Source organism: Chelonia mydas, chromosome 25 (assembly GCF_015237465.2).
Source record: "Chelonia mydas isolate rCheMyd1 chromosome 25, rCheMyd1.pri.v2, whole genome shotgun sequence".
NCBI lineage: Eukaryota > Metazoa > Chordata > Testudines > Cheloniidae > Chelonia > Chelonia mydas.
Genome location: NC_057858.1, coordinates 5,734,584 through 6,021,024, shown reverse-complemented (window position 1 = coordinate 6,021,024; position 286,441 = coordinate 5,734,584). Strand labels below are relative to the sequence as shown.

Sequence of the window (286,441 nt, the reverse complement as noted above, 5' to 3'; positions counted from 1 at the left end):
GGCAGGGGTATAAATGCCCAGGATGTGAAGCGTTGTCCTCCAGTGTTTAAGGGAGTGGAAAGACTCATCCTTCTTCTCGTGGAATAGGTTACTAGTATCGAAGGTCAGATCTTGGATGGTACTCTGAACCTCTCTCGGGAAACCTGGAGATTGTAACCACAAGTCTCTCTTCATGACTGTGGCCGTGGCCATCCCCCTAGATGCAGTATCTGTTGCGTCCACCGCAGCTTGGAGGGAAGGTCTGGCCACCAATATGCCCTCATCCGCTGAGGCCTGGAAGCAGGCCCTGTCCTCCTCAGGAAGCTTGTCCTTAAATTCCAAAAACATATTATAATTAGTAACATCGTATTTGGCCAAGAGGGCCTGATCATTTGAGATCCTGAACTGGAGGGAGGTGGAAGAGACCTTTCTGCCCGTAGGGTCAGGTTGCTGGGGTCCCTTATCAGAGGGCATAGCCTTTGGGTGCTGTTGCTTGAACCACTCTGTAGCTGCCCACACCACCAAAGAGTTAGGTGGTGGGTGAGAGAACAAAAACTCTCCCTCCTGGGGCAGAACAAAGTAGCGCTTCTCGGTCCTCTTAGGGGTGAGAGCACAAGAAACAGGAAGGTGCCAAACCATCTTTGCCAGGTCTGTGATGGCCTCATTGTTGGGGACGGGCCACTTGATGGGGACCAGAAGGCTGCAGAATGTCTAGGAAGTTGGGCCGAGACCCCTGGACTTCCTCAAGCTGAATCTGCAGCACTGAGGCCACCCTGCGCATGAGCTCTTGGTATTGTTTGAAGTCGTCTGGCGGAAACGAGGAAGACGGAGTAACCACCTCATCCAGTGAGGACAATGAGATTGCTCCCAGAATGAGCAGAACCGGCTCACCTTCCTCTTCTGAATATTCCAACAGGGCTGGTTGTGGGGGTCCATGTGATGGCAAATAGAGACACCTGGGATTGGTGCTGGAGTCCTACTAGGGCTCCCATGATCCCCAGTGTTGCTGGCAGAGGAACCCTATGGCATAGGGTACCACCTGTCTCTTGGACAACTGTACCCGGTTGGAGGCCAAAACCCTGATCCTCTGAGGCGCCTGTCTCGTGCCACCTCTGCCCGATACTGCAGAGATGCCTCAGGGGCCTCAGACTCATCCAAAGAGAAAGCCGATCTCTTATGTCCAGCGGAACTGGTGGCACTGATGGTTGTGGCTCAAGACCGGAAGGTGGGATGGGAGAATGAATCTGCATCATCGGGGAAGCCTCTTCCTCTGATGTATCAGCATCCCAGAGTAGAGACAGCCTCAGTAGGAGGCGTTAATGCGGATAGGAGAGAGCAAAGCTGTCCTCTGGGGAGACGTAGGTCTCTGATCGCCCTGGGGCATGAGGGGAGTCCACCGGCAGAGCTGTCGGAACTGGAGATTCCCTGGGCACTGTGGAAGTCAGCTCTCCCGGTGCAGCTACTGGTACCGCATCATCTCGAGAGCTGGATGGGAGCACCAGGATGAGGTCAAGGTGGGAGTGTTTGATGACTGTCAATGAGGTGACGGCTTCTCCTCTGTCCCCTCTTTGCCACTGGCGTGTTCTGCTGAGTCATTAAGTTTGTATGTCACAAACGTGGCTGTGTCAAGACAATGCAGTGTAACATGATGGCACCCTTCTGAAACCTAGTCAGATTGCATCAGAATATAATCACGTCACAACACAACGTTGTGACCCAGTGACGTGTCACGGGTCCCATGGCCAGTTAGCATCCTGCAAGGCAGGCTCCCAAGACATGGGATCAATCTGTCCCTGTCAGGAGGGTCCCAGAAATACTGGAAAGGAAGCAGCCCTGAGACAAATGGCCTCTTCGAAAATGATTAGCCTGATCCCTGCAGCTCAGATCTTGATTCTTCCAGAGCTGAACTTCTGCAAAGCTGGAGGGGTTCTGGGTCACATCTGGGCTCATCTCTAACTGCCACTGAAAATGCTTTGCTGCAGGTACCCCACAAAGAGCCCATGAAGATGTGGGGTGCTGCTGCAATGGGCCCATCAGTACAGCGTCCGAGTGCCTCAACACAAAGCCGATCAAAATCACATAGTCTACGTATAGATCTGGATCAGAGAGTGAACTGTGGCACTCAGGTCAACAAAGTTCTACTAGGAACTAGCTCAAGACCACTACTTCCCCTTCCACATAAGAGGAAGTGAGCAGGCCTCAGATGGGACTGGCCCGCAAAAGCGAATTGCAAACCGGCTGTGAAATCAGCATGACTTACTTCCTTTTTGAATGGGCCTTTAATTCCTGTGTGGAGCTTCCATTGCCTACTCAAAGCAACAAGATCGCTCAGCAAAGCCATGCTGATGAGCAGCAACGCTCTGAATAACCCACTGATCTCCACCAGAGGAGGGGCTCAAGAGTCTTCCCAGGGGCGTAGTATTTAAAAAAAATGACCAAAAAATCAGACAATTAGAAAATGCAATTTTCCAGCTGGTGCATTTAAAGATCTTATCTCCCACTGGGAGGAAAAACCAATTTCCTTAGAAATTAAGAAGCCTTCACAGTTAGCTAGAAGAGTTTGCTGCTTCAGTTCCTGGAATCCGAGGCCTGTAGAGCTTAGAGAAGTAGTAAAGGATTGTGTGGAGCTTTTCACCTCTAGGTTATTGCTCTGAGTCCAGGGGTGAAAGTAACTTAAAGGACTTACCAGTACTCCGGAGTCCTGAGCAGGGGGGCATGGCCTTGACCAGAAGAGGCAGGGCCTTTAAATACCCAGCCCCTTTAAATCAAGATTTAAAGGCCCCAGGGCTCCGGCTGTGGCTGGGAGCCCCTGGGCCTTTAAATCACCCCCGGAGCTACCAGCTGCAGAGGCAGATGGGAGCCCCGGGGCTCAGGGGCAATTTAAAGGACCCCGGGCTCCAGCCACCGCTACCACAGCAGAGCTCCGGGCCCTTTAAATCAGAGCCGGAGCCCTGCCGCCGCTATCCCAGGGGCTCCAGCAGTGGGGCTCGGGCTGTGCTTTAAAGGACCCGGGGCTCCGGCCACTGCAGGAAGCCCGGGGCCCTTTAAAGCGCCAGCCTGGGGAAGCCGGTCCGGTCCGGCAGGGCATACCAGCTTACTTTCATCTCTGTCTGAGTCCAACCCAGGACAGCAGTGACCAGAAGCTGTGACAGACTCATGTCAGTTTGGTGGCCCATGTGAAAGAGTTGACAGCTTTCAGTCCAGTTCTTAGTGGTAAGCTGATTGTATTTCAAAACCCGCTATCACCAGCGCAGGCCGTCTCTGGGGATCGTCCCCTGTGAACCATTCAGCAGCCTGATTCTCCTGGGCTGGGATATGGGCAACACCCATCAACTTCATGAGGGCTTTGTCTCGGATTTTATCTTAGTTCAAACTTCCTGAACTTCAGTTAAGGGCAGAGAAAGCCCCTAGCCTACACCTGAGTCATCCAAGGAGTCCTACAAACCAGGGGAAATACACTTTGATAGCCGTGGTATTTCTCAGGTAAAAACAGGCAGCAAAATCCCTCAGGCCTTCTTCATGTAAACTCCCAGGGGAATTCCTCCCTGGCTCAGGGACAGAGGGAGGTAACATGTGATTCCCTCTCCAGTGCTCTTGAGATCCAGCCCAGCTCCCAACATAAGGATGTCCTGGCCACTCCCCACTCCCCATTTGTCCCCGCCCACCCCAGGACACCCCCTGAACAGGGACCTCCACTGAGGCACTGAGGGCGGTGGCTTGACAGGTCCCTGGGCATTCATGTGACCGCTTTGTGGTGCAGAGGGGTTATAGGGGTCAATCAAGCCAATTTTTCCCCCTGGCCAGGGTACCTTTAACGGTCTTTAGTATTTCAAAGGACCTTCTTCAATGTTGCTTCCCATTGTGCAGCCAGTTCTAAAGGAGGATGCATACAAAACCACAGTTACATCAGATAAAGCAAACTAACACCAAAACCCAACCCTGACATGGGTGGGGCATAAACAAACCACTAGCTGACTTCCCCTCTGACTAGGTTCTTCCATAACTCTCCTCTTGGGTTGAAACACCTTCCTCTGTAACATCTGCTCCTGGCCACTGGACTATGAGGAGCCAGGGGAGGCGAGGCAAGGGTCTGACCCGGGATGGCCATCCCTTTGTTCCAGTTCAGGAGCACAGGGTCAGAATTGTTTCCCTTTCTCCCCAGTGCTTTTTCCTACTGAGGTAGGAATCCCTTGAGATTAGGGTGCTGGTGTCCTGTTTTAGGCCTTTTTTCTTAACAGAGGCCAGGATGGATGCTCAGCGCACACTCCTTGCTCACCTTGCTGAGGAGAAGCAATGGTGAGGTGATTTGGGGCCTCTGCAGTGAAACTGGGATGGGTTTGAAGGGTCAGGGACCGAGGTGAGCAACTCCCAATGTTCCATCAGCCACCCACCGCTGCCCAAGCAAAGGGCCGCCTGGTGTACTTTGTGCGAACATCAACAGCCGCGGCTTCGCTTTTGGGTCTTAAGCTGCGGGGATGGTCATCAAAGGGGTTGTCGAAAGCTAGAATGAAGAAAGGGGAAATGATCCATTAAAGGAGAACTACGCAGATAATAACCCACATCACAGACAACCCCAGTGACCAGCTGCCTGGAACGAGAGCTGGGCATGAAACGGTTTTCCCGCCCTGTGGAAATTATCGAGATTTCAAACATTTTCCCGTTCTGCACCAGAATGAAACTGAGACGGGTCAAAGTTTTGGTGTTGGTTTTCTTTTGGCGGAGCTGGGGAGACTTTGGCTTTTAAAACACTTTGAATAATGTCAGTACAGAAAGACAGTAAAAACAAAAAGATAAATTACACATTCAAAAACAGTTGCCCATCCCACACAGTACAGAAGCGCATTTCCCAGAGCCCACTGCTGAATAAATTGATATAAAAATACAATATCTAAACTCCAAATGAAGGCGTAAAACCACTAAATAGCTAAAAAGCCACTAAATATCTAAAAAATAGAAGACCACCAGCAACCCCAGTATCAAATCATTTACTTCGTCTACTTTTGAAAATGGCCTTCTTTGCTTGACCCAAAATAAAATTTTCAGGGCATATCCCAGATCTACTTGTGAGCCTATCCTTAACAGTAAAAATAAACACAGTAGGAGAAAAAATGAAGGGACAATAACTGAAAAATACCCTGAAGTAAAGCAAAGAATGGCTGCAACCTGGAACAAGGAGGAAACATATGAAAAACAGTCTCCTCCGTGTCACAAAAAGGACATGATATGGAGATCTGCAGAGTCAAATGATGCATAAGCACATTTGTGGCAGTAGCCCCGTGAAGAATTCCCCGTTGGAGATCACCTGCCCTCTTTGCAATTGGAGACTCGTATGCAGTTTGCCTAGCTGGATGGTTGGAGTTCACCACGGAAGCTGTCTTCTCCATGTCATATCAGGATGATCAATAAGCGTTTGAAAAGGACAGATCTTCACCGCAAGCACCTACAATGACTTATGCCCGAAGCTATTAAAAGTAAATTGAGAAGACGCATTGAAGGCAAGCAAGCTGCAGGCTTGTCACCATCACAATCCACAGCAGGAGCAACAGGCTGGAAAATAGAAACCTGAGTATAATCAAGAAGGGCTCATTCAAGGAGGCACCCGGCCAGACAGGCAATACTGCCCCTAGGAAGAGTTGATTCCACCTCTGATAAAAACCGAGAAACCCAGTGAACAGAATGAAAATCCAGCTTGGCAGCCAAGAGATCCACTGAGACCCACGTAAAACTACTAACACCAAGTGAATGAACCGGTTTTGTGGCACCTGCTGCAATAAAAGGCGAGACAAGACTCCTAGAAACAAGATTAGGAATTCTTACGGCAGGGTTATAAACAAGGGGTTCAGCAAGCAGCCCTGGGAACTCCAGCCGCCGATCCTGCAGCCTCCACTTTAAAAATCTCCAAGCATTAAAAAGACTTTAATAAAAACCTGGTAACACCTCAGTACCCCCAGTGTCCAACAAAAAAAGTTCCCCGTCAAAATCCAAACCCCCTACCCACCGAAGAAAAGCAAAGGCCAGTTGCTTTCAAGGAACAGGCTCTTCCCCAAACAACAGCTGCTGCAGAGACTAAAACCAAAAACTACCAACTCTCCTCAAAAGACAAATGAGACCTCGACCCCCTTCCACAACGGACAGATACAAAACACTCTGCTTCAGTCAGTGATGGATGTCTCAGAAAAAGTCCAAAAGAACCTTCTGAACTTTTTCTAAATAGAGCAGAGGGGGATCCAGAACAAAATTCAATAATAATGGGGGATTTCAACTCTCCCTATATTGACTGGGTACATGTCACCTCAGGGTGGGATGCAGAGATAAAATTTCTTGACACTTTAAATGACTGCTTCTTGGAGCAGCTAATCCTGGAACCCACAAGAGGAGAGGCAATTCTTGATTTAGTCCTAAGTGGAGCACAGGATCTGGTCCAAGAGGTGAATATAGCTGGACCACTTGGTAATAGTGACCATAATATAATTAAAGTTAACATCCCTGTGGCGGGGAAAACACCACAGCAGCCCAACACTGTAGCATTTAATTTCAGAAAGGGGAACTACACAAAAATGAGGAAGTCAGTTAAACAAAAATTAAAATGTACAGTGCCAAAAGTGAAATCCCTGCAAGCTGCATGGAAACTTTTTAAAGAAACCGTAATAGAGGCTCAACTTAAATGTATCCCCCAAATTAAAAAACAGAGAACCAAAGAAGTGCCACCGTGGCTAAACAACAAAGTAAAAGAAGCAGTGAGTGACAAAAAGGCACCCTTTAAAAAGCAGAAGTTAAATCCTAGTGAGGAAAATAGAAAGGAGCATAAACTCTGGCAAATGAAGTTTAAAAATATAATGAGGAAGGCCAAAAAAGAATTTGAAGAACGGCTAGCCAAAGACTCAAAAAGTAATAACAAAAAAAAGTTAAGTACATCAGAAGCAGGAAGCCTGCTAAACAACCAGTGGGGCCACTGGACAATCGAGATGCTAAAGGAGCATTCAAGGCAGACAAGGCCATTGCAGAGAAGCTAACTGAATTCTTTGCATCAGTCTTCATAGCTGCGAATGTGAGGGAGATTCCCAAACCTGAGCCATTCTTTTTAGGTGACAAATCTGAGGAACTGTTCCAGATGGAGGCATCATTAGAGGAGGTTTTGGAACAAATTGATAAACTAAACAGTAATAAGTCATCAGGCATGGGCGGCGGGTATCGAAGGCAGGGGAAGGCTGAGCCTCCCCAAACATCCTTGCGTGGCCCCGCCTATGCTCCGCCCGCAGGCCCCTTCCTGCTTCCCAGCGCTGTGCTGTGGGAGGCTCTTCCCCAGGGGCCGGGGCCCCAGGCTGGGCCTAATGGGGGCTGGCCTGTGCTCCGGGGCTGGGAGGGGTGCGCCGCCCACCCACTTGGCCGCGCTAGCACCTGCTGCCCAGGTCACCAGGACCAGGTGGGATTCACCCAAGAGTTTTGAAGGAACTCAAATGTGAAATTGCAGAACTGCTAACTGTGGTAGGTAACCTATCATTTAAATCAGCTTCTGTACCGGATGACTGGAGGACAGCTAATGTGACGCCAATTTTTAAAAAAGGCTCCGGAGGTGATCCCGGCAATTATAGGCCGGTAAGCCTGACTTCAGTACCGGGCAAACTGGTTGAAACTATAGTAAAGAATAGAATTATCAGACACATAGATGAACATGATTTGTTGGGGAAGAGTCAACATGTTTTTTGTAAAGGGAAATCATGCCTCACCAATCTACTAGAATTCTTTGAGGGGGTCAACAAGCATGTGGACAAGGGGGACCCAGTGGATATAGTGTACTTAGATTTTCAAAAAGTGTTTGACAAGGTCCCTCACGAAAGGCTCTTAAGCAAAGTAAGCTGTCATGGGATAAGAGGGAAGGTCCTCTCATGGATCAATAACTGGTTAAAAGATAGGAAACAAAGGGTAGGAATAAATGGTCAGTTTTCAGAGTGAAGAGAGGTAAATAGTGGTATGCCCCAGGGGTCTGTATGGGGACCAGTCCTATTCAACGTATTCATAAATTATCTGAAAAAAGGGGCAAACACTTAGGTGGCAAAATTTGCAGATGATACAAAATTACTCAAGGTAGTTAAATCCAAAGCAGACTGCGAAGAGTTACAAAGGGATCTCACAAAACTGGGTGACTGGGCAACAAAATGGCAAATGAAATTCAGTGTTGATAAATGCAAAGTAATGCACATTGGAAAACATAATCCCAACTATACTTATAAAACGATGGGGTCTAAATTAGCTGTTACCACTCGAAAAAGAGATCTTGGAGTCTGTGGATAGTTCTCTGAAAACATCCACTCAGTGTGCAGCGACAGGCAACAAAACTCACAGAATGCTGGGAATCATTAAGAAAGGGATAGATAAGAAGACAGAAAATATCATATTGCCTGTATATAAATCCATGGTACACCCACATCTTGAATACTGCGTGCAGATGTGGTCACCCCGTCCTAAAAAAGATGTATTTGAATTGAAAAAGGTTCAGAAAATGGCAACAAAAATGATTAGGGGTATGGAACAGCTTCCATATGAGGAGAGATTAATAAGACTAGGACTTTTCAGCTTGGAAAAGAGACGACTAAGGGGGGATATGATAGAGGTCTACAAAATCATGACAGGTCTGGAGAAAGTAAATAAGGCAGTGTTATTTATTCCTTCTCATAACACAATTACCAGTGGTCACCAAATGAAATTAATAGGCAGCAGGTTTAAACAAATAACAGGAAGTATTTCTTCACACAACGCACAGTCAACCTGTGGAACTCCTTGCCAGAGGATGTTGTGAAGGCCAAGACTACAACAGAGTTCAAAAAAGAACTAGATGAGTTCATGGAGGATGGGTCCATCAATGGCTATTAGCCAGGATGGGCAGGGATGGTGTCCCTAGTCTCTGTTTGCCAGAAGCTGGGAATGGGCGACAGGGGATGGATCACTTGATGATTCCCTGTTCTGTTCATTCCCTCTGAATCACCTGGCACCGGCCACTGTCAGACAACAGGATACTAGGCTACTTGGACCTTTGGTCTGACCCAGTACGGCCGTTCTTATGTTCTATGCCACAACATAGAGACAATTAAATAACACCAACCCTCAGAAGGAGAGTCAAGGCTAACACCACTGCTCATCCAGAAACCTATCAATAGCATCCGGGATGTATCCCAATTCAGGGAGTCCAGGACCCAAAGACTCTGTGAGTTTGTTCTCCCCCACACTCTCAGACTCAGCATCACTACCAACCTGGAGGGGGGACTCTCAGAGAGACCAGAGGAAGGGGGCTGCTGGGACTGAATGGTCAAAACTACTACCTGAGAACACCCCCCCACCTCCAACCAAAGACCCACCCTCAGCAGTAAACTAGCCCACTTCGCAGCATCCTCAGAAACCTGGGGGCCCCTCTGTCTTCAATGGCCATTTTTCACTTTATGGCTTTCCCCACACACCAGAATTTTTCACCCAGGCCAAGGATTCCACCGCAACAGGCTCAACCTCCATGTCGCAGTCAGGCTCCTGCCGAGAGGCCACTGAATCAGGAGCCACAGAACCAGGAGTGCCATATCCCCCAGCTCACAAAGGAGGCACTAACCCCCCCCCCCCGTCCCCATTTCAACACCCTCAGGGACATCTGCAGCCCATGGAAGCAGGATGGGCGAGATCCCTCACATCACCTCTCTGTCCTTGCCTCTGCCGACGTAGGATTGTTCCCAACAGTGCATTCGCGAAGGCTTTGCCCAGTCTAGTTTTAAACCCTGGGGCTCCCACCACTTCCCTTGGGAGACTGTTTCATGGCCCCATAGAGTTCACCGATAGGTGAGAATATCTTCCGATATTCCACCCAAATTCAGTGCCTGCCTATCAGCCCAGTGCCGCTGTCCTGGAGCCCCCGAGGAAATTCCTCCCCCTCCTTGGAGGGGGGACGGATAGCTCAGTGGTTTGAGCATCGGCCTGCTAAACCCAGGGTTGTGAGTTCAATCCTTGAGGAGGCCATTTAGGGATTGGGGCAAAAATTGGGGATTGGTCCTGCTTTGAGCAGGGGGTTGGACTAGATGATCAGGTCCCTTCCAATCCTGATATTCTGTGATTCTTGGCATTTACACCTGTCACGTCCTTGCACCCAGACCCCACAGCACCACACCCCTCTGCAGGTAAGGGAGACATATTTAGCTCTGTTATGCTTTCCTCCTGTGGCCACATCCGGGTCCACACCTCTCACCAGGTGCAGCAAGGCCCAGCCCAGGAAGCGGGGAGGGGTGGGAAACTGTGCCTGCCAGATTCTGGGCTACTCTGACACCCCAGACTGCCAGAGCACGGATCTCTCCGGCCAGCAGCACGCTCCCCCTCCCACCCAGCCCCACCTCAGCCTGCCTCTCTATCTAGGGCTACAGCCCATAGGCAGTGAGTTTTATTTTTCCCCGGGGGTGCTCCACCCCTGCTCCACCCTAAGGCCCCAACCCCACTCCGCCTCCTCCCCTGAGGCCACACCCTCACTCTGCCTCCTCCTGCCCCCACTCCACCCTTCTCCCAAGGACTCTTCCTGCCCTGCTCCAACTCTTCCCCCGAGGCCTGCACCCACCCGCCTCTCGCTGCTCTCCACCCTCCCCCAAGAGCCTCCCCCAGCCACCAAACAGCTGATCGGACCTGCCACCAAACTGTGGCTGGTTTCCGTGCGTGCTTGAGCCCCAGAGCACGCCCAGCGTCAGCGTCTGTGCTGCATACCCCAGGCCTATTCCGTCTCTATATTAGGAGAAATTTCCCCAAGGCCACTCTGCCTCCTCTGTCCTTAGTGCTCGTTGTTGTTCTCTCTTGACCTCCGTTTCCACATTCATTCTTCTGGATGTCAATGCGTGGCCGCACCTGGAGGAGAAGAGAGAGACAGATGCACTCGCAGATACACAGAGTCTGCATCTCTTCTCGCCTCCACCGGGGTAAAGCGGGAGTAAATCCACTGAAGTCGATGGACAGCCCTTCAGCAACCAGCTTTGGAACAGTGCGTTCTGTCCAAGGCCTCTTACCACCAGAAAGATATTGACAAATTGGAGGCAGTTCAGAGATGCGCAATAACACTGGCCCGGGGCTGGAGGCATTGATTCATGAAGAAAGATTAAGAGCTAAATACGTCTTGGTTGGCTTAGCGATGACTGCCAGGGGCACATGACAATAGCCTACAAGGGTAGAGATATCAAGGCAGGAGAGGAATTGTTCAGTGTGGTGTATGGGGGGGATAGCCGGGGTGAAGGGAGGAAACTACATAAGGGAAAATTTAAGCTGACGCTAGAAAAACCCCTTCCCAAGCCTGTCGGGTTCGGAGCAAGGAAGCGGCCAAGCAATGAGCAAGGAAAGATGCTGCAGTTTCCAAGTTACACATCAGGCCTGATTCCAAGCTGCTTTCAGACCAATTGCTGACACAGCCCTGGGAGGGCGACGGGGGTGCTGAAGGGTGGATGAGACACGTTTCAGAACTTCCAGCTGCAAGCATTCAGGAATCACAAGCCAGGCCTTACAAATCAGGAGCATGGCTTAAAAATCACCAGGTTTTGTTGTTGATTTTTTAATAAAAAGGACAAGAGTTGGGCTCTCTCCGTTTGCCTGCTGGGTTTTAACCATTAGGGTCACGCTCAGGTCATGTTTTCAATCTGTCCTCTGCAATCCTGAGGACTAGAAACGTATTTTTAAAACTAAAGCGGAGATTCTCCTGTATTACATGATCCAGGAGTTGGGGCTTTAAGAAAACCACCAAGTATCGTGAGACTGGCGCTAAAAACAGCAGAGTTGGCAACACTCAGCTTTGCCCACTGTTCCAACTGCAGCATTGCCAACTCTAGCAAATTTATCACAAGTTACGTGATTTTGCGGAGCTGTAGACCTGGCCTTGTAAAGGCAGAGCTGGGAAACCCCATCCACAGGAGGCTGGGGATTCCCTCTGGGGTACCCCACACACTGAGAAAAAGCTATCCCTGGGGTCAGGAGAGCAGGGACAGGAGCGCAGGCCCCAAAAACGTCAGGGGTCAGTAACTGACTTTGGGGGGAAAAGGCTCCCTAGGAATTGACTTTTGGGGGGAAAGTGAAGTTTTGTGCAGTTCCATGTGTGACAAGTTTTAATGTCCTTCCTGTGATGTGTCCATCCCCCGCCCTCCCCCCAAGCAATGGCAGGGAACCATATAGGGGAGACTAGTGACTTTTTCACACTGGCAAGAAATGTCACACACGTGGAGCTATGGGACAGCTATGGGAACAGGTGGCTCCCAAAGCTTGGGAAGGTCTATGTTTTTATATACTGCCTTTGTTTGCATCAATTTTCTGCCTTCACTAGAGTTTGCAGCTCCTCCCAATCTGCATAGATACATCACTGATGTGCTACTAATGTCCCACCTAAATTTGTAAGTCTCTAAGGTGCCACAAGTCCTCCTTTTCTTTCTGCGAATACAGACTAACACGGCTGCTCCTCTGAAACCCACCTTCCTAAATCACTAATGAAGGTGCTAAATAAAATGACTCCTAGCACTAATTCCTGCAGTACCCCCACAAGATGCCTCCCACAGTCCAGTATGCTGCCTTTGAGCATTCCCTTTCTATTAGTCTTTCTACCAATTTCCAGGCTACATGACAATACACAGACATATCCAAGCCCATTTGCGTTAACTGAAGAGTAAGATTTTATGACACTGAATCACATGCTTTACTAAAATCCAAATATAAAACATCCATTCTGTTACCTCACCCACTAGTTTTTTCTATGGAAAAAAACCCACCAAAGCAATCAGGTTTGTCTCGCAATCAGGTTTATTTGGCCCCAATACCAAGCTGCATTCAAACTCAACTCATTACAGATTTTGAGGCTGGGGGCAAGGTGGCTGTATGCCACTTTCATGGCTTCCTGAGTGGTTCCAAGCAAAAACTAGAGCCATTATGGTAACTAGGTCTCAGCCAGACACAGTGGAGCCCTGAACACACCTCACCTGGGGCCAAGAGGGGTGCAGGGTGTTGCTCTCCGCTTTACATGACCCAGGGATTTTGCCTACACAAACTGGATTGGCTGGATTTCTGGCTGCTTTGCACTGCTTGAGTGGATCCGTGAATCAGGCGCTGTGTTTTGAAACAGGGTCTTAATGACTAGATTCAAATTAGCCAGCATCATTGTTTCATCAAGAGGAACTGAAGTGAAATGTGGTTCTCTGTGGCAGCCTCTGGCTAGTCCAGGTCCACACACCCAGCCCTCTTAAAACACCTCTGAGATATGATGGTTATATTCCTCTCACTCGCACGCTGGTTTTCTCGTCTTGGGTATAATGTAAAAACCCCACACGTAGCTAAGTTCCCGATGTTCTAGCTGCACACCAAGAGGAGGACACGGTTTGGAGGAGGAGAAAGGAAAACAAAAAGAAATGACTGTGGACAGTTTTGTTTTTACAATGAAATTATGAAGCCACATTCCAAAGCAAATGAACGGCATCTAAGTGTAAAGTGAGCAAGACACGATTCTCCGTTCCAGCAGACGCACAGGGCTGCAGGAAGGGAGTCAGGGATGGACATGATGCTGCTGAAATAATAGTTCTTATTATAATACTCAGCATTTCCCGTGGCAGAATTCTGCAGGAAAGGTGTAACGTACATCCGGAGTATTGTCAGCAACTAGTGTCTCCCGGGCCTATAATAGGTCTGGGAATCTAGATCTCTGGCTTCTATACCTCATCTCTTGGGCAAGTCCCTCTCCTTCTTTACATCTGAGTTTTCCTACCTATGTCACAGGGATAGACCACCGGACCAGGGGGATGAGGTGGATGAGGCTTTCTTCCGGCAACTCACGGAAGCTACTAGATCGCATGCCCTGATTCTCATGGGTGACTTTAATTTTCCTGATATCTGCTGGGAGAGCAATACAGCGGTGCATAGACAATCCAGGAAGTTTTTGGAAAGCGTAGGGGACAATTTCCTGGTGCAAGTGCTAGGGGAGCCAACTAGGGGGGGCGCTTTTCTTGACCTGCTGCTCACAAACCGGGTAGAATTAGTGGGGGAAGCAAAAGTGGATGGGAATCTGGGAGGCAGTGACCATGAGTTGGTTGAGTTCAGGATCCTGACGCAGGGAAGAAAGGTAAGCAGCAGGATACGGACCCTGGACTTCAGGAAAGCAGACTTTGACTCCCTCAGGGAACAGATGGCCAGGATCCCCTGGGGGACTAACATGAAGGGGAAGGGAGTCCAGGAGAGCTGGCTGTATTTCAAGGAATCCCTGTTGAGGTTACAGGGACAAACCATCCCGATGAGTCGAAAGAATAGTAAATATGGCAGGCGACCAGCTTGGCTTAATGGTGAAATCCTAGCGGATCTTAAACATAAAAAAGAAGCTTACAAGGAGTGGAAGGTTGGACATATGACCAGGGAAGAGTATAAAAATATTGCTCGGGCATGTAGGAAAGATATCAGGAGGGCCAAATCGCACCTGGAGCTGCAGCTAGCAAGAGATGTCAAGAGTAACAAGAAGGGTTTCTTCAGGTATGTTGGCAACAAGAAGAAAGCCAAGGAAAGTGTGGGCCCCTTACTGAATGAGGGAGGCAACCTAGTGACAGAGGATGTGGAAAAAGCTAATGTACTCAATGCTTTTTTTGCCTCTGTTTTCACTAACAAGGTCAGCTCCCAGACTGCTGCGCTGGGCATCACAAAATGGGGAAGAGATGGCCAGCCCTCTGTAGAGATAGAGGTGGTTAGGGACTATTTAGAAAAGCTGGACGTGCACAAGTCCATGGGGCCGGACGAATTGCATCCGCGAGTGCTGAAGGAATTGGCGGCTGTGATTGCAGAGCCCTTGGCCATTATCTTTGAAAACTCGTGGCGAACGGGGGAAGTCCCGGATGACTGGAAAAAGGCTAATGTAGTGCCCATCTTTAAAAAAGGGAAGAAGGAGGATCCTGGGAACTACAGGCCAGTCAGCCTCACCTCAGTCCCTGGAAAAATCATGGAGCAGGTCCTCAAAGAATCAATCCTGAAGCACTTAGAGGAGAGGAAAGTGATCAGGAACAGTCAGCATGGATTCACCAAGGGAAGGTCATGCCTGACTAATCTAATCGCCTTTTATGATGAGATTACTGGTTCTGTGGATGAAGGGAAAGCAGTGGATGTATTGTTTCTTGACTTTAGCAAAGCTTTTGACACGGTCTCCCACAGCATTCTTGTCAGCAAGTTAAGGAAGTATGGGCTGGATGAATGCACTATAAGGTGGGTAGAAAGCTGGCTAGATTGTCGGGCTCAACGGGTAGTGATCAATGGCTCCATGTCTAGTTGGCAGCCGGTGTCAAGTGGAGTGCCCCAGGGGTCGGTCCTGGGGCCGGTTTTGTTCAATATCTTCATAAATGATCTGGAGGATGGTGTGGATTGCACTCTCAGCAAATTTGCGGATGATACTAAACTGGGAGGAGTGGTAGATACGCTGGAGGGGAGGGATAGGATACAGAAGGACCTAGACAAATTGGAGGATTGGGCCAAAAGAAATCTGATGAGGTTCAATAAGGATAAGTGCAGGGTCCTGCACTTAGGACGGAAGAACCCAATGCACCGCTACAGACTAGGGACCGAATGGCTAGGCAGCAGTTCTGCGGAAAAGGACCTAGGGGTGACAGTGGACGAGAAGCTGGATATGAGTCAGCAGTGTGCCCTTGTTGCCAAGAAGGCCAATGGCATTTTGGGATGTATAAGTAGGGGCATAGCGAGCAGATCGAGGGACGTGATCGTTCCCCTCTATTCGACACTGGTGAGGCCTCATCTGGAGTACTGTGTCCAGTTTTGGGCCCCACACTACAAGAAGGATGTGGATAAATTGGAAAGAGTCCAGCGAAGGGCAACAAAAATGATTAGGGGTCTAGAGCACATGACTTATGAGGAGAGGCTGAGGGAGCTGGGATTGTTTAGTCTGCAGAAGAGAAGAATGAGGGGGGATTTGATAGCTGCTTTCAACTACCTGAAAGGGGGTTCCAAAGAGGATGGCTCTAGACTGTTCTCAATGGTAGCAGATGACAGAACGAGGAGTAATGGTCTCAAGTTGCAATGGGGGAGGTTTAGATTGGATATTAGGAAAAACTTTTTCACTAAGAGGGTGGTGAAACACTGGAATGCGTTACCTAGGGAGGTGGTAGAATCTCCTTCCTTACAGGTTTTTAAGGTCAGGCTTGACAAAGCCCTGGCTGGGATGATTTAACTGGGACTTGGTCCTGCTTTGAGCAGGGGGTTGGACTAGATGACCTTCTGGGGTCCCTTCCAACCCTGATATTCTATGATTCTATGATTCTATGATTCTATGATAACGAGGTCAGTCCTCTGCGGCTTTGAGCTCTACAGAACAAAAGCGCGAAGTATTATAAGCTGTATTTGTGGCCATCAAAGGAGGACACTGTAATAGAGAGCTTTATATTTTCAAGGTGATCTCCCAAGGTGGCACATTTAAAACTAGCCAGCACCAAAAACTAAAACATGTACAATATGAAGATAAGGAACAATCCTGCATAGGTTGAGGGAAAATTGACTGCATTATTATTATTATTCATTAATTTGTATTACCACAGCACCTAGAAGCCTCATTGTCACAGTCCGTTGTGCTAACTTCTGTTCAAACGCAGAACACAAAGACAGTCCTTTACCCTAAAGGCCTTATAGTCCAACTATAAGCTAGTAAATCATCCCCCCAATAAATCTGTGTTTTACAAATGTTAACTAACTAATCAATCCAAAATTGTTTCCCTAAAAAAGAAGGATTGTGAATGGAGAAGGGTTTAGGGACTGAAGAGCAGTTCTCTGCCTTTCTGTGCTTGCACAGCAGCTGGGTACTTTTGAGAGGATCTCTTACATCTCCTTGGAAGTTCTAGCTTGCAGCAGTGACAATGAAGGTTGACAGAGGGACAATCCAGGGAGCTGCCTCCAGCAAGGTAAACCTCCCAAAAGATCTCAGCCGGGGCAGGAGGAGAGAAAAGGGGGATGTCTTCAGCCTGTCGTCCAAGGCACCAAGAGCTGGCTTGACATATGAAAAGCATATGGCTCAGCTCTGTTTTCTCTACAAGAGACCAAGCCCACCCAAGATCAGAACCTTCAGCCCCTATCATTCCTGAAGGATGGGAGGCAAAAGAGACTAGCTGAGGGGAGTGCAATACAGAAATCTCTCTGTGTGATTGATCTCACCCAGGGCAAGGGGGAGACACTGATTGAGAGCAGGTGTCAGGCATCCAACACAAAAGGAAGAGATGGAGAGGCTTCCAAACAGGAGTCGTGGGTGTATGGGGAAATGTAACCATCTGGACTAGTTGGGATTGCACTGTATGCGTATAGCCTGCGGACTGCTGGGTGTAAAACTGCCTAGACAGGGACGTATTAACATGAGAAACGGGTGAAATTTACTGGAAATACCTGACATGTCCAAGACACCTGTTGGCACAGGAGATTTAAAAAAAAAAAAAAAAACAGGAAAACCTGATTCTTCAGGGAACAAACAAAAGACTCTGTCAGGGCTGGAGATCACTACAAACCTCAGCTCCACCATGCTGCTAGGTCTGGTCAAAGTCAAAACAGGCCGGAATGTGTCATGACAGCGGTCATGCCCTGAGAAAGCCTGTCAACTACCTAAGTGTTGAAATAGACTATCATTAATTTAAGTTGTTTCAGGATCTACTGACCAATTCTGCTAGGCTATTTCCATGGCAAATCTATTTCCTTACCGGAATTAACATAAGTGGAAAGGGTACATGTGTAAAGAGATGTATCAGGCGATGAGTTTGGCAATGCCTGTGTTAAACCTATGAGCATCCTCAATGTACAGAATAGGGCTAGTTGGAAGTTTTTCATTGAAACGGTTTTTCTATGGACAGTAAAGCTGGTTCCATTCCACAGGAAATTTGCTGATCTTGGGGGGGAAAACATTCCAAATTGGACTTTATCATTTCAGTTCAGTTCATTTTGACTATTATAGTAAAATATGAACTATAATATTCTATACACAATATTAAATATATACAAATATGAAAACATAAAAGTCGCAATTAAATTAATTAAAATGTTTAGGACTTTTTTCCCCTAGCCCTTGCAGTGCTGGGGAAAAGCTTGGAAATTTGACACAACCCCACCACCTCATGCCAGAAAGGCACAAATAAACAGAATTCCAATTGTATTGTATTTTTTATCTCATGAGTTTAAGCCAAAGTCATGATCGTTGGGGCCTGACTCATGAATTTTGGCGCCCTTGGGGTGGTCAGTACTGCAGCCCCTCCCTAGCAACCTGATCCAAAGCCCAAAGAAGTCAGTGGAAAAGGCCAAAACATGCCTGACCTTCCAGAATATTCTGCAACCCCCCCCTGCTCCGCCCCATGCTGTTTCCTGTGATATTCCTGATTAATTGCCACACTTCCAGAACCTTCTCCATCCTTCCACTCCCACGCTGCTGTGATATCCCTGGATCATGGCCCATCTTCCCCTTCCTCACTAACAGCCCTGCCCTTCCAGAATCTTCTCCCCGCTCCTCGCAGGTCATAGAATCATAGAATATCAGGGTTGGAAGGGACCTCACGAGGTCATCTAGTCCAACCCCCTCCTCAAAGCAGGACCAATCCCCAACTAAATCATCCCAGCCAGGGTTTGTCAAGCCTGACCTTAAAAACCTCAAAGGAAGGAGATTCCGCCACCTCCCTAGGTAACCCATTCCAGTGCTTCACCACCCTCCTAATGAAAAAGTTTTTCCTAATATCAAACCTAAATCTCCCCCACTGCAACTTGAGACCATTGCTCCTCGTTCTGTCATCTGCTACCACTGAGAACAGCCGAGCTCCATCCTCTTTGGAACCCCCTTTCAAGTAGTTGAAAGCAGCTATCAAATCCCCCCTCATTCTTCTCTTCTGCAGACTAAATAATCCCAGTTCCCTCAGCCTCTCCTCATAAGTCATGTGTTCCAGTCCCCTAATCATTTTTGTTGCCCTCAGCTGGACACTTTCCAATTTTTCCACATCCTTCCTGTAGTGTGGGGCCCAAAACTGGACACAGTACTCCCGAGGAGGCCTCACCAATGTTGAATAGAGGGAAATGATCACATCCCTCAATCTGCTGGCAATGCCCCTACTTATACAGCCCAAAATGCCGTTAGCCTTCTTGGCAACAAGGGCACACTGTTGACTCATATCCAGCTTCTTGTCCATTGTAACCCCTAGGTCCTTTTCTGCAGAACTGCTGCCTAGCCATTTGGTCCCTAGTCTGTAGCGGTGCATGGGATTCTTCCGTCCTAAGTGCAGGACTTTGCACTTGTCCTTGTTGAACCTCATCAGATTTCTTTTGGCCCAATCCTCTAATTTGTCTAGGTCCCTCTATATCCTATCCCTCCCCTCCAGCATATCTAACACTCCTCCCAGTTTAGTGTCATCTGCAAACTTGCTGAGGGTGCAGTCCATGCCATCCTCTAGATCATTAATGAAGATCTTGAACAAAACCGGCCCCAGGACCGACCCTTGGGGCACTCCGCTTGATACCGGCTGCCAACTAGACATGGAGCCATTGATCGCTACCCATTGAGCCCGATGATCTAGCCAGCTTTCTATCCACGTTACAGTCCATTCATCCAGCCCGTACTTCTTTAACTTGCTGGTAACTGTGGGAAACCGTATCAAAAGCTTTGCTAAAATCAAGGAATAACATGTCCACTGCTTTCCCCTCATCCACAGAGCCAGTTATCTCGTCATAGAAGGCAATTAGATTAGTCAGGCATGACTTGCCCTTGCTGAATCCATGCTGACTGTTCCTGATCACTTTCCTCTCCTCTAAATGCTTCAGAATTGATTCCTTGAGGACCTGCTCCATGATTTTTCCAGGGACTAAGGTAAGGCTGACTGACCTGTAGTTCCCTGGATCCTCTTTCTTCCTTTTTTTAAAAATGGGCACTACATTAACCTTTTTCCAGTCATCTGGGACCTCCCTGGATCGCCATGAGTTTTCAAAGATAATGGCCAATGGCTCTGCAATCACATCCGCCAGCTCTTTTAGCACTCTCGGATGCAACGCATCCAGCCCCATGGACTTGTGCTTGTCCAGCTTTTCTAAATAGTCCTGAACCACTTCTTTCTCCACAGAGGGCTGGTCACCTCCTCCCCATACTGTGCTGCCCAGTGCAGTAGTCTGGGAGCTGACCTTGTTCGTGAAGACAGAGGCAAAAACAGCACTGAGTACATTAGCTTTTTCCACATCCTCTGTCACTAGGTTGCCTCCCTCGTTCAGTAAGGGGCCCACACTTTCCTTGACTTTCTTCTTGTTGCTAACATGCCTGAAGAAACCCTTCTTGTTACTCTTAACATCTCTTGCCTTAGCTGCAACTCCAGGTGTGCTTTGGCCTTCCTGATTTCACTCCTGCATGCCCGAGCAATATCTTTATACTCCTCCCTGGTCCTCTGTCCAATCTTCCACTTCTTGTAAGCTTCTTTTTTGTGTTTAAGATCAGCAAGGATTTCACTGTGAAGCCAAGCTGGTCGCCTGCCATATTTACTATTCTTTCTGCAAGGTCACTGACACATTGCTGACTAAGCGCCAGTCTGTCCTCCCCTCACTAACTTCCCATCCCCGCCAGGCTCCCTGTGATCTGTCTTGTTCAACTGCCCCACCCTTCTGGAACCTTCTCTCTCTCCTTTTTGCCCCCTCCCCCCCAGACCCCAATGGGTGGGTCTACTCCGCAGCAGGGATCCTGCCTTCCAACCCGGGTAGACAGACCCACGCTAGCTCGGCTCCAGCTAGCACGCTGAAAAGAGCCGTGTGGACATTGCGGCATGAGTACAAGCCCACCTGACCCCCGGGGGTCCACGCTCGGGTGGCTCCTGAGCCACAACGTCCACACTGCTATTTTTAGCACGTTAGCTCGACCAGAGCTAGCACGGGTCCGTCCACCCAGACCCCGCCCACCCATCCCCTGTGATATCGCTGACTTACTGCCAGTCTGTAACTGACCCACAGCCACACGCTTCCAGCATCTCCTTTCCCGCCTGCCGTGGATTGGGCTGCCTGCCACACCCCATCTCCTGGGCCCCCCACCTGAAACTACTTCTAAAACAGACTCTTGCTGGCTTTAACCTCCCAGTCCTCCCTGCTCTTTCCAAGCCCCATTCAGGAAGCTGTCTCTCCCCGGAAATGTCTGTTGGTGCCTTAATCAGTTAAAAACCCATCCGTCCCTCTCTGACGTCTTGCCTCCCCAAGAGGTTCATTGTAGGACTCTGCCTATAACAGAGGCAGGAAATAGGGATTGTCCGGGCCAGAACAAATACAGGCCCAAGGTCTGGACACCCACCAGAGAATGAATGTTTGCTGTCACCGTCAGCTGATCTTGGTGGATCACTGACAAAGTTATTGTGTCTCAGACATTTCCAGACATAGAAACCTTTTGCATTCAACATAAAATATGTGCTTAAGCAGGTGCTTTTTCTTCTGTTGTGAATCAAATTGGGTGCCGGGTGGCTCTTGCCTGGCTAACAGGAATAGTGTGGGTACATATTAAGCCTGTGCATTTCATTTGCAGGCAAGGCGGGGGAAATCAAGGCAGCGTTGGTGGAACAAACTCCCACAGGAGCGAAGTACCATCATCAGCTTCACCAAATGCCCATGAGGGGGGAGCCCTTCCAGCAAATGTCACTGAGCCAAGAAGTCCTGAGCCAAGGGTCTTATTTCCCAGTGAAACCAGCATAACCAATCCCAGGGGGGAGGATTTGTGACATAAAACTGAAAAATCTGAGGTACAAATGTGACATGTCCCCCTTAGATGAGACACACACCCCACACACATGGAAGGGCTAGGCCAGTCCATTTGCCTGCGTTGGGACCCATTTTACTGTGTTGACTGACTCATTGGTTTGGGGGAGGGGGAGAACAAGGAGCCATGGCTAGCACTAAAATCAGATTATTTAATCAAATTCCCTTATATTCTGTTGCTCAACAAGCCACAAGATCCCCCAAAACAAGGGGCTATCCTGGGATCACTGAAGTCAATGGGAGTTTTGCCATTGATGCCAACAGGGGGAGATTTGACCCGGAGAATCAAATCAAACCTAGCTTTACTGCTGGACAATACACACGCACTTCAGCTGACCTTAAGCCTTTTGGCTTCTTCGCTCTGTCATTCTCTCTGCCACATCACACACACTCACAGTATCTACATTAAGTGTGTACATATAATTCATTTAATCTGATCTTCCTCCATTTGGCATCTTTTCTCGGTTTGTCCCTGCAGCTAAACAATCCCCTGTGAAAAATCATTCCTCAAGATGTAAATACAAAAGAAGCAATTACTCCACTTCTGAGGCTGTCATTCTTTTCAGCACTGAAAAAACCAGGGAAATGTCTCTCACACATAACTTAGGCTTGAATAGAGACTGGGAGTGGTTGAGTCATTATACTAAGTAAAACTATTTCCCCTTGTTTATTCCCGCCTTCCCTCCCCCACCCCCCCACTGTTCCTCAGACGTTCTTGTTAACTCCTGGAAATGCGCTGGAAATGGCCCACCTTGATTATCACTTCAAAAGGTTTTCTCTCCCCCCACCCCACTCTCCTGCTGGTAATAGCTCATCTTAAGTGATCACTCTCCTTACAATGTGTATTTTTTCATGGTCTGTGTGTATATAAATCTCCTCACTGTATTTTCCCCTTTATGCATCCGATGAAGTGAGCTGTAGCTCACGAAAGCTTATGCTCAAATAAATTGGTTAGTCTCTAAGGTGCCACAAGTCCTCCTGTTCTTTTTGGTCGCCTCACACTCACTCAGTGGCATTTCCCCGTCTGGCTGTTAGGTGATAACTTTAGGACATCTCATCTGATCAATTCAGAAATAGCAGGGAATGTTCTAGCCATCAATAGCCAGCAGCACCGTACTGATTTGGGGGGAAAATCAAAAACCAAAAGGGGTGGAAATGGGGAACGCATGAAGTCCCTGCCAGCTCTCTAGCATGGCCACAACTTCGTGCACCTCTGCAGTTGTCTACAGCTCAAAGAACTAGTTGATGGCATCCATTAATGCTTTCCAGCATAACAGTACTCCATCTTATCTCTGGTCATCCTCCCCATAGCATTCAATGTGTTGATTTATCTCCCAGACAGAAAGAAGAATAATGGGGGGGGAGAGGAAGACGAGTGTGCACACAAACCCTGGCTTGTGGGGGGGAGAATGGGGGACAGACAGAGTCCCTAGCATGGATAAGAAGGGGGGAAAGATAATAATGGCATGGGAGAGGGGAAGTGGGGGACCCTAAAATGTATGAAAGTAATGGGGGGGCAGTGCATGCAGAATCTCTGGTGTTGGGGGAGAGATTGGGGAACCCTAGTATGGGAAGGAGAAGGAAATGGGGGGAAGGTGGGAATGGAAACACACACAAAGCCCCTACCATGGGGGGCACACAGAACCCTGGGTGGGGAGAGATTGGGGAAACCTGATGTGGGGGATAGAGTCCCTGGCAGGATTGGGGGGAAGTGGGGGCATGGATGAATTAGAAGTGGCGAGTACACAGAGTCACTGGCATGGGGGAGAAGAATGGGGGAGCCTGGTATGGGAGGTGAGAAATGGGGGGCACCCAGAACCCCTAGCAAGGGGAAGATTGGGGGGTTGCAGGGAGTCCCTACAATAGAGGGGGATGGGAGGGTGGAGATGGAGTGATGCCAGGAGCCCCTGATGTGTGCAATGAGCTTGATCTACACAAATGTCTGAGGCCTGGTCTACACGTAAAACTTCAGGGGGGTGAGAACGCCTCACCCCGGGAGGTCTAGATATGCCAACCTAAGCCCTGGTGTGGACACTGCTAGGTCGACGAAAGAATCCGCACCTTTGAGCGACACATTTAAACCGACCGAACCCCCAGTGTGGACAGCGCTAGGTCGACAGGAGAATTCTCCCCAGCTACTGCCTCTTGGGGAGTTAGATTACCTAGGCTGATGGGAAAGCCCCTCCAATCAGCATAGGTCGTGCCTTCATTGAAGCGTTAGAGCAGCACGGCTGCAGCATTTTAAGTGTAGACAAGCCCCTAGTGTAGACCCAAAGTATGTGCCCACTAGTTCAAGGTGATAGTGTCCCTTTGAGTTCTTGAATTTGGCAGCTGAATTGTTCTAGCACATTTAATTTCCTGTGACAAGAGTGTTATCATGGAGTTGACATTTGGGGATTTAACTCTGCAAAGTGATTTAACACTTGTCCAATTTGCAAACTAATTTAGCTTTTACCTGACGTGCTAGCGTACACCAGATTAATTTTCAGATAACGCTCGGGTTGGTATAGACATGAAGCAGCCAGCACTGTCAAATGTTTGCTATTTATTTATTTGCCATCGTCTTTTGAAAATCTTGAACCTAACAAGCATGCAAGATACAATTTTACCGCAAACATGGAACATTCCTATTAACAAATGAGTCTAGTGTGAGATCTACTGATGAGAAGTGCTAATGTAGGAGCTAGGTAATATTAACCTCACCCCCCCTAGTTCAGGGAGCAAGTGGTTTCCAAGATGACCGTGGACTACAAAATGGAACCGAAGCTGTTACTTTTATGATCTTCCTCGGCATTCCAAGGGATGAATGGACATTGCTATGGAAATTAACTCTCATTGCTGCTTTTTATTACAGTGCCTACTCTGTGATATATATGTCCCAGAGTAGGCAGAGGAACTGGATCCTCCCTGGTGAGCTGCCCAGTGCGGTGGCATCTGCCAAAGATAATAGTAGCCGTTGGACAGGCCCCGAGCGTTCTGCTTTCTCACAACCTTTCCCCAGGAGCATGGAAATCAAAATGTGAATCAAAGCAAGATGCCAGTACAATGGAATTTCAATACTGCCCAGGCTTTTGTACATATGTTTCTTGTCACTGTTGCAGCTGTCTTGTTTTTTAAATCAAAGAGACAGATCCTAAACTGGTGTCATTAAAGGAACAGTGACAACTGATACCAGCTGAGAACCTGTTTACTTTGTAAACAAATTGTATTTTCTTTAACTTTGAGACAAACACAATTTCAGCCCTCCATAAACTCCTTCACTTTCACAAAATTCAACCTTCATAAGAAGCAGCGATATATAACCCCACCCCCTGAAAAAGACCTGAATTTTCTTACAGTTAAGCATGTGCTGAAGTGGTTTGCTGAATCAGAGTCTCTGTTATCAGCTCAGACACAGAAATTGAAATGGACAGTGGTTCAGAATTTAGGTCCTGAATTTAGATTTTGTTAAGGGGAAAAGTTTTACAAAAACTCATAAGAATAGAATGTTTTCTTGAATTCTTCACATTTTATAACTTTAATTTAAGCAGTTCCCTGCAGTGCCAAAAACCCAAAGGCGACAGTACTGGCCTAGTGTAGGAAAGCCAAATAAACTGAAACTGATCAGGTTTCAGAGTAGCAGCCCTGTTAGTCTGTATTCGCAAAAAGAAAAGGAGGACTTGTGGGACCTTAGAGACTCACAAATTTATTTGAGCATAAGCTTTCGTGAGCTACAGCTCACTTCATCGGATGCATTTAAGCTTATGCTCAGATAAATTTGTGAGTCTCTAAGGTGCCACAAGTCCTCCTTTTCTTTTTGTGAAACGGATCAGTTTCTCTTTCTGTTTCCAATCCATCTACTTCTGTTGCGAAGTGTAAACAGGAAAATAGAACATCTGAGAAAAGTGAATTCGAATTTTGATTAAATTATTTTAATAATCTAAAAGGACATTGTTGTTTAAATGTTGGTTTTGGAATCTTGGCAGTAGTTCTTATTATAATAAAATAAATAATATTTGCAGTTAATATCTCTACAAAAGTCAACCCCCTCTTGCCCCTGTTGTTCTCTGAGGTCCTTTCAAATTTGGGTACCTTACAGTACTGCATTCACTTCACTCACTAATTTTGTAATTTTTTTTTATTGGACTCCCATTTACCTTGAAGTTAACATTATTCATTAAAGAGAAATCTGATGCCTCTGATAGATTCAGTCTTATTTAAGACTAACTTGTTGTATAGCCATTAACATAAAAGACTTATTAGGAAGAAGGAAATTTATCGACCATGTAGTTGAACACCATCAATAAAACCGGGATACTGCTAAATCTTCTACACCACCCATTTAGATTCTGTTTCTTTATGACATGATAGCCCCAGATAATGTTCCCAGAGAGAAATATAAATCCAAGTTTCACTACTCTGCACTGATTAGTTATAATACCTTAGTCAAATAAACAGAGTCAAACTACAGCTGTGGGTACGCTGCAGGGGAAGAATGCTTCAAAAAGCAAAACCAAGAAACAGCATTTAAATCAGCCTGCAAAGCAGATCTGTAAGTGACTATTCTCTTAGCCGCACATCCAGCTCCCATGAAAGACAAGGGAAACAGTCCCACTGACATCATTGGGAGCAGAATCATGTCCTTGGGTAGGACCATGGAGCCTAACCAGCCAGGAGACCTGAAAATGCCTCTACTGGATTTGGGCCTGTCTGGTCTGAAAGAGCCCAGCACTCCTGTCCTGAGGCTCGTTGCGCCTCCCTGGCTGCATGGCGACCTGCGTGCGAGTCACTGCATGGGTGCAGCTTTGCTTTTGAAACATTACGCCGGGCTCAGGTTCACCAAGCAGGGGGCAGAAGCAGAAACCAGCAGCGGACAAACCGCTGGGTTCATGCACAAGTCCTGTCTGAAAAGCTCATGACTTGTTCTGGTGAATTTATTGCTGACGAAAGAGCCCTGGAGACAGGAGTCCTCCATTTACCCCCAGCACAGGGACAGAATCAACAACATTAGTGCAAGCGTCACTCCCCTGCTCAGATGCTTCGTCCTTGCCCTGGATGGACCACTGAGAGAGAGAGAGGGAGTCCCGTGCCCATGGCCCAGTCAGTCATTGGCGAGTTGAGCAGATGGGCAACAAGGGAACCCCTGGTGCTTTCCTGATGTTGGAACTGATAGTTGGAGGCCCTGGTCGAGGCTCCATGCTTAGGGGTGAGTTGAGTTTTACACTTGTACGTACATGTTTCCTGTCACTGTTTTGCCATCAAAAGGGCAGATTCTCAACTGGTATAATTCTTGGAGCTGTTATGTATGAAGAATACAGCGTATCCTCTCCCACGTTACACCGCTTACTCTCTGAATGCAGAGTGAATGAGAAATGGGACCGAGTTTACCAGCGTATGGCATATCAGCCCTACCATATGGGCTGGACGCTACGCTAATGGGCACTTTACAAAACAAAGATCGAAACAGTGGTGGGATTTAGAGAATGTACGCGCGGCAAGTACTGCGAGAAAGGCAAGCTTTTCTCCTAGCTAATGTTTGGCTTCCTCCTCAGAACTGGTTTCAGAGTAGCAGTCGTGTTAGTCTGTATTCACAAAAAGAAAAGGAGGACTTATGCACCTTAGAGACTAACCAATTTATTTGAGCATAAGCTTTCATGAGCTACACGCATCCGATGAAGTGAGCTGTAGCTCACGAAAGCTTATGCTCAAATAAATTGGTTAGTCTCTAAGGTGCCACAAGTACTCCTTTTCTTTCTCCTCAGAACTGGAAACTAATTGAACCTGAAATGAATTCCCCAAACATCTGGAGAGCGACCCCATTTCTGGGTAGGTTCCTATTCGAGGTTGGATATAGAGTGCAATCCTGGGGCACGTGGCCCAGCGCTCACAGACAGCCTGCTCTCTTCTGGAGCAGGGGTCCAACCCTCCTTTGAGGTGCTGAGCACACTCAACTCTCCACTTCTGCTGCAGGGGTATTAACCCTTGGAGTCCTGGCCCACATCATGTGACTTGGGACAGGAGATACATGGCCTCGTACGGCGACTCCTCCGTACCCTTGTTACAGGTGGGGCCGGGGAATCCAAATGTTTTGGAACGAAGGCTGTGAGCAGCCTTCGTTTGAACACTGAGTTACAGTCTGGGGGGAAAGTTCAGCTACTTGGGGTAAAAGATCAGGCCAACCGAATCTGCCTGTCCCTAAAACCTATGAGTATTTAGGGCCCCCGGGCGCCTCCTCGGGCTGTTTAATGCAGGTACGTTCCCGTTAACCAGGAAATCATCTTGTTGGTACCTTTGGGGCAGGGAACTACAGAGGTTCTCTGGGAAGCTCTGAGCAGCACAGGGACATCTTACAGTGTGACAGATTATTCTACAGCTCGCCCCCTAACACTGTTGCCAACTTACAGATCAGCCACAGCCTAGCGAGTGCTGTTCCCCTCGTTGTTGACATGGAGTGATTCATTTGGCGCACCCCGTTCCACCCATCTTGGAAATCCGGCCACACCCTGTGCACGCAATGATCGAGAATCATAACTGGGGACGGTAATTAGTTATCTGAGTTAGTCTTCCCTACGCGAGCAAGGAGAGACGATGATGCTCGGGTGGCTGCTGCGTGGGTTACAGGGCCGTTAGTGGTGCATATCGCTGTCAATCATCAACAGTCCGTGCAAGAGCAGTGCGAGGACAGATCAACGTCCCGTGCAAAAAGGACAGGCCAAATCCTCCTCACTGTAATGCCACTGACTTCCCTGGAGGCCCTAACGCGAGGGATGTGTTTGGCCCAGCAGCCCGTGTCTCTGTGCCATTCCGCTCTCCCTTGCCCTACGTCAGCCTTGCCGGGGGAGCGGCAGGCGCAGAGCTGGGCAGCGCCGGTGTGCAGCAACATTCACAGACTTGCCAAAGTGGATGAGACCACCGGCCCATCTCGACTGTGTCCTGCCGTGGCCAGCGTGAGATGGTTCCCACTGCGAGACGGCTCCTCTGTCACAGTTCAGGGCAACGGCACCTGCATTTCCCACTTGTGGGCCAGCAAAGGGAAAAAACTAGGGGTTCTCAGCACCCACCAATCAGCTGTTCGGTGGGCCCCACTGACCCCCACCCATCAGCTATCTGGGAGGCCCCACCGATCAGCTGTTCGGCAGCGGGCGGGAGGTGCTGGGGGAAGGAGGCGGAGCAGGTGCAGGAAGAGGCGGAGCGAAAGCTAGGTGCGCTCAGGGAAGGGGACGGAGTGGGGGTTGGAAGAGGTGGGGTGGGACCTGGGGGAAGGGGCGGAGTGGGGACAGAGTGGAAGCCTCGGGGCAGAGCAGGGGTGGAGCACCCCCCTTGACAGAGGACAGTCGGCACCTATGCCTTAGCCTATTGTTTAAGAGAGTCCTTTGAAGTTTATAACACTTGCCAAGGTTTACATTAGTCATGCTGTCTAGACAATAACACACAAACATCTGCATTGTTCATACCACTGAGAGATTTAAACTTAATTCAGTAAGGTTTATCCAGGACACTGTAGGAAGTTGTCTTTAGGAAGAAGGTGAATAATAGGGGAATGAGAAAAGGGTACAAAATAGTGAGCAATACCGAGAAAGAAGATCTATTTAATCTCCCAAAAACCAAGAAAAAGGGACATTCAATGAGGAAATTGAATTAAAACTCATGAAAGGAAAAACATTTTTAAACAAAGCCAAATTAGCCTGTGGAACTGATTGCCACAAGGTATCACTGAGGCCGAGAATTTAGCAGGATCCAAAAAAAGAATTAGACTTGTGTTACAGAAAATGAAGACATCTAGTTCCACTGATAGCAGTTTGGAGGGAATATAAATGCTCATGCTTCAGGGCAGAAAGCCACCTCTAACTGTGGGGACTAGGAATAAGCTTCTTCTATGGGCCAGTTTTTCCATTACCATCCCACCTTTATAATTTCTTACACCTTCCTCTGAAGCACCTGGTATGGATCACTGTTGGAAACAGGCTAGCGGGCTAGATGGACCCTGGTTTGATCTAGTGTAGCAAGGCCCGTGTTCCCACCATAGACGTTACAGGTGAAGAGAGCTAATAGACCACCCAGTCCTTGTCCCTGGGAGCAATGCAGGATTGTTCCCTTGGGTGCATTTTCTAGTGCTGACCTCTACAACTGATCCACGTCTGCACTGGAGCACAAGATCTTTATTTTCAGTTGCTATTCCTGTGCCTACAATTATCCAGCCCCTTATTAAATCCAGGTGCAGCATTTGACTCACTGACCACAACTCCCTGTTGTGTGAAGAGGTAGCTAACATGTTAAAACACAATTTGTCTCGGGAGGAATTTTTAGTCAGATGTTTCTGTTGACAGCTATTTAACTCTAATAGCTGGGAACACTTGTGAGAAAGGATATCTTTGTTAAAGACTCAACACCTCCCCAGAATGCCAGTTTAGCTTCCAGTCCAGATCTCTAGTCCTCCACGGAGATCTTGTCATGCAGTGCTCTACTCACAGCTGGAGCGCCTCCTTCTGGTCGCAGCTGGGATTAGCTCTGCTCGGCTGCCGCCCCTTCCTGCAGTTGCACTCCATCACTCTCTCGGGACTCAACTGCTCCCGCTTCATGGCTTGGCCCTCTGGCCAGGTCGCTGTGGTTTTCCCCTTCAGGGGAAGTCGCAGGTATCCAAGTCTTTCTGGACGCCCTGGACTGTCCCAGGCAGTCTTCTCTTTCACTTCCTGCTTAATGGTTTCATGTCCCAGTGGCTAGTAGGGGATCACAGGTGCCCTTTACACTGCTTTCCAGCCCAGGAACTCTACAACTAACAGTCAAGGTCTGCACAGTTGTATCTGGCCTACTTCCTACCTTGCCTTCTCATGCTGACAGCAACTGCTGTCTCTCTCTGCAGCCCCCTTCTTCTCTCAGCTACTGGGCTTTATACAGACCCCTCCTGTCCCTGTCCAGCTGCACTTCCTCTTTAATTAGCCCTCCTTACACCCTGGCTCCTCCTCCAGGTACAGCCTCGGGGGTTAATTGACTCACCTAGCTACCTTTACCCCTTCAGGCCTTGTGCGGGGTGGACACCCCATCACGGATCTCCATCAAACACAGGGAAGACAAAACTCGATATTCCTAACATAAGAAAAAAAACATGCAGAATTTTTTAAAATAACGTATTAAAAACCATTAAGTCTTCCCCTGCAGTGCTGGGAACCGCTACTGTGAGAGAATCAGAAACAGAAACTAACCAGCTGGCTTCCACTGTCCACAGCGAGTGAAAGCCAAGCAATAAACAAACTGCCCTCCTCTACAGTGGCTTTGTAACACTGTCCGTTTATAACAGCGTACGGTGTCGCAGGGAACACAGATAAGGAAGGAAATGTAAACCAGTGGGGACAGATTTGTTCCTGGTGTAATTCCGTCACCCTCACAGCGACACCAAGGTTGAGTTTAACCCACGGCTTAGTTTAGCCCCGCAAGAGGTTTTGAAAGTTAGTTTGAAAGAACATCCTCCTGGAAGCGCTGTGGTGACAGGAAGTGCTGTGAAAGCCCATTCCCCACTGCCGCCCCAGCCACCAGGGCCACCTCTCCCTGCACCGAGGGCTCTGCCGTAGCTGCAAAACCCTCCCGATGTCTGATAGCCCCACGGCCCCTCTCCTGCTCCCCCAGCAAACGAGTCACAAGCCCGTGGCTGGCCCAGGAAGAGAAAGTGATGGGAATCAGAGCGCTGGCCGACGAGATGATGCACTCCGCACGAGGATGGTTTTGGAAAGGAAGGACATGCCGGAGTCTGAGCCAGTAACACCCCCGCCTCTCCCAGGGAAAACACAAAGGTAACAGACTTTCCTACTGTACTAATGCTTCTGAGGCCCAGGTCCCAAAGTTAATTTGTAGATTTTCAAGGCCAGAGGGGACCGTTATGATAATCTAGTCTGATCTCCCGCATAGCAACACCCTGGGAATTTCCCCTGGTCACTACATTCGAGCCCAATAACTTCACGAATCAATAACAGCAGAGAAGCAGAAGGAAGGGAGAAGAAAGGTATTTGCAGTGAGATCACAAAGAATTAGAGATGGAAAAGACCAGAGAGGGGTGTGCACCAGAACCTCAGACTCAAATATCCCTAAACTTTGGGGTTGTCAAATTCCAGCTCCCACCCTTTATCCAAATGTTAGGACTAGCACCTCTCTCTGTAAAAGACCAAATCTGAACCCCACATCTGGGCACCGGTGAACTCCAAATCTGTTCCACGGGCTAACTGATCTCACTGTCAAGACAATGGGAAGCTGAGGCACAAAGAGGTTAAGTGACTTACTGAGGATCACAAAGCAAGTCAGTGGCGGAGGCAGGCATAGACCCCAGGAGACAACTCGCCTCCTTTTGCACAAGTGCACTTACAGAAGTTTTGGGTTGCAATTAGCTATGATTTGTGTGATGGGGCTGAACTGAATCCCTGAATCTAGGTGCTGTCTAACTCAGGCTTGCTGAGTTCAGCAGGGAAGTTTTGTGATGTGGTCACACATCCACTGGGGGGGCAACCCCCCAAACTCACATCACAGAGCTCTTGGAGCAGCTACCTTTGGACACTGCCAACTCAGCCTGGATTGAAATCGGCAAGCTAGAGGCTCATGACTAAGCCCTGAATCCCTGGTCTACCGTCCAGTTTGAACAGTGGGGGTGGGGGGGAGTTTCTAAGAGCCTTTGAGATCGTCCTTCCCAGCTTTGCCAGCCCTGCCCACTGTTGCACAGGACACGAGGGACCTAAGGATCCGTTAGGAGACTGAAAAATCACTGCCACGTTCTTTTGATTCCAGGGACACGAGTTTGATCCTAGAATGAACTTGGTTAATGGGAGCTCCTTATCAGCTCACAGGGTGGTGGCAACCCCCATAAACTAGGAGCAGGTTGCTGTCTCCAGCAGCATCCTCCTCAGGCAAGCTCTGAGGCCTGCCTGGTTCTGCAAAGCCCCCCCTAGGAATCTGCAGGGCTAATATTTCCCAGAAAGCACCCTCCCCTCCTGTCCCAGGCCCTGAGCCTCCTGCTCAGCACCCTCTGGAGGTTAAACACCTGCGATGAAATGGAGGTAGGGTGACCAGATGCCCCGATTTTATAGGGACAGTCCTGATTTGTGGGTCTTTTTCTTATATAGGCTTCTATTACCTCCCACCCCCTGTCCCGATTTTTCACATTTGCTGTCTGGTCACCCTAAATGGAGGTGAAGGGCTAAGCTGCTGAGGGCCATGCACAGCTAAAACAGGAGAGAAATGTTTGCAGAGGAAATCTGGTAGCACGCAGGGACAGGGCACGGATGAGGTGCGTGTGCACAGGCCTGTCGTATACACACAGGTGCACAGAGCTATCCATGAATGTTTGCAAATCCAGGAGTGCTGCCGTACTGTATATGGCCCTCAGACACTAGCCTGCCCTCATGCAGGCAGGCACACGGACCAACAGGAGCCTGCCCAGATAATGCTCTACACCGGGGGGGGTCTCCCTTTCTGAGCCCCCTCCCCCCCGCAGCATGCTACAAAAACTCCCCGGCCCACCTGTGCCACAAGAACTGGTTTCTGCACGTAACGGCCAGAGCCAGCGTGAAGGGGTGGCAAGCAGGGCAATTGCCGGGGGCCCCACGGCACAGGGGGCCCTGTAAAGCGAAGTTGCTCAGGCTTCTGCTTCAGCCCCGGGTGGCAGGGCTCAGGGCCCCGGGGTTCAGCGGCAGGGCTTAGGCTTTCTGCGCTGGGCCTCAGCGAATCTACCACTCGTCCCGCTCGGCGGACCCCCTGAATCCTGCTCGCGGACCCCTGGTTGAGAACCCCTGCTCTGCCCCATTCTACTAACCTTCAGCAATTCTCCCAAGCACCCCCCGGAGGTAGGGCAGGTATCCACCCCACCATTTCACAGATTGGGGGCGTGGGGTCACGGCGGGGAAGAAGAGAAGGGGAGAGATTTGTCCAAGATCATGCTTCAAGTTAATGGCTCCCCGTCCCACACTCTCCCCTTTAGACAAACTGCCCCAAAGTGTGCATCCACCACGACCCCTGCCCCTTTCCCCACACGGAGCATTTTCAGAAAGAGGTCTGGGTAATGTGCAGGGAGCCTCAGCCCCATGGGGAGCCAGTGGCTGCTAAAAGCGCCATTGCCCTCTGTGGTTTAACAGCCCTGACCGCATTTCCCCTGCTCTAGGAAAGCATCTCGCTTCAATTCCTCTCTCAAAACTTCCCCCTGTGGGAGCTGTTTACACAAAACGCTCAGACAGTGCAGGGTCAGCAGCAATTACCTGACGGAAAGTCAATTACGGAGCCCGTCAGGGACCAGCTTGGAGGTGGCCTGGTGAGCCCTGAGTCAAACAGAGACTCATTTAAAAGGCTCTTCCGTCATCAGGTGCTTCAGAAAAACCTGATCCCTGGTGGAATTCCCTGGGCTCCCCTGGGGGGGTGGATCTGGCCCAGCACGTAGAGAAATGTTTGCAGGGTTTAGGGTTTGTTTAAAAACAAACAAAACCCAACCAACTGCTGGTTTCCTTGATAAGGCCCCAATTATAAACACAGCCACAGCAGGGTGGGGCTAGGAACTGAAACCGCCAGAGACTCTGGCTCTGATCCAGGGAAGGGATCTGGCCCCTTGTATGTTGCTCACTTTAGCAACCTCCTGAAGAGCCTGGACTCTCTCAGCCCAGATCGCTCCTTCCTCTTCTTCGCCCCACTCCTCCCCAGGCTGCAGAGGGCCCCCTCCTCTCGCACTCTGATTTTCTATAGCCGGGTTCCCCTCCAAACCTGGGTATTTTGTTGGGACATTGAGAGCCCTCTAGATCTCTCTGGTCCCCAGGATCCAGGTGTGAATAAGGGTGTGACACACACAGGAAGGCTGATGAGGGCCTGCCCCCAGTCACATGTTGTTTCAGGGCTCCAACCTGACCTTGGTCCCCCCTCCCTATGGCAGGAGTCCGACTCACACACTGACTCCAGGTGCTGCTGTAACGGTGTGGACGTGACTGGGTCTTCCCATGTGTCCACCTTCAGTACGCTCCCAGCCTGCGACACCCACATAGGGTCCCTCCATGGGACGGGGCGGAGGGGAAAACAAGGTCACCCATCCAGGGTCTGCTAATGGCCTGGATTCAACCCCGGATACGCACACAATTATCCCCTGCACAGTGGGGAGAGAGGGGAACAGAACCGTGGATCAGGACGCACGAGTGCAGCGCCCTATGGAGGGAGTACGAGCGAGACAGCAAAGAGCTGCGTGGGAGAACGTCCCGCCCCAGCCCCAGCCTTTAAGCAGAGTTGTTGAAGCCATGGTGGTCCCAGGATGTTAGCGAGAAAGACAGGTGGGGCAATATCTGTTATTAGACCAACTTCCGTTACTCCAGCACGGCAGCTTGTCTCTTTCACAGGCACAGGTTGGTCCTGGGTGAGGTGCGGTGGCCCGCGATGTGCAGGAGGTCAGAGAAGAGATGATCCTGATGGTCCCTTACTGACCTTAAGGTCTCCTGAGTCAGAGAGATTCCCTCTCCCGCCTTGGCATTGGGGCAATGCTGCCATCTACTGCAGAGAAGCAGCACAGACAGTGGGCAAAGCTAGCAAACTTCCCAGGTCCCTTTGCAAATTGGAGGCCTCCAAGCATCCCCGCATCTCCTTTTCCTTTATTTCTCTTTCGCTGGCAGAGAATGGAGGAAACTTTGCTGGGAGTTTGGCCTAACCTCCCTCTTCCCTCCCTACAGGGGGATCATCCCAGCCGGAAGAACGAGCAGCTCCAGCTCTCAGCTCAACTGTCCTGGCTCTGCTGAGCCACCCTCGGCAATGCAGAGTGCGGGGGCTGGCAGCCCTGCCCAGCACGGCGCCCAGGGAAATCTCATTTACAGCAACGTGGGTGAGTGGCCTTCAGCAGAGCTCAGAGGGAGCTGGGCCACCGACTCGCTGACGCAAAGCTGGGTGCAGCTAGCAGCTGTTGGCCAGTTTTTGCAAAGAGCTTGGCCCAGTGGGTGAACGTGGGGTGCTGTGTGTAATGGACACCCTCTTGGCCGACACGGTGGGGATTGAACCGGGGACCTCGCGAGAGAAATGCATGCATTGCCATAGCCTGAGCCGAAGCTGTTTAGTTAGGGCCTGTCAGCGACTCGTGTCCCCTGTGGGTGAGGCACAGAGGGCTCATAACACACACTGAGCACTGGATTACACCGAGCACTTGACAATCTGGGGAAAAGCTCAGGGTGGGGCTGGTGGTTGCGCAGGGGGAGTTAGGCCTTGTGTACCCAGAGAGGTGCAGAGGGGTGAACAATAACTGCTCGCCCAGGGTCAGTGGGACAACAATGGGGGCAAGTTAACCCCCAGATTTGTACAACCAAAACCCACTGGACACAGGCTCAGTCGGCTGGATGTCAACATGGACACAACATGCTGGCCCTAACTGTGAGCGGTCCTGCAAGCTGAGTGTTGCCTCCCAATCCCCCTCCCTGGAAATGCCCCGCGCCAGCTCCACAGCTCCTCCATCCCCCATCTGAACCCTGGCCCTCCCCTCCCCTCCCATGGCTTGTAGGCTAGAGGGCAGCAGTGAGCGTGGAGGACGGATCTGAAGGTGGTGGAGATGAGACGGGCAGTTGCTCTGGAGGGTGCATTGCAGGCGGAAGGGGCAGTGTGGAAGAAGGTGCAGAGATGCGTCCAGGTGAAGGACTAGTGGGGTTGGGGGATAGTGGGTGACTAGGCCAGGGATGTAGACAGGAGCTGCCCAGTGTAGGTCCTTGCAGACTCACTGAGCACCTGGGAAGCATCTTGAGGCTGGAGGTGGTGGCTGCGTAAGCGTGTAATTGTTATTCCCTTGCAGGAGAAATGCGAGCACACTTGGTGCCAGCCAAGACATGCCGAGGGGAGTCACCTGAAAAGCTCCCCTCTGAGGCCAGCAGTGATCCTCTCCCTCCACCCCTGCCAAAAAAGCAGCTCAGCAGAACCAGATCCTTGCCCGAGATGCAGACTCATCACTACTACCCGTGCAAGAGTGCCCCCTTCCCCATGCCGCATTATGTCCACAACACCCTGTATGAGGTCTCCACACACAGCAAGGGAGGCAGCCGCAGCTACTCTGAGTCAACGGAAGGAGCTCTCTGTGGCCCTAAAAGATACTTGTCTAAGTCCCAAAGCCTGGGTGCATATGAGCCCTGGGACGCCCTGTGTGAAGCTCACCCTGTCCCTGTCCCAAGGCACATCACCACAGAAGAACTGACGTTCACTACTCCCGATGGGGAGCTCGTCTACTTTTTCGAGGACCTGGAGAGCACAACCAACGTCTATGAGAAGGTGATGGGGTGCCACCTGGTGTCTTTGATCCATCTCACGGCAAGGGCACAGAAGATCCTGGGCGGAAAGGAGGAGGAGCAGCAGCTGATGAGAGCAGAGCTTGCACTAAAGAAGAAGTGGGCAGATTTCACGCTCTTAGACAAGCAGCCATGTTGTGAAACAGGAGACGCCTGGTATTACCGTGTTTCCTGTTCCTCTGAGCAAGCCCAGCAAATATTCGCAGCCAAGGTAACCATAAACATTAGAGATGGGGAAAGATCTGAGTCAGGGCAGCCTGCCTGTAGCCCTGATCCGTGCGGCTCACCACCACCCCAAAGTCTGAGAATCTCAACAAAAAACAGATTTCTGGTCCCAAGGAGCCCATCCTTTGCTGCTCCTTACTAGTGAGGTGTGGGGATTAGGCAGTAGGTCTACTGGGTTAGACATAGGCCTAGGTATCAGGAAAGTTGGGTTCTGGTGCACTGGGTGACCTTGGGCAAATCCCTGCCTCTCTGGGCCTCAGTTTCCCCCTCTCTAAAATGGAGGTGACGATTCTGACCCCACCCTAGTGCAAGTGCTTTGCGATCCGTGGGGAAAGGGTGATTGTTTGATTTTATGGTGCAAATCCGCTATTAGTGACTTCATCAGCCTTGCCATGGCAGTCCGCTGTGACGGGGCCCGGCAGCGGTTTGTCACTGGCGGGGGGAGGTGTGGCAGCAGGAGCCGATGAACCACGCTCCACTTTTCCTGCAGCCGCCCCTAGTACGGAAGAACAACAGATTAGCTGGAGCAATCGGAAGCTCGTGTTGTATCAGCAAGACCCAGTGAGATGCTCCCCGGAGCTTTCGGGGAGGCATCAGTGGTTCTTTACACAGTTCTCAAAAGGATCCTAAAAACCATGGACGCTTTTCCCTCATAATGAGTGGACGGATGGTCCTGATTTTCAATGTTGGAACATGAAGGAGTCCGTACTGCTGGGCAAAGGTGCCCCGGGAAGGCCTCTACCCCCAGAATAGGTCCAGCCCAGGCAGCAGGGCTAGCTTCTTCCACCATCCCCAGTGGCAGTTTTACCTGAGTAAGGAGTGCAGGGTGAGTTTCGGTTACAACTGACCTGGGCTGGAGTTGAACTAGAGATGAAAGGGTGCAGAGCCAAATCCCCAAGCTCCTCAGGCATACACGGCGGACTTTCTTTGTCCACTGTTGTCTGTGTTGTGTTATCCAGCCCATTGTTCTTGGCTCCCAAGGGGCATCAGAGGGTGTTAGAGTGAAGAGTAGAGGGGTTTGGCTTGTCGGTTCCTCCCAGCAAAGGCAGGCTGATCCAGCTCGGGCGGGGAGGGGGAAATCCCATAGCACTTACAGCCATCCTGGGGGACAGTGGTGTCTTTCACCACTACAGCCCCATGTCAGCCTGAGTGAGCATCACCCAGGATAACGGGGGGTTCCAGGCAAAGCAGAGACTGGCACCAAGGTGACTAGATTTGGGGCTCAGTGCGGGGGCTCTGGGGTTAGCCGAGAGGAGCTGCAACTCAGAACTCAGCAGATGATGGGCCAGTTTTCAGGGTGTAGAGCCCCAATTCTGGGCACTGAGCACTTGAAAACCTGGCCAGACAGGCTGCAGTGATACAAGCCAGCAGCAGGAGCTGGAAGGCAGCCTGGACCAATGGTAGTCAGGGTGTGCTTACACCGCAATTGGGAGGCATGACTGCAGCACGGTTAGACGTACCCCAGTTAGCTCTAGCCTAGCCACGGTGACATGGGTTGTGGCCCAGGTTAGCCCCCAGTACATGCCCAGGGTCCTAGGTGGCATCCTCCTTGGGCAGCTACCCTGCTAACGTTAGCAAGCTAGCACAATCCGACTAGCTTGGGTACGTCCACACACACTGCCGTCACACCTCCTGCCTGCAGGCTGACGGGAGAAAACGGGGTCGCAGCCTGGTCTAACAGTACGAGGGAGCAGCGTAGAGTAAGACCGAGTGCAGCCTCCATCACCCACTGAACACCCCAGGGCTGGGAATATCAGCCCATGGTTTGCTACCCAGCGTTAACGGCCAAGCCAAGTCGCAGGTTCTCAGCAGCCCAGTGGAAACAACCAGGAAGGTTTCACAAGCATCCATCACGCTCCCCAAGGCTGGGATCAGGGCAGTGGGGCAGGTGGGAGCTCCTGCAGTGTGATTTCACCCTGCTGCGTCTCATGCACCCTGCCAGCTACCATCTGACTTAGCTGCCTCAAGCCAAGTTCATCCCTGGAGGAACAACACTGGCTTCCACCAGGGAAAGATCAGACCCCGGGAATCTGTGGCACCTGTTGAGGCCACAAGTTTATAGCCCTGAAATGAAGTGAACTCGGTTCACGTGCCCTCCCTGCCCCGCCCCCCCAATACTTCTTCCTCTTCTCCATTAAGCGCAGAGAAGGAACAGGGAAGGGCTAGATGGGATTTCGCTGCGGGAACAGGCACCGGAAATACCAGATCGGAATCAACAGACTGACAGGCTCAGCAGCTGCCATCACACCCCCATGCTCCGCTGGAGTTGTTAACAGAGCCAGAGGCTGGACTGGGGACCTCCAACCTTTGCCTGACCACGAGCTGCGCTGGCAACTTTGCCAGGGGCTTGGAGCCAACAGAGCAGGTCACAGTGGGCAATATTAGCCTTCCCATAAGGCAAGTTTCTTCCAAACCCAATATTATTAGAGATGAGGGTGGTAGCTGGCCATGTGCTGCATCTTATCATCATCATCTCATCATCATCATCCCTTTGGAGGCCCCCTGGTGCTAGGCCTGTACACACTCAGTGAGAGAGATTCCTTGCCCCAAAGAGCTTGAGCACCAGGACCTAAAGGTATTTAGGCAGCCGAGGCCCCTGGATTTCGCTGAATTCTGCAGTGGACCGGGAATCGCACAGCAATGTTGATTGATTACAACACTGCATTGGCTGATGTGACCTTGCAACGTTTCTAGCCTGCGCTGGTTGATTTTGTTCTCTGATGTGTGCACACAATTCGTCCACTAAAACCCATGATCTGATTGGAGTCATTCCATTCACCCGCCCTCGCCCCATCTATTTGCTTCTCTCCCTGTGACTACTTGTCCATTTAGTCTGTAAGGCCCAGATCTCATAGACTTTAAGATCAGCAGGGACCATCGTAGTCATCTAGTCTGACCTCTTACACACTGCAGGCCACACTTAGCTGGAGGTTATGGGTCTGTTTCAGGAGTGGGTGAGTTGCTGAAGTCCTCAAATCATGGTTTAAAGACTCCAAGTCACAGAGGATTCACCATTCACTCGTTTAAACCTGCAAGTGGCCTGTGCTCCATGCTGCAGAGGAAGGCGAAACTCCACCAGGTATTTGGGCACCCGACTGCCATTGAAATCAGAGAATAAAAAAGCCCAAAGCAATCAGTACAAGCTAAAAATGTTCCAGGGTCACATCAATTAACACTGCTGTGCAATTCCTAATCCCCTGCCAAATTCAGCAACACCGGTGGGAGTTAGGTGCCTAAATACCATTGAGGATCTGGGCCTTGCAGACTAAGTGGGCAAGTAGGAATAGGGAGAAGTAGCAACTAGAAGGGGCTGAGGGAGGGTGGATGGAGTGACTCTAAGGGGATGTCTACGCTGCAGTGAAACACCTGGGGCTGGCTTGGGTGAGCTGACTCAGGCTCATAAGGCTCAGGCTGCAGGACTGTGAGATTGCTGCACAGATGTTTGGGCTCAGGCTAGAACCCCAGCTCTGGGACCGCATGAGAGGGGAGGGTCCCAGAGCCAGGACTCCAGCCCAAACATCTACACTGGATTTTTACAGCCCCGTGAGCCAGAGTCAGCTGACCCAGGCCAGCCACGCTCCTGCCATGGGTCTTATATTCCAGTGTAGACGTACCCTCAGATCACAGTTTAGTAGACTCCCCGTGTGCATTTTTTGTTTGTTAGTAATGGATAAGCAGATCAGGAGCAGTCACCTCAGCTTGCCCCTGCCTAACCATTATTAGCTGGCTATGCTCTAAAGGTACCCCTGTGGAAGGGAGCCTTGAGCAGGGATTTGAAGAATAGGTTAGTGGCTGCAAATGCCTTTGAATCACCACTGGACTAGAGGGTAACATCTTTACGGTTGATTAAGGCCCCTGTAATGGTGTGGGAAGGGGCACCCCCTTGCGTCAGGGTGTAACATTGCCTTTAACCTTGGCTCCAGCACCTCCTGCCGGCTGGCTCACTGGGTCTTCCATGGCTTGGCCCTCCACCAAGTCAGATACACGTTTAAACCCTTCCAGGGGATCCAGAAGTTCCAACTAAAAGTTCACAAAATGTCCCCATACAAAGGAACCTTCAGTTCCCCTTCTCAGGCTATTCCTTGGCCCTTCCTTTGGACCAAGGCTTCAGCCCCACCTTGGGCTCAATATTCCTTACGCTGGGCTTGCATGCCCCCTTCCTCAGGGGCTGGTAGAGGAACCCAGGCTTCCCCCACTCTACTGTGGATTCCCCACCTGGGAACCTGCCTGTATTAAGCAGCTGGGTGTGCTTCTTCAGACATGCTGCTGTTTCCTTGGGACACTTCCTTCCTCCCAAGCACTTCTCCACAGCTGGTGCTTAACACAGCCTCCCTTTAGAGTTCCCAGACCTCTAGCTTCTCCCTTCTGGACTGAACTAATAACTCTTCCTGTCCTTTCAGGCTCTGCCTTTCCTGTCCCTACCTCAGGCCCTTCCCCAGAGGAGCCAAACCTGCTCCTGCAGAGCTCCTTCTCTGTTGTTCCTTGTCTTAGGAGGCTTTCCCTCACTGCCTTCCCTCCTCAAGGACTCTGGCAGCTTCCCCTAGGGATCTTCCCTGCTCCTTGTAGGCTCTAGGTCAGGACTTCCGCTACAGGAGCCTATAGCTGCTACTCTCTGTGGGTCCACCCGCCTGCTTAAGTCCTATCTCAAGGGCCCCAGCCGCAGGAGCCTGAGCTACTTATTCCCTGTGTTTCTCTCTGCAGAGGAGTCTGGCCTTCCTCAGAGAGTGGCAACACTCCTTCCTCCTCTCAACGGAGCTCCTTGAAAGGCCCAAGTGCCAAAGGGACCTTAGCTAGCTCCACCCCTCTGGCCAGAAGTCAAATTAGTTAATCACCCTCCAGCTGCAGAGCATGACTCTAATTGTTTTTTTTCCATTTCTAGCTGGAGACAGGAGTCCCCCCAGCATAGTCCCCCTGTGTTATTTAGCATGTCAGACCTAATTTGTGCCCCAAGGTGTCTCCAATGTGTGTAGCAGATCTGCCCCAAATTCTGCAGCAAACTGGGAATCACACAACTGTGTAAAGTGACTGCAACAGTCACTTGGCTGATGTGACCCTGGAAATGTTCTAGCCTGCACTGATTGATTGTGTTCTCTTTATCACATCCAGCTGACTGTGTGTTGCTGGTTCTTGCCCTAACAGGTCCATAAATCCTATCCCTGCAGTCTCTCGGTACAGATGTCTGTAGAAGCTCATTTCAACATTCAGCAAGTGTTTAGCTACTTCCTTGATTCCCTCCCTGAGGACCTCATGCCTGTGGAAAGGCCTCAGAAGCTAGATCAGTTCTGTCCTGGAGAACGTGAGGAAGCTGTTTCCACCAGTGCATCCCCTCCTCTTACCCAGGTGGCCATCTCTCCTGAGGTTCCTTATCAAACCCTGGCTGATTTTGTGAAGGGATCACGAGATCTCCACAGCTCCTGGCCCGGGCACTATGAACGCCTGGCTTGCCTCCTCATGCTGCAGTTGTGTACAGGGCTAGAGCATCTCAAGCAGCAGAAGGTTGCTCACTACAACATTCACATGGAGAACCTGCTCTTGGTGCAGTGTCCATCTCCTCACCAGGGCCAGCAGGACAAAGATCCATCTGCAGAGCTGTCGCTTCCAAGGTTGGTCATCAGCAGCTTCTCTAAAGCTACAGGACAGAAGACATCTACTTCTGAGGCCCAAGATCCAGACCGAGTCAGCATGGCCCCCAAATGGCTCTCTGTGGCTCACTTCCAAAATGCAGAGGGGTTCCAGGTAGGCATATTGGTCTATGAGATCTTGCATCAGCCCAGCCCCTTGGAGAAGCCCTCAGGACTCAGGAGCGGTGACCTCCCTGCTATCCCAGCCCTGTCCATCTATTCGGGGGGGCTCCAGAACCTGGCCACCCTGCTTCTTCACCCAGATCCCCACAGGAGTGTGTCCATCGAACAGGCAAAGAACATGCTGCAGGTCTTGCTGTGGGGACCACGCCAGGAGCTCTTCGCCAGGAATCAAATCTCTCCGGTCTTGCTCCGGAACTGGGTGGCCATTAAAAGGGTGCTGTTGCTGCTGAAGTTTGCAGAGAAGGCGTCTGCGGCAGAGGTGGCCATACGGCTGGAAGAGTGGCTGTGCTGTTTGTACTTCACAGAGACCCCCGAGCACACGCTCCTCCACACCCTCAGCATTCTGCTTGCTTTAGAAAGCCCGGGGGCACGTTAGACTTAACAGCTTATGCATCAGTTATGAAATACCTAGATTCTCTGGGCCCTAAGATTCATCTCAGCTCTTCATTCTTCAGAAGAAGACACCTGAGTTTTATGCAGCTAACTGGGGCGGGGCGGGGGAAGAGTAGACTTTTAAGACTTGGGTCCTGTTTACTCTAAAGTTTGTGGCACTTTGACTAAGAATAGGGCCAGAGAGGCCAGGTACAGCTGGACTGCCGCAGGTGGAGTTCTGGGGTGGAATGTACCTCCCTGCTCCCTGACACACAGAGGGACTGGGCAGCTTGCTCAGCATCTTGCATCCATTAGGGACCCAGTCCTACTCCCGTTGACTCACACAGCCAACTCCTAAATATCTGCCATGGGATATTTCTCATGTGTGTCTCCAGGGTAAACCTCATGCTGTTTACTACTCATATCCCTGCCCTTTCCAGGTCCCCTTTGTGCAATCTCTCCATCCTCTTCCCTTCAGGTTCACGCCGTCTTCCTGTTCCTGGGAACTTCATAAACATACTGTTTACACCTCTAACCCGCCCCTCCAACTCTTTAGTGATTGTTCAAAATAAGATGGAGCCAAACTCCCTAGTAGACAAATCCCCACAACTGTGCGCTCTGCAGTGTATTCTACCCTTGGTTTAGGCTCCTTCTGCCAGTTTTCAGTCCATGATGCAATGTTTTGTACCAAATTCCCTGGAGTTTTTCTGGGAAGATTTTCTTCCTGAGGGCCAAATGTTCCAATACGTACTCACCAGGTCATCTGAGTAAGGGTTACAGGAGTTGACCTTTAGACACAAAATCTTCCTGGAAGCATCCTCCTCCCCACCCCATATCCGCATCCACTAATTCTGTCATTTTGTTTAAAAAATAGACTCCAGTTTGTCTTAAAGGTACGTTATTAAGGAGAAATATGATACATCTGATAGACTTACTCTTATTAAAAATGGATTGTTGCATAATCATTACCATGGAGGATGTATTTCAAAGGGAGAAATTTACCAACCCTGTAGCAGAAACCTTCAATAAAAACAGGATCCTGCTTAATCTTAAATGCTGTCCATTTAAATTCTTACTTTTTATGGCATTAGCACTCCGCATGACATGTCCAGGGAGAAACATAAAGCCAAGCTTCACTGCTCTGTGCGTAGGTCTAATAGCATAGATAGTATGATGAACAGTTTGGATCTGTTTGTGGCTACTCCATGTGGGTGCACTGGTGGAGAAGGACTTCAGAAAACCAACCAACCAACCCAGAGCTCACCATCAGAATCAGCCTGCAAAGTATATCTGTGGGTGATTATGAAGGCCAGTGAAGCTGGCCAACCAGCAGCAACTACATGTGAATTGTAAATCCCTACTTTGGGTGTGAGGTCTGTCTTTGGACTCGCTAGGCCTCCTTGTCTGCCTGGCAGTCTGCATGCTATCCTCTGTGTTGTTGTTTTGAATGTACCTAAGCCGAAGCGAAAGCCAGCAGTGTACAAACCCCTGCGTTCATGCACGAGTCCTGCCTGAAAATCTCATTATTTGCTCTGTGCTGGGCTGACAGCCCTTAAGACAGGGGTCCTCTGTTTATTCCCACCATTGGGACAGCATGGGCAACAGCACTGCGACCCTATGAGCTACAACTCATGGAGTTTCCCTTCCCTGCGTAGCGGAGAATAGGACTCCTCTCATCCTCAAACTACGGATTATCTGGTGAACATAAGGCCATTTCAGAGACTAAGATGAGAGCACCATATTCATTTCACTTGTAGACAGCACTGGACTTAGAAGTATACACACATACCCCATCTCCTCCGAGGGGACCAAGCACCTTCAGCTCCCATGAAAGTCAAGGAAGTGTGGATGCTCAGCACCTCTCAGGATCAGGTTTCTAGTACCCAGCAATGTGTGTGTAGGGTAAAGCATTACACATGATCTCACTTTATTAATAAAGTGTGTTCATTCCTCTTTGTGGCCATCACCCAGCGGTGACAACACCAACAGACACAGAATCATAGAAATGGAGGGCTGGAAGGGATTTCAAGAGGTCATCTAGTCCAGCCCTCTGCACTGAGGCAGAACCAAGTAAACCTAGACTGTCCTTGACAGGTGTTTGTCCAACCCCTTCTTAAAAACCTCCAGTGACAGGAATTCCCCAAACTCCCTTTGAAACCTATTCCAGAGCTTAACTATCCTGAAGGTTATAAAGTCTTTCCTAATATCTAACCTAAATCTCCCTTGCTGCAAATTAAGCCTATCCGTTCTTTTCCTATCTTCAATGGACATGAAGAACAATTGATCGTGGTCTTCTTTATAACAGTTCTTAACATATCTGAAGAGTGATCAGGTCCCCCCAATCTTTTCTCAAGATTAAATCATGATTGGATATAGCAAATTTTTGCTTCAATGAAGTATACAAATATTGTCAACACTGTAGTCAATGGAAGCTACAGATGTTAAGCACCTTTGATAATTATGCCAATCTTATTAGCTTTCTAACTGTGGATTTAGGAACCTAACTTTAGGCCTGGCTGTGCAACACTGATCAGGTTTACAGCAGAGTAGAAGCTTAATTTGTTTCTGACCCCTCAAAATCATTGTCAGATAGATAGACTTCTGAGAGGTAGGTCATCAAGAAAGAATGGGTTTGTGGGCGGACCGCACCCTTCCAACACAGGCTTCGCCTGGGCAATGCTTTCTTTTACACAAGATGCTTACTTCCGAAGTGTCTGCTTGCTAACACAGTGAGCCAAAGAACGTTTGGCTTATGCTGAGCCATGTCAGTTACACACATACATGCCTATCTGGATAGATTATAACGTCTGGGAATTTTCATAGAAAGGACTGTCATGTGGTTAAAGCACAGCCCTAGGAGTTAGGATATCTAGGGGTCTATACTCAGCTCTGCCACTGATTTTCTGGGTGACCTTGTTAGCCTTTTCTCAAAGATCTCCTGCAATACTTCGTCTGGGTGCGAGATGGCAGTACAACGCCTAGCACGAGCAGCAGCAAAACAAAGAAACAAAATTATCGGTTATGCTTGCTCCAGTCTAAACATGCTCCTGTTCATTTACCACAGGCCTAAGTGGGCTCTCAGTTACACTGACACAAATCCAGAAGAACTGCAGCAGTGTGAATGCAATTACTTTGGGTTCACATCAGTGACCCACATTATTTTAATCTATTTATTCGTTCGTACACTGTCCCAATCACTGGAGTACCTGAGTGCCTCACAGTCTGTAATGTGTTTATCCTCTCAACACACCTGTGACGTAGGTCAGGATTGTCCCCATTTTAAAGATGGAGAACAAAGCACAGAGAAATTTAGCAATTTGCTCAAGGTCGTACAGAATGTCTGCAGAGGAACAAGGACATGAAGCCTTGTCACCCAGATTCTGTGCTTGTGCCCTAACCATGGGAACGTCTTTTATTCTCTTTTAAAATTATGATCCTTTGACTTTTATCCTGCGATGCTATCACCTTAAAAATGACACTTCTGTCTGCAATTTGTCTGAGACACAAGGTAGGGGAGGTAATATCTTTTATTGGACCGACTTCGAGCTTGGAAGCTTCTCTCTTTCACCAACAGAAGTTGGTCCAATAAAAGATATTCCCTCCCCGACCTTGTCTCTCTCTCATCCTGCAACCAACACAGCTACAGCACTGCAATTTGTATGTAATATTGCTACAAATGACAGTCGATGCCCATCACTGAAAGTTACACTCCAGTCACTCGCAAGGTTACGCACAGTCAATCTAATGCCTTTATGCATTTGAGAGCACTTCCCCGTTACAGTCCGTCGGACATCTTGTTGTTTATGTGGGTCTTTCACACAGCAAGAGAGGAGAGATTAACATTTTTAAAAGTAGGCAAATGTGACTGCAAAATGACAAAACCTTGGCAAAGGACATAGGCAGCAGTATTATTATAATTGATCATTTGGAGCATGGAAGCACCCAGGAGCCCCAGTCATGGACTAAAATTCCATTGTGCAAGGCGCTGTACAACATAGAACGGTCCCTACTCCAAAGAGCTCTCAATTTTTAATTCCTTTTGTCACTAGACTAAGTCAATTTCAGTGTAATGGCATCCCCTTTAAAGCCCTCAATGTTACTGCTGACTGGAATCTGTACCATTCCTGGCTGACTCCCCGTACATTACTGCAACAGAAAACAGTTAAACCTTAAGCAGTTAGTTAATGGTTTATTCCAAGCTTAATGCTTCCTTTAAATAAATTCAATTTTAAGCGATTATTTTAACTGTATTATGCAATACGGCAGCATTGTTTAGCAGCTTAAAGCTAAGCTTGGAATCCAGCCAGGGAGGAGTCGTATAAATTGAGTTCTATACAGCATGTGTCCTTAAAAGCCAAGCTCCTAAGTGGATGTTAAAAGTCACTGTCGATGCTAAAAGTATATGCTATAATGAATGATTGACAAAAGGCAGTTCAGGTGCTCTTATTTACCCTAGCTTGCAATACAAGGACAAAGATCTAACTGGGATCACTCAAAACTGATGAAAGGAAATGCTTTTCCACACAGCACAGTCCGTCTGTGGAACTCTTCCCCCCAAGCTCTCAACGAGGCCAAGAGCTGAGCAGGATTAAACAAACACATTATAGAAGAGACCATCCACGTTACAAGAGCAAATATTAAAGACTGTTGAGTTTCGGAAGAAATATAAACCTCAAAGTTCAGGGCATAAGCTGACCTTTAACTACATGAATCCAGAGGAAAGTGCCACTGCAGGGCCTCTCCCTCCAAAGCAGCTGATGCTGACCACTGCAAAAGAGACAATACTGAACCAGATGGGCCACCACTCTGATACGGTCCGTTGATTTTCTGAGCTTCTAACAAGCTTCTGGTGAAATTAACAAAATCCAATTAAATGCATCTCTAGAAACTGGATTCGCTTTGAGTTTGTTTGTTTTTGTTTTAAATAACCATTTTCCTGAGTTGGGGTTTTTTTTTTCTCTTCCACCTCTTGGTGTAGGCATCCCAACAGCCAGCAGGGGGGGCATATGTTGGCTCACTAGCAGGCATTGCTTGCTACGTGCAGGCACCGAGTCCCTTTCCGTGTACATAGGTCACCACCAACCTTGTCTCAGATGGGCCATAAGCCCTGTGTGTCCTCTGCTGATACCATCCATCACCCAACCGCTTCACGGGGGCCAGCCTTCCCGACAACACTCATCCTGGTGCACCTCACACTGTCTCCACACTATTTTCCTCCTGAATTTCCTCTCGGTTGCTAACCACTTGTGGAATCAATGATGGGGGTATTAACATAACTGAGATTTCTAGGCAGCTGCCAACATTTAAGCCAGTGCCTACATTTGCCCAGACCAGGGTTAAGTGACAGGATAGTAAAGTCACCTGGACTCCACTAGCGCTCCCACCCTCACTAGCATGAGTAGTACTGGTGAGAAATTTTAGGGAAGGCTATCTTCATGCCATCTGGACCAGGGAGAGCACCTGGCAGGGATTCACTTATCCCTGCTGTCTTCCCCCTTCCTCTGTGCAGAGAATTCAGTGGCTGGGTACCTACTTATTTGTCAGCTCAGCAGAGAAGAGTCTGTCAAACCCTAATGACAAGCTCTCAGCCCCAAGGAGGGAAATGCAGTGACAAAATAAACAGCATGTCTCAGCTGCAGGTGACATGGGGTTTCTGCTCCCTTTGAGACATGCCTCTGCTCTTTCTAGTGCTTCCCAGCTATAAATAGGGCAAAACAAGACCGCCCCTCCAGGCCCCAGCTCACCTACACGTCTAGACTGGTTTATTGACCTTTGTTACTCAAGCTGACTTCACTGGCGTCTACAAGGGCTGCAGTGAGCAGAAGGCCCAGTGTCCAAATATAGTCTTTGGAAAGCGCTAGCTTCCGTAAACTAGAACCATTTAATGATTTCGTTAGCAATAAATGACCCAGTATGCAAAACCAAACACTCCTACCAGGAAACTTAAGTCTCAAGGGATTCTATGACCTCATCCAATGCTCCAGCTGTCACCAAAGAGGCAGTACCCATGTAGAGGAAGGAGATATGGAACACCTCCAGTCATTGCAACCAGAGATTGTTTAAGATGTATTAGAAAATGGATATGCTTGAAGGGCACAGAGGAATTCCCTTTATATTAAATATACTGCCTAGTAAATCATCACTCATCATTTAAGGCATCGGTGGAGAATCATTGATTCACTGCGTATGTACTAGTCAAAGTGTGGATGACGCTCCCAGCAAATGGTGAATAACCTACCACCCATTATGAATGCTCTTATCTCAGACCAGCCATTAAATCACCTAATGCTGCCTGAAAGTTTACTGGGATGTGTTCAGCATCTATGCCTCATCCCCATTTTAGTGTGCCAGGGAATCAGGTTTTGGGTATGGACTACATAATAGCAGGAGAGGGTTTATCACCGGCAATCTGCTACCAGCAGGAGGTCAAACAGTAGGACTCCAAGGATTTAATCCTGGACATGGAGGTTAAAGTAAACGCTGGCAGATGATGATCATGTGACACCATATAAACATCCAGATTTTACGTTACAGATCAAAAAGAGGTGGAATTGTGGTCTGTATTCAAAGTATCCAACTCAATTTTTACTGAAACTAAACAAACCCAAAAAGGCTACAAGGTAAAGCAAGTAGCCAAGTCAGAGACCTATTTCTACACCTAGACTGTTTACTGACAGAGTCCTGAGGTTTCCATGTCCATCTTCCTTTCACACCAAGGCAATATCTTTTTATGCATCCTGTAAAACCACTACAGAACAGGGACTGTGGCTTTGTAAACGTTCAGGCTCCAGAAGCAGTTCTAAGACTCTTCTTCCTTACGAGCCACTGATCACCCATGAAATATTAACAGGTCTAGCTGAACACATCATCAGTGCTGAAAAAAGCTGGCTCAGATCAATGTAAAATTGTGTACCACTGAAATGTGAGTGCAAGGTACACTTGACATAAGTGATTAATACAGGGGTGGCCAACCTGAGCCTGAGAAGGAGCCAGAATTTACCAATGTGCATTACCAAAGAGCCACCGTAACACATCAGCAGCCCCTCATCAGTTTCCCCCTTTGCCACCTGCACCTCCTGCCCACCAGCAGCCCCGATCAGCACCTCCCAATCAGCTGTTTCATGGCATGCAGGAAGCTGGGGGCAGGGGGAGGAGCGAGGAAGCAGGCTAGGCTCAGGGAGGGGTGGAATGGGGGCAGGGCCTGTGGCAGAGCCAGGGGTTGAGCAGTGAGCACCGCCTGGCACATTGGAAAGTTGGCGCCTGTAGCTCCAGCCCCAGAGTCGGTGCCTAGACAAGGAGCCCCAGGTTGGCCACACCTGGATTAATACATCCAGACAGGTCACATTACAAAGTCAGCAAGGAGGGTGGACTAAAGTTAGTCTCGCAGCCCTTACCTACCATTTTGATTCAAAAGCCTGGGATACACCTTCCCAGCCAGAGGGAAGCCTTAAACATCTTAAACCAGCAATAAAAAGTAAAATATAAATTTTTATTTAGAATTAAAGCAAATACTTCGGTATCACAAACACAATATTAAACTTCAAGAAATATACTGCTAATTTGGAGTGAGCATTTATTTGCACAATCACAACATGCGCACAAATTCAGAAAAGATGAAGTTTGAAATTTTCAACATCCCACCACCAAAGCAGTTGGTCACAATATTTTGTACAAAGAACAAACAATTATATGTACTGTATAATAGATGTTGACAAAATTTCTACAGTTTCATCTTTATAGACAACAAGAAAGCTCTAAGAGGCAAACATTGCAATCTATTCTTCTTCTGAAGTCTCTCTCTCAAACGTATAGGCCATGAAGCAAGCATCTGGTCTCTTGGGGACAAGGGGATGCCCTGGTCTCACAATCTCAAAGCCCAAAAAGCTGAAAGTACGGAGCAATGCAGCTGCAAAAAGGAGAAAGAATACAAGTTTAATCTGATATTCGGGTCACTAGACAATCCCTACTGGCCAACAGAGCAGTAAGGAGACATCTGAAGAGACCAATTTCTACAGATATATTGCAGTTACATTTATATGAAGCTACCTTTCTATGTTAGTGAAGTCACATGGTGAAAGCAATTTAACAGGCTTCAATTTACACCCACCTCTGTCATCTCTGTTCTTGTGGAAGCAAATGAAGACGTGATCAACTTGAAGCTGTTCTTCAGCAAACTCAAGAAGAACTGCAAAACTAAAGTGGAATATCAGTGAGACGGACAATTCCTCCCAGCAACGTTGTGGAGGCAAATTTTCAAGCAAGTGAACTCACAGGCACATCTGCACCTGCAAATGTGTGCGCCTGAATCAGGCAGCAGTGTAAGTACCCAGATTCACAGTGACAGCTAACAAAAGCTGTGCCTCAGCCCTCTTCAGATTTACCCTTGAAGTCACAGTCCAATTAGACTTCCAGCATTACGCTCCGAATTAGCATATAACACTTACAGTGATAGGTGCCACTGCACTTTAAGGCCCACATACCAACAGAAGTTAGTTAAGGGTTGAGGAATAAAAGTGGAATATCTGGAGTTCCTTTACTTGTAAGAGCACAAATCAGCCCTGTAATCTTTTACTATTAATAAGTTAACTTTCCTCCTTAAATGACAATCTTAAGTCAGACTAAACCTTTCCACAGCTAAAAAAGGCAAGTATGTTTATGCTGCTTTAGAGCTAGCTTCCATCTCTGAAGACTCAGGATCACAGTGTGAATGAAAAGTGAGATTTAGATTATATTCTCACTAACATTTAGGGATCTGGGGCAAAAATTGGGGATTGGTCCTGCTTTGAGCAGGGGGTTGGACTAGATGACCTCCTGAGGTCCCTTCCAACCCTGATATTCTATGATTCTAACACATGCCCAAAATAGGAACAATATTTAGCACTGTTATAGCACTTTACAAATAATCAGACGTGTGTCATGATTGGAACAGAAGAAATTCTATAGCCAAGGAAGCCTGCATGATAAACCCATCATCAGCTGTAAGTGGATGTAGCCAATACAGAACTATCACTCTTCGGGAGTACTGAAGGTAATTCCTATTTAGAAAAGAGAAGCTGAAGAGCAGATTACACTCTACCCTGCATACCTGTCTTTGCTCCCTTCAGGCAGAGCACCGCTGGGAATTTCAATATACAGGTTGTTGTTGTTCAGCACTGCCCTCCAGTTAACATGTTTGGCATCTGTAAGCCTTGACTGGACATTGAGAATTCTTGTCCTGTTATTAGATGTTAGTTCCTCTGTTACATTCAGCCGATTATCCTGTTACAGTAAGATGGGAAGTTACTTCTAATTCATCACAAATTTGAAATTAAACTCATGGAAGTGCACAAAGTTCTTGAACGCTGCCGTCAGGATTTGTATTATAGCCTTCACCATATGAAAAGCCATTAATACACTAAGAAAATGAAGCAAAGACTGCATGGTATTAGATTGCATATACTTACAGAATAAAATAAATTAGCTGAAAGATTGTGATCCCTCTGACTATTCCCTCGCCCACCTGGGATCTTCAGGGGTGGGTGAGGGACATCAGGAGCACCACCGAGGCCCCGGACCCAGGTTACTACAGCAATTGAAAGAAACCCTGGAACTAAAGAAAATCATGATTTCAGTTAAACTACATAAAGCCTAGATAAAGACAAGAAGCAGCATTCACGTTTTATATCACATTTTAAACAGGAAACACATTGAAAACATGCTATTAGCCTGAGCTTATGAAAGCAAAATTAAGTCTTAACTTGCATTTATACAGCAAAGGGAAAGGAGTGCCAGTCTCCTTGACATAGAACAAAAACATGTAGGTCGCAAGGGGCCTCTGTTCACAAAAACAAGAGACATTAAATGTACACCCATGATGCTCAAGCTATCAAGTCCACAAAAGTCAGGAAAGCTAAGGATTTGGTGACATTTAAAGTGAAGGCTGAAAAAAACCACAAATGATATCTAAGAACTTAATTATGAATTTTACAGTTAAATTAACCTGTAAACATCATCAGGCATGACAAATGAAACATTTCTAAATTATGAAATAGCCTCCATGTCCCATCTCACAATTTAATGAGTAATTCCCACTAAAGCCAATAAAAGTTCTGCACAGGCAAGAACTGAGACTTGACATTCTTCTTCCCTCTTGACCAGTCTGTGGTTTATGTATGAACATTTTGATCACAGCAGCGCCAGTACTATAATTCCCAATTCTAAGGTTAACTACAGTTTTAGTTATAACTGATTTTAGAATTTATTTTCATTTTTATGTGAAACAGTGTTTCCTTGGCAGATGTCCTATGCTCCTGTGCATACAGATCAGACCTGGTGCTGAGTTTGTTAGGGAAGTACTCACATTGTTTCTCTACATTCTGGAGAGTTTAAGTAGATTCTACTTGGTTTTTGGTATCTCCAGATTGCTTTCACCACTCAAAGCTCACGAGGAAGGAATAAGTTTGTGATACTAAATACTTTAAAATGTCTATTAAGTAAAAAATTGAAGACTGTTCCCTTAAAATATCACTAATCTGAAAACCTACTTGAAGTTTTCATATTGAGCGTCTTTAAAAAAAATTTCCAATGCAGAGCATTTATACTGCTCTGCTAAGTTTAATACTGATCATTACTACAGAACCCTCTATTTAAAGCATTCCAGCCTCTTGAAACTATTAAACCTCATTTTTCTCCACATGTTGTTTCATACTATCAGTAAGACTGCTTGCCTGATCAGCTTTATACTGTAACAAGAATGACTGCTGTGCCCATTAGCCCCTCCCTCTGCACCATCTTTCACCCTGCAGGCTTACACTTCGGTTGCGTCATCTCAGCAGATGCAGCAATCGAGGCCCTTAGGGAAATTTTCACAATCGTCCTATCTGTGAGTGCCAGCAGCCATTTGCAAATCGGTATAAACATGTACAAAATAATCCACCATTTTGCTCAGTCCAAATGCATTTGAGATTTCCAAATCAGACAGAAAATTGTGGGGAGACAAACAGACCACTGATCAGAAAGCCTCTGAACAGCTATATATTCACAGGTACAATATCATATGCTGAAAGTGATCAATAAAGGGGACCATTGTGAAGCTATAATATGAATGTATTATACTGCATAAAGTTAAAAGAGTCCAGGACCAATTGATATCAATTGTATCTGATCCCTCAGTTCTATTCATTTCCAAAGTGCAGCCGTTTTACAGTAAAGAATTCAACTGGTTCTCTAATACATGCATTAAACATTTATTTTAATATTCCTTTTCAGTTTAATTATAGAGCAGTGTAGCTCACTGTCCTCATGTGATAAGAACCACATTTTTATTTATTAAGCACTTGTATAGAACTGCATATATAGGAGGTTTTAAATACAAATTTCCTGAGTTCTTTCATCTAGTGGTATTTCATCTTTTTTCAGTAAACAGTTTTGTAGCATAACAAAGGCTGATTTAGCTTTGGGAGTTACTTTTAATACCCCATTTTAAAGTTGTGCTCATTGTGTGGTCTTTATATGGCCTTCCTTTTGGACTGTAATGTTCTCTAAATAAAAATGGCTTCTTAAAATAGCCTCTGAAAAGGGAAAGCCAGTCTTATAACACATAACTGGTTTGATAGCTACTTTCTGTTCCTCGCAGAAGTCTTAGTAATTTTCAGATGTTTTCATCCCCAGCAATTGTTTAAACTGCATCAGAGGATTAAGCAACCAGCTTTTATAACACTCTTACCTTCTACTTTAGGTTAAGCACCTTGATTCGTTTCCATGCACATAAATACACCCTTCCATAAAGGCTCTCACATTTCCCACTCTCCTGCCATTCTGAACTAATCATGTTCCAACCATCAGACGAAACGCCTTCATACCAGCAGCAGTCTACTGCTTTGAGGCAGTCATTTCTATTCGGTCTTTCTTTTTTGAGGACTTTTGCTGAGAAGTAGCCACAAGTGACCACTGCTTCAGCAAAATACATTCACGCCGCTGCTAATCGGTTAGTTATTCTGGCAATTTCAGCAGCAAGTGATGTGGCTGCTGTTTACATCTCACTGCGCTTTAACTGTCACGTGGCAGGTTAAGGCTCGGTGTTATTTCAATGGTCGCATTAGGGCGTGCTAGGATTGAACAGTGCTACGGGGGGGGCAACGTTCCTCAGCCCAGCTGCTGCTCTGCTCGGCTGGAGACGAATTTAACGCAGCCCAGCAACGTGCTCGTCCAGGGGGCCACCGATGGCCTCGGACAGGACCCGGAGAATCAGGCGGGGGAGGGGACTCACCTGCTCGGAGGGGAAGCAGGAACCAGGCCTGTGGGGGGAGAAAGGGGGCGACGACTCCCACGTGCGCGAGGGTGGGGTGGGGGGGTTAAAGGACTTCATAACGCCCGCGCCCTGGAGGGAGGGGATCCCCCAAAGGGGCTAAGTCACCGCCCAGCCCCTCCAGCCAACCCATGGGCCCCTCCTCGTCACCCAAGTGATCCCCACCCCCCCACGAGAGGAGCCTGGCACCCACACCCAGGGCGCTGTCCTCAAGGGGCACAGTGCTCGGCCCGGGCCCGGAGGGCCGACGCAGCGCCGGGGGGAGATGGGGGCGGCCCGGGCTGATGGGCTGGGCACGGCGGGGGGTGAGGGCTGAGGCGGGCCCGGCCCCTCACCTGCTCTGTCCGGCACTGAGGCTCAGCACGGCGGGCATGATGATGGTGGTGCTTTTATTCCCCTCTTTCTCTCTGGCGAAGCAGTGACTGTTGAGTATCCGCTGCAGGGAGGATTTCACCATCCGGCCGCTCTGGTCCGAACCCCGAAACCCTCCGCCGCCTCCCCCCGGCCCACACTCTGCCGTACAAAATGGCGCCTGCCCGCCCAGCGGCCCCTCTTGTAGCCGCTCCGGGAGACTGGCCACGCCCCTCCCGGGGGCCACGCCCAATCAACGGCGCCCACGCCCTCTGGAGGGTGACGGCCCCTGTGCGGTAAACGGCCAACTGTCCGCCAGGGAGACGGGCTCCCCATTGGCTGAGGACCATAACGGGGTGGGAGGGGGGAGCGATGAGCTCTCTTCCTATTGGCTGGTAATGAGGATGACGCTAAAACGAGGCCTGGAGCGGGCTCTTCACTGGCTCGGCGGTTCTGATTGGCTGCGGATGGAGGGGGTTGAGCAGCGTTTGATGTGCTGGCCTCCTATTGGGGGAAGGCTGACGGCGGCGCCAACGTTCACGCCCCGCGCAGAGCTCGTTTCGTGTCCCGAGTTCGCCTCCCACTGCCTGAGGGAAGGGGGCTGGACGCGCTGTGCGCATGCGCTGGTCTGGAAGCCGCTGAGCTTGGGCAGCGTCCTCCGACTCTTGTCTGTGGGGAAACCGACCTGGTCCCTCGTTATCTCCGCAGCCTCTGTGCCGGGAGCCCCTCGGCCTCCCCTCCTGCTCCCCAGCTCCCACACCGAGTCCTCTCCCTCCCACACCCGCCGACTCCTCCGCCTCCCCTCCCCGGCTAGCCCCAGCTCCCACACCGACTCTTCTCCTTCCCCCACCCACTGACTCCTCGGCCTCCCCTCCCCGGCTAGCCCCAGCTCCCACACCGACTCTTCTCCCTCCCCTCCCCGGCTAGCCCCAGCTCCCACACCGACTCCTCTCCCTCCCCTCCCTGGCTAGCCCCAGCTCCCACACCCACCGACTCCTCGGCCTCCCCTCCCCGGCTAGCCCCAGCTCCCACACCGACTCCTCTCCCTCCCCTCCCCGGCTAGCCCCAGCTCCCACACCGACTCCTCTCCCTCCCCTCCCCGGCTAGCCCCAGCTCCCACACCGACTCCTCTCCCTCCCCTCCCCGGCTAGCCCCAGCTCCCACACCGACTCTTCTCCCTTCCCCCACCCACTCACCGACTCCTCGGCCTCTCCTCCCCCTCCCTGGCTAGCCCCAGCTCCCACACCGAGTCATCTCCCTCCCCCACCCACTGACTCCTCGGCCTCCCCTCCCCCTCCCCGGCTAGCCCCAACTCCCACACTGACTCCTCTCCTTCCCCCACCCACCCACCGACTCCTCGGCCTCCCCTCGCCCTCCCCGGCTAGCCCCAACTCCCACACCGACTCCTCTCCCTCCCCTCCCCGGCTAGCCCCAGCTCCCACACCGACTCTTCTCCCTCCCCCACCCACCGACTCCTCCGCCTCCCCTCCCCGGCTAGCCCCAGCTCCCACACCGAGTCATCTCCCTCCCTCCCTCCCACACCCACCGACTCCTCGGCCTCCCCTCCCAGCTAGCCCCAGCTCCCACACCAACTCCTCTCCCTCCCCTCCCTGGCTAGCCCCAGCTCCCACACCCACCGACTCCTCGGCCTCCCCTCCCCGGCTAGCCCCAGCTCCCACACCGACTCTTCTCCCTCCCCCACCCACTGACTCCTCGGCCTCCCCTCCCCCTCCCCGGCTAGCCCCAACTCCCACATCGACTCCTCTCCCTCCCCTCCCCCTCCCTGGCTAGCCCTAGCTCCCACACCAAGTCATCTCCCTCCCTCCCTCCACCACCCACTGACTCCTAGGCCTCCCATCCCGCTCCCCAGCAAGCCCCAGCTCCCACACTGAGTCCTCTCCTTCCCCTACCCACCGACTCCTCGGCCTCCCCTCCCCCTTCCCGGCTAGCCCCAGCTCCCACCTCTCCACCAACTCCTCGGCCTCCCCTCGTTCTCCACAGATGCCTCCCAACCCCTCTACCGACTACTCAGCCTTCCCCTCCCTTGCCGGAGCTCCCACACATCCCGCTTCTTGTCTCCCCCTCCCTTTCTACACAGCCAGCCCTCACACCAACCCCTCTGGCTTCCCTCCCCATGTGGGTGCAGGCTTGGAGCTACAAACAGTCATGAATAGGGCCCTACCAAATTCATGGCCCATTTTGGTCAATTTCACAGTCATTGGATTTTTAAAATGATAAATTTCATTATTTCAACTACTTAAATCTGAAATTTCAGGGTGTTGTAATTGTAGGGGTCTTGACCTAACAGGAAGTTGGGCTGGGGAGGGTCTGCGGGGTTGTTGTAGGGGGGCCTGCAGTATTGCTACCCTTCCTTCTGCGCTGCTGCCTTCAGAGCTGGGCGGCTGGAGAGCGGCGGCTGCAGACCGGGATCCCCGCTCTGAAGGCAGATCTGCCGCCAGCAGCAGCGCAGAAGGAAGGATGGCCTGGTACGGTCTCGCCACCCTGACCTCTGCGCTGCTCCCTGCAGAGCTGGGCCCTCAGTCAGCCGCTGCCATTTTCCGGCTGCCCAGCTCTGAAGGCAGCAGCGCAGACGTAAAGTGGCATGGGATGGTCTCGCCACCCTTACTTCTGCACTGGTGCTGGCAGGGCGACCGGCAAACAACCGCGGCTCTCTGGCCGCTCAGCTCTGAAGGCAGCGCAGAAGTAAGGGTGGCAATACCGCCACCCCCCTAAAATAACCTTGCGATCCCCCTGCAACTCCCTTTTGGGTCAAGACCCCCAATTTGAGAAACCCTGGTCTCCTCCAGGAAATCTGTATAGTATAGGGTAAAAGCACACAAAAGACCAGATTTCACAGTGGGAGACCAGATTTCATGGTCCTTGATGCATTTTTCATGGCTGTGAATTTGGTAGGGCCCTAGTAATAAAGTAAGCTGCTGTTTTAACAAGTACAACAAAAGCAGAAAATACCCAGCAAGGTGCAGAGTGCCCACATTAACAGGGGTTGGCAGGGCCTTACATTTTACATTCCTTGGCTCTTCAATATAGTTTAGCTTACAGCCCTAATGTTGCATTAACATTGTTTTTAATGTAGCTTGGTTTTATTTCTAAGGACAGAAGGAAGGAGGGAAAGAATGAATTGGACAAAAATACTCACTGAGGTCTTGGTGCTGCAAGTTGCCCCACACAGATGAACCTCCCCACTGCACTTAGCCTTATTGAAGTCTAGAGGGCTTCACAAAGACCCTGGGTGAATTTCACTGTGCCCTAGCTCATGGTGCTGCAGTGATTATGCTGGCCCTGTTAAAACACTCCAGATGTTTTGAAAAAACATATCCTGAACCCAGTGCATCTTTCTAGAAGAGCAAACTCTCAGACATTTTTTTTTGGCAGTGCACAATTTTTAAACATTCCTAACTTTAAGTTTTTACTTGTTTCTTTTAATCTTGGTCAGAGGTATAATAGTACTTCTCCGTGAGAACTATTTATTCGCACAAATTCATAGTTCAGACATTTTTTAGTTGTCCACATGTGGGGGCGGGGGGGGGAGTTTGGTAGTGATGGTCTAAAATGTAAAAACTAATTTTTGTGCTGTGTACTCCAATGAGGAAGTAAACAAACACTGGCCATTGTAATAGCAGAAGTTCTTCCTCCAACAGCAAACACATTACATCAGTAGGGAAACATGTTGTGCTTTTGAGCATCCAAAAGCATTTTGGAAACCAAAGCCTTGGTCCTACAATTGGATCTGTACAGGGTCTGCCTCATCTGATCTGACTGCAGAATCAGAGTCCAAGTGTGGTCCAAAGGAAATGACATGGGATTGGGAGTCAAGAAACATGGGTTCTCTTGCTGACTTGCCTGGGTGGCCCTGGGCAACTCTCTTTAGGCAACATTTTCAAAACACCTTTCACCTATATTAAATGCATGTAAAAAAGAAAAGGTTAGAATAATACAGAAGCAGGAAAGGACTATTCCAATGACAAGGGTTTCTTTAATTGGGCCATGTGTATCCATTTTAATGTACAATCTTTCAGATCACACAAGCACTCTTTTCAAAACCAAACTTGGAGGCAGAGACTGGACGGCTAATCCTATTATCATAGATACAAAGGAGATCTTAAAACAAAGGTTTGCCTGGTGCTAAGTGTGTCTGAATAGTGGGATTTAGTGTACTCTGTAAGTTACCATAAAGCACGTGGAGAAAGGTACATATAACAGAAAGGAACTGGCAGAAATATTTGTACAATACAATTTTCAAGGTCATGGTTTTCTGATGAATGTGAATGGCTGTTTGTCTTTTAAGACAGCTCTGGCTACCGAGAGAGTATTAGCTGCAGAGACTAGCTGGATTTTGGCCATTGTTTTTGTACATTCTTTTATTCATTGTGATTTTAAGACGTGCCCATCCAGAAACTCTGAGCACATGTAAAGAGACTTAATCAATAATACACGCAAAATGAAACTAATGTTCAAATCTCCACTGATCTGCTATGGCCTGAAACCACCCTGGTCAAAACTATGTGGAAGATGATGACAAATACTGTTGCCAAAAATGCATTGTTCTGCTGCGAAGCTCATGTGACAGACCTCACCTAGCCAGCTGGTGACTTGTCTTCAGGGAAGGATGAATAATGGATGTGAGGGAGAAATTCTTTGCTGGAAGCGTCTGCACTTAACCCCATGAGCACAAAACAGGTGAAAGAAACCAGAGCACTTAATCTCATCCCTCTCCTTACGTTTGGCCGTTGATTTTTGAATCTGAAGCCAGTTGCAGATTACTGTGTCATACAAAAACTAACCTGAAACAATATAAGAGTGGCAGCTCTGTGATCTTATTCAGGCCAAAAGCAACACAACAGATAAGAGCTGCCAATTCTTGTTTTGTGTTTTATTGAGAAAAGTCTTCCACAGGGATGGATGTTCAGGTTGACTCCAGGACTGTTATCATAGTGACAGGAATTGCGATTGCTAGTAATATTTATTTATATATTTATCTAATAGCAATTCTGTATAATTACGCTGACCCCCAGGGCTTCAGGTAAAATGGAACAAATTGTAGCAGCTTTCATCTTTAACTTGGTGCTTGAGACAGTATATTTGTTAATGGCTTTTTTAGGGAGCTGAGGTGACAGGCACCAGGGTCCTTTTCTTAATAAGAAAATCTTGACACCGTTGTGTTCCATTCCAGTGATGAAAACAGGAATAGCAAAATATTTGTATAATCCTTGTTTCCTAAACCAGCAGAGATCAGGAATATTCCAGCAGTGACATGCCTCTGTGCCTTGAAGGAAAGATGAAACCCTAATAGCCCTACAAGCACCTCTTATCTGGTTTACTGATTTGTGAACTTTAGATCCAACCTCTAGTGTTTTCCCAAGCCTCCCTTGTAGCCATTGGGAAAATGAGAATCTGAACTGGGTTGCTCAGGATAGATGATGAGGGGATACAGAGCCTTTCACCTTTTAGGTCATCAGCCAATAGGATGACCAGATGTCCTGATTTTATAGGGACAGTCCCGATATTTGGGGTTTTGTCTTATATAGGCACCTATTACCCCCGTCCCCATTTTTCATACTTGCTATCTATCGGCCAACTGCAGCCCATGCTCATAGTGTATCTGATAGTTGTTCATAGGTAGGGCCCTACCAAATTCACAGTCCATTTTGGTCAATTTTACAGTCAGAAGATATTAAAAATCATAAATTTCATGATTTCAGTTATTTAAATCTGAAATTTCACAGTGTTGTAATTGAGGGGTCTTGACCCAAAAAGGAGTTGTGTATGGGGGGGGGGGTTGCAAGGTTATTGTAGGGGGGCTACAGTACTGCTACCCAGATTTTGCATGAAGGCAGCACAGAAGTAAGGATGGCAATAACACAACCTCCCTAAAATAACTTTGTGATCCCCCTGCAACTCCCTTTTGGGTCAGGACCCCCAGTTTGAGAAACACTGGTCTCCCCCATGAAATCTGTATAGTATAGGGTAAAAGCACACAAAAGATCAGATTTCACGGCGGGAGACCAGATTTCATGGTCCGTGATGCATTTTTCATGGCCATATTTGTGAGATGGATGCGCCATACGGAGGACAATGGGCTAGATAGGTAACTCTTAGGTCTCCCCTCCCCACAATGTCTTTGTTTCTACAGGATTTGAAAGTGTTGCTGATCATATGACACAGGACCAGTGCTTAGAAACATTTACTAGTCCAGAAAGAACTGATGTTGGTTCCCCAAAACTTTTCTAGCCCTGGCAGTGTGTGGAATGTTGTACCTGAAATCATGGCTGTCACTTTTTTTGTTTTACATAAATAAAGATCAACTAATCAAAAAACTTAATTGAAGAAAACGTTAATGTTTGACAGGTTTCAGAGTAGCAGCCGTGTTAGTCTGTATCCACAAAAAGAAAAGGAGGACTTGTGCATCCACTGAATGCATCCGATGAAGTGAGCTGTAGCTCACGAAAGCTTATGCTCAAATAAATTTGTTAGTCTCTAAGGTGCCACAAGTCCTCCTTTTCTTTTTGTTAATATTTGAGCCTCTTCTATAGTCCTCTCTTCCAGCAAAGAGGGAAGTTGAGCCCCAGGTTGTGGAGACATTGTCAGGGGTTCCTGTTTCCAAGTTCAAGAGAAGGTTCAATGCAAATAAGAGCAGTTAATTGATATTTTGACTTAGTGGGGGGAAAATGAATAATGGCCTATATTTTCTCCACTTAGCTGAATTAGGCTATTGTAGCTCTTCTTGAATAGAAACTGCTCATTATGTTAGCAGCAGCATGGGACTCACTCCACCTCTGACTGCTGCCTAGGGAAATGCAGCAAAGAAATATTAACTCCCTTTAACAGCTGTGAAATTCTTGCATTGTTTTACACACTCAACAATCCAACCAAAACAGGGGGAAAAAAAACAAATTGTGAGTCCCCCTACTTTAAAAATCAAGTACTTTTGATTGCCAATTTGCTGTTCTCCCTTCAGCTGCAGCAAGAACTTGTTCTTATTGTTAATACTTCAATATAGATGTAATCAAGTACCAAGACAAGCAAATTTAATTTGAGACTGAAGTGTCCCCCAAGAACCTAAAACTATTATGCCATATATAACAGTGTCATATAGTTCACATAAATCAGTATGTATGATAGCTCCCTCACCCTGTAGCTTTACATTCTGTGTTCCCAGGATCTCTCAAATGTCCATCCACAGTCTGTTGTTAGGGGTGGGGGAAGCAGCAAAACAAAATCTCATTAGGCATGATACCAAATCATTAAACAAACACAGCTCAAGCACAGCGAATTTCTGTTTGCAGTAGATCTTATAAGCAGAGCTCTTATGCCAACAAGTCTCCTTCCTCAGAACTTCTGGTTCATTTCCTCCCAGTTTTCAGTTTAGTCAACTAACCAGTTTTACATTCCCCTTCCTCTGCTCCCTCCAAAAAAACCTAGTTGTAGGGTTTGAACTTATCCTGAGCCTTGCGGGGTACAGAATTTACAGCAGCGCTGTTTTTGTCTTGAAAAGCTCTCCTCAAGTCCATTGACTCTTTCTTGTGAGAATAAATTTGTTTTGAAGGTCAAATATCTTGTAAACCACCTAGGTTAGAAACAAATGCTACGTGCTACTGCAAAGCAAAGCTGGGATTCTTAGAGGCTTTCCAGCACTCAGACACATTTGTTTTCCAGGTGCTTCATGAAATATGAAACCTGAAAATAAATAGTGGCTAGCCCCCAGCTTGGGCTGCTAGCTGTACACTGTGCCAAGATTACTTACAGCAAATCCCATACCTCACCCCAAAGTAACTTTCAATCCCTGATTTCTCTCCTACAGCCAGCTGGTTTGCAGTGTTCTTGGATCCAGATCCAGTAACAGACATAGAATACTTTAAATCCCTTCCTAGTCTGTGCTTTAAGGGCCCACTCCTGCAAAGTGCTAAAGCACCTCCTGAGAAGTGCCGAGTACCCTATTCCCATAATTTTGCAGGATCAAGCACTAGGTGCGGGTTCCATATAAAAATAAACTCATAAATAAAAGGATCAGTGGAGAAAAAATAGAACTAAGAGCAGGAAGTCTGATCAGACAGACCTCACAGAAACACAGGATACTATCAAACCTCTGCTCCCTAACGTTTATGGCAACTGAAATATGCCTGAATGGTTTTTTAGCTTGTGGATTTACAGTTCGGTATATTAAGATGTTCCATAAACTTTAATCTTGCATAAAAATTCCTGTTGCTGCTGAGAATTATGAATAAATGGATAGAATAAATTCACATTTAACAAACAATAAGATAGAAGATATTGCAATGTCCTTATCATGCTATACCATCTACCCGTTTAAGAGAGTGTTTTCATTCACTTAGGGCCTGATCTTGCTTGCACGGATTTCATTGTGATTGCTTTCATGTAATGTAATGGGAGCAAGATGAGGTCCTTACAAAGTGTCCAGTCCTGTGAGGTGCTGGGTCCCTCCTGAGTGGTGTTGAATGCCCTTAATTCCCACTGAATTTGTGGAGAAAACGAAGGGGTGCAGAGCCCCTTACAGAATCAGATCCTAAGAAAACAAGTCCCTGCTTGAGTGCGAGTAATTAGTATTTGTGATGCGCAGTGGCTTTGTGGAATTTCTTCGTGAACATTTTCAGTCACTGTGGACCCCTTCACCCAGCTGCATGCTGGATCATTTGTGCGCTGGGTTTAGTTGTTTGTTTTTTGCTCAGCTTCCCTTTTATTTTACAGAAGTGTTCAGCAACTAGGATGATTCTTTACAGCATGAGCTATTCTTACTCCACCCTTGTTTGTTGTTTTTTGGGTTCTTTGTAGCATTGGCTGTTCTTGTTTAATTCCTGTTGGGCCTGGAACAGTCAGCTTTAGGGACGAGGAAGTGCATAGTGTGGAGCTGCTTTTGTAACTCATAATTTGGTTTGAAAATGTTATCAAAACAAACGGATGCCAGCAGTGCGAATGTTAAGACCCATGCAAAATCTGCTCTGTCAGGAATCAGTTCAGAGTCAGTTCTCCTGCCTAAACATTTTGCCAAACAGTTAATTAGAATGGATTTAGTCAGAGGAGACTTTTCCCCAATTATATCATTCCTGTGAGATTATTAACTAGTATATTTTCCCATAAATAAAATGAAGACTTCTGGGCAGGGTAGGCAATTTATCCTGGAATAAATTGTGTGTGTGTCACAGTCTCCTTCTTCAGAAAGGCACTAGCACTAGAATGGTAGCTCACTAGCCATTGCTAAAACATTGGTCATGGTTGGGGCCAAGTCCTGCAGACCTAATGGGTAGCAGAAGTGGCATGATGGGGGAGTAACCCAGTTGCAAAAATACCATGATGATCCTGCGTCACACTCCTCTGCCTTGGTTATGTGTCCCTTTGGGGGAGGGAAAATGCAGAGGGCACTGTGGTATGGCCAGTAGATTCACAGTTTTTACCCCTGGGTCATACAACAGCCTACAGAAGAGTTCTGGGCCCACAAACTTGAGGCTGCAGTAACAGCCACAGACCAGATGCTTCTGGCAGTGCATACCTGGAGAGGGGAGGAGTCCAACCCCTGCAGAGATCTCCTCCACAAAACCTATTTACTAGGGCTTTGTGCAAGACCAGGACTTTTACCCTTGATGCCATCAGTATCTGAGCCAATATTTGCCCATTACTCTTTGTACGATGATCATTAGCAGAAGTGGAGTTGGGAAAAACCACTAGGCTGACTTGGACACACACTCTTTCTCTCGCTCTCTCTCTCTGATGGGGCGAGAGTTCAGTCCCTGTGGCCTATTCAGTCCTTGGCGTCTCTGCTGAGTCTTCCATGAGAGGGACAATTCGTATTAATTTTGTGATGGGGATACTTGTCCTCTGGAAATTAGACTGAGAACCTACTACTTTCATATGGAGTCTCTCATGTCATACAAGAATTCAGCAAACATTATAGGTGACGTATGTGAGAGATCAGACCAATGCCAAAATAGCAAACACGGTTACATGTCTGTCCCACAAGATTGTCTATGACCATTGCAGGCTGTTCTATCCTTGCTTTGTGCTGTTCATTTTCCACACAAAGTGTTAATACACCTTGCTTCAAACCAATAAATGGTTATATAAGTCAGCCACCCCTTTACTCGGTCATGGGCTGTTGCTTCCTAGTTGCTACGGTGAACCAGACATGTTTTCGAGTTTGACTTCAGCGTGTTTTTGAACTATTTGTACTGGACACCAAGAGAACAAGTGCATTGCTTTATCTGACTATAAAATATGGCCTTGGATATTAGAATCAGCCATACAAACAAAATCAACAGCTGATCTTTTAAGAGCATGCTTTGAATGGCAGACATCCAACAACAGTTAAGGATTTTGATATTGGGAATCTCGCCCCACCATTTGATCCTGCAAACAACCCAAAGACAGCACGTATGGAACTGATCACATTGCCTCACGTGGGGTGAGATCAAATCAGCCTAAAGAAAGCTGAACGACTGTGCCAACATGTGCCAGGGATGCACATGTCTACCCAATTATTAAGATCAACAATGCTCAAGTCTGTGCGGAAGTTTTGCTGCCTAGGGAGTATGCGGTCACAGACTGCCACCTTTGATGAGATTACTCATTGCATAGCCAAAGCCAGCTTGCATTTGGAAAGCTGTCATGCCACCTATGGAATGACAGAGGCATCAAGATAAGCACCAAGCTAAATGTGTCGGGCAGTTGTGCTTTCAGTGCTGCTGTATGTTTGAGAGACAGACAATCTCTCACCGTCGCATTAGGAAACTTTCATGTAAACCATGCATCAGCCCTCAGACGGTAATGACTTTTAGTCACTATCAACCTGGGCTTTGGACTGGAGACCTTTTGATGAAGAGTTCTGTTTCATTATCCGGAGCACTCCAGGCCTCCTTGAGCTTCTTGATAAAAATTCTCTGGATACAAATGAATGTACTTTGCTCTACAGCTGTTATTGTTTAACCTCCAAAAGCTGAAGTTGAGGCGTCTGAGTTTTATTATTTAACCTAGATTGACAGGTTTGACTAGTTCCACTGCAGCTTTTGTACGTGCCTCAGTGGAAAGCCCCGAAAGGCCATCGTGTAATGTTTCATTGCAATGAGCCAGAGAATCATGATGAATATTCCTGTCACCTAAGTAACAGTGCACTGGGGGTCTGTTTATTCCTCTCTTGTCCACCAATGTAAGCACACCTCCCTCACAAAGATGTACTAACCCAGTCCATAGGGCCTTTCTACTTCAGAGGCAAGTGTAGATAAGCTCTGAATTAACACTCGAGGGCTGCAGCTTTGCTACTTCAAAGAAGACACTACCTTTGGCAATCAGAGGAGTTCTAGGTATGCCACCACCCCGAGGGGCTGTAGCTCGGTTGATGTGAGAATTCTCTCATCGATGTAGTGTTGTCTACACTGGGGATTAGGTCAGTTTAAATGCCTTGTTCGGGGGTGAATTTTTCACACCCTTGAGCAACATCGTTATATCAACCTAATTTCCTAGTGTAGACCAGGCCTTAAGTCTAGTAATTAAATCTGTTGATGGAGAGTCAGGACTCCTTGGTTCTACTTCCAGCTGTGCCATTGTTTTGCAGTGTCCTTGGGAAAGTCGTTTAAGATTTTTGTCCCTCAATTTCCTCCTCTGTAAATTTGCGAATAAGAATGCCTATCTCCCTCCCTCCCAACGGTACACGTATCCGAGGCTTAGGTCACATTTGTAACACTTCAGAGGAAAGGTGCTAGAGAATTGTAAATAGTATTACATCCATGGCATTGCACTTAAAGGGCTGATATAAGGAACGCGACAATGTAGGAATTTCCTTACTGGATCACAGTAACAGATACTCAATCTGGTATCCTGTTTCCAATCATGACCTATACGAAATGCTTCAGAGGAAGGTATTCCTACGAGGTGTTTCAGAAGAGCGCCTGAAGAAAGGGTGTTTCAGAAGAGTGCCTGATATTGCGTAAATAAACTGACATTGACCGCAATTAGCAAATTAGCCCTTGAATAGGCTCCAGTTATTCTAGCTAGTGAGGCTATTTATTAGTGGTTATTCATATAAATGAATAATCCCTATTTAAACTCTTTGCCTCAATAGCTAGTCACAGTGAGTTTCACAGGTTTACTGTATTTTTTAATAGATTCAGATTATGATGGATGTGTCACTAGGACAACATCTCCTTGCCTTCATCCTTGGTGTATGGCACCTTCCAAGACAGCAGACAGATTTCTGAATTCCCAGTTTTTAATATTCCCCACAATGCATTGACTCCACCCAAATATCATCACAGTTTGGCTGCTGGATACAGATCTACTCAGCCCCTGACGGACAGCAGCCAAGCAGCGTTGGGAGCTAAAGAGCATGTTCAAGGTCTCATTTACTAATTGCCATCGATGGCCATTCAGTTGTGCGAGCACAGCCTCACCCCATTGTCTGGGCTCATTCTCCTCCCAGCCGAGTTCAATGGGAATAGCTAGTCACATCCTGTTCCCCCAAGAATGGAACCAATAAGAGTCAGCGAGTTTGCTCCAGCTGCTGGAACAATAACTACAAAGCTGTCACACTGAATGTATGTTAAATCAAGTACTGAACTGAATGGGCTACAGTGTATGTATTAAAACGGACCACTTCAGAGCTCCCTGAAGGCAGCGTGTACGTATAGGGTAATCACGTAGATCTCTATGGCAGTATACCTCAGGTATTCCACTAATAAAACACCTGGCATTTATGTAATGTTTTTGCATGATGAAAATGCTTTGTAATGCACTTGTAATTCATTAAATCCTTACAGCATGCTTAGGAAGCTGGAAACTTACTATCCTTATGTTATATCACAGATAGGAAAACTGAGGCACAGGCAGGTGATGGGTCTTGCCCAAGCCCATACGATAGCAATGCTGAGATTAGAGCTCAGGAGTCCCTGTTTCTGACATTCTAAATCAAATTATAGTAGTGACAGATGCATCCTACCAGGGCTGGGAAGTTCAGCAGGACTTCAAACTCAACTCATGTGGTTTCTCCTGGAACAGTAACTACAAACAATCCTCCTTTTTGTGCGAAGTCCTCAGTCATTTGGTATCCCAGAAAGTAGTCCTGATCCAACTAGACCAAAGGTGGGCAAACTACGGCCTGCGGGCCACATCCGGCCCGCGAGACCATCCTGCCTGGGCCTCGAGCTCCCGGCCAGGGAGGCTAGCCCCGGCCCCTCCCCCGCTGTCCCCCCTCTCCCACAGCCTCAGCTCGCCATGCTGCCTGCGCTCTGGGCGACAGGGCTGCAAGCTCCTGCCAGGCAGTGCAGTGGCGTGGCTGGCTCCAGCCGGGCGGCACGGCTGCCAGTCCTGCTGCTCTGAGCAGCATGGTAAGGGGGTGGGGACTGGGGGGTTGGATATGGGGCAGGGGGTCCCGGTGGGCAGTCAGGGGACAGGGGGTGGTTGAATGGGGCGGAGGTTTGGCAATCAGGGGATGGGGAAGGGGGGGGTTGGATAGGCGTGGGAGTCCTGGGGGGCCTGTCAGGGGGCGGGAATAGGGGTCGGGGTTGTCAGGAGACGGGGTGGGTGGTTAGGAGTGGGGGTCCTGGGAGTGGGCGGTCAGGGGACAAGGAGCAGGGAGGGTTGGATGGGTCAGGAGTTCTGAAGGGGGCAGTCAGGGGACGGGAAGTGGGAGGGGGCAGGGGCCAGGCTGTTTGGGGAGGCACAGCCTTCCCTACCTGGCCCTCCATACGGTTTCGGAACCCCGATGTGGCCCTCGGGCCAAAAAGTTTGCCCGCCCTGAACTAGACAGTTAAGACACCATGTTTTATTTAAAAAAGCAGAGAGAGGAAGAGGAGTGTGTCACCCTAGCTGGGAAGCACTGTGGCACAGAGCAGTGTCCAACAGGACATTGGTAGTTGCCATTTTCCTGCTAGGAAAGGGAAAATGTAATTACTCATCTGATTATTAATTGACCCCCCTATGTGTGGCCCCTGGATCTTTGGGTAATGGAGGAGATCTTTCTTTTCCGGGGGGGCAGACAAAGATCTATTTTCCTCACTGCTGAACACCAGATTACTGGGGTTCTGAACAAAGCACCAAGATGAGAGAGCTTCTCCATCCACTGGAGTGGGAAAGTCAAATACATCTTTTCCTCTATTACTTCTGGTAGCTCAGGAGAGACTAAGACTTTATGATCCTACCATGCTTGCCAAGATGGAGGGGGTTCTCAGAGCTGTTAGGGATTGTTTGTGCCTGCTCTCTTCAGGATGAGAGACGAGCTACAATTGCTCACACAGAACCAGAGCGCCTCTCTTCATCCCAGCCTAGGATCTAGGGTAACCAGATGTCCTGATTTTATAGGGACAGTCCCGATATTTGGGGCTTTGCCTTATATAGGTGCCGATTACCCGTTACCTGATTTTTTACACTTAGTGTCTGGTCACCCTGCTAGTATCCCTCTCCTTTTTGGGGTGGCCCCGAGATGGGAGAGAGAGAGTTAGGTTGTTTCTAAGCAGGTGTCAAGTCCTCCCAGCTGTTTAGAAGGAATTTATCAAGTTTTCTATTTGTAGAAAAAGCCTCACAAGAATCCTTTTAATGAGTTCCTTACTAGAGCTGCTTGACCCTGAGTTACGGGCAACTTCTCTGGAAGTACATTTGGTAGCTATTTCAGCTTTCCATTATCATGTGAAAGAAAGACCAGTTCTGTCTTCTGGCCTTTGTGATCCTGTTCACGCAGCCCTTGTGGTACATTTGAAACCTCCCCTCCACTCACACACAAACTCCCCGACTCCCACCCCCCTCTGTATTGTGGAATAACAAAACATAATCCTAGCTAGATTGCTTTTGAACACCGGCGTACCTGTCAAATCAAAGTCCTTATATGGAAGATAGTAACTTCTATGTGGAAAACAGACACTCAGAGTGAGCAAGCTTTAAGCCCTAGCTACTGATCTACATAAACTTCCCTAAGGATAAGATGATGCTACTAAGCAACCCTTTAGAAAGCAAGGTGGGTTTGGAATTCCAGTTTATGTAGCCATCCTGCCAAAATACTTCTTGCATGCTTCTTGGACACACCCTTCTCCACAACCTCAGTGTAAAGAGGTCCCTGGACACATTGCTGGAGCATACTGAAATTTTAGGAAAATCCAACCAGTTTTTACTTTCTTTTGATACTGCTACAATAGATTTTGCTTTCCCTAGAGAATCCTGTATAAATGGATATTTGAGTGCATTTCTCGTTGCTAACCCTCAGCGAACGTGCAGCCTCAAGGTCATGTCAAGGCACACATAATCCAAGGGAAGTCAGCTTCTGTAGTCCATTTATGATTGATTTTCACCCAGGAGCATTTCAGGAGTTTTCTGCCTACTCTTACAAACATTAAGTACTTGGGCTCATCCATGTGGCAAGATTTAGCATTAGGGTGCCCCTCACCCCATAATTTTTTATTTTTGGGCTGTCTCTATTGTCCTCCATGTTTTCTGGACAGTATCTTTAGTCCTCCTAAATCTTCAGTAGTCAAACTATATGTAAGGCTCACTGTATAGGATCAAGAAAAGGAGGACTTGTGGCACCTTAAAGACTAACCAATTTATTTGAGCATGAGCTTTCGTGAGCTACAGCTCACTTCATCGGATGCATCACGAAAGCTCATGCTCAAATAAATTGGTTAGTCTCTAAGGTGCCACAAGTCCTCCTTTTCTTTTTGCGAATACAGACTAACACGGCTGTTACTCTGAAACCTTTATAGGATCAGTTTGGTGATTCACCTACCACTGAAATACACCTCTGGGGTGAAGCTTGGCAGCAGTTTAACAGCACAGAGAAACACTACACTACGTGAAAAGTACCATATCCAAACAAAAACAAGAGGAAGTTTTGCTAGTCTAGAAGTATCCAAGTTGGAATTTGGCAAGCACACTGGGGCTACTGTCCATCCTCTTAAGGAAAAGCCCACAGGATCTTTAACTACTGTGGTCAGGATCTCTATTTTATGTCTCCTCTGACACTCATCCTCTCCAGCAGTATGCTGCTTCCTCACACCAGTCTGGGCCACTAGTTCAGTAGTGACTTAAGGGGAAGAGCACCTCCGACTGAATTGCCAGTGATGCATCCTGCAGGTCTGAGGCGTTCCTTAGAGGTCTCCTGTCCCGGTGCAAGGAAATGACTAGAAATAGGATTTTTGGGCAGGGGAAGATTTTGGGTGTGAAAACCAGTTGGCTTTCATCTTCCTTTGCACCAGGGCTAAATCCAGCCCTCTTGCAAGAGGGTACAACTCCACCAAAAATCAGTAACTTGCTGTTGTCCCCTCTTTCCTCACTCGAGGCGTGAAAATGTTGAAAGGCCTGACCTGTCACGTGATGGCTGTGAGGAGCCAGAGGCAGGTTTCCTGAAGCGAGGCTGAGCTGAGGCATTTGATTTCTCTCAGGAAGGTCTGTTCAATAGCTCTGTGTTTTTAAAACATTACGGATGAGTGGCAGAGAGCAGTTCAGAAATGATGCTGCGATTGGATCTGTGGGAGCAAACCACCTGCCAATGAAAGCCTGCACTGCATGTTGTCAGTTTGTGGAAACTGACATTTTAAATGCCTGAGTCCCAAGAGGCTGCTCTGGCTAGAACAGGGCTATATAGGAGCTAGTTGTTTCCTTTATCCCCCCGTGGCATGCTTGGGGCCAGAAGCAGCACTAGTATTTCCAGAAGGAAAAAAAATTGATGGGGCTTTTGAAATGCATTGGCCTTCCTTCTCAGAAATGGGGCCTGGAATTACAGCTGCTACTCAGGTATTTCCCCGGAGATGTGCAGGAGAGAGAAAAAGATGTTCCTCAAACCGGTAACCTTAAATTTTCAGGGCAGTGTGGGAAAGGAATTGCCAACAAGGTGACTCGTGATCGGACCGGGTCTGTTCAGTGGTCACCCTGCTGGGCTTTGGGACTTAGCCAGAGCTCCCCAGTCTCTTACCATCTCCAGGACTGAACAGCACCACCACTTTGAGGCCGTCTTAGGCTCCCTTTCGGTTGCCCTGTCCTGTAGCTTGTTGAGAACTTTTACCTAGCTTTTCGCCTGGCACAGTGGGACTCTGACTTGCCCGAGGCCTCTAGTGGCTACCACGCTGTACATTTAAAAATAATAAAAGGAACCTGCTATTGCCTCCTCCCAGAGGTCACACTGCAGGACAAGCTTTTCATCATCATCCTCGCCTTCACCACCACCCCCTTCTGGGGAGAAAGCCAAGAATGCTCTACAGTGCACATTGTTTCAGGGGAAAAACCATGCCTGGGTATTCGACTCTGTGCCAGGATTATGTTGCAACTGGGCGACAGCGACTCAGACATACTCTACGTGCAGAGAAAAAGAAGCCAGAGCAAGCCCCACGTGATATTAGCAGCATACCCCTCTCCCACTTGCACCGAGACTCCTTACAACCATTGAGTGGAGCAAGACTGAACTGAGGTCTCTGCATGTGCGTGCATATCACTTTAGAATGCTGCAGATTAACAAACTGCTAGAGGGAAGCATTTTAATGATGAAAAGCCATACAGAGCTCAGTTATTCTCTGTATCCATGGAAAAATTACTCCAGCCACCCCCCTTCTCTCTAATTGAGTGGCTTCAAAATATGCTGGGCGGGGAGAGGGGAGAGAGAGAGAGAAGTGGGGAGTTTTTCCCCTACCCCCAGCATGATTTATCTGAAGTGCAGACTGTTGGATTTTCGTTGCCATTTGGGAAACATGCTGAAATCAAAAACTGTCAGGACTGGTCTGGTAGACTTTAAATGTTTAACACAGAAAATACCCCAGTGGAGCCCAGATCTACGAGCGAGACAGCTCCCCAACAGTACCGGTGCCCCTCTCCTTTGCCCATCCAACACAAGCAAAAACAGATGGGAAAGGCAGCCTGAGCACAGGACTAGGGCTAAGGACTCTGATCCCAGCTCTCTAAATCTTACTCATGCTTATTATTGCAATGTGGGGCATAGATCAGCATTCACATAGATCGGCATTCCCCATCAGTACCTGGCCCAGGCCAGGGAAACGAACGATCCAACCAGCAGACCAAATTCAGTGATGAATCCTGGTCACATGCCACCTGAGGCACCTTGTGTCTAGGAACCAACTGAAAAACAGGGCCTCATTGTACTAGGCACTGTATAAGGCCTTGGAATCAAAATGGACAAGCCAGACACTGGGTAGGGGAAGGGATACAAGCTCCGATACAGAGTCACTCTGTGACCCCGGGTAAGTCAATTTAGTTCATTTCTCTGTGCTTCAGTTTCCCAATCTGAGGAGGAGAGAATACTTACCTCCTGCACAAGCATGTTTTGAGGTTTAATTGATGTAATGTTTGTCAAGTGCTTTGAAGGTGACGATGGTAGAGCAACATCAGGAATTTCTTAGCTAAAGCCAGCCAAGCCTCTAGCATCAATATTTCATGAATACGTTTAATTTCAAACCACAACTGCCTCCCCAACTGGTGTGTGTGTGTGGGTGGGGGGCGGGGGGTTAACACTGGGATCCTTTGCTGACCCTCTCATTTCCAACTAGATGCCCCCACCCCACCCTTCCAAACAGTCACACCCCTGGCTTTCTCCACACAGTTCAGATCAAGCTTTTTTATATTTTCTTATAACATTTGGGCATCTCAAAAAATCACCGTCACATCCATTCCTAACTTAGTCCGTGTCCCATGGAGTTTCCCTGTTATTGCTAAACTTTCTTTGTTCAAGTTCTGTTTCTCTCTTCCTCAGGGCTTTCCAGTGTTTAGTCCCCTCAGATTACTTTTCCCTATAGCACTCAGCACTTTCGTCTCCTCCTTTCATCTCTCTACCTTTCTTCTGAGCTGTTTACTGTTCTCTTCAATTTCCCCTTTGTATTCTTTTCCTCTGCTTTTCTTCTCCCTTCTCTATAAAGTGTCTTTTTACCCTCCTTCCATTCTCAATCCTGTCTAGCTTGTCTGTGTGCGTGTCTCTCATTGCTTTCAGGTCCTGATTTAACCATGTATTTAAGCATATGGAGAGAATGAGTGAACGATACAAGGGATGTATTAGTGTGCTGTTGATTGCATTTACTGAGGTGCTTAAAGTTAGGCACATGCATGGGTGCCTGCTAAATTGGAGGCATAGTCTTTCCATTCTGCCCTCTTCTGCTTCAGCTCCCCCTTCAGTTCCCTCTATGAATCACACCTGTTCTCCCCACCCTGCTCATCTATGCTTCCCCTCCTCATTTCCTTCCTGAGCAGATCATACTGTCTGTGCCTAGCTGCTGTTGCTGCTCTGCCCTGGGTAAGTCACCTGGTGCTGCCCTCACTGGGCTGGGGGATCCTGGCCCTAGTGTGGAGCTGCTGCCTGTTGCTGGGCTGCTGGGGGCAGATTGTCTGGGTGTGGGGCAGGTTGCCCTGGGAGTGGGTATTGGGGTGAATGTGCTGAGCGCCTGGCTTCTATTCCTGGCTTGGCTGCTGGCACCTCAGGCTGGCCTTGCTCTGTGCCTCAGTTTCCCCATCTGTAAAGTGGGGAGAAGAAGGCCAATGGCATTTTGGGCTGTATAAGTAGGGGCATTGCCAGCAGATCGAGGGACGTGATCATTCCCCTCTATTCGACACTGGTGAGGCCTCATCTGGAGTACTGTGTCCAGTTTTGGGCCCCACACTAGAAGAAGGATGTGGAAAAATTGGAAAGCATCCAGCGGAGGGCAACAAAAATGATTAGGGGACTGGAACACATGAGTTTTGAGGAGAGGCTGAGGGAACTGGGGTTATTTAGCCTGCAGAAGAGAAGAATGAGGAGGGATTTGATAGCTGCTTTCAACTACCTGAAAAGAGGTTCCAAAGAGGATGGATCTAGACTGTTCTCAGTGGTAGGAGATGACAGAACAAGGAGTAATGGTCTCAAGTTGCAGTGGGGGAGATTTAGGTTGGATATTAGGAAAAACTTTTTCACTATGAGGGTGGTGAAACACTGGAATGCGTTACCTAGGGAGGGGGTGGAATCTCCTTCCTTAGAAATTTTTAAGGTCAGGCTTGACAAAGCCCTGGCTGGGATGCTTTAGTTGGGGATCGGTCCTGCTTTGAGCAGGGGGTTGGACGAGATGACCTCCTGAGGTCCCTTCCAACCCTGAGATTCTATGATTCTATGATCTGTATAAGCCGTATTCTACTGCAGGCACATCCAGATGCACTTGGCTGTGTGCTTGCCTCTTGGTTTCCCAGCAGGGGACAGAAAGCCTCTCTGCTCCCCACTGAATCGCTGCCAGAGGAATAGCGTTGCTAGAGTTTAACTCCAGCACGCTGCATAGAGAAAACTATGGAGGTGACAAGAAAAGGTGGGTAGCTCCGCTGAGAGCCCTCTCCCAGGGTAGGATGTCAGCCTGTTAAGGAACTGATAGTCCACCTTGGTTTAGCAATGCCGTGATAACCCTCTACAAGTGTTTAAACCTCAAGGAGGATGGTTTGGGTGTGATGTGATTAATGGGATTGTGTTACATAAAAGGGCTCAGTATTAGGTTCTCTTTCTGACAGTAAAGTATCTTGCACTGTGGAACAGACTCCCACAGGAAGGGATAGAAGCCCTAGTGCTTGAGATATTGGAAATTGGACTGGACAAGACTCCCAAGAATATACTGGAAGAACAAAGCCTAATTTGCTGAAGAGGGAAGCAGGGAAAGGTGGATTTTAAATTTAGCCTTATAAACACAATATTCTGCTATTTTTAGGACAGTCATAGGTATAGCTAGCCCATAGCACCCCTGCTGGTGGGGGCTGGCACTGTAGGTGTCCCCACCTGTGCTTCCCCTCAACCAGGTTTTCCATCCCTCCTCGGGATTTGTAGGGCTCAAGTCTCTAGCTGGGTCTCACAGTTCAAGCCACCTCCAAGATAACCAGTATCCAAAAAGGTTCTGCTGTCCCACTTGGGTTCCTCTTGAGCCCACCCTCCAGGCTCAGTTCCCAGCCCATTATCTTTAAGCCTTTCTAGTCTGGGGTAGCGTACTGACTCTTAGGCTCCTTCCCTGAAGTCCCCTCACTCTCTCAGGGTTTCCTTTCCCTCTTCCGGTCTCTGGGATAGGCACACAGAGTCCCTCCACGGGACCCCAGCTTGTTCTCTGCTCTTCCTCTCCCACCCTGAGCTTTCTCAGGCTTTTTAGGAGGCCCGGGTATTTCAGGTTCACACCTGATCTCAATCAGATCAGTCCCTCCAGGCTGGGAAGCAGCTAATTATGGCACAAACAGGTCTGCCTGAGCAGAGCTGGCTAACCCCAGGTCTCCTGGCCCTCAAAGGGGCAGGCCATCCTGTCATTCTCAGGAAACGTGGTTCTTACTCTAACAGAGCATGAAGCATTAACCTCCCCGCTTAACAAAAGGGGAAACTGAGGAACAGAGAAGCACTGTGACTAGCCCAAGACTCCAGAGCAAGTCAGAGGCAGAGCAGTTACCACCACAGCACCTCCTGCAGGTCCATCCAGGAATTAGCTCATGCCAGCCTCAGAGCACCTCCTGCTGGCCAGTGTCTCTCCTGCCTCAGGCCCCCCATGTGCCTCCCAGACCCCAGTGCCCCTTACCTTGGGGTGCTGCCCCACAGAAGTGCCCCCACACTCTGGGTCTCCCTTCCCAGGGGAACCCCTTCCCCCTATACCCATCTTGACTCAGTGGCTACTGCCAGTCATCATCTAGCCCCCCATTCTCTGGGGCACACTGCAGTCTGTAATGGCTACTCATCACTAGCAAGGGGTTTGGACCAGCTGCCTCTGCCTATCCCCAAGCTGCCCCAGTACCTCCTTAGGCCTTTAACAAGGCCTCAGCCTGGGGAGTTGCCAGGCTGGCGCTCTGGAGCGCTCCTGGCTCCTGCAGAGCTAGGCCCTTCCCACTCCAAGGCTGGAGTGAGAGTGATCTAGTGCCTCCCTGAGCCCTTTTATCAAGGCCAGCTGTGGCTGCCTCCCCAATCAGCTGATCTCAGCTGCCTTTAACCTTGTTCCCTAGAATGAAACCCTTCTCTCCTGACTCCCATCCCCATGAGTCTGACTTTATCCCTGAAGTCTATTGCATTCTCCAGCCTGTGTGCTTCAGGCCAACCCCAGCACGGGAATGGAATGGACTGCTCTGACAAGTGACGTGTTCTGCTGGCAATGAGAGGCCACGCTCAGCAGTGACAAACCCACACTGCCTTCGCGAGATGCTTTCAAGATAAACATCTCTTTCTGCACCTGAGAGTCTTGCTTCTGCCTCTTCAAGCAGCTTTCCTCCATGCTCTGAATCTCCCCAGTGAGCATAGCAGCTTTCTGAAAGAGCCAGTGCCCAGTGTAAAGCAAATTGCAGGGGAAATACCTAGGATAAAAGGCAATGCTAAAGTCTGAGGTTGCTGGGCTTCTCTCTGCAGTTTGGGGAGGAATGGGTCAGCCTTGCATATTGAATAGTTTGTGTTTCTTCAAAACTCCTTTCACCCTAGAGTCTCCCCAACATGGTTTGTGGTGAAACCCTAACAGATATACTTATAGGATTTGGAGTAGGGGGGAGAGTCAGGGTCCTCTACTTATAGGATTGGGGCACTCCTTGTATCATTCCATTTCCCCAACCCTATTTTACTCTACTCATCTCCCTCAAAGACCTGGTGTCACATGAGTTTTCCCTCTACCTGTTGGTGCTACGCCTTGAGACAACCAGAGAAAGCACTTTCTGTCTCAAGCAACAGCATGCTCCCTCCACAGCATTGTGAGCCAGCAGGCAGAGCTCTGCTTTGGCTTCAGAGCTGGAGTCCCCTCTACGTCACGGCAGGCACCGGACCAGTGCCTGGCCTCACTGTTCAATTCATGTTGTTTGCCTGTTATTTGAAACTTGGCTCCGACATTTATGTTTGATACATTAGCAACATCCTTTCACTTCTTAGTTTTGAATTCTTTGCATTGTCCTTTCTGGCATGCTCACTCTCTCCAAGCAGAGAGCCAGTTTGTTTCAGTGATGGTGGATGCATGGTTAAGGTGCCTCCAGAAACATGCCCCTTGATCCCCTGTAGGCAAATTAAGACATTCCCCCTGCCTCATATCACTCTCTTGCTTTTAAAAAGGCCCTGGACACATTGTACATATAGCCAGGGCAGAGCCGAATTCATACCTGGTGTCATACCGCCTTTCGAGGGACATCACTCATTGTAATCACAAAAACAACGAGGAGTCCTTGTGGCACCTTAGAGACTAACACATTTAGTTAAAACCCACTTCATCAGATGCATGGAGTAAAAATACAGTAAGCAGAATATATATTATAGCACATATATTCTGTTTACTGAATTTTTCACTCCGTGCATCTGATGAAGTGGGTTTTAGCCCACGAAATAAATTTGTAAGTCTCTAAGGTGCCACAAGGACTCCTTGTTGTTTTTGCTGATACAGACTAACATGGCTAGCACTCTGAAACCTGTAATCACAAAGTTACTTTGCTTCACACAAAGTGGCAGCCTCTCTGTTTTATTGTTGAAAATAATTGACATCTGAAATAAAGAATCATGAAACTAAGATTATGGAAAGTGCCAGTTCTGCTAAGGGAAGAAATACCACAGCATTTAAAGTTTTCTGCATGAATATTTTGTGTGTGTCTCATTTAGGGTCTTTGGCATGCACTGCATCCCACCTTTGGGCCTTGGCAGGGTGAGAGGCATGTCCAGTGTAAGCAAGTGCAAGTCTCAGGAAAGTGTGAGATACATGCATTGGCAATTTAAATAGTGGTGTAATCTGGGCTAGTGGAGTATGGGGCCAGATTCTGCTATCAGTTGCACTGCTGTAAATACAGAGTAATGCCATTGACTTCATTGGAGTTATTCTGAATTGATATCTGTGTAAATGAGATCACAGTGTTGATGCTAATGGATGAGAAATTTGAAGTTTATGTGTAATTTACAACACTTAGGAATTCAGTAGGTATGCAAAACCAGTATGATTTACATGCTAAAGGGGCAGAAGGTGAACAGGAGTAGCAGGAAAAGCAGATGATTGCAGGGTATAATATAAATAAATGTCCAAATATTTTACCTTCCATTCTCTTTTTGGCTGCTTTTCCTGTTACACCTTCTCCTCCCACCCCCCGGTGTGTAAATCACACACCTATTGAAATTCCAAATCAGTGCATGTTACACAGCTTTCCCCCTTATGCTGATTTCTGGTCCATTTATATCCTGTAAATTCAGCCACTGATGAACTTGGCATTGCATTAGGTTATTTTTACAACAGGATTAGTTTCATCCCTTTAATTAACATTCCAGATTTATCATGAATCATGCTTTTTTATGGTAATCCTTGGCAGAGTAATTCATGGGAAATTTGTTTCAAGGTGCAGGTTTAGCCACTGATTCTGAACTTGCATACAGCTGTAAAACTGGTATAAATCCACTGAGTTTGTAGAGTTGCTTCTAATTTACACTGGTGTAAGTGAGAGTGGTCTTGTATCCTTAGTATAGAAAGCCTATTCTTCTAACAAGTCAGTTATCCATTATGCAAGAGGATTTCAGGTAGTCTCATCCCAAAAAAATTAGATCGTTCTCATCTCACAGATGACATCAAAATCCTCCTTGACATGATAGGTCAGAGTTTCAAAGGGGCTTCAGAAAAAAACATTCATAAAATTTGCAAATGTACCCGTAACATGTGCAGAACAGCTGCTTTTGTATGTCTGATCACGTATCCAATCATCACGTGTGCGCCCGCAGTCACTTCTCTGTTTTCCACATAAAGCCTTGAACAATTATTCCCATCTGTCTGTCTAGCTAATCCTATTTATGGAGTTGCCCTTCACCATGGTATCTAAGCTTTTAACTTTTATCCTTAAATTATTCACTTCTTAGACCTACCTTGGAGCAATTACTCAATGGAGTTCTGCCCCCAAAATGATATTAAAGGAAATTCTCGTGAAACAGCACTACAGAACTTCAACCTTTCCTGAGGCCAAAAACTAAATCAGCCCCGTGTAGTGTGATCAGTTGAATCTCGTCCTGTAATTCTCAGCCTGGCTATATTGGTCATCCACCTGCAAAAGTCATTAGTGGCCTCTTACACTTGTCTGCCATTCACCATTATATACCAGGGCAAATCACACACTCCATTGTAGCCTGATGCTGTTTTATTGGACAATCTAGTTTTAAAGGGAGTCTTTTTCATTCTCTTGTTTGTTATCTACTGCGTCAACACACGGCTTCTATTTCTTGCCCTAGTAACTGTAAAATGGAGCAGTCCAAGGGTTACAATGGAACAGTATGAGAGCAGTTAGTTCCCCAGCAGGGGGTGTCCTCTGTGTGTGAAATTAAAGGGGTAAATTGTCCCTGTAATCTATGGGTTTCTACAGCAGCCATTACTGCAAATACAGGAATAATTAGCTACTAGGCGTGTGCCACTCCAGTTAGGCATCAGGATTGTTCCTTGGCCCTCATGTTGTGTGCTGGATTCGTTATTCACCGTCAGAGGCTTATTCCTAAAGGTTTGTTGTGATTGCACGGTCCCGGGGAAGATTGTCTCTCTCCACATCTTTTGAAAGGGACAGAGTTGGTTTAAAGTTATATAATGCTCTTGCCTTTTGCTACTAAAAACTCCAGATTACTGGAATAATGATTTGTGCTTCAGTAATGATCAAAGGCCTCTCTCAAGATTGAAGTCCCATTGTAGTAGTTTGTTTGCGATGACCGGGAGAACTGCCTGGTGAATTGCCTGCTGAGTGCAAAGGTTGTGAGCATCTCAAGACATCTAGATAGACTCCTGTGCTGTGCTGAGGAGGAGCCAGTGATCTTGGTACAAGTAGGACTACCAGTGACACAAGGAAAGGTAAAAGAAAGGTCCTGCAGGACAACTTTAGGCTTCTAGATAAGAGATTAAAGTCCAGGGCCTCCATGGTAGCATTCGCTGAAAGGCTTCCAGCTCCATGTGCAGGGTCAGACAGACAGAACTGCAGAGTCTCAATGTGTGGATGAGACGATGGTGTTTGGAGGAGGAGTTTAGGTTTATTAGGAAATGGGAGACCTTTTGAGAGAGGAGGAGCCTATAAAGAAAGGATGGGCTCCCCCCTAAACTAAATCAGAACCAGATTGCTGACATGTAAAATTGAAAAGGTTGTAGAGAAGTTTTTAAACTAAGGGCTGTGGGAAAGCTGACAGCTGTAGAGGACTAAACAGTTCAACTGGAAACACCCCTCAGGGATGAATTTATTAAAGGGGAAACTGTCAGGGGCAGTGAGATATATGGCCCTGTAGTGCCCTTACTCCAGCAAATTCAGGGCCCGGGGGCCCAGCTCCACCAATGTTTGGGGCCAGGTCTCTCCCCCAGCTCCGTCTGGCGCCCCCACGCGCCTCCCCCAGAGGGTCCCTGCTTGCAGCCTGCTTTCCTTCGCCAGCCACTGCTGGCCACCGGCAGCAGGCTGATGTGATGGCAGCCCCTGCCCCCCCCGCACCCACCACAGGGGAGGCGAGGGGGCTTCCTGGACCTGAGGGGGGCTGGCCCCTAGGAGCATGTGCAGTGATGGTGCCAGGTGAGTGTGCTGCCGCAGGGGGTGGGGGGGAAGAGGGCTGGGGGGACTGTGGAGTCCTCCTCTCTGGCCCCAGCCCCAGGGCAGCCTGCCAGCACCCCAAACTCCTCATCCCCAGCACCGCCCCACCCCAGACCCCGCACCCCCAGCCACAGCCCTCACCCCTGCACCCCAACCCTCTGCCCTGGCCCTGAGCCCCTCCCAAAGCCCTCATCCCCAGCCCCAGGCAGACCCTCACCCCCCCACACACCCCAACCCTCGATTTCAATTATAACGCAGAATACATGATGATCCGTCACGTTTTTCGTAAATTTGACAAAATGCAAGGAAGGAACCAATGTGAAATTTTTAAAGATAGCTACAGCACTCAACCCAAGATTTAAGAATCTGAAGTTAGTTAAGAATCTGAATTATTTTTTGTTATTTACAGTGCAAATATTTGTAATAAAAATAAATATAAGTATACTTTGTATTCTGTGTTGTAATTGAGGAGGCCTCCCATTCCCCCCCCACCCCACCCGTCCGGTACCGGTAAGAAATGGATTCCACTTGCACCACTGCATAGAGATCAACATAATTTGTTGGGAAAGAGTCAACACGGCTTTTGTAAAGGAAAATCATCCCTCACCAATCGGTTAGAATTCTTTGAGGGTGTCAAAAAGCACGTGGACAAGGGCAATCCAGTCAATATAGGGTACTTGACCTTTGAGAAAGCCTTTGACAATGTCCCTCACAAAAGTCTCTTAAGCAAAGTAAGCAGTCATGGGATAAAAGGGAAGATCTTCCCATGGATCAGTAACTGGTTAAAAGACAAGAAACAAAGGGGTAGATATAAATGATCAGTTTTCACAATGGACAGAGGTAAACAGTGGGGTCTCCCAAGGATCTGTACTGGAACTAGTGCTATTCAGTATCATAAATGATCTGGAAAAAGGAGTAAACAGTGAGGTGGCAAAGTTTGCCTATGATATAAAATGACTCAAAGTAGTTAAGTCCAAAGCTGACAGTGAAGTGTTACAAAGAGATCTCACAAAACTAGGTGACTGAATTTCGTCTGCCATTTTCTTGTCCAACGTTGATAAATTCAAAGTAATGCACATTAGAAAAAAATCTCAACTATATATCCAAAATGGGGTCTAAATTAGCTCTTGCCACTCAGGAAAGAGATCTTGGAGTCATTATGGATATTTCTCTGTAAACATCTGCTCAATGTGCAGCCTCAGGAAAAAAAAAAAAAGCTAAGAGACTATTAGGAACCATTAGGAAGGGGATAGATAATAAGACAGAAAATATCATAATGCCAATATGTAAATTCATGGTACACCCACACCTTGAATACTGCGTGTATGGAACGGTGCCATATGAGGAGAGATTAAGAAGACTGGTACTTTTCAGCTTGATAAAGAGACAACTAATGGGAGATAGGATAGAGGTGTATAAAATCATCAATGGTACAAAGAAAATGAATATGGAATTATTTACCTCTTCACATGACACAAGAACCGGGTGTCACCCAATGAAATCACTAGGCAGCAGGTTTAAAACACACATAAGGAAGTGCTATTTCGCACAATGCACAGTCAACCTGTGGAACTCATTTCCAGGGGATGTTGTGAAGGCTGAAACTATGACTGGGTTCAAAAAAGAATTAGATAAGTTCCAGGAGGATTGGTCCATCAACGGCTATTAGCCAAGATGGTTAGGGATGGAACCCCATGCTCTAAATCTCTGACTGCCAAAAGCTGGGAGTGGACCACAGGGGATGGATTACTCAATAAATTGCTCTGTTCTGCTCCTTCTTCCTGAAGCATCTGGCACCAGCCAATGTTGGAAGACAGGATACTGGGCTAGATGGACCATTGGTCTGACCCCATATGGCCATTCTTATGTTCTCAGAGTTGACATTCTCGAGATTTCCAAAGTTTAAAGGAGGAGAGGGAGAGGGGAAAATAACCAAAACAAACAACCAAAAAAAAAAAACCCCTAGTAGAAACCAAACCTTTTAGGCTCTTTCTTTCTCCATCATAAAGAAGTAAAAAAAACAAAACAAACAAACAAAAAAGACCCCATGAGCTCAATGTCTAAAAATCCATTTGCAGGTGATGTTTAAGGCTCCTGAATTTTAACTTGGCAGTTCATTGGCCAGCAACAACAGGAAAAGAGAAGCTGCTGCAAGATGGACGGGTAGGACTCAAGTCCGGTAGAAAGAACTGGGGGAACAGAAGGATCTTGGAAAAAGCCAGCCTAGGATTTATTTCCTTGAAGATCATGCCCCTCCAGTTATTCTGACATTGCTTCACTGGCTGCCCGTCGGCCTCCAGTTGGAGTTTAAGGTGTAATTATGACCTGTAGAATCCTAAATGGTGTGGGACTGGCCTGCCCGAGGGATGGCCTTTCTCCTGGTGCCATAATACCACAGCTGTAGCCAGCAGGCGCACGCTAGCTGGATCCCCTCACCGTAAAAGAGAGGGGACAGCAGGCAGAGTGTTCTCTGCACAGGCTCAGGAGCTTGCTCTGAAATAGCCCAGATTTGATGAGCTTCCAGGCATGGTGCGAAAGCCTTTTATGTGAGAGGTTTGAAAGGGGCTGAGGGTATGCTTAATGCTTCCCACAGTGATAAAGGGACAGAAAGGAGTTTCTCTAGGTATCTGTCTGGCTGTGTTGCTATCGAAAAGGTCACTTCATGTTGCTAGGAGTTTATTGTGTTATTAATAGTGTTAGAGCCTTGGCGTAGGCCTCTATTATCTTAAAGCCAAACAAAGAAAAGCAGAGCTGCAAATGGCCAGCGCTAGCTCTGCTGTGAGATATGATCTCTGCAAAAGGCTGAGTTATAGGGAGAGCCACAGTAGCACAGTTACACGCTTTTCCCTGCTGCAAAATATGAATCTTTGTATTGGATGAGACCCCTTTTACTGTTCAGACTTCGCTGTTCACACTTGTAGGAGGCGGCCGTAGACCGTATTTAGGTGTTTTGCACATGCCCTGCTCTGAGCAAACCCGAAGAACCATCAGCGTCAAGGAAACATGTTTCATTGCAACTTGATTCCGAGGATTGTAAATGAATAGGGATTGTGATAGGAGAGAATGGACATGTACCAATTTGTCTGCCTGGGGGCTCGCAGGAAGCAATGGCAGAAATTAGGTTTGTGAACAGGACTACAAATTGAAATTTCTGGGCTCTGCTCCAGCTTCTGTCATTGACTCTCAATGTGTCACTTAGGGCCAGATCATGACCTGGCTATATAGGGTGTGAGGAGGGGTAAGACTCCCCCTTAGCCCCTACCTTTCCCCCCTTGCATCATGGCTGCAGGTGCAGAGGGCTGCATGCTTGGTATATCCTCTCCCCCCTCCATTCCCCCCACAGGTGGTTGAGGTGTGGGTGGAGAAGGGCAAGGAGTTTGTGGATCCTTGGATCTGCCACACAAATATGTCAGCCTGACTTAGCCGGCTTGTGGGGGGAGGGGAAGTAGAACTCGTCAGTGTCGATAGCAGATTACTACCCTGGGGAACAGGGGGAAAACAGAGAGGGAATTGTGACTGAGGCATGCTTCCTTCCCTACTCTGCTCCTAGGTTGTGCAGCTACATGCTACTCCTTACACACTGCAAGGAATAAAAGTCAACCTTGTCCCTGAATCGTCCTTTGCCTCAGTTTCCCCATCTGTCAAATGGAGTCTAATATTTCAGGTTAGATTGACTCTTAGACCTACTAATTCTCAGCAGTGGCCCTTTAAGAGCCAAACAGTGGGGCCTGTTTTCACTTTCCTGCATGGCAGTCCCAAGGACAGTGTTTTTGAAATGTCACGTTTAAACAGTCGCTCACTTATATTTTCCTCAGAGGTACTAACGGTTGCAAATCTTCAAAGAGAATAATGATTATCCCTGAACAGCACTTGGCTGTGAGAAAATGTATCATGGAACAATTATTGAAAGCAGCCAAGACTAAAAGTAGCATTTAATGGGATCCAGCATCTCCTGTTTCAACTGACCCAATTGCTGCTGCCCCTGCCAAATAAAGAGAGTGAAAACCTTCTGAGATTTGTAAGTCTGGGTATTTAGGTCACACGTGGATTAGAGTGTGATCTGATCTGCTTTAATGTGGAGTTGCTCTGTATGTGTGTGTCCTATATAAACACATACAAAGAGAGTGAGAGATCGTGTAATATACAAGGCCACTTCAAAGCCTTGATTCCTTAAGACTGATCACAGAGAGAGCTTGCGAAAGCACTCTACCTACAGAGATGGAGTCACATTTTGTAAGGGTTTTGGGAGGCACAGCAGATTATGAGTGCTTTTTAAAAAAGCCTGTTTACATTCATATGACTGCAGGGCTGGTGAAAGGTATTGATTCAGATCCCTGAGGGAGAGCCATCCACTCCATAAGCTACAGCATGCTCACTGCTAGAACAAGCTTCCCCCACAACGCATCCCCATCAGGCCTCCCCTAGCAATGTGTCTCCCCCTCAGCTGGATGAATGGCCTCTAACAGCAAGAGGAGAGTTCATGTTCTATGGTGTATTCTGTCCTTGCATTCTATGCTGAGATTGGCACTAATTGTCTCCTTTGTTGGCTTTGCCAGTGGCAAATAGAGACCCAGCAAACTCAGTTCAGTCAGGTAGTAACAGCTTTATCACTGGTGACCTCAACTGGCTTTGAAGCAGTAACCTAAAGGTGAGGGACTCTCTAGTGCAGTCCCCAGTGCCATCCAGATTTAGAACATGATACTAAATAGTCAGAAATACCTGTGAAAAATACCAGACAGGGGGCACAGCCCCTTTCCCGCACGTATTGGGCTTGCAAGGTTCAAGGAGGAATATCAGGTTGTTCTTGGGCCCTTTGCTCCGCAAGTTCTGGAGTATGGGTGCTGTCTGCAGTTGTCTTGTATGAAAGGAGAGTAGCCAGAATGCACGGCCTCCGACTAGGGATGAGACAGAGAATATGATGGGCGAGCCTAGATACCACCTCAGAAAGACATACGAAGATTACATTTGATGGAACTAGAACAGGGCCAATTGGGGAATAGTACATTCTCCAAAAATGCATTTTTAGAGCACTAAAACTGCACATTTGGATCAAATTCCGTGTGTAGTTTGGGCTGGAAAAAAATTGGGATTTTTTTTTTTTTTTGGAAGTGGAAATATTTCATGGTGGCCATTTTGAAATGACACATTTTGACTTTTCATTTCAGAATGTTTTATTTAGAAACGTAACAGAAGTCTTTTAAAAAGTGAAAGGCACCCAGAACCAACCCAGTACTAACCAATAACTGGAAGAAAAAATATTAGGTTGGATGCAGTGTTTCATTTCATTCAAAATTTGTTATTTTGTTTTAGTGCAAAACTGGAAAAAACTCATTTTCAGTTAAAAACTGTCCTCTCCGCCCCCCCCCCCCCCCACCACCCATTTTTGTTGCTGTGGGTTTTTTCCTTGTTTCAGGGGTTGATCCAAAAAAAAAAAAAAAAAGATCCAGTCAGCTCTAGATTGAACCCTGTAGATCCCCCAATTACAACCAACCCGCTCTTTTCTTGAGACTTCTCAAATTCCAACCACAGAATTGGCCAGAGGGGTTGCTGTTGAAAGAAAAAGCATTTCCGGCCCCTGCTGGCCCGTGGTACAAATCAAACTCAGGCCTGTCATTTAGCAATGCCAAGTGCACTGTGGCCCTGGGAATAAGGGGTTCCTAATTGAACCCAGGAGTTCTACAAGCATTGTCAGCCGCAGACAGCCTGGGGTGCAAGAAACCAAGAATTGAAAACAGGCGTCCGTTCTATGTGACAGACTTGATTCATGGCATCTGAACACCTGAATTTTTACCACTGCAGCAGGACAGGTGATTGAAGTTGGCTTGAGGCCAGAATGGAAGATTATTAGGGCTTGTTCAAGCCAATAATTGGTCAGAGTCTGAAATTTTGATAATCCTTCCGTTCTAATATGCAGAGAGCACACGTGTAGTCAGCTCCACCTGACCAGTACCAGTACGCTAAACCCCTTCGGACATGGCGGAGCACAGAGACAGTGACGCTGATGGGCCTTTCCTTTTACGGCCACAGACATGGGTGAAACATCCATGTAAATTCTGCTTGATCTAGAAGTTGCACTTGATGCCTTCGATCACAAAGAGCTGCTGGTACACCAAAGAGCTTTTCGGGAACTGCATTAGACTAGTGTCCCCTGTTCTTCCGTGGCAGACCCTTGCTTGGGGAGTCCTGCAGTCCTGAGTCCTGTTAACCGTTGCTGGGAACGATCAGATAACACAGACTCTGACACCATCAGTGTGCTGATGACACATAGCTCTGTGTGTCCAGCACAGCCGCTGCTTTGTCCCAGCTGGACGAAAGGCAGCTGGCTCAAGCTAAATACAGGAAGTATGGAGCTGACATGCAGGAGGGAGCTGTCACACTGTGATCTTGTCCTCTGTCGGGGTCTCTGCGCTCCAGTGGTTAACATAGTCTTGGGGTCCTGCTGGGTTCATCATTGTACTGGAGACCCAAATAGTCTCCAGAAATGCCTCCTTCTGTCTTGACGAGCAAGGAGGAGTCATTGTTTCGCCTCAGATGAGGGCCTAGCTATGCTGTTTCTTGCTTGTGTCCCTTCCAGGCTTGCCCCCTGCCAAGTATCCTGTGTAGGAACAGGAAAGGGAAAGGCCCTGCAGAAAGTAGAAACTGCTCTTGATCTGTCACAGGCAAGCCTACCTCCTGAATGGAACAGTTTGATGACAGCACATATCACCCGTGCTCCTGGAGCCTCACGGACCACCATCCAGTTCCAGATCCACTTCAGACTCCTGGCCCTGGTCTTTAAAGTCCCCAGTGGTACTAAGTGAGCTGTAGCTCACGAAAGCTTATGCTCAAATAAATTGGTTAGTCTCTAAGGTGCCACAAGTCCTCCTTTTCTTTTTGCGAATACAGACTAACACGGCTGTTACTCTGAAACCCTCAAAAACCATGGCTCTCTCTGAGTTGCTATGGCAACCATAATCACCTGGGACACTACAGTCCCTGAGGGGACCTTCTTCCACCAGGGACCCGAAAGAGGCTGAATCATGTTGCAATACCTGTCCTCCTTCAGGCCTTCCTATAATAGTGTAAGTCGGAGAAAGGACTCACACTGCAAGTCGTTTGACCTCCCTGTTTCTCAGATTCCCTAGCTGTAAAGTGGGGATAAGGATACAGAGCTCCTTTGTAAAGTGCTTTGAGGTCTATGGATGAAAAGCACTAGATAAGAGCTAGGGATTATTAATTATTGTTATTATTACCCAAGAGAAAACACTTTTAGCTGCAAAGGCGTGCTAAGACGCTGCTAAATTAGAGAGGAACGACGATCCAGTGGTTAGAGCACTAGCTGAGGTCCTGGCATCAGTTCCAGCTCCACCCCAGATTTCCCACCTTGTCTAGGACAAGTCACTGAGGCCTGGATGCACAGGAGTTAGGCGTTGTGACACCCAGTGTCAGGGCCCCTAGACAATTACTGCAATTCACAGAGCATGAGTTAGGCTCCTGTACAATGAATGGGGAGAGAAAGGCATGTAGATTGCAATTCACAAAAGTCAGCCCGCTAGGAAGGAAGCTGCCTATGCTAGGCAATGGGAGATGCCAACCCGAGGGATATGTGCTGAGCCTTCCCCCCTGCCTCCCGCCAAGGTTCCTACCCCTGCTAGCCATTCTCAGCTGTTCACTGTTTCCTGAAGTCAGGCACCTCTGCAATTTTAGGGTGCAGGCAGACAAGAGGAGGAGGCATTCCCTAGTAACTTTTAGCCCAGTGGTTAGGGTACTCCCCTGGGATGTGGGAGACCCCCCCGCTCAAGTCCCCCCTGCTTCTGAGGGAGGTGGAAAGGGAGTTGAGCAGGGATCTGCGATCTCTCAAGTGAGTGCCCGAACCACGGGGCTATGGGATATTGTGAGATGGGGCTCCCTCAGGCTCTCCTGACAACACTGTTGCACTATGGATAAATACTTGGTCATTTGGGCCAGAGAGAGCCCGCACACATGAGACTGACTCAATAGCCTAGTGGGTAGAGCGCTCACCCAGGATTTGGGGGGCCTAAAATCCGGTTCCCTGGTTCCAAAGACTCTTCTAGTATTTATCCACAGTGCAACAACTTCAACAGGAGAGTCTGAGGGAGCCCCACCTCAATAGCCCACAGTCCCATGGTTCAGGCACTCACCTGAGAGGTGGTGGATCCCAGTTCAATCCTTTCTCCCGCACACACGCGGAGGGGAACTTGAACCTGGCTGTCCCACGTGAGTGCTCTAACCACTGGGCTAAAAATGAGGGAGGTCGTCCTCGTCTGCGGTTTTGTGTGAACTCACCCAAGGGGCCCAATCCGGTAGGTGTGCTCAGAGGGATCTTACCAGATAGGGCCCAGCACCCGAAGTAGGCAGCTGAACACCGGTCTTCCCCCAGTTTGTAAATCACTCTGGGGCTTACGTGGGAGGTAGGCAGCAGATGGCTGGAGACAGGCAGCGGTACGCATGCTCAGAGGCAGAAACATAGGCTGTGAGGGAACTTTTACTGCAAAAATGTAGATGTCAAGCGAGTTTGGGCACTTGCGGGGTTGCGTGGGAGTTTTGTGCATTGCAGCGGTCCCGAAACTGGGACTTAAGCACTAAACTCCTTTTGTGCATCCCGGCCTAAGCCTCTGTGCCTCAGTTCCCTATCTGTATAATGGGGATAACAGCACTGTGCATTCTGTGAGGATAAATACAATAGAGAGTGGGAGGTGCCCAGATACTGTGGTAATGAGGGCCAGAGAAGTACCTTAGAGAGAGAGTTCATTCCCAGCTGTTTGGTTTGCACTGAATGAATAGTCCTCCTAAACAATTTACATTATGAGCTTGCTGCAGCCATCTTAAGTCTGGCTGTCGAGCCTTCACAGTGAAGAAAAGCTTGTCGTTGGCCTGCAGGTGGTGTGTACTTTTATCTAGGTGAGACCATTTTCCTTCCACACTTAGTGAAAATGGGAGTCAGCATTGTGATGAAGTGGGGGTTTTCCCCTTGTTAGGTTGTACATGAGCCTGTGTGAGTCTTACTGTGTGTACCTCAGTTTCCCTGTGTATTGCACCAATGCCTAGGTGGTGGGAATAAGGGTGTGTGACTTTTGCTGAGACCCTTGGGGGCAGGTGAGGTAGCTCCAGCTGCCTGCATGTAAGCGATGGCCGATGCCCCTCATAACTTGAGAATCAGGAGGGGGATGCAACCAAGTGACACTTGGCCCATGAAGCAAGACGAAGACCAGAGGAAGGGCAACAGGGGTATTGGAGATCGGGCGGCTGGGAGGGGTCAGTCTCCTGTTTGGAACTCGGAGCGGGGAGTCTGGAGCAGTGGGCCCAGGGTCCACTCCAGATGGACTTTGCTGCAAGTTCCTGATTTCTGTGCTAGCAAATTCTATGCTGTGTTCCTGTTGACTAATAAACCCTTATGTTTTACAACACTGGCTGGGAGTCTCTGCTGACTGCGAAGTTGAGGTGCAGGGACCATCTGGCTTCCCCAGGGGGCCCGTCAAGGTGGATCTGCTGCAGGAAGTGTACGGTAAGAACAGGGATGCTGCGTGCTCTGAGGTCAGACCCAGGAAGGCCATAGCCAAGGAGGGTTTTTGTCCTGGACAGCGTGCCCTGAGGGGAGTCACTTTACCCAGAGTCCTGTCTGGCTTCACATTGAACAGTTCCAGAGCGTGAGGCCTGTGACTTTGTGACAAGCATTTTCTCGAGCACTTAGATATTCTTGGCAATCTCCCACACAAGCGCTGACTCAGCCTGCCTCTGCTTAGCTTCGTGTAGCCACGTTGGTCCCAGGATATTAGAGAGGCAAGGTGGATGAGGTAATACGTTTTACTGGACCAACTTCTGTTAAACACCTTGTCTCTCTGCGTAGCTTCTGAGGTCTGATAAGATCAAAGCCTAGGGTCGTATATCTTGCATCATCTCTTTAGCAGGAGCCTCCATGATAGCTCTAGAAGTCAAATGATAATCAGTGCCCTTTGTAATTGGGGAGTTTGTATCTGTGGCACTTGCTACAGAATTGTAGTCATGAATCTAAAAAAAAAAAACGGTTTGTGGCCCCTATCGTTCGGGAGATAACTTGGAAAACAAACCAAATGTAACCATTGCGGTGTCGCTTACATCAATCTGACTGACACAATAGCTCTGAGTGGTGTGACTTGTCCCATTTCTCTCCATCAGGGCCTTGTGGACTCCATAATTCTGCAGCCACAGAAGATGGCATTTCGGAAAAATGCCATTCAGTTCAGCGTTTTTGCTGCAGAATTTGCTGCAGCCTGGTGTTTGTTTTCAGTTTCCCTGCCCTGCTGGAACCTGCCTGCAGCTTCCTCTTGATCTCCAGCGTTCCCCACAAGAGAAAGAGGGGAGGTGGAGTGGATTGCAGGGCATTCTCTGTGCACTGGTCCATGGAACCAGGCAGTCAAGGCATGGATAGCCAGAGATGGAGTCAGGGGAGCCAGAGGCATAGATTGGCAAGCTAGTAAACCTGGACTGCAGAGCAACTGAGAGCTGGGAAAATGAGCCACTGAAACTGGGGCTACTGACTCCTTCCTTCCCTAGCACACAGGGGAAGGAGGAGGTGGTTTTGGACTGAGTCACTGGCTGTCATAGGAGCAGAGAGCCAGAGAATGGAGCTGAGCTGCCTGGAGGGCATAGCGAAAATCCATCTTCAACACTAATCATTGTTGAAAATCATCAACAACTAATTTTGTTTGTGAGTATTTTTCCACTGTGAGCAACAGGAGTATGTGCGGGAGGGTGGAAAGGGAGGGAGAGAGAAATATGCTGGTAGCTGGATAAAGTAACGTTGCTATGGAATGTAAGAATTTTGCTGCTGCAGAATTTGGTTTGGTCATGCTGCAGCCTTGATTATCATTTCACCTCATATCGGAGTTCAGCCATGTAAACCCACCGAACGGCGCATGAGCGATGGGAATATTTGAAGTAAAGCAAAAAGAACAGGAGGACTTGTGGCACCTTAGAGACTAACAAATTTATTTGAGCATAAGCTTTCGTGGGCTGCTACTCTGAAACCTGAAGTAAAGCTGATGATGTTTCCATACATAGACCAGTCATAAATCATGATTACAGCTTGGGGTACATAAAGTAAATGAAGTTCCCATTTACCAATAAAATCCAGCAACTCAATATTTAGCACTGCAAGCCCTCAGTGAGCATTCAGCACAGCCTAAATGCAGCACGACACCAGGCCAACGCTGATCAATTACCCTCCAGCATCATTCCAGCAGGGACTTTCTGCTTCACGTCATCTCAGCGAATTAGAGAATGTTACGGAGATTCTCTGAGCTCGTTTGGTCCCAGAAACACTCTATCTGATTCAGGTCAGGTGAGAAACTGGGATCCAGTGGGATTTCAAGGGATTAGAAAAGAATTTGCTTCTGGGAAACTCCTTCCTGCATCTGCCTTGGTTAAACTGTCCAGTGGAGACTGGAGTGTTTATAGCTTGTCAGTGAGCTCTTTAGAGCTAAAGATGTGGAGGCATTTGCCCGTGGAGGCAAACCAGCCCCACTCCCTGTTCATTGTAGGTACCTGTATATTCGTTGAAAGATTTCCCTGTAAAGGGGGGGGATGGATTTGTCCTAGTTTGCTGCTCTGTGATGGCTATGAAAAGGAGAGTGGGGGAAGTACTGCTTGTTTTTGGTTTTTGTTAACTAAAAATTCAGGTGTTGACTACCATGTTTTTCCTGGAAGACACTAGAAAAAGTAGGATTATGATATCATGAGCACCAATGAAACATGATTGAATCAAAATCCCTTCTGCTTTGAGTTAGGCCATTTAGAATTTTGTTTTCATTACATCGCCTAACCCAATAAACCAAATATGCCTTTTTAATTACTTACAATGACCTTATCTGGCAGGAAAATCACAGCAAGAAATATGAAGAAAGAACAAAAGCCAGTCAAGTTAGTACAGACAGAGGGTCTTTATTTAAAGGTACATCCACTCCCACTGAAAGCTTTGGGTTCAGTCTTCAGTAACAGCAGTAAATAATATTTATATTACAGTTGGGCCCATTGCATGCTTGGCACTGTCCCCGCAAAGAGGGAAGACAGAGTCCCTACCCTGAAAAGCATACAGTCCCTTTCTGGTTTGCTGAATACATATAGTAACCACTAGTTAGGCTGTGCTTTCGGATGCATAGCATCCACGGATGGGGCCAGGTTTTAAAAGAGCTCAGCATGCAGATCTCATGTGAAAATCCGGCCACTTATTTTGATGCCTAAATGGAGCTGAGCTCTCTTGCAAATCTGGCTCCATGTTGATCTGTTTTCCTCAATCAGGTATGTCGGTGATCCCAGTAACTTCCTTCCATTTCACATGCTGCCTCCCTGTCACTTTCAGCTAATACCCTTTGGTCCTGGGAAGGCTAGATAATGGGTTCGTAAGTCTTGAAACAAGGTCAGGCCAGTCGATACATCATAAAGCAGCAATGACGGGCACTTTTTAAAGGTCATCTTTAAACTAATTTATCATTACTCTTTTAAAATAAAGCTTTGATAGCCTAAAAACAACTAGCAATAGGCAACAGACAGAACCATTTCAAAGTGTTTGCAGTGCCTTGGACTAGGCGCAGGCCTCGGGATCGCTCACTCATACAGTTTTTGTTGGGCAATCAGGTGTTTAACTATTGTGTTTGGAGTCCGGCAGGAAAGTCTGATTTCCCATCACGTAGGCTGGAGAGCAGGGACAGCAACTGAAATTAAAGCTTTTACAGCAGAGCGCTCTTTTGCGGGGGGTGGGAGGGGGGGAGAGAAGAACCTCAATTAAAGAAACTGCCCTGTTCTGATATTTCAGTTGTTTTCAGCTCTATTGAAAACATTTATATTTTAACAAACAATTTATCTCTGTTTTTTTTCTGAAAGCCCCCGTGGCTGGAGTCTGGTAATTATGCAGGAATCTCTACTCCCATTTTAAAAAGCCCAAAATTTAAGTTTCTAGTCGTCTTGTTTGGAGAGAAAAGCTTGAAAAGCTGAACTAGAAGCCCAGGAAGACAACCCAAACGTCATTTTTTTTAAATCTCATGCTGTGTAAGCCAATTTCATGATTTGTGCATGCTTGGGATTGGCAATACAAGGTTCTCCTGTTTTTGTGCTAATTGCGTAATGTTACCGGCTACATGCACAGTTAAAGGTTTGCCCTAGTCTTCGTACATGCAGGTAGTCCCAATGAGTCCAGCGATACTACTCGTGTAGTAGGACGGGATTACAGGCCTGGGACCTCTGCTTTTAGAAATATAGGCCCAGATCCTGGGCTGCATCCAGCCCAGCTCAGGAGTGGGGGTAAAAGTGGTATTAAATGACCTTTTACACACTCTGCTGTGGGACCAACAGGCTGTTGGGCCAGTGCCCCGCATAGGGTACAGTAGCCTCCGGGAGTAAAGACCCTGTGGACAGCCTCCCACCCCCTGTACTCACACACAGCAGGAGCCAAGAGGGACCCCGCTATAGCAGCTGTAGCCTACCTAAGGAGTCCCACATCCAGGAGGTAGCCTCAGGGTCCAGAACTCTTGGTTTTCCAGCTCTTTTGGCACCACTGTGCAGGGGCCAAGATCTGCCCCAGGTATTGGCCCACAGAATACCCATGATGTGGGTTGTAATTACTGGAGGAACCTGGCTTTTTGCATTTCCCTATTTTAAAAAACTATTATTTAACTGTGCAACAGAATTTTTGCATTAGCGCCTTTTGGGGGGTATTTAGTTTCCTTGTTTTTTTAAGGGGGGAGGGAGGAGGTTAATCATGTTAGTATTTAAATGTTCCCAGTTAAGCTTTCAAGCACCCCCCACAATAGGGTGGCAGGGGCAGCTATCAGACTGAGTGTGATGGAAGGAGAGGGGCCAGGGTGAGTCCTGTCTGTTGCTGGTTGGCTGGAGCCAGTTCCTTGCAAGGCCGGGTTAACAGGGCAGCAACACAGCTGTGAGCAGACCTCTACGCAGCAAGGTGCCCAACTTTATCCCCCTTCCATGTGTGGCCCTATCGTCTTCAGTCAGACTCATGAGAATAAAGGTTATAGGAGCAGGTCCCACGTTGGAAGTTCAGCCATTTGAGTCATCTGCAAATAAAGAACCTGCTCTTGACACTAGGAAATAATGGCCGTTTTTTACCCTTCTGTAACTTCAGTGTCTGAATCCACTCCGCCCGATTCTCCTCTTGCATATGCTGTTGGAAATGAGGAGTTCCTCAACTCAAGGTAACTGCATTTGCTGCTATTCAGCACTCTGCCGTAGCACTTCACAGTTTGGGGAATGAACGTTTGACAGATTTGCAGTCCCTGCTTCCTAGCACCATATTCCTGTCAGGGTATTCCTAACCCTATTGCTTTTCATAGGCTATCCCTTCATCCTTCCCATCCTATATCCCTGCTATGTGTAACATCTCCATGGTTCCCTTGTTCCTGAGAGCAGCCAAGGAAGCAGATGGATCTGTCATGAAAGGAAGCAAATGAGCCTCATGTTATTCTCTCTCTCTTTCAGAGTGAAGTCAGACCCTCTTCTGTCTCCCCGGGCTGAATATTAAAGCTATGGTGGCATTAGCTTCCTGTGATTGGTTGATATTTTGCTCTGGCAGAAATCAGCACCTGTTGCTGTATATTACTCTGTAGAGACTGAGCCAGACAAGAGGCTGAAGGCAAGACGGCTGCATTCAAGCCCTAGGTATGCCTTTTGTGGGGTTTTAACTCTTTTCAGCGAATACAGGAAAACCCATGGCCACAGAATGCTTGCCTGGAGTCCGAAGTTAGTTGCTGGCTAGCTGGGGATAGATCTGTGTACGGAAAAGAGCCTGTAATTCCGCTATCTTGAAGGAGCTGATGGAGCGGGGAAGGGGGCTATTTTTGGAAGCTTCCTTGGTGTGAGTTAGTCGTGGAGTCACACTTCAGATCTTGGACCTGAGCTCGTCTCTGAAAAGTCGTTGCTGACATGAAGGTAGAATTGTAGGATTATTTATATGTTACCTCCATGGTGTCTACAGACATGTTAGGTTCTTTATAGAGTCCTGCACTAAGGCGTGTACAACCAACAGACCAAGTGTATGGTTGTGTGCGGGGGAAACACACCATAAGACATTCTTAGGTGAGTCTTTAAAAGGATTCAGAGGGCAAAGTGGAGGAAGGAGTTTGAATAGCAGAGACTATGCATGTGAGCTGTAATTGCTACGTTTGGCCTACGCAGTTGTCACAGTGTTAGTATCTTAACTGCTACTTTGTAAAATGCTTTGAGATCTCAGAATCTGACCCATGAAACCAAATTCTGTTCTACTGGCTGGTGTAACCTGTTCTATGACCATTGGACCATCTACTCTGTTGAACACATGCTCAGGGTTCAGCTGATCGCCATATTTGGGGTCGGGAAGGAATTTTCCTCCAGGGCAGATTGGAAGAGGCCCTGGGGGTTTTTCGCCTTCCTCTGCAGCATGGGGCACGGGTCACTTGCTGGAAGATTCTCTGCACCTTGAAGTCTTTAAACCACGATTTGAGGATTTCAATAGCTCAGACATAGGTGAGAGGTTTATTGCAGGAGTGGGTGGGTGAGATTCTGTGGCCTGCGTTGTGCAGGAGGTCAGACTAGATGATCATAATGGTCCCTTCGGACCTTAATATCTATGAGTCTATGAGACCCAAGCTGTCAGCTTAGGCTTCCTTGCTTTGTGAAGGCAGGGACACGTGATGGGTGTGAATGGGGTTCCAAAATGTCCCTCATTCAGCTGTCGGAATCCTGAAACAATGGTGTCTGTGTGTAAGCACACGCCACCTCCCAGCCCCAAAGTTCTGTCAGATGTGATACGGTATAAATGGCCCAGGTAACAGCCATTAGTGGGACTCCAGGGTCTCCATGAACCACATTTGGTATTGGCAGCGGGTAGACCTCTGGTTTGTAGCTGTGTCACAGCCCTAGTCCAGTTCAGCACTTAGGAGGCAGGAGCAGCCGGTGAACTGGCGGAGGAGACAGAGAAATTCCAGCCGGGCTCAAGTTCTGTCGTCACCTCCCTTAACGCTGCCTGGGAAAGGAGGTTTCCTGCAGATGGAGCCGAGCAGCCGCAGCCCAGGACGGGAGAGAAATCGATGACTCAGCGCTGAACTGTTGAGACTGAAAATTTCCCTTCCTGGTAGACAGCAGCCTCACTCTCCTGTTTGCACAAAGCTTCTTGCTCCTGCTTGGGCACAGGGTGAAGACAAGGACTTCATTGTTAGAATAGAGGGACACAGAGGGCAACTGGGGCCCTTCACGTCTTCAGGCGTCCCCCTGTGGCTACAACCTTCGCAACCAATGGCTGGTGCGGTGCCTAGGACAGGTATTGGAGCCCTGGGGATAGGTTTGCTATTCGGAGACTCTACCCAGGGACAAGGAGCTGAGCCCAAAAAGGGGAGTGAGCCCAGAATTTCAGAACTCACTGTGCAAGCCCTGCTTTAGGAAGAGTCCAACTCTGAACCTCCTAACAGTTAATGCACGTACCTGATGCATCCTGACTGCCTGCTAGCCTTAATCAGTTGAAAATGGGGAGCACAGAAGATTGCATTGGGGAGCAGCAGCACTGAAAGTGTTAATTGCTTTGGGTTTAGCGCATGTGCCATTAGAACGCTGGCATTCTGTTACCGATAGCAGGCCGACATTTCTACAGCACCTTTCGCCTCAAAGGGCTTTCGACATGGGAATTGCTTCACCTGTCCCTGCAATGCAGCTGTCTCCGAGATGGAGCTCTGCGGCGGTTTAGCAGGACGCAGCAACACGGCCCAACAGTTAAGAGCAGGTCGCAAAGCAGAAGTGGAATTTGAGGGGGAAGTTAGAGAGACAGTGGCACTACCCAAATTGGAAGTTGTTCAGAACACCATGGTTTACACCTCTATTTTTAGAAAATTGCCATAGGGTCTTTGATGATGACACACGGGCTGGATGTCAGTTTTATGTATCCAAATTCCAGTAGAACATGGGCATTTCAAGTGGGGTGCACTGTTAACAGGATCTTAAGGACCTATGGTATTTTCCTGCTGTGATCCATGGAATCTTGATCCTTTAAACATATATATGTTGTAAGGTTTCTGGTGTAATGGGCTGAGCAGCAGACTGGGAGCCAGGAAACTCCTGAGATGTAATCCCAGTGCTGGCACTGACTCCTTCTGTGGCTGAGTCACTTAACCTCTCTGTACCTCACATTATTCCGCTTTAGAGTAGGCCTAGCCCCCAGCAGGGTGGTGAGAGTGTGTGACAAGTCTTTGAGATCCTCCACTGAAAGGCTCTCTGGAAGTGCTGCGGCTGGTACTGTTTGCACAGCAAGGCTAGTGATTGCTTGCAGCGATGTAGTCACACATGTATATGTTTCAGAGTAGCAGCCGTGTTAGTCTGTATCCGCAAAAAAAGAAAAGGAGGACTTGAGGCACCTTTAGAGACAAACCAATTTATTTGAGCAAAAGCTTTCGTGAGCTACAGCTCACTTCATGGGATGCATTGAGTGGAAAATACAGTGGGGAGATTTATGTCCTTAGAGAACATGAAACAATGGGTGTTACCATACACACTGTAACGAGAGTGATCACTTAAGGTGAGCTATTACCAGCAGGAGAGCGGGGGGAGGGGAAAAAAAACCTTTTGTAGTGATAATCCATGTGGGCCATTTCTAGCAGTTGACAAGAAGGTCTGACAAACAGTGGGGCGGGGCGAGATAAACATGAGGAAATAGTTTTACTTTGTGTAATGACCCATCCACTCCCAGTCTTTATTCAAGCCTAAGTTAATTGTATCCAGTTTGCAAATTAATTCCAATTCAGCAGTCTCTCGTTGGAGTCTGTTTTTGAAGTTTTTTTTTTTTGAAGAATTGCCACTTTTGGGTCTGTAATCGAGTGACCAAAGAGACTGAAGTGTTCTCCGACTGGTTTTTGAACGTTACAGTTCTTGACGTCTGATTTGTGTCCATTTATTCTTTTACGTAGAGACTGTCCAGTTTGGCCAATGTACATGGCAGAGGGGCATTGCTGGCACATGATGGCATATATCACATTGGTAGATGTGCAGGTGAACGAGCCTCTGATAGTGTGGCTGATGTGATTAGGCCCTATGATGGTGTCCCCTGAATAGATATGTGGACACAGCTGGCAACGGGCTTTGTTGCAAGCATAGGTTCCTGGCTTAGTGGTTCTGTTGTGTGGTTGCTGGTAAGTATTTGCTTCAGGTTGGGGGGCTGTCTGTAAGCGAGGACTGGCCTGTCTCCCAAGATCTGTGAGAGTGATGGTTCGTCCTTCAGGATAGGTTGTAGATCCTTGATGATGCGTTGGACAGGTTTTAGTTGGGGGCTGAAGGTGATGGCTAGTGGCGTTCTGTTATTTTCTTTGTTGGGCCTGTCCTGTAGTAGGTGACTTCTGGGAACTCTTCTGGCTCTGTCAATCTGTTTCTTCACTTCAGCAGGTGGGTATTGTAGTTGTAAGAACGCTCTCCTGCTGGTAATAGCTCACCTTACCTGATCACTCTCGTTACAGTGTGTATGGTAACACCCATTGTTTCATGTTCTCTGTGTATATAAATCTCCCCCTGTATTTTCCACTGAATGCATCCGATGAAGTGAGCTGTAGCTCACGAAAGCTTATGCTCAAATAAATTGGTTAGTCTCTAAGGTGCCACAAGTCCTCCTTTTCTTTTTACATGTATATGTGTGTCATTCCGGCACTCCACCTGAATTCCATGGTCTTGGATGCCAGTGCTCCCCCTTGCCAGCTGCATTGTGTGCCGAATGCAATGCATTTCTTTTACCCCTCTCTCTATTTAGCAAGACTCCCTGGAAGCGACATGGCAACAGGCACCTGCGAGGTATTGGAGAGAGACCTGGAGTGTTCTGAGGCCATAGAAGAGCTGCCAGGGCTGGCAGAGAGCATTCCAAGGCTGTCGAGGGAGGACGTGAGAAAAGGTACCTCACCCCCACGGTGACGCTGGTCTTCCCCAGCAATGGATGCACAGGCTATTCTTGCCTCCAAGGAGTTAAAAGGCCTTTGGGCTGTGCTGACACCATTGGAAATGTTCTTTGAGGTGTCTTGTGAGGGGATTATGTGCTTAAGATCCTGATCTTTGCAGTGAGAACGGCTTATTGAAAATTATTAAGTGACCTTAGAACTTGCAGAGAGCTTAGTGCGGGCTTTTCGAGATGTGGTAAGATCCATGTCAGGAATGTAGGCCTTGGACTATTTGCCTCATTCTTTAAAGGTGACCTCTAAAGGAGAAGATATGAGATTTTTATGCACAGTTTTGCTTCTTTATATAGCATTGCATTTTACTTAAAAAAGGCCCAACAGAAGATTTTAAACGTTCTCTTTTCTGCGTGTTTGCTTATACTAGGAATTCAGGGCCGTTGCACTCTTTTTCCTAGAACACTGTATGGATGTCTGGGGAACTAGTAGGGTTAAAACATATATAGCAAGAGAGCAACACTGGATTGAGAGGGGAAGTCTTTTTTATTCAGACTGCATAAAATATTTTGAATTGTATGGTTCTGGGAATGCCTGTCACTCAAACCCTGACAAACAGTTGGGAGAAAAGCTCTTTTGTTAAAGATTCCTCATTTTTGCATCTTTAATCAGAAAGTGGTTCCAGTCTATAACTCTGGGTCTTCTTTGGGATATCAAAGACACCCTGTTTTCTGGAAGACCAGATTTAACATTCCTGATATTTCTAATGCAAAACACAAGTAGAATTTTGTAATTATTAATAAATAAATTAGGCCTTCTTTACACATCAGAAAGAAAAAAGGGACAAATTCAATTGTTCTTCTCTTGACATCACCTTTTAAATTACATTTCAGAATTCTGTATTTTCTTACTATTCATTGGTCCATGACTAGTGCTAGGGCGTGGAGGTGGGGAATCTTACTGGTCCTGAAAGTCCTTTGGTAGTCCGAAGGTTAAAAAATTCCAGAGCTTTGATGAACATTTACACACACCATATGCAATTTAGACCCAATCCTGCCCCCCACTGAAACTAAGGAAATTTTGCCATTGATGTCAATGAGGCCGGATGGGACCCGTAAATCCTGTAGATTGCCCCAAGATAGACAGAGCCTCATTAAATTGAGGCATTATTTTAATGAGTTTGTGTTGAACTTTGATGCATGCCAAACCAATGGAAATAGAAAATGACAACTGAGAGCTAAATAAGGAGAAACCCCATCATGCCATGACTGCATCATCGTATTTACTGTATCAAGCCACCGGAGAAATCCAAGTACCAATCTGCTTTTCCTTTTAACATCACATCACAAATGAAGCGTAACAGCCAGAGTCTCCAGATCCAGTCATAAGGACCCGATTTTCAGAGGTGCTTTGTATCTGCCGCCAATTGCAGTTTTGGGTGCTCGCTCTGCTAACGCTCAGGCCCCTGGTACTACATGCCATTGGAAAGCTGGGATCCCTTCCGATGGGGCTGCTGCAGGGCTCCAGTTAGTGGGCTGTAAATGTAGCTGTGGAAGTAGGTTGTGGGGGAGTAAGATGGTAACCCAGGGGTCAGTGTCTCTCAATCTGCTCTGACTAGATATAAACGTTATATTCCACTGGAAAACAAAAATTCTCAGCTTCCCAGGGGGTTATTGTCATCTTCTGTAGTGCAGGCGTTTTCTGAGACCTCAGCTCTGAAGTAAGGCTGGGTTCCTCAGGCTAACTGTATTTTAGATCACTGTTTCAGGAATGACAATAACCAGCATCCAGCCTGCAGCCAGTGTCCTTTTCTAGCCTTGCAGATCATACAGCTGAGACACTGCAGTCCTGGGGGATTTTTCAGGGGATTCTTGTGCATCTCAGGTCATTAGTCACTCAGGCTCTATCAGGTTAGAACAGAGGTGGGCAAACTACGGCCCGTGGGCCACGTCCGGCCCCTGAGACCCTCCTGCCCGGCCCCTGAGCTCCTGGCCCGGGAGGCTCGCCCTCTCCCTCCGCAGCCTCAGCTCACTGCGCCGCCGGCACCACGCTCTGGGCGATGGGGCTGCGAGCTCTTGCTGGGCAGGGCAGCTGCAGAGCCGCGGCCTGACCCGGTGCCCTGTGCTGCGCGGTAGCTGGCTCCAGCCGGGCGGCGCGGCTGCCTGTCCTGGTGCCCTGGGCGGTGCAGCTGCAGCCCCACCAGCCACCAGTGCTCCAGGCAGCGCGGTAAGGGGGCATGGAGCGGGGGGGGTTGGCTAGAGGGCAGAGGAGTTCGGGGTGGTGGTCAGGGGGCGGGGGTGTGGATAGGGGGTGGGGCGGTCAGAGGGCAGGGAACAGGGGGGTTGAATGGGGGCAAGGGTCCCAGGGGGGCAGTCAGGAAGGAGAGGGGCAGTGGGTGGAAGTCAGGGGCAGGGGTTCCAGGGGCAGTCAGGGGACAGGGAGGGGTGGATGGGACAGGGGTCCTGGGGAGGCAGTCAAGGGACAGGGACTGGGGGGGTTGGATGGGGCAGGAGTCCCGGGGGGGCACATCAGGGGGCAAGAAGTAGGGTGGGGTCAGATAGTGGGCGGGGGCTGGACCACACCTGGCTGTTTGGGGAAGCACAGCCTCCCCTAACCGGCCCTCCATACAATTTTGGAAACCCGATGTGGCCCTCAGGCCAAAAAGTTTGCCTGCCCCTGGGTTAGAGAGGGAGGCCCTCAGCCATTGCCAGTCAGTTTGAAATACAAAGGGACAGAAGACCCTAGTGAGCTATACCCCCACTGCACTGTTGCACCTCTGGCTGCAGTTTCTAGCACTGCCTGACGTTGACCCTGTTTTCGGTGCATCCCTGGAGCAGAGAAGGAAGCCAGGAGGCCTGGCCAGCAGCTAAATGTGTTTTGAGGGGAACATCACTGTTTCTCCCTCAGCTTTTTTTTGCCTGGCAGGTCCAGGGAGTTTATCCCATCACTTTCAGTAGCCTGGCGCTTGCCAGCTCCAGGCTCCATTCCTACACGCAGATTTTTCATTTGAAGGCCAATTGGGCTGCTGCTGTGAAAGTGAATTTTCAGTGTGGCAAATTGAGAACTGGCTTTTAACTCCTGCCTATTACGTCTAATTATATGTGTGAAAACCTGCCTTGCTGAGCGATTACTTATTTGAGAAAAGCACCCAGACGTCTTCCCCGGTAATTGCATCCTCTTCACTGCACAACATAGCACTACTTCAGCCCTGGGATCCGGCACGAATTCATGGGCCCCAGGCAGCATGGTAACAGTTTTCAAGTACATAAAAGGTTGTTACTAGGAAGAGGGAGAAGAATTGTTCTTCTTAACCTCCGAGGATAGGACAAGGGGCAATGGGCTTAAATTGCAGCAAGGGAGGTTTAGGTTGGACGTTAGGAAAAACTTCCTAACGGTCAGGGTGGTGAAGCACTGGAACAAATTGCCTAGGGAGGTTGTGGAATCTCCATCATTGGAGATTTTTAAGAGGTTAGACAAACACCTGTCAGGGATGGTCTAGATAATACTTAGTCCTGCCATGAGTGCAGGGGACTGGACTATATGACCTCTCGAGATCCCTTCCAGTCCTACGATTCTGTGGTCTATATAGAGACTAGGACCTTTGGGTCCAGATGCACAGCTCCTTGAGTGAAAGGAGAATTTATTGATGTAGTAGTAGTAAGGCTTTTATCTTCTCTGCAGGCCAGCCACTAGGTGGCAAGATGATCACATGCTATGAGCCCCTCGTGCTGTCCATACTTTGTGTTTATAACATAATGTATGTTTTATCTTGCTTGCACTTGTTTTTCACAGATGCTGAGGTGCCACAAAGTGAAGAGGAGGTAAACAGCAGCTCACATGTAAGTAGCATCTGTTTATATCTATCTCCAGCCTTACGGTCTCGATGCTGAAGGCCCGGGCGATGTGACACTAGACGTTTGCAACAGCCCTTAACAGCCTACAAGAAAGGCAGCAGAGGCCTGGTCTTCGGATCTTGGGGGGCAGGGTGGGCCCTTTCCCAAGCTTTGCCTGCATACTTGGTACATCCAGTTAAATCAGCAGCAGGGCCTTGGATTCTTATGATTTTGATAGATTAAATTAGCACTGGTGAGAGGTGCTGGATTGTCAGCCTTGGAGAGTGAAGGCCTCCGCTTGCCCACAGCAAAGGTGCAGGTGCAGGGCAAGGACTCACTGTATTGTCGAGACAATGTGCCTTAACTCTGGCCAAGAGGGGCTGCCCCTGTACGTAGGAGGGGAGTCCCATGGCCCATTCAGTCCTGGGCCTCAGATTGCCGGGGGGGGGAGGTGTCTGTTGGGACTAGGCCCACTTCCTATCAATCATTTAACACCGGCCACCACACAGCCATCAGATGGAAGCCATCCGCAGTTCTTACCCAGCTGGGCTGGACCTAGACATGAAAGGCTCATTGTCCTGATCCTTCCATTCCCTGGGGGAAGAGCTCCTGGCATGTGCTCTCAAAACTTCTGCTTCATCAGCTCCAGGACTTCTACAGGAGTAAGGACATACAGGCTCAGATCCTCCCTGGTATTTAGGCCCCTAACTCCCATTGATTTCAGTGGGACTTGGGAACCTAAATACCTCTGAGGATCTAGGCAACAGTGCCTCAGAAGGCCTTACAGTAGAGGAGGAAAGCAGCAAGGAGACCATTGTTTGTTACTTGTAGGCATAAGACATAGCTTGGCTCAGGGGAACAGGGAGGAAGAGACCAGTCACAGGTGTGGAAAACTGCCTCCCATAAACTACTAGGGGTAAGGGGTTATGCTCAACTTGGCGTTGTGTGAGGCAGCAGGAGAGAAGATACTGGGCAGGAAGAGCACTGTTACTAAGCATCCAACAAGCAGCAGAATGTGCAAAGGAGAATAGGCTCTTAAAGATTATTGAAGAGCTGGGATATGGGGTGCAGGTGCTCAGGGGTGCTGATGCAAAGGAGAGTTTGGGAAGCTGATGCAGATGCACTGGGGAGTGATAGAGGAATTTCTGGGGTGCCAATACATTGGTCTTGTGGGGAGTTGCTGAAAATACCACTGAGAACGTGATAATGGAAGAAATAAGACAAGGAGCATTTAGCTGGAAGACAGGAGTGAGAGGAGGCCAATCAGACCTCCTGCCTACCTCATCCCATAACAGAATAGCAGGAGAGAACTCACTGAAATGAAAAGGAAGCCAATTCGCTGAGAGAAAACCTTCTTTGGAACATCACGGTGATCAGATGGCCCAGTACACAGCCCCCTTGTGGCCCATCAGGGCACAACTCACCCAGCCTCAGGTATCCACTGGTAGGTCACAGTCTCTCACGGGGTCCAGTGTAGCTGGGCATTAACCCTCCAGCCAAGGCACCCTTCAGTCCTTTCCAGGGTACTAAGGTCCAAGGAAATCAGGAAAAACCACAACTCAAAACAGGGAAATGCAGCAAACCTTCAGCGGGACCCCACCCTTCTGTTCAGGGCTTTGTCTTCCAATAACCAGTACTCCAGCCGTTCTCCTAAGGGTCGGTTCATCCCTTATCCACCCAGCGAGCTACCCCAGTCTCTGGGCTGTAAGCAGGCTTCTCTCACAGCAAGAGAAGCAGAGCTCTGCACTCCTTCTGGGCCAGCCCTGCATTGGGCTAGGCCTCCTTCTTTTAACCCCTCTCTCCATGCCAGCAATTTGCTGCAGGGATAGTGGGGCGGGGTCAGTTGGGTCTAGTGACTCTAGCTAAGATAAAACTATAAAAGAAATCAGTCCTCCTGCTTCAAGGTGTAAACTAATCCTCAGAGGGGGTCAGGACTGACTCCCTGCAGCAGCTGCTTTCTCACAGTTCGATGAATCGTGAGGGTTTCCCACCTTCCCCTGAAGCACATTACATTGGCCACAGTCAGATCCAAACTACAGGACTGGCCGGGCTATTGGCTTTAGGCAGGTGAGGAAATTCCAATGTTCCCCACTGGGAACAAAAGCAAGAGTCCTTTCTGTCGGCAACATTTAGCTGGAAACATGGCCTCCTCGGCGCTCTGAGGGGAATCACAGCCCACCCGTCCGCAGTCAGAGCCAAAGGTATCATCAGTCAGCTGTTGCTGTCACTGATCCGAGTTGACTGGCAGCTCTCCCCCATCTGCTGTGAACCGGTGCCTCTGACACATTTATTGATGAGTCAGTCGTACTGCACCTCTGCAGTTTGATTCATGGGGGAGCCCTGGTTTCTCTGTACCCTAGCAGGAAGGGACTAGAACCAGAACCAGGCCTCGATGCCTAATTTATCTCCATTTCTAAGCTCCCTCTCTCCAAAGGATCCGTTGTCCTCTGGGCAGACACGTCAAAGCGGATTAGTGGCTGCAGCTAAGCAGTTCTGCAAAGCGCTTGTGCTCAGCAAAATGCCTTTTACCAAAGGTTTGGCTCCCATTCACGTGCCAGGGATTCAATCACATAAATAAAATGAACCAACAAGAGTGTGATTGTATCCCGAGCTCAGCACGGCACCGCTTCCCCCCACAGCCCCAGCCAGTTTCCAGAGGAGGCTCTCTGGGGCGGAGTGGGACACTGCCCTGGGGGGTATTGTGTAATGCAGGAGTGTTTAGATGCAGAGCGAATACAGAAGGGGATTCTAGTAGATCTCTCACACCGTGGCTGATACTCGGACCCTGTCAGGTTCAGCTGCACAGTGGATCATCAAGCAACATGTCGAGCCTGTGAGATTAGACCGAGAGTGGGGTAATGAATATTTCCCCTACCCCTGAGGTTTGTCCCTTTGTGCTGCCATCTCTTCTCTGGCTTCTGGGCTTTGACACTCAAACAGCACTTGTTGGCAGGCACTGTACCACCACCATTGGCTCCTCAGCGTGCCGTGGCCCACAGAGCTTGGCAGGCCCTGAATAGGGCCTCATGAGAATGGATCCAGGGGTACAAACGTGGCCCAGCGCAGTCATTAGCTAAACTGCCCACGTGCAGCATAGGGAATCGAACCGCTCCCAGATATAGGCCTTGTCCCTTGACCTCAGGGAGAGCCTCCAGCAGCCGGCACTAGTATTAAAGTTTTATCCTCTCTAGGCAGTACTCGCTAATGGGCCTCATAATTGACTACGTGTGAGTGAGTCCGGCTCTCTCCAGCAGAGGGCAGTGGTGCATCTCCCCCCCCCGCCCCCCATCACATTACAAACTGCAGCCCCCCCTCTGTCCTTGCTCCCTTCATTAGACCCACTCTCCCGTCCTCGCTGCCTGCCAACGACTCTTCCCTAGTGGGGCGGGGGGGGGACACACTGTAAACACGAGAGCTGTGAGCAGCCCGACCAGCCTTGCCGGGAACTGCGTTGCCGTCGGTTGCGAGTCCCACAGATTGGTCAAGGCCAGGAGGGTGGCAGTCTGTCCAGTTCATCCACCTCTGGGGTGGAGGGCGATAGCTGTTTAACAGTCCTTAGTCCTCGATAGTTGGTCAGGAAGTGGAGAAGAATACCGTGCCGGTATATGGAATCAGTCCGCCTTAAACAGGAGGTGTTTGCTAAAGAAAATGGCGAAGTGCAGACAGACAAACAGCCAGGGTTTCACACAGATTGAGTCCCAGCTATGTGTCTCCTCTTTGCCAGGCACCACGTCTTGTCGAGAAGTCTGTGCAGGCAGCATCTAGAGACATCTGGTGGATGAATCATATCTTGCAAACATCATTTCAGATCATTGTAGCTTGTTGCTGAGGGGATCCAAACTGTCTCTGGTTTGGAATGTAGCTAACACACCAGGGTAAAAGCCTCCACTGTTGTGATGACCAGAATGGGTCAGGGCCTTGGTTTTACATCTCATCTGAAAGACAGCAGCACAGCCCCCCCGGCCCCAGCACTTTGCTGAGGCATTGGCTCGATAAAATATCAGAAAGAAGAGTGCTACCTACCAAGTCATTTCCTACAGGAGCAGGCCTCCTCTTAGAGGCCTCCTGCCCCAGGACCTGGCCCAGCCCAGCCCAGCCCTATTTAGCTTTCAGGAGCTGGTGTGATCACAGTATCCTTGCCATTTTTAGCTTAGCATAGCTGTATATGTTCATCTTATTTCTAGCCACCTGTCACATCCTGGCTGAAACGTCCTAACGTAATTGCCTCCATAATGTCCATCAGCGGTGAGTTCCATAAGTCAAGTATACATTGTGGAACGTATTTCTTGTTTCCCATGTTCACGTCGTCCAATCATGTGATGGTCACGGTGCCAGGCACTGAACCAGGGACCTCCAGCGAATACAAGCACAAGCTGTGGAGCAAAGCAGCTTCCTAGCTAGGGCCCTATCAGCCACCTGGGCTCTCGACTGGGGACAGAAGGGGCCCTAGAACACCCGTGCACCAGTGAGTTACAACCACACTGCTTGTTTTTTCTCCATATCAGTTGCAGACAGATCCCCTGAGCGGTTTTGCTTCTCTTCCCCTGGCTGCCCTGTTTGTGCTGGCCATGTGACACATTCACTTTCCTTCATCTTTCAGGGGATAGAGAAGGAGGAGAGGAACACGCTGCACGTCGTCGAGAAGGATCTAGACGAGTTTGTGGAAAGCATGATTGACGCCCCAGTCACGGAGAAGACAGTGACGAGGGTAGAAATGGTGGAGGAGACAGCCAGCTCTGCTTCGCCACAAGGTACCCTCGTGTGTAGTGTGCGGGAACACAGTGGATGTACAAATCCTCTCTTTAAAGCAGCTTAGCAATTCTTGCGTCAGTGCGTGAGGCACAAACCCTTCGGTCTCCATTTCTCCCATCAGCCCAGGAGCGCTGAACCCTAAAGCATGGTGATAGAAATGAATTCTCTTCTCCATCCTCCCAGTCCAATTCCACGGGGAGCTGCAGGTATCCACCACCTCTGAAAACCAGGCCGCTTATTGAGCTGCCAAACTTTAGGGCCCTGCTTTTGAAAATGTTGACCTAAGTGGCTTGCCCCTATTGTGTCACTGAGCCTGGAACAGAACCCAGGAGTCCGGACTTTAGTTATCCAGCCGACCTCCTGCTGGACAGTTTATAATAGGCCCATTTTGAACCTTGCCGGTAGAGCCACACAAAATTGCACAAACCGGAGTAGCTTGATTCCCTCCCCGCAGGGGGAGCCAGTGAACCCCAGGTGGAGCTGGGTGCGAGGATCCCCACTTATTTCCTCTCCTCCTTATGCTCCCAGCCCTGCGATGGGGACACTCCCGGCTAGCTGGGATACAACTGGACAGACAGGTGTCCCTTGGGATCGTACCATTATGTCTCCTTTGTGGCCAGACTAGGTGATGTTAAGGGATCCCTGTTCCCCCTCTTAGCGTGCTTAGCCCATTCCCCCAGGTCAGGCCTGCTCCCCTACTGTAACATCACTTTCTTTGTGTCTCGCAAGTTCCCAAGACCCTTCCCACGAAAAGGAAGGCCGAGCCCCGCACCATCGGCCCCATGAAAGAGGAGAGCCCATGGGAGGGGCTTACCCTCAACAAGTGCATTCTGGTCGCCTCCTTTGTCGCTCTGCTAAGCATGGGCTTCCAGGTCTTCCAAGGTGAGAGACGTCAGAACAGCGAGGCTGGGAGCTGCGCAGCATCGAGGGTCGTCCCGGGGAGCAGCCTGTCCTGGGGGGTGCTGGGCTTGGAGACGGACCTCCCTTTGCACACCCAGGGGGCGCGGGACCGAAACACAGAACTGGGACAGAGGGGGGGGGAACTAGCTCTGCTGCTGACCATGTAGCACGTTAGTATTAGCGGTGCCAGCTAGACCCCATCGTGCAAATTACACTGCAAGAGCCATCTCTGCCTCAAAGAGCTTACAGTCACCCCAGGCAAGACCGGTGGGAGGGGAAGCAGAGGCACAGAGAGCGAAGGGACTTGCCCAAGCTGGCATAGCAGGTCTGCGGCAGAGCTGGGTCTCCGCACTCCAAGCCCAGGGCCCAGGGATTTTGAGCAGATTGGAAAGCAAGAAGCGAACTCCTGCTGCCAGATAAACTTGTTGGGCAGTGTCCGTACTGGGTCCTCGTGCTAGCCCAGGACAGACGGACAGGGCCCCGAGCTGCAGGGCAGTTTGTGGCCGTTTTCTGTCATTTGCTGGGGCTCAGACTCCTCCAGCAGCATTCTCTAAGCCTGGAAGATGAGGATTTAACTGTGAACTGGAATTGTGTAAAGAAATCTGTTTGGGAGCCCAAACCCGTCACCAGATCTCTGTGCACGCAGGAACCAACCAGTTACAGAAGCTCCTCCAGCACTTACTAGCTAGGGCAGCAGAACTGAGTAACCTGTAACACCTAGATCCGTAGGGCAGCGTTTTCAGACTAGGCACCACCAGCCATACTGAGACCTGGCAGTAAAAGAGGGCTCAGGCGGGGCATCCAAAAAAAACAGAGGCACCCACAAGTAGTGGGCACTCTGAAAATGGTGCCTGTCCTCACTCTGGGCCTTAGTTTCCCCATCTGTAAGGATAATGATAGTTACCTGCCTATCGCCCAGGGCTTGTCTACATGGAGACACTAAGGAAAATTAAGCAAAGGTGTAAATTTAAAGTGGATTAGTTCAACCACATTAAATCCTTGTGTGATTATCTTATTCAGACTTAATTCATTTTGGAAGCGAATTAAGCAAACTCTGATAAAAGCCATTTTTTCTGAATAAGAGCATCCACACAGCAAGTTAATGTGGTTTAACGAATCCACTTTAAAAATTAATTTGGATTAATTTCCTGGAGTACCTCGTATTGACAAGCCTCCACAAGGGGGAGTGAAGGCAAGCCTTGGTACTGCACTTTGTGAGCCCTGGATATTATAGATCTAGAAACAAAATGGATCCACACCCCCTGTTCAGATCTGAACCAGCATGTCCTCCTTGTTCAGGCAGTTCTGGGTCAGGCTTTTGGTTTGGGCCTATTTCTAATGCATTCCCCATTGAAGTGTAACCAGCTCTGGGGTGAAAAGCAGCAGCTGTGTACCAGCACACAGGAACACTGCACAGTCTTTCCCTCTGTGCATCTCCAAAGGGCTGAACTTGCCCACTGTCTCCCCCTTCCCAGACGTCATCGACATAGACGACGAGGTTCCCGAAACACAGCCCAGACTGTGGGCCCAGCCTGAGCGCAGCCTGCCCGAGGATGGTGCCGGCGAGAGGGTAAGGCGAGGAGCCGCAGTGCAGGAGGGGCCTTGGAGGCACCATCTCCGAAAAGCAGCCATTGGGCTCTGCGGTGGGAAGAGGGGAAGGTTTTAACTCTGCCCTCCACTAGTGATCGCATTCGCGTGCTGGGCTAGAGGTCATGACAGCGAAACCCATTTGGGGCACCCTGTCAGGGAGGGAGCTGGGGGGGGAGGTGTCTGTGTGTCATCCTCTCCTCCCCTCCCTCCCCCCAAGCAAACCAGAGAAAATCAGCCAGTACGTCATTGAAGCACAGAGCCCTCGAGTCCCCGAGAACAGCTTTCACCTTGGCCAGGGCCCATCCTGCAGCCCTTACTCACACAAGCAGTCAGTCCCATTGAAATCAGGGAGTGACGCCCATCAGAAGGGCTGCAGGGGCAGGCCACAGCCACCTAGAGCCTTGGGACCCATTTAGAGAGGAGCCAGGCCAGTCTAAGCTCATTGGGCCCAATCCTGCAAGACACAGGCCCCTGCACCCCTGGAGTAGATGGAAACTGAGGGCACTTTCAGGGACACTCGCCATGTCCCAGAATCAGGCCTAGCTTCAGTAAGTGCTGAGCTGGCAGAAGGGAGCTAGAGAGCCCGCGGCTGCAGTATTGGCTGCAGTGCTGGCAGCCCTGGCGCCAGATACGCCCTGAGAAGGTCCCATCTGCACTAGCAGTGACTGACCTTCCCAGCCCCTCTCTGTAACAGGTAGGAGGTCTGCCCTGCAGTCACTAGGGAGCGCTGACCTTGTCTGGCTGGCTGCTGCTCCAAGTGCCCTGGGGCCACAGACGAGCCTGGTAGGTCACTTGTCACTGCTGGCCACGCCAGAGCGGGGCCAAGGCTCTGTGTAAACAGGAGGGAACGAGGGCAGGGTCCTGCATGGAACTCCTTTTGTCTTCTTTAAAGCTGGAGTTAGCTCCAGCTGCCATGGCAATGGCCGGACAGACAGACAAGGGTCCTGGCGCCCCGGGCTGGCCTAGGACCCAAGGGTAAGAGTGGGCACGTTGCCTTGCGCTGCTTTCCCCTGCAGGGAGAGCTGTGGTTTTTCAAGAGCTGGTTGAGCTGGTTGGAGCCGGAAGAAGCAGAAGATCCGGAAGCTGAGGTGGAAGGAACGCAGCAAGACTCCCCAGCCAGGGCAGAGCCAAGAAGAGGGCAGAAGCCGAGCGTGCTGGAGGAGGAGGAAGAGAAGCCCAGAGAGAGTGTGGTAGCTCAGCTGGAGAGAGGCAGCAAGAAGGAGATGCAGCCCAAGGACAGGCCCGCAGAGGGCCAGGCCAGCAAAATGCACAGGGTGCCCCTAGCAGGCTCTGAGGAGGAAGAAGAAGAGGAAGAGGAGGAGGAGGAGGAAGAGGTACAGCAGCGCAGCAGCAAGAGAGCCCGGGGGGAGGCGAAGGAGGGCAAGCGGAGGGAGGGGAAGGAGCGGCCCAGGCGGGACGAGGGGAAGGGCCGCCACTCCAAGCCCGACTCCCCAGCCCAAGGGCCAGGCCGCAAGGAGCACAGGCATGATGAAAGCTGGAAGCGGGACTCTAAGCAGCAGCGAGGCGAGCACAAGGGCCGGAAGCCATGGGAGCAGCACAAGTTCAAGGAAGGCAAGAGGCACGACTGAGAACCTGCCCTCTCGCGTCTGAATATTCCTGAGCAAGGGGGTTGAACAACACTGAATCTGGGGGCACCCAAATTCCCTGCCCCCCAAGGCTCCAGCCTGAAGGCAGTGCTTAATCAGCCCAGCACCAGCCTGTCCTTTCATCCCCGAGAGCCATGCTCACGTGAGAGATTTGCTGGCGATTGTTTTCCCCTCCATAAACATTGCTTGTTTGCCAAGTTCCCCAGGAATTAAACACACCTGCCATTGATAGCTTTGTCCCTGCCTGTGGCTACAGAGAGGCAGGGGGGTTTTGTGATTAGAACCATGGAGTGGGCAGTGGGAGATCCGAGTTCTGGTCCCAGCTCTGCCACTGACTTGCTGGGTGGTGCTGGGCAAGTTGTGTCACTTCTTTGTGCCTTGTCTTTCCCCAGCTGTAAAATGGGGATGATGATACTTTGCTATGGCCCAGGGGTCGCTGTGAGTGCAGGTGAGAAGTTTTGAGATCTCCATGTGGAGCCCTGTCTCAGCGCTGGGTATCGCTGCTGGAGTGGGAGAGCAGCCAGTGCTGTCATGGGCCTCTGGCACAACTTTGGGCTCCCCTGAGTTTGATGCTTAAAGGAGAGCCGAAAAGGGGGGGGATGTTTGTCATTTCTTGCTTCATGAGAGGTTCCCCAGCCCCACCAGAAATATTTTTCTGCTTGTTTTGTGACCTTAGAAATAATCAGACTGTCCAGGTATTGCTGGAGAACTCTCTGGAGGTTTTGCATGTTTGAAGAGCTCTCTCAGGGTCCACAGGTGTCAGTTTTTAACCTGGAGAGCTTTTCTCCCAAGTGTTTGTCAGACATCTGAATTAAATGGGTGTTAACAAAACCAAACCAAAAGACAAAGGTTCTAACAGCCTGAATCGAAATCCCATTCCCTTTCAACGATTCAGGTTTCAGACCTCCATGGTGACCACGATGCTACAATCCTACTCGTTTTCCAGGCATCCCTAGAGACTTCTAAGGAAAGCTGAAGGGTTAATGGCAAAGCCAAGCAGGTGGGTGCTGGGGTGGGGGAAACCTTCTAGTTCCTTCTAAGGCACGAGCAAAAAAGGCACAACCCCCTATTTTCCCGTGCGGCCCCGTTCAGGGGCAGTTTGAATGTACAGAAACACAAGCGAAGTGTGCTACTTTTCAATGCTTTAGTAAGAACACAAGAAGCATTGCAGCCCCAAACAGCTGAGGTAAATAGTTTATTCTGACCTCTATTGAGTTAGCAAAAATGTCCTTTTTAATAATGTATTAAACTGAATGGTTTCAAAAACAAATCTGGGTCAAGATTTTTATAAGTTTAGGCGAATCAGCAGAGCACTAGGTGCGTGGCAAAGGCCTGTAACCTGAGCTTCCCATCAGCTTCCATGGAGCTGCAGAAGCCCCCAGGTCACTCGGGGATTCTGCACCAGGGGGCTGACTGTGAGCTGCACCCAAGCAAAGCCCTGGCTGGTCTGGGGAGGGGGTGTGTGCCCACCAGCGCTGGGATTAGCCAGCTGCGATAAGTGAGGGAGGGTCCCCAAAGCCCTGGTGAGCAGCAGATCTTTCCTTCTCTAGCTCCGCTGTCAAGGAGCCGCCTCCTCAAAGCATTGCTCCAAAGCACTGGTTCTCAACCTATTTGCCCTTGTGGGCTGCATGTGCAGCTCTGTGTGTGTTATAGGGGCTGCATCCACCCAATATGTACGCTCCCTATACGGCCCTGAGGATGTCACATGGGCTGCAAGCAGCCTGCGGGCTGAGAACCACTGCTCTCAAGAGCCACAGCGCACTCCCTCCATGTGGGGCTGAGTTAGCTGCCCCTACAGCACCCTGCTAGACCCCTGGGGCAGACTGCAACCCCCTACCCTACCCCGTCTTCCTGTCTTCAACCGCACAAATATTGGGGCGGATTTGGAGTTGAATCGAGAGACTAGGCAAGCTTCACCCATAGCAGTGCCATGCCCCTCATGGCTGGCCTGCAGCACCCCTGCCTGATCCCAGCCCTGCCCTCCCAATGCACCACACACCTGCTCTGCGGCACCCCGTCCTCCACCAGCCCAATCTCCCAGCCTTCCCTGGGCCCCCGCTATGCCAGCCCTGGGCCCCCACCCTAGCACTGCCTCTCAGCACAGGCTTTGAATCTCTGCTTCCATGATGAAGTGGCCTGTGTGCAAAGCCCAGCACCCGACCTAGCCCATGGCATCCATCAGTGGCCCAGGCATGTTTGTGTCAATCTCCTGTATGCAGACAGACTCCCCCTCCCCCAGTTACAGATTTTCCCCCAGGACGTCCCCTGCCCTCAGCACACTCAGCACTAAATGTGGGAAATGAAACCATAAGATATTGATAAATAACTGCACATACAAGCATCAGGCAGGGAGGGGCCGGGGTGCTGCTGCCCACCATGGCCGCTCCACATCCCACCTCTAACAAAGCTGGAGGGGGGGTGGGGGGGGGTCAGATTTGGCCTATTGCTGCCCTCCGAGCTCCAGGAACACGTCACTTGCGCCGCCCCTGCGCTCTGCTGCCATTGTGGGCCCAGGGGGGCAGACACGCCTGGGGCTGCCCTCAGCTTCCTGGAGCACGATGGGCCCATAAACCTACCAGGGCCAGAGGGAAACAACGAGCCAGTATTGCTGGGGAAAGGCAGCTGTGGTACCAACAGCCCAGGCCCCAGCCTCAGCTCAGTCGCCTCCCTCCAAGCTCTGAAGGCCAAAGGACGCCAGGGAGAGACGGGACAGGCCGGGCGTCTCTACCGACAGCCACACTCCTCTGCCACCATGTTGGGGAACATCGTGACCTGAATGCCCTCCGTGGTGATTCTGATGATCTCCTTGTCGGAGTATTTGACTGGCACGCAGCAGGGGCTGCGCCGGAGGGGCGCGCCCCGTTCCTGCATGCCCATCAGCAGCACCGTGTGGGAGGAGTAGTCGGGGATGCGGGTGGAGAGCGGGAACCGGCAGGGGCCCTCGCAGTTGTTGGCAATGTATCTCGTGGGGACGACGATGAACTTCTCGTAGTGGAGGTCGACCGTCAGCTCCTGCAGCCGGCAGCAGGCCTGGGCCCCAGCGCTGCGGTTCTGCCGGGACACCTTCCTCTTCTCCTGCCAGTGGGCGCGAACCGTCTGCAGGGCTTTGAGCAGCAGCAGTGTGTGCAGCTTCCGGTGGCCACGGGGCAGCTCCCTGGGGTCGCTGCTGCCCGACCCCAGGGGGTAATAGCAGAAGGCCAGGAGATGCTGGAAGAGGTCAGTGTTGGCTTGAAAGGCTGGGATCTCCCTCAGCTCCTGGATGACAGCCTGGAACTTCTCCAGCAGCAGCTGCAGCAGGCTGCCCTCCAACCGCCAGTGCCCGAACTGCCGCTCCAGCAGGGCCTGGCTGTTCTGGGGGAACAGGAGCACCAGGGGCTCGTCCGACTGCACCAGCCGCTCCAGGGCTGCCTGCTCCGACAGGTTGAGCAGCTGGTGAGGAAGCGTCTCCATCGTCTGGAAGTCCAGCCAGTGGTGGAGGCCGGAGGCAGCAGGCGGCTCCCCTGAGGGGCTCAGGACCCTGCTGACAAACCTGGTCAGGCTGCCCAGGAACTGGTCGTGGCTGCCGGGCGCTGGGGATGAAGCATCGGCCTGGCCAGCAGCTGCATTAGAGGCCGGCTCCTCGGCCTTGCCGCCAGTGGGCGAGCTGCCAGGGAGGCACAGACCGGGTCACAAAGGGTCCTTTATGCGATGGGCCCAGCCACAGGCCTGGGGGTTCCCTCTCCCCCCAAACAGCCCCCCCCCAAACACAGGCCTGGGGGTTCCCTCTCCCCCCAGCCCCCCCCCCCAAACACACACAATGGGCACAGGGGCTTCCCCTCCCCCAGTGGGCAAGGCACCGACCGCAGGGCCTGGCACTCCCTGCCCCACTCCTGCTATATGCCATTGTCAGGGCTTGGCCCCTAACACAGGCACTGCAGAGCCCATTCTGCCTGACCCAGTCTCCAAGCACGTCCACGCCCCCTGCCGGGCTCTGCACTGGAGAGGTCTCCCAACCCAGGAATGCTGTGGGGCTGGAGCCCGAGTGACTTTCTTCGTGCCCCACAGGGAGCTCAGTGCTGGCAAATGGTGCCCAGCTGGCAGCCACCGGAGCAGAGCCACTAGCCACAGAGCAGGTGCAGCCACACGAGCCTCCCACCCATGCCCCCCTCTCACGGCACCATCTGCGGGGCTCACTGTCCCTTGGGACTCTGTGCTGGAACAGCGACAGGCTGGAGGGCAGGTCTCCCAAGAACAAGACTGAGAACCACCCAACTCATTTCACATGGCCCTCAGAGGGGAACATGCTTCCCTCAGAGCTGGGGGCAGCCCTTTCCCCAAGCCATCAGCCCCTGCCTCCCCCCCCCCCCCAAATCTTCAGAAATGCCCTCGGCATGTAACTGGGCTGCCCCCAAAGAAGTCAACCCATTGCAGAGCCCTGGACGTGGAGAACAGCCCAGAAAGAACCTGTCTTCTGGGACTCCGCCTCTTGTGCCCCAGGTCCATCGGGTCCCCGCCATGCCCTCCGACGTCAGACACACTGACTCAGTTCTAACCCCATGGGCAAAGCCGGGGTGCTAGGGCAGGCGGAGCTGCTCGGAGCTGACGGCAGGTGACTGGGGGGTCTCCCCAGCTGAGTGGCAGACGCTCCCCTCCCACCCATCACTCAGCTGGGGAGACCCCCAGTCTCCTGCCCCCGTTTCCATCCCAAAAGCCTGCACACCTGGGCTGCGGGTAAGGGACCGTCTCCAGCACACCGCCCACGGAGAGGAAGGAAGAGGGGGACGGGGCGTCTTCCTCGCACCGCGGCTTCACCAGCAAGAGCAAGGCTGGGGTCATCCTGGTGAAACACTTCTCGTCTGCACCGAAGAGCAGTTGCTGGGCCTCCAGGGGGGGCAGGAGGGAGCCTGGCAGGGAGCAGAGAGGAAGGAGAAGAGGGAATCAACAGCACGCGCCTTCCCACTAAGGGGCTTGGTGCCCTCCCCAGACACCCACCCAGCCCCTGGGGTGGAGCCCAGAGTTGTCCACACAGTACAGCGGGGGGTGAAAATGATGGGGCTTTCCAAAGGTCACCCAGAGCCCCGGATAGAACCCAGGAGTCTGGGCTGCCACTCCCCCGCATTAACCCCTAGGCTGTGCTGCCTACGCGGATAACCCCTCAGTTTGCATACAGCGGGCAGTCAGTGGGAGCTACCTCTGCCATCATGCCTCCCCCCCCACTGACACTTGAGACCCCAGTGGGCTTCGGGCCCCCCAGCCCTCTTAGGAAGAGTTGCCATCAGAGAACTCAGATGCCTAGGGGCACCCCTCAAGTACCTCCGTCACCAGGACGCCGGATTGCCAAGGAAACGTCGAAGCTGAGCTGCCTGTGTGAACGGATGGCAGACATCACCGAGGCCCCGAGCAGCAGGTACCGGGTGTCCCTGGAGAGGCAGAGAGCCTGCAGAGAGAGCGGAGCCCCAGGTGAGGCGGAGGAGAGCGGAAGGGGTGATCGATGGGGGCGACCCTTTGCACACGAATCCGTCCCTGCCTGGCTCACCCCATACCGTGGGACAAGAGCTCAGCAGGCCCAGACGGTACCCAGGGGACGGGCTTGCAGAGGCCCAGGCAGCCGAGCGTGAAGGAATATAAATTGGCGGTAACTGAGTGTTCGGGAGCTGGAGGGGAATGGCAGCGTCTGGTCTGGATCTCCCCCTGCCTGCAAACCAGAGGCCTTGTTGGCTACAAAGGCAGCTCTGTCCATTTCCTTCTGGGATCTACACGCTGACGGCAGAGTTACAATCTGTTCCTGGCTGTTTCGGGCTTATCAGCGCATCTGCTCAGCTGCTCCCAGGGCTGCAGGGATCAGAGGGGGCAGGCAGGGCCATGCCCCTGGGGAACAGATCAGAAAAGGGAACGGGGGCGGAGGGGGTGGGGCTCCATTTCTCTTCAGCACTGGGAGATGCTGGAAAGGAAAAGACCCAGAGTCTGTAGCAGTGGCCGCAGCAGCTACAGAATCTTTCCCCCTGCTCCTTCAGGGGGCTGCCCCCAGCCCGCCATTCTGGCAACGCTGACACGGAGCCCACCTAGCCTGGGGCTTGGTCATAAGTTCAGATTTAAACAAACAAGGGAGCTTCTAAGCTGCGTGGGATTCTCCCTGTGCAGCCGACTGGGTGGCAGAGCCCTGAAGGCGAGCAGCTGCCTGCTCCAGCCGTGGGCAGCTCTACGCCAGAGGAGCCTGACCAGCGCTCCAGTGCGTCCCGAGGGAGCGCTCCAGCACAGGTCTCTTACTGCCCCCCTGAAGGCAACAGGAGCTTTGCCACTGCCTCCGACAGGGCTCCTGTATTCACTCCTTCCCCAACACAGGGCAAAACCCTACAAGATTTGGCTGGACACCGTCAGAACGCCATTAGCTGTCTCTGTATTTTTTTCCTTTCAGTGGTTCAGCCTCGAACAGGCTCAGCTCACATGTGCAGAGCCGCTCTACCCAGCTGGCTGCGCACTCCCGCTGGGAGCTGAAATCCAGCAGATGCACAAGGCTCAATCTCCTGTAGTGGGATCAGCTGTGACAGCCTGGTTTGCGTCAGCGATATAAACAAATCCTGGCTCTCAGATGTTCAGGGAGTGGCCGTGCTGAGAGAGAAGGCACCAAGGTTAGGGGGTTTAATATTCACTGGGATGGTTCCTGCAAAAAAGAGAGATGGCAAAGGTGTGCCTGTAGGGGGCACTGCCCCCCATCACACCCTTCTGCTGCAGAACTGCTTGATGGAAAGCACTTAAATAAGCGGCCAGATTTTTCTAGTGCCCATATGGCGGCTGAGCTCTTGGCAATCCGGCCCTTCGTGGGCACTTCTGCTCTGAAAAGTGACCATTCAAACGCCTCATCCTTATTCAACAGCTCTGCCCCATGTGTATATCAGAGCCCAATCGGCCCAGCTGTAGAAGACACCAGAGTCTGTTCCCATTAGCGCTGCCAGGCCAGCCCAGCTCCAGGAGAGGGCACTGGAGTCTAGTCCTTCATGTGCATCCTCCAGGGAACTGTACTAGATTCCCCTTGCGTGGCCAAGTTTAGCCTTTCGTTTCTCCTGTTCAACCCCGTTGTCACCAAGGGCAGAATCTGGCCCGCAGACTCTTACCACAGGTGACGGGCCAGGTGAGACAGGGAAAGAGTCATTCGCAGGATACACCTACACGGCAAATGGCAGCCCGCGGCCCTGAGTCTGAGCCCAGTTCTACAGGCTCACGCTCCGAGTCCAGCACTAAAGACAGCTCTGTAGACATTGCGACTCAGGCCAGAGCTCGGGCTCTGAAGCCCCCTCACCGCCCCTGCCAGGCTTCAGAGCCTGAACGTCTACGGGGCTGCTTTTAGCACCAGAGTCCGGTGCTCTGGTACTCGAGCCCAGCTCGAGTCCGCAGGTGTAATGCCAGCGACTAGTGTGGCTTTGTGTCCCCCTTCAGTGGGGATAACACGTACAGACAGTTATGAGTTTGCTTCAGCCAACAAAACTGGTCCTTTAGCTCATGCAGTGAGATACAGAGGCGCCAGTGTTATTCCTTGCTGATGGCCCAGCCAGGGCTGTCGTTACGAGTTCAATGACACCGCACGCCCCACGAGAAGTGAGCACATTCGAGCTGGAATCCCCAACAGCCAATCTAGACAGAGCCCTACGGGGCCGTTTCTACAGTCGCCCTTCAGAGCAGAGCCACTCGCAGCTCAGGCAACTGGATGCATTTTCTCAGCGGATTCATGTGGAGACAGAGCAGCAGGCAAGCAGCGCTGGTGCATCTGCCCCTGCTGCCTGGTTACATGGGGTGCCGCAGCCAGGAGTAACCCCTGCCTCTCCTTGCTGGACACAGCCTGGTACGCTGATGCTAGAGAGGTTGGAGCATGGCAGTGCTGGCCAGTGAGTGGGTGATGAATTGATAGCGAGCAACGCCCCCGCCCTGGAAGCTGAGAGCGCTCTGCCTTCCTCACCAAGGAGCATGGGAAGTTCTGGCTGCACACAGAGATCCCTGTTCCCTTCTCTTTCCCACAGCACCCGGTTTAGAGGATGGGATGAGAGCGCCACCTACAGGAACACCGGGGCACATCAAATCTCCACCTGCTACATCAGGGACTCCAAGAGAATCCGTGGAGGGGATGGTGGAGGGATGGGCACCAGAATCATGGCACAAAATAAAATAAAAGTTATGGTTCAAGGTGATCTCTGCAACCTAAAGCAACATGCTTACTTGGCTGGTTGCCTGTGCCAGGTCCATCCATCCAGCTTCTAGTGTGGGGATCTATGCTGCAAAAAACCCCATCACGGAAGATGCTACTTGCGAGCAGCAGAGAGGGCCAAGGATTGACCGGGTCGCGGAGACTGAGCCCTGTTAGTGATCTAGGACGAGGCATGTTGGTGGGGGGGAGCATGCCCTGCCACTGCTCAGCTGTGCCTGCCCTGCGCACAGCAGTTGGGCACAGATAAAGAAAGCCAGCCGTGGGCAGCTGCTTACCTGCTTCTGGTGCAGCCCTTCTCCTGCTGCCAGGAGCTTCTCTCTTGCTTTGCTGCCCTTCCTTTCCCTGCTTCCAGGATAAAACACCAGCAAGGCAGACTGGAGCTCTCCAAGTGACCGCCCCACGTCCTCTTGAAAAGCCAGCTTAAACCTGAGCTTTGTCTCAGCATCCCACTTCACTGCCAGAGAAAAGGCAACACAAACAGCATGACTCTCTCACTGGGTAAATGGAAATACACCTTTAGCATGCAGGTAACCTGTGGAACTCCTGGACATAAGATGTCAGAGGCCGAGCATTTCAAGGGACAAACACACACAAAAAAACCCAGAAAAAAAAACAAACAAAAAAAAAGGGGATTAGGCAGACTGTGATAATGGCTGAGGAATCCACACTGGCACTAGCTAGAAAACAAAACCATTAGAGTTATAAACCTTCCTGTCGCGGGGCATAAGACAATCGGTACCTGCCAGGGATTAAGAAGAAGTTTCCCTATAGGCAGGTTTTTCTATCACCACCCACTGCTGGGATTATTGCACCTTCCTATGAAGCAGCTGGTGCTGGCCCTGGCCACTGCTGGAGCCAGGATAATGAGCAGAATAGATCCCTGTCTGAACTGCCAGTTCCTAGGCTCCTTTGGTTTCAGGGCTGCCACAGGGATCTACCCCAGCCCTTTGTCCACTGGAGGCATTAGAAGGTATTTGTTCCTGCTGCCCTGCCCACAGCATGGAATTTCAGGACATTTTTGCCCCGCCCTTGTTCCAAGCCAAGATCAAGCCAGGTGCCACTTTAACAAATCCTGGCTGTACCTACACATTGCAGCAAGGGGCAATTTCCCTGTGTCTCTGGGCTCAGTGGGATGCCCTCCAATGAGCACATCCTGGCTGTCACTGTGCTGGACACTATGTCCAGCCTGCACTTCTCAGTAGCACTGAGGACAGAATCCAGATCTTCCTGCTTCGAAAGCCCAGACCCTGCCCCTTAGAAGACTCTCCCACACGCTGCACCCAGTTCATTACAAGACTGAAACCTTCCCCCTTTTCAAACTCTGACCTGTCTAGTTTCTCCAGGCTCTCACTCCTCCTGCTGACGGCTCTCCATACCCACAGCAGCATCCGGGATAAGTGTGTGTGTGTGTGGCCTCCTGAAATCGGTCACAGCAGGAGGTCTTTCGAGGAGATGGGATAAGGCACTTGGAGGACATCAGAAATGCATTCTCTGGCAGAAGCTAGTCCTGTAACAAGCTGTTCTAAGAGGAGCACAAGATCCTACCATTGATTCCTGTGGGGCTCACCACGGATTTATTTAGGAAGTCCCTAGAAAGGAGGCAGCAGGAGAAGCAGTAATGGGGAAGTCATTCAAAGATCTCCAAGCCACAGAGCAAGTTGAATTGCTCATCCTAACGATAACCCGCCCTGGCAAAATGCACATCCTGGATCAGAAGCTACAGCCTCTTCAGAAGCAGGGACCAGGGGGCTGGAGTGGGAGGAGTGATGCCCACATCTGAACAGCCAGACTGAGTCAGACCAATGGTCCATCTACCTCAGTATCCTGTCTCCCTGCAGTGCCGGTGCCAGACGCTTCAGAGGGAGTTTAAGACCAAAAACGTTTAGAAACTGCCACTGATTTGGGGCCCCTCAGTTGCTGGGTACCAGCTTGGGCTAAGTGACTCGTGCCGTTGAGTCCGGCCAGGAGCTTGACTACAGTGGCGCTGGGTGTGGTGATCCTGGAGAGATCAGAGCATTAGGAAAGGCATCAGAGCCAAGATGAAATTGAACGGGTCCTGACTCCCAGGCCTCTGTTCAATCCAACAAACCACACAGCCTCCGTAAACCTGGTTTTGCAAGAACGTCCTTAACAACTTTGCATTACTTAAGTGACATGACTAGTGCTAACTAGCAAATGCAAGTGATACTACAGCAAAATATGGCTGAATGCTTAGGGGACACCATTTTGCTAACTTGAGGGGCAAATTTGTTTTCACTAAAAAGGTACAAAAAATGGTTAACAGCAAAAGAGGTCTGCTGTTTTGCAGGCCCTGGGAAGCTTCCCCCAGCCAGAACTAACAGATTATTCAGAGCCATGCACATGAAATACAACTGTCCTGGGAGCAGTTATCGCGTGGTTTCTCTCACCAAGTATGCCCAAGATTTCTTTCTGTCTGAGAACAGTAATGCAAAGTCATGCTTCAGGATGAACTGGATAGCTCGGGGCACTGCCGACCAGGGCCAGCACTATCCAGCTCTGTGTTGCTGGTTCAAACCCAGCCCAAGTCAGCAGAGTTTTCAACAGCTGCTGGGTGCTCAGGGATGCCAGGCAGGCATCCATGGAACAAAACCCAGCTCCAGAGCAGACAGGCCAAAAAAAAAGGACGTGCCTTGGAGACTGAATTCCCTTTTCCTCCATGGACATGATCCCACCCCTGACCTGGAGAAGCAAAGCGAGGGAACGCTGACATTGTGGCTGCATATGACTAAACTGATTTCAAAACCAGAAGGGCCCATTAAGATCATCTAAGAGTTATATATTTAAATATGCTGTAGGCTGGCAGGTGGGTGTAGGGGAGTGGGAAGAAAGTTCACCCTTTTTAACTAGCACAGTTCTCAGCCAGGTCAAATCCCTGCCCATGCTAGAACGCTGCTGGCAAGAGATCCCTCAGACACAGACTTGGCTGCCAGGGCAAACAGGGCCAAAGACTGATTTAGGAGACTCTCAATGTTGCCCTTTCCTCACACGCACCCCAGGGTAAGCGTGCAGGGTGGCTACACCTGGACAGATCCATTCACATTTGCCTGCTTAAGAGTCCTTGTGCCATGTACTGCAAAGGAGGAACTGCAGGGTTTTTACACAGGCAAACTCACCCTGGCAGCAAGGACTGAGATATGCTTCAAGAACGGGATTGGAGACATTACACAGGAGATCGACACTACTGAGGAAAGAACAAGAGTGAATTGTTCTCAGCAATTGGCTCTCTCTAGGATTTTATGCCAGGTCCACCGCTGGGGTATGAAGAGCTCCTATGAACTGGGTCACTGCTAAGAGCAGGCAAGAACATTGTTGCCACCTTTAGGAACATATCCTCTCTCCCCCCTTTTCTCCAATAAGAGAACATGGTCTAAACTGATCCTTTGGATTTTACCGTAAATATTGGAGGAACCAGTGAGACGGCCCTTGAAGGCCAGAAACAAGCGCAGTGGTGGGGTCTATTAACCCAGCAACACTGGAAGTCACAGCAGAGGATAGGAGGTTGTTAGGGATGGGGACACACTCGAGGTGATCATCACAATTCAGATGGTGGCTAAAGACAAATGGGAAGTTTATTATACTAATTAGCAAAAAGAAAAAGGAGTACTTGTGGCACCTTAGAGACTAACAAATTTATTTGAGCATAGTCTCTAAGGTGCCACAAGTACTCCTTTTCTTTTTGCGAATACAGACTAACACGGCTGCTACCCTGTATACTGATTAGGTCATTTCTACTCAGAGAGGAACTCTCCTTCCCTCCCCCACTTCATCCTCTACCAACCCCTCTCTTTGGTGTGCAAAGCAATATTTGCAGCGTAATACCACACTTATCAACATGGTATCTGAGCATCTCTCTCAACCCGTCGGTCAGTTCAGGGTTCTCTTAGCACATACCTTCTTCAAGATGCAGCACAAGGAACCTGTTCTCCCCCGGGTCAGCCAAGTGAGCACTGATGTGTTTCAGAGACAGGAGAGCAGAATGGGTCTCCCCAGCAGGACAGATCCCAAAGGTCTCCAACTGGCCTTGATCCCAGCTTGAACGTCTCACCACCTTGAGGAAATCACTTTCGTAGCTGGTAAGGACCCCCACGACTTCCAAGTGACTCTGTCCCAAGCCGTACCTCCTGCCCATTTTCACCATGCACACTGGCCCTTCCAGCCCACCCATGGGCCAAGGGGGCAGGCTGGAATCTGACCCTAGAACTGGGAAAACTGCCTCCTCAGGGATGAGCTGACGGCATTTTGCTCCTTTGGCATCATCTCCTGGCTTGTCACTCTTCAGAAGATGAGTAGCAGCTGTGGCCTTGGATGTCAATGCCATTAAGTTGGGTTCTGCTGCTTCATATACGTGCTCGTCTTCCTTTTCTCTCTGCTCCTCTCCAAGTCCCAACTCCTTTGAAAAGGTTATTTCCAGGTCTTCCGCAGGTGAAAGTCCTCCCCCAACGCCTCCTTCTCTAGGCAGAGCAGCCGAGGGGAGGAGCAGCAGCAGGCACAGCAAAGCCATTCCAAGCACGGGCCTCATGTTCCAGCTCTGAGCAGTGCTAAACTCCGAGGCTAGAGTTACTCGAGTGCATCCCTCGAAACACTTATGTAAGGGGAGGACTGCATCTCCCGTTCAAACAAAGTGACCTTGGGTTGACAATGCAGAACACACCTCCCTTGAGAAAAATTCAGAGGCCAATGTGCTATAAAGGAGGGAGGGCCGATTCAAAGGAGTTTTTCTGTTCTATTTTTGGCGTTGCATCTAGCGCTTGGAAATGTTATAAAATTAAAGCTGTTTACCTGATTTGTAGGGATGCTTGTCCTTGACTTAAGATGTTTTTAAAGAAGGGTTGGGAGAAAAAAAAAGCCAGTCTGGCTTGAATCTTCACTGGGATTGGTAGACTTTTCTCTTAGGACTTGAAACATCCAGGGGGTCAGAACTGGTTAGACTGGAAGGAATGGGTATAAGTAGGGGTAATGGGAAGAAATTGAGAGAAGGTAGGTTTAGACTGATCAGCTGTCTCTACGGAGAAGCTTCCCTGGATTATTGGGAGCACCAGCTCTTCCATTCTGCAGACAGTTTAGAGAGGTCCCTCATAAAGACTCGCATTCTGTTCCAACTCCTCCCAAAAAACTCAGTGCTCGGGTCATAAAATATTTCATTCTGCAGGAGCATCAGGAAGGGGTTGCCCACGGGAAGTAAATGGAAGCCTCAGACCTTGAGGCAAGAACTGGACTGGATTAGAGAACATAGGGAACAATCCGACAATAGCCTGTCCCCACTAGGCCGTAACAGCTACTGGAACTTCTCCCTTTTTACCTTCTCTGATACCAACAGTACCAAACGGCTAAGGCTGGCCCCCACATCTATTCCATGGAAATCTGATGCCCACAGGTTTTTAAAAGGTAATTGGGTCTTCAACTCCAAGTTCAACACACAGCCAGACCTTTCTGTTGGTTCACAGGGCCTGTGTGCCATACTCATGAGCTAGACACAGCACAAGGACTCTCAATCTGCAGCAGTGCTGGAGACCACGGTCTGGGAATAGACCAAAGGGCCTGTTTGCTCAGAGTTCTCTTCTACTGTGAGACTCACAAGTGCCTCCAGCCCATCTCAGGGCATGATATTTCAACCTGATAGCCTTTGTGGCTTGAATCTGTGTCTATTAAGATGCAGGCTTCAGAGTACCGGCTGACCACCAGCTCATCTTAAGAGAAATCCCTCTTACTATTGTTCCACAAGTTTTAAAAAATAAAATCGCTCCATTAGCCAATTTTCATTTTAAAAATACATTTGTCCACTTCAAAATTCTACTTTACGCTGACCTTGCCCACAGCTGTCTGACACAAACCACGTAAGTTTGCAGACAGAATCACTGTACAGCCTCTGCGCTGGGTATATAAGATGCAGCAAGAGACAGCCCACAGGGCAAACATCCACTTCTATCAAGAGTCTGCTGAGACACATATGGCCAGATCCAAACCTAGCAAAACAAGTGCAACTGTACTCAAGTCAATGGGAGCTGAACTGTCGCAGAGCAACTCTGAATTTGGAGCACTCTGTGCATGCTCATCAGAAGGCCAGTACAAGATTAAAGTCTGGAGTGGGTGAGACAGGCAGGGGAAAGTCAGAAGTCATGGAATCCCACAAAAGTTTTCCTAGGGCTGGGGGAGATATCCTAAGTGACAATAGAGCACGGAACAGTTTCCTAAATGCTATGGCCCCCTTGCTAAGCAAAAACAACACCGGGAGAAGTGTTGTTTTGGAGCTCATGAGATTGAGCTGATGTTACTTCAAGTAGGTTTAATTCATGGTTACTTCAGTTATATAGTTGAGATTTCATGGGAATTCTACTTATTTTTCCATTGATTGGATAACTTCGAATATATACCACTAAGGATAGCAAGGCAGACAATGTTTTCTTATCTACCCATTTTCTTGAGCCCTTTAACGCTACTAATGGGAAAATACAGACAACGTTCTTAATCCAAAGAAACAGACGTAGATACAGAAAACAACGTAGAAAGCCTTTTAATGAACCTACAGGATTCTGGCAAAGCTATCAGCATATAAAAAAGGACAAAGATTTCCCTCTGAGCAAATAACGGTTTGTAATTAAACACGAACCAAAAGGAGTCCACTGGGAAAAGAGTCCAGGAGGAGCTTTTCAGTTGGAAGGAGGTGGGGGGGGAATAGTTCCTGGCCCCTCTGTGGGAAGAGGTGGTCTCATCATGGGGGGCAGAGGAGCAGGAGGATGTACCCCAGGAGCTGGTGGCAGTTGTGGTGGTGCTGGGGGCGGTACAGGTCCAGAGGGAGGCATGGGTGGCAAGGTCATGCCTCCTGGCGGTGGTGGTGGCGGTGGCATGGAGTCCGGGAGAGGTGGTCGTGGAGGCAAGCCATTCATCAGTGGGGGCGGTGGAGGCCTCTTCACAGCTGGGGGTCCAGGAGGGATGCTCTGGGGAGCTGGGGGCTTCTCCATTTTGAAATGGAACTGAAGGAAAAACTAGGGCAAAAAAACCAGAGACAGATTCAATCAACAAAACAGCTTGGGAACCTCACGAGGTGGCTATCCTGCCATGTTCTCTCCCAGGACCCCAAGAAACATTGTTAACCATCGAAACATTATGCTTAATGCTTTCAGCCCTAGGTGTCAGATCACATCACACTCAGCCTCTCCATCAACAGACAACCCCTGGGCTTGGACCAAACACAGTCCCACTTCTCATTCTAAATACTCCGAAACACCCTCTTTGGGTTCTGACTAATCACTAAGCGAGTAGTGATCAATTTAACATCCAATCTCTATTTTGATCACCCCATCCCTGCTCTACTGGGCCCAGCAGTCTCATGTATTTTATATATTAATTATATACACACACATACACATACACACACTGCGTGGGCACATCACCCATACAGTCGCTAGCGCCTGTTAGTGGCGGTGCATGGTGCTGCTATGTATTGGTCCCTTGGGGCTGTGCTGCTGCTAAGTCAGTGCATTCCCGGTGGTAAGTTCTGCCTCCTGGACTAGCTTCCCCGAAATGCACTTCAACCTAACCTGGAGGGACCCCTTCTATGGGTGAGGAGTTCAGTCTTGATGACCCCTCAAACCTCCATCTCCCTGCTGAGAATGCCAATAATGGGGCTTATTGAAATTGTGCTTTTGGGTGGTGAACACCTGCCCCTTTAGTAACTCAGATGAGCCAAGGAAGTTCACATCACGTGCCAAGGACATGTTAGACAAGTTAGAGAGAAAACGGAACTTTGAGCACAGGATCAAGGAAAGGAGAACTTGAGCACACTATGTCTTTGTGCCCAGTGTCCTTAGGAAACTGGATAAATGTAATCAATCAGCCAGACCCATCACCAAGCATTCAACCCACACTGGAGATTGGAGCTCAGAACCTGGTCTTGCGAGAGGCTCAGCAGGCCAGCACTGAGGCTCATCACTGAAGGAACGTGAAGTATCAGTACTAGTTTATTGGTAACCACTGGCCTATGCTCCTTCCCGATCTCACCCCCATTATCTTTTCACTCCCTCACAAAGAAGTGAGAAAAATGAGTCACCAGCTACCTGTTTGGTTTCTCTGTTCCAGTGGGTCCAAAACTTTCCTTCTGCTTTGTCAATTTCTCTGCTTGGCACCTGTAACAAAAGGAGTAAAGAACTATTATTAGCACCACCAGATTAGCTCCATGGCCCTTTTTTTTTAGCACTAGAGCTGCAAGATAAACAGCTATTCCAGGCTTTTGTGAGATGTGCTCATATCAGACCTTAATAGACAGAGGGGAGGAATTAAGTTGCTTTCATATCTGCCAAGGGCAAGTGTATCGACAGAAAACAGCTCCTCTTAACACCTGCAAAAAAGGACTCGGGAGCAAGGCCCAAAGGGCTCCTTTCTGTGCTAGAGGCAGACAATTCCTCGGCCGCTCAGATGCCCTGGTTTCCATGCTCTCAGCCGCACGCCGCTGTTGATCCCAAAGGGTGGTCCAGGAGTCTGTGCTTCCCCCCCTCTTTCAACACTGCCAACCAAGCCCCCCGCATCCACATAGGCTTGATGGAACAGGTCTACACTGCTCTTTATTCCCACTGTGAGCTCAACAAATGCAGAGTGTGCATGGGGTGGCAGAGAGACCAACATGCAGAAGGTCAGACTAGGTGATCATGGTGGTTTCTTCTGGCCTTAAAGTCTATGAGACACCTTCCCAATCACTATTAGCCAATAAGTCCCTCAACTGTACCTTGAAAGCAATGGTTTCATAGGGCTCTGCTGCCATCAGAAGGTATTGCCAACGTCTGTCTGGGGGCTCGATCCTTTGCTCATATGCAGACATGAACCGATGCCTAGGCATGATGGTTTCAGCAATCTCTGGGTAATCGATCTGTGGGGTGATATTGTAGCATACTCATTCCTCCCTCCTCAGCAAAACACCCCAAGCTATAAAGAAAGGCCGATACATATCCTTCATATGGAGAAGTTAGTACATTTACTGCTGGTGAAAGAAACCAGCTTGACAGCCCTGGTCGCGGATTTCTCCATTCACCAAAATGATAGTTACAGCATCATCAGTAGTACCAGCAGTGAAAGTTTCCCCCAGCACCGGTGCCAATTCGCAGTCCTGCAGAGACCATCCCTAGGAACAAGAGGGTGGTTCAATCTCCAGGACCCCTTCAATCCTCAGCCCGTGTCAAGAATATGATGATGGCTGGTTTTAATTGAGTGGGAACGTGTCTACCAGGAACGGAGCCAAGACCCACAATGCCAGTCTCTCTTTTCTAATGCACTCTCCTGGGAACTTCCAGCGGAGCAATTCCTTAACCTAGCATCCCTCTGAGAGATGCTCATAAACAGTACCTTACCTGGAAGAGGAGGCTCTGTTGGCCCATTTCTGGATCTCTCTGTTTGGTCACTGTAAGAGAATAACGAATGAGTTCAATACAGCAGTGGTTTCAACCTGGAGTCCTCAGACTATGTCTAAGAGGTCCACAAAAGGTTGCCATTACCATAGAAGGGTGGTTTTCAACCTGTGGTCCGCAGACTATGTCTAAGATTTTCAAAAGGGGTCCGCACCTCCATTCAAAATTTTTTAGGGGTGCACAAATGAAAAAAAAAAAATTGAAAATTGCAATACAGTATTGAGGCTGGAGTGACACTAATCCTATTTTAGGAACTGATAGTATTGCAAATAGCACCATTCCAGAGAAATACAATTGCGTGAACATTCGGAGTTTTTTAGTGTTTTTAATACTCTACATTATTTGATAGCTTTTAACCCAAAGTGTTCAGCTATACATATAGCACCAGTGAAGTGCAGCCACTTCTGGGGCAGAGGCAGAGAACTGGCACACACCACACTGCAAAACAAGTGGAGATAGGGGGACACAACATGGAAGAAGCAGAAGGGAAGTTTTGGCCAAGAACACAATGACAAAGCCTCATTTTTAGTGCCATGCGATTTTATTTATTTTAATAAAAACGGGTGGGCAAAGTTGATACTACAAATCTCACTAGTGACCCTCAGCATTTGTGGAAAGAAAGGGGGAGACTTATACTCCGAGGAGAGGCACAATGGTAGGTGGCAGAGGAGAGCCAGACTACATCTGATGTTGTCCACCTCCTGCATCGCTGATACTGTAACAGCTGAAAGATTGTGACTACCAACGTATTACTGAACAGATCCTTGTTTCACTCCCAGCTGTAAAGAGTCATTCTATGGGAAAACAAAACAATGCAAGGAGAGAGGGACGAGGGCCTATAATTTGTGACCAGATCTGCTAAAAGGCTTATTTATAATTAATACCCACAGCATTGCACTTCAAGCAAACACCAAAGAGCACCAGGTACCCTGATGTAACAGATATGCCAGTCACTAGCTACCTTTATAACCTGGTCGTCCAATTTTCACAAACTTTTTCACTTCCACTTTGACTTTTTCTGGTGCAGGTTGGGCAGGGGCTTCTTTAGCTTCCTTGGCAGCGCGGCGAGCCCTGAAATCAGGACAGGAGACGGTCATCATCTAACTACACGTAGGAACGTCATCCTTTCAATTCAGAGTACTCTCTCCAGCTTTGAAACCCTGCCACCCGTCTCTTCCCAACCCCTTCCCTGATGCAGAGAACTACAGCCCATAAGGCTTTGAATTTGAACCCACCACTGCAACAATGCTGAACCAAGAGCTCCCATGTGCGTCACATTCCACCTAGCACATGAAGCTGCTCCAGCTTTGAGGCTCCTGCCAACTGAATCAAGGGCACTTTTGTTATTTAATTCTGTGGGTGAATTTAGTGCCTGTGAAATTAAGGGCTCACCAGCGCTGGCTTGAGAAGGACATACTGAGGGGAGCCCCAATCCCTCTGCATCAAGCTCTTTATTTGCACTAAATTTTATTTACTTATTTATTTTTAAAGAGATAGGATGGTCCAGACCCAGTACTCCACTCCGTCAATCAAGGTCAACTGTGACCCACAGCTTCCCCTTAGCAAAGGCTGTCAACTGAGGCGCACTGAATAACCTTAAGCTGCATGTGGTGTCTTGACACATGGATTTAAAGGCTCCGAACGTGTAACGGTATTTATCTAAGGATTTAGACACTACAGTAAGGGAGACTGTATGGCGCCACATTACTGTATTTCTCCTCCCAGAGTTGGAGGACCGAGGCACAGACACTTGCTCAAGGTTACACCTGAAGTCTGTGGCAGGGCAGGGGATTAAACCTGGTTTCCCACATGCCGGGCTAATGCTTTAATGAGTGGGCCACCCTTCTTCTTAGGCTAGCACCCTAAGCCACTGCATTGCTCAGCTCCTTGGAAGTAAGCTTCTAAAACGTCCATCAAACAGCTTATCAAACTTTCACACTCTATGTTCAAATCCCCCACCCTCATGAGCTTTTGCTCACTTTCAGAATGCTCTAAAGAAAGTTATTTTTGTACTCCAGAAGTCCCATAACTTACTTTGTCAGGTCATAGAATTAGACACCATATAGATCACAAACGTTCCATGCCTGCTGTTCCTTACAATATATTTGTATTTTAGTGATGTCAGGTACAATGTGTTTTTGTGTAATGGCTTCCCAGATATTCCTCACCATCAGCAGCAGCCACCTTGTGTTCAGCCACTTTAATCACTCAATACATAAGAATAAGACATGAGACTGAGAATAAGAACTACTTACTGGGCTGCACCCAGGGAAAGAGGGAAGCTTAAAAACCAAACTGGACTGTTTCACCTCCTGCATACAGCAAAACTAATTTTGCTCTCTGATTTCTACTGCAAACAAATACTCGGGGATGAAGTATTTGTTAAAACTTATACCCAGTACATATTAAAGAGTGACTATGTATTTTAAAATGTCCAGAGACTGGAAAATGCTGCAGTTAAGAACTTACAAATTGGTCTGATGCTTTTTCCCCTGGGTGTGTGCTAAATAGCTTCCCTGCAACAAAACAAGACATAAGAAAATTAAATATGACAGTAAGCTGGGAGGTATCCAACTGTCACAGATGAGATACTATCGGGAGTTAACCTGTCCTGTGAAGGAAGCTCTAAGAAACACTGACATTTTAACCCTTACAGCACAAAGGGAAAATTTATTCCTCCTCATAATTACACTGAGGAACTGAAAAATGTATTTTTTTTTTCAGGGCCTCATCTATCCCTTCCACCAACCCAACTCTCAACCACCAATCCCTTCCTCTCTTACATGTCCCAACCCTCCACTTCCTTACCTCTCAACCCACATTGGGAGGTCTCGCCCGTTTTCCACTCCTACACACCCAATGGTCAGTTCAGGAACTGGCAGTCGGGTAACAGACCTCAGAGGGAGTAGTGGAGAGATTTTGACAGTGGGGCTGTGTGGTGATACTTTCTCCAGACAAGAGTCTGGATCTACTACTCTCTCCCCATGAAAACCAACCTCAATTCATATAATTATGCTCCTTCTCCTAGCTCTTACAAAGAAACCGTCAAGTTAATTTTCTTTTTTTTTCTTAAATAAAAAGACATCTTTGAGGTACTTTTAAACTAGGTAGATTATTAAAAGTGAAATAATATGACATGGCAAATTTACTTATTTTGTTTCAGTTTCTCAGCAACCACTTTCTAGCTTTCCTGCACTAGCTTTGTGCTGTGGCGCATTGCACACACAGTCTATGTTTTTGAGCCTAATCAAACCTTTCCATTGGCTTTTTTAATTTTTAACTCATGGATACATTTCTACTGGTCTTAGGTACTGTAAGAACCTTTTGTCACAAAGTGAAATTCAGGGACAAGTTCTATCCAATGTCCTCCAAAACAAAACAAAAAATAGCCAGTTTGTAGGAGTCATCCCCTTGGAAATCAGACCATCTCTAAGGGGTTACATCTGAAGACAGCACAACTGTGTGTCTATTATACTCAACAGCAGAGTAAACAGAAGACCTAAAGACATTCACTCAAGCTTGATGAATGATTGAATTTGACCCACTGGAAGTTTATTCAAATACACACCCAACACAAGAACAGTGTGGATTAGTTCAAAGGAAAGTCCTTTTAAACAGAACTGCTCTGAAGCGGAGCTCACATTAACAAGTAACACTGAGACAGTGTAATATGAAAAGATATCGATTTAGGAAATTCGTGAGAGGTAGCTAACACTTTATTGATTTGAAGATGGATGCCAGTTTCTGTGCTATTCTTGGATCTGCTCCCTAATAATGTTCATATTTAGGGTCCCCTTAATGTTAACCCCATATTTTGTATGGTAGAAGAATTTGCATTGAATAATGTGTAGAACGTGCACAAAACCAGAGCACCCGATTTACAGCATACGTTTAAATGTGCTTTACTCTCACTGCCCCCACACGCGCTGAATCAAAGCTGCCAGAACCCGATGCACCTCTAGAACAGTGGTTTTCCACTAAGATCAACAGGCAGATGCTCAACTCACCTCATTGTTGTGCAGCGTTAGGCAGAGTTTGCATTCATAAGAACCCAAGTGATTTTTCATAAAATAAGGATCCTAAGGAGAGGATAAGAGAACAAGAACTGAATGAGAGAAGTCACACGCAAATATCAGCAATCTGCACTACACTGAATTTTCAGACAAAGGTAATTAGTATACATACAGCAAGATCGTTCCTGGACTGGAGAGAGGAATCTTAGGCTCATTGATTTCAATTATGAGACTAACATTCCTTTCAAAAGGATTAAAAAACAATGTATTTGTTAAGCATCAACTGCATGTTTCATGCTGTACAAATGGCAATGGGAAAGTATGGTCCTGTCCGGAGAAGTCTGCAATCAAAGTAGATATACTGTTTATATGATCAAATGACAGTGTTTCAGTTCAGTCTTTAAAATCCCTCCTAATGAGGAGGGCACCAGAAGTATTTCATTCCCATCCATAGTTCTCCACTAAGGCCCTGATCCCACAAGCTACTTCCTGGAGGTAGACCTCTGAACATGAACAGAGCTCCACTGATTTCAATGGGGCGCTGCACAGACAGTCAACCTGAACATCACAACATGCAGAATTAGGGCCTAAACAAGCACTCTGCAATGATTTAATGCAAACTATAATAATCTTAATAACCAAGTGCCCGTAAGTGGGATAGTCACTAGAATTCTTAGGTCAGGCACCTTCTTTCGCTCTTGCTATTTAGTCATTAAACACAGCAGTCAAAGAGGGTCTCCTCCCAGATTTTAGGGAAGGGTAGAAGCAGAAAAAGTGGGAGAAAATAGATGGCTTTAAAATGTTGATTTTGGTTACTCTAGACCAAGGACGGAAAGTCTTTGCAGGGAATACAGTGAGGGAAAAAAATAAGAGTGTAGTTCTGGGCCTCCATCTTTTAAGGTTTTGGGGGAAAATTCTGAAATTTTAGTTGTCCTTCACAACAGGTCAGAAGATCAGAATTCTCTCTCTCTAATCCCTGGTCCAGGATCACCACTTAGAAAAAGACTGTTGGCTCTGGCAGAGTTTTACAGCTCTGAACAAATCACATCTAGCATCTTTAAGTTGCATCATACTGGACTTTAAAGTCAATGACATCATTCTGATTAGTCTTGCATTATTTCATATCACTTTCAAGACTGACTTGATTTTAGTTTTATATTTTTCAGAAAACGGGAACCCCAGTTTTTGAATCTAACTCTAAGCTTGTGAGGTAACACCCACTGAACAACCATATCAGATCAGAACTAGGAGAGAGCTGGGGTATAGGTGAGAAAGAAAAGAGGATTATTAGAAAAAATCATGGAACTAATTTTAAAGATCCACTATCACATAATCTGAAAGGCCAACACCTCAGCTTTCCATTGATACACAGGAGTCATATTTAGCCCCAGTAGTCTGAAGGATAATACACATGAAACTACAACTGATCCTTCAGTCTAATAGTGGGTTCTTTTTTGGTACTGACCTTGGCCTGAATATAGCAAGTCCTGGAATTTGGCGCAGTGTAATACTCATTCCCTGTGACCATTTATATATTACTTCTTTAAAAGTTGAAATCCATTTTTATTTTAAAATATTTTCTTGATCACCTGTTCAGTTTATGGCAATCCTGTAACATCTCTTTGGTGAGAGTCAATAGGTCTACCTCTCTTTATGTACATAATGAGATCAAAGTTCACCTTGTTGATGTCAATAGTTTCCAAAGCCAGCTGCCGAAGCCTCTCTCTGCGGTCTCGGTTACTTTCTGAAGATGAGGCTACGCCTCCACTCCCAGTTTTACCTCCAGGGCGATGTTGAAAATCCATGATTGGGGCTTTTGCACTTCAAGTGACTTAGGTGAGAAAAGGAGTCTGGGAAAAATAAAGAGTACAATTCACAGTGAGTCGTTATTTAAAGGCTACACTATGTTCCTTCATTGGCAGCTGGATTGCAGAAAGCCCAATGGAAGCAGTCAAGTGTTGATGGGACTCTGGTTGAATTTCATCCCCTGCCATGTTCAGTCCAGATTCCAGAGCAGCCTTTGAATAAGGTAGGAACCAATTCTCCTGCTACCAAATTCCCCAAGATCTGCTAGCAGGCTCTCTCCCAGCCAACCTGCCCACCAAGTTTTCCAACCTAATTTCTCCAGCATAAACCCCATGTCTACAGACCGACTCTCATAAGAAGCCCGCTGGCTGTTACGTGCCATAGGAAGCGATGCAGGATCAGAATCAGCACCCTCAAACAGCACTAGCACACCTAATACAATGGTTCGATGGGAGCCTTGGGCAGTTTCACGGGTGATTTCATTTTTCTGGCTACTTTTACATATTTTTCTCCGTTTCAAGATTCTGCACTTTTGCCTGAGATATTTAACAGACTCACGAATCAGGCAAAAATGTTCGAAAGCTACTAGTTAATTAGCGGGCATGTCTACTGGCCCAGATCTATGTTGTAAAAGTTGGACACGTAACACAATTTGAAATTCAGCATGGCTACAAATCATTGATTATTTGCAGTAAGTACTGTATCTTGCATTGCCACTTCCAGTATTTTATACGTAAAAGAACCAAATGATACAAGAACTAAACAATAAACAGAAAAATACTGCACATCAACTAAAAGCAAATTGGGGCAGACACCATGTTAGCAGAGGTGTTTGTACATCGCTACTTGAGGTGTCAAAGCATTGGTCCTGAGTGGGGCCTGCACAGGAACATAATAATTCTCATTAAGAGCAGTTTACTGTGAGTACGTTGACTGTTAGCATTGCACCAATGAACATGCTTATTTTTGAGGTGCGTAAGTGGCCACAGCATACATGTTAAAAGCACAGAGCTATCTAGGATTTTCAAAACACAGTCTCTGAGGCTCAGATCTGCTCCTGAAGGCAAGCCAGGAAGCTACAGGAGGTGCTGCCTCAGCTTCAGAGAACAGCCACTGGACTTGAGCAGCATTTTGAAGACAGAGGCTGGACTGTCAGAGGTGCTGAGCGACCGCAGCTCCTGCCGGGCCGTGTAGGATTTGGAGCAGGGGCTGCTCATTCCCCCTGAAAACCAGAAGCGAAACGTGGCCTTTAATTTTCAGAAGGAATGACCGACTTCTGCCCCAAATCCCATACAGCCCCCACTCCTCTCGAGTTCAGCGAGGGGACAACAAGCCTCCCATGAACGTCCTGCCCCTCCGCCTGCCATGTGGTCTCACGGCCCCGCAGCCCCAACACGAGACTGGGCTCTCCTGTCCCAGCACCAGCCTGCTTCATCACGGCAGAGACCCAACGGCCTCTCAGAACAACGCCCCGGCCAGGCCCGGGAACCCCCCCCTCCTCCTCCCCGCTCCCCCTCCCCGGAAAAGCCCGGGAACCCCTCCCCTACCCCCCCGGCCTCCATCTCCTCCCCCCCCGGGGCAGGCCCGGGAACCCCCCTCCTCCTCCTCCCCCCCGCTCCCCCCCCGGCCAGGCCCGGGAACCCCTCCCCTACCCCCCCCCGGCCTCCATATCCTCCCCCCCGGGGCAGGCCCGGGAACCCTCCTCCTCCTCCTCCTCGCTCCCCCCCCCCGGAAAGGCCCGGGAACCCCCCCCTCCTCCTCCTCCTCCTCCTCCTCCCCCCCGCTCCCCCCCCCGGCCAGGCCCGGGAACTCCTCCCCTACCCCCCCGGCCTCCATCTCCTCCCCCCCCGGGCCGAGCCAGGGCCGGGCCGAGCCAGGGCCGGGCCGAGCCAGGGCCGGGAACCCCCCGCACCCCTCCTGGCCAGGCCCGGGAACCCCCCCCCCCCGCGACCCGCCAACCCAACTCGCCCCTAGGCCTCCCCCCGGCAACAAGGCCCCCGACCCCGCCACGCCACGCAGAGGGCAGCTCACGTTTCACCCCGAGGCCTACGATGTTTCCTCGCCCCAGCCCCCCGCCGCCGCCGCCAGCGCTCGCGCCTCCTCTCAGGTCCGCAGAGACACCCCCCCCCCCGCCCTCACTGCGCACGCGCAGCTTTCTGCGCGAGCGGACGGGGAAGACGGCACTTCCGGCTGCGGGAGAAGCGCATCCGGTTCGCCATGGGGGTCACGAGAGATAAAAGGCTTCCGGGTTCGGGGCGGGGCCAGGCGCTTCCGCGTGGGGGGGGGGACGGGGAGCGGCTCGTTTGGCCCCCGCAGGTGCGCGCGGCCGGGGCCGGGGGATGCGGCGGGGGCCTCGCCATGCGCTACAGCGAGCGGGAGCTGCTGTCCCTGTCCCGGCAGCCGGCGGAGAAGGCGGCGGAGATCCTGATGCGGGTGCCCAAGAAGGGGAGCGGTGAGGGAGCGGAGCCGCCGGGGCGGGGCTGTGGGGAGCGGAGCGGGGCTGGGGGGAGGGGGGAATAACCGGTGGGGCGGGGGGCAGAGCCAGGACCAAAGTGTGTGTCTGTGTGTGGGTGTGTGGTGGGGAATTAAGTGGGGGGGGGGCCTGAGGGGGAAGAGCCCGGGGGTGGGCCAGGGCCTGAGGGGGAAGAGCCCGGGGGTGGGCCAGGGCCTGAGGGGGAAGAGCCCGGGGGTGGGCCATAAGGGTGGGGGAAGGGGTTGGGAAGGCAGGGGGTGCCCATGTCTGCTGGAAGGGGGCTCTTTTGTGGGGAGTGGGGATCAACTTCTCCCACCCGGGAGACCGTTATTAGCAAACCCCCCGCCCCCCACACACACATACAGTTGAAGCCATCTCTTTACCCTTCCTCCTCCCCAGGCAGCTCCGTTGAGCCCCCTGCACTGTGCGTATCCCTGTGGGGATATCAGGGACCGTGTGGCTGCTTTCCCTAAGGGAGGGCGTTTGTGCTGGTATCTCCACCCCTGAGTTCTTCTCCTCGCTCCCCATGGGGAGGGGGTGCATGTGAGTGGGCTGCCTCCCTCCGCCGGGCGGCTGCCTTTCTGTGGACTACCACGTACAGCTGGTGGCATGCATTGGGATCCTACCAGCTGGGAGCTGCTATGGAAGCATGCGTGATTATAGTTTTATAATTCATCAGGGATGTCCTAGCCAAGGCTGGCGAGTCCGGGATGGACTCAAGATTGCTTGAGGTGTGGTCACCAAAGAGCTGTTCAAGTGAGAATTAAATGCCAGAAGCCGCTTACAATAAGCAGTGGTGATTTAAATTCTCATGGAGCTGCCTCATAGGGTCCATTTAATCTGCAAGGCAGAGATGCAACCTAGCAGCACATTGCTGTGTACCAGTGAGGGTGGAATGGGCCTGTCTCTTCCCTTCCCAAACAGCTCCAGCTCTCCATCCTCCACTTCTGAATTCTCAGACTTCACTTCTGAATGCTCTCTTTTCTTTGCAGTGCTGAAGAAACGCCTCGTGAAGCTTGTTGTCAACTTTCTCTTCTACTTCCGAACAGATGAAGCAGAGGTATGGAAATAACCTGCAGCAAACTGGCTGCATGTGCTGGTTAGGGCCGGTGTCACAGGAACCTGCCTTATTATTTAATGTGTTTATTACACCAGTGTCTAAGAACCAACCAAGAGTAAAATCCCATTGTGCTAGGCACTGTACTAACACAGAGTAATAGATGGCCCATGCCCTGAAGAACATACAATTGAAATAGTCATGATGTGATGTTCACTGTTGATGTTTGACAAACATTATGAAACCTCTGCTTGGCCTAGGCCTGATAAGTAACCACTGTGCCACCCAACCCTGGCCACTCTGTTTCTCGTGCTATGGTCCAAAAACGAAACACAATCATTGCCACGCTTTTGTGCAGGACTGCAATTCATGTATGTGAAACTAGTGAGGTGGATTTTAAATTTAGACTAATCCCCCACCAATAGAACTGGGATTCCTTTGTAAACAATGCCTGCATCATTGCCTATGTGCCAGACCTGGTAAAAGTAAAAAGAAAATCCTGAAGCAATGTAATAGCTGTGTTTTATTAATATTCCTTACTTGGACCTTTTATAAGTCTGGTTGTTAGAGCAGAGGAATTGAGAGCTGAAGACTCCTGTGTTCTGTTCCTGCAAATGACTTGATGCGTGTCCTTGAGCAAGTCGTTTGATCGATCTTTACATTTGTTTCCTCATTGGTGGTAATAAAACCCACTTTATAAAGTGCTTGGATATAAGATGCATGATGAGTGCAGCGTGGCATTGTTGTTTCTATGCCATTTAACAGTCTTGAAGACAAGGTTTTGGGGGTGATGTTTTTGTAGTTTGTGCCAATCACAAATACATGTGACCCTAAGGGTATGTCTACACTACCCGCTGGATCAGCAGGCAGCGATCGATCCAGCGGGGATCGATTTATCATTGCGTAACTTAGATTGATTTTTCTCCCTTCCTCCCGGCCCCCCCAGCGTAGACCAGGGCTAAGAATCCTTGCACTCTCACTTTAGGGTATTCTCTCCTTCTTATCTATCTCCTCTGAGAGTCACAATCACAGGATCTGGCCAAGAAGATGCCACACTTCACAATCACGCTTGGGTGATTGTGAAATCATGTTAGAGCTCTGACTGCCTGAGACTAGAGGCCAGTGCCAGTAGCAGATTTCCCTCCACCTCTGCTTACGTGATTTTGGCTGCTTCTGCTAATTGTCCTGGCCATTAGAAACTATAAATATTTCCCTTTGTGTTTAGGGGTAGATGATCCAAAATGGTCCAAAAATAGTTTGTAAGCTTAGAGTAATGTGTGCTGAAGGGATACTTAGCCATGATACAAATAACACCTTTTATTAAAACTGAGTTGATTTTTAAAAAAAATCTTTGCTCTCCTGTTTGTCTCTTGCATTTCATTCAGCGTGGACAAAGACTAGAATAGTCAGTTTCACTTTTGTTTATACTTAGCTTTGCTCTCTGGTTGCTCATGCCCTATATATATGTATGCACCAATATATAAGTTGCAAATTTTGCAGGTGAAATTCATTTGTTTAAAATAAACTGTTTTAAAATAAATGTAATTGTTTGAATGCCCTGACGCATTCCATTAGTCTTCTGCAAAGTCTCACGCTTTTTCTTTACCAAACCTAAATTTGGATTTCAGTTTGTCCTGCTGCAGCTTCCAGCCAAACTTGCTCTGCAGACTCGATTCTGGAGAACTAGAAATAAACTTTTACCTTCACCTCTCTTTGGGCAGATCACTGAGCTGTTTGTTAAAGCACCAAAATGATACTGAGCAAATATAAATGCCCAAAGCACTGTACAAATACTAATCAGCACAAAATATATTTATACAGTGCAGCCTGACTGCAGAGATAAAGAAATTGGCTGCCTAAAGAACGCTCCACGTTAAACTCACTCAGTTCTAGTCCGGTTACGATGCCTTCCCTGAAGTCCATCCCTCAGTAGTTTTTGTGGTTTATCAGTGTCTTCCTACCTTTTAAAAATATTTTTGCTCACTTGAGTTGCTGTAGCAAACTAAACATGGGAAACCGTGAAAGAGCTGTGACTATCTAGCTAGTACCAAAGAACTAAAATACCTTAGGAAATGTAGTTTCTGCACTAGCATCTCTTCAATTATATCTTTCTCTCATGAATCAGTCACTGTATCCCCCACATCGCTCTTAGTGTTCCCTTTTTCAAGACGATGTCTTGCATGTTTATAGAACTGGCTGAACAATGGGGAGGGGTGTCTTAAACCTTCTCTTTGGGTTTCTTTCTAGCCAATTGGAGCTTTGCTGCTGGAACACTGTAGAATCACCAAAGAAGAGGAGAATGTCTTTTCAATCAGTGAGTTTTGGATAAAGATTCTCATGAATTTCACTCTCCTTAAAATGTGGTGTGTAACTTTTTCCTTCTCAGTCAAGTGTTGGAAGGGCAAGTGTAAACATTTCTGGGGTCAGCTTATGTACCGTATTGTGGGGGGGTGTCAGATCCCAAGTGGGGCAGAGGCAGTACTTGAAAGGGGAGACGCTTAAGGAAAACCCTGGGTGTTGTAGGAAGTGGTGTTGGGGATTCAATAGAGGCCCCTCTTCCCTCTCTGTACTGCATCATTGCCACTTTGTGGTATAATTACTGCGTTTCTGAAGAGGCGGTCTCATGGCTGAGGTGTGAAAACCAAGACCCTGTCTCACGTTTTGTCAGTCAGGACGCTAGCTCTGGTGCCCTGGACAAATTATATATTTTGTCTCTTGGCTCCCCCTTGTATTATCAATAGGCTTCTCAGTAAGAATCTTCAGTTCTTCACTCCCTCTCCTAAGCCGCAATACAGTGATGCTGTGTGCTAAGTAGCTGCTGTGCTCTGTCCCAGAGGTGGCTGCATTCACTGCTGGCTGAAGTGATCCCTGAGTGCAGTTTGTAGAGCTTGGTGGGATAAAAGGAGCAGTGGAAGTGTATGAATTGTTAAACACCAGTGGAAGAAATTCTCATCTGGGAAGACTGGATATTGACAGACTGCTGCATCTAGGCTCTTTCTTTCTGGTAAAAATAAAATGAAGAGGCTCAGATAAAGTACTTGTCAGGGCTGTCCTATTCCCGGTACTCCCGCCATGCTGTTTGGCCTTGTGTCGATAGCAGTGGCTCCAGCTGGCTTGTGGCCTGTTGTCCTTTGTAAGCAGCCTTTCATCCAACAAGCAATCATTGTACAAATGGTATGTGGCAAAAATAACAGGATGTTTCCTCCAAGGCCATCCCCATATCTGTTGGCCTGGCTGTCGGCGCAGCTGCTTCAATGTGCGGAGCCTTCAGTCCCTGCTTGCTGGAATGGAGGCAAACTCCCACGGTCTCCGCTGGACCTTCTTGAAACAGTGTGCCTACAGAGAGCTGCCTGGGCACCAGCCTGCCGCCTGAATTCCTGCTGCTCTGGGGCCTTCCCCGCCCCTCAGCAGAGCAGTAACCTTGGGACATGAGCTTTCTGCTAAAAGGTGCTGGCTTGGCAGCCCGAGAGACCGGAGTCTTGTATCCCTTGAATGGGTACAGCAAGGGCACTGCTAGCTTCCCATGCCATCCCAACAAGGTGTCTCCTGCTCCGGAAAGATCACCTCCCAGGGCGACAGGCGAGTTTACTCAGCCTGCCAACAAACTGGGGCAATTAGTGGTGGCTTTTGTGATAGTCACGCTCATGAGACCCATCAAAGCTCCCTTCACATGGACTAATGATGAGCCAGCAGCTCTCACTGCTGTCCTGGGCCGGAGTCTGTCAGCTGCTCTGAAAGTGACAGATTATTGCAGCCTATTGCCACCCCACTGAGCCATCCAGCCCTTCCCTGCCGTCCCACTGGAATGACTGTCACAGACTCCAGCTATCCCAAAGCTCTGCACAGCAGCACGACAGGCTGCAGGTCAGCAACAAAGCAGACCAAGGTGGCGGTTCCTTCCCTCAGACGTTTGCCTGCACTGCTTCGCATAGAGGTGGCCCTCTTTGAGAACTGAGGTGTTTGACCAGGACACTGAGCCTAATTCCAACTTGTTCAACTACGTTCTCCCTTGTTAGGTTCCCTGCTGAAGCTTTGAGATGTGGTGCTTTTTGCTGCCTCTCCTGAAATTTGGTGTGGTTTAAACAGCTGCCCTGTTCCATCCCAGAGGTGGCTGCATTGCAATGACGCATGAGCTGATTCCATTGTGTATCCTTCATATAGCTCTGTGGTAGGGTGTCTTTTGGGATGAAAGGTACAAATAGATCATAGAATCTCAGGGTTGGAAGGGACCTCAGGAGGTCATCTAGGCCAACCCCCTGCTCAAAGCAGGACCAATCCCCAATTTTTGGCCCAGATCCCTAAATGGCCCCCTCAAGGATTGAACTCACAACCCTGGGTTTACCAGGCCAACACTCAAACCACTGAGCTCTCCCTCTCCCTGTGAGCATGAGCCATTGTAAATGTGCATTAAGAGGGAGATGAGCCCCTTTTGCTGGGTCTGTGCCACTTTCTATGGACAGTTGCTGGCAGTGACCTTTCCCCAGTTGGCTGCTCTATAACTTTTCCAAGAGAATAAAATGACTGGGGGTTACTGGGCTGTGCCCATGACAAACCACGTTACTGGGTGCTGCAGCCGCTGGCTTTCCTGGGGGCGGGGTTCACAGCAGCTCTGCCCCAAACTGCCCCGTCAGGATTTGAAAGCAACTGACTAAAGCTTTAGTCCCACTGCAAAGTGTGTGACTGGGAGGCTGGGTGTGTCCCGTGGGGCAGTGCGTCTGAGGCCATGCTACACAAGGGGCTTGAGGGAGGAGATGATGGGGAGAGAAAGGGGGCTGGGGCCTGGTACTACTAATTTCTGCTAGTGGATCTCCTGCCCTTTTTAAATAAATAAAAGGATAGTTATGGCCTGACACAGGTGAAGGGGTCACTGGTGTTGAGGAACTCGTAGTGACACCTGCTGGTGGGTCCAGGGAGCATTTCTCAACCATCCATTCCTTGTCCCCGGCAGGTTTCATTGAGGAGCCAGACAGGAAATACTCCTTTGAATGTGACACTGAGGAGCAATGCCAGGAGTGGATTGAGGCTCTCCGAAGAGCCAGGTAGGGCAGCCGGTTGGGCGGGGGGGGAGCTTCTCCACCATTGCGCTATTCTTGTGTTCTGCAGAACCCAGCTCAGCCCTGGGTGTGCCCCGCTGGACTTGGGGGGAGAAGAGGGAGCTCGCTTGGCAGCAAGCAGCACCAGGAGCGCTCTGCCCAGTGCAGTAGAGACATCTCTTGTACATCATTATCTTGGTCACTGAATAGGGAATTGTTCCTGGACCTGGACTGATCCTTCACATGCTGTTTGGTGGCTTCCCTGATCACAGCCACTGGCACTGCACTAGGAAAACCGCACCTGAGCTCTGCGGAGAGACGACTATAGGAAGCCACAAGGCGCATTTGCTCTGTTGGCAAGGGTGGGACGGTGGCTGTGGCCAATGGTCCTTTGCCGTGGCCTGTGGGGGAAATGCCCACTGGCCATGTAGCATAGTCTGCCCCATGGCCCATGAGCACTGCTGCAAGAATGTGCACCGGCGCTAGAGCGGAGACCTTCTGTAGGGCTCTGAGCAGCATGTGAAATAGATCCCCTCGATTCAGCTAGACACTCCTTGTCTTACAGCTACGAGTTCATGAGACGAAGTTTGATTTTCTATCGGAATGAGATTCAGAAGATGACAGGGAAGGTGAGTGTCTCTGATTTATCATCCACTAGCCCCTTTCCTTCCATTAAGGCCAGGAACAGTCAGTCCCTAGGGAGAGGTGGGGGGGTTGCTGCCTGGTTTATACCAGGAGAGAATTTGAGCAACCAGAACTGTGTGAGGTTGTTGTTGTTTTTTTTTTCCCCCCTCGGGCTTGTTGCAGCCCATGGGAAAGAGCAACCCCTTAATAACTTAGTTCTTGAAACCATCGGTGTCGGAGCTTCCAGTCGGTTTTAAGGAACCTGCCTGCACCCAAGTGTTCCTGTACAGACTGCCGCAGCAATGGCCCATTTAACTTCATGCCTCCAGCTGGGGAACCTCCAGTGCAGGTCAGGTTAGATCCTGCTCGGTGCAGTGGCACTGGTGTGTGGGGGTGGCTGGGACTCAGGTGAAGTACCTGCCTAGGCAATGCCAAGTGCTTACAGCATGTCATGCCATGTCTTCTGTGGGGCTTGCTGTGAAGCAGGCGTGTAATTGTCCTGATGCCCAGTTCTCATCTGGCAGAGCTCTTGCTAATTTAACACTGATGAATGTTTGAACCTGGCAAAATGAGGCAAGGGCTATGTAACATCCCTGCACCCTTCTGCCCGTGCAGGCATGGGCTTCCCCCACCTCTGCTCTGCTCCTGCTTTCTAACAGAGAGACCAGCAAGCCATAGGGTGGCTGTGTGACACCAGCACACACACTTCTGTACTAGGATGGCTAAAAAAACAACCCACATAACTGACTGTCTTACAGCCTCCAGAAAGGCTGATGGACTGTTCTTTGCCGCACCTCCCCATCCCACCACCCTGTGTTTCCTGCTTTGACTAGGAATCAACACTCAGTCTAGAAGTTAATTTGACCATAATCGGATGCCCAGGCCTTAAGTAAAGGAATGGCTCTGGCTGTATAATCTCATATGCTGCAGCTTGTCCCAGTGTACTGCAGCCCTGTGAGGCGGCCCCATCCTATAAGGGGAGGCACTGAGATCAGCCTGGGCAAACCTCCCTTGAATCGTGCGGGAAAGGCAGGCTGGGCAAACCTCCCTTGAATCGTGCGGGAAAGGCAGGCTGGGTGCCTCGCTCCCCCTTACTTACGGGCATGTGCTCTCGCTGCAGGACCCCCTGGAGCAGTACGGAATCTCCGAGGAAGCCCGATTCCAGCTGGGAACACGCAAGCTGTAACCTGGCAGCCTCCGTCCCCACCCAGCCCAGTGGGGCTTAACTGGCATTCAGCCACCTCCTTGTGGGGGGTGGGGGTGAAAACACCAACCCCCCGTCGGGGGGAGCTCCTGGGACCAAGTGACTTACTTATGGGCCAGATAACTTGTATGTCTTTTTTTTTTTTTTTTTTTAAACGGATTCATTGCACACTCCCCTTCCTGTTTGTCTTCAGCCCCTCCGAGCTCCCATCTCCCCGCAGCAAGAGTCTTAACTGGCCACTGCTGTGTCAGCTTCAACTTGATGGACCATAAAACTGCTAGGCTGAGGGACTTATGGGCTGCCCGTTACTCACTAGATGCTTGCCCCTAGGGCTGTTGAAAGCCCTCATTCAGAGTCCCAGGGGATTTCAGCTATGATGCTGATGTGGAAACCTGGCTGGACTTGTCCTGGTGGGAGCAGCCCAGGGGTCTTCCAGCATATGGTGCTATTATAAGGCAGGGGTGATCTGGGGTAGAGGGCCAGTGTCTGTTCTAGGCCAAAAACATGCCAGAATTGGCAGCATTTCTGCTGGGAATGGCCTCAGGGCTTAGGCCATCCAGCTCTGCAGGCTGCCTGCTGCACCTCCTGGTGGCTGGAGTTTGTCACCTGGGTGCCCTGAGCCAGCTGGTGGCTGATGCTTTGCTGGCTTTTGCAAAAGTGGCTAATCTCAAAGGGAGGAGGAGGGTCTTTCGTTAAGGGGGTGTGTGTGTTTTTTTTTCTTTTTTTTTGTTTTTGGCCGATGGCATTCCTTTGCTCATAGCGGTGGGGTCCTTGGCCTTGAAATGCCAGACTCACCCCTCTCCCGCATTTAACTCTGTCCGGTCCACTCTAGCTGCTAGATCTGTACTGGACACTCTTCAGCTACTGAAGATAGATGCAGGGAGCAGCTGTTTCAGGTAAGGGAAGCCCTCCTCTGTTATGGATTGCTACCCCCAAATGGAGGGAGGAGGAACTGGCCCTTACTCTAAACAGGGTTAACTTATGTGACTGCTGGTGCTCCTGCCCCCCTCCCTAGCTGTTGCTGCTCCGGCTGACAGTGTAGCTGTAGGGGGCAGTGTCTTCATTTCTTTACACGAACCTACAGCAGCAGCGATTGCATTGTGACATGCACACAGGGTTACTGGGGCCTGTCTCAGCTCAACACCATTACTAAGGTCTAATTTTGAACTAATGCAGATGAATCCAGCTACCACGAGCCACCCTACAGCATCTTTAAAATGCACTTCCAACTTCTCGCACAGTGTGGGGTTGTGGCTTTCTCACCAGTGCCCAGGAGTGAGCAAAGCAAGGGTTTGAAAGACACCTGCTGTGAGGCAGTCTAAACCAAACTCCTCCCCCTGACCTTGAGAGCAAGCTATGGTTCTTAGTGGCATTGTTCCCTTGCCTGGAGGGGGGTGCTGTGGAGTCATTGGCTTCCCAGAGCAGGTGGCCTGCTGTGGGGCTAGTGAAAACAGCTGGGTGGATGCTGTAGTCCCCTTTACTGGAGGCAGCGTGAGAGGTAGAACTGTGTGGGGTGTAGAACCACATCTTGTCCATGCTGAGATGGGAGACAGGGTCCCACAGCATGAAGAAGAGCTGTACAGGGCTACTTCAGGCTTTATTCCATATACAACACCCCTCATCTGTTTCTGCAGCTTCCCTCATCCTCAGGAGCTTGAGCAGAAAAGACCAAAGCAATCCAGTGATTTCTGGAGGGCTGGGAGACCTGACCTAATTTTTTCTTAAAGTGCTTCAGGCATGTACTGCTCCTAGGAGACTCCCAAGGAGGAAATAATGCGGGTTTAGAACATTAGTTGAGGCTCATTGCTTTAATACAAGACATCAGCTGCAACATTTTACTATCTCCAGTAGAGGTGGGAGATGGGGGACCCTGCCCACCTCTGCACCAGGACCACATGTGTTGGATGGAGGCTGTTGCTAGTAGCTTCTACATGCAGCTCTAGGACTCAGCGGATGAGCCCTGTACAGTGTGGGAAAGAGGATGTAGTACACGACTTTAACTGATCTTTTGTCCTGTCCACATGGAATGCTACTGGAGAGCAGCCTGGGTGATGGGTGGAAGTTGTTCCTCCACTTTGTGACTCACTCCGAGGCTGCTCAGTGGTGAACCTCTGGCTGGTAAGAGTGGGGGAGGCTCTGGAAGACCTTGGGAGCCCAGCCATGCCTTCCTCTTCATTGCCCTGGGAAGCAGCAAGAGAGGATTAGGCAAGAGCACACTAGAGCTTGTGCTTTAGAGAACATGACCTCAGCTGCCTCTATATTGCATTCGCAAGCAGCCCTTTTCTTGGCCTTTGCTGTTGCCCTGAGGTAGAGCAGAACACAGATCCATGGTTTTGGTACTGAGCCCAGCACTCCCCTTTGAGAGTAGGGACACGGTTTGTTCAAATATGGCTCTTGCTATCTGGGGGCTGCTAAAGTTTCCAAGGTTATTAAAGTAGGCTCAGTTCTAGCAGCTGTCTTCTTGCTGAAGTTAAAGTCTTTGCCCACTTTCACCGGAGCTGAGGCAAAGGCTCCATAGCAACTGACCTAGGAAATGGTGTTTAAGAGGGTGCTTTGAACTCTGTTGTGACGGTTACGCTCCCATCCCCACTGTCAGCAGCTAGATAGCAAGAATTGTATTCCCAGCGTCTCGTCTCCTTTAAGTCAGCTAAGACAATTCAGTGTAAGCCAGGAGCAGGCTCTTTATTAACTCCATAACATTGGTACATCCCATTAGGGAAGCTGGAGCTTTTTTTAGCTAGGAGAACGCTGAGAAATGCAGTAGTTTCATACAGAATAAACTGAATTAGGGAAAAGATTACACCCAGTATTTCTCTCTCATGTTCAAAACTTGTTTGATTGTTCAGCCAGCTTGCTTTTGGGCACCAGTGTTGCTTAGTACATTGGCTGACTCAATTCTCAATGCTTGTGTTACCAGACTGTTCGTGCCCTACGGTCACCTTACCTGAAAAATCGTTGACAATATTTAAAATCCTGGCAGGTGGCCATCTGAACAGAGCTTGTGACAGCTAAGATTTCAGAACTGGAGAATTGGTTACTTGGACCACTCAAACTACTGTATAAATATTCCCTCTTCTGCCTTCCCTGTACAAAAACACTAGCTTTTTCTTGTTACCCTTTCAAAGGGCAGACCTTAAGCTTACAGTTACCATTGCACACTGTACAGAAATGGGCATTTTATTAGGGTGGGGGGGTACATTAGGTGAGCAAGGAACAGCTCCAACTATTTGCTTAGATTAGGAGGTACGTAAATTTCACTTTCATTACTTGATTGAATGTATGAAGACAGATGCTGTGAACAGTTATCTGAGCATGGGTGCCCAGTAACTCACTAAGACTAGCTTTACGGTTCAGGATTAAGGGGAACAGGTTTAGGAATCTGTTATTACTGGTCATTTATATGCAAAAGTTTCTCATTATCTGTTCAGGTTCCTTTTTGTGGTTAGTTGCTCTAACAAAAGCGTTATATACGGGTGCTGTTCATAGGCTGTACAATCAATGTTTTAAACAAACACCTGTCGTGGTTTTAACCTGGGCGTAAATTCAGCTGCTGTGTAAGAATCCCATGTGCATTTTCTTCAAAAAGAAAGGTTGAAAGGGGAATAAACGTTGCAATCAGTAAGGGTTGGATTTTCATTCATACCTAAGCTCCCTTGACTTTCAGTGGGATTTGTGCTCTTAACTTATGGGCTTTGGAAACACCTACCCTCAAAATGATATAACCCTTTGGACAGGAACGAAGCAAGCGAACAGCAGACCAGAGGTGTAACTGTCGTAGAGTCAATAGAAAGACTAATATAGCTGAAAGCATCACCCTTGTTACCCATGTCTGAGCCAGAATGGTTGGCTGCAGCAGTGGGGCTGAAATGGGTATGGTAGATGAAAATCAACAGCAGCTGCCAGGAGTAGGGCAGTGAGGTAGGAGATTCCTAGTGGGACTGTAACAGCAGAGATCCCATAGCAGGAGCACCGCATAAGCCCAGTGGGCCAGCCAATATTATCCTCTCTACAGGTCAAAGGCTACTGAATTCTCTCCTGACATGCTTTCCTCTACTGGGGCCTGACTCGCTGTAGGGAAGCCTTGCAAAGGAAGGACTCCAGAAAATGTGTGTCTATGCATGGAACACCTGCTCAGTGTGTTGCTGTGACCCTGTAAGTTCCTCACATAAGCCCAGCCTTAAATCCATCCCTATTCAGTGGAGCATGTGAATGCTTTGAATAGTGAGGCCTTTTGTCTCCACTGCAAGATACCAATTGAGCAAATGTTTTTAAACCATCACTTCTGCTCCAGGCAGGAGAGTTTAAGGAAAGCTAAACTAAGTTGAGCAACCAAGTCACTTAGCAAGAGTCAGGGGAAAGCTTTTTGTAATGTGATTTTCAGTTGCTAGCTCCTGAGAAGATCATGCAGTGCTTTATAGGGGAATGGAGGCTCAAAGTGAATATTCTACTGTTACAGCTAGAGTCAAGTCAATTGCCCAATTACACTCAGTGACAGTGAAAGAATACAGGAGCCTTGCAGGTCCACTGCTCCAGCAACTGGAGAGTATTGAAGGGGATCTCTGCACTCGTGCTGTGCAGGATACAGAATGCAATCCTCATCTGAAATGTAAAGAAAGCAAAAAACCCGTCTGCTAAAGTACTGAAGCACCACCACAGTACAATGTATTAAAATACATACATTTTAATATAAAGACAAAACTTCAAAGCATTGTTTCAATTACAAATCAAGGTAAAAGACAAGAAATTAAAGTGGAAGGGAGGGGAGAAAAAACTAATTCTTGCATTGTGGAAATTAGAAGGGTGGGTGGAAAATATATATATAATATATATATATATAATATTACATACATATATACACACCAGAAGAACTCACACTAGTTCTATGGAAGAATGACAGGGCAACATACCAGTATAAAAAAAACCAAATAAAGATAAATTAGGGGACGTTTGAATTTTAAATAATTCAATTTCATAGGCTAAAATGTATAAACTAATTCCTATTCACTAGGAAACATCCCATATCACATGTTCTAAGCAAGAAAATGGGTATATTTTGTTTTAAATCCATTGAAAAATGGATTTTTATTAGTAGTTAAAAGTTTTACTAATCAATTCCTGAGCAACAGCAACTTCATTTGCATTCCTCTGTCCAGTCCCACCCAGCAAGGGCAGACTCCCACTCCTAAAATGCTTTCTTAAAAAGAACAGAGACCTAAAGAATTGGTTTTTAATTTAAAACTGACCACTTCAAGAATTTATATTGGGGGGCAGGAGGGTGGAGCCAAGCAGGCTGGATTAGTCCATTCTGCCTTCTCTTTATTAATACCAGAAATATCACCTTTCCAAAGGACAATTCCACTGCACCAGAAAAGCAACCAGATGTACCTTAGAATCACAGGGTCAAACTTGAGAGAACTTCAGCTTAACATCGTCAAACCTTTAGGAAGTGGTTACCTCATCTTTAATATTGAAATTAAAGCATGAAAACTAAAGAGACTTTTAGACAGTCACAAGCACTAAATATACTGGAGGGATATTTTCCGTTTTAGTATTGGGTTTATGCCCTGAAGTTCCACAACAACAGCATCTGGTATTGCAATATTCAGTCTAAATAGATAGATATTTATAATGCATAAAAGGATAAATAAAATATGGCACAAAATTTAATAAAAAGGTAAGTCCAACTCATTCGTGAAAAACAAAGGTCATCTATGGAATTGTTCAGGGGACCGGGGGAAGGGAATTTGAATTAACACAAAAAAATCAGATACTTTTATACTGACTAAATTTATACTTAAAAAACCTCATCTACTGTGATTTCCCTCAGTGCTGCAGAGATAGTTCACAAAAACACTTACTGATTTCTCCCCAAACTGTGATTTAAATAGATTAATGTTTTACAGTCCACTGTACAGTTTCCATTTCTTATTAGAAAGCAATCATCGTTCTGAGCTACCAGTGCTCTTAATGCTTTTGGCTCAGGCAAAACAAGAGAAGCAGAATTATTAACAGCAACCACCTATGAGTATTAATTAGGAGAACTCCCTCTAAAGAAAAAGGGTGTCAAAATTTTCATGCTTCCAAGCTCTGGTATACAAAAGTTTTGCTTTCAATACAGAAAGCAAACTGACTATGTGTGGTCAATAAATTTCTAAAAGAGCCCTCACAGCTAGTACAGAGTTAGAAAGCTAATTACAGCTCTTCAGGGAGCAGCACCTGTGACTGAAGTTACTTAGCAATCCTGGTTAGACTCTAATGAATAAGGCTACTTCCAGGTCAGTGAAGAAAACTGTCAAGTGTATTGATAGTCCCTGGGGAGGAAAATAGCACCATTTTCAGAATAGGTGGAGGGTGGCTTTTATTGTAGGCCTGAAGTCTAGTCAGTGAGGGGAAAATGTGTCCCTAAAACAGCAGCTTATGGGAGACTGCAGCAAGCCCCAGCTCTTGACATCTCCCTCCCCCATTCCAGCAACCATGGGAAAGGTGGGGTGCAGCCTTCAGCTGTGCAGACTGGTGTGTGTGTGTGTGTGTGTGTGTGTGCGCGTGCGTATTGTATCTATATATAAATAGGAAGAGTGATGAGACACGAGCAGTTTCAGGGTCTGATCCTGCCAACACTTCCTTGGGGGCATACCATTTACTACCAGTGAGATACTCCTGGTAGAGGAGTCAGTGTTTGCAGGACCAGGACATAGCAGAAAAACACCACACACGCTTTGTGCTGAAGTTACCTCATCCATCCCTCCAGCTACACCACAGGGAGCAATCCTGCTCTCATTGAAGTCAATCTTAAAATTTGCCTGGCTGACTCTAGAGAGAGGGATTGAACCCTGAATTCATCTTACAAACACCCTTGGAAATTGTCTGAGTCTCCCTAGATGTCACAAAGAACTGGGCTCCACGAATGAACTTTTGAGAGAAGGGAAGCGTATGTTGGACTTTAAGAAAACAATTGGAAGCGACTGTGTTCCCACAAATGAGCATTCACATTAGCAAGACCTAAGTAGACACCGCGGCATATGGCAGGCATTACAAATTGTCCCTGACACAGCGTGGTTAATGCAGTTCCCTGCCTTGACACACTCCAGCTATCCTGGTCCTAGGACTCTCAGCAAAATGGCAGGATGCTGGGAACAAACATCATTGAAACCCAATTTACTTTAATGCACAATCCAAGCAGGATTTGAACCCAGGTCTCCAGAGGTGAAAGTCTAGCAGTTGGCTATGTCTCACCTTCCCACCTACCCTATCACCTATTTAACCAGAGCTATTGTCAGTTTCTCCAGAAAGGGAAGGTGAGGAAGGGAGGGATTACAGATTTCCTCTACAAGGATCTTTCTTTAAATAAACCCAGCTATCAATAAAGGACTGAAACATCCAAGATAGGAATAAAACTTGCCTCCATTTCGCAAACAGTTTTACAGCTACATCTCCTTCTACACTCCATTTTTTGTCATCATTTCATCAGTTCCAGTATAAAGGGGAATGAGGGAGGGAGGATTGGGTGTAAATGATGTTCTTTTTCCCTGCCTCTCCATCCATTTTTAGCTCCATTTCAGTGCTTAAAAACCAATCTTCTGAGGCACCTGACATTCGATCATTTTTAAACAGATGCCATTTTCCCCAGAAGCAAAAATTACTTCATCCTAGATGTAGGCACAAACTTTCACAGCCAAGAGAAAGGTGGGATAAGGCACGTGGGCCGCTGCAAGCTACACCCAGCTAAAGGTGTGCATGGCCCGAGATGCAGCTTAGCCTAAAAACAGCCACATCTGTCAAGCAAATTTGAAGCAACTGCTTGAACTTTGGAATCTGTAGATGAAAGATGCAACGTAAATGCTCGTTTTCACTCCTCTAACAACAGGGCCTGAAATCTGCTGGTTCAGATGACTTTCTCCAATACCCAAATCAGTGAGTTCAGGGACACTCACTGCTATGCAGCTAACATGAGTATATTAAAAAGGCTCTGGCATCTTAATAACTGCACCAATTTAAAACCAAAGCTGTGTGATTTTGGGGGTGGGAAAGTGCGACAGGATGGCATGGACTGGAGCTTTAAAGCTCTTGTCTATCCACAGGCCAGCGATAGGCACAATCACTTCAGAAGCAAGCAGCAATCAGAAAGCACAACTCGAGTGACAGCAAAAGCAATCATTGGACAAGATTCTCCCCACTCCCAGTCAACGTACCTACCTGCACAACTGTTATACAGAGGGGAATTCAGCCTACATAGCCCACTCCAATTCTTGGCCTCGCTACTGAAACTGTTCACAAAGCCAATTATCAATGGGGTGAATGCAATTTGTGTTCTAACAGATATTTATCCCCACAGTAAAGGGAGCAAGAATAACTGAAACAACTAGCAAGTCTCATTGTCTTCTTGTGCTACCTGCCATCTCATACGTAGATTGTGCTTTGGGACAGGAGCTCTCTCTCTTACAGCACCTAGTACAAGGGGACCTGATCTACGATCAGCGGCCCTAAGTGCTACCACAATAGTTCACCTAAGTTTGAATTCTTTTAATATGCAATTCTAAAATGGTTGCCTTTAATTCCTGGTTCACCTGACAGTCTAGATTATAAACAAATTGGGAGGAAACAAGCAGGGGAGTGGCACTGTTAACAATAAAACCTCTCTCAAGGAGAGAGGGCACCCTCAATGGATCATCTCCGATGTTCATACATATGGGAAGCTTTAAAGAGAGCTGCATGTATCTGTCTCAGGGTTTTTTGTTGTTTTTTTTAATGGAAGGCTATGGGATCCTCCATACAAACCTGTAACCAACTCCACTTGAGAGGAGCAAATGACTCAGCACATTAAGGAAGAAACCCACTTTCTCCTCCCCTTCCCCCACAATTTGCTGCCTGGTAGTTTCCCCAAGTACTTGGGGAAACCATCACTCCTGCAACCTGCACTTAAATGAGTGACGAGATTTAATATCTAGTATTTATGATCCTTCCCAGGAAGATCAATGCACTTTACAAAAAGCAGCCAAGTGCCATTATCCCCATTTTACAGATGAGGAAATACAGGCAGAAAATGATTTGAGAGAGGTCAACCATGTCAACAACAGCCAGGTCTCCAGTTCCATTCCAATGCAGCCCTCATGTACACAAGGGAAAGTGGCCTATTTTCTGGATTCCTCAGCCATAGATAGCACTGTCCCATATCAGAATTCTTACTGAATGACTAATCCACCGAAAACAGCTAATTTAAATTAATGCCTTGGGAGCTCTCCTAACTTTATGACACTCCAAGATGTTGTCCGAGGGCTGGGAAAGGCAAACCAGACAACTGGAGCAGATGCACTCTTCCCTTTTTTGGTGGTGTGTAACAACTTGTCTCTGCATCTGCAAACATCTACCCCCTACCTGTTTCACAAAGGGCCACACAGGCTTAGCTCAACACAACAGTCAGGAAGTTCAATTTTTTGGCAATGCAGATGCTACAAAATGCATTTTAGCTTCATTATGAGTCCCCCTGCCAGCAGCACCAATGTGAATGAGAAGGAACATTTGTGACAGTAGAAGAATGACTGGGCCAAGCGTAGGAAAGTGTAAACCAGAAAGAATTCCTTTCTTGCACTTCACATTTTGGCTTAAATAATATTAAATAAATAAAGTACCACCTCAGGTTACTGAGAACAGGTCTTACAGCTCTGGCACTAAGCTTTCTTACTAAGGTCACAAATATCCATAAATTTCCAGCCATGCAGATTAGATCTTTATTACTAATGCTTCACACTTACGTGGGGCTTTTCACCCAGAGATCTCAAAGCAAGGCAAGTATCCTCCTGGTTTTACAGATGGGGAAACATATGGAGATGCTGAACCAATGTGCCCAAGATTACAGTGAGTAAGTGAAAGAGCAGGGAGTAAGACCCAGGTCTCTTGCCTGACCCCAGTGCATCATGTGACTCCCCAAAACTTTAAAAATCTATTTTCCAATTTCTCCATGGAAAAGTGGAGATTCCCAGGGTGCAACACAGAGAAAAAGGGGCCTTTTGGTGAGAAGCAACAGAATTCCATAGCCTTGCCTGCCCCATTACTCTGCCCTGAATCAGGATCAGCCTGCCTGACACTTACCCAGAAGTCCATTTCAGCTGAGATTACTGGGAAGACGAAATCCGCAAGCAAGCAAGGTGCACAGAACACAGAAGGCTGCAACAGTCCAATTTAAAGGAAGAAGCTAACGAAGGCAGAGAAGCTCTGGAATCCCTGCAGGGCCAACTGCCCTCAGAAGCATGTTTGAAACTCACAATACAACAAAGGCTCTCGTTAAACCCTTTAGCAAAACAACAGTGCTGAAGAGGCCGTGTGCTTTAAGAGGATAATGGCTAGGAAGTGCCGCAGGTCTTGCTCCCATTGCACATGGCCAGGATGGGAATTCATTATCTGGTGAAAGCAGACTGACTCAAGTGATGTCATGCATTTCCCACCCATCTCTTAAATCAGGGATGTAACTGAGACACATAGCGGGGTAAAGCTACGGGCCCTTAAGCAGTTGTTCACACTGTTTCACTACCTACCTTTTTTTTAAATGCTCCAAGGTACTGAGTTTGCATTTTGTTGCCTTTAATTGAGATTAAGACTGCTGAGAAGGCCCTGCACCTTTCCGTTACCCAAAGATCTGGATCAGGCTGGCGTTGCCCAATTCACACCTGAACAATAACTGGTTACATGTTTTCCTGGATTCCAGGACATAACTGTATATGGCTTCCACTAGAAGCTACTGGATGTTTCTCAGCTGCCACTCCCCGAGCATTACTTTCTTTTCTAGGTTCTTTCCCTGCTGCTAGGAATCCAGCTGGATGCATCACCTCCTCCCTCTCCTCTCCCATACACAAACCAGAAAATGATTAAAAATATTCCTGGAGATTAGGGATAAGGATCAGTCCCTTTAGCGATCAATAATAAAGCAACATTACATTAATAGCTTCTGCACACATGGCACCTTTTGGAGAGGCTCAGACGCTTAGGAGTGGAGGGGGTAACCGAGCTTGTTAATTTCTATGCCATTGCCCGCTATGTGGTCTAGAGGGAAGCAGCCAATTTGAAATACATTGAAGGTGGGCATTGTCAGTCAGGGTACTGCAAATTTCCAGGACAAATTCACTCCTGTGGGGAAAGGAGGGAGCTGGTGAGAATAGGAAAGTAGGAGAACACTTCCATCAGCTCCTCTGGACACACAGAACCAGCATAGTACTCACGGAGATACCGACCAAACCAGCCACGGAAGCACAGCACAGGAGAGTGCGAAGAGATATTTGGCCTGCTCCAAGTGCAATTAGGCAGCTGATTCACGAAGCCCAGCAGTTTGTGACAAAGGGAAACCACACTAGGGAGTTGGTAAGGGAGAGATCAACTCTATAGTGAATGGCTGCTTGCTGGAGGCTACCAAGTGCCTCTGATGCAATACGACCGTATCTCCCCACACAGAACTTAGGCCAGCAGGGGTTCACTTTAGCACCGGTGTGTTCTGAATCAAGTCACTTTGCTGTAGTGATTCCCCTTCTGTTACTGTGATTTCCTTTATTGGCGCTTGGTCCAGTCTATGCTGCAGACTGATGTTTATGAACTAATGGATCCTCCTCCCCGTTTTGTGCACTTGAATAAATAAAAAACTTTTTACAAGTTTACTGTGCATCACACAACCTAAAAAATAAACTGAATAAAGTTTATGAAATTTATAAATTTTCATCACGTCTATAAAATACGGTCACTGCTCGGAGCGACACTTTTCTGTACACAGAACACCAAGTCACAATACAATTCAAAATGCACCAGTTTGATAGTGTGGCAGCAAGTTAAGCTAGATTGTGGTGTTTTTGTGAACTACCATTTAAACCTATTCAAAGCAAAGAAATACAAAAGCGAATGCACTTAGAAGTCAGTAAAATGTACAAGGCTGAGCCATTTCGGAATCAAGTATCAAAACCTTACTAACAAAATACATTGTACTTCAACAAAAACAACAAGCTGAGCAAATCTGCTGCTATCTGCCCCAGCATAGAAGCTCGGTTTTCAATCTTCCCGATATTGTTAAAAAGGGCCTGACCAACACCAGTGATTATGCACCCTGTTCATATGCCAAATGACACCCCAAAACAAGTTAACAGTCTAGCTACTGAAATTCACAGTGACTTGAGCGCCACCAGAGGCTTTAATGGGCCCAGTGAAGTAGTCTAACAGGACTAGACTTAAGTTATGCTTCTTCTGTTCAAAGTGTCTGAACCAGCTGAGTTTGCACGGGTCAGACCAAGTAATCTAGCTGCCATTCCGGAGGGGAGTATTGCATTCTGGTTTGTAATAAACAATATTAAATGCCTGATAACTGAGCCATAAGCTCTGTTAAAAATAAAAACAACCACCACCCAAAACCAAAGACTGCCATTCTCTGTAGCTCCTGCTTTGCTGTAAACCAATGGACTTTGGTATATGAACAGAGTGAGTTGAATAAATAAAAGCAGACCTTTCTGAGAACTGGGTTTGGCATTGGTCAACCCTCAAATTCAGCACCAAGGATTTGAACTAGAGAGGCACAGTTCTGACGGATGAAATAGCACCGAGAGGAGGCTCTTTACATCTCTGCTGGTGTGCCAGTCCTTTATTATTCAGAGAATGGTTTCAATGAGTTGTGGTTTTTTATGACTTTAGATGGAATAAAATAAGCCAAAATTGTTTTCATTTTTAAAAAAAGATAAATACTTTATCTAAACTATCGACAATACAAACTGGAGCTTTTTTTAAGCATTTTCCTTTGCAGTTATTTTTCAACTCCGATTCACAGTAGAATATTTTCTCTGTTATTTAGGTCTTTTGTTTGTTTGTTTGTTTACTTTGTCCAGTAGTAAGAGAGTAGAAACCCCTGCCAGGCCAGGCGAGCACCTTTCAGTGGAAGCTGAGTGAAGTTGGTCCACGTTGTCCTTGCATAGGTCACATTGGGTTGAGGTAGAAATCCTAGTTACCTGTGGGACAGGAGGAGAGGAAGAGAGCCATCTAAATTAGATGCATCAAATCAAGTGTGTGCCAGAAATGTCATTTACTATATAGTTCTTAGACCTTCTGTTGGCCAGGATCAACAGGGACAGAAAGAAGAACAATCCATGTGTTGATATCAGTCAAAATCAGAGATAGATGACAACTCAACAGGTCTCTTCCATCACACCTCAACCCTTCTTGGGCTGTGCAATCATGAAATTTGATCCCTTGTTCCTAGATTTAGGCTCCAGTTCAAAAAGGTAAACACACAAGTAGTCCTATTGAAGATATTGGGATTATTCATGTGTTTAAATCAGGCATATGGAGCCTGATCCAAAGCCCATTGGAAGTCAATTGCAGCCTTTCCATTGGCTTCAGTGATGGACTTTGGATCAGGACTATGCTTAAGTACCATGCTGAACTGGGGGCTTAGATATTTGTCTGCGTTGACCTCTTCATCTGCTGGCCTAGGCACCGCCATGTGTCAAATACAGGGCCACAGTTCCTAGGCTTTTGCTCTACATCTAGCTTCTGTGTTTATAAATCTCTGGTGCTGCCTCTTCCCCCCGGTAATGTCTTGTCATTTAGATTGGAAGCACTTTGGGGCAGGAACTATCTAATGAATTTGTACAGTGCACCAAGGAGTCCTAATTTCAGGTGTGGTTTACTTAATAAAAATAAGGTATTTTCACAGTGCTCATACCCACATCATGCAGCTATAAACAAAGGACCCCAAAAACGTAACCACAGTCACATCTAGACGGGCCCGAATACAAGAATTCCCGTCAATGAAAACTGCTGAGGTTCTGCCCTTTGGTTTTGTTCTGCAGCAGGACGAAACTAAGACCTTTTGAAAGCTTTCCCCCAAAAACAGAGAAAGCTCCCTGCACCCAGTGACCCTGTGGATAGGACAGTTACCTGGGATGGGGGAGACAGGTGCAAGACCCTGCCTGAACCCAGATCTCCCAGATCCTAGGTGAGTGCCCTGTCTAGCTGATTATTCTGAGGAGTGGGTCTCTTCCCCTGCAACCAGAGACACCTTCCAGATAACAGCTTTGTCTAAACCAATGCCTGTCTGCAAAAAGTTTCAATTTTGATAAACTGGCATTTTCTAATGAAAAAATATTCATAAAAAATCCCTCCCATTCTATTCACACCCCTCCTCTCCAAATTCAATTTTCCATCCATAGCCCCCGCCCCCACGTTTCCTCAAGCCTATTTTCCAGCCACCACCCTATTCCACTTTATAATTCAGGACTGTTTACATCTTCCGCTGACTCCAACTGCTGCTGCAGCTCTAGGCAAGTTACTTGACCTCCCTGCTTCAGCTTCCCCCATCAGCAAATCTGGAGGTAACTTACCTATATCACAAGGGTGTTGTGAGGATTTGATCACATTTGGAGAACAATAGGACGGTGAACACACTATCTACATGCAAAGTGTTTGATAAGAATCTCAGGTGTACTGTAATTTAGTCAAATGCCACAAAAGGCAAAGGGTGTTACCCTCTACTGCAGGGATGGGCAAACTTTTTGGCCCGAGGGCCACATCGGGGTTGCGAAACGGTATGGAGGGCCAGATAGGGAAGGCTGTGCCTCCCCAAACAGCCTGGCCCCTGCCCCCTATCTTCCTCCTCCCACTTCCCGCCCCCTGACTGCCCCCCTCAGAATCCCTGACCCATCCAACCCCCCCTGCTCCTTGTCCCCTGACCACCCCCTCCCGGGACCCCCTGCCCCAAACTGCCTCCCCAGGACCCCACCCCCTATCCAACCCCCCGCTCCCTATCCCCTGACTGCCCCGACCCCTTTCCACACCCCCGCCCCAACAGGCCCGCTGGGACCTCTGACCCATCCAACCACCACCCCACTCCTTGTCCCCTGACCGCCCCCCTCCCTAACTATCCCCCCCAGGACCCCACCCACTGTCCAGCCCCCCTGCTCCCTGTCTCCTGACCGCCCCCCAACCTCCACCCCATCCAGCCGCCCCCTGCCCCTTATCCAACTCCACCCACCCCACTACCACGCTGCTCAGAGTGGCAGGACAGGCTTATTGGAAAGCCTGGCAGGTAGGCAGGCACAAGCCGCATTGCCTGCGGGGCAGCATCGCTGCGGGAGAGGGGGGACAGCATTCCCGACCGGGAGCTCAAGGGCCGGGCAGGACGGTCCCGCGGGCCGGATGTGGCTCGTGGGCTGTAGTTTGCCCACCTCTGTTCTACTGGATGTACTTCTGTATCAGAGGATAGCAGCAGCATCAAGGACCTGCAGAAGGGCTTAACTAGGCAATCCTGAACTGCATTATAAAAGCAAATGTTTTCATAAGGACAATATGAGACTTTCTGGTACTGCATATCATTCTGCAGCTGCTCTGAAAGATTCTTTGACACTTGCTTTACTGACATGCATGCGTGCACACACCTTCCAGAGTTTTTCTCTCTTCCACAGCCTCATTCCTTACTTAGCTTGGGCTAGATTTTAGCACAGGGTATTCCACTAACTAACCTAGCATAGTCAATCTAGCAAGCCCAAGACTGCCAAGGCAGGCAACAGCCCAATGGCTGATGCAATCTGTTAGTGGGTTACCTATCAGGGACAGGAAGCAGACTTCCCGCTTTATTCTTATCTAATTCAAATGATAATCACAGGCAGATTATACAGAGAATTATTAGATCACGTTGTCACTATGAGGCAGACATGAGTCACCAGGCTGCTTTTGTAACTCCACTTTCCACAGCTCTCTGCTTAGGCTCACAGTATCTGCAACCCTCCACTAGATCATCCTTATTCAGTTGTTTCCAAGGAGGGGGAAAAAAGGGGTTGTAGCCTATGGCCTAGAGTTCTCCTTTGTTAGCCATATAGGGCAAATTTGGTATGATGCCACAAAACCGTCACCACGCTGCCACCTACTGTCAAAGCAGCAGCAGCATGCAAGGTAATGACATGCCGACCTGCACGGGAGCACACCCTGTTGTGAGGGAGATAACCCTGCAAAACGCAGAGTGGGCAGCAAACCCCTGAAGGGCTATAGCTCAAGTCAGATGCTTGGAAAAGATGAACAATCAGCTTCTCTTCCTAATTTTTCTCATGCTCTCAAAGCGGCACATATTCTAAAGTATTCAAGCCATGGTACTGCAGGAAACGTTGCTTCAAATAACGTAAATGGGTCATTGCAGCTCCCCCCGGCCTGAACACAACGTTCCTGGATACCAGGCGAGTTACAGTATGGGCACTCAGTGTGTCGAGAAGTCCTGACTCCCAAAACTGAGGCCTGGAGATTACCTGCTCTCCAAATTTTATTGGGATCTCTAAGTCAAAGAACCTGTCCCCACCCCGCTTCCAAGCTCAGTTATGGGCTGATGGCTGAAAAGGAAAGGAAGGTCATTTAGTATCTTGTACAAACCTCCTGTTTTCTCTAGCCTTACCTTACAAAATAAGAACTGTTAGCTAAGCAAGCTCTTTATCGTGGCTTAACCCCAGAAAGGTGCGAAGCATAAGGAGACTGCATGCCAAGTGTAACCCACATAGCGGACGTGCCAGTTGCGTTGGACTGCGGGATCATGGGCGCGGTCTGTGCCAGCGCCAAACGGGGCAGAGGTGGGTGATGGACTGTAAAGGAGGGACGGGAAGTTTTGTGCTGAAGAGAAGCTAGCTTAATAGACAAAGAAGCATTAGCAGATTGGACAGAAGCAGCAGAAGAGGATGGTAAAAAAGCATCATTAGCTGGGATGGACGGCAAGTTCTGCAGGAGCGCAGGCTCAGAGTTAGAAGCGAGTAATGGAGGAGGAGGGGGTAATGAAACATTAGGAGGGGGTGGAGTAGGGGTATGAAAAACAGATTGCACTGGCGCTCTGTTCAGGTGTTGGGCAGCTCTGTTCTCACTGGATGTTACTAAGCTAGAGGAGGGGGACTGGAAGGATGACGTGCTGGCAACAGCCTGCAGAGGGTTTAAGCTTAGCATTGTGCTGCTAGAAACAGCACTGCTGCTGAAACTGGCTCCAAACTGATGAGAAGAGGAGGCAGAAGGCACCGCATGGTTAAAAATACCTGCAAACAGGAGAAAGAAACTCAGCTTCAGCAGATGGGCTTTGTACAGTCACAAGTGACAAGAGAAACCAACAAAAAGCCAAAAAAGCAAAATTATAGCAGTTACAGCCCCATACAAAATATGCAGCATGAAATAGCAGCAAGCAATGAGAGATAATGGTGCAGGCCAGGAAGTACAAGAGAGTCACTTACCTTCCTACTGCCAGCCTGTAAATGCCATGGGGAACAATGGCCAGACCCAAGAGAAAGCAGACCTTTTGATTCTACGCCACATGGGTAAGCTTTTGATGAGATTATCCAGTCACTAGAGTTCTTTACCTGAAGACTCAAATGACTGCTGTTCCCTCCTGCTTACCCACTTACAAGGCTGCAAAGGCAGAGAGAGTATGTCCAGCAAATCTAAAACGCTAAGAGGTGAGAGTTAGGATTTCCCAACATGGTGCATGAATGATTATGGGCAGGACCTGTCTTAACCTGCCAAGACTACAGGGTTAAAGGAAGATTCTTTCCTATCTGCTTCCACTAGTTTGTCTCATGAGAACAGCAGCACAGAATGCTAGAGGTCCACATGGCATTGGCCATTCCTGGCCCAGAAACACAGTCTTATCAGTCTCAAGAGCCAGCAGAATCCTACACAAATCCCATCAGCATCTCATCTGAAAAGGATACAGATATTCAGCACGAACAAGGAAGAGGGAGAAAGAATCTTGTGTCCTAATCTCAACCTTCACTGACGCTGACAAGTCAGATATCCTTAACTATTCAGAGAGGGCAGCACGGCACGTTAAACCTTTAGACCTGCAGGGAGACCTGAACTAGTTCCAGCATTGTGACAACTGACGCAACCGCGTGTTATGAAATCAGAACATCTAGGTGCATTCCCATTTCCTTTAATCTTAGTTCTATGTTCATCTAGCAGAAAGAAAGCTGATTATTCTATCAGTCGTGAGAGATGCAGGACAGAGTCAATCCAAAGTAGAGCTGCTCCACCTCCTGCAGAAGTGAAATGGTTTTGTACCTGGAGAGAAACACAGCCACACTTTCCTCTAGCCTTGCCCTTATACCAGAGAAACAAAGTTCTGCCTACCTCCAACTGTTCCACCTGTAACCCCAGGAGAGAAGTTCCCCATAGCATGAGAGTTAGTCAGTCTGGTTGCAGCTGATGACACGTGGACCAGACTGGCAGCAGCTGGCATTGAATTAAATAAGGACTGCAATACTGAGGAGTTTGTGACCGAGTTGAGGTTTGCCTGCAAAGCCATGGGGCCCAGGGGGAACTGCGATGCAGTGGTCAATGTGTTTAAGAAAGGATGGTGCGTCTGAACAGAAGGTGCTGGGTTGCCTGCAGATGAGACACCAGTGGAAAGGCTTTTGCCATTAAGAAGGCCACCAGAAGATACAGCAGCAGCAGAAATGAAAAGGTTGTGGCCATTTTTAAACTCCACATCACGGTCCCGTCCTTTGCCGACCTTGCCATTGTGCTGCAAGGAACCTTTTTCAGAAGAAGCCCCTGGACGAATGGTTAATTCACTGATCTCTTTACTTTTGACTCCTGACCGGTTTAAGTCTTCTCCTTTCATGCTGCCTAGGCCTTCAAGCTGCCTCTTGTTCAAAAAGGGGTTTGTCTCCATAATCCCCACATCTTTGCTCCTCTGTGACTGAAAACCCAGAGAGGAGTTGAGGGTCGTCACATCTGAAGTCTTATGAGGAAGAGAAGCACCATCAATAAAGCTGTGTAAACCGATGTCTGTGGTCAGTCCACCGTTATACATGGATCCATTAACAGAGTTTGTATTGGGGCTGAGTCCGTCCGTCCCAGAGGAGGACATGGTGATGTTTTTCCTTGTGTGTGCTGCAAGTTTGGCATCGATGGCCATGCCATCCTCAGAGGACGGCCTAAAGGCAAACAGGGAATTCTGGCTCAGAGATGAAACAGCCTGCAATGGGCTATCTGTAGTTTTGGTCAGGTTGATGTCAGAAATTGGTGAAAAGGTAGACTTCCATTTACTGCTATTCATGTTCTCACTGGTTTGTGCTTGTCTCCTCCCAGCTAAACTGCCACCTAGTTTGGAAGAAGGTTGCATGCATCAATGAACAATTCATTTAATCTTCAGTAAGCACAATCTGTCCAACAATTTACTCATTTTAATAGTTGATTCTCCTTTCTGAACACACAGGGAGAAAGTTCATAGCAGCTATTAATCCCTTTATGACCCTAGTTAAATGCATCTCAAAGGACTGATTAGGCTATTGGAAGAGCAGATTACATCAGCCTTCAAATCAGACACACACCTAGCCAAAAATTGGCCAGGCATCCTTGTCCAGGAAAAAAGTAAAACCCTCTAAAATGCTTTATTCCACCCATAGTTTTATCCCAGGTGTCAAGAGTCAGGACTACAACCTGTGCCCATAAATTTAAAAGGGATTTTGAAGCAACCAACTACAAAGAGATGGCCCCAAAGTTTGTAATGTGATTAAGGCAATCCCCTTAAGGATCTGTATTAGCACAGACCTCTGCTTTAAAAGGCATGTCTGCTATATGCCACAAGTTCTCTCCCAGGAAGCCTGCTTATCAATTGACAGTCTAAAAACTACAGGGCAGCAGGCATCACAATGCATTCGATGGTTAACATTCCCCAAACTTACCATTTTCAATAGTCTTCTGTGGAGATTTGCTTTCCAATGATATCGTTGCAATTTTCCTCTCAATTCTAGTAGAAAAGAAAAAGATTACTTACACAGTGCTTCTTGAAGTCCTGCTGTTACTGAGTTACCCCTATGACAGACCTCTTGATTTTTGTGTTTCTGTGTCTGCCCAACTAATTTAAAAATGTACAATGCAAATTTACTAGTGCATTGTCTCTCAACCTTTCCAGGCTATTGTACCCATTTCAGGAGTCTGGTTTGTCTGACGTACCCCCAAGTTACATAGAATCATAGATATCAGGGTTGGAAGGGACCTCACGAGGTCATCTAGTCCAACCCCCTACTCAAAGCAGGACCAACACCAACTAAATCATCCCAGCCAGGGCTTTGTCAAGCCTGACCTTAAAAACCTCTAAGGAAGGAGATTCCACCACCTACTTAGGTAACCCATTCCAGGGCTTCACCACCCTCCTAGTGAAAAAGTTTTTCTTAATATCCAACCTAAACGTCCCACACTGCAGCTTGAGACCATCGCTCCTTGTTCTTACACCTCACTTAAAAACTAGTTGCTTACATAATCAAACAAAAATAAGAACGGCCATATTGGGTCAGTCCAAAAGTCCATCTAGCCCAGTATCCTGTCTTCCAGCAGTGGCCAATGCCAGATGCCCCAGAGGGAATGAACAGAGCAGGTAATCATCAAGTGATCCATCCCATCCCATCGCCATTCCCAGCTTCTGGCAAACAGAGGTTAGGGACACCATCCCTGCCCAATCGCCATTGATGGACCTATCCTCAAGGAACTTATCTAGTTCTTTTTTGAACCCTGTCATAGACTTGGCCTTCACAACTTCCTCTGGCAAAGAGTTCCACAGGTTGACTGTGCACTGTATAAAAAAAATATGTCCTTTTGTTTGTCTTAAACCTGCTGCCTATTAATTTCATTTGGTGACCCCTAGTTCTTGTGTTATGAGAAGGAGTAAACAACAACTTTCTTATTTACTTTCTCCACACCCATCATGATTTTATAGACCTCTATCATATCCCCCCTTAGCCATCTCTTTTCCAAGCTGAAAGTCCTAGGGCTTTTTAATCTCTCCTCATACGGCAGCCGTTCCATACCCCTTATCATTTTTACTGACCTTTTCTGAACCTTTTCCAACTGCAATACATCTTTTTTGAAATGGGGCGACCACACCTGCACGCAGTATTCAAGATGTGGGCACACCATGGATTTATATACAGGCAATATGATATTTTCTGTCTTCTTATCTATCCCTTTCTTAACAATTCCCAACATTCTGTCACAGCACACTATTACTGAAAAATTGGTTACTTTCTCATTTTTACCCTATAATTATAAAATAAATCAACGAATATAAATGTTGTACTTGCATTTCAGTGTATAGTATAGGTTTCAGAGTAGCAGCCATGTTAGTCTGTATTTGCAAAAAGAAAAGGAGTACTTCTGGCACCTTAGAGACTAACCAATTTATTTGAGCATAAGCTTTCGTGAGCTACAGCTCACTTCATCGGATGCATCCGATGAAGTGAGCTGTAGCTCACAAAAGCTTATGCTCAAATAAATTGGTTAGTCTCTAAGGTGCCAGAAGTCCTCCTTTTCTTTTAGTGTATAGTATATAGAGTAGTATAAACAAGTCATTGTGTGTATGAAATTTTAGTTTGTACTGACTTTGCTAGTGCTTTTTATGTAGACTGTTGTAAGACTAGGCAAATACCTAGAAGACCTGTGTGTACCCCCAGGGATATGTGTAGCCCTGGCTGAGAACCACTGTACTAGTGGAATATATCCTTACCAAGAAATAAGCTACCAAAGACTCTGAACAGAGGTTGTGATGGAATTTTACCTACATACCAAGAATACTTATTCATGAAACTTTTCATTGCTTTTTTCCTTCCTCAGGCAGCCAGATTTACAGCACCTTTACTCTTAAAGTACTTCACATACACACAGAGCAATTACTACACCCACAAATGGGGAAGAACGTGACAGGTGTTTAACAACATAGAGCAACATTACACAACACTTTGGAATAGGAAGTGAAGAACTCTGTATCAAGTTGAAATGGAAGTTGAAAGTTTCTTAGCTAAAAATTACCCAAAAGGTGGGACTTGGTCAGGGTGCTGAAGTGAGCACTCCTGCAAAGTTTATGCTCATTCTTCCAAACAAAGCCACCCACTGCAAGCATTAAAAACCCAGCTAGGAGTAGGTTCCCTATGCTCATTCTGCTTTCCAACACCTTCACAGTTTATCAAGAGATGTTAGCTACTAAAGTACACAATATATATAATGCTGAAAACAAACTCTGGCTGACAAGCAGCATGAGTTAATGAGATAGATCTTTGTACTTGGAGAACTAACAGACCAGGCCTAGAGAGCTGCATCTTCAGACAGGGTGACCAGAAAGCAAATGTGAAAAATCGGGACGGGGGTGGAGGGTAAAAGAAGCCTATATAAGAAAAAGACCCAAAAATCGGGACTGTCCCTATAAAATCAGGACATGTGGTCACCCTATCTTCAGATCAGATGAAGCTGCTAACCGGACATCGACAGAGTTATATTCACCTGGTGCTATTGTGCTCATCTTCCGATCCCTGCTCTTCATCCGAAGTCAGTGGCGAGTAACGAACGCCGTTGGTCTGAATCAGGGGCTTCTCTTTTTTCAACACTGGAGGCTGGTCATTGTCCTGGTAGGGAAGAGGAGAGTTCTTCAGGGAGTTTTCAGGGGAGGAAATGGCCGTTATTTCTAAAGGCTGATTAATGTTATTGACCTGGGGTGGGAAGAAAAAAAATGTTAAAGATGAAAATATTCTTTTAGTAAAGAACTTCATAAGACAGTATTCACGCACACTTGGCTTTCAGCTTTAAGACTAGCTTAACGTTTAACACCAAAAGTCATGCTATGCTTCAGTGTCACAACCCTAAAATCCCTGCACAATGTTTGGCTGCCTTTCTGAGCTTTCATGGCTGAATACTTGACCCTGAAGATGATAAAATTAGGCAGTTAAATGCATGAAAAAAGGGAAAGAACATTTCACCTCAAATATCAATTTCTGATGCCATGATGAATACAACCTACAGGTCTTCATTAGGAACATCTGCTGTGTGTTTTAAGATAACACTTACTGAATAGTATTTGCTTAAAGTCAATGGGACATAAGCACTCAAGTCACTTAATGAATGTATTTTAGACGGGGTAAAATTTTGATTTCACAAAAAGCAAACATGTTTCACGATCGCTTGGAGAATCAGAATTATTTTGTTAAAGATTCTGTTTAATACTTAATAGAATTTTTTGAGGGGAAGGTAAGAGGACTTAGAAGATTCTGTAACTACATCTAAATTGATCATTGTAACTTTCAACAACCTGTTGGCTCTTAGAGGAACATGTTCACATGGGTTTTTATGCCATAGTCCAGAACACCAAAATTGTAACAATGTACAGTACTGACATGCCAAACATACCTACACTTAGCTGTAACTCCCATCATTCTTTTCCTTACCATTGAGTTTATATTAAGCGGTGAGCCTGAAGGCTGAGCAAAGAGTCCAGCCACAGTTGGTAAGGATTTGCGTTTAGGGGACACCCCAGAGTTCATGTTTAGATTCCCGGTGGAGGATCTCTTCCTTCGACCTCGTTTCTTCCCATCCTGCATGTATGCTTGGCCACAGTCCATCCGAATGCTTGCAGTCAGGGGACTGTGCTTGTTAGAAGGAGACTGTTTTACACTTCCTGTACTAGGAGAGATTGTGAAAATGATTCTTCTCTTGGCCTCGTTCTCAGGATCTGAAAAGGCGGCATCAGGCTGAAGTTCCCCCTTTGTTCCTTCGGTAAACATCTTCTGAGCATCCACATACTGCAGAACCCCTACCATGCTCTGAGAGGCACCATTTAACTTGGGGCTTGCTGAGTGCTGGTGAGCCGGGGAGTTCTGCCCAGAGTTCCGTGACTGCATCATTAGCAAAGAAGGGTATTGTGGAGTGGAGCTCCGAGACCCTACCGAGTTAAACAAACTCCCGGAGTCGTCCACAGCTGCCTGATCGACACTATGGTTAAGGTGGGCTGGGCTGTTTGAAAGTGTTCCATTAACTGCCATGGAGCCAGAAGAATAAGAAAAACCTGTGGAAAGGGAAAGTCTCACTCAATAAAAGCAATGATGTATACCTGCCAGTGCTAAATTTCTGGGATATGTCTGAGTGTTCAACTATCCTAACTGGCAATTCTGGGAAAGCAATAACTCCTAGTCATCTGCATAATACCATGTACTGAACTCTGCAAGGCTGCCCATCATACAGTGAAGCCAAGAACATAGCTGCATGCATTGGTGAATTAAGTTAGATTTGTCACTCTGCTCCCTTTTACGGACTCACAGAAGTTCATATATAACATGCAAGTGTCCTGCCTTTAACCCAATCTTTGTCACAACTCAAGTGCCTTCTCAGGATAAAATGCTCACCTTGGATTAGAACCCAAGAATCTCTCTGCTCCAGCCAACCACAAGTTTCCTTCCAAAGAGGCTGTCATCTGCACACCTAGCCCCATCCCATAGCTCAAACCAAAAGGAAGCAGGGAGAAAACTGTGGAAAACTTCAGGAAGTCAGGGGACTGAAGGAACCCATGTGGGAGTTGAGGAAAAGGGAAGTAATGAAGTTCAGTAAGTATCTGCAGCAATGCATCATGCATGGAATTTAGATAAGGCCTTCTTTCCTGGGATAGTTGGGACTAAGGGGAGCTGGGAACCCAATGTTATTCTACAGCACTGACTATAATTGGCTTCAGAGGGAGCTGCCTTCAACCCTTATCTGCTGAAAGGATGTTAATCACACAAAGCCCTGAGGGTGGGGAGCACTGAGGAAGAATGACAGTGCAAGTCTGATGAGGATACAGCTGTGGAAGAGTGCTTCCTGCAGGCTATGCTGAAGAGGCACTCACTAGTCCTAAGAAGCCTGAATAAAGCGTCTCTGGGTGCTTTTTTGGGAAACGGCTCCTGCCTCTTGAATGGAGTGTAGGAGTGCAGTGGGTTTGCTAAGCTCCCTGTTGTTGAGAGTGGCAGACACAAAGTCAACAGCTGCCTTTCCAGACTACTGAAAAAGGCCTGACTCATTTCTCTTTGTGCCAGGGTTCCCTTTGGGCATGTTCTCAGATTACTGGGGAGCAACAGGATCCACCATAGCAGTACAGCTGGAGGTAGGATTTCCCCAAGGGTGGGGAGACCATCTGTTCCATCTTTTATTTGTGCTGATGAGAGGAAGAGCTAGAGGCAATGGTCTGCCAGCATTCCACACAGCAACTGCAGCTAGGAGAATCGGGAGGATAAGAGGGGCCACACACGGGCAAGCAGTTGGATGTGAGTAAATTCAATCTATACAGATGCTGGAAGAGAGCCTAAGGGGGACTTCTCGCACTGGATGGTCAAGACTGACCAACGGGAACACACTGCCCATCTTGGTTTGTGATTCTTTTGTCTGAACTGCCACACTCATATGTTTTCACTAATGAATGACCCTTCCCTTCTCTGTGTTTTTTCAGCCCTACTATATACACCCCCAATCCAGGTCCTTCTCCTTAACCCAGGAACATTCAATCTCTTGATATGAAACTGCACCATACATCCAGCTCTCTGCAGCACCAGGGGCTCTCAATCCCAAGTGCCCAAAAGCTCAAACACACATAATGAAGAGAGTTATTGCTAAGAGACATGGAGGCTCCGTAGAGAGGAGTTCATTACCTGAGGTAGCCAAAGCCAGTGACTTATTTCCAGCAGCATTGCTTACGCCATTATGAGAACTAGCACCATACTGTTTTTCAAGTGTTGACGACGAGTCTCGATTCTGATGAACTGGACTAGGTGTGCTTCTCTGGAGGAGGCGAAAAAACACAGGCACTTCAGTCCAGAAAGTTTGTTCAACAGCCGTTCATTTAACAGAACTCATGGGCGTTTGTAGGTTTGTGGCTTTAAATCCCTCTGGATTCCCTAAACCTTCTAGGCTTTGTCTATTTTCAGAAAATTGCAGTTTAACTCCAGGCTGCCCAAACCAAGGGCTGCATTGGCAACTTGCTGCATCTAGTTTCATGTAGCCTGCAGAGACGTCGTGTCCCAGCATGTAACAATCTTCCCACCACAACGCATCAGGGCATGCTGGGACATGACCTCTCTGCAGACCACACCTTCTGTATTAGCAGTGAGAGCCAGGCCCTGGGGACTGCACTGTAGGATCTCAGGGGCTTCATCTGATCGTCTCCTGAAGCGTCATTGTCCATGCACAAGGAATATTCCGCTCCCACCAAAAAAAATCTGGCACCTGGAATAAAAGTTACCGTCTCTGACCTCATATAGCTAGGAATGTATTGGTGCACAAATTAGAGTCCTGCAGTAATTCCAGCGCCTCGGTAGCCTTCCTGCTACTGTGTTGTAGCTTGTTTCTAGAATTGCTGGTTTCACATACAATGCCACATTTTCCAAAAGCACAAGGAAGTGCTTGGTTTGACAGGGTTCCCAGACTAAACTCAGGTGTTAGACAAGCCTGTAACCTGTGCTCACAAACCAGAGAGAGGAAAGGGACGGAAGTGATTCCTCTCCTTTGAGGAACAAAGGCTTAACTCAACAACGTGTACAATGGTTTACTCTTTGGTCCCATCAATGCTTGCAGCTATAACCAAGCCACAGATCTGTTTAGATTAGGGGACAAACTCACTGCAGCTACATCATAGTTAATAGTGATTGGTTAGACATGACCTCAGAGCATTCCACCACTGGGTTAGAGGTTTGTTCTATTCAAGGGTTAGCCCAGTTATGGGACACAGTTAAATCCCATCTACACTACAACTTTTATTATTTATATTGAGTTCGCATCTACAAGCCCATGTCATGGACCAGGATCCCAATGTGGTAGTGGCTGTACAAACACATCAAAGAGGGTCCCTCTGCCTTTGACTCAAGACAACTGTGTCGTAATGAGGTCCCTCGAACCATAGTTTTAGTGTAGATGGGAAAAGAAACAAAGAGCTTTATCGTACCCTCAGTTCATACACACAGCTCCCCTGAAATCAGTGAGAAGTGCACACAGACTGAAGGCCTGGTGTCATCCTGAGTATTTCTGTTCTCAAAATGCATCCATAATGAATAAGCCATCAGGAACACTAAAGAGAGCACCAGATTCCCACCTGATACAAGTCAGCATAGGCCCACTGAGTTCTATGGAACTATCCCACACTACACCAGCTGAGGATCTGGCCCAGTGCATGTATGCACACATTGCAGGTGCTCACAGACTTCAGAATCAAGCTCTCCCTTTGCAAAACCAGTTATCAGCAAGGGATATTTCCCGAAGAAGGCACTAACTCCCAAGGGCAGCAATGTAATTCTATACCGATGCCACCTTCCTCCATTTTAAGAGATGTATCTGCCTGGAACTAAGACAACAGGGGCTCTCCAACACAACTGCAAGGCCTTTTGCTGCGAGAAGGAACATGGGGAGTCAGACTACGATACCCTCCAACTGCAGCTCGCTGTGGCATCTGCCTAATGATCCCTTATTTAGTTCATCAAAGAAAGAACCCCCTGTGAAAGAGTGCTAGAGCAGACCCAGCACTCTGGCCCTAAGATACTAGCTCTCCTCCCTGCCCCGAATGGATTTAATTGGGGGGATGGGTGGTTAATGGCTTAATTAGGCAGGAGGCTGTTGAGCTAATAAGAGCAATCCACCCATCAACTGGGAACAACTAAAGGACATGAAGGAAGTACAAGGGGGAGGCTGGCAGAAGCCATGGGATACATGATCTCAGGCTGGAGAGATCTTTCCCTCTCCCATGACGGAAAGCGGGCTACAGGGGGAGGTTTGTGTCCAATTGTATGTTGCTGCACAAGGCTGCACTGGTGATCTGCTGGAGGGGACTCAAACACCACACTGGTGGTCACAAACTGGGAAGCATCCAGCCAGTTTGAGATGGTTCAATGGGCTGAGAAGGGAGTCATTAACCCTCCTCTTTCCTCCACTACCATCCAGGTAGATTCCAAATCCATGCTTCCCACAGAAAGGTAGTGAATGCTCCTTAGTAATCTACTGGAATCCCCTTTGGCAGAAACACTGGTGGGAACTGGATGCCTTACATCCCTGCTCTGTCAAGCACTGATCCTCCCTCCCCCACTGTCCTTTTCATGCTCTTCCCCTTGGGAACACACACCAGCATAAGTCTGCTGAGATCACAAAAAAAGAGTCCCAAAACATTTCCAGTTGTGAAAGCTGAAAAGTCAACACCACTGCAACAGCTCATGCTTGGCGTGTGACAATTTCAAAACACCGTGCAAACTCAACCTCAGCACCCACACGAGGTAGCCCCATTATACCAATGAGCAAACCAAGACAGACCTTCGTTTGCCCGGTGTCACATAGGAAATCAATGGCGGAGCTGAAATTAGCACTTGGGATTCCTCACTCATAGGCCCATGTCCTACCCATTAGACTATGCCTGCCCCTCCAGCATGCCATAGATTCAGAACTAAGTTGTTTGGGGCAGGAACTTCATCTCCCACCCTGTCCAGGACACATGCTGGTCTAACATACTCTAGGAAAATAATTGTCCAAGATCCAGGTAGAGAGACAGCGTCAGCAGCCACTCCAAAAGCATCAAGGGTATTCTAGCTCAACGTCCCAGCCAGGATTCTGGTGCACGGTATATGATTATTCCCCAGTTTGGTTTTTAGTTAGGGATGGAAAGTGTTGACAATCCCTTACTCACCACCTTCTCAACACGGCTAGGTAGGACTACGCTGGCCAGAGGGATACTAACAGGGAGTTTATTGGGCTGCACCGTGCTGAGAGGAATACTGATAGGTAGACTGGTGATAGTTTCTCCATTACTCGCAGAAGTCCTCTCTCGCAAAACCTGCGAACACAAAGGCAGCCTGTTTCAAAGGGGGCTTGTTACTCACTAGTGAATTTCCCCCAACAACGATCAAACCCTGCTACTTCTCTGCATATGTTGACGTTTTTATATACAAATAAGCTGTGTGCATTTTTCCCCAGGCACTTTGCTGTTGTATTTTTTCCCATCAGGCAGCACGTTATATACGAGAAAAGGGTGTTTGGGAAGTTTGAATGTGTTGCAAATTGACAGCACAGCAGTTCAGCCAACAACCCACTGCGACCATAGACGAACAGCGGTTTCCTAAGGAATCTGAACCAGATCACCTTGGACAGGAAGGAGGGAGGCTCTGATGTGGGCCTCAAGGGGGAGAGGGAGGGAGTTTTCGAAAGCTTGTTTCCTCACATCCTTACCTGTGCTTGGGGATTCACAGCCTCTTATTTCTCAACATTTACATCAATGAGAAACGTAACCATTGATTTGCTGCTGGTGAAAGGTGTTTGTCCAACAAATCTGTAGGCAGAAGCCCTCTATCCACAGAGCAGACAGCAGCGCAACCTTCCTATCACTGCCACCCGCTCGCGCGCCTCTACCCTGCTCCAGAACGGGCACCTCTCCATGGGAGAGGATAGTTCACACTCCATGGTACATTCTCTCCTCAGCCTCTCTGCTGAGGCCGACACCCAGCAGAGACTGGTTAAGTGAACTAGAGCAAAACCACCTACTCATTTTACAGAGTTCAGTGAAAGACACCAGCCTAGTTCATACCCAGACTCTCTCCACCATCCTGTTCCTTCTTTTGACATCTTCCATTTCATGTTACACCCAGTGCTGAGTTAGCCCTTTCTATGGCTACCAGAAAGGATGAAGTCCACACCTTCTAGCCTGGAGCTTTTATTTCTTTGCTCTGTGAGAAGCATCATTTCTGTTGACAGCTCTGTGCAGAGAAGCCAACGCATTCCTTACCTTCTCGCCTGCAATGGGTAAGGCCGCTGGGGAAGAGGGCCGAGTTTCCTGAGGACTCAGCTTTATACCATTTGAAATGCCAGGGCTTGGATATGTAAGGCCATTCTCTTTTACATGGTCAGCTCTGGAACAAAGATGTACACAGTCAGCTTTTTCCTTCTAATGCCCTTCGTCCAAAATGAATTCCTATTACAAACTCAAGGCATTATTGCCTTGCTTACCTAATCAACTAGCATTGCTGGATATACTGGCTTACAGTTAAATGACTATGCCACCAAGCTTTACCATGCTAAAGTCTAGGCAGAGATTCTATTTTCTTCTACTGTCTAGGTATATTACCAGCAACACGACAAGCATTACCACACCTCATTTCCCAACACAGGAACTAACCACTCTCACCTCTGGTGTATCTCATTAGTTGTTGCTTTTCCATTGACTGCATGGTCCTGATTCAAGTGTCTCCTTAGGGCTATCTTAGCTGGGGAAAACCTGGTGTAATCAGGTAAGGACAAGCCTGCTGTCTTGTCCACCTTCTGTCTGCTGCTGTGGTTTGGGGTGCAAGGAATTATTTCTTGGTCCAGGTGAGAGGTCATGTATTGAGGGGTGTTCTGCTTGGAAGAGGGCCTGCTAAGAGCATTATGAATTTCATAGGGAGTAGCATGGCCATTCATGGACAGTTCAGGGCTCATGCCATTGATGTGGGGCATAGGAAATTTAGAGCACTCAAGCTCAAGTTGGAATCTGCCATGATCGGCCTCGGGCTCACGGCTTAAACGGTTTTTATTGCGTAGTTGTACCGACAGAGACTCATCAGGAGGCATATACGATTTCAGCTGCATGAGCTCCTGCTGCCTTTGACTTTTCTCAAGCTCCACAATGCTGATCTTTAAATAAAGAGGAGGACAAAGATTAAAGACTGTACCTAAGAATTATACCACATTTTGGAGTTTTCCCTTCCAGACGCTTCTCAGAAAAAGTGTCCCCTTTTTTGGTGATAACTCAAAGCAAACAATCTATGATTTAAAAAACAAATTTCAATACACCGCTCTGGATTTGTGAAACAAAGGTACAGGTAGAAAAAAGAATGTTCAAACAGACTACTAGGGAACATCTTCTAGAGCATGTCAGACAATTTCCAATAAAGAGTCTGTAAAAAGTCAGATTTAAATTGGATGGTGGGGGGAAATGACACCCCATACTAAGAGTGTCCAACCATGTGCCCGATAACACATTTGGACTGGGTTACCACTTCTTATGAGAAGCCAAGAGAACCAACCCCACTGTGAAAAGAAAAGTCCTCTTGGCAAGATATTTCTATGGGAAGTGATGTCTGACATGAGACACACACAGGAGATACAATATAGGAGCAACAGAACGAAATAGAACAAAACCAATAGGACCTTCCTTTTCACTAGACAAAGCATTTTAAGGACACAGAGAAAAACTGATAAACCGATGCTCAGGTTCAGAAGCTCAGAGCAATACTGGAGGCCAAGCAAACTTCCATTATTTGCCCTTTGTATACCTGAAAGATTATCTGCAGCTTTGGTCTTCCTAGTTTTATCAACCCACCTTCTAACCATTTTGTCATACTACTACCATGGCAGCAGGTTTATGTTCCGATGTCACGTAATGCAAAAAAACTAACATGTGCCCGAACTGGAATACTGGCTGAATATTACTACAAGCTAGTGGCACTAAATTTGCTCCTGGTTCTACCTGCAATTCCAAACAGTGCTTTTGTTTCTCAGAAATCTGATTCTTCAGTGCCTGCTTTTCCTTCAGTAAGCTCTCCAATGACAGCGTTGACCAATCCAACTTCAGTTCTTCACATCGTGCTTTAAGCTGCAAGTGCATTAAAGGCTTGGTCAGTGGCATGTTTCATAATTCCAAACTATCAATAGAGCAGGGCAGAATCCCATCCTCCTTTCCACTGAAATTTGAAGGGAAACTTCTATCATACTGAGAACTAGCTCTCAATTCAAGGCAAACACTGCAGCTTTACAGAAAAATTGGTTTCCAATCCCTATGTAAGCAGCTGGAGTTGTGGCTTATAAGGCTAACATTACTCAACATCCCTAAATGTTTCTGCATACAGCTTCTCCCACCACCCTAATATTAACTGTGCAAACTGCTGAAAGTGACGGATATATAAATGACAGCTACAGCCAAGCGAGCCCTGGGCAAACTTCTTGTCCATGGTGTTCTATCACCTCCACTTCAAACTGCTATCCCATATGCGCAGAGCCTGTCTGCACAGCTGCGTACTGTGGACGAGGTTGGGGCCACCCAAATCAGCTGTCACTTCGGAAAACTTCTGGATTTCAATTAAGTCGTCTGTGAGAATGGACCACCCACCCCACCCTTTGGATCAAGATTCATTCTTTCGAAATGCATCTTGACTAAGACGTAAGAGAAAGAAAAGAAAGGAACTGGTGACTGTTTTCAGAAGCCAAAAGGTCTAGGACTTGAGGAATGCCACAGATAGCACAGAAACCAGACAGTGAGCACAAGAACTGGACACACAAGCTCTTCCCATCACCAGTGTAGCATTCTTTGCATGGACAACATTCTTCTAGGCTCTAGAGGAACGAAGATTTTCATTCAGTTTTTGTTCTCATTAAGATATAAAAGGGAAAATAGCAGTTCATGACCTGCCTTCTATATATAAAATGGCCATCACTTGGCTCACACATTGCTCGTCATATGGAAGCACAGTACGTACCAGCTGCAAGCTCTGGTTCCTGAGTTCACTGTTATCTTTCTCCAGCTGCTTTGTCTGTTCCTTCAGCTGCTGGTTGTGAGCAGAGATCTCTTTCTGAGCCTGAATCAGGTCATTATATGTCAGAGCCTTAACTCCCAACTACAGGATGAGGGGGAGAAAGGATCAGATTCAAATGGGACTCAGGATTCCAATTTCAGAGTCGGCACACACATACAGTAATAATATTTCACATTTCTATATTGCCCGTCTTTAGGGGAGTCACACCACTTTTACAGTTATTAAAACTTCCCAACACTTCAGAGAGGCAGTGTATCACCATCATCATCCCCACTTTACAGATGGGTAACTGAGGCAGAGACGCGAGATACCTTGTGCAGTCACAAGCAAGTCACTGGCAAAGCTGGGAATACAAACCAGGAGTTGACCCCTAGTTGGACCATATGATCACCTGTTCATGCAGTGAAGCAGCATGCTTCTTTGTAGGCCTCTGAACTTTCATTTGACCCATCTGCATTTGTCAAGCTGGTGTGGTACCCGCCAGTTTGTCCCACTGTACCCTCCCCCATGCTTTTTAGAGCCACTATAGGCAAATAGGAAGCTACCGTGCCTCAGTTTCCCAATCCGTGAAATGGCAACAATGCTGAGCTCTTTTGCAAGACACAGAGCACTACAGATGAAAAGTGGTGGGTAAATACGGCTAGCTGTTCTATTATTACTGTGCCACCCAACGTTATTGGTAGTACCAGAGGAGCACAAAGACTCCCCAAATGAGGTCAAGGCCTGACAGTACTAGACTAGCCCTAAGAGTTCACAGGCTAAGCAGACACGACTGACAGCAGGTGGAAGAAATGCTGTCCCAGCAATCACATGACTTGCCCTAGGTCTCTCACAGTCTGACCGAACAAGGAACTGAACCCAGAACTCTTGCAGTCCAGGGGCTTAATCACAGCACTAATTCAATGAAGCTTTGAGGCCTCTGCTGAGCAGCGCAGCAAGGACTATGTTGTGCGTAAGGGCGGTTTAGCCTGGTTTGGGTGCAGTTACTGATTAATCCCACCACTGTCAATCACCTTGTCAATCACTTTGTCCATCTTTATGCTGCGGGTGAATGAAATCACTGCTTCTGGGGTGGCAAGATATTTGTATTTGATCCCTTTGTTCAATTTCCAAGCATGTTCTGTTCTCCCCCTTCATAAGCAGAAGTGGCTGGAGCACAGGGTCATAAATCCACAAATAAAATGGTGTAGTGACATAACGCCAACACAAAGCCCGTGAATCGCCCAGGTGCAGGCATGCACTTTCTGGAGAAAGATTAGGCAGACTTGGCAAGTTTACTCAACTAGGGGAAATGAATGTACTTTCTGCGAGCGCCTTGGTTACTTAATGGAAAATCAGCCCTGAGGACTGTCACTAACACCTCTTCTGGGATCAAGACATGGTGGTGGGACTGGTAAGCTACAACTTAAGCAACAGTGATGGACTGGACAACAGAAGGAAATACATTCCATTGGACAGCCACCTGCAGGAAGGAGCCAAGATGTCGAAGCCAGAGCAAAACTTCAAGAGTGTTGGATTATTAATTTCCAGCAAGAATATTTATCTGCAAACATTCATTTTTAGTCCATTCCCTCCATGCCAAACCATACCTCATCGAGCTTTTGTTGAAAGAGCCGTTTAATTTCCTCTTTCTGTGCCTGGCAGTGGGTGAATAACTGTTGTGCTGTCCCCAGCAACTGAGCGTTCTTTTCCTGGAAAAGTGAAAAAAAAACAAAAAAACCCCACAAAGTTTATGTCAGACTCCCATTGTAATGTGTGTGGGAAGTTCCACCTCACCAATTGGCATTTCAATGATACAGATGCTTACACAGGCAAGAATTAGGAACCCTATCATAAGGCGATGATATCCAATGAAGTGAGCTGTAGCTCATGAAAGCTTATGCTCAAATATATTTGTTAATCTCTAAGGTGCCACAAGTACTCCTTTTCTTTTTGCGGATACAGACTAACACGGCTGCTACTCTGAAACCTATTGTAAGAGTGAGATCTATTAGACTGTGGCATGGTCTTCCAAGATAAACAGAGGAAGTCCCATCACCTGAAATATTAAAAACTGTACTGGACAGTTAAGAATGATCCTGCACTAGAAGAGAAGAGGAAATAAACTTCTTCATAGACCTTTTCCATCTCCAACTTCTGCAGTTCTGTATTTCCTAGCGTTTAACATTGTGGATGAACCCATATTTTAAAACAAAGTCACAGATATTTATTTATAGGCTTCTCTGTAGTATTCACCAGGATAATCTCTCAGCAACTCAAATGCCAACCACATTTTATACATGAAAAACTGAAGCACAAGGAGATTAAGTGACTCATCAAGGACACACTAAGTCTGTGGTTGAGCTGGGAATAGAACACAGATCCCCAAAGTTCTCACAGAATATTCTTTTTCAAAGAACTTCAGTAAAAAAAAGTATGTCAGGGAAAAATCAGAAATATGTTAAGTCATGTCCTAGAGGAGCCTCTCTCAAAATTCCTTACACTACCTGCTCTCCCTTTGATTTCTAGGGCAATTCATGCATAGAATATTCACCAGACCACCACAAGCACTCCTTACATTTTTGCTTCTGTGTCCCAGTCTCCCACACTCCCTATACCTGCAAAGAACAGGAGTAGAACTGGGAAAAGGTTCAAATTTCTATGAAAAACAATAGCGTGTGGAGGGGAAAAGAAACCAGAAATTTGTGATTCTTCCCCATTTATCTCCCAACTCTAGAGGGGATTTCTGTAGGAGCAAAGTATTCACTGCTAAGGGCTGAAGATGGGAAAAAGAAGGAGTCTTGCACTCAAGAGCTATCCATCTGGATAAGGAGCAATGTTCTACACATAGGGGAAAATGCAGAAGTATTACATTCAACAACAATCAACCCCCCCCTTTGTCACCTCCTCCAAGGATTTTGGGAAAGGAAAACACACAATCACCATGGCACTAAACCCATTGCTTAGGTGAGGCTGTGAAATCATTTGTGCTATGGACACCTAGCATTTCATTAAGTGTTACAGCCAGTACAGTAGCTGATAGCTCCATCTAAAGGTACATTAGTATACTAGCACTTCAGAAGCTTTATTAAAAACATTTAGGTTTTCATAATAAGACACATGGTCAGAGGCAGTACTGTAACCAGTACATACCACAGAACAAGTTATTTAGCCAGAGCAGTTTGGGATTCAGGTTTCACAGTTCTTAACTAGTGATTCTCTCAGTGCCCAATACTACACTCCATGAAGAGATTTTGACTTACAAATAAAGTTTCACATTTTAGTTTACCCCAGGGAGCAAAAGGTGTCAGATACCATCACCAACTTGCCCTCCTCCATACAGTCTGAAATCACAACTCCAGTATACAGCACAATAGGCTGTGCAAGAGGACAGAATTAACTTTATGCTGCTCATTTTCCTGACACCAAGCATGTGAACACAAGGATTTTTTGTCCTCTGTTTCTTAGGGGACCATAAGCCGAAGTGGTAGGGGACTGTCAAACACCGCTGACAATGCCTCAAAGCACTTCTTGCCCAGTGAATGCAGCAAGCAGCGGTTGACCATTCTCACCAAAGGCTAACACCAGCCTTCCCATATGGAGAACAGTGCAAATTCTATAAAGTCTGTGAAACAGGCTGGTGACTTTATGCTATTACCCTGGATTGCATATCACATCATAGGAATAATCCAGCAGCATTCTTCTCTGAGATTGGCAGAGGCTTAGAAATGGAAGACCCAAGGTGTTGAGGGTTAGAATGTTACTGTGTAGGTAGAGTTGTGTGGAGGAACCATTATTCTGGCTCCGTAATCATAATCCCTATTTTCAAGGGCACTCATTAATTCCCTAACTGGGGCAAAACCAAGAAGGAAAAGATATTTGGATAGTGAACTTGTACTCCCTCTGCTGGACAGATAGCTCTGCTGTAGCAGAGCACTGAAAGTAGAGCTGCGAGACTTTTGTCATCACAGCAAGTATTTATGAATTTTACCCCAAAATGCATTTTTTTCAGGCACGGGAACAATTTGCAAATTCGGCAAACAGTTTTAGCCAAAAAACTTGAAAAGTTTCAGAAATATCAATTGGACTCAACATTTTGTTTGGATCAACCCAAGCAAAAGTTTCCGATTTTCATTTTGTTGAGGGAAAAAACAGGGGGGAAAAAATCAGTTTTGGTTCAGAACAAACAAGGGGTGGGTTTTTTTGGTTCAGCTACTGTACCAAATACTTATTTGCTCAGCTGAACTGGAAGCTCATGCATAATAAATTTTACAACTATAATGCTTTCCATTAGGCTCTCAAGCACCTTATAGACATCGCTCTAGGTTTTTATAACATGCCCCAACATCTATTCAGGGACTTATGGATATTTTATCCAACCTGCTGTGTGACTGTTGGCTATTCCTTTACTTTTGTTTTAGTTCTTCCATTTATTATAAGGTGAACAAACCAACTTCTTGATGTTAAATTAGTTTGAGGGTTATAGCCTAGGGTTCATTGCAATTCCTGGTTTCCACACATACTACTGTAAAAGGCATTTTGACTCAGAGATTAGCTTTCAATGGACACTTTATTCCAGAAAACCAGAATAAGGGCTATTTTATCTTCTCTAGCACAATTTTATTGTCCCATATGACCCATCTGTGATCTCAGAACAGCTCTTACTGAGCCACAATTACCTGACTGAGATTGTAACCAGTTTGGAAAAGACCATCTCATGTAACTTTTGGTCACCTTCTCTTCTGAAGCTCATCAGAGGAAAGAGCGGCCATTGAAATGGTGGTGCTTTAAAGTGTGGCACTACTTTCTCTTGAAAGTTCAAATTCCTGCTATCTGTCTGCTATTGTTTAGTGTTGGGAAACCCTCATTTTCATCTGTACAGGTGATCCCATATTCAGGCAAATAGCTCACCCATATTTAACAGAGTTTAATAAAAAGGAATTTAACAATGAATTAAATCTGGACAATCCTGTGAAAAAAGGGAACATTATCCCCATTTTACAGGGGAAACAGGGACAGAGAGGCAAAGAAACTTCATCAAGGTCACAGTAAATTGGTGGTACGGCTGAGAATAGAACACAGGATTCTCAGTCCTGTGCCTTAAGCAAAAAGGCATTGTCTCTCTTAAGCAGGGCCCTTTAACTCTGTCAGGGGCTACAGTGGAATTATGTAAATACTGATCTGGAATTCTGGGTCTGTGGCATCTTCTCAAATATCTGTGGAAGGGGATGTGGATGCTGTACATCTATAGCTAGAAATGGTCAGGAGACCAATTTAAAAAAAAAAAAAAAGACACTCACCTTTTCCTGCTCCAGTAACTGCTGCAGGTTTGCTTTGTACTGAGGAGTTTTCATGTACGCCATGAACTGCATGTACTGGATCTTAAAAGAGTCTGTAACACAAATGCATGGAGGACAGAAGGGGAGAAAAACAATTTAAGACTCATATTTGGGACCATGGTTTCTCCCTACTGCCTTTTGCAGGGGTTAACATGTACACTGAGGCCGTAGAGCTCACTCTGGTGAATGCTGAATGCTCCTAGTTACAATGCAAGCTGACCTCAATTATTTTAAATACAATCGTTTTGCGCCATCTTTTTGCTCTAGGAATGGTTATTGCAGTAATGTGCTTTCCTTTGCAAGAAAAATAATGTTTTAAGAAAACTAACCTGGAACTTTCTCCAATAGCATATTACTTAGACCCTTAGCTGGTCTGTGCGTTATGCATTACCCACATAGATTAGCTCCCTCATTATAACATTTCTAAGAGCACATTTTCAGGAAGCAGACAGGAAGCTGATGGACCCTAATGATGTGTGTGTTGAAAAAGGAGTTTCTTAATGGACTTTAATGCAAGCAGGAGCAATAAAACAGGCAACCCATTATAATCATGACAGAAATGCACTCACAGTGCTCCAACATCCTTCCAGTCTCACAGCCTGGGGTCATTCTACTCCTTCCTCCTTCACAGCTAAACAGCTGCGAAACTCTACTTGTTCTTTACAATACCCCAAAATTCTCCCCCTTCCTCTCCATCCTCACTGCCAAAACCTCAGTCCATGCTCTTGATTAACTGTAATCTCCCTAATCACAATGCACCCCTCAAGTCTATCCATCAAGCCACAGCTAAAGTCATCTTTCTCACCGATTCCCTCCCACCATGACAGTGATCCTTGATCTCTTCACTGACTTCCAATTTCTTCCTAATCTTCAAGGCACTGTGTCTTATACAGAACTCACCCCTTGTTGCTTACTTCCTATACTTTGCCATTTTAACTCATCTTACTGCTCTCCAGGTCTCCCCCTAGAAAGAACTCCACATCTTTTACATCTAGAACAGACTCCCTGACCATATAGCCTCACTGTCCTCCAAAGCCCTCAGAACATCTGATTTTATTTTTCTACTTTGCTTTCTGATTCTGGGAAAACAGAATTCTGCCCCCCATGTTCCTTATTCGTTAAGTTAAAGCACCGTCTTATTTTAAAATAATGCAGAGTTGTTTCTGGACCAGCAGTGTCTGTCCTTTTCCCTCATGCCACATGAGAGCTGAAACACAGTCAAATGCAGTAAATGTAGACCAAGGCTTCAACTTAAGCAACATGCAAAAGAACGGACACACTGGCAATGGTGGAGGCTGGAAGAGAACTGGCAGGTCCTCCCTTCCCTTCTGCAGTGTTACGTATGCAAGACAAAGACGTACTGTAGGAACAACCTCTCCTTAGTTATCAGAGGTTTAGCATCTTCAGTGTAAAGGTTCTTGTAACAAGCAACATAGTTGCCAACACGGTCCAAATTTTAACAGTGACATTTTATTGACTTGTATTTTAGTGCTAGTGAAATACCCCATTTAAAAAGGTAATGGAGACTAAATGTCATTTGACACAGCATGCATCTACCACCTTTGCCCAGGCGCCAATGGACCTCATCATTATTCTGAAGGGACTATCCCTAAGAGCAAAATGGCCTCGCCATGGCACATTCAGTCCTCTGCTGGAATTGCCAACAAAGGGTATATTAGGCCATTGGTTATGTAGGGAAAAAAAAATAAGACCCCACCCCACCCACCACCCACACCCAATCCATGTTTCACAAAGGCCAAACAGGCCTACTGATTTTAGGGGACCTCAGGTGAAATGCTCCATATCCCATTACCAATCCAGTTCCAGCTGCCAACATTTTGCACTTCACTGTTTTGTATTAAAATATACCTTTCTTCCCCCAAAATTAAAGCTTTAGTGTTTCAGTTTCCCTTGAATCTTTATATCACAGCAATGATATAAACCACGACCCAGATAGTAAACTGTGATCAACCCATTATTTACTCCTTTCATTCTCTCTGCATCAGGAGGGGAACTCTTACCTAGCAGCTTCTGTAGTGCAGGTGGGGTAGGAGTCACCAACAGTTGGTTAGATGAATGCCGTTGCACTTTAGGAGGTAGTTGGTAATATGGACTATGAGGTGACTTGTATGCATCTAGAGGAGAAAGTAATGCAGACCACATTTTAAGTAATGAAACATAGCAAATGAGGAAGATGCCCTTTGCCATCGGGGAATATGTTTTTTTACAGCACAGGACCCAGTAACTTGGCTAAGTGCCTCTCATGCAACAGATCAGCTTTCAAAATACACTCAGGATTTGTGCCCAACACATCAGTGAAGGCAAACTCAGCCAACCCCTCTGTTCTGCTGCCCCCCATTCTGGAGAAGTCTGGATTAACATTAACAGCCAGCTGTCTGAGTGTCAATCATCCCAGCTGGAAAGCAAATGATACAATGACACAATGCAATAGGAAACAGGGAGAGGAGGTATGTGAAACTGACAAGAAAGATTTAGAAGCCTGTGGGTCTCTGAATACAAAGAGCTCTGAGCATTCACTCTTAAGAGTAAAAACTTTCCTGGACACTAACTGAGACTCATATGGACGACGCTCTTCCACTGACAACCGCTGAGTTTCTCAGCTTACCCTGAGGAGAGGATGAGGGTGTCTGAGACACAGTTTGAGCATGCAGAAGCTCTAGTGCAGTTTGGTTCTTCTTGGTCTTGCGCTCTGTATTTGCAGTGTTCATTTTCTTGGGACGCCCTCGCTTCCGCCCTGCCATTTTCCTTCCTTTCTTACTCAGCTTTTTCTTGCGTGCTTTGGAGGGAGATGTCTTTTTAACTGCATTTGTCCCAACTTTTTCTTCTTCAGCACCAGAATCCTAAAGAAATGTTGAAGAGAAAAAGCTTTCTAATATTTAGCCATTTGCATTTGCAGAATATCAGTTAATCTTTACCACACCCTTTTGAAATAAGCAAGTATCAACCCCATTTTATAGGAAGGACATGGAGGCACGCAAAGATTAAGTAATTTGCCTAAGGCTACAAAGCGTTAGTGGTTAGATTTGGGATTGGAATTGTCCCTGGTACCCAGTATGCTATGATCAATACACTACGCTGCCTCTCCTCTGGATCTATCCATTGCAGGATTTCCCAAAGTGATCCATACAAAACTTGCTGCTCACGGGGAGCCTTATTACAAGCTACTAAACTGCATTGAAATAAAAGCTGAAGTCACATTCAAAACTTTCCTCCTATTACTTATCCATGTGAGCAATTGCTGCTTTTATAACAAGGAGGTAGCTTGTGCATTTATGGCTGGGAAAGCGTGTGGTCCACATACCAAACTATTAACATGTGGTATGGCCCTTGCAAATGTTTAGGAACCCCTACTCAAGAGTAAGGGCCTGTCAACACGGTGAAAGAGACCAGAAACTCTACTCTGGAATAAACTGTTCCAGAAGAGCTCACAAACAACACTGATTATTCTGAAATAAAGTGTTTTTTATTGCTAACAGTGTATCCATGCAGGGAGCTCTTCTGGAACAGATTTTCAGGTCAAACTCCGTACGTAGACAAGCTTTGATGGTTAGTGCAGACTGCAAGCTCGAGCCATAATAAAGAGAGAACATGTTTTTTGTGTAAAATATTCAAGAGGGAGTTGACCTTGTTTTCTCGCACCTTCGTTGGAGTAGTTGTGTTGCTCTTGTTTTCTCTTTGCTGACGACGTCTAGCTGCCTCTTGTTCCTCCTAAAGGCAATTTAAACAATGGCATTAAAAAACATCCACGAATAAGCCCAAAAGACAGTTGCTATATTCTCCCTTTTGAAGTAAAGACTCCAATCTTGCCAAGCTAGTTCCTCTGGGATAGGCACGGATAACGTAAGGACTAGTCAGAGTGATTAAGGAATGACAGAACATCTTTTCTTAGTAGGCAGGAAGACACTGACTTACCCTGTCCCAGACAATAGCAGGTGGGAAAAGGAAGGCAACCTAAATTAGCTTTAAGAGCTACACTATATTCCATGGCAGTCTCCTAAACAGCATCTAGGCAGATAAGCAACCACAAGGGAGGGAGAGAGCCACATGTTTTCCACCCTAACGGGTAGGTCTTTGTACTTTTTTAAAAAGCCTGTTAAAACATCAATGACCTTATCTATAACCACCATTTCATGTATTGTTGCATCACTGCGCATCTTTAAGGGCCTTGCCATATAAAGTCATGAATCAACTCTATGAAAGAGAGCCTAATTAAATCCTAACAAAGTCTGTAGATAAGACAGTCCAGATGAAAAGCAGCTGAAAAAGCATGAGTCCTGCCTAGTCACTAAAGACATGAAACTCCACAAACACTTCCTGTACTCTCCAGATGAGGTTTAATGCGTTGACAATTCTACCAACTATAATATCTTTACGAACTAAGTAAAAGTAAGTCAGGGGATTATGGCAAACTCCAACTCTCTCATCGTAATTCAATATCTTCATTGTTAGCAGCCAGGAAACTGCCAAAAAATAGTTTATGTGATTAGTTCACAAATATTTGAAGACAAAATTTGGTGGGTTTTCTCCACGCTTAGTGTCAAAATCTCACTCTCTCAAATTTGAAATCAACAGTCCAAAACCCACAAATCTAACAGCTACCATTAACCCCATCTCAAATGCCATTAAAGGTCAGGTTTGGAGGACAATGACTGAGCCCTAAAGCTTGACATGAAGAGGCTCCACAAATGCAAGATGTTTCCTAGATTGGTACAGAAAAGTCTAGCCCCATAAGCCATTTGTAATTTACATCTAAGCCATCATCTTTCACCACTATTTAATATGTCCCATTCAGTGAGACCGTCTCAGAAGCCTCTGGAGTTTTGAATTCCATGCACTGCAGTAAAGCACAGTGATCAATGACATAGGTTACATTTCCAAGTGAATAGTAGGTCCAAAAGTAATAGCTGAGAGGGCCTTTCTTCAAAAACTCACTAACTGACAAGGCTCAGCATTGAGACAGGAGAATTAAGCCATCATTAAATTCTTAAAATCTGGCCTGTTAATGTCATTAACATTTAATAATCCTTTAAATACAATGCAAGTGGAAAACTGTAAGGACTCTAGGCTTCCCTGATACATTTTTAAGAATTATTATTTTATTTGGATGTGCTGTCAAAGCACTACTGCAGTCACGAGTTACTTCATTCCAACATGATTGTCTACAGATATTGTTTCTTGATGAGCTTGAAACATATTTCCCCATCTGCTTCTGTTGTCTTTATAAAGCTAATGCTTAAAATGATCATACTGGATGTTTCATCACTCTGAAAAAAGAAAAGGAGTACTTGTGGCACCTTAGAGACTAACAAATTTATTTGAGCATAAGCTTTCGTGAGCTACAGCATCCAATGAAGTGAGCTGTAGCTCACGAAAGCTTATGCTCAAATAAATGTGTCCGGCTCTAAGGTGCCACAAGTACTCCTTTTCTTTTTGCGAACACAGACTAACACTGCTGCTCCTCTGAAACCTGTCATTACTCTGAATACGTTATAAGAAATTTAAACAAAACTTACCCTGAGTTTTGGATTTTTGAGACTAGAAAAATAGTTTTCAAGCTGAAAAGGGAAAGATAAGATAGTCATTATACATATCAGAATACACTGATGCGTAAAACACTGATTTCTAACAGGAGTACAAAATTGCAGCTGTTCTGACAATTTTTCCCTTTGATAAGCTACATCAAGAAGCTATTTCCATTTCATTCTTTCTGGAAAAAAGCAAGCATGTGGTGTAGTGGGACACAGTCCAAGCCTCAACATGGTTTATCATCTTCAATGCAGCACATCCTTATTATAAAGCTTTGTGTTCTATATCTCTAGTCACCAGAAGGTTATTTTCAATACAAGGCAACTCTATTCTAGTACTGAACGAAAGTAAAACATTTATCTCCATTCTAACATACCCATCTACAACACAGGCAAACTAGAGCAGATTTACAAAACAAGGTTGTACAAGCAGGTTACAAAAATTCAGATCATGAAGGTGAAGTGTTTCTCCACAAAATAAGAGTTACATTTCTATGGGCTTTGTTTATGAAGCAAAAAAAAAAAAAAAAATAAAGGTGAATGCACAGTCACATTTAAGATGCCTAGGCTAATGCTAGAGCAACTCAAAGTTTAATTCAGATTGAGAATTATTATAAAGTATCCTGATGCCCTAGCAGGAGATGCTTCACACATTTATTATACAGCACACTTTTAATTTTTTTAAAATTTCCTCTCTAGTCTTTACTCAGAATGAAATAGCTATTATGTAGGAAAAACACCAGCAAAGTCAATGAATTATAATGCTAGAGGAATTTACATTTCTTCATATGTAAGCGTATTTTGACTCATTTATTTACATACAGACAACCACAGAGCTCCACAGAATTGCATCCTTTGAGAAGCCTGCTGCACTGAAGGAATCAAAGGTGAAGTGGAATTTGGATACGTGTATGCATGCTAAGAGACTACGGTGTGTGAATAAATTGTCCCCTGCCCCCAAGAGCCATAATGCATGTCCCTAAATGCAAAAGGAAGATAGGGAAGAACCCTAAGAATTCCAGAGTATGAGACTAACACGGTGCTTCCAAGGGAAAAATGAAAGATTCACTGGCCTATGTTTATACTCACTATGGTGCGATCAATAGTATGCAGGTAGTAAGAAACTGGTTTCCCGGTCCATGAAACCGACCCTTTCAGTGGTGATAACTCCACAACTCTCATTATAGTGCCAATATCTGAAGGGAAAAAGGCCAGTTAGGAAATCAAGGTGAGCCCCATTTCCCACTCACATTTATCAAAAGTAAAAGTGGCCCAGCAGTTTCAGAACTGTGTTTTAACACAGCAACGGTAGCCTTAGCATACAGAACGCCTTCTACCCAGCCAAGCCAGTCCATGCAGGAACTCTGACCAGTTGCACGGTGGACTTAACCACTCTACCCCCAACATTTCAAAGTGATCTACATGGAATACACACACACAGAGCCCTAATGCCAAGTGAGTAAATCCTTTCCGAAAGAGGATATATTCAGTCATATTATATGGTGCTAATTAACTGCTCAAATAGACCTGGAAACACTGTGGTCTAATTTATATATTTTAAGTAATTCGGTAGTTTTTCCACATATCACTATGAGTTTAGGTAAAAATCTGTGATATGCAAAATGCATATTTAGGGTACATATGACAAAGCCTTGGCTGGGATGATTTAGTTGGTGTTGGTCCTGCTTTGAGGAGGGAATTGGACTAGATGACCTCCTGATGTCTCTTCCAACCCTAATATTCTATGATTCTGTGATTGTATAGTTTTTATTCTGCTTGCAGATACTCAACCATTCCGGAGTAAAAGGAGCTACAGTGGGCTTTCAATCTAACAGTGAGCCCAACTATGCTTCCAAAATAATTTGTTCAAAGAACCCACTGACAATATTGCTACAACAGTATGGACAGGGCCTTAATTTTGTTGGAAAGGGGTCACATATCCAGGATAAAGCTTTGACTGTAACCAAGGCCTTAAGCCTAGATACAGAATACTACTGGATCCTATCTACATAACAAATTGTAACAACCAAATGCCTGAGTGAATAGCATGACTGTGTAGGAGAGATTACAGATACTTATTTCTGCTGAAAGACGCTGATCCACCAGAGTCTGAATGTATATGAACATTATATGCAGACAAATATGAGGTTTAGGATACAGCCGGTATGATTTAACCAAACTAGTTTAACCAAACTTTTAAAAACAATTTTTGACCTGTCCCAAAGTCTCCCCTCTCACCATACCCCATTTTATTATTTTCCCCCTCCAGAAGAGGAATTAAGAATGTCCCAAAGAAGTTGGATTACAAAGAGCTTTAAACTAAGGTAACATTATTGTCACCAATGCAGTTTTATTAACTAAGCATTTAACCAGATTTTAAAAGCAAAGCAATAACCAGAGGCAGTGTGCGCCAGCTGTGTCTCATCGGGCAAAAACTGGCGAATAAAGATGTTTATGGGAAATCTGGTGAGATGAATGCGTGAAGGACCCCAGAACAAGAGAACGCACTTTCCTGTTACGCCAGGGAAATGCAGATGTTGGTGCCATGAGCTCTAAGTACACAGTATTTCCCTAAAAGCTAAAAAAAATTTAAAAGCCATTAAGATTGGAATGAGGCCCAGGACTAGAACACTGCAGGCCTATTTATTTGATATTGTATTTCCCATGTAAATTAGCAATTGGATGAGATTAGGTCCTGTAATTGAACTTCCACACTTTCTCTCTGTACCCAATATTTGAAGGTCATTTCCTCTGAGGCCTTCTTATCTGAATTCCTATAGCAGTTTGTTTTTAGGGGAAGTAAACTCCTTTGCTGAGAGTTTGTGAGAGGGAGCCATTTTGGTCAGCATGAGACAGGTTGGATAGGATTAAGTGCGGATGACAAACTTTAGCTTTTAATATGCAAAGTCTCATCAATACTTAGAGAGCCGTGACATGTCTCTCTCTCTCTGATATTTGGAAGGCACCTGTCAACTTGGTGTTTAACTTTAACATACAACAGTAGCTTTCTACTGAGCTTTTCCCCTTTTGGAAAGAAAAAAAAAAAGTCATATATTGAACACCATATAGTCACATTTAAGCAAAGAGAAAGGCCAATCTTACCACTCAAGTTTCGACTGTTTATTCTAAAGTTTAGAGGTGCAAAAGGCTTTGAGGACACGATTCTGCCACCTGGGAAAAAAGATGTAAGTGATCCAGTTACCACTACTCTTTGACAGAAACCCTTTGGAGAAAGTAGGGGCTATATATTGCTTTATATTTAGTGCCAGAATAGCAACCATGAACAGTTGCACTAACACCACTGAGTCACTTTAAAAAAGCTTGGGGTTTTTGTTTTTGGTAAAGATATAAAAAAAAAAAAACCACCGCTGACAACATCCAAGCTATTCAAATAATAGTACCACTAGGTAGCTCTTAGATAGGGCTTTTCATGTACACATCTCAAAACATTCTAAAAAGGATAATTATCCCCATTTTACCGTTGGGGAAATATAGGCACAGACACTGTGACCCAGGAACTTCTTACTGGCAAGGGGCAAGCAGGGGGTGCAGAGGGGTTAAACGAATCTCCCGAGTGTGATATTTACATTCTAGCTTACCAAAAGAGTGTCGTCTGAGGTCTCACATAAAAGCTGATGTCACACTGATCAGCAACATCATTGCAAAACCCAAGAATGCATATTATGCAAGAAGTCACATATATACACTGAAAATTATGTTCTTAAATTCTGTGTCTAGGGGCTAGTCATCACCTGAAAAACAGGTTATCCAATTGTGTGTTTAAATGTAAATTAAGTATTGTATAGTTCTCAGCGGGTCTCCACCCAACAGTCTGAACTGAATGCTAATGAAGGAGAGAGAAGTAACTGGGGGGGGAAAACATGGAAGACTGGGGATGTTTACACATCAAAGGTTTGCTCTGGAATATTCAGGGGATAAAGATGACACCCTGGCACTCTTCACTGAGGAAGTAAATGGGCAACAAGTTTGCTTTGCGAAAAAGGGGTCTTCATCAGGTTTGGATAAAAATGAAGAGCACAGCAGGCGGATGGGGGGAGAAGAAGGGCACAAAGGGTGTGATAGACTTTTTTAGACAGGAGGTTAACAGTTTAGTCTGTAGAAAACGTGTTATGATTTTGTTTTAAATGTAACCATTTGTTTCCAATATTCTTACTCACTATCACCTGAATCTCTGATCTTTGGGGGGAAAAAACCATTCTTGTTTTCATTATAAATGTATCTAAATGCTGTGGAGTGAAGCAAAGTAGTGATCCTGAGCTGAATCTTACAACCCGTTTGGGAACAGTAAGCTTGGTAATTCAGTGAGCGCTCAGTGGAGAAGGGGCTGGACACTACAGGGAACGCTCACAGGGTTCAGGGGTTCCCATCTCTAGCTTGTATAGAGGAAGTGACAGTGTGCAAGGCAGCACTTGTGTTGCCAGAGGCTGGTGGTTTCAAAGAGTTGATCCACCGCAGGCACACGCAAGACTGCTTCACATTAAGGGCAGGTGGTAGTGAGGTGCCTCACAACCCAGGATACCAACAGGGAGCGTCACAGAGATGAAGTGCCTTGCTGAAGGTCCTAGGAACGTAGGACCACAAAGGATCTCCTGGGTTACCGAGTCCAGTCCCCAGCCACCACAGTTAGAGCTGGGAAGAGAACCCAAGTCTCCTGATTCCCAGTCCAGTACCCTATCTACTGGTGCATGATGCCTCCATGTCTCATGCCTCTATTAAATTAAATACAAATTAAAGCCCAACTCTGAAGTAAAGCTAAAGAATCAAACATACTGCAACTCTTCTGACTTTGGTTGGTTTGTGTCACAGCTATAATGTTGTGGAATTTACTTTTTTTATTTATGCTTAGGCTTGGCCTCAGAGGGAATAATCCTGCTTCCACAACTACTTAGAACTGTGATAGCCCACTCTATACATTTGCCTTACAATAGCAGTTAAAACAACTATTTTTGTAATATGTGTCACAACCAAGTTAAATTGTCACGTGTCTGAAGGACTGAAGGGCAGGAATAAACTACCAAACTAAAAGTACCCCAGCCAAGTTAAAGACCATCATGACATTGCTGGACATTTCCAACTGCTAGCTTTTACGGCTCAACTTCTCAGGAGGAAAAAACCCTGGGTATTTAACGGTAACACTTTCCATGTTCAAATATTACCTAATGAATACTCCACACCCACGTGACATAGGTAAGTATAACGATCCCCATTTTAAACAAGAGAAACAGATGGACTGAGTGACTGCTCAGTGGCACAGTACAACTGAACTCTAGAGATTCTAGCTTCCAGAGGCATGCCTAATCCATGAGAGCACATGGCCTCTCAATAAACTACAATTCACCTAATGAATTTAGTACTAGTTGAACATGCTGAATTGATCTTGTGGTGTGTCTATACTAAAAATAAAACAAAAACAAAAACCCATACACCCCGGCTCAGTGAGTCTCTCAGCCTTCGTCAACTGACTGGGGCTTATGCTACGGAGCTAAAAATAACCGAGTAGCCATTTGACCTCAGGCTGGAGCCTGGGCTCTGAGACCCAGTGAGCGGCATGGGTCTCAAAGCCCGGGACTCCAGCCAAAGCGGGAATGTCTACACTGCACTACACTACCTATTTTTAGCGCTGTAGCACAAGCCCCAGTCAGTTGACCCAGACTCCGATTTGCTGCCACAGGTCTCTTTTTGAAATGTAAACACACCCTTGGAGACCGAAACCTTATCACTGCCACAAGATATACAGCAAGAGCAGACTTCAGAGTAGCAGCCATGTTCGTCTGTATTCGCAAAAAGAAAAGGAGTACTTGAGGCACCCTAGAGACTAACCAATTTATTTGAGCATAAGCTTTCGTGAGCTACAGCTCACTTCATCGGAGGCATAAAGTGGAAAGTACAGTAAGGAGGTCTCCTCACTGTACTTTCCACTTTATGCCTCCGATGAAGTGAGCTCTAGCTCACGAAAGCTTATGCTCAAATAAATTGGTTAGTCTCTAGGGTGCCTCAAGTACTCCTTTTCTTTTAGCAAGAGCAGAGGCAATGCAAATTGCCCCAGTCATCAGTGTCCTTAAGGCCTGACATGAAGGGCCACCAGTAAGAAGAGAAGGCAGTCCAGTCTCCAAGTCCATTTAGACTTTGGTCTATTTACTCAGACAAGAGGTAGAATCTCCAATTAGTCGCCATTGTGGTGGCTGTCCACGTGTCCATACCTGTTCACAAGGAACAGAATGGAACCCACCAACCTGGCTTCAGATGACTGTAAATATGTCATCACCACGAACAGAGTATCTGAACCACAGAGATCGATACAGAAGGATCAGTTTCCTCATTAATAACCCCCGAACCATCCGAACCCAAGCATACCACCACTGGTATAATGCGTAATAACCAGAAGAAAAAATGACCAAACAAAATGAAATGAGACCAATCACTTTGGACAGTGAAATTAAGTAAAGTGTGAAAAGCAAGCTAGGATTAAAAGATTAATGGTTTAGAACTTTCAGTGTTAATCAAGGGAAGTGGTTTCTCCATTTTTTCTAATCTGTGGGTAAATTCGTAGGACAAAGATCTATCACCACAATCCCTCACGATTTGGTTCTCAATGCGTTTTTCTATAGAGCACAACAAAGGGCTCTGCAGACTGTAGTTTCAGAAGCAATGATCTAAGGTGTTAGTGCAGGTTAGGAATTTTTAAATATAATCTTAGTGTTATTTTAAGTACAGAACAAAGCTCTTTGAGCTTTAGATGTTGCTAAACTTGCATATAAATAGAGTATTTAAAGCTGAAAAACACATTCAGGATTAAATATTCAAAAAACATTATGAAAGGTGCTGCCATGGAAATGCCCTTCTGTCACAGAAACAATTTGCATACATATATAGTAGGAACATTTAAAGCAACGCAATAGACCTTCTGGGATGTCTTATGATTCCAAAAGACTTAAACTGGAGGCTGGTTGCTAGAGATAGCACATCAGGAACAGACGGCATGCTGCAGCAGCTAGTAAACCCTGAATCTACTACTGCACAGCAAAAAAAAAACCAGCAGAATATTCAGCAGCTCCCATAGTGAACAGAAAAGCAACGGAAAAGAGTTTAAGTTTGATGTGTTACCTTCCTTCATGTTTGCAAATCGCTCTTTCAGTTGGTGATCCACCTCAGGACCAAAGGCAAAATTATTCACAAAAATAACACTGCAAGATAATGGTCTAGTTATTAAATAGGAACAGACAAATGGCATCTTAATTTTATATACACTGCTACTTCTATGCAATCAGCTATATTCTATGAATGATGTGCATGGTTCTGAAACAAGAGAATGCTATATATCCTGAGGGCGTATAGCTATTTTACTCGAGAAACCAAAAATTTCTACTTGCAAGCTACACAAAGTAATAAGCTATAAATAGTCAGTATTCACAGTTGTTCTTTGCTGAAATGTTGCATATGAAAAAGTATCATATTAGGACACTTCCATTCATCAGATCAGCAGCTTCTGCACCATGAATTCATAAGTTAAGAACTACACTGGCAAGTTTCACTATCATAATATTAAAAGTATGTTCATCATGCCTCCATAATGTCTGGTGGCCCTTTTACAGTGTATATGAACACAGCTACTGCTAACATGTTCATGACACTTGTTAAATCACACTTAAGGAATGGTGACAGCCCATCTCAACAGATAGCTGTTGAATCCAGTTATACTTTTGGTAATTTGAAGAAGCATTTATAAGTAATAATTTATTTACAAAGTACTCCCCACCCCCCCAAATGATGGTGAAATTCGACAGGTCTTTTCACAAGGTTAATAGTCAGGCATTCAGTTGAGAATCATGTTCTCTTAGCTCTTTCCCAACAAGCCTTGCTGTCTCTAAGGTTGTCTTTGGCTCTATCCTACACTGGAAACATTTATGGTTTTCGTGGTTGAGGGATTAAATCTGGCAAGGGGTTCACCACCCCCCAAAAATATTTAAGCCTTGAAAAGAGAAATCGAACAAGTTGCAAGACAACATGGCCATGTGAAGATGAAAAGTGTCATGAAGTGAAAAAAAAAAAAAAGACGTAAGAAACAGGACACATTACAAATGGAGAATACACGTTACACTGGGTGTAATTTTGAAAGCATTTAACTTTGGGTCAGATATGGTGTTTCCAAATGTCTTCTATTCCCACTGGCTTCCATGGGAAATAAGGATGCTTGACACCTCTCAGATGATATTCAGCACTTTGCAGGATCAAGCTCTTCAGGACTTTTTTCAGCCAATGCCATCTATTTTATAAGAATTTATTTCTTTGCGAGTGATACTAACTTAGATTCTTCTTTCCCCTTCTGGTGCCTCCATACAACACACACACTTAAAGGGCACTAGGTTTAAGAGACGTAGCCAAAACTATTTAAAAACCACAATTTAAAAAAAAAAAAAATTATGTGCCAATAAAAAAATATCTTTTTTTCTGCCCACCCCTGCTCTTACAAAGATGGGAAACTTGTCTGGCAAGCAAGGCCAGTATGGGCTCCTTTCATCCTGCTTCCCACCCCTATGCCAAAAAAAGCCTACTGAGCACAGCCACATGTATTAAAGTCACTAGAGAATTTTAAGGGGAGAAAGGGAAAAAAAAATAAAGTCCACTGAAATCTTTTTAAAATGTTCATTCTGATGGAGTATTTACTATGAACATTGGAGACCAAAATAACTTGGCTTTCTCCTTATTTGGTTTATTGCCTTTTCAGTGCAGACTGCTAAACCACAAGTGCAGACAGTATGAATAATAAATGCCACACATCTTGCTTAAGCATCAGTGGTTGTGAGAGCACAAATATGAACAAAAATTGTATGCGTGCAAAAGCGAACATGCATTTTTAAGAGTTTGAACCTTTTGAACGCCTATTATCTACTTTGTTAGAAGCACAATTTAGATTAGGTAACTGATGCTGTTGGATCGGGGATGGCGTCATAAAACCCTTTAGCCAAAGGAACTAGCTAGGAGTGCTCTTAAAAATCCAAGTGGCTACTATCATCATGAAGGCCATCACCTAGGATGCTCACACTGCTTACAACAGAAAATGAAGGGGGAAATTTCACTATTAGGTAATTGACTTGGGCCAAAATATCAATTGATCAATCAATCAAAACATTCTTTAAAATAGCAGATGTTGATCAATTTGCAGTCACAAAAACTCAAATGACTAAGGCTTGAGGATGAAAAACTAATTTTTTGCTTTAAGAACTTTTTTGGGAAGGAGGAGATGGTTGTGGGCTGGTAGGAAGATAATCAACTGCATACTATTCAAAGTAACAAAGAATAGCCATCATTTACTGCCACAGATCTGCCAGTGTCTCCATGTGCAATAGGAGACAACTTATAGCAGAGGTCTGCTCGAGGCTGGGCCTGATCTGGACTCAAGCCCAAGAGGGTCGAATCAATTTCCAACCTAAGCCTGAGTCAGTGCAGCTGCTGCCTCCTCCCCCAGGGATGGCTCTCCTCCTGCTGTCCTTGGAGTCAGTGGGTGCATGAGCCAGTGGCTGCATGCCCCGCTCTTGCCAATAGCTGCCCCCATTGCACTGCTTGTGCTGCAAAAGTGAGAGGTGCTGTGACTCCTCTGCACACTCACTCCATTGCAGCATGTGTGCTGCTAAGCATGTGTGCTTCTGCCAGCAGAAGCAGGATATGTAGCCACCGCTGCACCACCCCACGGGCCGGAGAAGGAGAGCCAACCCCACTCGAGCCAACGCTGGTAGTCAGGTTCCGTCGGGTTGCAGGGCTCTAATCTACAGCCTACATTAAAAATTGTTCCAAAGAAATGGAAGAGAGCTGGAAGAGATATTGAGGGATGTGTGTAAAGACGCAAACAACTAATAAAGCAAAACCACACCACGCTGCAGGGCTGGGACAAGTCTGCCCACAAATTAAAAGGCAGCCCAAGAAGTCTAACTGGGGTACATAACGCAAAAGTCAGCCTGGCAGATGCCTTTCCTGGAGTGTGCTCTTAAATATGGTCTTGGAAACTGTCCATAACTTGCCACAGCCCTGAAGAGTTTCAATGAGCCTTTTTGTCAACTGTTTTCCATCTCTCCAAGAAAGGGGATGGTCTAGGAGCACATCTGCCGTTAACCATTTTTTCTTGTCTATCCATCATGGTACATGATTAATATCTACTAACAAGGCTCTATGAATATGAAACCATTCACAAAAATTTAGGAGTGTTTTGAACCATGACATTTCCCTCTTCAGCAGCAGTATGCCACAGGTTGGGGTTCTTTTTTTTTTTTTGTTTGTTTTTTAAAAGATTCCATCTCTAAATACAGATCTTCAGTTTGGGTGAATATTCAACTATCCAAGAGGATCAATGAAACAGAATAGCCGATTTCAATTAGCTCAGCCTTACTATCAAGGTAAGCAGCTATCCCAGCCACATGAAGTACCAGCCACTCAAGCTGGTGCTTACACAGGAGTCACCGATAGACTAAAGGAAATGCAAACACAAAAGGGGTCTACTCTAGCTGTGCAAGAGGAATTTATGCTGTGAACTCCCATTAATTCTTCTGGGAATGCATGAAAACCCATTCCTCCAGTCAGATATCAGGCTCCCCATACTGCTAGCATGGACGCTCACATATAGGCTTTCAATATTAGCTATGGAAATTCTGTATTACAAGTTGGCCATTCTTTTAATTTCCATTATGATACACTGACAAATATTACACATTCATAAAGCCACAATCAACTGTTCTACCGTACCTTGTGTTTGCAATTCTTTCTTTCCATTCTTCGGAGAGGAAGTCACCTCTTTCCAGCTATAAAAAAAATAGACAAAAATGTGAATGTCTCTTTCAGCTTTGTAAATGGCAAGGCTAACATACTAGACTCAGTGATGTTGGTTATGAATAGGGCCACTTCAGGAAATGCCTCAGGGAGAAAACTACCCCACATCCCTTCAAACAACTCCATTCACTCCCCAAGACAAGGAGTCTTGCCCACTCCCTATATCCAGATGTCCTTTTACCCTCAAGGAGGAGCTAATCATTTACTGCCCACCATCCAAATATTGCAACACCACACAAGATTTTATTGACTCATCACTGCAGTACCCAAGTTCACCACATACACTAAATGAATGCATCTTCTCAAACCCCCTTTGTGTGTGGTGAGAGGTTGGGGGAGGGGAGGGGAAATATTCCCATTTTACAGATGGGGAACTGAAGCATGAAGATTTAGGCCAAAATCTGCAAACATGTCCATTAGGTTAGGTTTCCTCAACGGCTGGGTGCTCACCTTGACACCCCCAGGACCTGATTTTTCAGGGATGTTAAGCGTCTTCAGCAACCACTGACTTTCACTGCAGTAAGCATAGAGCGTCTTCACCAAAGGCACTACAGTGGCGTAGTTATGCCAATGTAGCGCTTCGAGTGTAGACTTGTCCTAAGTTACCTTGATATTTGAAGTGTTCCCTAAAAATTACTAATTTGCAGTATTCTCTGTAATTACAACGTGCAATATTGTAAATACTGAATTAGCTGCACTTGGTTAATGAAGAAAAGTATTTCCAATGGTGCTGGTTCTGACAGATGTCTAGTATGCTCACATACCTGGGTTAAACATGAAAATGTTTTTCCCGTCCACCCAGCCAAGAAGTAGCCATATTATAATTCAAGTGGACCACACAACCATGTTCAAACATGGTTATTTTTCTACTGTAGAAGCTAATGCACATTTAGCCAGTGCTTGGCTAAAATCTGCACCAGAAATGGGAAGCTGGCATTAAAAGGGGTGGTCATTTTGGCCTCATCTACACTACAAAAAAGCCATGTTTAAACACTGCTGTGCCCAACTGCGTTATAAAACAGGGGTTTTCTTTCTGACCTTCCCCCCCATGCTATAGAAACTCCACGGGCCCACCTGTGTCACAACAACTGGTTTTCTGCATATAAAAGCCAGGGCCGGCATTAGGGGATAGTAAGCAGGGCAATTGCCTGGGGCCCCATTCCATAGGGGCCCCCGTAAAGCTACACTGCTCAGGCTTCGGCGTCAGCCTCGGGTGGCAGGGCTCAGGGCCCGGGCTTCAACCCCAAGCAGCAGGGCTTCGGCTTTCTGCCCTGGGCCCCAGTGAGTCTAATGCTGGCCCTGCTTGGTGGCCCCCCTGAAACCTGCTCGCAGCCCCCCAGGAGGCCTCGGACCTCTGGTTGAGAACCACTGTTATAAAACAGTTTCTTATCTCCAGTTACCAGATAACTGGTACATTTCTCAATATGGAAGCAAAGAAGAGGACCCTGCACCAGTGACCCACCACCACTTAATTAAAAGCAGTGTGGAAATTATGTGATGCGTAAGAACATAAGAACAGCCATACTGAGTCAAACCAAAAGTCCATCTAACCCAGTGTCCTGTCTTCCGACAGTGACCAATGCCAGGTGCGCCAGAAAGAATGAACAGAACAGGTAATCATCAAGTGATCCATCTCCTGTTGCCTGTTCCCAGCTTCTGGCAAACAGAGGCTAGGGACACCATCCCTGCCCATCCTGCCTAATAGCCATTGATGGACCTATCCTCCAGGAACTTAACTAGCTCTTTTTTGAACCCTGTTACAGTCTTGGCCTTCACAACAACCTCTGGCAAGCAGTTCCACAGGTTGACTGTGTGTTGTGTGAAAAAATACTTCCTTTTGTTTGTTTTAAATCTGCTGCCTATTAATTTGGTGACTCCTAGTTCATGTGTTTTGAGAAGGAATAAATAACATTTCCTTATTTACTTTCTCCACACCAGTCATGATTTTATAGACCTCGATCATATCCTCCCTTAGTCGTCTCAAACCATTTATGGGCTTATATCCCTACTGTAGCAGTATCCCTTCAGCCAATGAGGCGGGAGAACTGCCTGCTGCGAAGTTTGACAGTATAAGAGGGGCTTTTTAATTATTATTTTGGGAAGTGAAGAGAGCTAACCACCCATCATCCTTCAGGTCATAGTTCCATAGTAGTGTTACTGACCTTCACCAGCCCCAAGGGAGAACGCAAGCATCCCCAAAGTGGAGATCTCAATTTGAGATCTCCCAACAGTACCCAAAACAAGTGGCACAAACAAAAATCCCCAAAATTTCATTTGGGACAAGAACTGGTAAGGAAATGTGAGCTCTTCCCTGGTAATTAAACAGCTACACAGCCAGCTTCTAATGGGATATTACATTGCTTAAGCACAGAATGCTGTACGGTCGAGGTCACACAGGAAAACCACAGCCTGTCAGTGTGAGATGACAACAGCAGCAGTAGGGATGCACTCAGTCTCTTCCAATCAGTGTACCCACCCCCACAGTGCTCTCTCTCACACATAGCAATTTAATCTCCTTAGTGAATAATGAATGGAAAGGACCATCTGTAATGCAGATATTTTCATCTGATTAGACAACGCAGGGGACCTGCTTTATCTAAACGGATAATTAGCTCACTGAAATCCACTTCAGAGAGCAGCCAGCCCCCATTGTTTCTAAATTTAGAAGCAGAGGCAGGTTTTCCCTCCCTTTTTCAGACAGCTAGGTTTGCTCTTCAGAGACTGCAGGAATATGCTCACAGTAGCTGATGTCTGCAACTCAAAGCAAACTGGCAGGTCACACCCATAGGAAGCAACAAGAGACACACTACTGCAGGTCTATATTCATTATAACGGATAACAACAGCTGCTTCTGAAGGCCAAGTCCCCTTTCCCAGAGCTTTGGGCTCCAGAATATAACAGCAGCTAATATTCTCTCCCCAGACCTGCGTTGGAAGGCTCTGCGGTAAAGCTCTGACTGCACAATGCCATAAATACACAAAGTCTCATTCTAGCAGTCTCAGGGCAAAGTGCTTGGCTCACAAAAACAGTTAACTCTGCCTGGAAAAGTACACATGGTTATTTTTAAGCCCCTGTTCATTGCAAAAATAACTAGAGGCAATAATCCAAACCTCTGAAACGTGGCACCATGTCAAAGCCACAGGGGACGTTTGGAGGGCTTTTCAAATACCAAAACATCGAGTTTCCCGCTGAAATAGGGCATTCAAAAATATTTAGGACAAATACACATCCTGCCCACACCCTGACTGCAGAAAACTCACTGTTAAACAACTGAAGCTTTTAAGCACAGACAATGACAGTTATGTGCCTACAAAATACATCAGTGCAAGTGATATCAAGGAAGCTTGAGATACTGATTAGCGCTTTACAAAACTCACTGTTTTTGTTCTGAAGCGAGACTTTTGTGAAAAAGGCAACACATGGCATCCAGGACACACCCAAGCCTACCAGAAAAGCTAGGTGAGGCCTGCAGGCTACAAGAGAGGGGGAGAAAAGACACTGCTGTAGGGACTACACATATCCACCATTAATGCACACAAGCTCATTTGTGGGGTTGGGACGGGGTAAGTAAATACCTAGGCGAGTGAGATTTCCTTCTACGATACAGTCTGCCTGAGTGAGAGGGATAAATCAAGTGCACAACTCCAAGCAGCCATCAGACCTATCTACAGTCTCAGTAAAATTTGGAAAGTTAGACTCATACATATATTATAATACGTACCGTGGCCACAAGTGCAGGGGACTGGACTAGATGACCTCTCAAGGTCCCTTCCAGTCCTACGATTCTCTTGTCTGGATTCCCTGTTCTCCATTCCCAGCCCTCGTACCTCCCATACCAAAGTGTTGGGAAGGCTGAATAAAGAACGCTATGATCCAATCCACTCTTGATTTTAAAAAGCCAAAGCCAGACAAACAAGGTTTTGCAAAATAACAGTGAACCCTAGTTTTACCCTCATCTTTAACCAAATTTACATCCGTGTTCACACTGGATTTAAAAGTTCTTTAAGGCAACTCTGAAGCAGAACACTTGCTGTATGAATGCCCCAAGACACCACTACAGTCCAGCAGGGATTTGGGGACTACAAATGGCTACAGTAGGACTCCATGGAAACTTGTATAACTCCACTGGGGGTGGGAGCAGGAAAGATTACACGCTGTATAACACTGACCTACACCCCCGCCATACCTTAAGAGTCTACATGTTTTCCTTCACTTTACGCCAAGGCTCAGGCATTGGAAAGAGTTTTCCTCGATGGCTAGAGCAAGCTCTTTCTGGCAGCAGGGGAAGAGCAAGGGAATTGCTCTGTCATCAATCCAGACCAAACCAGAAAAAGCTCAACCTTTCACCATACTGAAAATTAGATGTGTGAATTTGGCAAAATACCATATGTCTGTGTTAACTGCAATACTGAGTTTTTAAGCTTTAATTTGATAACTGAACATGTGCTGAAATTCCCCAAGAAAGACCATGTAATTATCCAGTTCTAATCACCTAAGAAAAACGCCAATTTCCTTGGGACAACAGTTACCCTGAAAAAAAGTTCGAAACTAACCTTGCAAACTTTCAAGGAACTAGTTCCATGGAAATAGATACTAGAAAATATTCTTTTACAGTCAAAAACAAAGAAAGAATTAATAGATAATGAATGGGGTTTAGGTTTGTGGTGGAACACTCTTGTCCAAAAGACTCAAGTGACCCACAGCGGGATACGGTGTCCTAAGCAACAATGTGAAGGCACTAATAGCCACAGATGGTGGGTTTTTTCCAAGTGGTTTATGTTTTCACAGAAAGGAGAGAAAAGAGCAACCTCTCTCCTCCAATTTCTCTAGTCTTCTGCTCTCTCCTGCCCAAAATAGGAACTCCTACCTTTAAGTTTCAGTGATAACCCATTATTAGCAGCTGTAGCTCAGCAAGTGCCTTGAACTCCAAAATGCCTCAAGATGTTTTGCACCAGCTGGAGAAGTTTACAATGCAATTATGGCCTGAAAAGTGACAATGTTAAAATGGCATCTGCTTACTCAACAGATCTGCCTGTGTGTGCATTCTGACTGTGCAAATTCTGTATGCGGACTCTTCTCACTAAAATATATCTTATTAGTTTTTATTCTTGTTAGCACTGGAGACCAAATGCAATGGGAATGCAGAAGAGCAACCTAGATATTTTATTTACTTTTTTGTTTAGGTCTGTGAATCAACAGAACTCTTAACTGAGTTCTGATTTCAGAATCCATTGCTGGTGATGATGCTTCATCCAGAAGAGAGAACAATTCAGTTCTCAAATTCCAGGCCACCTTTGAGGGACTGGACTAGGGAAGACCCATCACCTGACTTGTAAATTGAGCACATTGGATATGGAGTCAACGTGAACCCCAAGATGTTATTCTGTCAGTCATTTTTCAGAGTACAAACACAGAGTCAGTTGTACTAAAGTCAAACTATGGATACCTAGCTGTGAACAAAAAAAAATTCATGCCGGAGGAACAGTAGGATTTACTGCTGTCTCGTGTCTGTCACAGTTTTGACTTTTGGAGCAAGGCAGCAACAATAAGCATAAACTTAATACCACTGTCCAAATAATTTATTCAAAGCAGTGGCTAGGATCGGAGACTTGTTCCCACGAATTTCTGCCAATCTTCCCGTCCTCTTCCCCCCCAACTCTGTAGTGTTCTGAAAATATTTAACTTTATAATTTTTAATCCAGCTGCATGGAATTTACACAGTTAAAATCTAGTTGGTCACAAACCACTCCAGTCCTTAGTCATATTGACAATTGTCACCGACTGGGCTCTCAAGAACCCCCTGAAAACATCTAGAGCGCTCCTTCTCTGAGATAATGGGTGGTGGTAACCAAGCCATTTTACAAGCAGCAAAAGAGGACTCAAGTGTGGCTGCATTGTCTATCACCACTACATTCCATACACTCAGATGAAGCTTTTCAGCCTTGTGCCTTCCAAACCATACTAGTCGCGGTGGTAACAGCCTGTATTACTACAGAGATAATAGATGGAATTACTGTCTTACTGCCAAAGACAAGATGGCTTCTCAGCATGTTGCCATGTGGGAGAACTAAATATAGAAGGATTTGGGACTCATTTCCGTTACCCAAATCCATACCACAAGCATTAAGGAAAGAGTCCATTACAATCCACCAGGAAGTGCATATCCTTAGCTAAGATATGTTGACTTGGGGGAAAACTGTTCGTTATCTGATTCTGGTCAGGGCTAGAGATACACGTACATATACTGCCAGCAGATTAGTGATGAAAAAGAGGTGTTAGAAGCCAAAAAAAGAGCAAGTAAAATCTGCCATGTATATGATAAGGAGGTGATGAGAAAATTTGCAAACCTAATTGACCTAATGTTAGAATCCTAAATTCATACAGAACAGTGGTTTTCAAACTATTTGTATTGGCGACTCCTTTGACACAGCAAGCCTCTGAGCGTGACCCCACTTAAAAATTAAAAATGAAGGGGAAGTAATCTCATTTAATGGGGGCTCGGGGATGCCAGCCTCACGGAGCTGGCCGCTCGAGACCCCCATGTAACCTCTTGTGACCTTCTGAGGGGTCACAACCCCCCAGTCTGAGAACCCCAATATGGAAGGTGACCTGATTTTTAGTGGTGCCATGAACCCCAGCTTGTCACTGACTTCAATGGGAGCTCAGCTGCTCAATAGCGTTGAAAAAGCAAGACACTTATTTGGGAGCCTAACTTTAAGCATGTAAGTTTGCAAATTTTGGCCTCAGTCCTTACCATTGGAGGAAACGTTATAAAAGCCAAAGATCTGAACAAAAATAAGCAGTCTTGTTTCCATTATAGTGTCAGATTCTGCTACATGTAATATACAATGTGGCAATACTCGCAGCCTAAAGCAATCAATACATATTCAGTATTTCAGTCTAGGTTCTGTCCCTATTCTTTAAATTACATGGATCATAAGTGAAATATCTTCAGTAAAGATTTCTTTCTTATAATGCCAGCTGGGTAGCACCCTGGAAGGCTGCCATATGGCCATTTCCTGGGAAGGAAGGCCTGCATACAGTTTCACAGCAGGAAAGAGTTTGCATCCTTGACATTAATCCAATTGCAAACTACTCCTATCATGAAATCGGCATATATCTAATGGAACAGTGCCACACACTATATGTCAGTTTCAGTAAGGGGATATTTTGAGACAGGCAACATTGTCACCTTAATCCAGCAGATGGCCTACTTCTCAAGGAGAAGTAAGAGAGCCCTTACATTCAAGGCTGATCACTGGACATGAGAGTATTATGAGACTTGAGTTCTCTGTAAATGAAAAATTAACCTTCATGCCAAACCCTGACTACCAACAAGAGGCCATTTGATAATACTGGGAAATTCAAAGGCAAGTAGATCAGACTGGTCCAGTAGCTTAGCCGTAGAGCTCTGTGCAAATCACATGAGAGACCAGGATCTATTTGTGTCAACTGCTCTCAGGCTAGGAGTGCTGCAGTGGTAGCTAGCTGAAACCTCAGAGAAGGGAAGATTCCCTTGAATCACCCAATGGCAATTCCTCCAAATGATTAGGGAACAACACTGACCCAACTCAACCCTCCTTGACTAGAAGCATGGCAGCTATGAGATCTGAAACATTTTTTTTTTTTTTAAAAAGAGAAGATTGGGATAAAGATATACAAACAAGCAGGGGTATTCTCAGGGTTCTGAGAAAGCCACTAGAGAACAAGATTACATGAATTTCTCACAGGTAAATGGCTAATCAGGGAGCAATTTTCTTAATGATGTTTGAATGTGGGAGCAGAAAACAGCCTGAGTAACGAGAGTTTATAAGAAAGGGGATTCCAAGAATTTCTGCAAGCCTCAATAACATTCCCAACAACACACACCAAATGTCAAGTGAGTCAAGAGGAGGGCTCTGGGAGGTTGTCTTTTAGAGAGCATCACTCAGCAGCAGCAAGATAAAGGCCAGGAAGCTGCTTCTTGGCTGGGGAAGGGGAGGAGGGGGACCTGTAAATTCTGAACATCAGTAATAAGTGGAGCATAAAGATTTTCAGCTGAGTTTCACTCACTGTGTATTCTGCATGTTTTTTCCCATACCATTTCATCCACTTTCTGAACTCTCTGTCCATCGTCTAGAAGAGGGAGGAAAAACAAAACCACCCATTAGGACATCTCGCAATACCAGTTATATGATAGTGAGAGAAGAGGCAACTCTGAAAATGCTCACGGGCCTACAAGAGTTCTTTGCCATTAACACTTGAATGGGACTGCTGGAAAATCCGAGACACACATACTGAAGGTCTACCCTTCTAGTTCCCCTGGGGAAACTCCTTCACTTCACTGGGGCCAAGGTATCAAGGCTGACTTATTCCGTTCTCCCCTCTCCAGGGAAGCCTTAAAGACACTTTGAGTTGACACTGCTCAGTAGTCTGCCAAGGATGGTGCTACATAATTCCAGAGCAAGCAGAAGGCAGTGAACTTAGTCCTACCGGAGCCCAGCTAGTGAAGGGGTGTAAAGACAGGTCTGCTCGGGCGAACGAGAAGGCAGTAGTAGGCAAGCTTCTTTCAGTTACGATTGCCGTTGCCTTGCAACACACTGCCAGCAGCTGGGGGGGAAGGGAGGGTGCTTCGATCTATGACTAAAGAGACTAAGGTTACACAGGATGGCAGGCAGCTGTGGTTCAAACCCAGCTAGTTGGCAGTGGGTTTCCATTGCCAGACGCAGGAGAAAGGAGCTTCAGACCTTCACATCCAGACAGCAGTGCTGCTTCTAATTTGCCCCAGACTATTTTTCTGAAAGCTTACCCCTTCCCATAAACTGGGGGTTTGGAAGACCTGGTGTTTCTGCACTGTGGCAGTGAGGGTCAGTTATGCCTATTCACCCGATTTAAAACTAAAACAGACGTGCACTGGGAAGAGCAAGAAAGGGTCACAATTTAAGACCTACTGAAACTGCAAAATTGGGTCCACATATTCAGGGCTCAGACTGGGAGGAAAGAAATGGTATTCAAGTTTCATCCACCATCCCAAGCTCCACTTACAGTCTCAGATCAGCTGGAGGTTTCTGATGTTATGTCAGCTGTGAAACATTTTGTGCTGACATTTGTATTCCCATTAGGCTTCAGAGTTAACACACCCAATTAACAACAAGACAGTTCACACCACTCACAAATATTGTTTCAATCTCCAGAGTCAAAAGACAGTGAAACATCAGTTCACATTTCGGAAGACTTTCTTCAAAACCACAGACTAGAAACTTAGGGTTTTTTCCCCCCTATTTAAGTGAAAGCTTAAAAACTGCATAAAGCGATGTAGTAGCCAGAGAAATGTTACTATGGACAAATTCAACTACAAGCTCAATACAATCACTGACACAAAACATCTGTTGAGAAAAAAAGTGGGCCAATCTAAATGCACCAAGAAGCAGATAGGCTATTTAAGGGCAGATTCACACATTTTTAAATTGCAGCAGTTGTCAAGCCGATAATCTAACGGACAGCCATTTATAAGTGCAAGGATAACATGTGTGATAGACCCAGGCCAGTTGGGTAGAGCAGAGTAGTAGAAGGCAGATATACTGGTCACTGGATAAGTATTTTTCTGTTCCCTGACTGATCAGGGCAAAGCCTGCTCCACGCTGTGGTGGACACACGACTCCAATTAGCCTGCAAAGAGTCAGTTGAAGCCATTAGACTAATGAGAACACCTGACTCCAATTAACCTGCAAAGAGTCAGGTGAGGCCGTTAAGCTAATGTGAACACCTGACTCTAAGGCCCCTCTGATACAATAAAAGGGCTCGCTCCTGTCAGGCTGAGGAGAGCCAGGGAGCCAGAGCAGAGGAAGTGCAGCTGAAGAACTGGGTAATGAAGACACCCTCAAGCCACTGGAAAGGGAGCCCTAAGGTAAGGGTGAAGAAGGTGTTAAGAGAGAGAAGCAGGAGAGCTGTGGGGAAGTGGTCCAGGGAAATGTAGCATCTCTGAAAGGTCGGTTGCCAACAGCTGCTGCCATTAGGGTCCCTGGGTTGGAACCCGGAGTAGAAGGCAGGCCTGGGTTCCCCCAACTCGCCACTACAGAAACACCTTCTTGGAGGGGAAGACAGGACCCCGTCAGGACAGAAGGCTAACCTGTTCTGGAATAAACCCGTAGGGACAACAGAGATTGTGGGAGTTCTCTCACCAACCTCCTTGCTGGCTTATGATGAAAATGGCTCAGTAGGCTGTGACCCTTGCCTCTAGAGGGAGAAGGGCTACGCAGAGGGTCACAGTGAGCCTCGAGTAATCTGCCAGGAAGAGCGGAACACACTGAGACAAGGCCACACATGGTATACTTTATTCACCCAGTAAAGTCTTCAAATACAGTAACTCCTCGCTTAACATTGTAGTTATGTTCCTGAAAAATGCGACTAAGCGAAATGATGTTAAACGAATCCAATTTCCCCATAAGAATTCATATAAATGGGGGGGGGGGGGGGGTTAGGTTCCAGGGAAATTTTTTTCACCGGACAAAACTATATATACACACACAGTGTAAGTTTTAAACAAACAATTTAATACTGTACACAGCAATGATGATTGTGAAGCTTGGTTGAGGTGGTGAAGTTAAAGGGTGGAAGAGGATGGGATATTTCTTAGGGGATGCCTTACTGCTAAATGATGAACTGGCATTCGGCTGATCCCTCACGGGTTAACACGTTGTTGTTAATGTAGCCTCACACTCTACAAGGCAGCAGGAACGGAGGAAGAGGAGCCAGCATGGCAGACACACACACCCTGTGTGTTTGGGGGGGGGAGGGAGAGAGAGAGGCGCATTGCCCCTTTAAATACGCTGACCCCACTGTAAGTACAACGCCTTTTAAAAAAAAAAAAAAATCAGGAAGTGGAGACAGCAGCTGTGGCCAGCAAAGCCTCTCCATCCTGAGCCCTGTCCTGTCCCCACCCTGCTCTATATGGAGAAGCGGTAAGGAGTGAGAGGGACACCCTGACATTAGCCCCCCTCCCCTGCACATCAAGCAAGAGGCTCCCAGGAGCAGCTCCCAGGCAGAGGGCAGGAGCAGCACATGGCAGTGGGGGGAGGGACAGCTGAACTGCCGACAACTGGTAGCCTGCTGGGGGGCTGCCGCACAGGGAACTTAGGGGAGCTGATGGGGGGGCTGCTGGTGCACCCTGGTTCCAAGCCCCCACCAGCTCGCTGCAAGGGACTGCTCTTCCTGCAAGCAGTGGACAAAGCAGGCGGCTGCCAAACAACGTTATAAGGGAGTATTGCACAACTTTAAAAGAGCATGTTCCCGAACGGATCAGCAAGGTAGTAACAAAAGAATGTTAACCGGGACGACTTTAAGTGAGGAGTTACTGTACTTGACACAGCGTTATTAAAAAGGGACACCATCAGGATTAGTACTCCCTAACAATTTATATTCTCTGCATACCCTGGCAAAGTTCATGTAATTCTTTACTGCCTGCTGGTCATTTACACTATGGCCCCTTCACACTGCTCTGTGTAAACGGTCCTTAACGTAGGTACTTCTGGAGTGGCGTAAAAGTGCCTTTGTATAAACAAAACTCTGGCCCTATATGTATTTTCTCTCACAAATAAGTGGTTTTTAAACAGTGATTACTACTAAATAAAGAGCCAGGAACCTAGCCTTTGTGAACTGCTCTAAAATAAGTCAGAATACTCATGCAAGGAGGTGACAGAGAAAGATTTGGTAAAAGTGTTCCAGCTCAATATTTCCAAGGGATTACCATGAAGAGTAAGGACAAATTATTTCCTAGGCCCTTCTATGGCACTCATGATAGCATCAGAGCCTTTTACATATATATTTGAAAAGGAAGCTCTAAAGCTTATGTACACATTATTTAAGAAGCTAAAGTTGGTATTTGAAACAGACCAAAGTCCATTAGTTTGAACAAGGAGTTAAAGGCGTGAAGCTCTATGCAACCTACTGGAGGAAGTACAAAATTCTTACTGCAAGGCTTGACCAACTTTTATTGTTTGCTTGCAACTCACTTGGGTTCCATGTTTCCCTTGGAGTTGATTAACTTTGCAAGTCCCTATTGACATAGAATTAATGGAAGTGTAAAGAAAACTACTTGCCTAAGTATAATAGCCTTATTATGAGACATCGTCCTAAGTACTTCAGTTGGGTGCATACTGAGCACTGCTATTAACTGAATACTCCAGTGCAATCGATAGGTCTCAGTTACTCTGCAGCTCCAGCTATATTAACATATTTAATATCTAAACTCAATGGTTTAGGAGTTAGGGCTGCTAAAGAACATTCTTAGCATGATCCAGATTGCAGCTTTTTTAAAAAAAATTATGAGTTTCAGCCATTCTGTCTCCCACTACTCTGATCTTGCTCAACTCCTTCCTAGAGGCTTTCAACCCTACACAGCACTAGCGTCTGTGACACAGCCCTTTCAAAGTCCCATTCCAGACCCGAGTGGGGTCCTGAAATCCACAGCTTAGGCAGTACGGTGTCTAGGTTAAACCTGCATCTTCCCTTTTGACTTTTGTTCCCTTTGTATAAGCTTCCCATCACCATGCAGCCTCACTCCGCCTGGTTTTCTCTCAGGCCTGAACTAAGCTCTCTTCAGAGACCAGTTAATGATATTTCTGATCACTCAGTGAGCGCTGCCACTGAGCAACAAGAAGCACATCCCACCCCTCCCCATATCATTTGCATCACTGCTGTGCTTCCAGCCCTTACTGACTTAAGGAGCCAGAGTGTCTAGGATTCAAACTCAGGATTCCCGCTTTGTAATGCATAGCAGTTACCTGAAACACATAAGATATTGAGCCAACCCTGGAATCAAACACTTACCATCTCATACTCCTTGAAATGTAACTCACCTCAGCATATTTGGCCGGAATATCAGCTTTCTCCACACCATAGTGATGTTTGCAGTTTGTGGCAGCAGCGACTTGAAGCACTACCTGACCCACACCTGCAGGTAGAGAAAGAGACAGTTATAGTAAAAAAGCCCCCCATACACAGGAGACTGCTTCTAAAACAAAGACCAAGATGTATGCAAGGATTTCACAACATGTGTCAATTCCCCACCCGAAAAGTATGGATAATGTATCTCTCCCTCTCACCTTTTGTCTCGTCTATTCAGACTAAGCTCTTCAGGGAAGTGACTGTCTCTTTCTGTAAGAATGTACAGTACCTAGCACAATAGCCATTCCCATAATACAAATAATATAGCACACTGATTGATAAACATATGACAATTTACATTACAACAAATAACTCCAACTTCACAACAGTTACACCTCAACACTGGAGCCTATTTTCCACTAAAAAGACTTATGTCCTACAGGAAGTAAATATGGATGTTTTTTGTTTTTGCAAGAAAACCAAACAGCAGCTAGATAAATTTTGCAGTTCAAATCTCTCAGTATAATGGAGAGAGCTGTAACAAAACATTTATACCTGATTTTCATCGTAATGGAAAACTAATACAAAAGTCTCAGCATATTGGGAAAAAAATGTTAATACACAAGACAGGAGTATTATTTCCTAGTACAATAAAAAAAAGATAATGATCAATACGCATCAAAGTAATTTCAGACGCAATTTGCTAAACTGCAAGACAAAACATTACTTAAAAATGTATGAACTTCCCATCACTCAGTCTCAATTATGTTTGCATCAGAGACTGCTCCAGCAGTAATTAGCTGCCATTCCCACACCTTGTCTGCACTCATTACATCTCTTTGGCTTGTGGGGGAAAGAAAAAAAAAAAAAAAATCACAGCTGAACCTCTGCTTGCACACCTGACCCAGATTTTGCCAAGTACATGGTAAATCTTTATAAGCTGTTGCAATCATTCTATATTTATTTCTTACCGCAATTGATTACAACTCCCGATCAAACCATTTCTATATTCATTCTAATACGACGTTTATCGCTGTTTGTACTGGACTAATGTAAAATGCATTGTCTCACTAATGCACTTCTCACAGAATCATAGATGATCACAAGGGAAACAGAAATATTCAAGCCAAGCAGATAGCACATTTGCACAGAAAACACATTGTCGTTTTCCATTTCATTGACTGCCTGCAGGAAGTAGCACTAGTAATTGAGGAGGTGGTGCTCTCGCCATTAAATCATTATTGATACAATACCCACTTTAGTATAATGGGGAACCACATACTGACAGTCCTGTATAATAAATTGTATTATGGTACCACCTAGAAGCCCCATTCAGGTTCTGGGCCCCATTTTGCTATGTAGCGTATAAACAGAGTAAAAGAACAGTTTACAATATGAATAAGAAGATGCAACTATTGAGTAACAAACGGAATGGGGGAGGATGAGGGAAGCAGTAAAAACTATATGCATTTACATGGGCCAAATAAAATATCAGAAGTCATTACTGCCCTTCTCTCATCAGAGACCACTTGTGGTTAAAGATACCAGTTTTTTGCAACAGTTGTCCTAATTCCAATTTGAACAACTGTGTTCTGCCTTCCTAAAATTCCATTTCAACCAGACATAATATTGTTGGCTTCTAGTCTTAAATGGTTGGACAGAGTTACTGATAAAAAAATGGCTGCAACATTTCACCAGCGGTTGTTACGCCCTTTGGCAGATGAATGATTCCTATACATAGAGGTGTAGGAAAGGCACTAAGTTGTTGGATATTGTGCTATTGCTACAATGGTATTCTAATCTACACTGTACACTATACTGCGTTGACTAGAATACTATGGAAATTCAGTCTCAACTCTGCCATCTATGTGCAAACTTTCATTGGTGTTAACAAGAGTTATGTGGGGAGGAGAAATCAGGATCCTTTATTCTTCTTCGAGTGCTTGTACACGTCAATTCCAATCACGTGTGCGCGCACTGTGTGCACGGTCGTCAGAAAGTTTTCCCTTAGCAAATCCCACCGGGTCAGCTGCGGAGCCCCCTGGAGTGGCGCCTTCATGGCACTCAATATATAACCCTGCCGAAATGGCCTGCACTTCAGTTCCCTCTTACCGTCCATGATGTCCATTGGAAAGGCGTTCACTTGCCTTGCAAGTGCTTCCTTTAGTTTTCTTCTTTAGCCTGTAGTTTTAGTCTAGGATTCAATTAGCAGTTAGTTTAGTTTAGTGTATATAATTTGGGTTAGGGTGCAGGGACATGCCCTATTCCTTACCTCCCCTCAGTTGCAGGGCATGCCTCGGGCCCAAGGGTTTAAACTTTGCGGGACCTGTGGTAAGCCCATGCCTACGGGCGACCCCCAGGACGCATGCCTGAAGTGTCTGGGGGAAGAGCACCAAACAGACAGGTGCAAAATCTTTCCGCCCTATGACGAAAAGAAAGAGGGATTTCCGTCTGAAGCAACTTCTGATGGAGTCCGCTCTCCATCCACAGAGCACATCAGTGCAGAGCGCCCCGGCCTCGGTGCATGACACGGTACCAAAGACAGACTCTGATTCAAAAGACCCTCAGCACCGGCAGTCCTCAGTACAGACAACCAGGCATGGCTCACACTCACCGGTGCCACACAAGCGGCACAAGAAGACAGACAGGGGTTGTTTCCCGGTGCCGAAGCCAGGACCAGGTGCAACCGCAATGCATCCTGCGAAGGATCACTCAGCGCCCAAGGGTCCCTCCAGGGTAGCTCTGCCCCTAATTAAAACTATACAGAGCAATATCAAAATGCTGTGGCAGACCCCAGCAACGACCCCGCCTACGGCAAGGGGTGTTGAGCGCAAGTACTTTGTCCCATTCAAGTACTTGTTCTCGCACCTGCAGCCCTGCACCCTAGTAGTGACCGCCGTCATCAAGAAGGAGAGGCAGGGCCAGCAAGGACCAACTCCCAAATCCAAGGAGTCTAAAAGATTAGATCTTTTCGGTAGAAAGGTCTACTCAATGGGGGGCCTACAGCAAAGTATAGCAAACCAACAAGCAGACACAACTTCAACTCGTGGGACTCCATGTTGAAGTTCAAGGAACAAATTCCATCAGACTCCAGGGCTGAATTCATGGCCATCACTGATGAAGGGAAGGCGGTGGCATGAACCTCTCTTCAAGCCTCCCTTGATGCGGCAGACTCTGCTACCAGCACCCTCTCATCGGGGTTAGCCATGAGAAGGGGTTCAGGGCTGCAGGCATCTGGGCCGCCCCCCAAAGTGCAGCAAACCCTTCAGGACCATCAGGACCCCTCTCATGAACAACTCTTTATCCAGGAGGTGCAATAACTCCTCACCATAGGGGCAGTGGAGGAGGTTCCTCGGGAGCTAAGGGGCAAAGGATTGTACTCCCATTATTTCCTAATCCCCAAGGCAAAGGAGGATCGCATATCTATTTTAGACCTGCAAGGACTCAACCAGGACTCAACTCAAACTTCATGGTGATGTTAAGTTCCGCATGGTCTCCCTGAGCATGATCATCCCTTCCCTGGATCCAGGGGCTGGTACGCCACCTTCTACATGAAAGACGTGTACTTTCACATAGCCATTTGGCCTGAGCACAGACAGTTTCTACGGTTTGTGGTCAACCACAAACATCATCAGTTCATGGTCTTCCCATTTGATCTATCAACGATTCCCCGAGCGTTCACAAAGCGTATGTCAGTAATAGCAGCCTTCCTCCCCAGAAGGCAGGTGGAGGTATATGCCTACCTCGACAACTGGCTAATACGGGGGCGCTCCAGGGAGCAGGTAGAATCTCAAGTCCGATTAACCAGATTCACTTTTGAGAGACTGGGACTCCTCCTCAACGTGAACAAGTCGAGCTTACCACCGACCCAAAGAATAGAATTCATTGGGGGAGGTGCTGGACTCGGTACAGGCAAGGGCGATCCGGACAGAGATGTGATTCCAAGCCATAACTGACGTTATTCAAAACCTCAGGAGGTACCAGACTACTACAGCAAAGGGATGCCTGAGTCTCCTCGGCCACTTGGCAGCCTGCACTCACGTGGTCCGACATGCCAGACTGAGGCTCAGACCCCTTCAAGCGTGGCTCGCTTTGGTCTACTGCCCAGGGTGTGACAGCCTGGACTCAGTGGTCACTGTGCCAGATCAAGTGCTCAAGTCCCTCCGATGGTAGTTCGACCCTCAGTTAGCGTGCGAAGGAGTCCCCTTCAACAGCCCACAACCCTCTCTGGCCCTAGTTACGGACGCGTCAGCTCTGGATTGGGGAGCTCATCTGGGAGATCTCCGAAAGCAAGGCCTATGGTCGCAGCACGAGCTCTCGTTCAGTATCAATATCAAGGAGCTCAGAGTGGTGCAACAAGCCTGCCAGACCTTCCTGTCCCAACTACAAGTCCAGTGTGTGGCAGTGATGACCAGCACCACCACTGCCATGTTTTACATCAACAAACAGGGTGGAGCCTGTTCCTCCCTCCTATGTCAGGAAGCCCTCCAGCTATGGGAGTTGTGCACAGCCCACTCCATTCACCTGGAGGCGTCATATCTCCCGGGAGTGCAGAATGAACTAGCAGATCACCTCAGCAGGTCGTTCCACAAGTGGTCCATCCATCCAGATGTCGTACATTCCATCTTTCATAGGTGGGGGTTTCCCCCGGTAGATCTGTTTGCCACCAGGAGCAATAGAAAGTGCCCAACGTTCTGCTTCTTCCGGAAATAGCCCGGGTTCAATCTCGGTCCCCCCAGGGTAGCATGAAAGCATCCTCCTCGTATATGCCTTTCCACCAGTCCCACTCGTACACAAGGTGCTGCTCAAGATCCGTAGAGACAAGACAGAAATAATTCTGTTGGTCCCAGGATGGCCACGCCAACAGTGGTACACCACGCTTCTGGAGCCGTCTGTGGACACCGCGGTCCTGCTACGGCCTTTCTCAGATCTCAACACCCAGGACCACAGCCACCTTCACCACCCAGACCTCCAGTTCCTCCATCTCACAGCATGGAAGCTTCATGGTTAAACCCAATGGTGCTCGGAACTGGTCAGGCAGGTTCTGCTCAACAGCAGGAAACCATCCACCAGGGTCACTTCTCTGGCTAAGTGGAAGAGGTTCACTTGCTGGCGTGCCCAGCATCGTACACCTCCGCTTCAGCCTCCTATATCACTCATCCTGGATTACCTCCTGCACCTGAAAAGGGCCATCCATCAGGGTACGCCTTGCTGCTATTTCAGCCTTCCACCAGGGAGAACTGGGGCGTTCCATGTTCACCAACCCTAGGGTAGGGCATTTCCTCAAGAGCCTGGAAAAATTATATCCACAGACTCGATGACCTGTGCCTGCATGGGACTTCAATCTGGTCCTCTCCAGACTAATGGGGCCCCCTTTCGAACCACGGGCGACTCTCTCCCTTCTGTATTTGTCGTGGAAGGTGGTATTCCTACTCGCCATCACATCGGCTAGGAGGGTGTCCGAGTTAAAAGCACTAACCTCTGACCCACCGTACATGGTCTTCCACAAGGCCAAGGTGCAACTCAGGCCTCATCCAGCCTTCCTGCCCAAGGTGGTGTCCCAGCTTCATATTAGCCAAGACGTTTTTCTACCAGTCTTCTATCCCAAGCCTCATATCAGTGCACAGGAGCAGAGGCTTCACTCACTGGACGTCTGGCGTGCACTAGCATTCTACATCAAGCGTACTAAGTCTTTCAGGAAATCTAATCAGCTGTTCATGGCGGAGGCAGACCGGATGAAAGGGCTCCCAGTCTCTTCCCAATGCATTTCTTCCTGGATCACAGACTGCATCCGCACATGCTACGGGCTGACTAACGTCCCAGCCCCATCTATTACAGTATGCTCCACGAGGGCACAGGCCTCATCAGCAACTTTCCTGGCCCAGATTCCCATTCAGGAGATCTTCAGAGCGACAACCTGGTCATCGGTGCATACGTTTAACCACTCACTATGCTATCACCCAGCATTCCAGACATTTTGCAGCATTCGGCAGAGCAGTACTCCAGTCAGCAATTCCTTAACTCCGACCACACCTCCGTGTCCCCTGATTGGAATCAACGTGAACAAGCACTCGAAGAAAAACGGTTATTTACCTTCTCGTAACTATTGTTCTTCGAAATGTGTTGTTCACGTCCATTCCAATAAACATCCCCCTCCTTCCCCTCTGTCGGAGTAGCCAGCAAGAAGGAACTGAAGGGGAGTCGGGTCAGCAGGCTTATTTATTGAGCGCCATGAAGGCGCCACTGCAGGCAGCTCCACAGCCAACCCAACAGGAGCGGCTAAGGGAAAACTCTGCAACGACTGTGCACGGAGCGTGCACACACCTGACTGGAATGGACCTCAACAACACATCTCAAGGAACAACAGTTATGAGAAGGTGAGTAACCATTTTTTTCCCAGTGTATCCATCAACTGAAAACCAGTGCACATAAAAGTGATCACAGAATTACGGTTGAGGCTACTGCATGCTAAACCATTCTTTTCAGATACTAATAGAAGTTCTTATTTTTCATATGCTTGGTCTTAGTCCAATATTAAGGTTTGGGATTCTATGGTGATAAATATCTGGTTTTGTTTTTGGTGGTGTTAGAGGCCAAGGAAAACAAAACATTTCACTACAGAAGCATTAGTCAGATGACACACTCCTCCATCTTGTTAGGCGAACAGCAAGATTGTGTGACTTCCAGATATGATCTTTTATTGTGACCTTACTGAACAAACACTTTCACACAACTGTGGTAAAGCAGTTATTTCTGTACAGCAAAGCACCATGCCTGACTAAACAGCATTTTAGAAGTGTCTCATACTGTACTTAACTGGACACATAAAATATAGTTACCAGAGCGGGGGGAAGGAGGGGAGGGATAAATTCTGCCCCCTGTGAATGGCCTGCTTTAATACCCTTAACTTGGAATTTCATTTAGTAGATATAAAATGGAAGTAAGGTCAGTAATTCTGCTGTATTTTCAGTGGGCAGGTTCCAGTTTCCTTTGGTAGGATAAAGGATGACTGTTGAGAAAGCGAGAGGATATACACTTCATTTATTTCAACCTACAATTCTACATTAAAAAGGGGGAATTCTTATTACTCCTTTCCTGCTGGTAATCAGATTTGAGCAAATAAAACAAGATCATCATCTTACTCATCATATCTGCCCCACATCTGTGTTTGAGTCACATCTGGTTAGTTAACTGACAAAAAGGTTTTTACTTTTGTTAAAACTGCTAACTGTAGCACAGATGCAGCTATGGAAGAGTGAGCTGGATTCTATACGGCCTCACAATAAATAGAAAATCTTTATTGCTGGTGATTGTGTCAGACAGAGAAAGAACCCACTTTATTTTCAGGTAGCAGGTGGAGTTTGCAGTTTTGACACTCGGGAGGGAAAAAAGTGTGATGCATGAACTTAAACTGGATCTAGAAGCCAGAAAGTATAAAATATGGACTCTGTTAATGGCACTTTTACACAATCATTTCAGATGCCAACCATACTTTAAAATGACTACATTTATCTATGGTGACAAAAATGGAGTACTCTTAAATTAAGTTTCCTGAAGTATCAATCCTTCCTTCACGTGGGTGGGTGACATATCTGGTGCCACATCCCACTGGCAATACAGGAAGGAAAGCATTTATCTGTCAGGAGTGCACAGCCAGATAGACAGTCTGTGGGGATGGGTTACTTTCCAAATGTAAAGTGACTGACATTTTTTTATTCAGGGGAGGAAAAACCCCGGGCAGAGACAGAAAAGGGAAAACGAAGCAATTTGTCACTTACCACTGCCCAAGTCAACAAACAAGTCATCCTCAGTCATTTTAATCTCATCAATCATTTGGGCCACTAGATCAAAGGAAGTCTCTCCATACACCTCTGGGGAAAAGGGCTCATAGTTGTTGAGTTTCTCTGGGTCTGTCACCGAGTGGTTATATACTTGCTGCAAGATGTGACGGAGGAGCCCATTGGAGGGACGAGTGTTCAGTTTCATGGGCTGGGTGGTTCCTTTCCACTAAGAGTGAGGAGCAGAAAGGGAATTAAACAAGAAAAATACGTCATGACATACCTGAGTTTGCGGGTGGAAGGGCAACTGACACAAAGACAATCCACGTTCCTCCACCCCGTCTCTTGCATGAGTAAAACTGATCCACAGTCTTTCCAAAAACAGCAGCAAGACGTGCTAAAAGACTTCTGCAGCAATGCCGCTTGGGGAGGCTGGTTTGCTTTACTGTCTGTCACCTCACCCAATAGGTATTTTCGAAGACTGCATACTAGATACACGAGGGAAAACGCATCTAAGATCTGCCTACATACTAGATGTAACTACTGCATTTCACTGCGCCATCAACATAAAGAGAGGTTTGTTTTCTTGCCATGAAGTGTAGCATGGGAGGAATCACGCTCAGAGGGAGTGGGAGAGAAAATCTAAGCTTCTGCTGGCTAATAATCTCACTTCTAAAGAGAAGCTATTGATGTTTCTGAACTTCCTCTTGTCTTCCCCACTTTGGATTTTAAACATCTGTAAGTTTTTTTCCCTGGGCATCTTTTCCATCTCCTTTTCCTGATAGTCACCTCTTTCCTATCTGATCCTCTGTTTGAGGGCTCAGTGCTGCTACCTCAGAGGCCAATTACCACTTCTGCTCCTTATGTCACCTAGCCTGGGCTCCTACATTCAGTAGGGCACTGGCAGGACAGAGTGAAACTGACTAAATTCTCACTTCAGTGAGTGACTGTAAATGAAAAGTTTCAGAGTAACAGCCGTGTTAGTCTGTATTCACAAAAAGAAAAGGAGTACTTGTGGCACCTTAGAGACTAACCAATTTATCTGAGCATAAGCTTTCGTGATGAAGTGAGCTGTAGCTCATGGAAGCTTATGCTCAAATAAATTGGTTAGTCTCTAAGGTGCCACAAGTACTCCTTTTCTTTTTGTAAATGAAATGTGAGTGCTGAAGAATTCCAACTTTTAAGCTATTAACAAAGACAAGATTAAAGTGGCCAGCATCTATGAATCAGGCAAACGATATGGAGATTTGTAGGTGCCAAAGTGGTGCAAAGTCTGGGAGAAGTTCTAACCTACTGGCCATATCTTTCTGAGGTCTATTTTGAATGCTCCCACAAAAGAAGATAACAGTCCCCAACATGTGTTTGATAGGTCAAAGTGCTTCATAAGGTCCCAAGATTGTGATTTTTGTAGAATAAGATGTAGTATTAAATTGGATGAGTGTTAAGTACAGCAACAGATACTACTGACAGAACGGGCATCTAAATTCCATAAATTAAGTAAAATTCTTATTATTAGATTATACTTACTATGTTTCATTACCAGCCTTAAACTTGGGGTAAGAAAACCAAAGAAGTTGCCCATTATTAGAAATCTATTAAATTAGATTTCATTCCAGTTCTTCCTTAATAGCGATTGATCCTTTGGAACAGAACAGTTCTAAAATATAGCTTTACTGAACAGCAAGGGAATTCTTAATCTATGGATCATCGCCACGATACACAAGTTAATTTGGACTATTTAAGGAACCTTTAAGTCTCAATCCCCACATGCACAAGTAAACGTGTATACCTTAAATCCTCGTGAAATTTCTGACGAAAAAAGCTAGGTATGGTGCATGCAAAGGAACCCTTTTTCAAAGGTAACTCAGCTATTTCAAATGTCAAAGCAAGAGCGCCAGCTGCACATTAGGGACTAAGAGCCTGCAAACCTGTATTTTAGAAAAATTAAGCCATTCTTATATAAAGATATAAATTCAAATCCTCAAGTGCCAAGTTTTGGCCCAGAAAGCAAGGTTTAATAGATGATTTATTAACTCCCGAATGAATGGAAATGCTGTAATGGTGCTGTTTAAGCAAACACACAACTGAGTGCTACGAAAGTCAGCTCGTCTTAGTTGTCATTTTCAGTACATGAATTTGAAACCACTAGCCTGAATAAAGCCAACTAGATAGGCACCACAGCATAACAAAGGTAAATACATACCAACTGATGAATGCTATCAATGGCGCGGTTGTATTTGTCACAAAGCCTCTGCATGCTTTCAAAGCTGGGAAAGGAAAAAAAGCGAAGTTTACTAGTCAGTTAACAGTAAAGAGGGTCTTGAAATGCTCAGCTATGCACATTAAAGCAACACTGCCAAGGTTGGTAGGCACAACATTTGACCTACATTTTTTGAAGTGTACATACTGTAGCTGTAATTTTTTTTTTTTTGCAACAATCATTAATTCTTTATGCAATTTTACATTTTTATAAATTTTCCTTAAATAAGAGACTTTAGCAGCCCAACGATTCATTAGACATTCTATACATGGTATCCATGTGATGGAAAAAAAAGAGTTCTTTTAAAGAAACTGATTTCTACCTAGGGAGGTGGTGGACTCGCCTTCCTTGGAAGTTTTTAAGGTCAGGCTTGACAAAGCCCTGGCTGGAATGATTTAGTTGGGGATTGGTCCTGCTTTGAGCAGGGGGTTGGACTAGATGACCTCCTGAGGTCCCTTCCAACCCTGATATTCTATGATTTCAACGTTCAGCTTCCAAAGACTTATTGTAATGAATGGGGAAAATTAAGTTATGGAGATAACTCGATGCTATCTTACGTTTTTTTCTTTCTGACCTATCAGGAATTCAAGCTGGAAATTCCCGTGGGCCCTCTTAGCTTCCTCCCACTTCCCTACATGCAAAAAATGTTTTAAGGCACTGCACTCGTAAAAAGAAAAGGAGGACTTGTGGCACCTTAGAGACTAACAAATTTATCTGAGCATAAGCTTTCGTGAGCTACAGCTCACTTCATCGGATGCATTCAGTGGATGACTTGTAAAGTGTTCTGCTTTGTTCCTTCCTGTGTCCACCATATCCAGCTATGAAGACAGTCAGACACTTATCCAGAGCTCAGTTCTATTCTGTTCTAACACGCAGTGTGCCATGTAATACAACTTCTTCAAAGTACAAACTTCATCCGCCAGACACCTGCTTTACAAGGAAAGCATATTGCTTGTTCTGTGGGTTAGTTGGGTTCACAGTTTAGCCAGGCACCTTAATTGCAGATGCTGAGAGGATTACAGAATTATTTTGGGTCAAGGAGGTAAGGATACCTGCCAGGCCCACCGTCATTACATAACTAGATTCCAGAAAGCAGCAGCAGAAATGCCAGTCCACAGAGTAATTGGGCATATCCCACAGCTACCTCCAGACAGGAAGGGAGGAGGAAAGACAGAGGAGAAGGGAAGGAAGTTAACTTCTCATAAACTTGACTTCACTGCCACAACTAGCTAAGGCCTGGATACGCAACTTCAGCTATGAGAATAGCATAGCTGAAGTCGACGTATCTTAGATCGACTTAGAATCACTTACTTCGCATCTTTGCGGCGCGAGATCGATGGCCGCTGCTCCCCCATCAACTCCGCTTCCGCCTCTCGCCATTGTGGAGTTCCGGAGTCGATGGCAGAGCGATCGATTTATCATGTCTACACTAGACACGATAAATCGATCCCCGATCGATCGATCACTCCCCCCCCCCTCCCCCGATCCAGCGGGTAGTGTAGACATGGCCTCTGACTCCTTATCTGAGAACACGGCTGCTTTGCACTCACTTTGGGCTGCCAATTAACAGGTTTTAATTCCATGTTAATAAAAACAGGCAAGACTGAAAAATATTTTTACGAGTGTCTATTTGCATTTCCATAATGCACTGGTTTTCATTCCTAGTCTCTGCATTTGCAGCACTGCAGCCAATCTTCTAGGATTAACTTTTCAAATAATTCCCCCCCCCCGCAAGGAAAATGAACTGATTAAACAGGATGGCAGGTTTATGGCTTCTTTGAACAGCTTCTGAGAAATAAGTCAGGTGTGGTTGAGGACAGATGGTTTCTTCTCTTATTCAGTATCATTGCTGACAAAGTGAGGCTGCACACCTATACATACCACACCAGTACTACACAATCACTGTATTACAATATCAGCACATAAACCATAGACCTGACATTAAGAGGTACTGAGCACTCACTACTCCTATTTAATTCCCTGGGAGGCTGGAGGGGCTAGTAGGATGAGACCATATAAAATAAAAGGAATAATATAGCACCAAAGAGCGGTCCTTTTACATTGCAAAAGCCATCCAGGTGCTCAAAGAGTTAACGCTGAATTAGGACCTGATTCAGTTTCACCTGTCTCAATACCATTCAGGAGACATGATCACTTTGTGGACACCGGTGTACTTAGATCTTTTCCATAAAAGAAATTCCATGGATTTTCATAAATCACAATTTGTCTGCAGGCAAGTGTCATCTCTATTTCCATTTTCAGTTAGTACAGTCAAATTGAGCCAAAAATATAGACTCTCTCAACTGTCTCCAAACAAACTTATTACAAACAAAAGAATTCCATAGGGTCAGATTCCGTCCCTCCCAATCTCTACCCACAGAGCAGACTGCAACACAACCCTGTCAAGCCAGTCCATGTAGTAGGTGTTTTCACATAGTTCTGTGAATCAGGCACGGTTCCTGCTTCTCCAGAGACAAAGGCTGTAGGAACAGTTTGAGTTGAAACTCTGTTTTTATAGTGTTGCCACTCGTATTTGATTCTGAATAGGAGAGGAGTGGGGAAAGTTAACCTTCCACAAACATGGAGAGAAAAATCAGTGGTGCCACGGGCAGCTCTGGCATAGTGTTTTCCAACACGAATTCTTAGTTACTACAAAAGCAGAAACTTCAATGTCATTCAGATTCCGAATGCTGGCTTTAGCCCAACAGCACAGATACAGATCATTGTTTCAGGGTGAGTAATTCCAACGTACACCAGCTCAGCTTTCTGCTATGTGAAGTTTCCAATTATGTCCTTAAATCCAGCAGCCGTTGCCAATACTCCTGTTACACATTTCCTACCAAAATAACTTTGTAGAGTCTGAAGCCAGTTCTAAAAGAAAACTTCAGCTCAGTTTGCAGTGTCTGTAATTAGTTATTCTTAGACCAATTCACAACAAGCCATTTAGGCCTGCCCTTCTGGGGAAGGGGGAGTTCCTCTCACCTTTTTGTATCATAGTCAATTAAAACATAATTTTCCATAGCAAGCTTGAGATCTGGGATTTCTTCACAGACCCACCTGCAATGAGACAAGAATCAGAATACAATAGACCCCCAAATCTTTTACATTAGTGTTTAACGAGGCAGTTTTTATTTTTACTGAAGCAGCAATCCGCCTGGATTCTAGACAGACGTTCCTAAAAATTAAAGACAGTGTTACAGAAGCATGAAAGACTGCAATATTGTGAGAAGCGAAGTAGACATCACAAAATGCTAATTATGGGGCTGGAAGAGTTCTTATTCAACACAAGAGTGAATATGAAGTTAAGTGCCCACTACCACTGGCAGAACTATAAAGCTCTTGAATAGGCATGAACTCCATTTTGACTTCACAATGAAGTGACAAATATACTTAGCTGATGTAAAAATAAAAGCCACAGCTAATGCTAATCTAATGGGAAATGTGAAGCAGAGAAACAATCATTCTGAAATGCATTTATTTTTTTAATAAGTTATGAACAACCACTTCCTTAGACAAAGCTACTTGTCTATCTTGCCACATGTAGATGCAAGTCATCTTCTGCAACCTGATGTCTGAAAACGCACAGCAGTCCTCAGCACAAATGAAACCTTCAAAGAGTTGATGTGAGAGGGCGCTTTCTCCCTCTACCAGTGCAGTGTACTGTATTTCCACTTAAGTGGCCCAGCTTGAAATAGACTTGATAGTTGTTTTGATGTTTTTGTTATTTGTTTTCTTAAAGGCATGTGTTTTTTTCAGGATTAATACAGCCCTGTATTCTGCTCCTATTAGAAATGGAAAACTGACGACCACTGCCAGGATATCTAACAAGTTAAATCTGGCAAAAGAAACACAGAGTTCTGCATTTCATTTCAAATGTGAAAAAGTTAGTTTTTAAGTTGTCTTTGAAAATAATTAACAATGAGGGCCACAATCTGGATGGCAAGTCACTGGAGCGACAAAGTCTTTGTAAAGGGCCGGGGAAGCCACATCAGGAAAAGGGGTTTCACACCCTTTCCTTTCTAATCATCAAACTGAGAAACAGTGATCCGAAGCATCACCCAAAATACAGAGTGCTCTATAGAATACCATTGGGAACCGCATTTTCTTTCCCTTAGGTCTTGATATTATGGACAGATTGATTCCTCGAATACTATATAGCATTTGTTTTGTTTTTTTCAAAAGAGCAACACCTCTATGCCTTGTGGCCCTATAAGGACTCCAACAATGGTTCTGTGGGGTTCCATGTTTATCATTTCCACTTTGGTATCCAATTTGGTCAGCTTACTAGAAAGAACGTTTCTGAAACTGCCATCATGACAACCAGGGATCTGACAGTCAAGATGAGTTCTTTCTGGCTCGTGGATCACCCTGGCTAAAAGAGTATGCAACTGACACTTAGGCTATGTCTACACTACAGCTTGTGTCAGCAACACTTATGTCACTTCGGGGTGTGAATATTCCACCCCTCAAGCGACATAAGTTAGACGGACATAAGCTTTCGTGTGCACAGCACTAAGTCAGTGGGCGAGGTTTTCCCGCCGACATAACTTATACTGCTCACGGAGGGGGGTTTTCTATGATGATGGGAGAGTTCTTCCGTCGGCAGAGAGCGTCTTCACCACATGCACTGCAGCTGTATGTGTAGACATACCCTACGTTAATAGATTTACTGATAAAGATTCCAGTCTCTCTCCCCCCATCTCTGTGTTGACTTTGCAGTGGAATTGATAGTAGCAAAAATACGCAACAAAAAAGAACCACATTTTAGACAAAGTCATAAGACATGATTGCATGTGTACAGGAAGCAGATCTGTTGATTAAAAGTGCCATTTCAGTAAAATCACTTTTCTCACTTTACTATGCTGAAAGGTGACCTGATTTTATTTTGAATAGGCTAAAAGTGTACAAAATGTCCCAAACAGCCAATGTGAGAGATGCGCATTTAGTATCCAAATGACTTAATCTTAAATCACTAATATTCCTCTTCTCATTGCTCTTTAGGACATTCAGCACCTTACAAAAAGGCATAATGGTAAGTATCTGTGAACTACATTTCTTTCTATTCTTCTAATGAAGACTCACCTCCTTAAAACCTCACTTTTTTTTCATCTCTACAATTTTTTTCCCCGCAAACTAGGCCAGTGTGCAGCAAACAACTGTTCATATCACAACTTTTCAAGCCAGTGGTCAGCTCTATATCCTCCCACCTCACACCTCCATAGGACAGTTTACTAGCATAAGCAATAAGTATGCACTGTGGTTAATTTGGTATACGGGTAAGAATGATAGTTACAAACGTATGTTAAGGCTCTGTATGCACTACAGAAATCCCCATTTTTATAATAAAGCTGTGAAACATGATTGTGGCCCAACTGTGTTCTAGCAATGACTCTTCTTGCCATTGGCTGGTGTGCACACAGAAAGTCCGAGTGCAGATGACTGCTACTCCAGCCGCCACTTTCAGTAGCGTAGCAGTTAAACCTGCTCAGAGCAAGTCAAACTGATGTGCTACTGAAAACAGATGTCAAGAGCCAGAGAGCTAGGGCTCCCAACCTTACTAATGTTACTACCGCTGAACTGCTGTCAGCAATGGCTGAAAAAGTTTCAGACAAGGCCTTTGTGGATTTAAAAAAAGAAATGTCAAGGAACAAGGCTAAACCACGGTCCCTTAACATGGATAACATTATTTTCTACCCACAAACGCTGGGGAAGTATGCTTGAAAACAATTTTAAAATCGGACTCTCTGTTGTGGATAAACAAAAAACCCAGTCATATTAGGGAGTGTTTCTGCTCAGCAACTTTTTCTCAAGGCTGCCAAAACCACAGTGTGTATGAATTATTGCTGTGTCACAAACTGTGTGTGGCTGTAGTGGTGCCTGAAAACATTCAACCCTCTTACACTCGGCCTTCTTTCCAGTAGTATTTCAGCCACACCCTCCCACTGATGCAGCTCCACTGTGCTCAGGCAGGCAGCACTCCTGACCCTTCTGAGTGCCAGTGGCACTGCCCAGTTGTAGCCACAGTGGACTATTTTAAGAAATAAAAGTGAACAGCGTAAGCTTAAATTGGGCCAGAACCTAAGACGAGACCGTAGATAGTGGTGGTGGTGGTTTCGCTTGTTTGTTTAAGTTCCGAGCCTTATGCTTCCAAAGACTGAATTTTAAAATCCTCATTATAAAAAACAAACATACAATTTGATACTGTTGTACAATTTCATTTAGAACAACCGCAGACTAGAACAATTTGTTTCAGACTAAGATTAAACTGGGGGCATGGGGAGAAGAAGTTACTGCATCGCGTGAATTTACAGAGCTGTAATGCAAATCTGATTAGTGTCCAGGTTTAGTTCTGCTACAGCATAATTAGATTGCTATCTTCCCTTGTATTTGTTCCCCTCCCCCACACCCAATGTCTAATTTGAGACATACAGTAATACCAACATGGAAGAAAAGGTTCTGTCCAATTCTGCATTGAACACTTACCGAATTGTCTCAATGATTTCATGAGCAGCATCATGGTGTTTGTCCTGAAATTAAAGGGGAGGGGGAAAAGAGAGAGAAGAGAAGCAGTTTCAGACAGACATCTGGAGAACACCATTCATATCAATCCCCAAAGATTACAGGACTCAACCTTCTAAAGTAGATTAGGAGTTACAGAGAGGCAGGAGTCCTTAATTGCCACCCAGCGCAGTTAATATATTCAAAATGTACATTTCTTGAGAGACAACAAAGCTTCTTATACTTAAGAAAATAGGTTGTCTTGAGTTTCCACAGACCACTAAAAGGTTTTTAAAAAAACCACCCTTCCACTTATGTCACCTTCACTTCTTGAAAATAAGAAATGTTACAGTCAATACCCTTGGGGATTAGTGCGAGGTGGGTGTTTGAATGAAAGTTACATAACAGTTGATTTCAACCACTGAGCATCTGGCACATGCTTACATCTCCATATGTGGAATAGGATTCTAGATCAGCAAATGGCTTTTTAAAATAATCAACAATAAGAATGGATATTAGTGATAAAAACTGACAACACCATATACCAGCTACATTGAGGCCTTTCTACCACTATAAAGCCATTGAAATTGTCCATTGTGTTACAAATACACACACAGGATTGTGTGACACAAAGATTCTTCTGGCATGTGTTTGGAATACCATATTACTTAGGTAAAGCCACAAGTGAGTTCTCCAGGTCTCATTCCATATGAGTGCCAATAAAACCCTTCTGCATGTGCCACATGTTACAGAAAAGTCTGTTTTAGGAAAATTATGGGAGGTTCTAAGTATCTTATTGTATCCATCCTGCAAAGCCCAGAGCCATAGTTATCAAGAGTTCAACTGTAAAGGGCTCAGAAGGAGACAGAGAAACCTCTAAAAATAACCCTAAGAGTCATAACTTTTTTTTTTTTTTTTTTTAAATTAAAATGACTTTCCTGAGCAAAAAGCAAGCACTGAGCCTCCAAGGTCTGAATTTTCCATCCTGGGCCTCAGACAGGATAATTTTTGAAGGGCTTGTGGGTAGGAAATTCCACATTTGAGGAAAAGAGGAAACATTTAAATGCAAATGGTAAAAAAAAAAAAAAAAAAATGGGGGACGTTTGAAATTTTAAAAGTTGTCGAAGGGCAGACTGCAGGCAGAGTGATCAAAGACGCACGATAGAATGCATTTGTGACATAGCGATCATTTATACATATAGTATCTATATTATTTAGTCCGTATCGCCTGTATATGCACACACACAGCTAACAGACTTTTCCTGATTTCTGAATTCTCTCTCAGTGATATGGAGGTTATACACACAATCTAAATCTGTATTTCTCACAGCCAAATTTGGGGATACGTAGGTTTCCTATTATACACACCCAGTTTTAAATTTGGCTTCATAACATCAAGTCTTACTTTTAAAAACCAATTTCAGCATGTGGTAAAGGACAACTACTGTGGGAGCAAATCCACATGCCCTGCAACCTGCACACCCACAGGTAATATGTTAATTAGGTACCGGTTTGAACAGGAATCTGAAAGGACAATGAAAGGGGACAGAGATAAGGAAGGGCAAACATCTGTTAACCTACTGACTCAGGCACAGATATGAAAGAAACTATGCTCTCTAGACTGTCAGGAAGGGTTTATTTTTAGAATGTCAGAACTTAAGGCTGTAACTGTGAAGAGTCAAGCTGTCTGGGATCAGTAGTCTCAGGGCATGGCTACACTTGCAGATGTAGAGTGCTGTGTGTTAAACCCACCTTTATACAGCGCAGCAGGGAAAGTGCTGCAGTCTGTCCACACTGACAGCTGCAAGCGCACTGGTATGGCCATATTTGTGGCACTTGCAGTGGCATTGGGCGTGGTGCATTGTGGGCAGCTATCCCACAGAGCACCTCTTCCCATTCTGGCACTGTGGCTTGTGGGAAGGGGGCGGGGAGTGCAGTGCATTCTGGGTCCTGTCCCAACACCCCGTGATGCATCGCTTTGCATCCCAGCATTCCCTTTGATTCCATCCACAATTGGCACCATCTTTCAACAGTTTTTGTACTGTGCGCTGTCTTCCCTTTCAGTCTGCGGGAATGGAGCCCGAACTGCTGAGGAATATGCTGGCGAGTCTTGCCAGCACGTCACATTTGGCAGTCGAGTTATTCCTTAAGATCCAAAGAGACAGCGAAGACTCCGACGATATCGACTCGAGTAACGCAAACGACACGAGTTTGCTTGTAGCATTCACGGACATGCTCACCACCGTGGAATGCCGCTTTTGGGCTCAGGAAACAAGCCCTGAGTGGTGGGATCACATCGTCAGGCAAGTCTGGGATGACTAGCAGTGGCTGCAGAACTTTCCAATGCGAAAAGCCACTTTCATGGGACTGTGTGCTGAGCTCGCCCCCACCCTGCGGCGCAAGGACACGAGATTGAGAGCTGCCCTGACAGTGGAGGAGCCAGTGGCTATTGCAATCTGGCAACTCCAGACAGCTACCAATCGGTCGTTAACCAGTTTGGAGTGGGGAAGTCGACCACTGGAATCCTGTTAATGCAAGTTTGCAGGGCCATTGATCGCATCCTGCTCAGAAGAACCGTGACTCCGGGTAACGTGCATGACATTATGGCTGGCTTTGCACAAATGGGTTTCCCTAACTGCAGAAGGGCGATAGATGGGACACACATTGCAATTCTGGCACCAGCCCACGTAGCCTCCGAGTACATTAATCGGAAGGGATATTTCTCTATGGTTCTCCAGGTACTTGTGGATCACCGTGGGCGTTTCATTGTCATTAATGCATGGTGGCCCGGAAAGGTGCATGACACACTCATCTTTCATAACACTGGCCATTTCAGGAAGCTGCAAGCCGGGACTTTTTTCCCAGACCAGAAGATCACCGTAGGGGAAGTCGAAATGCCCATTGTGATCCTTGGAGACCCCACTTACCCTTTGATGCCGTGGCTCATGAAACCCTACACAGGGAGCCTTGACAGCAGCAAGGAGTGGTTCAACAACAAGCTGAGCTGGTGCAGAATGACTATGGAGTGTGCTTTTGGCCGTTTAAAGGGTCGCTGATGCTCTCTGTATGGGAAGCTGGACCTGGCCGATTCCCCGCGGTTATATCTGCATGCTGTACCCTCCATAACATTTGTGAAGGGAAAGGTGAAAGATTCACTCAGGCATGGAACTGGAGGTTCAAAACCTGGAGGCTGAATTTGAACAGCCAGAGACGAGGGCTATTAGAGGGGCCCAGCATGGGGCTGCAAGGATTAGGGATGCCTTGAGGGAGCAATTTGAGGCTGAAAGCCAACAGTAATGTCTGGTGTAGTGCCCTGCACTGGAGTGAAGTGTGGTAGGAATCTGTGTTTGCTACGTATGATACACTGACTTGCAGTGCCTTTTTTCCTGGGCTACGGTTTCTTTTACGTTATGCAATAATAAAGAATGTTTTCAAAGCCAAAAAATCAATTTATTAAAAAGAAACACAACACAACTGCTTGGGAAACACAAAGGGCAAGGAGGTGAGATGGGGTGGGGAACGGAACAGTACAATCACAGATTTGTGTATGTCCTGTCTGGAGTGCTGTGCAATGCGTGCTTCACTTCAGGATGGCTTCACTGCATAGTGATGGGGATTGAGGGCAGTGGGTAAGGATCGTAGTTTTCAGGGCTGGGTGGTGAAGCTACAGGTGTTCGAGGCAAGAATCCGGATATTGGGGAAAGTGGTTTGGAGGTGACATGGTTGCACAAAGGTAAGTTTTGGGACAAGGGCTGCGGGGGGGTGGGGGGGGGTAGGCACCGTAGAGCTCCGCCTGCATGGCTACGAGTGCCTGGGTCGAGTCCACTTGGCATTCCATGATGCTTATCAGCCGTTCTGTGCTTTGGTGCCAGCGATCCGCATTCTGCTGGCGGACCCTCCTTTCACTCCCACCATTCCTGCACCTTTTTATTTTCATTAGTTGAATGCTGCATGACTTCATGCAGCATGTCCTCTTTGCTTCTACGTGTCCTCTTCCTGATTCTTTGCAGCCTCTCGGCCGTTGATAACACGGACGGCTGAGATCTCAAGGTTGCATCTGTAAAGGCAAAATGCTACACTTAACAGAGGCAGCATTGTTCACACCAGACAGAGCAATGATTCCCCCGTATTCAAGGCCAAGCACAGTCTACACAATAGCATAATTTGCCTGTCCCAAAGCGAGCGCACATAACCCACGGGAGTCCCAAAATGGTGAGTAAGCACAGGGTCAAGCGTGACTAATTGTTTCACAGCTGTACTGTCCTCTGGGTTTCTGTGCCTTGAGAAGAGCCAACAGCGGCAGGGGGCCCCTATACTGAACACTGTCCCCATATTTTCCACAGGAGTTCGTCCTGGAAGATATCTCGCTGCTGAAGGTGACCAGGGAAGCAAGGGAGGGTCTTCTACTGCAATGCGGCTTCCACCCTGGCCCATATGCAGCTTGCCTGTGTGTGGCAATGGTCCCCCCCCATCACGGCACAGTGGCACGGACAAGTTAGCCTGACTGGGACAAGGACCGCAGTGGCTCTCCCGAAAAACTTGCACAAGCGCATTGTCCAAGTTCTGGCTGAGACCTTTGAAGAGATCACTGAGGCCAATTGCCACGATGTGAGAGAGCACCTCAACGCCCTATTCCACATCTACGCATGCATGAGGCCCTAACCCTCCTTGCCCCAAGAGCCCGCATCAAATAACTTCCTTCCCAAAATAAAAGCCACTTACCGGAAACCTCCTCTGGTGTTTGTCCTTCCCCAAGCACTGGCCGCCGCGACTGGCTACCTTCCTCCTGGCTTGAGAGCAGCTCCTGGCTGCGTGCATCTAGGGATTCCGGGGTGTATTCCTCTGCTTGGAGCACCCTCACTCCCACTTTGCTGCTCCTCCTCCTCCCTTGTTCCACTGGCCTCTGAGGTGTCTATGGTGGTATTCGGCATGGAGGTGGGATCGCCCCCAAGTATCACATCCAGCTCTTCGTAAAAACTGCAGGTCGCAGGGGCAGCACTGGAGCGGCTGTTTGCCTCTTAGCCTTTGCGGTAGGCATTCCGCAGCTCCTTCACTTTAACCCTGCACTGCAGCGTGTCCCAATCATGGCCCCTTTCCAGCATGGCCCTTGATATCTGCCCGAAGGTATCATAATTCCTATGCTGGAGCGCGACTGGGACTGGACAGCTTCCTCCCCCCAAACACTGATGAGGTCCAGCATCTCGTCATTGCTCCATACTGGGGATTGCCTGGCGCGTGGAGGCATGGTCACCTGGAAAGATGCGCTGAGAGCACTCCACGCCTGGCTGAGCGAACAGGAAGGGGATTTTCAAAATTCCCAGAGAATTTAAAGGGCAGGTCTAACGGTTGGTCACCTGAGGGCAGGGCAGTAGAGTTCAAAGTGATGACCAGAGTGGCTACAACAGGCATTGTGGGATACTTCTGGAGCCCGATCACAATGCAATAACGGACCAGGGCGTCCACACTGGCGCCGCAGCACTCCAGCAGTGGTGCAGCAAACATTATTCCACTCGCAGAGGTGGAGTACCAGCAGCACTGTAGCCACGGAGACAGAGCGCTCTACGTGCCTCGCCAGCGTGAACGGGTAGCGAGCTAGGGCGCCCAGGGCTCCTTTATTGCACTGTAACTCCCAAGTGTAGCCAAACCCTCAGATTCAGGCCATGTCTACACTTACAAGCTTAAAATATAGCTGTGCCACTGTAAGATCGCTCGCCGTTTTATGCTGACATGAGAGAGCATTCCTGTCAACATCATAAAACCAGCTCAACGAGTGGTGGTAGCTACCTCAGCGGCAGAGTGTCTCCTGCCAACACAGTGCTGTGTACATGAGCGCTTATGCCAGCAAAACCTGTGTTGCTCAGGGGGGTGGTTTTTCACACCCCTGAGCAACAGAAGTTTTGCCGACATAAGTGCTAGTGTAGACATGGCCTCAGATGTGAAAATCCTTGAACTTTCCAGGGATGGCAGCAGCCACAAAATACCTAAGGAGTAAAAACTAACAAAGGAAACCAGAAACCAAATAATTGGCTAAGCAGTGAAGTTTGACCTACTAACCACCATGTGGTCCTCTTTGTATGCTCTGTAACATGCCATAGCGCCACACACAAAAATGCTCCTAACTCACCACAGATGGTTACATTTGGATCATGCTTGCTCCAAGCAATGCTTCCCATCACATCATCTGCCACTGTTCCATTCTCAACTGGTGGAATGCCAGTGTGGATGGGAATCAAGAGTGTAACAGCCCCAACAGTGCAAATAAGTACCTCCGTAATTATGCTGCACACACCAGAGAACTCACTTGTGGGGCAAAACAACACAATCAATTTAGTAATTTACTTCATTCTGCTTCAATGGCATTGAAATTCAAAACAGAAGTTATTTTTAATCACATTCCTTGGTATTTCAAATGGATGGGATGAACTAACTATGGCCGTTAACTCCAAATAAAATCTCCTGGTTCAAGAAGAAAGCCACAAGAAGAAAGGGAGGGCAGCCATCTTCCACAGGGGAATTGCACTTCTTCTGCACACCAACTGGAGCTCTTATCCTTTGTGGTCTCCCACTGCCATTTTGCAGCTAATTTACCACAGAGGTAGAGAAAAGTCAACTTCCTAATCCAGAAGCTAGGAAGCCAATGCTGCTAAGTCTCCAGAACTCAGCCCCACCAGTCTAAAGTCATGATCCAGATGCAACAGCAACACCTCACCCTGTGAAAACCTTTGAGTGTTGCACGGACTCCAGGAGCGGGTGTATACAGACACTGCATAAATTAACGAAACTACTGGTTTCACTATCCTGTTCTTCGAGATTCTCATTTCCCCCACTCATATTTCCCTTAACTTTTCAACTCAGGCCATGTCTATACGAGGAGTGCTTTGCTGGTGTAGCTACACCAGTATACTATACCAGCAAAGTGTGCACACAGTTTACACTGGCCAGGCTGTGCTGCTACTCGTATAGATTATTCTGCAACCTCTAAACAAAACAATATATTGTGGTAAAAGTATAGTTTTGCTCGTGTAACTGTCTACGCGTGGGGCTTCTGCCAACAGCAGTTCTGTTAGTTCGGGATCACACCTCTTCACGGCCCTGACCGACATAGCTGTGCCAGCAGAAGTCTGTAGCATACGTATAGCCTTAGAAATACCACGAATGGCAAGTTTAGTCTCTCTCGTAGATTTTTTTTCTTGCAAATGTTTATGGGCTTGTCTATACACAAGAGTCATACCTTTTTAACCATATCAGTATAATTCAATCAGTTTTAAAAAAAAAAAATACACACCTAGTGCGAACCTAGTTCCACCAGTATAAATTTATATATCTACCAGTAGAGCATATTCCCATATGGGAAGAAGAATATATACCAATTATATACCAATAAAAGCACATTTATACCAGTATAACTGGGTCCACACTTGAGGTTGTACTTTATGGGGGGGAGGGGGGAAAAAAGAAATCCACAGCCCTAACAGACAGTTATACTGGTACAAAAACTGCAAGGAGACCAGGACTATAGGACATTTTTGTTATCTATAATTCAAATGCCCTGTAAACACAGTTAGAAAATCTGCTTGTTAATAAAGTCAATTCCCTGTGCCTTCAGGTTAAAGTGCAGAAATCTCACTACACACACAAATCACACAACACAAAGCGTTTTCTACACAGGAAAGATATTGGTACCACTTAAGGTGTGAATTAATACCAATATAACTCCACCCCGTTTAACATCCTGTATGCACACTCTTATTCAAGCATAAGAGGGCCTTTTTCAGTTTCGCTTATCACTTGGATTTAAACTAAACTGAAAAAAGTCATTCTCCCACCGGAATAAGTGTCCTCATAAGGGATCATACTGGTATAACTATATCATTTTAACTTGTAAAACTTCCCGGTGCAGACAACCCTAACATTGCCTTCCAGTCCTCCAGCCCGCCAGACTTAAGATCCTGATATTTCTAAAAGGTAAAATACAGGCTGGGGAACGGGGGGGGAGAGAAGAGGAAAAAATCCCACATGCTTATAATAAAGGAAAAGAAGGGCACAAGTCCAATTTCATTTCCTTTGGAAAAAAATTGTAAAGCTGAACAGGCATTTTGTCTTTTATAAGACTTCATAGGAGTAGATACATACACACTATTAAAGAGTCGTCAGATGTAAAGACGTTTTGGAGGAGTCTCGGGAACCAAAGGTCCTGTCTGCTCTGTATATAATTGAAGATCCCATAGCACTTTTTGAAAGAGGAAAGGGTTCTATTCGCCCAGTTCAAATTTCCCCTTCCCCCATTCTTGGGGAGCATGCTACGTGCTGTTTGTTGGCCTCGCTGCATTTCTATGGTGAAGTTGTATTTATGAAGTTTGTAAGATATTTGGAATCCTTTCAACAACATGAATGCACGTTATTTCATACTGAAACATTATCTCTTTAATGTTGTCTAAACTACAAGTATCAAAAATAAAGATGCAGTCCACAACTGACAGCAAGTACCATTAACATCCAATGCCACTTTCATAACTAGGTTTTAACGTGTGTAAGTGTATTAACACACAGCTAGAAGTGATCCAAATTCTTTCCTGCAGAAATCGGATGAAAAACAAAACTCTTATTTTCATTGAAATGTTCCACACAAATTTGAGTTTTCAGACAAAATCTAAAGTTTTCCAGCCAAATTATTTTGATAGTATTTTCCGAGGAAAAACAAATATATTTTGCAAAAATAATTTGTTGAAGATACAATTTTGCATCAAAAAACTGTTTTGCTGGAAAATTTTCCAACCAGCCCTACTGAAGTCTCTCAGTACCAGTTCTTAGGATACTGGATTCCACACTCCATGTATTGCTCAAACATACTCACCCAAGCAAAAAGAGATTCAGATTTAAAGCCGAAGCAATGTCTGTTATCAGCACTATTATTTGTGTGTATTATTGTAGTGCCTAAGAGTCCTAGCTGCAGCCAAGAAACCTACTGTGCTAGGCACTGTACAAACAGAGACCGAAAAAGAGACAGCCCTTTCCCTAATGGGAGTAGCTATTGCTAGGGCCTCAAAGCAGTAAGCAACTGCAGCCCACAGGTCGTAATACCTTCTTAATCACAGCAAGAATGGCATTTAGACCATTTTAGAACATATCAACTTGTAGGTTCAAGTCAAAGTTATATCAATACAGTTTGTTTAATTTAATATTATTTTGCCAAGTTTTAAAGAATATTAGAAGCTACAGTTGCATAGCTTCAGATTTCAAAATTATCCTATCAAGGATCAACTGATCTCTGCAGACATGTAAAGCATACAATTTAAAATGTCACGTACATCCATCAGTGATAATATTCCTCTATAGTTCCAGTGTTCTTTACACTAGAAAACAGCAAGAGGTCAACACTGGAGAAGTTTAAATAAAACAAAAAGAAAAGGAATACTTGTGGCACCTTAGAGACTAACCAATTTATTTGAGCATGAGCTTTCGTGAGCTACAGCTCACTTCATCGGATGCATACTGTGGAAATTGCAGAAGACATTATTATAATAACTGTCTTCTGCAATTTCCACAGTATGCATCCGATGAAGTGAGCTGTAGCTCACGAAAGCTCATGCTCAAATAAATTGGTTAGTCTCTAAGGTGCCACAAGTACTCCTTTTCTTTTTGCGAATACAGACTAACACGGCTGTTACTCTGAAACCTTAAATAAAACAGGTTTCCTGCTCTTCAACTGGGGGGGAGGGGGGAGGAACCACTTCCATATCAAACAGAGGTTTTTTATTATGACAGTAACATGTACACACTGTGCATAATTTGAAAACCTAATTATGCCCCTGGTACATGTACTGTTGGCCATAATAGGAGCCCTGCATGAGCATCTAAAGGCAGAATTAGTCCCTATTAATTTACCTAAAATCCTTTTTTTTAAAAAGTATCACTTGAACGAAGAAAAGGAGCATCAGTGAAAAGAACTCAATATTCCATAAGCATGGCTGCTCCTTCCGATATGCTTCAGAAGTCAATCTGTCTCAAGTGCTTTGAAAAAGAAAATCATTTGGTCACTTAGTACTTATACAGGACCTCAAAGCACTCCACAATATCATGGGTTCGGATTTTCAAAGTAGGCGGCCAGGCAACGCCGGGTACTTTTGAAAATACCAGCCTACATATCTATATTTGAAAAGGTTTGCCAGTATACATATACACCAGTACAATTAAACCAGCAAGCCCAGTGGAAATGCAGCTGATACCAGCGGATTATTTTCTGCTGTTAAACCAGTTCCCCAGAGTATCCAATGAAAGTCCTTTTGTGCAAGTCTACACTAGAGCAATACAGCGGCACAGTTCCCGCGCTGCAGCTGCGCCACGGTAGCATCAGAATCATAGAAGATCAGGGTTGGAAGGGACCTCAGGAGGTCATCTAGTCCAACCCCCTGCTCAAAGCAGGACCAATCCCATTTGTAGTGTAGACATACCATGAGGGAGATAAAGAATTATCCCTTTTTAAAAGATAGGAAAACACACTCAGGGTATGTGTCTACACTACAGCTCCGCAGCTGTGCCATGGTAGCGCCATAGCATAGATGCTTCCTACACTAACAGTAGTTAATGCACCTCTCAGAAGAAAACTTCCATCGACTCAGCTGCATCTACAGTGGGGTTTAGGTTGACCTAACTACGGTGCTCAAGATGCAACATTTTTCACACCTCTGAGCAACGCTGACATATCTAATTTTCAAGTGTAGATCAGACCTCAGGAAAAGAAAGTGAGTTGCCCAAGTTGGCACTGAGATCTTGCCTCTATACAAATTGCAACAATTGAATTAAATGTGTGATTTTAAACTGATTTAGTTGAACTAGTGCAAAACCAGTTTAATGGGTAAACTCAAGTAAACTTAAACTGGTTTATTCTGATTTTGTTTGACTCCTTATTGAGTTAAGATAACATTAATAGAATCCTGGTTTAAAATGAATCAAATAGCCTCACTGTTTTGAACCCCTTTTTAAATTTAATTAAAATTAAATCATGCAACTCTGAATATGAACAAGGCCTAAGCAAGTGTTAGAGCTGGGACTAGAACATTGGTCTCAATCTCACACTCCACTCCCTTTCCTTCTTGTCATCAGAACTGCTTGTTGTGATTAGAGTATACTTTTATTTCTTATATTGCCTGAAATGTTTGAGCATTTTCTCTTAAGAAGTTCTTTGTGACTGTCATTCAAGGAAAACCAAACTTTTAAGGGCAATCTTCATCTCTATTTCTCATTCTCTAGACTAGGAGTAGCATATATTAAGGATTAATCATGTTTATTACTGTAGTACTTAGGAATCAACCAAGGATCGGGCCCCACTGGACTAAGCACTGTTCAAACTCAGTAGCAGATACTACTACTAGACAGCAGCAGACAGATAGCCTTTCACCTATGTTTTTGTTTTTTAATACAGTAGCAATTTCCAATGAAAATAACTGAATTAGAAGCCTATAATATCAGGCTGAACTGTCAAACTTTGACAGTTTATTACAACACTTTTGCTGCACTCTACCCAGTTATTATGAAGGCCAGTGGTGCAATACTGAATAGAAAGTACTACATAACCTTCTCTAAACATTTTCCCTCCATTTACATTGTTTTGCTTTAGTGCTCTTTAAAGTAACCTTCCCATATTAAATCTTAAAGGTGATACCTAGAAATAATTCTGAGGTCCAGCATGATAGTGTTGCATCGCAGACACCCAGGTATGTTGGGGAGGGGAGGGGGGAGTTATTTTCATGATGAAAAGGTTCTTAATGTAAAGTGAATCTCAAAAAGCTATTTCTTAAATTTGTGAATGTGTCACTTTAGTCATTTTTCCCACAAACAAGCACAGCATGTTCAATTAAAATGTTTTGCTGGCAGTGCCTGAAGTGAGAAACCACATCCTAGCACTCTTCCAGATGCATGTCCTTTTATATTTAGTTCATTCTCATACAACTGTCCTGCAGTCTATATTTGTAGCAAGTCTCATGAGGGCTATGTTTTCTAAAGCTTAAGATGGCATAAATACCCATTTACCTATTCTCCCCTATCTGTAAAATGAGGATAATACTTGTGAGTTTAGTCACTGTCTGTACAGTGCTTTAAATACACTGTGCCCTGTGTAAGGGTTCTATGGGGTATTTTGAAGTATAAGCAGGAGATAGATTTTCAGGATGCCAAACCACCCCTATTGGAAAAATCCGAGGATGGGCACACATAAATAAGTGGGATTGAGGAGGTGGTCTTACAGGTATCACCTTGATCTTCTATAGCACTTTTAATCAGTACATCTCAAAGCACTTTACAAAGGAAGTCAGTACACTCCCATTTTACATATGGGGAAACTGAGGCAAAGAGGGAATGTGACTTGCCCAAGATGATTCAGCAAGCCAATGGAAGATCCAGGAATAGAACCCAGGACACCTTAGTCCCTTTTCAGTATTCTAGCAACTTAGGACACACTTCCTCCCCAAAGAAAGGTGTCCAAAGCCTAGTTTCAGAATTGTGCAAGAGATGCCCAAGACAATTTGGGCACATGCAAGCTAGTTGTGGTCAGGCATTTGCAAACCAGGAGGAAGAGGTCTCTCATGAGCCCTTCAACAACTACTAGGTCAATCAGTACAACTCAAAGGAATCAGCAGCTGATGCAAACTGATTAAAAAAATGCTTGTTCTGTTCTATGTTGCCGCTGTCTCGGTCACCTCCCTCATGGCAGAAGCTGGCCTTACTTTGGAAACCACTCCTCTCCTGGCCACAAAATCACACCAGTTCAGGCTCTCCCAACCGCTTAGCCAGTCTCAGAATACCGCTGAGCTCCTCATGCTTTGATAAAGGTATTTTGATTGCAAAGGGCCAATCTGCATATTAGCAAAAACATGGCCCAGCTGGCCACAATGGTGGGCACACCATCAAGAGGTGCATACACCCTTGTGGTCACCTACAGACAAGGTTGCTTAGCAGTGACATCACAAAGGTGGGACAAGAAAAACAGCCTGTTTTGCTAATTGAAATAAAGTGATCAGTGGCTCAAGTGTGTCTTTAATATCCCCCAGGTTTCTTCCATCTGTGCTCAAGTGGAAAGGTTTTCTGTAGATCCGAAAGGGGTGTCAATATGGTTCTACTCTGAGCTATGGCTATCCCAGAGGGATAGAAAAGGGAAGGAGAGTGTGCCACATTACTGTGTGGCATTCAGATGCTCTCTTTCAAAACCCAGTGCTATACGTGCAGTCAAAATCTGTGTACATCCTGATTTGGAACATACAAAGTTTTAGCCTATTTTTCAGCCTGTCCAGGCAGACATGCAGCTAAGTCTTTGAAAACAGGACTCATTCTGGATACAAACATCTACAGACAATGGTGAAAGTCTGAAACCCCACGTAAGAAGCATTTCCAGCTATGATAGGGAAAAGGGAAAGAGACACTGTTTGGGGAGGGAACCGAATGAATTGAGAAGTCTCAAGAACTCCAGTGCAGCTAGCAACTATCTTGAGTGTCACTCTCAGAAGTTTCAGGCCCTTTGGCATATGCACTACCAATTTTTGGTGAGCTCATACTCACACGCCTCAGGACCCTCTGAATACAGAGTGAAGAGAAAGCTAAAGTCATATCTGTGCAATATTTCATACTGCAGAGCTAGACATATTAATGCCATCAGCCTTCAGCTGATAGTAGGTTGGTGTCATTTATTTTCCAGTGTAGCAACTGGAATACAATACTTCCCTTACACATTGGAGCAAGAAACCTCCTCTGAATTGCCTTGCAACTGAGGTTTCCTTACACCAAGGAGGAGGTATAAAGCAAAAGACATCTCTAGACTCCCTCCAGCAGGCAATGTGCCCCTATTCTCTTTATCTTCATTAAATCAAAGAGCTATAGCTCAAAGATTATTTCTCACATGGCAAGGTCATAAACCACAACGAAGGCTCCAATCAAAGCTTCAAGTAATTTATAGCACTACTCACAGCTGGCCAGAAGACATCACGTAAAACCTGCAGTGCATTAATGCCTTCTTAAGGGACAAAAAGAAAAAAAAAGGGGGGGGGGGGGAGGGGGGTTGCTAAAGAAAAAAAAAACGGGAGTTTGGGGCCAAGATCTAACCTATACTGAAATTATGATAAATTAATGGGGAAAATATGCTCAATTAGAGGTTCCAAAACTGGTATGGGACCCAAATAAATATTATGGGTAGGAGTGATAGATTTAGATTGCAGAACTGTTGGATCATATAGCACTGGCTCCTCCTTGTTTCCACCTGCTACACTGTACTAAGACAGCTAAAAAGCATTAAATATTTTTACATCTCCACATAAGCAATTGCTGTAGCTGCCTCAGGAACATGTTGCAAACGCAAGGGGAGGTGGTTCATGTGATAGCAAATTGGAAGGGAAGCAACCAATGTAGCTGTACCACTGTAAGTTCTTTAACATAGCTGCTCTAAACCGACGGGAGACAGCTCTTCCATCAGCTTAACTACTCCAGCCCACATGAGTGGCAGAAGCTACGTCAGCCAGAAAAGTTCTCCCACCGACATAGCACTGTCCACACCGGTGCTTACACCAGTGTAACTTACGTTGCTCAGAGGGGTGGATTTATTCATCCCCAAGTGACGTAACTTATTCCTAACGTATTTGGGCATAAACTTTCGTGGACATAAGGTATGTTACCTGCTCCTGTATTTTCCACTCCATGCAGCTGATGAATTGGGTTCTAGCCCATGAAAGCATATGCCCAAATAAATTTGTTAGCCTTTAAGGTGCCACAAGGACTCCTCGTTGTTTTTGCTGATACAGACTAACACGGCTACCACTCTGAAACCTATAACTTATTCCAGTGTAACTTGTAGTGTAAACAGAGCCTGAGGCCATGTCTACATGAGAAAGCTGCACTGGTATAACTCAATCTGTCAATTTATACCAGTGTGTGTAGGCCTCATCTACACATTATTTTTGTACTGTGTGACTACTTTGGTTAGGGGTACAATTTTCTACCGAAATAGTTATAACCAGTACAACCCCTAGTGTGAACACAATTACATCAACGTGGCTTATACTGGTATAGCTTGTTCTCCTTCCCATGCAGCACTGGTTTTCAACATATAGTCCGTGGAGCCCTGGGGGTCCACAGTCTAAGATTCAAAAAAGGTCTGCACAGCCATTTGAAATATTTGAGATCGCCACAAATGAAAAAAGGTTGAAAACCAATGCCATGTGGGAATAAAATTATACCAGTAAAATTGTGTCCACAGTAAGAAGGATGGGACTAGTGTAGTTAAAGTGGTACAACCTGTGTGTTTAGATAAACACATAGTTTGGATATGGACACTCTTATTCTGGTATAAAAATGACTTTTTGGTTTAAGTCAAGTCAGTTGGGAAAAGGTTTAAATTAAACTGAAATAAACCAATCTGTGTCCACACAGGTGGTTGCCAAAAAGTTCTCATTGCCAGAACTTCTCTCTCTATGTAGGACCTAAGCAAACGGAATGTTCTGCATATGTTACTCCTGATACAAATGAACACTTAGTCCCAAAACCATACTAATAGCTTGAACATAAATAAATCAAAGTCATGTTAATTTCAAGTTCCATTAGGAGCAGAAATGGGGAAAGGAGTAATCAAAAAGGATAAAATTAGAAGATAAGGACATTTTCTTTCAAAATTCTGAGATAATATTGAGACACCAAGGGCATGAGTCATAAAAGAACTTAGTGTGTTTAACGTTAAGGAGTTTCAGAACTGTGCAATGGGTTAACAGAATTTGCCTACCAAATGCATTCCAATGAATTCAGCATCTTTTGGTGACAAAGAGTTCCCAAGAGAATAAACCTTTTACTGACTTTCAATGAAAAGCAACCATTAAACATTTCCAGAGAAGTGGGATGGCCTTCAAGAGTCACAGAGGCCCTTCGGATTTGAACATACCACTATCTAGAAGAATGTGAATAGCAATTTTTTCTTCATGTTTTTAAAGAGACAGAAACTGCATTTCATTTACTTTGAACCCAACTATAAAATGTATACATGTTTTCTAATAGGAGGAGGAAATTCTGTTCACCACGTAAGTTTTATTTATGTACACACACCCACACACCATTACCTATTTATTCTGTTGCTGATTTGGTACCTTACACAGTCTGATTTAAATTTTAGGAAGTTTTTTCATTTAATCCAAGATGGAAATACCATAACTATCTGAGGCTACCTCCTACTTATTACAGTGATGGACACATCAGAAATGCCGGAATACAAACCTATATTCCTTAAAGAGTCTCAAGGTCAGAGAAGAAAAATTTTTCTGAGGGTGTTGAGACAAATAACAACAACAACAACAACTGATCTGCAACTACAAGGAGTTTCAACTTGTTGCACTGCCACAGACTTCGTACTGCGTACAGCACTTCTGAGACCGTCAAAAGCTTTCAAAGACCAGATTAATTTTAAAGGCTGGTAAATATTGTCATTACAACTCTGGAATATCTGAAGATATTCCTAATTTAAAGGCAAAAATTAAATCAAAGGCTAAGCACTTCCAACCTGTTTATTCCATGTAATGAAGATTCACTGAAAACAGTAAAATCCTGGCTCCACAGAAGTCAATGGCAAAACTCCCATTAATTTCACTGGTAACAGAATTTTACCCTATACTATCAAAATCTTGCCTGAACACTTTTCACACCAAAGGGTTTTACAAATCGATGTCCAAACTAGAAGGAACACCTCCCATAACACTGAAATGCACCCACATCTGGACTCGCAGGAAGCAGCTATTTGACAGTGCATACTACAAGAACACAACACAACAGCAGTTTTTAAACTTTATATCTAAAAAGGGATACCTGACAGGGCTAAAAAGGTTGGATTGTCTCTTCACTATAGAGCTCCCAATGCTGCTACCAACAATGGAGCTACACGTGATTAACAACAGAAGTTTTCTGAACGTTTCCTTTTAGTGTAGGCAGATTCTAACAATATATTTGGGATATTAAATAGAAGAAGCTGTTTCAGAACTTTCCAAGGCTTTTCTCTTTACACGACTGATTATTTCAGCAATCAACACTTAACTATCTTCATTAGTTCCCTAGCCTGACACCAAAACATCCTTTGTTTATAGCTTCCTCAAAAAGTCACTCATGAAACTGGGACAAAAAAAAAAAAAAAAAAAAACAAACTACAGAGCAGAAACCATCTTTGTTATTCATAGTTCTGATATCTATGAAAATTCACAATTTAGATTTCCTGTTATAAAACATAACTTGCCTTCCTCCTATATCCTAAAAATAGCAACTACTCCTTAATTCTCTAATGTCTGCATTTCTATACTATATATGATAATGGAATTAAACACATTGCTGGCTAGTTGAATAAAACGTAGTTAAATACTCATTAAACTGCTTCATACACTAAAACATCTTCCACTAGTTTCCAGTACATTTATTTACGTCTTTGCACCGAATGAACAACGATTCATTGGAAGACCAATATTTACAGAATACAAAAGTTACATGGCGAGTCTTTGGCTATCCTTTGAGGCAAGGACGAGGTCTGCCAAAGGGGTTCATTGGTGGGTTTTTAAGTGGCTGAGGAGCCCAATTCGTGCCACGTGGCAAGTCTAACCAAGACGTTCAATTTTGTTTTTGGCTTTCCTTTAGATTTTTCTGTTTTATTTTTGTATTTAGTACTCATCTGCAAGTTAAGAACTGCAAAATTCATTGCATTCACAGACTCCTGGTGCGAGTTCTTTCCCCCCCGCCCTTGCGGCAACTTTTGTTAGGAAGAGAAAGTAAAGTCAACTGCAAACAGTATTTTAATATACCACATACAAACTATCAGATACATACCAAAAAATTGTTAATACAATGGACAAGTTTGTTTACTATACTATTGATCATGTGTATTCATTATTGCATGGGGGAGGTTTTAACTGAGTACTCAAAAGGTTAATTCTAAGAGCTGAAACAAAGAAAGAAAAAAGGAGGAATGGGGAAGGTGAGCATGTAAGAAAAAAGAAAAAGTGCAAAAGTAGAGGTATGGCTGTTCGGGGAGAAAGGTGATTACATATCCCATAAACCTTGCAAACCAAGGAATAAAATATCTTTCACAAGCTCCCAGGGGAAGCACAATTCATCTGGATGGCTGATACTTGAAAGGACAATCTTCTCCATAAGTGAGTTGCCATGAGGGAGAAGGGTGGGAGCTGCATATGGTGAGAGGGATTTCTCTCAACACTGAGAACTTTCAGTTGCACAAACAGTTCTATACTGTGTCCAATTGAAACCACAGGGAGAATTTTAGGAAAATAAAATATAATTATCACAGTTGGAACTTTGGCCAGGACAGTTGGGGTTAACACCCATCTCTTCTACCAAAAAAAAAAACAAACAAACATCTTTGACAACCTCCATTTCATGTCAATGCCTCTCAGATGCCTCAAATATAAGGACGCAGTAACAGAATTGTAGAAGAAATGGCCTTAAGGTACTTTCCATTAAAATTAAGTCAGGCTATTGTGAGAGATCTTGTTCTGAGGTGGGAGAAGGATTTAGAGAAAGGTATTTGCTTACTGAGCTTTTGCTAGGATGCAAATACAGGTATTGTGTTGTCAGTTTCCGCTCCGAATCAAACCATCTAGAAATCTGAGTAAATGTTTGGTTATCACCCACAGTAAATTATATTTGACAAGAACCTTTGCAGAGAAAATAAACTGCTACTCTATGGCAACCCAAGGGGTGTGAAAAGTTGTAGGGTGGCAATATTTTCACAACCTGAACTAGAGCAGAAAACCTCACTGTGAGCACATGCCATGTTTCATTTTGCATTTTGAAGAGAATGGGGAAAAACTGTCAAATTACATTATAGACACAGTGTGTGTGAGGTAGTATCTTTTATTGGACCAACTTCTGTTGGTGAAAGAAACAAGCTTTCGAGCTACACAGTGCTCTTCTTTGAGTCTGGGAAAGGTACTGAGGGCTTGTCTACACTGAAAATGCTGCAGTAGGACAGCTGCACCCTGCAGCTACGCAGCTGTACCACTACCCCAACAGTAGGGGTTCTTCTGTCAGCATAGGTAATCCACATCCTTGAAAGGCGGTAGTTAGGTCGATGGGAGAATTCTCCCATCAGCCTAGTACTGTCTAAACCAGGGGTTAGGTCAGTTTAACTGCGTCACTCATGGGGGTGGATTTTTCAAACCCCTGAGTAATGAAGTTATACCAACCGAATCTTCTAACGCAGACCAGGCCTCAGAATACCACAGCTAAATATAAGGTGGAGCAGATTATTTAATGTAAGGAGGTAACACATTCTAAGGGACCATTCAAGATGAAATGGCGCGTTAACACCCTTGCAGTCATAAGACAAAACAAAAAGGGGGGATGAGGGGTCAGTGGATTACAGATGGTTGTAATAAGCCATAAATCCAGTATCTTTATTAAGACCATGAATTTTAGTATTAGCAAAGTTATGAAATGTGTTCACCCACAGGTTATAGGATGGTGTTTTCGTCTTTTATCATTTTTCTGTGTGAGTTAATTCAAGAGCATAGTGATTGGTTTCACCCACACTGTTGTTATTGGACCATTTAGTGCACTGGATGAGGTACAGCGAGTGTTGTGATAGGCATGTGTAGAACCCATGGATCTTGAAAGGTGTGTTGCAGGGGGTAGTGATCATTGTGGCAGTGGAGATGTGTCTGCAGGTTGTTCAGGCAGAGTCTGGTGCTGCTTTGCGTTGATGTGTCTTGGTCTGTGGGAAACTTGCTTTCGATGATGAGCTTGCTGAGGCGGGGGGGGGAGGGTTGTTATCTGAAGGCCAGAAGAAGGGGTTCAGGAAAAGTTTCTTTCCCAGGCCTGAAGAGCTCTGTGTAGCTCAAAAGCTTGTCTCTTTCACCAACAGAAGTTGGTCCAAAAAAAGATACTGTCTCACCCACATTGTCTCTCTAGTATCCTGGGACCAACACAGCTACAACAACAATGCAAACGTATTATGTTATGTTAATCATGTTACAATGCTCATTTTTCCACTTGCTTCTGTTTGTTTTGTTGCTTAGAAAGTATTTATCTCCATATACTTTATTATCCAGACAACCTTGAGAAATCATCAAATCAGTAATTACCCGGATTTAGCCTACTCAGAACTAAAGTTCAAAGTGCATGCAGGGTTTGGATGATCAGAGAAGGGGAAGACCATTAAAGCTTCAAAGTCTTTTCTACACTAGTGACATTTTTTAAAAAGTTCCCCACAACCACAAATATCAGTTCAGCTCCAACGTTTCCCAACTCTGTGAGTCACCATCACACACACAGCTTCTGATGATTAAGAAGTCTGTATCGTGAATTTTTTTTGGAGAGCCACTGCCATCACCATTCCCACTGGGAAAACTTTAGGTGACAGCACACTATTGGAGTCCACTCCTATATTAATAGAACCTGTTTTCCTTAACAGTCAGAGAAGATACAGTTTTGATGCAAACGATTACATTCCAGGCAGGGCTGCTTCCCACAATCAGAGTGGGCATAAGATCTTAAACAGGGTTTGTTATTCATCTCCATAGTTAACCTTTAATACATTTTTAAAAGGTGACACACTGCTGCGTGGTGATCTTAATCATTAGTGCCTGCCTTTGAGTTTTCAGAGAAAACACATTCCATTAGAGACAGAATGGTATCATGTGTGTCACAGCCTGTATTTCCAAGCTAGTGGGCAAAAAAAGACGCTGTGAACCCACCCACTTGTACAAATAAAGTCAATACTGTATCAAGCTTGTATTTCATTACTTCTCAGTAGTAGACACATATGCCAAAATATGCCTCTCTCAAACAGCTGCAAAAATGATGCTATGACAACATTTTTCTGGCCAATGGAATATTTTTGCCATCAGAGCTCAGCAGAAAGATAGCAGTGAGAATAAAAACATCACGCACAAACAGCAATAGAACAGTGAATTATTCTCAGATTTTTCAGCCCAGATTTATCATCACAGCTGCTAGTGTGAAAGTTTAAAATTCAGACTGCACAGTCACACAGGCTACTCCCTGTTCTGAAGGGGATACTTCATCCTGACAGGAGGCTGCATAGTGGCACCCAGCAAGCCAACAAGATCTAGTGCCCCAGAGTAAGATCCAGCACGCTCAGAGATAAGAGGGATTGATCTTTTCATCCGATTTTTGCAAATGGAACTTGCTTGTGAGAAGACCCCAAACTTTGTGTCTTTTGTATCTATCTTGAGGCAGTAAGCAACCAGGAATTTTTTCAAAACCTGTGTATCTATGTTTTGAAGTATGAACAAGAGTGACTTCTTCTATGTATTAGTCTATATACCTGAAACCTGAAGTTTGAGCAAATGATTCTAAGTGAAGTGAGAGGCCAGCAGAGTGATAAAGTAAGGAAACCTTATCTGGGTCATTTAGAATAGATCTAGGTGTATTAAACTTCTCATTTGTCATTAAAATAAAGCTTTAATACAATAAACGAAGCAGAGTACAAGACCTAATATTCTAGACACTTGAGAATTTAATGCAAGCACACTTTTGGGCAGGATTTTGGGAGTCAAGGAGTTAAGCTGTGATACAGAAGAGTAAACCCACCTCAGCTCTGATTAAGAAGGACACTCATAAAAACCAGAGGTCAACATCAGAAAATATTTTCTGAGTCACGTGGGGGGGAAAAGATTACTCACCGTGCACTATTCAACTTACTCATCAGTGTGTTACGGACAGAACTGCTCACCATGTATTCATTAGGAAACTGTGGCCTTTGAGGAAAGCAGAAGGCGGGGGAAGAGTCATACTTTCAGTTTTGTATGTAAGCCAGTGGGAGGCTGTATCTGTAACACCAATGCTCTCTCCTCCCACGGTCTTAATTAGTCTTGTAGGGAAATACACGTTTCACATCACCCTCCCAGGTTTCTTTTAACAGCTTGACAGGCACCAGTTTGTCAGCTGAGCTATTATGCAAATTCAGCAGTCTGAGGAGATCCCAGTTTTCCTATTGTACACAAAATAAGCAACAACAAATAAAATCATACCATAATTAAATTGCTAACATCCATTCACCATTAATATGAACATTTTTAATCTAAGTCTTTTTCATGTTACAAAAACATTCTGCTAAGTGAAATGAAGTCTGGATGTAGTAACAAATAAAAAGTTTCAAATGTTGTCTAATACAATGTTAAGTCACACAACTGTGCTACCAAACAGCAGCTCCGCAACACCTGAGCAACTTTTGGTACTGCGAATATGATTCTCCAGCATTCATGTGGCTCTCAGAAATAAATTAGTGGGGAGTGCTGTTTTTTTCTCCCAATCCCCCACAAATTCTCTCTCATAATGTTGGCACAGAGAAGTATAAACCTTGAGAAACTGCAAATAAAGATGCTTCTAAACAAAAAAAAAATCTTTAAAACATTATTTTTGAAGTCACCCCACCTTGCCTCCTAGATACCAAGAAGCAAGTGGAGTCAGTGGTGAAACTAAGAAACATTCTGCTGACGTCAAACAGAGCTGAGCTCTAAAACCACAACGGTACATACACCCTGCTGCCAACTCCAGTCTGAGCCAACGAGGGAAATAAAGTCTACCGTTCAATACGGTACAATGTTAGTAGGCCATACACTGCAATGTTCAAAGAGGATTTCTTTTTAAAGCATTACAGTTCTTTGCTGCAATTGCTGAAGTTGCAGCAAGTACACACAATTATTATGGAGTGTGATCTCTTCAACAGAGCTGCAGTGCAAAATATTGATTAGCTCCAGATGAACCATTCACTTCTGTATCTCTATGGGAAAAAATATGCAACCCAGAGAGGCCACTTTAATGACAGGATGTTCGGGTTCGACTGCAGTTCTTAAATCTTAGATAACATATGCAGATAGGCACCCTGACCACTACATTTTGATGAACTGTAAAAGAGAGTCTGCATATTCTGACATCTTAGAATAGATGCAGCCTAGAAACACCTGGCCAAGTTTCCCCTGATAATTTCTTTATCCCTACCTCACAAGTTGTAACAACATTAAATTCAGGTTTCCTTTTTTAAGCAAGGAAATTCAAACAAATATCACCAATCCATTCCCGCCTTCCTGACTGAGCCTTAACTTATGCAAGAAAATATTTATTGCTACATACAATCAGCTTCCAGAGGCAAGTTAATATGTGAAAACAAGCATGAAATTAAATTGGTCACTATTACACTTTCAGTTTCTGTCAATTCAAGTGCAGCGCGCGCGCGCGCACACACGCACACACAAATGACAGAGCTGCCCAAACAGGAAAGGCTGCATTAACTAGTATGTGCTGGAGGGCTCAAGCTCTGGGAGCAGGATGATCAAAAATAGCAAGCCCTGGTATATGCAGGATGTTTTGAAAACCACAGGCACATCCAACAGCACCAAAAGTCAGAAAGCAAGTATGCCGTGGTCTTCCCGGCCATAAGCAAGATAGTATATAATTGCAGTTGCATCAGCATTACCAAGACACTTAGACTAAGTCCTAGCATGTCCAAACACCAAAACACTACAAAGAAAGCCAACAGCACTCAAACCAGTTTTTAGAAGACTACTGCCTGACTGTCTCTTTGCAAGCCAATTCGCACCCTGTATTTTTACATGGCAGGGGATTAATATTTGACGCTGAGGCTAGATTGGTTTTGCACTGACATCTAACCATATATAAGTACACAAACAGTCTAAATTTCTCCTTTATGAGGCTTTTAATTTGAACATGAATACTCATTTTAAGGGATGACATATCTAGCACTTTGATTCAAGATAGACAGAAAAAGACAGTCAAGTTTGTGGATTATTTTAAAAAATTACACACACACGAGGGAAATCAGTGTCATATCTGAGAGAAGGCGTGGATTATAATGTGTAGTCAACAGAAAAGTTGACTTGGAATTCTCTTTAGACAAAATAAAAAGGTAATTTACATTAATACTTATTTTAAAAGTATTCAAAAAAGTCAAGGAAAGCTGCACTTATGCAACCACACACAAATTCCAAAACCCTCCCTTCCCTATTGGGAATTAAGATGTCTCTCCCCCTTCCCCCACACCCTTAACCTCCTTCCCCAACCCGTCAGAGCAGTTGAGACACCCCCACTTCACCACCAGAAAGAAGAACCTAGATTTGTTCACATTTGCAAAATTACAAGTCCTTCTTGATCTAGTCTGAAACAATTTTATTAACCTGTCAGAGGAACTAAGGAGCTTTTCAAGAAAAAAAACTTTTCATTAGCTATCTTCTCCCCCAGGCATCCCTGTTTATCTGTGAAGTCCAACCAATTTTAGAGGTCAAATCCACTTTTTCTAAGAGAAACACCGCCCTGAGTTGAGCAGACTAAAAGAACCCACCCTTTGCTATATTTCATCCTATAGTTATTTATTTACGCTACAGTAATTAGAATGCTACAAATTGCTACAGCCCCCACCCTGAAAGAAAAACTTTGAATGTGACAGAAAATATCCAATCCAGATCTGGGCTGAATGGAGAAAGGGAACTGAGGAGAGCAGAGCAAGGTGGGTTAGAAGCAGGGTGCCAGAGGGCCTGAAGAAAATAATGATATAAAATAATGCCAAACAGCATCAGGAGGGTTTATTTATAGAAAGGAATTGTTTGTTTGGGTTGGGGGTCCAGAGGAAATGGGATTATCTGAGGGCAGAGGGGGAAATCCATAGACTAGAAAGGTGGTTGGTTTGGAAGCAGGGGAGGTGTTAGCTTGTTGGGGATAGGGGTGCCTGGATGGCAACTGACAGGCAGCAAGGAAGTAACTGGGAATGAGAGGTTGGATAAACAGGAATTTCTTCCATTGAGAGGATGAATATTCAGAACATGGAAGAGGATGACTGGGGAACAGTAACAGACTGAAGATTTGGAGGGGGAAGAAAGACACCCAAACGGATTTGGGGGGGGATTGTTCGGGGCAGAAATTACGAGACGAAGGAATAGAAAAAAAAGAGAGGGATTCTGTGGAAGGAGTAGCAAGTATTTGGGCCTGGTGAGACCAGAGGCTGCCTGGAGTGGAGAGGTGATTTGGGCAGGGAGCGTTTAGATGGGGTGAGGAGGACAAGGGTTTTCTTTGGGAGACAGATGAGCGGAGCTACCAGGGACAAGGAGCCTTTGAGGGGAGACGGGACAGTCCATGGATGACAACCCAGGAAAGTGAAACCGGGGAAGGTGCCTGGCGAAAGGCAGAGGCTGAAGGGTGTCAGGACCAGGGGTGACTTGTGGGGCAACGGTGGCCTGGACAGGGGGTGCCCGAGAGAGAGCCGGCTCAGGGGGTACCCGAAGAAGGGGGTTCCTAATGGGGAGTGCCCAGAGCAGGGGGCAACGGGGATGCCCAAGCGGGGGGTCCGGGGAAGGTGGTGCCGGACAAGGGGAGCCTTAAGAGAGGCGGGGGGGGGGGGCAGCTCTGGGACAGGGCAGTGCCCAAAACAGGGGGACCTGACAGGCAGCAGGGAGGTACCCGATAAAGGGGGGACCGGTCCAAGGCGGGGTGGGGGGGGGGGGAGGGAGATCTGGCAAGAAGAGAGGGTCCGGGGGGGGGGGGATATGACGGGGAGCGGGAGCTGCCCGGGGGGATATGACAGGGAGCCGGGGGGGGTCAGGGGCAGGGGGTGTCCAGGGCAGGGGGGGGGCTCTGAGCGGGAGAAGGGGGTGTCGGGCGGGGGGGCCCCTTGCCGGGCCGATACTCACATAGACGGGCAGCGGCCAGGGGTAAACGGCCGGCTCGGCTCCCACGGGCGACTTCAGCCTGAGCTCCAGCCTCTCGCCCATGTCGGCAGCAGGAGGAGACGGCGGCGGCCCCGCACCATGCTAGAGTAGCCGCTCGGAGAGTGCGGGCCGGGGGGGGGCCGCTGCTGGGGAAGGAGGACGGGGGGGGCCGCCCGCTCCCCTTCGCCTCCCTCTATTGTAGTCAGCGGCTGGCCGGGCTCTCCAGCGCCGCCGCCATCTTGGGCCGGCGTGAAGCGAGCACAATGAGCCGCCGGGGCCGGGCCCGACCAACGCGCCAGACGCGGGGAGGGGGGCGGGGAGGGAACTGAACGAGCGAGCCCCCCCCCTCCTGTCCTCAGCTGCCCTCCCTGCTGACAGCCCCCACCCCCGGCCGTGTTGCTGCTTTACATGGGGGGGGGCTTTTCAGTGTGTTTCGATTTTGATTTTTTTTTTAACCCCCGTGAAGGGGGGGGGGGGTGTAAATTTGGGGGTGGAGGGTGATTTTTGCCCCCCCCCCCTTTTTTTTTTTTTTACTATAGATCAACAAAGTTGGGGGGATCCTTCCCCCCCCCACCCCCCCATTTTCTCTCGTAGTGGGGGAGGGGGGTTAGTTAATCGAGGCTGTTGCCCTTGGAGCTGTAGGACGGTGGCGCGGGGGCGCGGGCGGGGGCGGGGGGGGGGGGGCTTTGCAGCTTTGGTTTATTCACAGGAGTGGTCGCCGTGGGCCTTGCTCTTTATTCCTCCTCCGCTTTGCAAGTTTCCCTGGGTGCAAGAAGGGGCAAAAAAAAATAAATAAAAAGCCCACCCCGGGGGGGGGCACTAAGGCTGCTCCCCCAAAGCTATGTTGCATGCCCCCGTCCAGCACTGGGGGGAGGGGCGGGGGGGGAGCTGCTTCCCGTGCCCCCTTTTGGGGGGGGGGCACACGGTGCCGGGAGTCCGCCGGGAGCCGGCCCCGGATTGCGGCGGGGGCTCAGCCGCTCTGCCCCAGCCCTGTGCACGGGCTCCCCCGGGAGCGCCGGGCTGGAAGGTACCAACGTGCAAAGGACGCGGGGGGAGGGCTGGGGCGGGCGGGGGAGAGAGGACACCCAAAACGTGCAGTGCATGCGGCGGGCGGGGGCTGGGATTGTACCGGGCACAGGAGGTGGTGTCAGCACTTCCCGCAGAAACGCGCCTCTCCCGCTTGCCGGCGGGGTCCGTGCAGGGAGGCGGCGGACCGCAGCCCAGCCGCGGCCCGCCTTTCCCTGGAGGAGAGGGCGCGATCCCCTGCCGGAGGGGCCCCCCCGTCCCTGTTCCTGCGTGCAGAGCCCCCCCCACCGCGCCAACAACTTCATTTTAAAATCTGAGACTTAGGCAAGGGTTGGCAGTACCTGGTTCTGGGGCCCCCCCCCGTCCTGCAAAGGCCTTTGCAGGCTGCAAGTCGCCCCCCCTTGACTGCAGCGGGACTATTCCTAATACTAGGCCCCCTCCACAAGGTCCAATTCTGCTGCAGGCTTCCCTAAAATGGTAAATTGTGTCCAGATACCTTAATTATTTAACAACAACAAGGGGGACGCAACACAAGCCAAAAATAGGGAAAGAACCGGGGGTAAAAGGAATTTCAGGCTCTGTCTAGGCTTACAAGCCTACAGCTGGACCGATCATGCCGCTGTAAGAGCCCTTGTGTAGCCCCGTTATGCTGACCGGGGAGAGCTCTCCCGTGGACATCATAAAACCAGCTCAACGAGCAGCGGTGTAACTATGTCCACAGGAAAGGAGGACTTGTGGCACCTTAGAGACTAACCAATTTATTTGAGCATAAGCTTTCGTGAGCTACAGCTCACTTCATCGGATGCGTCTCCCTTGGGACACAGGGCCGTGCACATGAGTGCTTATGCTGGCAAAACTTACGTCACTCAAGGGTGTGTTTTGTCACACCCCTGAACGACAGCAGTTTTGCCCACATAGGTGGTCATGTAGACATGGTCTTAGGTAACTTAGTCTTTGCAACAAGAAAAGTCTTATCGTTCAGGGGTGTTAAAAAAAAACACCACCGCGAAAGACAAGTTTTGTCAACAAAAAACGTCAGTGTGAACAGCGCTTTGTCAGGAGGAGCGCTCTCCTGCCGACAAAGCTACCACCGCTCATTGGGGGTAGAAGTTTTTTTGTCAGAGGGAGAGCTCTCTCCTATGGACAAACAAAGCTGCCTAGTGTAGACAAAGCCTAAGATGTATTCAAGTCAGCAAAGCCTGATGAAATTAACCCTAAGGTACTTAAAGAACCATCTCAGAAGAAACCTTATCTTTAAGAACTCATAGAGGATGGGTGAGGTCACAGGTGACTGGCCAAAAGGGAAACATAGTGCCTGTCTTTAAAAATGGCAACAAAAAAGGCCCTGGAAATTATAAACCTGTCAGCCTAGATAAGATCATGGAGGATAAGTCCATCAATGGCTATTAGCCAAGATGGACAGGGATGGTACCCCCTAGCCCCTGCTTGCCAGAAGCTGGGAATGGGTGACAGGATGGATCACTTGATGATTACCTGTTCTGTTCATTCCCTCTGGGACACCTGGCACTGGCCACTGTCAGAAGACAAGATACTGGGCTAGATGGGCCTTTGGTCTGACCCACTATGGCTGTTCTTATGTTACCTGGAAAGACACTAGAACAAATTATTAAACTGTTTGTAAGCACCTAGAAGATAATAGGGTTATAAGGAATAGCCCACATGGATTTGTCATGAACAAATCATGCCAAATAGCAGATGGGGGGAAGCTGTAGCTGTGATAGATCTTAATTTTAGTAAGGATTTTGACACAGTCCCACATGACATTCTCATAAGCAAACTAGGGAAATGTGGTTTAGATGAAATTACTACTATCAGGTGGGTGCAAAACCAGTTGAAAGACTGTACTCAGATTACTTATCAATAGTTTGCTGTCAAATTGGGAAGGCATATTTAGTGGGGTCCTGCATGGGTCTGTCCTGGGTCCGGAACTATTCAATATTTTCATTAACAACTGGGATAATGGAGTGGAGAGTATACTTATAAAATCTGTGGATGACATCAACATGGGAGGGGTTGCTAGCACTTTAGAGGATAGGATTAGAATTCAAAACGACCTTGACAAATTGGAGAGTTGATCTTAAATCAACAAGATGAAATTCAATAAAGACAAGTGCGAAGTACTACCTTTAGGAATGAAAAATCAAATGCACCGCTACAAAATGGAGAATAAGTTCCTAGATGGCAGTACTGCTGAAAAGGATCTGGAGGTTATAGTGGATCACAAATTGAATGAGAGTCAACAATGTGGTACAGCTGCTAAAAAGCCTAATATTCTGGGGTATATTAATAGGATTGTTATATGTAAGATGGGGGGGGGGGGTAATGGTCCTGCTCTACTTGGCACTGCTGAAGCCTCAGCTGGACTACTGTGTTCAGTTCTGGGTGCCACAATTTAAGAAAAATATGGATAAATGGGAGAGAATCCAGAGGAGAGCAACAAAAAGGTAAAAGGTTTAGAAAATCTGACCTATCAGGAAAGGCTTGTTTATTCTTGAGAAAAGACAGGGGTGGAGGGGACCTGATAGTCTTCAAATATGCTAAGGGCTGTTATAAAGAGGACAGTGATCAATTGGTCTCCATGTCCATTGATGGTAGGACAAGGAGTAATGGGTTTAATCCGCAGCAAGTCACATTTGGTTTAGATATTAGGAAAAACTTTCTAACTATAAGGATAGTAAAGCACTGGAATGGGCTTCCAAGGGAGGTTGTTGAATCCCTGTTATTAGAGGTTGTTAATAACAGGTTAGATAAACACCGATCAGGTATGTTCTAGGTTTACTTGGTCCTGGCTCCAGCACTACATTTCTATTATTCTTTGATTCATGGGATGTAAAGTTAAGCACATGTATAGTAAGTTTTTACAGGCTGATCTGGGCCTTAGTGTTTACATCAAAAGAGTCATAATAAGGGGAGGCAATGTAATGGATAGAGCACTGGACTGGGACTCAGAAGACCTGGGGTCTGGTTCTAGCTCTGCCACTAGCCTGGTGGGTGACCTTGGGCAAGTCACTTAAACTCACTGTGCATTAGTTTCCCCACCTGTAAAATGAGGCATTGATACTGACCTCCGTAAAGCATGACTTGAGATGTTGCAAGTGTGTGTTTTCAACAACAAACCAACAGAGTTCAGGTCTAATCTTTCCAGAAAAGTCCTACCACATTTGAAAAAAAAAAAAAATCATATACATCTGTGCCTTTCATCCCAAAGCACTTTGCAAGCTACATACATACAAGAACCACTTCACTCACCATTGAAATACAGCCCCCTCTGGGTCAACTCAATACAAACCCTCTAAAAGCCAATTTCCTCAGGGCAAGGACTGTCCCATTGTCAGTGTTTAACAAATAGTCACTCCTTGTTGCTTTTTGAGTGAATAATGGCTCTGTTGGCTCTTGAATTAAAGAAATTTAATGCTCAACAAAAGGTGATGGCTTGACATCCCTCCGGGCCAAACTCTATTTATCACCAGTACAGAGAAATCGTGAGCACACAGAAAGTTTCTTTGACCTAATGTGACACCTTAGGGCTTGCCTATACCCAAAAGTTGTATTGCTTTAACCCCTTAGTGTGAATGCAACAACAACAGGATAGCTTATTCCTGTATGGGAAGGGGAATAAAACTATACCAGTGGTATACTACGTATCCGCTAGTATGCTATGTCCACACTAGTTTATCTGTATCTATAAAAGAAGTCACTCCCCTAACTGAAATAGCTACACCATATAAATACTACGTGTAGACTAGGTGCATATCTACACCAGTGGTTCTCAACCAAGGGTACATGTACCCCTGCGGGGACGCAGAGGTCTTCCAGGGAATACATCAACCCATCTAGATATTTGCCTAGTTTTACAACAGGCTACATAAAAAGCACTAGCGAAGACAGTACAAGCTAAAATTTCATACAGACAATGAGTTGTTTATACTGCTCTATACACTGAAATGTAAGTGCAATATTTATATTCCGATTTATAATATGGTAAAAATGAGAAAGTGAGCAATATTTCAGTAATAGCATGCTGACACACTTGTATTTTTAGGTCTGATTTTGTAAGCAAGTCGTTTTCAAGCGAGGTGAAAGTTGGGGGTGTACAAGACAAATCAGACTCCTGAAAGGGGGACAGTTGCCTGGAAAGGTTGAGAGCAAGACAGCTGCAATGCTGTAGCAAAGATGCTTCCTCCATCAATGTAGTTAATCCACATCTCCGAGAGTTGGTAGCTAGGTTCATAGGCACTGACTCCGTGGGCGCTCCGGGGATGGAGCACCCACAGGGAGAAAATGGTAGATGCTTAGCACCCACTACCAGCCCCGCAGGTCAGCACCTGCCCCTACTGCCTCCTGCCCACCCGTGGGCCCCGCCAATCAGTGCCTACCTCTCCCTCCCCGTGCCTCCTGCCCGCCACGAAGAGCTGTTTCACGGTGTGAAGGAGGCTGGGGGGGGAGGGGGAGGAGTGAGGACGCAGCGCGCTCAGGGAAGGGGTACTTACAGATGGTACTTACAGAGGCAGGGTGTGGGGCTTTGGGGGAAGGCGTGGAGTGGGGCTGGGGCAGAGCCGGGGGTTGAGCACCTCCCGGCACTTTGAAAAATTGGCGCCTATGGCTTGGTTGACAGAATCATCTTTCCCTCAAACTAGCCACGTCTACACCAGGAATTAGGTCAACCTACTTATGGGGCACAGTATGTGACATTTTTCACAGTCCTGGGTGACGTAGCTAGATCGATCCAATTTTTAATTCAATCTCCGGTTTCTGCGGAGACGGCCAACCAAGGAACCAAGGCGTCAGCTATGCAAGTATTCTTTTGTGCAGTGGACATACCTATATATTAGGAACCAGACTGAGATCTTCGTTTTACTTCACACTGAGCAACACTGAAATTGGAGATCAAATATTTAATGCTCTGAATGCTCTTATGAATCCCTCTGAGTCATCACATTTTAATATATATCTATGCCCTGAAAGAGTTGATCCAAGCTAGCAAGCAGTTATGCATTTAAAAAGATCAGCAAAGAGAGAGACAGGATTAAACACATTTTTCTAAGATGTCTAAAATAATCACATTTGTATGGTCTTCAGTGGCAAGTCTTTTTAAACTGAAGAGTAAGATTGGCAAGATTTCTCTTGTAGCATTCATCCCTTTTCTCCAGATACTGCCAGACAATCCCTGCCTGAGATGGACTTTTGTCTCTGGCTTTTAGAGAGAGTCAAGAGCAGGAAGTTATTTTTGTCTGCAGAATGCACCTGATCGCATCAAAGGGCTGGTGGCGTTTCTAAAAAACGTTACCTTTACGAGGTCACTTGCACACACCCGCAATCCTCCTGCGAATAAGGGCTTTCTCCTACTCCTGCAAATATATTTGGATCAAATATAAAAATACATTTGCCAAAGCCAAACAAGATAACTGCATTAGTCACTGGCATTTATTAAAGGAAGCAAACCAGGGCATGGTCAGGCAGGCATGACTGCCAGCTGTCCCCAAGCTTACCCAGGGGGAAGAATGTTTCTACTCTGACTGGTTAAGCCATCTATTTGCAGCTAAAAGACTGATGAAAAGATAGTTAGAGCAACCCCTGAATGGCAAGAGTGAAGCTTCTGGGCTCCAAACCATGGCACTGAAACGATCCAATGAAAGAAGACAAACAAACATTATGCATTAAAGGATTAGCCGTGGCCATATCTTGTCCTGGATCCACCTACCATCCAGTGCAACCAAAGTGGTGTAAACACAGGAGTTCTGATCCCCAAAACTCCATACTAAACCCAGCTCTTACACTGGCTCCCCTCTGCATCCTCCCCACTTTCCCCGTACCCAAGTGAAGTGTCATCATCTGATGGTCGGAGCATAGGGCTGGGAGTCAGGATTATCCTCCCTGCTCTGCTGGTGGCAGCATTGCCATCCCCAAATGTTCAAAAACCATGAGTTGGGTTCACCAAATATCATGAGAGTGGCTTTAAAATAATGAGATTATGTAAAAATCATAGATTTGGGGTTCTTTTTATTTGCCTTCCGAGCCTTTTAACCGGGCTCTTTGTGCGCAAGTCATCAAATGACTCTGTGGCATCCGATGAAGTGAGCTGTAGCTCACGAAAGCTTAGGCTCAAATAAATTTGTGAGTCTCTAAGGTGCCACAAGTCCTCCTGTTCTTTTTGCGGATACAGACTAACACGGCTGCTACTCTGAAATCTGTGGCTCAGTGCATCATGGCTTGAGATAGAGCACTGTAGTCTACAGGCAAAGTTACAGCATAAAGGCAGGTGGCCTTGGGTCCCGCTGCAGGACTCTATGGGGGGGGGGGGTATTCACACAAGGAGAAAAGATGTATTTTTACCACCAGCTAACTAAGGTAAGGCCTATGAGCTGAATTTAGCTCTTGGGCTACCTACCTACGCTTTGACCGTGCATGGAGTGTCGTAACGCCATGGTAAGGAGCATCGCAGCAAACGCCCTCCATGACGCAACAAAGAAGCGGATCGGCAGAGCCGCCTCCAACCAAGACACCGCCAGCTTCCTGAGCGGTTCCCTGGATGGCGAATTCGGACGGGATGGTGGCAACATCGCTTCACTGTGGTCCCGCACTCACAGTGCCACGCGTCGTCTGGGGAAGCGCATCGGCTGCCGCTGGGAGTGGTGCGAGGAGCGTCAGGAGCTGGGAGTCCTGGTGCCGCAGATCAGGCCCAACGACAACACCATCGTCACCCCGAGCACCAGGGGCATGCTGGAGAGGACCCTGAAGGCGGCCATCCACTCGCTGTACATGGAAACCCTGAAGCGTAAACTGGACCAAGGTAAACCTTCGAACTGACCAGCAAATGGGACGCCAGCAAGCACTTCCTCGCCGGGGGCGGCTTCACCCGTTTCGCCGACTGGCGGTTCATCGACCGTGCCCGGCTCAACTGCGTCCCGCTCAACGGAGCCGTCCGCCATGGAAACCGAGGCAAGCGTTGCAGGAAGTGCAGCTACTCCAACGAGACCCTGCCCCACGTCCTGCGCAGCTGCAAGCCCCACTCCAGAGCCTGGCAGCTGCGCCACAATGCCATCCAGAACCTCCTGGTGAAAGCCATCGCACCGTGCCTGGGGGAGGTCGCCGTGAACTGCGCCATCCCCGGCACTGACAGCCAGTTGCGACCTGACGTGGTAGTCACTGACGAGGCCCAGAAAAAGATCATCCTCGTCGACATCACGGTCTCCTTCGAGAACAGGACCCCAGCCTTCCGAGAAGCCTGAGCTCGGAAGCTGGATAAATACGCCCCTCTGGCCGACACCCTGAGAGCGAAGGGCTACGAGGTGCAGATGGATGCCCTGATCGTCGGAGCCCTGGGCACTTGGGACCCCTGCAACGAGTGTGTGCTGCGGACCTGCGGGATCGGTCGACGCTATGCACGGCTCATACGGTGCCTCATGGTCTCGGACGCCATCCGATGGTCCGGGGACATCTACATCGAACACATCACCGGCCACCGCCAGTACCAGGAGGTGTGAGCCGGTACGACATCGTGCATCAACTATGGGAAAGGGACTGAGAGACTTTTACCATTGGACCATATGAACTAGAACCATAAACTCACTGAACATTAAATCCCACCAAATGAGGGTAGATCCATCCTCATCATCGTATCCACTCATTATACTCCACACCTGAACATAGCCATTATATGGACAACATACCCCCATAGCTCAATGTCTGTACTTTGACCCGTTAAACTTTTACCCCCAATCGGGGAGACTGCAGATTATGTATTCCTTACGCCACCCGCTCCTAAACCGAATTTCGCACCCCTTGATAATCTGTACTTTATTCCCTGATAACCAGAAACTTCTATGCCTAAACTCTGTACCGTTTTCTTTTTACTTCAACATTATCTTAATAAAATTATTAAATCTGATAAAATAATTTAAGATGTTTTAAATTTACTTCCTATCACTGAGTAACCCCCTGCTAAATATTCCTCCTCCTCCTTCACTGACAGCTCTTTAGGAGTAATTTGCTCTTAGCATAGAACATTAAACTTACTTTTAGCTCTCACAAAGCAGCCTGGGAAACTTCAAAGCTGGGTGATACTGAATCACTACAGACTTGTCCAGCAGGGGCATGGACTGCTAAGTGATGCAGTGAATGAGGCTACTTAATGCAGAGTTTCTCCCCAGTCCAAATTATCTGAACAATTCATGTGCTAATTGCATTCATTCAGCCAGAGTCCTTTGGCAAAGAGCACACCCATGCCCCTAACAATGGCATCTTGACTCTCCCAGTTAGAACAATCATCTCTTCAAAGGCTTGGCAGCAGGTTAACCTGTCTCAGGCCCCGTGAGGTTTAAGCTCGGAAGGGAGACCTTCCAAGGAAAATCCAGGTACCTACAATGCTCTGCTAGCTGACAATAGGTAGCCATGACTCTCTGTCCTAATACTTGTTACCTCATCCTCCACATGCTTATTTCACCCACCCATTGTGTTCTTTTGTAACCCATCTAGAGAGATTGGGTTTTTATATGACACCGGATTCCTGTAGTTTGAGCTCTCAGGGGAGCCTCTGTGGCGCTCCTCAATGCTATTTCCCCCCATTTTAGAGATGGGGAATGGAGGTGGCAGAGAGAAACTTTGCCCAAGGTCACCCAGAAAGCCTGTGGCAGAACAGGGGATTGAACCGAGGCCCAACTTTCCTCTCAGAACTTGGCTTGTAAACTCGTTGGGTCGGGGATAATATGTGCTTGCACAGTGCCTACCACAATGGTGTAGTGATCCCTGACTGGTTTCAGAGTAGCAGCTGTGTTAGTCTGTATTCGCAAAAAGAAAAGGAGGACTTGTGGCACCTTAGAGAGCTGTAGCTCACGAAAGCTTATGCTCAAATAAGTTTGTTAGTCTCTAAGGTGCCACAAGTCCTCCTTTTCTTGATCCCTGACTGGAGTCCTTAAGTACATGATCATGCAGAGCATACAGGAAGCAGAGCTGGTGCTCCTCTGTCCAATTCAATACAGAATAAATTGCCTTAGCAGCATATTTAGGAGCCCTGTGCACTGGATCTAGGAATTTGTGGCAGTGAGGAGCCCACAGTCCTTGTCACAAGCACAGGGTGTTAGCCCCAGTGTCCTGACAAAATTCCAGTCTGGCCCTTACATTTGGCTCCCCGAGTTTTCCTGCAGTTTCTATTTGACACCAAATTCGTATTAACTTCCTATCCGAAACTACAAATCTAGTGTTTCTGTGCTGCCACATAGCAGCGGTGGAGAAAGCAATTTTTTTTTTCTTAAATATAGGCCCAGATCCTGCAATTGGATCCCTGCAGTTGGACCACCTCAAGGAGCCCCTGGGCTCTTAAAGGGTCTGTTCGCCTGGATACATTTGCAGGATTGGGGCCACAGTTTGTATACGTGTTTAAGTCTATAAAGTGCCGTAGGATCCCCTGGGTGTTATAGATGTAGCTAAAAGAATGCAGAAAAGTGCACGCTCACTTGCCTCATTCACTCTAGAGTTACCTACATAAAACGTACATGCAACAGCTACACAAGTGCACCATGCTCTGGGTAGAACAGCAGAAAGGTTGCCACACCCAGGCATTCTGTTTGCATAGGAGTCCTTCATCATCAACCTGCAGATTATATTGACAAAGCCCTTGCTGGTACTGGAAGAGACTCAGCTTCCCTTCCTTCTTGTACATGTGTTCTTATAAATGCAGAAGTCAACACACCCAGATTTAGAAAAAGAACAGCTAGTTCATTAAAAATATGATTTGGTCCGTATGCCAGCAAGCCCTAGATTATTCATTATTACACTAGGAGAAGCAGTGTGATGATTGCACTGGACTGGGGCTTAATAGACCCGGGTTCTGTTTCCAACTCTGCTCTTAACCTGCTGGGTGACCATGGGCAAGTCCCTTCACTTCTCTGTGGCTCAGTTTCCCCATCTGTAAAAATGGTACTTACAATAGAACCTCAGAGTTACGAACATGTCAGGAATGGAGGTTGTCTGGAACTCTGAAACGTTCAGAGCTCTGAAGAAAACTTTATGGTTGTTTTCAAAAGTTTACAACTGAACATTGACTTAACACAGCTTTGAAACTTTACTATGCAGAAGAAAAACACTGCCTTCCCTTTTGTTTTAGTAGTTTATGTTTAACGCAGTACTGGACTTGCTTTTGGGCGGCGCAGTCTCTGCTGCTGCCTGATTGCATACTGCCAGTTCCAAAAGAAGTGTGTGGCTGACTGGTCAGTTCGTAACCCTGGTGTTTGTAACTCTGAGGTTCTACTGTACCTCCTTTGCAAAGCGGTTTGAGATCTACTGATGAAAAGCATCTTATGAGAACTAGGTGTTGTTATTACCTATCACGGAGATATGACCCAAAACGAGCTATTTTAAGGGGGCTTTTCTTTAGATCTGGGCAGTGCTATAGATCCCATTCTTCCACCCAGCTTCCTCAACTAATGAAACAATCTTGTGATCTATATAGCGCCTGTAATCGGGAAGGAGCCCAATTTGTTATAAAAACTTGTCTAGCGTACAACACAGCAGATGTTAACAGTAACCCGCAAAAAAAAATAAAATAAAATAAAAAAAGGAGTTGTGCACTCTTGCTTCTTCATGATGCAGAAAGGAGGCTTGAGAGGATTTTATGAAAACGAAAAGAGATCTGCTTGTTTGTTGCCTCAGAAATTCAGGTTTGAGCTACCCTCGATGACTCTGTAGTAGTGAGGCTCAGATCTCAGTCATAGGTAGTTCACGAACCTGCCCTTTGGGGAGGCTAGCCCCCCCCCGCCCCAACACTTCCACCCCCCTCGACTGTCAGAGCCCTAGGCTCCCCCACCCCACCGCAGCCAGAGGAGCCCCAGCCAAACTGCCCCAAGGACCAGCCCGCCCGACCCAGCCACCCTGAGCCCCAGGCCAGCCCGACCCAGACATCGTTTCTCATACCAATACCAAAATGACTGACCAAGTATTATTTTATCAACTACAATTGGTTAATAACATAGTAAAAGCATCCTGATTGGTTAATAACTTGGACTGGTTAATAATTAAATCACAGTGTTTTAATATATGCTGCATAGAGCCGCAGGAGACACCTCAAACAGCCTCTTGCTGCTTGGGAGCCTGAGCATCACTGTTCTGTGGTGACCAGAGAACTAGTGAAATTATGAGGTCACAAGAAAGGGAAAGTTGAACACTTGAGAGAACAAACCAAAAAAACCCACCCTCTCTCAGCACCTGTTAACTCCTAATGAATGCCTGGGAGAGAGAATGTCTTTGTTAAAAGTTCATTTCTCTTATTATTAATTGTATTATTGTAGCCACTAGGAGCTCCAGTCAGAGACCAATGATCCCATTTGGCTAAGAACTGCACAAACACAGGACATCCCCACCTCAGCCCTTCCTTTAAGGTGTGGGACATCACACAACCCCTAAGAACTTCTCTGACCAGACTCCACATTCTTGGTATCTCTAAAGCAAAAATCAAGGAGGAATAATTAAAAAAAAAAATTAAGTCTTTTGCAGGTCCCCTTTAACCTCTTTTAGGTTTATAAATCATCATCACGGAACCATAGAAATAAATGGGACCTCATGGAACTTTATGGTTACAGGACTATAAATAACCGATAATAGTGACCCCACATGGTCAGAACTTTAGTTTTATATCTAATCTGAAAGACACAACCTCCAGCAACACAGCGTCCCTTAACACTGTGCTCGGGACTGAGTTAGAGGGCACAGCGCCGTTGACGGACTCCCGGGTAGCACTTCCTGCGGCAGCAAGTGCTTTGAGAGCAGTGAGCACCCCCTCCAGCCTGTTACGCGTGTCAGATTATTATGGGCCAAGCGAAGCAAGGTTCTGCACATGGCTCGGTGGCATTTCTCGGTTTGGATGTAACGCAATAACTTTTGAAGGCCACGTCTGATCAATTCCCGCATTTTAAGGAACGTTCTAGGCATCAGTGGGCAGATCTCAATTGATTGGGGGGGGTAGTCATCAGAAAACCAGAAGGAGGCAATGCCTTCGCTCCCAGACAGAAAGAAAACAAACAAGAACGTTTTTGTTTTGTTTTTGGGGGGGGGGGGGTTTCAAGAAGCCCCTGAAATAGAGGAGGTTGGGGGAGTGGCACATGGGGACTGGCAGAATGCAAAGAGTCCCTGGGCGAACTCAGCCTACAGAAGCATCAAAAGCATGTCACTTTCTAGTTATGTCTATTGCAGCGGCACCTCACATCTAAAAAGATCCCAGCAGGAGGCAGGGAGGCCAGGCTGTAGCTTTTATATTGTTGCCCAGCATAGAAAGAATGGAAGAAGGAGAGTTGCGTGGGGGCAGGAGGGGTAAGATGCCGTGGGTCTATTGAATTTCAGCTGTCCAGTAGGTCTGCTCTGAGGCGAGACCCCTTCTGGAGGTATAGCCCCTAGAGAAGAACACATTAAAAGCAGATAGAAAGACCCATTCAGATATAAATAAAAGTTAAGATTTTGTCATGGGCATTTTTAGTAAATGTCACAGGCAATAAACAAAAATTCACAGATGTCCGTGACCTGTCCTTGACTTTTACTAATATCCCCTATTAGGAGAGGACTAACATTCAGAGCCCCGCCAGGGGTGGACCACCAGCCATTGCTCCAGCCCCACCGCTGCTCCTGCTCCAGCCCCAGGGACTGCTGGACAAATAAATCACAGAGGTCCATTGCAGTCATGGAATCCACTACCTCGGTGACTGACCCGGATCCTTAGTTATAGATACTGTGAAGACAACCGGGCAACTGGCCATGACTTGAGCAGGAGCTGAGGCAGGGCCAGGCTATGCTGCAGCAAAAGTAGTCTGTCAGAGGGAGAAGAGAGCATCCCCAAGAAGATAGCCGCTTGAGCAGACCGGAGCAGCTTGCTATGTGCATTAGGTGCCTATATGTCTGCATTGGGGTCACCTGGTTAGACCCTTGCTTGTGGATTGTCTGGGCCATTAAGACTTGAGAGTAATTTGAGATAATTGCCTATCAGGCTCAGAGCACTCATCACAGATATTTACCCCGATTTCAGATCTATCTCCCCAAATAGTGAGGCTTACTGACCTCCCATCTGAGGTGCACCAGAGCCTTCGCGTCAGCCGGCAGCACAGTGGAAGGAGTTTCCAGACAACGGCTCTGTGCAAGTGCTTGTAGAAATGTAGCAGGCTGCATGGAACGTGGATTTTAAATACCAAGCTGGTGGATATAAACGGATAGGTGACTTCTGGTGCAGAAGGAGGGCGTAGGTGGAAGGACAGGACAATATGGCCTCAGGGCAATTGTGGGAAGGCAAGGAGGCCTATCAGAACTCAAGTGCTTTAGCCTGCATGCTCACTGCAAAGTGGGAGGTTTGTTTCCCACTTGAGTTAAAGCCAAGTCTGGACTCTAACTCACCCACCCTCCAGCTGGGCCAGCTAACCTGGGTTTAAAGCACCTTTGAACCTGGATAAAAGGTTTTACTGCATGACCAGGTGATCCTAAGCACCCCTGTATTCACACACTACATTCTATTGTAATAATCTTGGTACAAACTATGCATTGTGAGGTATCATTTAAAACATAACTCACTGATCATTAATATTCTTGCATGACATACATACGCGGTAGGTATGAAGAGTTACGGCTATATGCTGGAGTTCTAGGGTTGCCAACCCTCCAGGATTGTGCTGGAGTCTCCAGGAATTAAACATTAGGACTGTCAATTAACCACAGTTAATTCACATGATCAACTAAAGAAAATCAATTGCAATTAATTACACTGTTAATAGAATATCAATTGAAATTTATTAAATATTTTTGGATGTTTTCTACATTTTCAAATATATCTATTTCAGTTACAACACAGAATACAACTGTACAGTGCTCACTTTATATTATTTTTATTACAAATATTTGCACTGTAAAAATGATAAACAAAAGACAGTATTTTTCAATTCATCTCATACAAATACTGTAGTGCAATCTCTTTATCATGAAAGTGCACCTTACAAATTCAGGGTTTTGTTACGTAACTGCACTCAAAAACAAGACAATGTAAAACTTTAGAGCCTACAAGTCCACTCAGTCCTACTTCTTGTTCAGCCAATTGCTAAGAGAAACAAGTTCGTTTACATTTATGGGAGATAACGCTGCCCACTTCTTAATTACAATGTTACCTGAAAGCAAAAACAGGCGTTCACATGGCACTATTGTAGATGGCATCGCAAGATATTTACATGCCAGATGTGCTAAAGATTCATATGCCTCTTCATGCTTCAGTCATTGTTCCAGAAGACCTGCTTCCATGCCGATGATGTTAGTTAAAAAAATGCGTTAATTAAATTTGTGACTGAACTCCTTGGGGGAGAATTGTATGTCTCCTATTCTGTTTTACCCACATTCTGCGATATATTTCATGTTCTAGCAGTCTCGGATGATGACCCAGCACATGTTCGTTTTAAGAACACTTTCACTGCAAATTTGACAAAATGCAAAGAAGATACCAATGTGAAATTTCTAAAGATAGCTACAGCACTCAACCCAAGGTTTAAGAATCTGAAGTGCCTTCCGAAATCTGAGAGGGACGAGGTGTCGAGAATGCTTTCAGAAGTCTTAAAAGAGCAACACACTGATGCAGAAACTACAGAACCCAAACCACCAAAAAAGAAAATCAACCTTCTGCTGGTGGCATCTGACTCAGATGATGAAAGTGAACATGCATTGGTCCGCACTGCTTTGGATTGTTATCGAGCAGAACCCGTCATCAGCATGGACGCATGTCCTCTGGAATGGTGGTTGAAGCATCAAGGGACAAATGAATCTTTAGCACATCTGGCATGCAAATATCTTGCGACACTGGCTACAACAGTGCTATGCAAATGCCTGCTCTCACTTTCAGGTGACATTGTAATTAAGAAGTGGCCAGCATTATCTCCCGTAAACATAAAATTTGTTTCTCTTCGCAATTGGCTGAACAAGAAGTAGGACTGAGTGGCCTTGTAGGCTCTAAAGTTTTACATTTTAATTTTTGAATGAAGGGTTTTTTGTACATAATTGTACATTTGTAAGTTCAACTTTCGTGATAAAGAGATTGCATTACAGTACTTGTATTAGGTGAATTGAAAAATACTATTTTTTTACAGTGCAAATACTGTAATAATAATTAAATATAAATTAATTTAGCTGAACCCAGTCTTAGGACAGTAGGATGGCTAGGACAAAAACTCAGGTGAGAGTCTGGGAAAAACTCTGCTTTGAAGACCGATGACATAACTGGTCTTGGGCCTTCATCCCGTAGCGAGCAGCACCGTGAGTACACCAGGATGGCAACCAAAAAAGCAATGATTGAAAGATGTCCAATTTCCTACTCTAGAAAGGGTCTCAGGGAAGAAGTAGGGGGCTAGGATCTGGGCCCACTGGTAAAGAGACACTAGCAATAGGGAAGGGATGGGATTTGGGGAATTAGAGGAGCAAATAGGGAGGGGATCAGGCCTAGCAGGCAGGTAGACCAAAAGAGGTGATGGATTAGTAGCTGTGCTGGTCAGGCCACAGCAGACAGAAGCTGTGTGCAATTGGCAGGGAAGGTGAATGGAGAGAGGTGAGGTAGGTGGTATAGAAGCTGGCTCTAAGACATCTGAAACACTTTGCTCTTCCTCCAGTTCCTGAAGTGGCTTGGAGGAACAAGAGGGATAAAGATGTCATAGGGTTAATTTAAAGGACAGACTCAAAGGGAAAAAAAAACAACCTTCCCAGGATGGGAACAAAGACCCAGAAACCTGGACTGGTTGGAACCCAGGAGTTGCAAAGGGCCACCAATAGGGGCGTTAATAATTGCATGTGGGAGTGCTGACAGTTCTGCAGCGTAAGCCCAGGTGCACTCCGAGAGGCAACCAGAGCAGCAGCAGCTCCTTCTGGCACTGATTTCCCAGTAGGAGCTGAGTCCCGACCTTTCCGAATTAACCCCTTTTGGCCTTGTCTTCACTCGGGGAAAGTGTATTTTACGTGTGTGTTAATGTAGCCGTGGCAATTTGTATTTTAACAAGAGCAGCTCGACTAACTAACCTATTAGAAGTTCAGCTTACCTGGAGATTCTTACATGGTAGGCAGCATGGTCTATTGGACAGGACATTGGATTTCCAAGTCAGGAGACCTGGCTGCCACTTACTGTGTAACCATGGGTGAGTCATTTAACCTCTCCATGACTCTGCTTGTCCGTCTATAAAATGGGGATAACTCACCCTCCTTTGCAAGCAATTTGAGATCTATTGCTGAAAAGCACTAGACCTTGAAGTGCCAAGCATTATTAGTGGGATGAGACAGCATCCATTGAAGAGCAGCCATTCCTATGCCCTTTCAGGGCTTCAAAGGGGATACGTGCCAGGGATGATTTCGATAGCTCCCAAACTTCACTGCCTTTCCAGGCTGCACACCTTTCTCCCACCAAATCTCCTCCCCACTCCCTTTGACCTGATCTTCATACTTCAAACCGAAAGATGCCTCGGTTCTTTTGATTTCAGCATGGCAAGAAGTGGTGGAGGAGAAATAAAACCAATCCAATGGAGAGATTAACATCTTCCTTGTCCCACATTAGCAGGATGGTACTGCGGGGCAGAGGACTCACAACTCTAAAGCCTTGTCTCAACACAAAAGTTGTATCATTTTAACTACCCCAGTATAGCATAGTGCAACCCACCCCTGACAGTCATACTGGTATAACAGTGCCTTATAGCAGTATAGCTCTTTCCCATAATGAATAAGCTTTACCAGTGTACGGGACCTTTATAGTGGCATAGCTATCTCCCCACTAGGATTTTTACTGGTATAACTATTTTGGCAGAAAAAAAAACCCACAAAAAACACAATTCTAACCAAAATAAGCACAAAAGCAATATCTAAAGCAGGCCTAAGGCATTCTGATCTGGCAGCATTTTACATTTGCATTCCACTAGACTGGTGTAATTAGCAACCCACAATGCAGTGTGATGGAGAATCACGCCTCAGATCTTCAATTTGCACCCAGAAATGAAGGAGAAGCCCGGGCAGGATACAGAGCACAGGTTCCACATGCTCCCGGGGAGACATGCTGCTAAACATGGTAGCTGCGCCTTCAGCCCTCGCTTAGCTGAGTGGTTCCTGGACGTGGCCCTGTATAGAGCATATTGCAGTGATCCTGTCTGGCAGTGGCAAAGAAGCAGATCGCTTATGTGAGGTCACTTCTGAACAGAAAGGTGGCAGCTTCCAAACCAACTAAAGATGGGCAGAAGAGGACTCTGCTCTGCAGCTGCTGCTACTTCACCTAGACCAGTGGTCTCCAACCTTTTGGTGCCCAAGATCATTTTTTGAATTTCAGGGTAACCCAGGATCTACCCCACCCCTTCCCCAGGGCCCTTCCCCTTCCCAAAGCCCCCCCCCCCCGCTCACTCCATGCCCCCCCTCTCCATTGCTTGCTCTCCCCCACCCTCACTCCCTTTCAACGGGCTGGGGCAGGGGTTTGGGAGGGGGTGCAGGCTCTGGGCTGGGGCCGAGGGGTTTGCAGTGTGGGAGGGGGCTCTGGGCTGAGCCTGGGGCAGGGGGTTGGAGCGCAGGAGGGGGTGAGGGATGCAAGCTCTGGGTGGGTGTTGGGTGCAGAAGGGGGCTCCGGGCTGGGGCAGAGTGTTGGAGTGCAGGAGGGGGTTCAGGGTGCAGGAGGGGGTATGGGGTGCCGGCTCCTGGAGGGGAGTCAGGGTTAGGACAGAGGGTTCAGGTGCAGGATGGGGTTCAGGGTGCAGGAGGGGGTATGGGGTGCTGGCTCTGGGAGGAGGCTCAGAGCTGGCGCAGGGGCTTGGGGTGCAGGAGAGGACATGGGGTGCTGGCTCTGGGAGGGGCTCAGGGCTGGGGTACAGCCTCCCGCCAGGCAGCACTTACCTCGACTGGCAGCGCAGCGAGGCTAAGGCAGGCTCCCTGCCTATCGAGGCCCCACACTGCTCCCGGAAGGGGTCAACGCACCCCTGCAGCTAGTGGGAGGGCTGGGGGGCATGTGGCTCTGCACACTGCCCCTCTCTGCAGGCACCACCCTCAAATCTCCCATTGGCCACAATTCCCCTTTCCTGGCCAACGTGAGCTGTGGGGGCGGTGCTTGCAGGCAGGAGCAGCACACAGAGACCCCGGGGCCCTGCAGGCACCTTCCAGTGCCGCCGCGACCGGAGATCGCAGTCGACTGGGAGAGTCCCCAGGATCGACCAATCGATCGTGATCGCTGCATTGGTGATCACTGATCTAGAACCTGCCTACATCCAGTCACCCCCCTAGATCAGGGTTCTCAAACTTCATTGCATCGTGATCCCCTTCTGACAACAAAATTACTTCATGACCCCAGGAGGGGGGACTGAAGCCTGAGTCCGCCCAAGCCCCACTTCCCTGGATGGGGGGGGGCCAAAGCAGACTCTCAGGGGCTTCAGCCCCATGCAGGGGGCCTGCAACCTGAGTCCTACCACCCAGGGCTGAAGCCCTTGGGCTTTGGCCCTAGGCCCCAGTCTAAGCCAGCCCTGGTACCCCCATTCAAAGGGGGTCGGGACCCACTTTGGGGTCCTGACCCACAGTCTGAGAACCACTGCCCTAGATTTTCACCTTCCTCACACAAGGTAGACAAACTCCTTGTATGGAGGAAATGGATATTGCTCGTCACCCATAACTTCTGGATGTTTTCCCCCAGCCAACCCATATGATCCCTTGTCTTGATTGGGACTGGATAAGGGTCAATCCCAACTGGGGAATTACACAGTGCCCCATCCAGAACCACTGTCTAGAAAGCAGACATAGGTAGTATTAGCTACTGGCCTATTTTACCAGTTCTTCAGCACAACCCCATTAGCTTCCTCTTTGCCTTAGGATTGCAGTTCAAGGGTTTGACAAGAGCTTGGCAAAACCAGCCCCATCCTGTGAGCGAGTTTCATTCACAAGAACATTCGTGAAAAGAGAGAACACCAGGAGTAGGAGTGCCACTAAGCATTCCCACCAGTAGTGCCTCCCCCACAGCCATTTGGAGAAGCTCTCTTATTCTCAGAGAGCTCAGCCTGCGGGTACAGATCTCTCTCGAAAGCCTGGTTCTTATTTCAGTGCATAAGGAGAACAGAGCTCTTAACAATCTGGCCTCAACCCCTATTGAATGGGGTTCTTAATAGAGCTAGTTGGAATCCTGCCCCCCCCACACACTTTTTTTTTTTTAATACACTTTGACAAAAAGTTGAAATATTTTAGCCAAAAATTGAAATGGTTTGATTTGATTTGGAACTTCTGCCAGGCTGCCTCATGGGAGTTGTAGTTCGGGTGCCTCCTGCTTGCATTCTCCTCTATAGCTATGCTCCTCGGTTGGACTATAGCTCCTATGATGCACTATAGTCTCCCATCTCAGAGAGGGGAGGCAGTGCATGATGGGAGATGTAGTCCACGGGGGAGCCCAGCAGAGAAATGCGGAACAGAACAACGCCTATGGGGCGGCTTATCTAAAACGAAATATTTTGAGAGTATATCAGTATTTTGATTAAAAACAAGTCAAGTTTTCTGCAGCAGACACTTGATAAAAAACAACCCTTCTGTTTAGCTGGAAACACCCTTTTCTGAGAACAAAGACAGTCTTGATAGAAAATTGTCAACCAACCCTAGCATAGAATAGCTTAGACGCCTTTGAAAATCCCAAGCCCAGTACCAAAATGTTTTTCCTGGGGGCAGGCCAGGCCATAAGAAAGGCCCAGTCTCACCTAAAGAATTCACTTGCTCAACCGGTCAAACAAGGAATTTGGTAGATCTTTAGAAAGTGGTGCACAGCTCATTTCTCTTGCCTGGCTTTTGTTTGAGGGCAAGTTGGGGTTATTCTAGTGGTCCTTCTGTGTGTTGCATCTTTATATCTCACAGGACTCTACTGTTTGAAAAGCCAGGCAGCTTGTGAAGGGGGGCCTCAGTCCTGGAGTCCCTGTCAGGCCCAGCTCAGCAGTCACAATTACATCACTGCCTCAGTTTCCCCAATGGGCATTCAATAAGCCCAAGGAGACTTATGCCTATTGAATGATGCCCCTTCAGGCATCTAGCTTATTAAACCCAAAGATGGAACATTATGTAAATAGGCCTCCACCCCAGAATCTCTAGCTAGGGAGGAAGGATGTTAGTTAACTTCGGTCCATCAACCCAAAGTATCTCCAGGCCCCTTGGTCAAGAGGGCCTCTTGACCCAGAATCCTTTTCTGGAACCAGGGCCTCTTATGATCAGCTGAGGAAGCATCTCTCCTCTTGGGTCCAGTCCCCACAGAAGTCAGACCATGACAAACCTTCCTTGGAACAGCCTATAATTCCTCTGCTCCAGAGCTTCTGCTGCTACCTGGTGAAGTCCCTCCATAGGGTTAGGTTCCATTGAGATTTAGTACTCATGGCTCCTCCCTGTCAGACCCTCTCTCATTTAGAAGCATTCTTCCTCAGTTTCCCTCCCTAGTGAACACCCTCACCAGCTCCCCCTGAGAAGCCCTCCACTTGTGGGCTTTCTTTTTCTTGGAGCTATTCCTTTCCCCTAGAGGCTTCTGTTCTCTAACCTTCAACCCCCACTGGGAGTAGCTTCCTTTTATCATCTGCAGATACTTCCCTGTTTAATTAACTGCCTCCCAGTTCCTCAGTGAGTTCATTAGTCCCAGGTGAACCTGACTTGCCTCATTCCTCCTTATGTAGCCTGTCAGAGGAAGGGTAAGCCCCTGACTAGCTAGCTGTGGGTGTGAGGAACAAGATGGCTACTCAGTAGTTTTAGGATGGGGGCCCAGGGGATTTGTCGGGAAGGTCTGAATCTCTCCTGTAAGGCTCTCATTGAAGGAGCAAAGGGTAGAAAAAGGAGAAGGAAAAAGAAGGGAGGAGGGCAGAAGGAGGCATTGGAGGGCAGGCAGTAATGGGAAGGGTACAGTGAGGTAATTATGGGGGGTGGTTTGGAACCATCCAGAAGGGCTGGGACAGGAGAAATGGGGCCTGTCTTCCAAGTGTTGGTTTAGGTGAAGGGCTTCTCTGAGGAGCCTTCCCCACCCAGGGGAATTCTTGCAACCAGCAGATTTCTGAGAGCAGTGAGGGGGACAGGGTAGGATGTTGGGGTTCAGGAAGGCCTATAGTTTGGAGAGGTGAGGGAAGTAGATCCAGGACAAGGTGAAGAGCTGTCCTGCAGCAACAGTCCCAGGCTTTGGGGCAGAAGGACAGGCGTGGCTGGGCACGGTGGCTGGAGCAAATTCCAGTGTGGAGCAGGAAGAGGAAGAGAATGAGGTAGAGCCAGGAATGGTGGAAGGAGACCAGGGGCACAAGCCAGGCCCCTCGCTCTCACCTCTGGCGATGGAGATCGAGTCAGAAGGTCTGGGAGCAGCAGCCGCTGATGACGATGGTGGACGAAGCAGCAGGTGTGGCAGCTGCAGAGGAGACTGGTTTGCAATGCTAGAGGAACAGCAGAGGCCTGGGGTGCAGCGAGCAGTTCCCCAAGTGCCTGGTGAGTCACCTGCGACTAGGGGAGAGCCTAGGAGGGGGCTGGTGGTGGAGGGGGTCGCTACTCTTGTGGTGCTTGGATTGAGGGGGAGAGATGGCTGTGGAACAGAGGAAAGCGAGCAGGTTGCGATGAACCACCCTGACTGCAGCACAAGAGTCTCCCAAGCGAAAGGGGAGGATGAGACAGGCAAATTTACTGCTTGGGCTCTCTGGGACAGTGGGGCTGCTGCAGAGGTCAGTGTGGTATGGACGCTACACAGCCAAGAACAGCCTGGGTCCTCTCGAGAGCTGCGGCCCCGAGTACAGGACAATGACAATTGAGGGATTAATCAGCCACTGCCTTTGCCACTGCTGGGTGGGGTGGGGGTATCTTATGCAGAGGTCTTCAAGCAACCAGGAGGAAGGGATGATGGCCAATAGGTAGGGCAGGAGGCTGAGTTTGGAAGCTGGGATGGGGCGGGGGGGGGGAAGGATGGAAGTGGGGGTACAGGGACCACTAACGGGTGATGGGTGCGGGGGTATATGGTCTGTTTGTGTTAAGTTTCCCTAACAACACCGATGCCAGAAAGAGCTCTCTTACTAGATAATCTTGTATTGAAAGTCATGGGGTTTGTGCCTTCAGACCTCATCGCAGTAATTCAGCGGCCGGGGTCGAGGGAGGTCGACCTCTGCTTTTGTAACAACTCCCTACTGGAGAGTTCTTGGAAGCCGTATGAGAAACAAGATAGTACCTTATGAATTAATTGAGAATTGGTTAAGGTAGGAAACAACAATACTGACAAGGGAGGGAAAAAAGGGCTAGCTGGCTGGGAATTAGACCTATTCCCCTGTCCGTTCTGGTTAAGCTGAGGAGGAGTGTGGTAGATAATAGATTAGTGCACTTGCCCAGTTTGGTGGAGTTGGTAAGGGAAAGGGGTTATGTTAAGTATGTGGGGAAGCCCCACAGCTGTAAGGGTCTGAGGAACACTTTGCAGGCAGTTATTCAAATGTTCAGGAATATGGCCATGGGGCAGCTCTGTGCCCCAGAAGGGACAAATGCTTGTGATGCAGGGTTTAGGGGCACAGTAAGGAAGGATGTCTTTGGAGAGCCTATCTGGGACGGGACCCTGATTCAGAGCCAGGACCATCTGGAACCCTGCGTCCAGAATCAGCTGCCTCAGGTGTGGCTGGGGAGGGCTTAGAGGCGGAGAGCTCCAGTCGGAGAGAACTGGTGAGGTTGTGGAGGCAAAGCTCAGGGGGCAGGTAGGGTAAGGGAAGGCTCTCAGTTCAGAGCATGCCTGGGGGTCGGCAGAGGACATCAGCTTAGAGCAGGGATAATGACCCGCCCTGTAGGACCAGGGAGGTGGAAGAGCAGAGCTCCAGTGAGTCCTTAGAAGTGGAAGGGGAGAAAAGGGAGGGGGAGGTACCTGCAGGGAGAGGTGAAGAGGAGAAGGCGGGTTTGGTGCTGGAGCTGCATCAAAAGGGGTGCAGGTTGGTAGGCCCCATGCAAAAAGCTCTTCTGGTAGAGTCTCGGCAGTAGCAACTGGTGGGGCTGATGGGGAGGGAGGAGCTTCCTGTCCTCGGCAGCCCTCTGGGCTGCTGTCTCTGCACCTATTCCCCAGACAGCATCTCCCTTTCTTCCGAGGGGCAGGCAACTCCATCTTCTGCTCTGGACGAGGGACAGCTCACAGAAGCCCCTATCATGCAGAGGAGGCAAGAGGGGTGGTGAGGTATCGGGGTCCTAGCTCAGATGAAGGGGATTCTCTGGGGCTGGGGGCCCCTGATTGTTTCCCCTCCCCTGCCCTCTCCTCTCCTTCCGGGACCTGTTCTCTTACCTATAGAATTGAGCAGCAAGTTTTTCCCTCTGGCCAATTGGTGGAGGAGATGGAGGCCGAGAAGTTGGGCGGGGAGACAGGGGCATGTAGCTATCTTGTTGCAGTGACAGAGGCTTAGCAGATGTTGGAAGGAAGGGAAGGGTTGTTGTCTTGCATCAGTATAGTCTCTATTTTTGACTTTTGTGTGTGTGTGGTTTTTTTTTAATGTTTCTTTTTGTTGTGTTGTCTGGACTTTGTTGTTTTTTGTGATGCTCGGAGTGTTTCATAAAAGATCTCCAAGGGCCAGCTGTGACATAGCTGTTCTGCGGTCCGTGCAATGCAGACCATTGCAGAGAAGAGGGACACACTGCAGATGGCTGCTTTTTGGGTATGAAAAACTTAACCAATTTGAAGCTTCTCTTTCTTGCTTTGTATTAAGTTTTTAGGTTGTTTTAAAAAAAAAATTAAATACATGCCCGAAGATATGTAACTAGGCACCTTTTTTATGAATAAAAAGATAACTGACATCAAGGCAATAAGAACAGGAGGACTTGTGGCACCTTAGAGATGAACCAATGTATTTGAGCATAAGCTTTCGTGAGATGAAGTGAGCTGTAGCTCACGAAAGCTTATGCTCAAATACATTGGTTCGTCTCTAAGGTGCCACGAGTCCTCCTGTTCTTTTTGAGGATACAGACTAACACGGCTGCTCCTCTGAAACCTGTCAAGGCAATAGTTGCCAAACTGCTGTGAATACTTCTTAAACAATCAATTAATATTTAATTAACCTACCACAAAAAAAGTTCTATTACACGTAAATAAATATACATGGCAGGAGTTCTCTAGGGGACAGCCAGCATTGTTTAAGGAATTTGCTCTTTAATCAACTCCTTGTCAAAGCCCCTGTGTGGCCCAAACAGACTCTTCAGCTGTTAATAAAGAGCAATGTAAGTTCCGAGGATTTCTTGAATGAATCCTGCCTGTGCCTGCAGAAATTTCACGTAGGTTATTGATTTATTCCGGCAGGTATAGATCTGTGGTTGTTTTTCTGGCATATCCATGCTAATATGATATTACATTCTTGTTTTGTTTCTCTGATCTCTCCTCTGAAATTAGAAATAATGGCTCTTGGATTCTGCATGCCTATGTGTGATATCTAAATGGAACGTCTGGTTCTTTTCTGACACCTTAGGATGTTACTCTGTGATGGAGAGCTCTGTCTGACTTACACTCTTTCATTAAGCATCTCTACCTTTTGTCGGAATAACTCCTGCTCGTGGCTTTCAAGTAAACTACCTACAAAGTTTGGCCTGGCAAACCAGCCCCAGTGGGTTTCCCCAAGGATTTGGAAAGTCATGGGGTGGAACAAAGACCCATCTGGGAAAGGTTACTAGACTAATAGGGAGCATCTTCGCTGCGGAGTCAGCTCAAGTGAACTGTGCTAGGTTAACACGAGAGGAGGAATTCAAGTGCAAGTGAGAGCAGCCACGCTAGGAAACAAGGGCACGTCTACACTATAGCAGCACAGCTCTGGGGCTGCCACTGTGCCACTGAAGAGCTGTGCGTAGATGCTTCCTACTTGGATGGATGGGATCTTTCCATCAGTGTAGTTAATCCATCTCTTGGAGGTGGTAGCTAAGTAGACAGATGAATTCTCTATCGACCTAGACACGGCTTCACTGGAGCACATTGCATGGTTCTGAGCACAGCAGTAAACTCGGCCATGATGGACTGTCTCTAGTCTCTCTACAAACTGGCTGGTGCCTTCCAGCCTGGAAGCAGGGACTAGGTAGGTAGCAAGAGCGTTCGACCCAGGGGGAGTTATGGGAAGGCACTGGAGGACCAGCAGCACTCCAGGGTTACCAGACTGCCTTCACTCTACAGCGTGGTGGTGGTAGCAGGTAACGGGTTGGGCTCATTTGGGCTTTGGCCTTTACCCCTAGCTGCACCAGCCAACTTGAGTCACTGGCACCGGGGCACATGAGTGAGGGTTTGTGCGCAGGGACAGGGATCAAGTTAACAGGAACAACCAAGATAGAACACGAGTTAAGCTTGCTGTGGAGACAAGCCCCAGGTGGCCAATGCAAAAGGGTTTCCACAGTTCGTTTCTTCCTTGCTAGACCACCCTATCTGACTCCGGTCTCTGTCAGCTGTTACTGTGGTTATGGAGAGTCCAAGACAGCTGGATCCTAGCCCATAAGACCTGGAAATATAGGACCAGGACCTCGAAGTGACTTCAGAAACCGCCAAGGCATCAATGGAGAGAATAAAATGCCAGTGAAATGGGCTCTTGTTGAGCCTCCTCATCCAGAAGGTGGGTGCTGCAGGTCTGTCAGGGCCAATAACGTGGGCAGTCTGACCTACTGGTTGGAGCCCGGAGTAGCACCATGGTCAGGAGTCATGCCAAGGGTCACCGCCGGAGTCAGAGCCAGAAGTCACATCAAGAGTCCAGCTGGAATCGGAAACTAGAGTCAGAGAGGAACGAGGCAAGATAACTTGGAGGAAGCAGGAACTTGGTCTCAGCCGCAGGTCTAGCAACCAGTTGCTCAGACAAGGGGCGTGGCCGGAAAGGGCAGCTGTATGCGAAGAGGAGTTTTATCAGTGGTCTGCTGCTAGTCTGAGGATCCTGGTGAGTCAGCTGGTGCAGCCCCTGTTTGTGGACTATCAGCTGCAATTTCCTCGTCCGCCCCTGCAGCGTGGTGGTGCCGCGGGTACAGCTCTCGCTGGGCAACTCGGCAGGTCTGGGTTCAAGACAGTATCTCACGTCTGAAGCTATTTTGTGTGGTCCTTGTAGTCAGCCCCAGGTAGGGTCAGCTATAGCAATCCAGACTGGAGGTGACAGGAGTGTGATTCACTGTGGCTGAGCCCTCATCTGGAAGACACTGGGTGCATCCTACTGGCCAGCTACAGGTGGGAGAAGACATGTCTCACTAGGGTTCCTATTCATGAGTCTAGGAGCAGCAGTGACTCCAATGCCATGAGATTGTGCATGGTCTTGATGAATAGAGGGCAGAGGGAGTGGTTAAGGCACAGGACGTGGACTCGGGAGATCTGGGTTCAATTCTGCCTCTGCCACAGACGCTCTGTAAGACCTTGGGCAAGTCACTTAATCTCCACAGACCTTAGTTGCCTAAGTGAGGTAACAATCTTCTCCTACAGCACAGGGATGCGAAGCATTTAGGGTATTCTGGTGGTGATGGGGCGGCAGATCAACCCCGGGAAGTCAAGAAGTCAGCGAACCCTCATTTGTTTGGCTTGTTTGTCTCTCTACCAGCATCGCCTCTGCTGTCTCTGGGGGTTAAACTTGCTCCAGCTGCTTATTCATCCATTGCTGTCAGGGGCCCCGGGCACTTCAATGGTGCTGCCCCTGCCAACTGAGAAAGGGAGCTGCAGCTAGTCGTCCTTCCCTGAGAAGCAGGGAGCCATTTTTAGAGAGGGTCTGATCTCATTTTGCTCAGTCTCGTGCTGCAAAGCTGGAAGAGGGAAAAACCCTTCCTTTTCCTCACTCTCTAGCTCTTATTTTCTCTCATCCCTGCCTGCTGCATCACCATGTCACTGGAGTTCCTGAGCCTGCTTGTTTTCCACTTGCTGCCTCCCTAGCAGAAACAGCTCTAATGTGCCCCAGAAGGCTCTGCTCCTTGTAGCTATAGCCAGAGAAGCACTTGGTGCCATCTGGCCTGTGTAAGAACCATTGCCAGGCAGGCAAGGGAAAAAACAAAACCATAGGCTTGGGAGGGATGGGGACTCTCTGACTTGCAGGGCAGTGGGGATAAGAGACAGTTCCTTCTCAAGCAAGGAGAAGACTGGAAATCCAGGTGAAGGGGCAAGGGAAATGCTGGGGAGGGTGGAGGAAGCTGGCAGCATTTGCATGGGGTGCTAGTAATGCAAAGTGCTGGCTTGTTCCCAGGAGCTCTTTGCAATTGGGTAGCTTCCTCCTTCAGTGTCTCACTATGAAACAGAGCAGTCTCTGCAGGGGAATCCTTGGGGTTACAGGAGGATGGATCTGGCTATAGGACACTCTTGCGAGTGCCCATCATCCCCTGGATGTCCTCTCTGCTGCTGCCTTTCAGAGACAGTCCCCAGCTCCAGAGTTTGGGGCTCCAGTGTTGCTAAATCTAAGTGTTCAAAAATAATAAGGTGGAGGGGGGCCCCCCCTCGGCCAATCATGAGAGTAGCTTAAAATAACAAGATTTTTTTTTTTTTGGTGGGGGGGTGGGGGAGAGAACCTTGGGGTTCTTATTTACCTGCTGGTGTTGGTATGTTTAGGGGGTCATGTTTTTCAAGGTTTTGTTTGCAACCACAAGGGCTAGCAACTTACTTTAAAAAAAAAAAATAAAAAAAAAAATCTAAGATGAGCTTCCCATGAATCCAGAAGCTGGGGCCTTAATGAAAGTACTAGATATAGCAAAGCTTGTGATTAAAAACTGCAAGAACTGGCAGCACTGGAACCCATTCCAAAATTCAGGCCCAGCTCTTTGTCCTGTCCGAGGCTGCCTCAGGTGCCTTTAGAATTTCTCTGATTTCAAAGGCACCATTTCTTGCCCTCCACCCCCACAATGTCTTTCTGAAATGAGAGGGGCTCCTGGCTCGCCATATGAACTGTTTAGTCCAGGAGGAGCACATTAACTGGTAAGAAGACCTAAACCAGAACAATCCAGAGGCATGGCCCCTGTCTTAAATAGGAGAGTTCCTCGATTCCAGGTCCTGATTCTCCCCTCACTCCCTCCTAGAACTCAGTTAAGTCCACAGAGCCAAGCCAGGGTAAAGTGGTATATATCTGCAGCCTCCAGGGCTGTGGCAGGGAGGGGCAGCTACGAGTGAATACAAAGGTGATGTCTGTTCACTTTTTATTCAAGTTCCATGGTGGCACTCGGGTTCCTGGGAGCTCGTCCCGAGGGCCTCTGTGTTGTAAATTGGAGGCTTGGTTCCATCTTAGTGTAAATCCAGAGTAACTCCATCGCAGTGTAAAGCTGAGGCAAGTGAGAGGAGAGTTAGAGTCCCTTCAGGACCTCAAGCCCCCTTAAGGCACCCAGTGCATGGGAACATTGGTGTCGCCGTACCTTTCCCTGGGTGTTTGTTGATATTGGAAAGGAGAGCGCTTCCTCTGGCAAACATCAGGGGCAATTTCTTGCTGGCATGTAACTCGCTGGATGGAGTGATCTAGATAATAAATCGGCAGCTTTCCCTTTCTGCTTGGCTACTCCACCGCTCTCGGTTCCTATGCATCTGGGCT

At 46.9% G+C, this 286,441-nt stretch overlaps 7 protein-coding genes across 34 annotated transcripts; 3 read left to right on the top strand and 4 right to left on the bottom strand.

Moving 5' to 3' along the window:
- Positions 1 to 31,120: 31,120 nt before the first annotated feature.
- Positions 31,121 to 44,824, top strand: PEAK3 (PEAK family member 3). Its single transcript, XM_037885908.2, has 4 exons — positions 31,121 to 31,496; positions 35,385 to 35,533; positions 36,485 to 37,182; positions 42,336 to 44,824. Exons 1-4 carry the CDS (start codon positions 31,294 to 31,296, stop codon positions 43,374 to 43,376), a joined length of 2,091 nt encoding a protein of 696 aa, XP_037741836.1. The 5' UTR covers positions 31,121 to 31,293; the 3' UTR covers positions 43,377 to 44,824.
- A 6,016-nt stretch (positions 44,825 to 50,840) lies between these two features.
- On the bottom strand, positions 50,841 to 56,200 carry OAZ1 (ornithine decarboxylase antizyme 1). The gene is given in 6 exon segments (XM_037885727.2): positions 50,841 to 51,278; positions 51,480 to 51,565; positions 52,458 to 52,630; positions 52,816 to 52,902; positions 52,904 to 52,961; positions 55,994 to 56,200. Coding segments are annotated over 6 exon segments (657 nt in total). The 5' UTR covers positions 56,116 to 56,200; the 3' UTR covers positions 50,841 to 51,147.
- Positions 56,201 to 74,150: 17,950 nt separating this feature from the next.
- Positions 74,151 to 114,261, top strand: JSRP1 (junctional sarcoplasmic reticulum protein 1). 6 transcript variants are annotated; one of them, XM_043535923.1, is made up of 9 exons: positions 74,189 to 74,203; positions 94,326 to 94,401; positions 96,939 to 97,118; positions 101,218 to 101,355; positions 105,143 to 105,189; positions 109,784 to 109,934; positions 110,665 to 110,817; positions 112,311 to 112,405; positions 113,442 to 114,261. In XM_043535923.1, the coding sequence occupies exons 4-9, from the start codon at positions 101,238 to 101,240 to the stop codon at positions 114,012 to 114,014; spliced, it is 1,137 nt and encodes a 378-aa protein (XP_043391858.1). In that variant the 5' UTR covers positions 74,189 to 74,203; positions 94,326 to 94,401; positions 96,939 to 97,118; positions 101,218 to 101,237; the 3' UTR covers positions 114,015 to 114,261. The 6 variants fall into 6 exon arrangements, with proteins under 6 accessions (XP_043391857.1, XP_043391858.1, XP_027688420.2 ...); XM_043535922.1 differs by lacking the exon at positions 94,326 to 94,401 and having other exon boundaries at positions 74,151 to 74,203; XM_027832619.3 differs by lacking the exons at positions 74,189 to 74,203; positions 94,326 to 94,401 and adding an exon at positions 92,864 to 93,159.
- A 936-nt stretch (positions 114,262 to 115,197) lies between these two features.
- Positions 115,198 to 128,593, bottom strand: AMH (anti-Mullerian hormone). Its single transcript, XM_037885636.2, has 5 exons — positions 126,121 to 128,593; positions 122,484 to 122,662; positions 119,325 to 119,448; positions 118,732 to 118,915; positions 115,198 to 117,675 (listed from the first exon to the last, which is right to left on the bottom strand). Exons 1-5 carry the CDS (start codon positions 126,746 to 126,748, stop codon positions 116,757 to 116,759), a joined length of 2,034 nt encoding a protein of 677 aa, XP_037741564.1. The 5' UTR covers positions 126,749 to 128,593; the 3' UTR covers positions 115,198 to 116,756.
- Positions 128,594 to 128,724: 131 nt separating this feature from the next.
- On the bottom strand, positions 128,725 to 139,660 carry SF3A2 (splicing factor 3a subunit 2). 3 transcript variants are annotated; one of them, XM_043535926.1, is made up of 9 exons: positions 139,494 to 139,660; positions 137,317 to 137,487; positions 135,632 to 135,703; positions 134,094 to 134,140; positions 132,586 to 132,695; positions 131,568 to 131,617; positions 130,949 to 131,089; positions 130,284 to 130,352; positions 128,725 to 129,212 (listed from the first exon to the last, which is right to left on the bottom strand). In XM_043535926.1, exons 2-9 carry the CDS (start codon positions 137,440 to 137,442, stop codon positions 128,877 to 128,879), a joined length of 951 nt encoding a protein of 316 aa, XP_043391861.1. In that variant the 5' UTR covers positions 137,443 to 137,487; positions 139,494 to 139,660; the 3' UTR covers positions 128,725 to 128,876. The 3 variants fall into 3 exon arrangements, with proteins under 3 accessions (XP_043391861.1, XP_037741566.1, XP_043391860.1); XM_037885638.2 differs by having other exon boundaries at positions 139,475 to 139,647; XM_043535925.1 differs by lacking the exon at positions 139,494 to 139,660 and adding an exon at positions 138,476 to 138,665 and having other exon boundaries at positions 137,317 to 137,489.
- Positions 139,661 to 139,696: 36 nt separating this feature from the next.
- PLEKHJ1 (pleckstrin homology domain containing J1) lies at positions 139,697 to 233,456 on the top strand. 6 transcript variants are annotated; one of them, XM_043535918.1, is made up of 8 exons: positions 139,701 to 139,895; positions 140,909 to 140,976; positions 143,221 to 143,287; positions 145,922 to 146,012; positions 146,572 to 146,635; positions 191,826 to 191,888; positions 229,744 to 229,774; positions 233,305 to 233,456. In XM_043535918.1, the coding sequence occupies exons 1-8, from the start codon at positions 139,802 to 139,804 to the stop codon at positions 233,388 to 233,390; spliced, it is 564 nt and encodes a 187-aa protein (XP_043391853.1). In that variant the 5' UTR covers positions 139,701 to 139,801; the 3' UTR covers positions 233,391 to 233,456. The 6 variants fall into 6 exon arrangements, with proteins under 6 accessions (XP_043391856.1, XP_043391853.1, XP_043391852.1 ...); XM_043535917.1 differs by lacking the exon at positions 233,305 to 233,456 and adding an exon at positions 229,880 to 229,992; XM_043535919.1 differs by lacking the exons at positions 229,744 to 229,774; positions 233,305 to 233,456 and adding an exon at positions 193,271 to 195,184 and having other exon boundaries at positions 139,702 to 139,895; positions 191,826 to 191,932.
- On the bottom strand, positions 152,500 to 278,433 carry DOT1L (DOT1 like histone lysine methyltransferase). 16 transcript variants are annotated; one of them, XM_043535915.1, is made up of 28 exons: positions 278,239 to 278,433; positions 231,226 to 231,269; positions 227,725 to 227,799; positions 224,686 to 224,749; positions 222,483 to 222,711; positions 214,677 to 214,771; positions 209,893 to 209,955; positions 201,757 to 201,812; positions 198,127 to 198,206; positions 194,104 to 194,172; positions 192,091 to 192,197; positions 190,990 to 191,031; positions 189,101 to 189,184; positions 188,082 to 188,316; positions 187,477 to 187,590; positions 185,417 to 185,508; positions 181,727 to 181,828; positions 180,081 to 180,218; positions 179,075 to 179,200; positions 177,755 to 178,239; positions 177,356 to 177,479; positions 176,264 to 176,410; positions 173,253 to 173,382; positions 171,027 to 171,643; positions 170,089 to 170,294; positions 167,502 to 167,566; positions 165,943 to 166,917; positions 152,500 to 160,802 (listed from the first exon to the last, which is right to left on the bottom strand). In XM_043535915.1, exons 3-28 carry the CDS (start codon positions 227,760 to 227,762, stop codon positions 160,795 to 160,797), a joined length of 4,491 nt encoding a protein of 1,496 aa, XP_043391850.1. In that variant the 5' UTR covers positions 227,763 to 227,799; positions 231,226 to 231,269; positions 278,239 to 278,433; the 3' UTR covers positions 152,500 to 160,794. The 16 variants fall into 16 exon arrangements, with proteins under 16 accessions (XP_043391850.1, XP_037741521.1, XP_037741525.1 ...); XM_037885593.2 differs by lacking the exon at positions 278,239 to 278,433 and adding an exon at positions 256,923 to 257,235; XM_037885597.2 differs by lacking the exon at positions 278,239 to 278,433 and adding an exon at positions 256,923 to 257,204 and having other exon boundaries at positions 170,089 to 170,210.
- Positions 278,434 to 286,441: the final 8,008 nt, after the last annotated feature.

Coding starts and splice junctions, on each gene's coding strand:
- PEAK3 (XM_037885908.2), top strand. CDS start 31,294: ATGTCTGATAGCCCCACGGCCCCTCTCCTGCTCCCCCAGCAAACGAGT. Junction 31,497..35,384: donor CTCCCAGGGAAAACACAAAG/GTAACAGACTTT, acceptor CCCTCCCTACAG/GGGGATCATCCCAGCCGGAA. Junction 37,183..42,335: donor AGCAAATATTCGCAGCCAAG/GTAACCATAAAC, acceptor TTGCCCTAACAG/GTCCATAAATCCTATCCCTG.
- SF3A2 (XM_043535926.1), bottom strand. CDS start 137,442: ATGGATTTTCAACATCGCCCTGGAGGTAAAACTGGGAGTGGAGGCGTA. Junction 135,704..137,316: donor AAACTATTGACATCAACAAG/GTGAACTTTGAT, acceptor TCCTCTCCTTAG/GATCCTTATTTTATGAAAAA. Junction 132,696..134,093: donor AAAAAGCATCAGACCAATTT/GTAAGTTCTTAA, acceptor TCCTGATTTCAG/GGCTCGCCGCGCTGCCAAGG.
- AMH (XM_037885636.2), bottom strand. CDS start 126,748: ATGAGGCCCGTGCTTGGAATGGCTTTGCTGTGCCTGCTGCTGCTCCTC. Junction 119,449..122,483: donor AAGGGCTGCACCAGAAGCAG/GTAAGCAGCTGC, acceptor CTCTCTCTGCAG/GCTCTCTGCCTCTCCAGGGA. Junction 117,676..118,731: donor GTCCCTTACCCGCAGCCCAG/GTGTGCAGGCTT, acceptor CCTCCCTGGCAG/CTCGCCCACTGGCGGCAAGG.
- PLEKHJ1 (XM_043535917.1), top strand. CDS start 139,802: ATGCGCTACAGCGAGCGGGAGCTGCTGTCCCTGTCCCGGCAGCCGGCG. Junction 140,977..143,220: donor TCCGAACAGATGAAGCAGAG/GTATGGAAATAA, acceptor GTTTCTTTCTAG/CCAATTGGAGCTTTGCTGCT. Junction 146,013..146,571: donor GAGGCTCTCCGAAGAGCCAG/GTAGGGCAGCCG, acceptor CTTGTCTTACAG/CTACGAGTTCATGAGACGAA.
- JSRP1 (XM_027832617.3), top strand. CDS start 98,730: ATGGCTGGTGCGGTGCCTAGGACAG. Junction 109,935..110,664: donor CAGCTCTGCTTCGCCACAAG/GTACCCTCGTGT, acceptor GTGTCTCGCAAG/TTCCCAAGACCCTTCCCACG. Junction 112,406..113,441: donor AGGATGGTGCCGGCGAGAGG/GTAAGGCGAGGA, acceptor TTTCCCCTGCAG/GGAGAGCTGTGGTTTTTCAA.
- DOT1L (XM_037885593.2), bottom strand. CDS start 257,003: ATGGGCGAGAGGCTGGAGCTCAGGCTGAAGTCGCCCGTGGGAGCCGAG. Junction 189,185..190,989: donor TCAAAAATCCAAAACTCAGG/GTAAGTTTTGTT, acceptor AATTGCCTTTAG/GAGGAACAAGAGGCAGCTAG. Junction 170,295..171,026: donor CGCTTAATATAAACTCAATG/GTAAGGAAAAGA, acceptor TTCCCACCCCAG/GTCAATAACATTAATCAGCC.